The 288,358-nt window shown below is 46.2% G+C and overlaps 1 protein-coding gene across 1 annotated transcript; it reads left to right on the plus strand.

Annotated features, from left to right (window-relative positions):
* The first annotated feature begins 27,222 nt into the window (after positions 1-27,222).
* RRP15 (ribosomal RNA processing 15 homolog) lies at positions 27,223-225,971 on the plus strand. The gene is made up of 5 exons (XM_069608581.1): positions 27,223-27,444; positions 56,800-57,065; positions 122,976-123,073; positions 172,942-173,143; positions 225,133-225,971. The coding sequence occupies exons 1-5, from the start codon at positions 27,381-27,383 to the stop codon at positions 225,295-225,297; spliced, it is 795 nt and encodes a 264-aa protein (XP_069464682.1). The 5' UTR covers positions 27,223-27,380; the 3' UTR covers positions 225,298-225,971.
* Positions 225,972-288,358: the final 62,387 nt, after the last annotated feature.

Raw genomic sequence — 288,358 nt, forward strand, 5'->3', positions numbered from 1 at the left:
GATGCTGCAGGAGACTTAGTGCTGTCACCCTTCTATTACTGCAGTTTGCCTCTGATGTTGCTGAATGGTATGGGAATGGGCCTTTGCTGGGGTCCGGGTATGCTGCGGGTCTCCTGCCATAGGGGGGGTCTCCTTCCAAGTGTAGGTTATGGTGCGCTGGGGCAGATGCTTTCATAAACCTCCATGTCCGTTGTTTGGGAGAGGAGCGTCTTGCGTGCGCCTGCTTAATGGCTGCCAACTCCCTTAATTATGCCTACTTACCCTGCGCCAGCTGGGGCGCATCACAGCTCATGGGGGCCCTGTGCCGCGTGGTTCGTGGAGGCCCTGTGCTGCGTGGAGCCGGGCTTGCTGTATGGGGCAGAGGCAGGCGCAGGATTTCAGGGGAATACTACCCGCTCCCTCTCATTTGTAGCTGGGTGTCCGGGCTGCGCCGGCTCTGCTGTATTGCCAGTGGATCCGCGGTGGTCCGCTCACACTCCCCAGTCTCGCCTATGTTGCCTTGGCTGAATGGGCACCCTGCGTCTTCTGCACCACCCGCGTGGGTTCTCTGATCTCCTCCGGCTTGACTGACAGTCCCCACACAGGCATTGCTGCTGGCGGTCTCAGGTCCACTAACTCTGCCCCCAAACGCTGCAGTTGAAGTTTTCTTGGGGACCGCTCGCTTCACGGGTCGTCCCCTTTGCTTTTGCTGACCTGGGGTCTTGTAACACCGCTCTTTGCTCCTTTTTCGGATGGCCGGGGAGGAGCGCGCTCCTCACGGTGGGGTGGTCGCTGGGGCCCTTTTGGAATCTTCTTAGGAAGCTTTTTGAACCTTTGTCTGCCCTTTCTTGAGTAATCTTTCTTCCACACTTCTCAATCCATTTTTCGTCCAGGATGTGGCACAGAGGGGGTTCTGGTCTCCAACGCTGATGATGCAGCTTGGATGCACAACTCTGGCAGCGTCGGTGCTTATTACTAGACTTATCTGCCGCCTTTGATACCGTTGACCATGCCGCCTTGCTCGTCTGGGCCGGCCTTTCTGGTGCCGTACTTTCCTGGTTTTCTTTGCTTTCCTCTAACCGAACAGTCAATTTCCCCCCCCCCTTTTCACTCTGTACCATCTGCCTTGAGATGTGGATTCCCTCAGGTTTCCTCCATCTTCCAGGTTTTGTTTAACATGTACATGTAACCTCTTACCAAGCTTATCTGCTCTCACGGCTTCCACTGTTATTCTTAACAGATCACACAGATCCTGGTCCATTTAGATCTCTCTCTTGTCGAGACAGCGATCAGATTTAGGTCCTGTCTCGAAGCTGTGGGTGCATGGATGTGTAATAGCTGCTTCAAGGGGAAAAAATGAGGTGTTGGTGGTGGGCCCTCCTTCCTCTACTGCCTTTTGGACCCCCTCTTTTTGGCCATCTTTAGGGGTAAATATGTCATCTGAGATTCCGCAGACAGAAAAGCTAAGTCTAGTATGTCAAAGGGGCCATCTTCAACTGAAAACCCCATAGTAAGGTTCTTTGTTTATTCCTTTCTCAGTTACGTGCCCTTGTGGTGTCCTTACTTGTTATGTCCTCCATGGAACACTGCAACGCCCCATTTCTGGCACAAACTGGCTACTTCTTATGGCACCTTCAGGTCCTGCAGAACTCAGCAGCCAGAGTAGCCACGTGCACACCTAGTTGTGCTCACATTACTCCATGTGTGCACCATCTTCATTGGCTACCCATGGCCAAGCCCATTCAGGTCAAGGGCTAATGTCTAGTACATCATGCCTTTTATAGAACTGGGGCAGAATGTCTACAGGCTAAATTCTGTTTGTACATTCGTGCTCGGCCACTCCGCTTGGAATGCCTGATATTAAATACTGACAAACTGCCTTGTACATATAAATCCATTATACATCCATATAAAAGTGCTGTGTGCAAATGCGTCATAAAGTCAAAGCAGAACCATATTACTTCAAGGCAAATCGTAACTATTGCAAATGCCTGACTAAAGTGCCAAGAGTATAACGGATTCAAAAAGTGCCAGGTGCGCTTGAGAAACGTGTCAAGTGTTTCTGAGTTCCTTCCACTCTAATTGCATTTTTAATTTTAGGCAGTGTGAGTTGCTTTTCATGTTATTTTAACTCACTGGGCCGCATTACGAGTTTAGAGGTAGCCATGGTGCTATTAGCGCCATGGCTGCCTCCAAACTCTGGTACGGGTTCCTTGAATGAGGAATTAGCAGGCCATTCCAACCTTGGAGGATCCGGTAATTCCTCATTCAAAAAACCCATCCCCATTTCCATTTGAGCCCCCACAGGGCTCAATGGGAATGGTCCCCTTGCGGGACCCGCAAAGGACGTCTGGTCTGACCAGACGTTCCGAGGGGGGTCCCGCAAGGGAACCTCGTAATAGGGTGGATTGGGTTTGCCGGCGCTGTTAAACCCATTCCGCCCACCTTTTAATGAGGCCCACTGTCCTATAAATCCATATTTCGCGTGACATTTTTTACTTGCAAATATTCTGAGACCTTTAGTTGTCTATAGTTTACCTGTACTTATTCACACTACAGCACCATTATGAAAAGCAAATAATTTATAGATCGATAATTGCGTCACAAACCTCCGGCACGGTGTATCATCGTTCCCCTGCTGAAGGTGTGAAGTCGTAATATCTGTTGAGCCCTTACAGGAAATATTGTGACAAAAGATTGTGAACATTTGCAATAATAAAGTTTACTTTTTCTTTTATCCAATTCTTGCAGCGACTCGTGCAGTTATGAGAACTGTTTTTCCATAAATGTTTCACTATTCGGCTTCTTTTTCCTTCCAATCCCCCAGGTAAAGCAGGTTCACTCCATATGGCTCCACCAATTTGATATTTGGTTTACACATGTATATGTATTATTTGTTGCTTTACAGTGTAAGCACTTGTCATAATAAAAACACTTCAGTTACCCAATTGTCTATTTCTTTAAGCTAATGTGTTATTTGTTTTTAACCCCTTAACTGCCAATGCCTCCCACCCCCCCGCGCTCAGCCCTTTTTTGGTGGTTTCGGTATGTCGCCATTCAATCCCTTGTAATGCTTTATTTACATGTGATATCTCCCTCAAATTTGGCCCCCTTTCTTCCCACATGTAGGTGATCATAACGCCACCTAGGAATCCTAGTTTGCTGTATGGGGGTGAGAGAAAATAACCGAAAACGGAGCACATTACGTGTTTTTTCAGACAATGCCAATAAAATTATGTACAAAGAAGCCTGTGGGTGTTTCCTTGTAAGAGCTAGGAACAAATGATTTGCTGTGCTGAATTTGCCATTTTCCAGGCTTTCAAGAACAGGTTGAGTGAAAACCAAAAAAATAAGGTTACCATCAATTTTGTGAGAGCTATGCAGGTTTAACCCCCCCCCAAATAGTCCATGCGGGGACGGAATGGAAGAGGAGGGTAGGAAAGCTGAAAGGGAAGACCAAGGCATACATTTCTGAAAAGTAGACAAAATTCCAAGTTTAGGAAAGGGTGATTTGTGCAGGTGAGGCAGCATCTATGTAGGGAAAATGCCCATAGTTTGGGGAAAGATTTGAAAAATTAAGTTAAAAAAGGTATGTGCTGGACATGGTTGGACCTGTAAGGTAATGGCTTCTATGAATATTTAGAAAAGCAGTGCCCCGCTACATTCCCCTGACTTTTCCAGTTAGGAAATTGCATGTACCATAAGCCAAAAACTGAGCCATAGTACACAGGAATTTTATGCTGACGGCCTAAACAGACATACTTAGCATGTGTAAATAAGGAAAATAAATGTGAGGAATGGCAAGCATACCATTTTTGAAAGAGCACAGGCAGCCCTTTTGAAGGGTAGGTGACTTGAGCAGGTTACAAAAGCATACAGTGCTTAAATCGGCAACTACATGTAGTTCACATTTGGGAAATTAAAGGGTTGTGTAGCAAAGTGCAATAGCAAATGTATGAAAATGTTAAACCAAGAGAAAACAACAAATGTCCTACTATCCTACATACCCACACATGTCCTGACGAAAACTGTACCTCATGTGTTGGTGCAACTACCTGGGTGCAAATGGAAAGGGCTAAACCACTGGTAACCCAAGCGTTTCAGGAGAGCAGACTCCCGTAGGAACCCACAGAGGTCTGACTTGTGCCAATTGCCCTAGAATTTATTACCCAAAAGCCCGGCAAAGTCTGAAATTTAGGGAAAATAAACACAACTTTCAGACATTTCCAACCTGGAAACTACTGAAACATACCGCCAACACATGGCCTACCTTCCCAAAGGTGTCTGGATGAAAACAGTACCTCGTGTGGGTGTACCTACCTGGGTGAAAAAGTGTTAACCATCCCCAAGTCCAACGGCACTCCCAAGGAGCACCAGCAGGGTCTCCATCCGTTCCCTGAGGGGAAATTCTGTAATGCTGCCTACCCAGAGCTCCAGGATGGTCTGCGATGATGTCACCGGCCTTGGATGACTCTACCATGTGGGTCCAACATCCCCAAGTGCAGCAGGACTCCCAGGGAGCCCCGGCAGGTTCCCCGACCTTTCCCAGAGGGAGAAGCTGTAACACAGGCCAGCCAGAACTCCAGGATAGTTTGTTCCTGGCCTTGGGCAGCTGTCTCCCATATGGAGTGACCATCTCCAAGTGCAGCGGCTGTCCCAGGGAGCACTGACAGGGTCACCTACCCTGAGGGAGTGGCACCCTTCTGGTGCTTCCTGGAACCGCTGCTGGGCTGCGGGATGGTCAACCCACATGGGAGACAGCCGCCCAAGGCCGGGCACTTTACCTGCAACCATCTTGGAGCTCTGGCTGGCCTATGTTACAGCTTTCCCCCACCAGGGACTGGTGATGAGTTGCGGCAATGACAAAGAGCCTGCACTTGCCATTGAGTGTGGTTGCCCTGGCTGAACAGGTACAGGGTTAGTTGCACAGTCAAAATGGTAGCTCAGTGGGACTCTCCAGGCATGTATTGGGGATTATCTGGGCTGTGCGTGAGACCTATGAGGACACAGGAAGCACCCTAGCAGCATAGCTGTGCATGCAGACAACAGAACACGTGATCCAAGGACGCATTGTCCGGTGTTGCAAGTTGTTACCTGGCAATTTTAGACATGATAAGGAGTTGATATGTCTGTTGCTTCGCTATGTAACAAGCTGAAGGCCTTCACTGCGGACACTGCGCTCCGTGCTGTGCCTGTCCCACGTGCACTGTAGCGACCGAAAGAAACACTTGCACACATAAAGAAGGGAGCATGCCGTAGCACAATTGGCTGTTCCTCTGAGAGGTGTTTTTTCATTGCACTTTAAAAGGGAGATTACAGACATTTGTCCCTGTGAACAAGGTGACAAATACCAAGAGCACAAAAATAGGGAAGCAACAGAAATGAATTCAAAGATTATGGGAAATATACCAGGCACTGGGTTACTCCTAGGTTATTAAATCGAAAGAAAGATTCCAGAAGCATATGTTAGCAGTATATGGTCCTAATTATTTGAGTAAAAAGAAAGAGGCACTGTTTCTTTGTCGAGGTCGGGCTGGACAACAATTTCTTAAAACTAGCTGAATGCATCAAGATGGGCAACCAGCTTGATGTATGCATAGCCAAGATGGACAAGCATTACGAGGTGAAGGGGAATAACATTTTGGCTTGTTATCAATTTTCCATCAGACAACAGAAATGTTGTGAGACCATTGAGGAGTTTGTTACAGCACTGTGAGGGGTTGGCTATAAAGTGTTGTTTTTAACATTATCAGAAAGAGGACATTCGGGACAAGTTGATGATCAACAGGAGATCAATTGGTCCCCTCGTCTAATGGGAACTAGCCCACTCACACTGAAGTAGCCATTTCCGATTAGAGAAACGGCCCTCTGACCTGGAGAGGCAGGAAAGTCGGAGGGCCGTTTCTCTAATGGGAAATAGCTGCTTCAGTGTGAGTGGCCTAGTTCCCATTAGACGAGAGGACCTTTCTGCCTCTGCAGGTCGGAGGGCCGCTTCTCTAATGGGAAAAAGCTGCTTCAGTGTGAATGGGCTAGTTCCCATTAGACGAGAGGACCTTTCTGCCTTTCCAGGTCGGAGGGCCGTTTCTCTAATGGGAAATAGCTGCTTCAGTGTGAGTGGGCTAGTTCCCATTAGCCGAGAGGACCTTTCTGCCTCTGCAGGTCAGAGGGCCGCTTCTCTAATGGGAAATAGCTGCTTCGGTCTGAGTGGGCTAGTTCCCATTAGACGAGAGGACCTTTTTGCCTCTGCAGGTCGGAGGGCCGTTTCTCTAATGGGAAATAGCTGCTTCAGTGTGAGTGGGCTAGTTCCCATTAGCCGAGAGGACCTTTCTGCCTCTGCAGGTCGGAGGGCCGCTTCTCTAATGGGAAATAGCTGCTTCGGTCTGAGTGGGCTAGTTCCCATTAGACGAGAGGACCTTTTTGCCTCTGCAGGTCAGAGGGCCGTTTCTCTAATGGGAAATAGCTGCTTCAGTGTGAATGGGCTAGTTCCCATTAGACGAGAGGACCTTTCTGCCTTTCCAGGTCAGAGGGCCGTTTCTCTAATGGGAAATAGCTGCTTCAGTGTGAGTGGGCTAGTTCCCATTAGCCGAGAGGACCTTTCTGCCTCTGCAGGTCGGAGGGCCGCTTCTCTAATGGGAAATAGCTGCTTCGGTCTGAGTGGGCTAGTTCCCATTAGACGAGAGGACCTTTTTGCCTCTGCAGGTCAGAGGGCCGTTTCTCTAATGGGAAATAGCTGCTTCAGTGTGAATGGGCTAGTTCCCATTAGACGAGAGGACCTTTCTGCCTTTCCAGGTCAGAGGGCCGTTTCTCTAATGGGAAATAGCTGCTTCAGTGTGAGTGGGCTAGTTCCCATTAGCCGAGAGGACCTTTCTGCCTCTGCAGGTCAGAGGGCCGCTTCTCTAATGGGAAATAGCTGCTTCAGTGTGAATGGGCTAGTTCCCATTAGACGAGAGGACCTTTCTGCCTTTCCAGGTCGGAGGGCCGCTTCTCTAATGGGAAATAGCTGCTTCAGTGTGAATGGGCTAGTTCCCATTAGATGAGAGGACCTTTCTGCCTTTCCAGGTCAGATGGCCGCTTCTCTAATGGGAAATAGCTGCTTCAGTGTGAATGGGCTAGTTCCCATTAGACGAGAGGACCTTTCTGCCTTTCGAGGTCAGAGGGCCATTTCTCTAATGGAAAATAGCTGCTTCAGTCTGAGTGGGCTAGTTCCCATTAGACGAGAGGACCTTTCTGCCTCTGCAGGTCGGAGGGCCGCTTCTCTAATGGGAAATAGCTGCTTCAGTGTGAATGGGCTAGTTCCCATTAGACAAGAGGACCTTTCTGCCTTTCCAGGTCAGAGGGCCGTTTCTCTAATGGGAAATAGCTGCTTCAGTGTGAATGGGCTAGTTCCCATTAGACAAGAGGACCTTTCTGCCTTTCCAGGTCAGAGGGCCGTTTCTCTAATGGGAAATAGCTGCTTCAGTGTGAGTGTGGGCTAGTTCCCATTAGACGAGAGGACCTTTCTGCCTCTGCAGGTCGGAGGGCCGCTTCTCTAATGGGAAATAGTTGCTTCAGTCAGAGTGGGCTAGTTCCCATTAGACGAGAGGACCTTTTTGCCTCTGCAGGTCAGAGGGCCATTTCTCTAATGGGAAATAGCTGCTTCAGTGTGAATGGGCTAGTTCCCATTAGACGAGAGGACCTTTCTGCCTTTCCAGGTCAGAGGGCCGCTTCTCTAATGGGAAATAGCTGCTTCGGTCTGAGTGGGCTAGTTCCCATTAGACGAGAGGACCTTTTTGCCTCTGCAGGTCGGAGGGCCGTTTCTCTAATGGGAAATAGCTGCTTCAGTGTGAATGGGCTAGTTCCCATTAGACGAGAGGACCTTTCTGCCTTTCCAGGTCGGAGGGCCGTTTCTCTAATGGGAAATAGCTGCTTCAGTGTGAGTGGGCTAGTTCCCATTAGCCGAGAGGACCTTTCTGCCTCTGCAGGTCGGAGGGCCGCTTCTCTAATGGGAATTAGCTGCTTCAGTTTGAGTGGGCTAGTTCCCATTAGACGAGAGGACCTTTTTGCCTCTGCAGGTCGGAGGGCCGTTTCTCTAATGGGAAATAGCTGCTTCAGTGTTAATGGGCTAGTTTCCATTAGACGAGAGGACCTTTCTGCCTTTCCAGGTCAGAGGGCCGTTTCTCTAATGGGAAATAGCTGCTTCAGTTTGAGTGGGCTAGTTCCCATTAGCCGAGAGGACCTTTCTGCCTCTGCAGGTCGGAGGGCCGCTTCTCTAATGGGAAATAGCTGCTTCAGTGTGAATGGGCTAGTTCCCATTAGACGAGAGGACCTTTCTGCCTTTCCAGGTCGGAGGGCCGCTTCTCTAATGGGAAATAGCTGCTTCAGTGTGAATGGGCTAGTTCCCATTAGATGAGAGGACCTTTCTGCCTTTCCAGGTCAGATGGCCGCTTCTCGAATGGGAAATAGCTGCTTCAGTGTGAATGGGCTAGTTCCCATTAGACGAGAGGACTTTTCTGCCTTTCGATGTCAGAGGGACGTTTCTCTAATGGAAAATAGCTGCTTCAGTCTGAGTGGGCTAGTTCCCATTAGACTAGAGGACCTTTCTGCCTCTGCAGGTCGGAGGGCCGCTTCTCTAATGGGAAATAGCTGCTTCAGTGTGAATGGGCTAGTTCCCATTAGACAAGAGGACCTTTCTGCCTTTCCAGGTCAGAAGGCCGTTTCTCTAATGGGAAATAGCTGCTTCAGTGTGAGTGGGCTAGTTCCCATTAGACGAGAGGACCTTTCTGCCTCTGCAGGTCGGAGGGCCGCTTCTCTAATGGGAAATAGCTGCTTCAGTCTGAGTGGGCTAGTTCCCATTAGACGAGAGGACCTTTTTGCCTCTGCAGGTTAGAGGGCCGTTTCTCTAATGAGAAATAGCTGCTTCAGTGTGAATGGGCTAGTTCCCATTAGACGAGAGGACCTTTCTGCCTTTCCAGATCAGAGGGCCGCTTCTCTAATGGGAAATAGCTGCTTCAGTGTGAGTGGGCTAGTTCCCTTTAGACGAGAGGACCTTTCTGCCTCTGCAGGTCGGAGGGCCGCTTCTCTAATGGGAAATAGCTGCTTCAGTCTGAGTGGGCTAGTTCCCATTAGCCGAGAGGACCTTTCTGCCTTTCCAGGTCGGAGGGCCGTTTCTCTAATGGGAAATAGCTGCTTCAGTGTGAGTGGGCTAGTTCCCATTAGCCGAGAGGACCTTTCTGCCTCTGCAGGTCGGAGGGCCCTTTCTCTAATGGGAAATAGCTGCTTCAGTCTGAGTGGGCTAGTTCCCATTAGACGAGAGGACCTTTCTGCCTCTGCAGGTCGGAGGGCCGCTTCTCCAATGGGAAATAGCTGCTTCAGTCTGAGTGGGCTAGTTCCCATTAGACGAGAGGACCTTTTTGCCTCTGCAGGTCGGAGGGCCGTTTCTCTAATGGGAAATAGCTGCTTCAGTGTGAATGGGCTAGTTCCCATTAGAAGAGAGGACCTTTCTGCCTTTCCAGGTCGGAGGGCCGCTTCTCTAATGGGAAATAGCTGCTTCAGTGTGAGTGGGCTAGTTCCCATTAGACGAGAGGACCTTTCTGCCTCTGCAGGTCGGAGGGCCGCTTCTCTAATGGGAAATAGCTGCTTCAGTGTGAATGGGCTAGTTCCCATTAGACGAGAGGACCTTTTTGCCTTTCCAGGTCGGAGGGCCGTTTCTCTAATGGGAAATAGCTGCTTCAGTGTGAGTGGGCTAGTTCCCATTAGCCGAGAGGACCTTTCTGCCTTTCCAGGTCGGAGGGCCGTTTTTCTAATGGGAAATAGCTGCTTCAGTGTGAGTGGCCTAGTTCCCATTAGACGAGAGGACCTTTCTGCCTCTGCAGGTCGGAGGGCCCTTTCTCTAATGGGAAATAGCTGCTTCAGTCTGAGTGGGCTAGTTCCCATTAGACGAGAGGACCTTTCTGCCTCTGCAGGTCGGAGGGCTGCTTCTCTAATGGGAAATAGCTGCTTCAGTCTGAGTGGGCTAGTTCCCATTAGACGAGAGGACCTTTCTGCCTCTGCAGGTCGGAGGGCCCTTTCTCTAATGGGAAATAGCTGCTTCAGTGTGAATGGGCTAGTTCCCATTAGACAAGAGGACCTTTTTGCCTTTCCAGGTCAGAGGGCCGTTTCTCTAATGGGAAATAGCTGCTTCAGTGTGAGTGGCCTAGTTCCCATTAGACGAGAGGACCTTTCTGCCTTTCCAGGTCGGAGGGCCGTTTCTCTAATGGGAAATAGCTGCTTCAGTCTGAGTGGCCTAGTTCCCATTAGACGAGAGGACCTTTCTGCCTCTGCAGGTCGGAGGGCCCTTTCTCTAATGGGAAATAGCTGCTTCAGTCTGAGTGGGCTAGTTCCCATTAGACGAGAGGACCTTTCTGCCTCTGCAGGTCGGAGGGCCGCTTCTCTAATGGGAAATAGCTGCTTCAGTCTGATTGGGCTAGTTCCCATTAGACGAGAGGACCTTTCTGCCTCTGCAGGTCGGAGGGCCGCTTCTCTAATGGGAAATAGCTGCTTCAGTCTGAGTGGGCTAGTTCCCATTAGACGAGAGGACCTTTTTGCCTCTGCAGGTCGGAGGGCCGTTTCTCTAATGGGAAATAGCTGCTTCAGTGTGAATGGGCTAGTTCCCATTAGACGAGAGGACCTTTCTGCCTTTCCAGGTCGGAGGGCCGCTTCTCTAATGGGAAATAGCTGCTTCAGTGTGAGTGGGCTAGTTCCCATTAGACGAGAGGACCTTTCTGCCTCTGCAGGTCGGAGGGCCGCTTCTCTAATGGGAAATAGCTGCTTCAGTCTGAGTGGGCTAGTTCCCATTAGCCGAGAGGACCTTTCTGCCTTTCCAGGTCGGGGGGCCGTTTCTCTAATGGGAAATAGCTGCTTCAGTGTGAGTGGGCTAGTTCCCATTAGCCGAGAGGACCTTTCTGCCTCTGCAGGTCGGAGGGCCGTTTCTCTAATGGGAAATAGCTGCTTCAGTGTGAATGGGCTAGTTCCCATTAGAAGAGAGGACCTTTCTGCCTTTCCAGGTCAGATGGCCGCTTCTCTAATGGGAAATAGCTGCTTCAGTGTGAATGGGCTAGTTCCCATTAGACGAGAGGACCTTTCTGCCTTTCGAGGTCAGAGGGCCGTTTCTCTAATGGAAAATAGCTGCTTCAGTCTGAGTGGGCTAGATCCCATTAGACGAGAGGACCTTTCTGCCTCTGCAGGTCGGAGGGCCGCTTCTCTAATGGGAAATAGCTGCTTCAGTGTGAGTGGGCTAGTTCCCATTAGAGGAGAGGACCTTTCTGCCTTTCCAGGTCGGAGGGCCGCTTCTCTAATGGGAAATAGCTGCTTCAGTGTGAATGGGCTAGTTCCCATTAGACGAGAGGACCTTTCTGCCTTTCCAGGTCAGATGGCCCTTCTCTAATGGGAAATAGCTGCTTCAGTGTGAATGGGCTAGTTCCCATTAGCCGAGAGGACCTCTCTGCCTTTCCAGGTCGGAGGGCCTTTTCTATAATGGGAAATAGCTGCTTCAGTGTGAGGGGGCTAGTTCCCATTAGCCGAGAGGACCTTTCTGCCTCTGCAGGTCGGAGGGCCGCTTCTCTAATGGGAAATAGCTGCTTCAGTGTGAATGGGCTAGTTCCCATTAGACGAGAGGACCTTTCTGCCTTTCCAGGTCAGATGGCCGCTTCTCTAATGGGAAATAGCTTCTTCAGTGTGAATGGGCTAGTTCCCATTAGACGAGAGGACCTTTCTGCCTTTCGAGGTCAGAGGGCCGTTTCTCTAATGGAAAATAGCTGCTTCAGTCTGAGTGGGCTAGTTCCCATTAGACGAGAGGACCTTTCTGCCTCTACAGGTCGGAGGGCCGTTTCTCTAATGGGAAATAGCTGGTTCAGTGTGAGTGGGCTAGTTCCCATTAGACGAGAGGACCTTTTTGCCTCTGCAGGTCGGAGGGCCGTTTCTCTAATGGGAAATAGCTGCTTCAGTGTGAATGGGCTAGTTCCCATTAGACAAGAGGACCTTTCTGCCTTTCCAGGTCGGACGGCCGTTTCTATAATGGGAAATAGCTGCTTCAGTCTGAGTGGGCTAGTTCCCATTAGACGAGAGGACCTTTCTGCCTCTGCAGGTCGGAGGGCCGCTTCTCTAATGGGAAATAGCTGCTTCAGTCTGAGTGGGCTAGTTCCCATTAGCCGAGAGGACCTTTCTGCCTTTCCAGGTCGGGGGGCCGTTTCTCTAATGGGAAATAGCTGCTTCAGTGTGAGTGGGCTAGTTCCCATTAGACAAGAGGACCTTTCTGCCTTTCCAGGTCGGGGGGCCGTTTCTCTAATGGGAAATAGCTGCTTCAGTCTGAGTGGGCTAGTTCCCATTAGACGAGAGGACCTTTCTGCCTCTGCAGGTCGGAGGGCCGCTTCTCTAATGGGAAATAGCCGCTTCAGTGTGAATGGGCTAGTTCCCATTAGACAAGAGGACTTTTCTGCCTCTGCAGGTTGCAGGGCCGCTTCCCTAATGGGAAATAGTTGCTTCAGTGTGAGTGGGCTAGTTCCCATTAGACAAGAGGACCTTTTTGCCTTTCCAGGTCGGAGGGCCGTTTCTCTAATGGGAAATAGCTGCTTCAGTGTGAGTGGCCTAGTTCCCATTAGACGAGAGGACCTTTCTGCCTCTGCAGGTCGGAGGGCGGCTTCTCTAATGGGAAATAGCTGCTTCAGTGTGAGTGGGCTAGTTCCCATTAGACGAGAGGACCTTTCTGCCTCTGCAGGTCGGAGGGCCGCTTCTCTAATGGGAAATAGCTGCTTCAGTCTGAGTGGGCTAGTTCCCATTAGCCGAGAGGACTTTTCTGCCTTTCCAGGTCGGGGGGCCGTTTCTCTAATGGGAAATAGCTGCTTCAGTGTGAGTGGGCTAGTTCCCATTAGCCGAGAGGACCTTTCTGCCTCTGCAGGTCGGAGGGCCCTTTCTCTAATGGGAAATAGCTGCTTCAGTCTGAGTGGGCTAGTTCCCATTAGACGAGAGGACCTTTCTGCCTCTGCAGGTCGGAGGGCCGTTTCTCTAATGGGAAATAGCTGCTTCAGTGTGAATGGGCTAGTTCCCATTAGACGAGAGGACCTTTCTGCCTTTCCAGGTCAGATGGCCGCTTCTCTAATGGGAAATAGCTGCTTCAGTGTGAATGGGCTAGTTCCCATTAGACGAGAGGACCTTTCTGCCTTTCGAGGTCAGAGGGCCGTTTCTCTAATGGAAAATAGCTGCTTCAGTGTGAGTGGGCTAGTTCCCATTAGCCGAGAGGACCTTTCTGCCTCTGCAGGTCGGAGGGCCGCTTCTCTAATGGGAAATAGCTGCTTCAGTGTGAGTGGGCTAGTTCCCATTAGACGAGAGGACCTTTTTGCCTCTGCAGGTCGGAGGGCCGTTTCTCTAATGGGAAATAGCTGCTTCAGTGTGAATGGGCTAGTTCCCATTAGAAGAGAGGACCTTTCTGCCTTTCCAGGTCGGAGGGCCGCTTCTCTAATGGGAAATAGCTGCTTCAGTGTGAGTGGGCTAGTTCCCATTAGACGAGAGGACCTTTCTGCCTCTGCAGGTCGGAGGGCCGCTTCTCTAATGGGAAATAGCTGCTTCAGTGTGAATGGGCTAGTTCACATTAGACGAGAGGACCTTTTTGCCTTTCCAGGTCGGAGGGCCGTTTCTCTAATGGGAAATAGCTGCTTCAGTGTGAGTGGGCTAGTTCCCATTAGCCGAGAGGACCTTTCTGCCTTTCCAGGTCGGAGGGCCGTTTCTCTAATGGGAAATAGCTGCTTCAGTGTGAGTGGCCTAGTTCCCATTAGACGAGAGGACCTTTCTGCCTCTGCAGGTCGGAGGGCCCTTTCTCTAATGGGAAATAGCTGCTTCAGTCTGAGTGGGCTAGTTCCCATTAGACGAGAGGACCTTTCTGCCTCTGCAGGTCGGAGGGCTGCTTCTCTAATGGGAAATAGCTGCTTCAGTCTGAGTGGGCTAGTTCCCATTAGACGAGAGGACCTTTCTGCCTCTGCAGGTCGGAGGGCCGCTTCTCTAATGGGAAATAGCCGCTTCAGTGTGAATGGGCTAGTTCCCATTAGACGAGAGGACTTTTCTGCCTCTGCAGGTCGGAGGGCCGCTTCTCTAATGGGAAATAGCCGCTTCAGTGTGAGTGGGCTAGTTCCCATTAGACGAGAGGACCTTTTTGCCTTTCCAGGTCGGAGGGCTGTTTCTCTAATGGGAAATAGCTGCTTCAGTGTGAGTGGCCTAGTTCCCATTAGACGAGAGGACCTTTCTGCCTTTCCAGGTCGGAGGGCCGTTTCTCTAATGGGAAATAGCTGCTTCAGTCTGAGTGGCCTAGTTCCCATTAGACGAGAGGACCTTTCTGCCTCTGCAGGTCGGAGGGCCGCTTCTCTAATGGGAAATAGCTGCTTCAGTCTGAGTGGGCTAGTTCCCATTAGACGAGAGGACCTTTCTGCCTCTGCAGGTCGGAGGGCCGCTTCTCTAATGGGAAATAGCTGCTTCAGTCTGAGTGGGCTAGTTCCGATTAGACGAGAGGACCTTTTTGCCTCTGCAGGTCGGAGGGCCGTTTCTCTAATGGGAAATAGCTGCTTCAGTGTGAATGGGCTAGTTCCCATTAGACGAGAGGACCTTTCTGCCTTTCCAGGTCGGAGGGCCGCTTCTCTAATGGGAAATAGCTGCTTCAGTGTGAGTGGGCTAGTTCCCATTAGACGAGAGGACCTTTCTGCCTCTGCAGGTCGGAGGGCCGCTTCTCTAATGGGAAATAGCTGCTTCAGTCTGAGTGGGCTAGTTCCCATTAGCCGAGAGGACCTTTCTGCCTTTCCAGGTCGGGGGGCCGTTTCTCTAATGGGAAATAGCTGCTTCAGTGTGAGTGGGCTAGTTCCCATTAGCCGAGAGGACCTTTCTGCCTCTGCAGGTCGGAGGGCTCTTTCTCTAATGGGAAATAGCTGCTTCAGTCTGAGTGGGCTAGTTCCCATTAGACGAGAGGACCTTTCTGCCTCTGCAGGTCGGAGGGCCGTTTCTCTAATGGGAAATAGCTGCTTCAGTGTGAATGGGCTAGTTCCCATTAGACGAGAGGACCTTTCTGCCTTTCCAGGTCAGATGGCCGCTTCTCTAATGGGAAATAGCTGCTTCAGTGTGAATGGGCTAGTTCCCATTAGACGAGAGGACCTTTCTGCCTTTCGAGGTCAGAGGGCCGTTTCTCTAATGGGAAATAGCTGCTTCAGTCTGAGTGGGCTAGATCCCATTAGACGAGAGGACCTTTCTGCCTCTGCAGGTCGGAGGGCCGCTTCTCTAATGGGAAATAGCTGCTTCAGTGTGAGTGGGCTAGTTCCCATTAGAGGAGAGGACCTTTCTGCCTTTCCAGGTCGGAGGGCCGCTTCTCTAATGGGAAATAGCTGCTTCAGTGTGAATGGGCTAGTTCCCATTAGACGAGAGGACCTTTCTGCCTTTCCAGGTCAGATGGCCCTTCTCTAATGGGAAATAGCTGCTTCAGTGTGAATGGGCTAGTTCCCATTAGCCGAGAGGACCTTTCTGCCTTTCCAGGTCGGAGGGCCTTTTCTCTAATGGGAAATAGCTGCTTCAGTGTGAGTGGGCTAGTTCCCATTAGAGGAGAGGACCTTTCTGCCTTTCCAGGTCGGAGGGCCGCTTCTCTAATGGGAAATAGCTGCTTCAGTGTGAATGGGCTAGTTCCCATTAGACGAGAGGACCTTTCTGCCTTTCCAGGTCAGATGGCCCTTCTCTAATGGGAAATAGCTGCTTCAATGTGAATGGGCTAGTTCCCATTAGCCAAGAGGACCTTTCTGCCTTTCCAGGTCGGAGGGCCTTTTCTCTAATGGGAAATAGCTGCTTCAGTGTGAGTGGGCTAGTTCCCATTAGCCGAGAGGACCTTTCTGCCTCTGCAGGTCGGAGGGCCACTTCTCTAATGGGAAATAGCTGCTTCAGTGTGAATGGGCTAGTTCCCATTAGACGAGAGGACCTTTCTGCCTTTCCAGGTCAGATGGCCGCTTCTCTAATGGGAAATAGCTGCTTCAGTGTGAATGGGCTAGTTCCCATTAGACGAGAGGACCTTTCTGCCTTTCGAGGTCAGAGGGCCGTTTCTCTAATGGAAAATAGCTGCTTCAGTCTGAGTGGGCTAGTTCCCATTAGACGAGAGGACCTTTCTGCCTCTGCAGGTCGGAGGGCCGCTTCTCTAATGGGAAATAGCTGCTTCAGTGTGAATGAGCTAGTTCCCATTAGACGAGAGGACCTTTTTGCCTTTCCAGGTCGGAGGGCCGTTTTCTAATGGGAAATAGCTGCTTCAGTGTGAGTGGGCTAGTTACCATTAGCCGAGAGGACCTTTCTGCCTTTCCAGGTCGGAGGGCCATTTCTCTAATGGGAAATAGCTGCTTCAGTCTGAGTGGGCTAGTTCCCATTAGACGAGAGGACCTTTCTGCCTCTGCAGGTCGGAGGGCCGCTTCTCTAATGGGAAATAGCCGCTTCAGTGTGAATGGGCTAGTTCCCATTAGACGAGAGGACTTTTCTGCCTCTGCAGGTTGCAGGGCCGCTTCCCTAATGGGAAATAGTTGCTTCAGTGTGAGTGGGCTAGTTCCCATTAGACAAGAGGACCTTTTTGCCTTTCCAGGTCGGAGGGCCGTTTCTCTAATGGGAAATAGCTGCTTCAGTGTGAGTGGCCTAGTTCCCATTAGACGAGAGGACCTTTCTGCCTCTGCAGGTCGGAGGGCCGCTTCTCTAATGGGAAATAGCTGCTTCAGTGTGAGTGGGCTAGTTCCCATTAGACGAGAGGACCTTTCTGCCTCTGCAGGTCGGAGGGCCGCTTCTCTAATGGGAAATAGCTGCTTCAGTGTGAGTGGGCTAGTTCCCATTAGCCGAGAGGACCTTTCTGCCTCTGCAGGTCGGAGGGCCCTTTCTCTAATGGGAAATAGCTGCTTCAGTCTGAGTGGGCTAGTTCCCATTAGACGAGAGGACCTTTCTGCCTCTGCAGGTCGGAGGGCCGTTTCTCTAATGGGAAATAGCTGCTTCAGTGTGAATGGGCTAGTTCCCATTAGACGAGAGGACCTTTCTGCCTTTCCAGGTCAGATGGCCGCTTCTCTAATGGGAAATAGCTGCTTCAGTGTGAATGGGCTAGTTCCCATTAGACGAGAGGACCTTTCTGCCTTTCGAGGTCAGAGGGCCGTTTCTCTAATGGAAAATAGCTGCTTCAGTGTGAGTGGGCTAGTTCCCATTAGCCGAGAGGACCTTTCTGCCTCTGAAGGTCGGAGGGCCGCTTCTCTAATGGGAAATAGCTGCTTCAGTGTGAGTGGGCTAGTTCCCATTAGACGAGAGGACCTTTTTGCCTCTGCAGGTCGGAGGGCCGTTTCTCTAATGGGAAATAGCTGCTTCAGTGTGAATGGGCTAGTTCCCATTAGAAGAGAGGACCTTTCTGCCTTTCCAGGTCGGAGGGCCGCTTCTCTAATGGGAAATAGCTGCTTCAGTGTGAGTGGGCTAGTTCCCATTAGACAAGAGGACCTTTCTGCCTCTGCAGGTCGGAGGGCCGCTTCTCTAATGGGAAATAGCTGCTTCAGTGTGAATGGGCTAGTTCCCATTAGACGAGACGACCTTTTTGCCTTTCCAGGTCGGAGGGCCGTTTCTCTAATGGGAAATAGCTGCTTCAGTGTGAGTGGGCTAGTTCCCATTAGCCGAGAGGACCTTTCTGCCTTTCCAGGTCGGAGGGCCATTTCTCTAATGGGAAATAGCTGCTTCAGTCTGAGTGGGCTAGTTCCCATTAGACGAGAGGACCTTTCTGCCTCTGCAGGTCGGAGGGCCGCTTCTCTAATGGGAAATAGCCGCTTCAGTGTGAATGGGCTAGTTCCCATTAGACGAGAGGACTTTTCTGCCTCTGCAGGTTGCAGGGCCGCTTCCCTAATGGGAAATAGTTGCTTCAGTGTGAGTGGGCTAGTTCCCATTAGACAAGAGGACCTTTTTGCCTTTCCAGGTCGGAGGGCCGTTTCTCTAATGGGAAATAGCTGCTTCAGTGTGAGTGGCCTAGTTCCCATTAGACGAGAGGACCTTTCTGCCTCTGCAGGTCGGAGGGCCGCTTCTCTAATGGGAAATAGCTGCTTCAGTGTGAGTGGGCTAGTTCCCATTAGACGAGAGGACCTTTCTGCCTCTGCAGGTCGGAGGGCCGCTTCTCTAATGGGAAATAGCTGCTTCAGTGTGAGTGGGCTAGTTCCCATTAGCCGAGAGGACCTTTCTGCCTCTGCAGGTCGGAGGGCCCTTTCTCTAATGGGAAATAGCTGCTTCAGTCTGAGTGGGCTAGTTCCCATTAGACGAGAGGACCTTTCTGCCTCTGCAGGTCGGAGGGCCGTTTCTCTAATGGGAAATAGCTGCTTCAGTGTGAATGGGCTAGTTCCCATTAGACGAGAGGACCTTTCTGCCTTTCCAGGTCAGATGGCCGCTTCTCTAATGGGAAATAGCTGCTTCAGTGTGAATGGGCTAGTTCCCATTAGACGAGAGGACCTTTCTGCCTTTCGAGGTCAGAGGGCCGTTTCTCTAATGGAAAATAGCTGCTTCAGTGTGAGTGGGCTAGTTCCCATTAGCCGAGAGGACCTTTCTGCCTCTGCAGGTCGGAGGGCCGCTTCTCTAATGGGAAATAGCTGCTTCAGTGTGAGTGGGCTAGTTCCCATTAGACGAGAGGACCTTTTTGCCTCTGCAGGTCGGAGGGCCGTTTCTCTAATGGGAAATAGCTGCTTCAGTGTGAATGGGCTAGTTCCCATTAGAAGAGAGGACCTTTCTGCCTTTCCAGGTCGGAGGGCCGCTTCTCTAATGGGAAATAGCTGCTTCAGTGTGAGTGGGCTAGTTCCCATTAGACAAGAGGACCTTTCTGCCTCTGCAGGTCGGAGGGCCGCTTCTCTAATGGGAAATAGCTGCTTCAGTGTGAATGGGCTAGTTCCCATTAGACGAGACGACCTTTTTGCCTTTCCAGGTCGGAGGGCCGTTTCTCTAATGGGAAATAGCTGCTTCAGTGTGAGTGGGCTAGTTCCCATTAGCCGAGAGGACCTTTCTGCCTTTCCAGGTCGGAGGGCCGTTTCTCTAATGGGAAATAGCTGCTTCAGTGTGAGTGGCCTAGTTCCCATTAGACGAGAGGACCTTTCTGCCTCTGCAGGTCGGAGGGCCCTTTCTCTAATGGGAAATAGCTGCTTCAGTCTGAGTGGGCTAGTTCCCATTAGACGAGAGGACCTTTCTGCCTCTGCAGGTCGGAGGGCTGCTTCTCTAATGGGAAATAGCTGCTTCAGTCTGAGTGGGCTAGTTCCCATTAGACGAGAGGACCTTTCTGCCTCTGCAGGTCGGAGGGCCGCTTCTCTAATGGGAAATAGCCGCTTCAGTGTGAATGGGCTAGTTCCCATTAGACGAGAGGACTTTTCTGCCTCTGCAGGTCGGAGGGCCGCTTCTCTAATGGGAAATAGCCGCTTCAGTATGAGTGGGCTAGTTCCCATTAGACGAGAGGACCTTTTTGCCTTTCCAGGTCGGAGGGCCGTTTCTCTAATGGGAAATAGCTGCTTCAATGTGAGTGGCCTAGTTCCCATTAGACGAGAGGACCTTTCTGCCTTTCCAGGTCGGAGGGCGTTTCTCTAATGGGAAATAGCTGCTTCAGTCTGAGTGGCCTAGTTGCCATTAGACGAGAGGACCTTTCTGCCTCTGCAGGTCGGAGGGCCCTTTCTCTAATGGGAAATAGCTGCTTCAGTCTGAGTGGGCTAGTTCCCATTAGACGAGAGGACCTTTCTGCCTCTGCAGGTCGGAGGGCCGCTTCTCTAATGGGAAATAGCTGCTTCAGTCTGAGTGGGCTAGTTCCCATTAGACGAGAGGACCTTTCTGCCTCTGCAGGTCGGAGGGCCGCTTCTCTAATGGGAAATAGCTGCTTCAGTCTGAGTGGGCTAGTTCCGATTAGACGAGAGGACCTTTTTGCCTCTGCAGGTCGGAGGGCCGTTTCTCTAATGGGAAATAGCTGCTTCAGTGTGAATGGGCTAGTTCCCATTAGACGAGAGGACCTTTCTGCCTTTCCAGGTCGGAGGGCCGCTTCTCTAATGGGAAATAGCTGCTTCAGTGTGAGTGGGCTAGTTCCCATTAGACGAGAGGACCTTTCTGCCTCTGCAGGTCGGAGGGCCGCTTCTCTAATGGGAAATAGCTGCTTCAGTCTGAGTGGGCTAGTTCCCATTAGCCGAGAGGACCTTTCTGCCTTTCCAGGTCGGGGGGCCGTTTCTCTAATGGGAAATAGCTGCTTCAGTGTGAGTGGGCTAGTTCCCATTAGCCGAGAGGACCTTTCTGCCTCTGCAGGTCGGAGGGCTCTTTCTCTAATGGGAAATAGCTGCTTCAGTCTGAGTGGGCTAGTTCCCATTAGACGAGAGGACCTTTCTGCCTCTGCAGGTCGGAGGGCCGTTTCTCTAATGGGAAATAGCTGCTTCAGTGTGAATGGGCTAGTTCCCATTAGACGAGAGGACCTTTCTGCCTTTCCAGGTCAGATGGCCGCTTCTCTAATGGGAAATAGCTGCTTCAGTGTGAATGGGCTAGTTCCCATTAGACGAGAGGACCTTTCTGCCTTTCGAGGTCAGAGGGCCGTTTCTCTAATGGAAAATAGCTGCTTCAGTCTGAGTGGGCTAGATCCCATTAGACGAGAGGACCTTTCTGCCTCTGCAGGTCGGAGGGCCGCTTCTCTAATGGGAAATAGCTGCTTCAGTGTGAGTGGGCTAGTTCCCATTAGAGGAGAGGACCTTTCTGCCTTTCCAGGTCGGAGGGCCGCTTCTCTAATGGGAAATAGCTGCTTCAGTGTGAATGGGCTAGTTCCCATTAGACGAGAGGACCTTTCTGCCTTTCCAGGTCAGATGGCCCTTCTCTAATGGGAAATAGCTGCTTCAGTGTGAATGGGCTAGTTCCCATTAGCCGAGAGGACCTTTCTGCCTTTCCAGGTCGGAGGGCCTTTTCTCTAATGGGAAATAGCTGCTTCAGTGTGAGTGGGCTAGTTCCCATTAGCCGAGAGGACCTTTCTGCCTCTGCAGGTCGGAGGGCCGCTTCTCTAATGGGAAATAGCTGCTTCAGTGTGAATGGGCTAGTTCCCATTAGACGAGAGGACCTTTCTGCCTTTCCAGGTCAGATGGCCGCTTCTCTAATGAGAAATAGCTGCTTCAGTGTGAATGGGCTAGTTCCCATTAGACGAGAGGACCTTTCTGCCTTTCGAGGTCAGAGGGCCGTTTCTCTAATGGAAAATAGCTGCTTCAGTCTGAGTGGGCTAGTTCCCATTAGACGAGAGGACCTTTCTGCCTCTGCAGGTCGGAGGGCCGTTTCTCTAATGGGAAATAGCTGGTTCAGTGTGAGTGGGCTAGTTCCCATTAGACGAGAGGACCTTTTTGCCTCTGCAGGTCGGAGGGCCGTTTCTCTAATGGGAAATAGCTGCTTCAGTGTGAATGGGCTAGTTCCCATTAGACAAGAGGACCTTTCTGCCTTTCCAGGTCGGAGGGCCGTTTCTCTAATGGGAAATAGCTGCTTCGGTGTGAGTGGGCTAGTTCCCATTAGACGAGAGGACCTTTCTGCCTCTGCAGGTCGGAGGGCCGCTTCTCTAATGGGAAATAGCTGCTTCGGTGTGAATGAGCAAGTTCCCATTAGACGAGAGGACCTTTTTGCCTTTCCAGGTCGGAGGGCCGTTTTCTAATGGGAAATAGCTGCTTCAGTGTGAGTGGGCTAGTTACCATTAGCCGAGAGGACCTTTCTGCCTTTCCAGGTCGGAGGGCCGTTTCTCTAATGGGAAATAGCTGCTTCAGTGTGAGTGGCCTAGTTCCCATTAGACAAGAGGACCTCTCTGCCTCTGCAGGTCGGAGGGCCCTTTCTCTAATGGGAAATAGCTGCTTCAGTCTGAGTGGGCTAGTTCCCATTAGACGAGAGGACCTTTCTGCCTCTGCAGGTCGGAGGGCTGCTTCTCTAATGGGAAATAGCTGCTTCAGTCTGAGTGGGCTAGTTCCCATTAGACGAGAGGACCTTTCTGCCTCTACAGGTCGGAGGGCTGTTTCTCTAATGGGAAATAGCCGCTTCAGTGTGAATGGGCTAGTTCCCATTAGACGAGAGGACTTTTCTGCCTCTGCAGGTTGCAGGGCCGCTTCCCTAATGGGAAATAGTTGCTTCAGTGTGAGTGGGCTAGTTCCCATTAGACGAGAGGACCTTTTTGCCTTTCCAGGTCGGAGGGCCGTTTCTCTAATGGGAAATAGCTGCTTCAGTGTGAGTGGCCTAGTTCCCATTAGACGAGAGGACCTTTCTGCCTCTGCAGGTCGGAGGGCCGCTTCTCTAATGGGAAATAGCTGCTTCAGTGTGAGTGGGCTAGTTCCCATTAGACGAGAGGACCTTTCTGCTTCTGCAGGTCGGAGGGCCGCTTCTCTAATGGGAAATAGCTGCTTCAGTCTGAGTGGGCTAGTTCCCATTAGCCGAGAGGACCTTTCTGCCTTTCCAGGTCGGGGGGCCGTTTCTCTAATGGGAAATAGCTGCTTCAGTGTGAGTGGGCTAGTTCCCATTAGCCGAGAGGACCTTTCTGCCTCTGCAGGTCGGAGGGCCCTTTCTCTAATGGGAAATAGCTGCTTCAGTCTGAGTGGGCTAGTTCCCATTAGACGAGAGGACCTTTCTGCCTCTGCAGGTCGGAGGGCCGTTTCTCTAATGGGAAATAGCTGCTTCAGTGTGAATGGGCTAGTTCCCATTAGACGAGAGGACCTTTCTGCCTTTCCAGGTCAGATGGCCGCTTCTCTAATGGGAAATAGCTGCTTCAGTGTGAATGGGCTAGTTCCCATTAGACGAGAGGACCTTTCTGCCTTTCGAGGTCAGAGGGCCGTTTCTCTAATGGAAAATAGCTGCTTCAGTGTGAGTGGGCTAGTTCCCATTAGCCGAGAGGACCTTTCTGCCTCTGCAGGTCGGAGGGCCGCTTCTCTAATGGGAAATAGCTGCTTCAGTGTGAGTGGGCTAGTTTCCATTAGACGAGAGGACCTTTCTGCCTCTGCAGGTCGGAGGGCCGCTTCTCTAATGGGAAATAGCTGCTTCAGTCTGAGTGGGCTAGTTCCCATTAGCCGAGAGGACCTTTCTGCCTTTCCAGGTCGGGGGGCCGTTTCTCTAATGGGAAATAGCTGCTTCAGTGTGAGTGGGCTAGTTCCCATTAGCCGAGAGGACCTTTCTGCCTCTGCAGGTCGGAGGGCCCTTTCTCTAATGGGAAATAGCTGCTTCAGTCTGAGTGGGCTAGTTCCCATTAGACGAGAGGACCTTTCTGCCTCTGCAGGTCGGAGGGCCGTTTCTCTAATGGGAAATAGCTGCTTCAGTGTGAATGGGCTAGTTCCCATTAGACGAGAGGACCTTTCTGCCTTTCCAGGTCAGATGGCCGCTTCTCTAATGGGAAATAGCTGCTTCAGTGTGAATGGGCTAATTCCCATTAGACGAGAGGACCTTTCTGCCTTTCGAGGTCAGAGGGCCGTTTCTCTAATGGAAAATAGCTGCTTCAGTCTGAGTGGGCTAGATCCCATTAGACAAGAGGACCTTTCTGCCTCTGCAGGTCGGAGGGCCGCTTCTCTAATGGGAAATAGCTGCTTCAGTGTGAGTGGGCTAGTTCCCATTAGACGAGAGGACCTTTCTGCCTTTCCAGGTCGGAGGGCCGCTTCTCTAATGGGAAATAGCTGCTTCAGTGTGAATGGGCTAGTTCCCATTAGACGAGAGGACCTTTCTGCCTTTTCAGGTCAGATGGCCCTTCTCTAATGGGAAATAGCTGCTTCAGTGTGAATGGGCTAGTTCCCATTAGCCGAGAGGACCTTTCTGCCTTTCCAGGTCGGAGGGCCTTTTCTCTAATGGGAAATAGCTGCTTCAGTGTGAGTGGGCTAGTTCCCATTAGCCGAGAGGACCTTTCTGCCTCTGCAGGTCGGAGGGCCGCTTCTCTAATGGGAAATAGCTGCTTCAGTGTGAATGGGCTAGTTCCCATTAGACGAGAGGACCTTTCTGCCTTTCCAGGTCAGATGGCCGCTTCTCTAATGGGAAATAGCTGCTTCAGTGTGAATGGGCTAGTTCCCATTAGACGAGAGGACCTTTCTGCCTTTCGAGGTCAGAGGGCCGTTTCTCTAATGGAAAATAGCTGCTTCAGTCTGAGTGGGCTAGTTCCCATTAGACGAGAGGACCGTTCTGCCTCTGCAGGTCGGAGGGCCGTTTCTCTAATGGGAAATAGCTGGTTCAGTGTGAGTGGGCTAGTTCCCATTAGACGAGAGGACCTTTTTGCCTCTGCAGGTCGGAGGGCCGTTTCTCTAATGGGAAATAGCTGCTTCAGTGTGAATGGGCTAGTTCCCATTAGACAAGAGGACCTTTCTGCCTTTCCAGGTCGGAGGGCCGTTTCTCTAATGGGAAATAGCTGCTTCAGTGTGAGTGGGCTAGTTCCCATTAGACGAGAGGACCTTTCTGCCTCTGCAGGTCGGAGGGCCGCTTCTCTAATGGGAAATAGCTGCTTCAGTGTGAATGAGCTAGTTCCCATTAGACGAGAGGACCTTTTTGCCTTTCCAGGTCGGAGGGCCGTTTCTCTAATGGGAAATAGCTGCTTCAGTGTGAGTGGGCTAGTTCCCATTAGCCGAGAGGACCTTTCTGCCTTTCCAGGTCGGAGGGCCGTTTCTCTAATGGGAAATAGCTGCTTCAGTGTGATTGGCCTAGTTCCCATTAGACAAGAGGACCTCTCTGCCTCTGCAGGTCGGAGGGCCCTTTCTCTAATGGGAAATAGCTGCTTCAGTCTGAGTGGGCTAGTTCCCATTAGACGAGAGGACCTTTCTGCCTCTGCAGGTCGGAGGGCTGCTTCTCTAATGGGAAATAGCTGCTTCAGTCTGAGTGGGCTAGTTCCCATTAGACGAGAGGACCTTTCTGCCTCTGCAGGTCGGAGGGCCGCTTCTCTAATGGGAAATAGCCGCTTCAGTGTGAATGGGCTAGTTCCCATTAGACGAGAGGACTTTTCTGCCTCTGCAGGTTGCAGGGCCGCTTCCCTAATGGGAAATAGTTGCTTCAGTGTGAGTGGGCTAGTTCCCATTAGACAAGAGGACCTTTTTGCCTTTCCAGGTCGGAGGGCCGTTTCTCTAATGGAAAATAGCTGCTTCAGTGTGAGTGGCCTAGTTCCCATTAGACGAGAGGACCTTTCTGCCTCTGCAGGTCGGAGGGCCGCTTCTCTAATGGGAAATAGCTGCTTCAGTGTGAATGGGCTAGTTCCCATTAGACGAGAGGACCTTTTTGTCTTTCCAGGTCAGAGGGCCGTTTCTCTAATGGGAAATAGCTGCTTCAGTGTGAATGGGCTAGTTTCCATTAGACGAGAGGACCTTTTTGCCTTTCCAGGTCGGAGGGCCATTTCTCTAATGGGAAATAGCTGCTTCAGTGTGAGTGGGCTAGTTCCCATTAGCCGAGAGGACCTTTCTGCCTTTCCAGGTCGGAGTGCCGTTTCTCTAATGGGAAATAGCTGCTTCAGTGTGAGTGGGCTAGTTCCCATTAGCCGAGAGGACCTTTCTGCCTTTCCAGGTCGGAGGGCCGTTTCTCTAATGGGAAATAGCTGCTTCAGTGTGAGTGGCCTAGTTCCCATTAGACGAGAGGACCTTTCTGCCTCTGCAGGTCGGAGGGCCCTTTCTCTAATGGGAAATAGCTGCTTCAGTCTGAGTGGACTAGTTCCCATTAGACGAGAGGACCTTTCTGCCTTTCCAGGTCGGACTGCACTTTCTCTAATGGGAAATAGCTGCTTCAGTGTGAGTGGGCTAGTTCCCACTATTATGCAGGACTTGGCCACTAGGGGCAAAAAGGGCCATTTTTGTAATGGGAACTAGCCTTCTCAGTGTGAGTAGGCTAGTTCCCATTATTATGCAGGACTTGGCCACTAGGGGAGCAAAAAGGTCAATTTCTCTAATGGGAACTAGCCTTCTTTGTGTGAGTGGGCTAGTTCCCATTATTATGCAGGACTTGGCCACTAGGGCCAAAAAGGGCCACTTCTCTAATGGGAAATAGCAGGACTTGGCCACCAGGGGCAAAAAGGGCCATATTTCTAATGGGAACTAGCCTTCTCTGTGTGAGTGGGCTAGTTCCCATTATTATGCAGGACTTGGCCACTAGGGGAGCAAAAAGGGCCATTTGTCTAATGGGAACTAGCTTTCTCTGTGTGAGTGGGCTAGTTCCCATTATTATGCAGGACTTGGCCACTAGGGGCAAAAAGGGCAATTTCTCTAATGGGAACTAGCCTTCTCAGTGTGAGTAGGCTAGTTCGCATTATTATGCAGGACTTGGCCACTAGGGGAGCAAAAAGGGCCATTTCTCTAATGCATAGCTCTCAACCATTTGTCTCGCAAAGGCGGGTGAAATCACCCGATTTTGTTTCTGGCGGGTGAGACGCCCATTGGAATGAATGGGCGTGCAGGAGGCTTGGCGGGTGAGTCAGCCCTTTGCAAGGCGGGTGACACCAGCCAAAAGCGGGTGAGTTGAGAGTTATGTCTAATGGGAACTAGCCTTCTCAGTTTGAGTAGGCTAGTTCCCATTATTATGCAGGACTTGGCCACTAGGGGCAAAAGGGCCATTTCTCTAATGGGAACTAGCCTTCTCTGTGTGAGTGGGCTAGTTCCCATTATTATGCAGGACTTGGCCACTAGGGGAGCAAAAAGGGCCTTTTCTCTAATGGGAACTAGCCTTCTCTGTGTGAGTGGGCTAGTTCCCATTATTATGCAGGACTTAGCCACTAGGGGGCAAAAAAGGGCCATTTCTCTAATGGGAACTAGCTCACTCACACTGAAGCAGCCATTTCCCATCTGAGAAATGGCCCTAACAACCGATGGTCTGTTTCTCGGATGGGAACTAGTATCAACCATATTTGTACGCCTCCCTATTGCTTCAGCGTTGCTTGAAAATACAGATACAGAGAACTATAGTGCGCAATCGCCACAGCTCCGTTGCTGTTTCAATTCTTCGGAAATCCAACTCTGCGGCCATCTTCAAATAGATTCGTTTTCGTAATACGGCGGCGATTTGTCAGAATAGCGTTCCGAAAATATGTTTTTGGGTCGGAATACACGAGGTACAAAATGCGTGTTATGAACCAAGTGGTACGTAAGTCATATATTGTAAAACAATATATTGTTAAACAATATGTTTCCGTAAATATTTTTTTTATACAATCCTATTTACAGGGATTGCATTTATTTCTAAAATATTAATAACATGCTCAATACAACGAATTGCTCAATGTTACGTTCAAATAACGAACCTGTCCATGACGCTATATGTTTGTAAGTCCCAAACTATCATGGCTACCAAACATTGTATAGTTGCTATGCAATTGCAATGGAAGAAGTACTAAGCATACGCCCACCTCTTTTGCAGCAGTGAAAGTCGGCCGATACTCCGCTTACAACAGCTAAAACGCTGTATGTTTTGTGTTCATGACAGCTGCAATGGCTACGTTTGTGTTGGACACTCAATGTGTCCCCTTCCCGCAATCAGAGGGTAAGTCGTGGGGGCCAGTGCTGGTATAGCCGGCGGTGTTTATTAGACTGGTAGTACAGGACATGTGGCTGTCTAAGACAGTCATTGAAAACGTGCACTGACACATATAGAGTTCAGAAAGTGTACGAGATGCAGTTACGTCACACAAAGCTAAAGGGAAAACGAAACTGCTTAATATACACAACGTTTATTTATATTTTATGAAAAACGAAGCGGGCATTGCATATTTTTTAGGAATTTCATTGATTGAACGATGTTGCTTGCCAACTTTTTTTTCAGTTTCTGTCTCGGTGACAAGATCAGAAGTCTCAGTTTGGAAGCATGCTTGTCGAGACGCGCAGTGACAGTTTGTAAAATAGTTGTAACCATTAAGTGTGCTCTCGCTCTGCTTTCTTGCCTACCCTCCACATCTCACCCCTCACTCCCACCTCTCTATCCTTTGCCTCTCATATTGTGACAATTTTTTTTAATGTTTGAAAACTGTCGATTTTGGCCAAGATCCTCGAAAATATGGGGCATCTAAAAGTAGAGCAGAGTATGTGCTATTTTTATATAACCCATTTTTGGAAATGAGCGGGTCATCTTAAAAGGTGACCTGTGCATTTTCACAGGGTTGAGCTGTAGTGCAAATGATGCGTTGGCCAGACGCCTTGAATACGTTTGTGTTGGAAGCGCTCTCCCGACAATGGTGGACAGGATCCCTGTGCATTTCACTTTGACAGGCCCTTAAAGGGCCTGCCACTGTAAAATGCAACCCATAAAAACACATTTCTGTCCCATTTGGGGAACAGAAATGCAAGTGACATCAGCTGGCACCCTTGTTTTAAAAACTATTGCATGAGTCAGTAGGGTCAGTAAAAACCCTGTTATGCACTGGCATCCTTAACAACAACAACAGGGTAAATTCAAAGACTTATTGGATGCCTTCCCTAACCGTTAAACAAACAGTCCTGTATTACAGCATAAACGGTCCTTTAGGAGGAGAAGAATTTATGTGAAATCGACTGTCACGTGTTGAGAAAGCAACAATTGGGAAAACAATGTTTAGACTGTCCCTAGAGAAAAAACACCCCGACCCTAGCAGGAGTGCCTGACCATGGGTAGTGAGTGGTGCAACGCCTATCTAACGGGGATAGATGAAGAAGAAACTGTCCCTCACCGACACCAATTGTATGGGTATGACATATCGTTAAAATAAGTAGTACCAAAAAAGTACAACCAACTGGCTTCTTTGACAGCAGGACCGATTATTGGATCCTTTTGAAACCGCTGATTGGCTGGCAAAATCACTTGATATCATGGGATTTCTATTAATAGTTTATTCACCCTTGGGCATCGAGTATGCCGGGTGCAGTTGGTTGTGCTCAATAGATCAATGTATATAATTCAGCCCATATGTATGGGACACATTTAAAGGCACACAGACAGTTTTCGGTCTTACTGCGCTGAACAGTGCAATAGTGACAGGTGTTCCAAGTAATTCAAAGAAGGAGGGATTTCTCATGAGTCCAATGAGTTAATAACGAAGTAGCCTGACACGTGTTTCGAGTCATCACCGACTCTTCATCTGAGGCTGAAGTTTCAAGAGCTAGCCTAACCAATTAATCATATCGTGGCCAGTGCCAGATGCACTCTCTCACTGCTTCGCAATTGCGGAACTCTGTGCAATGCTGCTGAACTGAATGAAAAGAAAGTAAGCCCAAACACATTTAAAGGCTCACAATGTGTGAGTTTTATATGTTCTTACTATTACTTGCATCCCCATTGTTGTCAGGGATATCAAAATGGTCATAGGACACCCTTGGCCAAAAAGGTGGACCGGTTTCAATGGCATGTGCAGTTTACACCATCTTCTTCAGGACCATCATTGTTAGCAATGGTGATTCCACTTCCAGCTTTCCTCTGCATGAGACAGTGTGGGGGACAATGTGTGTCTCGGGAGGCTAACCCAGCAGCAACATGCTCGCCTTGGAAGCAAGACGACACGGAGCAACACAGGTTCGATCCCCGGGTACGGGCTTAGAAACCTCTGGGTACTAAGCGTGTTATAAATAACTAATCGTATTATAATAGCTTCGTCCCCTGTACGGAGACAAAACGTATACAAAACCTGGGTATGAGTAAACCCATAGTTGGTGTCATCTGGATTTAGCAGATATTAGGTCACATTGTTAACAAACTTGTAGATTAAATCTGTGCATCACATGGCATAGTGATGTGTTGTCACATTACTATGTGACTGTGCGCTTACTCTAGTTCCCAGGGGAACAGTGGGGTGAGCAGTGAGGGAGTGATGTGGATGGTGCCCATTGGGTACATGCAGGTTCATGTTCTGCATTGCAAAAGGGGGAACTGCATGCTATTGACATTATATTAGGAAGATGTCCACTAGGTGTTATCCGTGTGGATTCCATAATGTCAGCTAAGGTCTATTGGATTAAGTAGAATGTTGAAACGTTCCCACATGTTTTACTGTGGAAATTAATGTGGGGCCGGAGGCAGCGAGGTGCCGGTCAGCTTCTGGCTGATACGCTGCAACAGTCCGTGTCTCTGAAAGTAGAAACCGACCGGCGGTTTAGCGACAGAACCATACACTAAATGTCGAGCGACATGTGGGTGTCGAGTGTTCGTTGAGGAGCATAGTGGTGGCTTACCTTGTCAGCATAAGCCGTTGGACTTGGTGATCGTCCTCCGTGTGCTCGATCCACGGGGTGAAAGCATAGTCTCCCTGGCGACTGCGGACTAACCAAAGGTAGTTCTGTGCACGTCACGGGGGCGTGGTCGAATGATATAGCGAGGTTCTTGGTGGAAAACGCAGCTGCCATTTTGTAGTATGTCACAAAAATGGGAGCGCAATACCCCCATTGAGTAAAAATATCTCAATGGAGTGTGGCTGGCAATGACTTTGCAGGTGCTCAGGTCTAAATAGGCAGAGCGGATTTTTCTGACGAACATTGTCTGGACCGCACTGATGTTCGTAAGAACTTGATGCAAGGAGATGCACCCTATGGTTCGTGCTGGCCATAGCTCCGATCAAATACATCTCCATACTGCAAGTAGTGTGGTGCATTGGAGGGGCAATCGAATGTCGTTGTTGGAGAGCATCACATGTGTCTAGCACACCAGGCTATATTGGACAGCCTGGATTGTCAGCCTAAGCAGTTTCATAATTGGTTAGTGAGCCATTGTGCGGGCTAGTCTCTAGTTGGAATAAGTTTATCTATGCTCCTCTAATGTAATTATTCCGGGCCGAACTCTGAATGGTGTCAATGAGTAACAGACATAGAAGGCATCATGTGTATATGGCACTCAAGGCCATATTGGCAGAATACTCGACCAAGATAAAGCTGTTGGTGTTGCTGTTAGTGCACCCACAGATGTGGCTGAACTCTAAAATGAACCAATGTCCCTCTATGTGCTTGTATAAGGAGAAAGTGACTATTCAAGTGCTTTAGGAGTAAGGACAATATGTTATCGGGAACATGCTGCGTGGTGCGTCTAAGCGCACCATCACAGCTAGATCGTGCCACTGAATGGCTTCATTGAGTCCATGGTGGCAGGTGTTCAGACTGAAAATCCACATCTGTTCTCACCTCAACAGGATGTCATGAAAGTTGCCCCCTCGGATGGGAGGCGTGATTTTCTCTGATAGTCCATTTTAAGTCTTCTGTGTTGTGTGGCACTCGGCCATAAAATGAAGGACAAGGGGTGCTGACAATTTGCCTGTTCTGATGTACGAACAATGTTCAATCATATGTTTCCCGACTTCTTGTACAGTCATCCCTATACATTTGAAATGGCAAGGGCAGGTAATCATATAGATTACACCTCAGATGTTGCAAGTAGTGAAATTCTTTTGCACCCATGGTGTGTGCCATCCAATGTCATTGCTGTGCTTCTCGTAGTATGGGCGCACATTGAGCATTGGCCACAGGTTGAGTGGCCAGTTGAAGGATTCATGTTCCATAATGTAGGCTGGGACAGATGCAAGGTTGAATCTGATAGAGGTAAGGTCTTAACCAGTTTGTCTATAACATTCTGTCTCCTTTTGAGGGTAAACCGGGGTGTTGGTAAGGAGTTTTTACCCGTATTTAGAATAGGCCATAACTTCTTGATTTCATTTTTGATTTTATTAAGTAAGGGGCGAATAGCTGAAAATGTCCTTAAGCCCTGTTCTGTTAGATTTTTTTCTGCTGTTCGAGAGTCACTGCTCAAGGGATATTCCTAGCTCTTTTGTATGTCTGATTTATGATCCTGGATAGATATCCTCGCTGCGCTAGCTGTTCCTTGAATATTTTGGCATGAGCTGTGTAGTCTGTAGTCTTAGTTCATAGCCCCTGATACCAAAAGGGAGGTTGTCTTTTAGGGCCTGTGGATGGCAGCTGGAGTAACACAAGAGTGAGTTTGTGTCCGTCAGTCTTTTTATAAACACTGGACATCAACCCACCATTGGCTGCTGAAATTGCCAAATGTAGAAAATGTCGTTTTATTTTTTTTTTTTTTTTTTGGTCCCTTTCCAAAGTAAATTTCAAGTTGGGATTTTGGTGATTGAGCCACTGGTGAAAGGCAATAAGCATGAAAAGGTTTAGTATTTAGATAAATGTGACTACGTTCAAAGTGTTCAACGTACAGGTTGGCCAGGCTTGGGGCAATGGTAATAGTAAAAATAATAATAACAATATAGGTAGCTCTCATGGCCGTGCCTGAGACTTGCTGTTAGTAGGTCTAATCAAATAAGAAGACATTTCTGCCAAGGGCGATCTCTGCCAAATCGGCTATAAAGCCAGAAAGTGCTCCATGGAGGTCGATCCCAGTTTCTAAAATCGACGTACCATAGATTACGTCTCTTGTTGAGGAATTTTGGTGTATGACTGTCCATGGTCACCAGCCAATCCTCATCCGGGTTGAATTCCAAAGAGTTGAGTAGGACAAGCATGGTTGTAGAATCCTTAATGTATGATTGCATCCTTGGGATTTCGTCTTTAATGAAATAGTCCACATACCGGGACAGCGGTTCCAGGATGGAGTTGATTCCTGAAACTATTGGACGTCCAGGGGGAGGGAACGGGCCCTTATGGATTTTTTGCAAAGCATACATAACTGGTACGCGGGGATATGCTGGTAAGGAAGGCAGCCTCTCTAGGGCTGATGTAGCCTTCTGCCGCCGCAATGGGCAGGATCCAGTAACTAGTTGCGGAGAAAGGGTTCTACGATCTTGATGTAGTCATTGTTGTCTTCGATTACTATAGCCCACCATCTGCTAGTTTTATAGTAATTGCTATGTTGTTGGGCAAATCCCTGAGAGCTGCCAATTGGTATTTGGTGCAATTATTATGAAAGGAATGTTTTTTTTTTCAAGCTCCGTAATCTTTTTCAGCAATGCCTGCTCGAATGTAATCGATTCAGCTGAATTTGAGATGGTTGGAGAAAAGTGAAGGGGGCGAAGGCCTGTGACATCTTGTTGTTCATGTTCATTGTTTTAGTCTGATCTTGCGCATGAGTTGAGTACATTCAACTCTGGTCTGAAACGCATAATAGTGGGCTGTGCGGATAAATGATGAGCCCTTTTGCAACATTTCCTTCCCCCATCCTTCACTGTTCCCCTGGGCACTAGAGTAAGCGCACAGTCGCATCGTAATATGACAATGCATCACTATCCCATGCGAGGCACAGATTTAATCTACAAGTTTAACAACGTGACCTAATATCTGCTAAATCCAGATGAACTATGGGTTTACTCATACCCAAGTTTGGTATATGTTTGTCTCCCTACAGGGGACGGAGCTGCTCACCCACATTGTCTCATGCAGAGGCAACCTGGAAGTTGTATCACCATTGATAACTATAATGTTCCTGAAGAAGATGGCGTAAACTGCACATGCCATAGAAACCGGTTGACTTTTTTGGCCATGAGTGTCCTCATGACCATTTTGATATCCCTGACAAAAAGGGGATGCAAGTAATAGTAAGAACATCTAAAACTCACACATCGTGAGCCTTTTAAGGTGTCCCATACATATGGGCTGAATTTTATACATTGATCTATTTAGCACAACCAACTGTATGTATCCTGCATACTTGATGCCCACGGGTGAATAAACGGTATTGTATGATTTTACTGACTTTAAAAATCTGACCCCACCAAAAGACCTAAAACAAACACCATGAAAAGTCCGGACTACCAAAAGTCTGAACATTTCGTGGTGTGTGATTTGGTGTTTCGGTGGGATCGGACTTGGGCCTGGGGGGGGTTGTCCCCCAACATCCTGCTCACAGTGAATGGGGGTTGCGGGGGACAACCCCCCCACCCCAGCCCCGCCAAATAAAAAAAAAACGGGGGCTGCGGGGATGTCCCCCCTCAATACCCCACTCACTATGCTATACAGTATAATGAGCAGGGTGTTGTGGGGGACACCCCGCAGCACACCCGAGAAGAAGAAAAAAAAACAGGGGCTGCAGGGGTGTCCCCTGCAACACCCCGCTCACTATACTTTACAGTATAGTAAGCGGGAGTTGCGGGGGGAAAGCCCTACTGTGAAAAACAGAAATAAAATATCGAGGCTAAGTACCCCAAAAGGAAATACACCGACCACGGGTTACAAAGGAACATACAAAGTACTTTATTTTATACTGAATCCAGTTACAAAAACAAAGCGAAATAAGATAGCTATCAGCCCTCGGTACAACACCACGAACTCCAGCGTGGTTCAGTGTGTTCAGTGAGAGACCCTGTACATTAGAATGCATTCGCTTTTTATACAATGTAGTTAAACAGATGTTCTTCGTTCAGTATTTGAATACATTGTCTCAACATGTGCTCGTGGATTAGTTTCATTGCACGAGTAATCCTTCTACAGATAGGTCAACGAAGGACAAGGTCTCAGTTCACGACCTCAACAAGTGGCCTGCAGGCAAATTACACATTAGCTATGTACAGAGGTCGAGACGGCCATGTTGTATTCTGCAATGACATCGTCCACCATTTTAGCTCACAGGGTGACTTTTACACAACAAATCCTAAAATGGCGGTTTGACCTAAAATGGCGGCTTACATGGATTTAAGGTCAGGACCTTGCAACACAAGATTTCTTTCCCAAGCGACTTTCGAGCAGCTTGGCGTAGGCCAATATTAATATATTTATTACAATAGGAGGCACGATATACTTTCTATTTCGACAAACCCTCGTTTTGGCCTATGCCAAGTGCTAAAAACTACTTTGGATCTCCTTGCAAATAACTCCATGCATCATTGTCCATGCACCCTGAATCACTATCGGAAATATCTATTGCCATTAGGTCTTTTGCTAAAATATCCTTCAATACATATTCTTTGGAAGTCTTATCTGGGGCATACACTTTATGTCCTATCGAACCTATCGCTTGTGCACAACATCCCGCTAGCATCGAACACATACCAGGCAGACACTGAATACAGCAAGAAAGAAACAACAGGATTCCCAAAATAATTAATAAGACCGAAAGTACCTTCCAACCCCAAGATCGCAATAAGTCCCAGAACCAAGCGCTCAGACCCCAGTTTCCCTCAGGAACATGTACTTCGGAACTAAGGACGTTCAGATTCTGTATTGCCTTGAAGATAGTTGGGGAGGAATCTGGTACGAAAACACAGCAAGCGGACCCCACTAATTTGCATACTCCGCCACGCTCAGCTAGAATGACATCTAATGCCATTCGATTTTGAAGTGCTACTAATCTCATCGCCTTTTGTTCTAACGTCATATTATAGAGTATGTCCGTGGTCCAGTTGATGGTTCTCTCCAGTACTCTCGCTAGTTTTCTGATACCTTCTGAATTCGCTATCTGCCCCCAAAATGGCACAACTGATTTAGCTATATCTCCCAAGACTTGTGCTGGGGTGTCGCCATTCCCATTCCGCCGTGGACGAGCCTTCGAAACTTCTTTTGTACTAGCTATAAACACCCCAGGTAACGGGATCCCCAAATAACAGGTTCCCTGCCAATCCCTGGGCAACCATGGGAATGCTACATTACCAAAGACAAAGTAGACAGGTTCGCCTACATACAAAGGCCTGTTCTCCCGAGTCAAATTTGCAACGTTGGCACAGCCTAGAAAATTTCCCATTTACTGAGTTCCATTCCTCTGTATGTAAAAGGAAACTGAATCGGGGCTATGGTTAAGTGTAAGGAGGAGGCATGGTATCCTTATTGCCAATCAGAGCCATTTTAAAGAAAATCAAAGATTGGAAAGGACGAGACAGTTTATCAGAAGGCCTAATAGAAGCAACATTGGGTTTACTCCTATTTGCAAAAAGCGAGCGTCCCAGGGGAGTCAAAACACGTTTCTCAAAACTATTCAAATTGGTGCCATCAAAGTTCCCTGAGATGCTATCATTCCATCGGCCAAAGAACAGTGCTCTAAGAGAAGCATAGCAAGCAGTTGTCAACGGTAAAGGATGAATATACCAACCTAGCCCCTTGTCCCCGTGTTGCGGTAAATGTGAGCAGACCCAGCAGTTGGATTTATTAAAAATGGCATGTGTAGCATTCATGATAAGTAGTAGAGTGTTATTGTGGTACCTTTGTCTGTGCTGAGAATCCCGAGGGGATAAAGTATGCAAATGTACAAAGGGAGTAGGAACAATGGGTGCACTTTCAGAAAGAAGGCAACAAAAGTTCTAAAGAGTCAGTTTCCTCGAGGTACCATAATCCTAAGGCAGCAAATATTAAAAAACCAAACATCATTATAAAAATACAGCAAAACGTTTTCGGGGCCCAGGCATTTTGTCCATTGTCCCGGTTGGTCACCCCCTTATTTACAAGTCCCATACGAGCGGTAGCGGTGGCGGGCATCGTAGTCTTCAAACGAAGACTCCAAAGTTTGTTGCTGGTGACCTCCCGGTCGAGCGACTTCTTAGTCCTTCCACCACCCCAACCAACAAAATCCCCTTTATCAAATTTGGGCAAAAATCAAGCCCTCGATTACTCTTTTCCTTCTCCGAATGCACAGACAAACTGTGCCGTTAAGTCTATCAGATGCACAGTAAAACCGTGCCGTAAGTCTATCTTCGTGGTCGTAGGTTATATCGTACTTTTTTTGGTACTGATTGATCCCGTAACAATATCTCGTCACTTCCTGCTGGACGCAACGTGTCTGAGGCAAGTGAAGGGGCTGAATTTGAAACAGCCGTTTCCGGGTGCAAAATTTGTAGAGTGTGTGGAGACAAAATGGCAGCTTCCCCAAGCCTCCCGGGCTCAGAGATATTCTCCGACACACTCTCAGTGCTGCTTACTGCTTTGGGATCATTGGTTGCAGTATCAGCGAGGGGTTCTGTTTCTTCTGTAGCGTGTGGCACAGGGCGAGGAGGTTTCTATATGTGCGACGCGTGGATCCAGTTCTTTCGTCCAGCGACCCGCACCGCTGTCTGGGTGACCAACAGGACTTGGAATGGCCCACGCCAGCGAGGCGCGAGGCAGGAGGTGCGCTCAAATGATTTGACAAGCACCCAACTCCCAGGCCATATGTCATGGCCCGGGCCCTCATATCGCACAGGTAAAGCTTCTCGTACCTGGTGATAAATCAGATACAGGTCTTTAGTCAATTGGCTACAATAATCTGAAAGTAGTACATTTTCAACATTCTTTAAAGTTCGACATTTTGGAAGGTTCCAGATACTGGCAGGTCTCCCCATTATCACCTCTTAGACTCTTCCATTGTGGCATCAGCTTGGATATCCTGTACAGACCCAACACCCTCATCCATTACATAGGCATCTACAGTCTCCCTTGAAACCTACATCTCCGTGAAGAGATCTGTGGCAGTTTGTCTAGCTATCTGATGCGAAAGCATTCCCTTTTCCATTATCATCTACAATCTTTCGATGTGCTGCACATTTCATAATGTCAGGCTGAGAGGTCCTGTGTCCGCGGAAGCTGCTGAACCCCCGACAATCCCCCTGAAATGTAATTCTCAGAACTAGGTTTCAATTCAGCTCTGCAAACTACACCCCAAAGGGAAAGGGGGAAGTGGATAACAAAACAACACCAGGCTGACTGCGTCAAGGCTAACCAAAGCTGAACCTGCAGAGGATATAAGAAAAGCAGATACAAATCCTTCTATTACTTACTCAACCTTAAGAGTGGAAAGACTTTAAATCCTTAACTAATAATTAAGAATCATACCTGGTTCTTCTCTTGAAATTTCTTAGAGAAGCTTGTAAAGAAGCTGAAAATCTCTCTTACTTGAGACTCTTGAAATTCACAGCAACTTCTTAATTAGAGCAAACCTGGAAGGTTTTGCTCTTTGCCTTTTTTCCAAAAATTCACTAGTTTTCCAGTTAAATAGTCTTTATCTTTTCTTTCTTTTTCTTTCAAACTTTTCTTTTGTTTTGAAACTTTTTTACAATTCAATAAAGTTTGTGAATTCTTGAAGAAACACGTGCAAAACACACACGCGGATAATCTCAATTCAGAACATTTGCACGTTTAAAACTTCCTGCGTTGAAGAACACGTGCACTGTAAGGAAAGTCCACGCGCAGAAAAACACACGCGCTTGTAAAAACATGCGAAACAGAATTCACGCGCAAAAGAGTTCACATGCGGTCGAGTACCCGCGTTAAAACACACGCGCAGGAAACCACACGCGCAATTGAGTTCTCGCGCTGAAGCACACGCGCTTGAAAACACACGCGCTATAGAGTTCTCACGCGGCAAACCGATCCTCGCGCTTGGAAGCACACGCGCTAAGAAAACACACGCGCTAGCGCAAAAGTTAAAAAATATAAATTCAAAGGTTAAATTTTACGAGTTCTCATTTAAATGTCATTAAGATAAACAGAGCTGCAGTTTAAAACAAAGTCACTTATCTCCAGCACAATTTCTTAAAGATCTTCAGAGTTTCCTGTCTTCAAAACGAATTCCTGACGGCTGATAGCTTCTCCTGAAACCCCCAAGAAAGTAGCCGCTCAACTGCTAACGCCTGAAGGAATAAAATCCACCAGGCCCAAGTCTAAAGCAGGAGCAGCCACTAAACACGTCCTCTCAGCTGGGGTTTAGATGATGAAAGGCAAAGAGTGACAGTTTAGAATGTTCATTGTTGTTCAGCAGTGTTTTCCAACCAATCAGAGCTGTCACTGTGAAACTCCATTTTGCCTTGGGTCAGAACCAGGATTCTGAATCAGGAAGTTAAGGCCAAACCAACTACAATAGAAAACCTCCCACCCACACAAGGCTAATCTAAAAAGGATAATAAAAGAGAAATAATGGGAAAGAAACTTGAATAAGGGTAAATAGTCTGAATAGGGGAAGGAAACCTGACACATAACTGCTAACTGAGTAGGGAGCGCAAGCGCTGAGAGTAGTTGTACTTTTAGGGAGCCATGTTGAATTTTGGTGCCATGCGAAGTTAGGAACCCTCTCCCTGACCAAAGTCTCCCGACGTTGTGAACCACCCCAAAGGCATACTGACTATCAGTATATATATATATTTACTGCAAGCCACAAGCTCGGGTAAATGCTATAATCTCTGTGGCCTGCGCAGAATTATGCGTGATTCTTTTTAAACATTTTTTTTTTTATATGGTTTATTACAAACCTTTTTTAAAAAAAAATGGAGAGAAAAAAAAAATACAAATCATCCATAAAATGATATCCACATTAATTCACTAAAATCAACACACACACTTCCAAAAAGACCGAACTGGCATCATATAAAAGAGGTAAAGTATGATCTTGATCTTTCTTTGAACGGCTCACATCATTAATAGCGTATCTCAAATAAAGACCCGAAGGATGAAAACAGCTTCTTACAATTCCTCATTTACAGCACAAAATCGTAGCAATATTTCTTCAGTGAAAAAGGTTAATGTAATCGTCAATGCCCTGTCAGTCTCGTCGAACATTATTTGCCACCAGTTTAGAGCAGTTAGTGTCGAACAATTTTCAATGAATCTTCCCAGGTGTTTCGTTCTTTCCTGCTTGAGTGAAGGGCAGAATAATGTTAGATGTTTCAGGGTTTCCTCAGTAGCTTTACAAAGTCTACATTGGTCACTTGGATTGTTGGGGCCTGCCCATATGTTGTTTTTTTTTCTCTCGTTTTAAACAGATTTAAACAAAATTGCATATACAACTTTCTTCGATGGAGATCCGGAAATAGTTTCCACAAATTTTGAATTTCGTTATATGCTCTTTTCTCAGGTGGAACATTTTTCATTATTCAATGTTTTCTTTTATGCGTGATTCTGTTAGTTTCCACAACCGTGCTCAATGTAGTGATTGCATAAGCGGATGTGGATGTACCATCCGGAAGTTTAAAGCAGGAGCCGTCACAAAACAGCTCTCCTTGCGGATTATCCAAAGGAGTATCTTTAAAATCAATTCTACCCTTTGTTTCTTGTTCGGTCGTATACAAACAATCATGTGGTACTTCATCGCTGCAAGTAGTATCTTGCGGAAAAGGTAGGAATTCAGCCGGATTAAGGACACAACACCTCTTAATTTGAATGTGAGGAGCAAACAAGATCAATTCTTATCTTGTCAACCGTGCAGAAGTGAGGTGTTGCGTTTCAGTTCGTTCAATAGAACATCTACAATAGAACATCTACAGAGTGAGGCACTATCAGGGTTAGATCATGGCCTAGGACCATTCCCTCACTCCGTTTTACAGACGCGGCAGCAGCAGCGACAGTGCGCAAACATCTTGGCAAAGCGCATGCTACAGGATCAAGGGTGGAAGAATAGTAACCGCACGGCCTATTCTTCCCTCCATGTTCCTGCGTTAATACAGCCAAAGCACATCCATCACATTCATGCACAAACACAAAGGCTTTTTCATAGTTTGGTGTGCCCAAAACTGGTGCAGAGCATAATGCGGTCTTAAGCAAGTCAAACGACTGCTGGTGTACCGCGTTCCATGGTAATGGCAAAGAAATGCCCTTCTTCGTCAAAGCCAACATGGGTTTGATCACTAGTGAAAAATTCGGGATCCACAACCTACAGTAAGAAGCCATACCTATCAAGGCCCTAACTTCCTTTTGTGTATTTGGGACAGACATGCCAGAAATGTGTTTTATTCTTTCAGGTGTCCATCTTCTTCCCTCTTTTGACAGGAGATAGCCTAAATAGGCGACCTCCTGACAACAATATTGACATTTTTTAAGCGAAGCTTTGTGACCGTGCTTAGCTAGATGAATAAGTAATAACACAGTGCCCTCCTTACAGGCACTCTGAGTCAGCAGCTAGAAGCAAATCCTCAAGGTACTGAAGCAAAGTACAGGTAGAGGGCAATTCAAGGGTATCAAGTTGTTCTTTCAAAGCCCTATTATAAATACTAGGACTCTCTCTGTACCCTTGAGGTGCCCGTGTAAATGTAAATGAGCGTCCCCCTAAGTTGAACGCGAACAAATATCTACTATCCTTTTGTATAGGAATACTAAAGAACGCATTCTTTAAGTCCACAACACTAAAGTAAGTAGCTGTAGCTGTAATCATGGTTAGGATTGTCGTTACATCAGGCACAATTGGAAATTGTGGTGCCACAACTTTATTAATGGCACGTAAATCAATTATAAAACGGAATGGAATTACATTATCACCTTTCTTGTACTCGGGTAAAATCGGACTATTGCACAAACTTCCTGAAATTTCTTCAATCACCCCGCTATGCACAAAATCTGAAACAATACATTTCAAAGCTTGCTCGCCTTCCACCGAAATGTTATACTGAGGAATGCGTGGCAGCTCAATTCCATGTTTCAAAACTATTTTGACAGGCTCAATCTGTAAAACACTGACATCATTGCCGTCGACAGCCCACAAGCTCTCTGATACATTAATGAATTCTGGAGGCAAAGGTCTAGTCAAGAATTGCGAGGCAGAAAATTGCTGTGGTGAAATCGTCCAGCGCACTCCATCAGAAGAACAATAAATCACTGCATTTAATTATTTTAACAAATTCAACCCCAGCAAGTTCTCTCCGCAATCCAAAGTCAACGGAAATGGACACTGGTCCATAAAGGGACCCAAAGAAATGGGTACTGGCATAGAAACTGGACAAACAACTGGTGTACCAGAAAACCCTACAGAAACATTGGTTTGCCCTGACAGTGGAATGTTTGGAACCCGCGAATGATCAATGGAACACTTCTGTGCTCCAGTGTCTATCAAAAACTGATGTTTCCTATTTCCCACCACCATTTCAACGTAGGGACCTTTCTGATTGACGGGAATAGGTGTAGGTTCCAAACCCTGCTTCGGGCAATCCTAACGAAACAGAACATCATCAAAAGGAAGCTCTTCAGCTAAATATGCAGTGGAAGGATGATCAAATATGTTCCTGGTGTCCACACTCGGAGTCTGATTGTCCTGCGAAAAAGGTTGCTGAGGGTCCTGTGTAAACTGACCTCTACCAGGGCCCCCTACGCCCCGACCTTTGTTGAAGGACGGGGCATTGTGCTTGCCAATGACCCTCTCGACAATAATCGCACTGGTTAATGTTCACAGGACCCAAGGGCACATTCCCCTGCGGGACCTACTGACCTCTAACCTGAGAACTAACCCCTCTGGGGCCCCTAACAATTTGCTGCAATAGCACTTGAGTTTTTAAATCGCCTTTCCGTTTTTCAATCCTATCCTTTTCATTATTGACACGGTTCTCTTAGTACTGAGCCATGTGCAGTACTTCTGATTGTGATTTCGCCTGCCAAGCGCTCTTGAAAGACATAATTTGTGACTGGATGTCAAGCAGCAATCCACGTACAAATTTGTCCACAAATAATCTTTTCCCAGACTCTGTGCCTAAGTCTTGTCCACTGAAATCCGAGAATACCTGTTCGAACCTATTAAAGAACTCGGTAGCACCTTCAGACTTTCCTTGGACACAGGCCGTAAACTTGTCCTAAATAATTCTCTTTTCGGGAATTATGGTTTTTAATTTAGCAACGATTCTATCAGGCAGAGTTAATATCATCTGTTGCGGTCTTTCGCCAGCTGGCCTTTCCCCATTGAATCTAGTTATATTCGCCCATGTATCTCCCAACCACATGTACATCGTCAATAGTTCTAACTTGTTTCCATAAATCTACGGGCAGGAGTACAGGAAACAACAAATCAATGTCACCTAAGGCGAACACTGAGGACTGCAAAACGGATTCTATCTCTTTATAGAACCCTGTCGGAATGTTTCCTAATATTAGGAATAGATTGTCTGTCTAATAGTATTCACTTCCTGTCTTGAGAATGGGACGTGAACGAACTGCGATACATAATGTGCAGGAATGTTCACATCGACTATTTATTTGCACGAACGGCCACAACCTCAACCTTCGGGACAAACGTCGGAGGAACCTCAATCATAGGCAACTGAGAACTAGGTGACTCCGAACGCTTACTGAGCAACAGAGCCAAGTCGAGCGCTAAAGCAGTCGAAGAAGTGTCAAGTGAAAAAGCTCTGTTATAAATGCTCAATAACTCTGTGGGACAACTAATCTTCCTTTTTAAACATTCATCCTGCAGGTATTCTACCATTACCTGTATCACAATCCTCTGCATTTCTAACGTATATTGACTATGCGTGTCATATACCTCAACTGGAGTTCGATATGTCTGAAATCCATCTAATCGCGTCTTTCTTACAAATTTGCATTTCCTCCGATATCGGTTTACGACACTGAAGGAACCGTTTCTGTACATACATATTTTCCTCTTCATCATCCTCATTCTGTAACTTTTCTAACTCATTTCTATACCCAAATAACCTCTCGACATGCTCATTTACCTTCTCCAGTGTCTCTAGAAAGCGCTAGGTGTTTAGATCCCTTAACCCTTGCGGAACATCCGCATTATTTAATCTTCCCCACATTATACATAACTGAATCCCTAAACCTTCAATAAAAACATTTTTCTCAGGAAAATTATCTGTATTACAAAGTGTGGCAAAAACGCTAGCTTGATCATCCTTCTCCATACAATGCTTAGCCCATGTAATTAACTCGCGTTTCATTTCCGATGGTACAGTATTGCGAGTGACAACTTTTGTTCCTGTACCTCATCGATTACAAGCGGCTCAGGACCACTTGGAAGAGAGGGAGCAGGCAAATTCGATGGAGGTACTATTATAACTGGTGCGATTAAAAAGAGGCAGAGGAGCAGGTGGAGGGACAAAAAGCGGAGGAATAGGAACAGCAGGTTGAGCAGGAAGAGCAGGAATAACAGCAGGAAGAGGTACAGTAGTGGGAAGAGGAACATACGGAGGTGGCGCAGAGGCACCAGGCCTTTGTTCATTTAATATTTTGTCAAACTCATCAGAAATATGAAGATCTTTGGAAGGATAGATTTTCTGAATTCCAAGTGAGAAAGCCCTATCCATATTTTTAGTCGCCTCAAACTGTTTGTCTTGGTCATATAACAACGCTTTTTCAGTGTTCGTTTTATGACGAAGTGCATGTTTCTCTCTACCTTTAAGTTGTTGCAACGCTTCTTTTTTCCAATTCTGCAAAACATCAAATTCTGCAGGTCTAGCCTTTTTCTTTAACAAGACTGACTCTAAATGTTCAATACGAGGGATCTCGAAACTACCATTGATTGGCAACTGAAGTTCGGAGGCATGTCTGGTTTGTCTGTGCCAAATATCATTAAATACTATACTTCCAATGCCATGCTTACAGTACATAGTACATGCCGGCGACCCCTCCTGTGGTGCGGGACGGCTAAATTCCAAAGATTGTCTATCACTGCGGAATAATGCCCATTTCCCAGGCATATCTCAAATTCTTGGTGTTACCTGTTCAATAATTGTGTCTGCAGATACAAATACGCCAAAATTAAAATTGTCAGGGTTAAATTAAGAATTGGGTCACGACTCACCTGACCAAACCTAAGGAGGACTGATCGGTACTTCTAAGAATCTTACCTAACTAATCTTACCTCGTGTATGGTGATTTCGGCAAATCTGCCCGCCTCGATAAGTGGACCCTCGTCAAGATGCCGTCTCGGACCACACGCTTATCGTCCAAGGATCGGGTTGTGCAGCGCTGTTGAGGTGTCCTGTCTCGTTCAGGGGGCCCCTTATGTCACACTGTCCGATCCCGGTCCGATAGCGTGCGTCAACCTTCAACAATCCGGCATCAATCTTGAGGGTCCCTATTCGGGCGCCAACTGTGAAAACAAAATATCGAGGCTAAGTACCTCAAAAGGAAATACACCGAACACGGGTTACAAAGGAACATATAAAGTACTTTATTTTATACTGAATCCAGTTACAAAAACAAAGCAAAATCAGATAGCTATCGGCCCTCAGTACAACACAACAAACTCCAGCGTGGTTCAGTGTGTTCAGTGAGAGACCCTGTACATTAGAATGCATTCGCTTTTTATACATTTGGCGGGCGCGATGTCCAGCCCCACTTCGGGTTAATATTCCTTTTAATACATCACCGATCTAGGGTTCGTGCCAAGTCTCAAATAACCGCATATAACTGGTTTGCCTTTAATACATTTATCAACAAGCGTATGCATTAACTGTGTATTCTAAAGGTTTCCATGCAACCCTTCTTAAATATTAATACAATGTAGTTAAAAAGATGTTCTTCGTTCAGTATTTGAATACATTGTCTCAACATATGCTTGTGGATTAGTTTCATTGCACAAGTAATCCTTCTACACATAGGTCACCGAAGGACAAGGTCTCAGTTCACAACCTCAACAAGTGGCCTGCAGGCAAAGTACACATTAGCTGTGTGCAGAGGTCGAGACGGTCATGTTGTATTCTGCAATGACATTGTCCACCATTTTAGCTCACGGTGACTTTTACACAACAAATCCTAAAATGGCGGCTTACATGGATTTAAGGTCAGGACCTTGCAACTCAGATTTCTTTCGCAAGCGACTTTCGAGCAGCTTGGCGTAGGCTAATATTAATATATTTATTACAATAGGAGGCGCGATATACTTTCTATTTCGACACTGCAGCTTCTGAAAAAAAGAAAATGACCCTGCAGTGCCGGTTCTTGATCACAGAAGTTAAAGGGAATTGGCGCCGCAGGGACACTGCGTGAAGGAAAGGTAAGTAGGGTTTGGTTATGTTGGGGGTGTGGGTGGCGGTGTGTCGTGGGTTTGGGTTTGTAGGGGTTTTAAATGCGTGTTTGCATGGGAAATGTGCAAACCTTTTGTGGTTCGCACATTTCTCATGCAAACTTTTCCGTCGCTGACTTTTCCGCGACAGAAAAATCAGGCAGGTCCGAATAAACTATGAATAGAAATCCCATGGTGACAAGTGATTTTGCCAGCGTCCGCTGTTTCAACAGGATACAATAATCAGACCTGCTGTCAAAAATAGCCAGTTGGTTGTACTTTTTCGGAACTTATTTGGTACCTTATGGACTACTTATTTTAACGATATCTGTCATACCCATACAATTGGTAGCGCTGAGGGACAGTTTCTTCATCTATCCCTGTTAGATAGGTGGTATACCACTCCCTACCCAGGGTCAAGCACTCCTGCTAGGGTCAGGGTGTTCTTCCTCTAGGGACAGTCAGAACATTGTTTTTCCAAATGTTGCTTTCTTAACATGATGCACTGGCACCACCCGTGCACCTATTCAAAGTGGGCTCGTAGGGTTACCTACTATTTCTGCACGTTTAAAAGCGCATCTTGTTTGTCAATTTGGGAGGCACTTTTAAATGCAGAGAAACGCTCCCTGATTTGTGCCAAGTGGTGAAAAGGTCATCTGAATGGACGCATTTAAGAAGCGCCCATTCAGATGTCCTTTGTGGATTGGGCTGCTCTTTAAGTGATGAGAGGTGCCAGCGCATTTCATTTCTTGAGTCCAGAAAAGTGTTGGAAACTGCCCTGTGAGTCTTTTTTAAAATAAAGATGTTTTGCAAAAACAGCTATTTTTAAAAAAAAATTTTTTTTTTTGCTGGTGTTTTTGCAGAAACTGTGGGATCGCAAAATAGCTATAAGCTGGAGGGTCTGTTTAACTTGTGGAATTAAAAGGCTGCAAGTTTTATTATAATAAATCAAACATTTTATATCAACATCCAATCATTACATTCTTTACAGAATAGGAATAGCTGTCGTGAATTGTACTTCCAAGCACAAACCTGTGTGGGGGTGGATCCACCCACTGCCATATTTTATCTGAGTCAGCTTTCACTTCCATTACTTTGCATTTGTCCAGCCTCCTTAGCTATTTCCCCTCAGCTGCTCGCATGTTTGTGCGGATAACCACTGGTGTGGCTGTAAAATATGCTGTTGCTTTAAGCTTCTAGTGAAGGGGCAGAAGCAGCCGAGATTTGTATTACCAAAGTACCTCCTGCCATTCGACAGCCTCAAGTTGCTTGTCCCATCTTTTCCGTTTACTTGTTGCATATAACATTGATCAGTCTCGTCGGTTGTGTAACCGTTGCACCATTTAATGGGTGTGCCCACCTTTTCTGTTTATACCATACCTGCATGCCTAACGACAACGGAGCTGTCCCAAAGCTCCAAATCATAAAATCCTGTAACCCTCCACAGATTCTATATTCACCTTCTGTACATTACCACTGTGTCTTTGTGTGAGGTTGGTGCAGCTACCCCTTCTATTTCATTGTAGACCAAGGGTCTCCAGGGGCAATCCAAGAAAAATAATCCAAAAGAAGGGCACAACGTGCAGGAAAAAAGAACTTAATTTAAACAGTCGACTGGGAGAACAAACAGCTCAGTAGGCCTGAACTGTAATTCATTCTCAACGCTGCCCAGATGGGCTGCAATATTTATACAAGGAAATCTCATATTAGCATAATTTGTCAATAGTTACAATTTAGGGGATGTAGGTTGTCACTGGACCCTTATAGGTTCATATGCATTACATGTCCTGATTGGATCAAAACATTTCCTGGAACATCACCCTCAACAGCCCTTCATGACCCTTTACCATCCGTCCCCTCAATTACATCATCTGCTGACCTGCAAAAACTCTGGCATGCCATTGGTTGGTGCCCGCTAAGGTGCAGGTTGATAAGTCCCTCAATGCGTATTGGACCCCATCGTTGGGGACGGTACGAGCCACTGCATCTCGCCAAATCTATACAATGGAATTATGAGGGAACCACAACAAGGTTGGGGGCATTGTTACAGCCTCTGCCCCCTTCACCTGTTCGCTCTCAGTCTCTCCTGTTGCATCGTGCCTGCTCTAGGCAGAAAACGCTGCTTGGTGAGATTATCTAGCATTTTCTGCGAGTGTCAGCAAAACTTCAATTCTGCTGTGAGCTGTGGCCTTTAAAAAACAAAAAAAATGGATTCTGTCTAGTCTACCATGGGACTATTAAAATATGGCCAAACTGTTATTCGTTAATATACCTAACCCTTAAATTCATAACATACGTTTAAACTAAATATTACAATTGCTGTACATGTACTTTTCATTGCGGCAGCCGTATTTACCTATACCTAGTTACTTTCTAGTTAAAACTGCAAATGCATTTGGGGTTTGTCAGGCTTGTTCTTCCCTTCGCAGCACCCTATTCCCTAATGTGTGGCGCACTAGATGTACTATGCGTGCATCGTAACATCACCTTTCACATTACTTTTTGGCGTTACTTGTTTATCTTGTACATGTACCCCCCCCCCAGCTTGTGAGTGTTGGATTTGCATATTCACATCATTAAGGTACCTTCTGCACATCTCGTTATCTGTTGTCTCTCGTCGAGGACCACCGCCCTGTGGCAATTTCTGCTCTGCAGTTAAGCCATTGAGGTAATTCACTCCCTTTATGCCGGACAGAATTCTGCATGCACTGTGCACCTCAGGATAATGTCTACCATGCCATGAGAGGTCAATCGTGGAAAACTAAAAACCATCCTTAATATTGATACATAGTGCTGTACTTGCCACATGCCTTGGGCAAAGTTGGGTCCCACTTATCCAATTTACATCCCCACTCAAAATGTAATGTAAGTCTTCCTTAGGAAAACCTACCCTGGTAAAAATACCAACGAGGGCCTTAGCCACTGCCTGAGCAGTAACAGTTCTCATAGGTATGGCCTCAGGATACCTGGTAGCATGGTATACCACAACCAATATAAATCGGTTGCCTGAGGAAGTTGGAGGGTCTAGGGGACCAACAATTTCAATCCACGCCCTCTCAAAAAGGACTCCCACCACAAGGTGGGGCACTAAAGGTTCCTCATTCTTGGATCCACTCTTTCCAGAAGTGTGGCAGCTCCTACAGAATTTATCTACATCAGCCCCCTTCTTGGGCTAGTAGAAGTACAGAGATAGCCTCTCTCTTTGGTCCTCTTGAAACTTGAGTGATCAGCCAAATGGATCTCATGTGCTAACTGTAGGAAGTTCTGTCTCACCTCCTGGTGCACTACCGGTCTCCTGTAGTACCTTGGGGTCGACTCAATTGGTTCACTGTAGAGGAGGCCAACCTCCCAGTAAAGTCTATTCTTCCTTGGCTCTTGCCTTTCCAGCTGGGAAGTTGTCTGCTGGCGCAGACCTTCTATAATGGACACTCTCTTTGTCCTCTGCTGAAGTCTGCCGTAGAGGGTCTACCTTGTGCAAGTAAGGTTTACAGCTCAGGATGGTCTCTAGGATCCAGATCGCCAATGCAGGGAATGTTTTCTTCCAGCTCTGTGTGGCCAGTAGCTGATTCCACAGAATTTGGTTGGTCCTCCCACTCAGCATCAGCTGGGGGGGGGAGGGTCACTGGGGTGACCTCGGACAGTCCTCTAGGGAAATGTTCTTTTCCTATGTACAGGTTTAGGGTTACAGACCTTTCTTTTTCTCAGAGATCTTGGATTTCTCCTTTGTCTCTTTTTGTTAGGCAAGATTGTATGCAGTACCCTTTGGGTGCACTACAACAACCCTGACCTCCTGGCAATAGGAACCCAAAAGTATGTACTACACAGGTTGGTAGCGTGCTGAGCAGCCAGTCCTATCTCAAGAGGGGTCAATGTGAGCTGTAGGGGAGTTACACAGAGATTTCACAGTGACAAGTATTCAAATAAACTTACACACAAGGTTTCTTGATTAAACAATTATTACTTTATTTAACAGTCAGTATCGCAGTAACAAACAAATGCACTCCGAAATACATACTCGGAGTTTCCCGAAATCAGCAAATACCCATTTGGGATGGCACACGGACCCTTCCTACACCCTCAGGTGACTTCCATAGTTAGGAGACTGTGGATGTTAATATATAACTGTTGCATTTAGGGCAATACTTATGAGTATGTCAAAGAAAAAGATTAGAATGAAAACAGAGATCTCACAAATATTCTGAAGAAGGCAGGTACATTTGGTAACCCCCAATGCAAAGACAGTTAACCCCTTCCTGGAAGGAGGGCTAAACGCAGAGTCGGAGGGAAGAAGAGTTATTCAGGGAGCCAGGCCAGGCCAAAGTCAATTGGACAAAAGTCAAGGTGAGCTGAAGAAATTCTTGCAGGTAAGTGAAAGTCTTGCACAATGTTTTAGAAGTCTTTGTAGCATAAGAGGAAATCAAAGTAGGGCCACAAGCTGATTAGGCATGTGAGGTAAAGAAGCTGATAGCAAACCTACAGGAGCAAACCAAGACACTGAGAACAAGTGAGGCTATACAACAAGAGGTAAGTTCTCTTAGGTTAGAGGAAAAGGGCTTTGGCTGGCATTTTGTTCTGTGCAGCTCTGCACATTCTGTTTCCTGGGCCTCAGTCGTGGGGACAAGAGGGAGGACATCTGGAAGACTCCTGCACTGCAACGGGACGGTCAGCGACAGAAAAGGACCAACTTCTATTCAGTGGCACTCTGCGGTTTCAGCTCCTCGCATCGAAGCAAATAGCACTACTGTGGACTATTGGCTGTTGAGATGGGCTTTCCTTGCACCTGGGGTCCAGCACTCTGTTGGGTGGCTCGGTCAGTCCTGCTTCCTGGGAGTCCGGAGGATCTACCTGGAGCCCTTGGCCAACTTAAAAGCAACGCACACAATCTGGAGTTCCTCTTGCTGGCTCTTTGGTTTCCAGCAGCAACTGCAGTGGAATCGCAACCAGCTTCGAGAGGATGTCCAGGTGGCTTACTTTGGAGTTGATTGGTCCCACCAACTCAAGGGGAGAAGTCGTCCTTGCAGGGCTTCTCTAGTCTAAACGAACAGTTCAGGAGTTGCAGCAGGCGTCTCTTCCAAGTTCTTCTTCGGATTCCTTCGTCCAGTGGTCGTCTCTGCTTTCCAAGCCAAAAACCCTCACCTTTTATGCAGCTTGCTCCCCTTCATTCCAGCCTGCCTGTCAGTCACCCAGCAGGGTGCATTCCTGTCTCCTAGGAGACTAAGCACCGGGAGTTTCGGGCACTCCCTCACTTTCTGCCCCCACCAGACACCCTTGAGCCAGAGGCGGGCTTCACTCGTGAATCCGGCCAAAGACAAAACAAACAAATGGACCAAACCTGGGTTGTCGCGCAGAGTAAATCTCAAGAAGGACCTTTCCACAAAGAAAGAGCGAAAAAAGACCGGGGCCATTTTGACAAAAATGGCACCCTTGGGTGCTTTATTGCAGCTGTGAACAAAGCATGCGTTAAAAGCACACCACGGTAGTTAAAAGTAAACCTCTGCCACCAGCCATTCATCGATGAAAGGGTAACATAAAAATGTTACATGAGAAACTAGACAAAGAGGGTACTAAGTAACCCCTCCAGCACCCTATTGCAAGATAGTGTGTGCTGGGTCTAGAAAGTTACAAAATCTAAGTAAAGTCAATTTCACTTTACTTCTCTTGGAAACAGTAGTTTATCCAAGAGACGATATTTAAACCTTTGGGAAATCTGAAAGACTTCCCTGTGCCACTGCACTGAAGGTGCTGTGTGACACAATGTAAAAGATGATGCCTATGGAGTTTGTCAGACTCCACAACCAAAAGAAACACAGAAAACACATAGAATTAAAAGTACAAAGTCCCGAAGTTCAGCAAAAGAGCTGTGGGTCTCTAAGGTGGGAGAAATGTAGCACTAAACTGAAAATTCTCCTTAACACTTTTCTTTTCTTGGAAGTTGAAGGGTGGCCTTCCTGTGGCCTGGAGGTATTGGAAATCTCCTTAACCTCAAACTGAGAGTCTCTTAAGGTTGCCTTTCTGGTCAAACTTGTTTGCTCCTGCTTCTTATTGCTGGGGGCCCTGGGGGTACTAGACAATACTCCAAGAGTTCTCAAGTCATTTCCCAACAGGACTCTCCGTGACACTTCATTTTGTACACTAACAGGGAACCTAACAGTCATGTTATTGCACTGGGTGAGAGCTGGCAGAATAGGAACTATTTGCATAGGGCCTCCTACAAGTTTAGTGGGACCTTTGGGTGCCTACGCCACATCCTCAGGTTTGAAAATGCTTTCATCAACCACTGTAATGCTTGCACCAGTGTTTCTGATGGCAGGGTTATCCTGACCATTTGAAAGCACACTGTCCTTATAATATTCTTTGGTGTTATCTGTAATGGATATTCTGTTGTTCCCACAGACACAGGGACACTAAAGATACATTGGCTTGAACTCCAATGGGGTCTTCAGCCAAATATTGAAAGTGTGCACTTGCCATTTGTGCTTTTCACTCAAGGATGAAGGCTAAGGAGGCAGTGTGGACCCCTGGAGGTTTACCCTTACATCCGTGATCCCCTTTCACATGATCTACAGCCCCACATAAAAAAACATTTCCCAAATGTTTTCTGGAATGGGGTTTCTGTTGACCTCCTTCTGGTTTGGCACCAGAGGGTTCACTATACCTATCAGGTTTCCCATAGAATGTACCCTTGTTATGTGTTCCATGTAATAATGTCCCCTCAAAAATATCGGCATGCAAAAATATCGCCGAAAAATGGCCGTTTTTTGTGGGGACATTATTGCATGGAACATGCAGGGGACACCCCCGCAACCCTCAAACCCTTTATTTTGTCTTTTATGTATTATTTTTTTTATTTTTTTTTGGCTGCCCCTGTCCCTATATATATGGTCACCCATATAATATCGCCACAACCTTTTCCCAGCGATATTATATACGGCGACCATATATATATGGGGATAATAATACCTGATACCTTGTTATGTGTGTGGCCCTCATTTGGATGGTGGGAATTAGAATTCTCTTTACCCTCTTTCTTCTGCTGCTTCCCCTCTTCCTTCTTGTGAGTGGAACCAGAGTCTGTGAGTTGCCCTGTTGGCTATCCATAAATCGGCAGCTTGCGCTAGCTTTTTAGGTTCAATTTCCTTTGAGTCAGCCAAGTGCTGTCTCAACTCAGGATAGAAGGCATCAAAAATAGGTTCAAGCAAAAAAAGATTTATCATTCCTTCAAAGGTGTGTACTCTGTTCCCCTTAACCCAACCATATACGTTTTTCAAATACTCACATACCCAGCTAGCCCAAGGGGTACCATCAGTCTTTTTGAGAGTCCTAAACCTCTTAATGTACTGGGAAGGAGATTTCCCAAATCCGGATATTAATGCCAGCTTAACTAACTCATCCTTTCTGTCACTGGCACCCAACTCGTAACACCATCAAAGCCATTCAGGGGGAGCCATGGAATCAACTCATTCTCACTTATTCCTTGTGGATTATAGGTGTATTCAAGCGTACCCAGCCAATCCAACACATCAAGTTTAGGTTTATACATACTCACTGCTTCGTTAGGCAGGTGAGGCCTCTGGGCACTAGTAGACACTGAAAGGGAAGCAGAATCAAGGGACATCCTTTCTCATCTCCAATTCATGCTGCATTTCTCTTTCTCTTAGTTTCATCTCTTGATGTTTTTCAGCTTGGACATCCAGTTTCTTGAACTCCACTATAATCCTAGTCTGTCAAGTGAAATATAGTCTTGGTTTAGATTTGGATCTTGTGGGGCCACAATGGGAAATGACTGAGGTACAGGGGCAGGCTGTGGAAGAGGGTGGCTCCCTTCTGGAGATTCCCCTCTCACCCCTGACTCCTCTTGCAGATTGGAGTTTGACTCTAAGCTAGCATCCTCATCATTAGCTACCACATTATATTGGTTAGGTGTTACAGGCACACTACCCAAGCTTTGGTGATTTAAGAACCTTAACATCAATTCAATTTTTTTTTCCTTTCAGAGTCAGACCCCTCTTTCAGTTGTTCTACTGTCAGGCAAGTCAGGGCTGGCTCATTAAAGTTATCCATATTTGGCATGTTACAATTGCTTAACTTTGTAGTGGAACTTAGCCTTGTGGCTGGTTTAGCTGGGCACAAGTACAACAAATAGTCAATGTAAACACTCTACGCCAATCCCACCGCCTGCCACCAGTGTTGGGTAAGAATTGATGCATGAGACTACACAACATTTATCTGCTTGGTATTAGGTAACCCACCTGTTGGTAGTGTGACTGAAGGGGTACATATGAGCTGTAGAGCTGTACAAATTAAATTTGTAAATACAAGCAGCCAAGTAACACTTACACTGAAGGTTTCAGTTATAAATAAATATGTATCTATTTATTTAACATCTGTTTTTAAATATGCGTTCTTTAAAAAGGCAATTCATGTAACAAGGTAAATATACATTCAAAATACTATTCAGAATCAAAACAAGTTGATGGATGATCTTTGGATATGATTCTTACACAAGTCCTGCACCCTGAGGTGACTTCATCATAAGGACAGTAATGGCATTTGTATATCCTGAAAGGACAGCCAGCCAATCAGGACTGGTTGCATTCAGGCATTCCTAGAGACAAAGGACAGGGAAGTTTCGGGATCCTCCCTCACATCCTGTCCTTCCAGAGGCGCGCTTCTGGGCTGATGCCCGCCAAAGGCAAGACAAGGGGCTCAAATCTAACTAGACGCACAGAGTAAAACCCAAGAAAGACCTTGCATACAGAAAATGGCGAAAAAAGAAATCTGGGGGTCTTTTTTGACAAAATGGTCACCCATTGGTGCTGTACTGCAGCTGGGGGTTCAGCGTGTGGTCGTAAAGCACAATTGTAGGACAAATTAAATCACTACCACCAGCCATTTAAAGTAGTGAGGATAACATAAAAATGTTACTTGAGAATGTAGGATATGGGGCTTGTAGGTAACTCCCAGCACTCCATGTAGGATGGTGTGTGCTGGACCCACAAATAGAAAAGGTAAGTGAAGTAAATTTCACTTTATTCTTGTGAACGGTAGTTCACCCAAGAAACGGTATTTAAACCTTAGGCGAAATCTAAAGGATTTCTCTGGGACACTGCACTGAAGGTGCTGTGTTTCACCATACAAAAAGTAGATGTCAGACTCCAAAATCAGGTAAAAACACATGAGCGAGTGAGAAAAAGGTATCATTCACTCAAGGGTTAAAATTTAAAGTCCTAGAGTCCAGCAAAATAGCTGGGGGCCTTTGAGGTTGAAGTGAATTAGCACAGAATGAGAATTCTCCCTAACAATGGGGATAGGCCAGTGGAACAGGTGCCCTCACAACCCTGTTCATGCCATGTTGTACTGCTGCCTAGCATCCTCTTGCAGGGACACCGGCTAAATATTATTTTGTTGTGCTTTTGTTCTGAACAAGTTCAAACTCCCTTTTTTGAGAATACAGTTGCCCCCACATATCTGTGAACCAATTTATAGATGCCGTTTGTCCACTTGTGTACACGCTGAATAAATACCATTAAAGCAGGCATGAAAACCCACTTCTGCCAAATGCGAACAAGGCCATGGGGAAATAACTTGCAGCGTCTCTTTAAATATACAAGCCTTTCAGTGTCACCTAAAAGCAACATCTACCGGTTTGTAGCCAGGCGCTAAGGGACAGGAATTCCAGCTCGTCCAGCGTTATAAAATGCACCAGCCAAATTTTATTCAGACTTAACAGACTGCTAAATAATAACTGGAAATTGGGCCAATTCAGCCATGATGGGGTGGGGAGGTTCGTGCGTACTCTAATCTCATTAGTGAAATAATTCAATAAAATACCTGTGCTTCTAGCTAGAAAGAGGGGTGAATAATTCAATCGATTGCGTGCAATTTGGACCCACGTTGAGGGAAAAACTGGCCTGCTTGGTTTAATTCCATTTGTACTGTAGTCTTACTTTACTTCATTAAGTGCCTGAATTGGGGGTGGTGAGTAAAGGCCCTTAACCGCTTTCCTCGAGTTTCAATTTTTGCTTTGCAAAAGCTAATATTTCACTTTGGCTGGGTGAGTTACGCATTTGTAGCCGGTTCGGCCCAGGGGTCGCAATACTGAAATGGGGCTTCAGCGGTCTAAGGTTTTTGGAGGGCTTGCACTTGCTCGAAATAGTGACATTGTATTGGGAGACAGCGGAAGCTATACATCACCAGGACTACAGTTTTTCATTCCTGAGGTTTAATTTCACAAATCACTGGCAATCTGATTCTTAAATCCAATTATAACGTTCTAAGATTACAACTTCCAGAATCCATTTACTTTGTTAAATTATAGCATAAAACTTACTGTAGTCACTGTTCTAGACGCTAGGTACACAGTGAAGCAACGTTGTGCAATAAGAAACTGAAAATCTATCTTGACAAAACAAATAATCGTGGTTCATCTTGCTTTAGGTCCGTTTAACTCCTGGCATGAAATCCAACCTCTTTGTACTATACACCCCAAGGAGTATGAGCTGGAATATGGTACCAATTTGGCCCCTGCGGCCGTGTTGTTGCGCATCGGGGTGTGGTGCAGACTGAGGGCTGGATGGGGATCATGATGGCGCTAGATGGAGATCATAATGGGAAAACTTCCCAACACAGGGTGGAATTGTTGGGGTAGAGGCAGTTGCTTGTCAAGGACCACACTATTGTTGAGTTTAGGTTCACTTGCATCATGCACAGACCATTAATTCACACATGAGTGTGAGTGCATTTTTGTGTGGGGCTAATTGTTTACAATTGGAAATTTTGCAACCTGTAATGTATTTATGCTCAAATGATCAACCTCGGGAGAATGAATGGCCGAGGCAGCCCTTCCTTGTGACGTGCAGGCTGGCTCCATGATTGATGCACGCATTTATCTTGCTGAGTTATCTTCCCGGCTTACCGCTAATTTGATAAATATAAAGGCATATGAAACAGTTACAGTGGCAAGCGCCAGCAGCCAATACTGGTGGCTTTACCAACTTTCATGGTTCTGGGTGTAGAGGTGCACCTATATATCAGTGTTCAAGTTTTGGTGTGCAGTCACTTTCATCATTTTATTGTGCGCAGCCCTTCGTTCCCAAATGGGGGCGCGTGACTTTTGTGTGTGGCTAGTAGCTTCAGACTTCCAATTTGCACCCTGCATTATGAATATTTAGTCTTTGGCAAACTAGCACAGAAATAGGAGATATTTTGCAAAAAGGGCCTAGAAGGAAGACTAAGTATCCTTAGTAAAATGTACATTTTGTCAATTAAGTATTTTTATGATTTAACATTGCCCCTACTCGTTAATTTCAGATTCTGAAGGTAGCACAGGCCTTGCAGACGAAAGCATTTCTTCAGATGTGGACGATGCAGATCTTGGAAATACTGTGAGTGATGGAACCGATCAGGAGGCCGATCATGAAGCTGAAGAGTGCCCTGGCGCAGGTTGGGCGGACGCTATGGCAAAAATTCTAAACAAAAAGACTCCGGACAGCAAACCCATCATATTGCTTAAAAACAAAAAACTGCAGCAGGAGAAAGAAAAGGAGCAACAAGAAAAACTGGAGAAAAGGAGACAGGTGTGTGAAATATAAAAAATGCTGAATGTTCTCTTTGATTTTTTCTAAAAATCACAATATCATTTTAACATTGTGGCTTATATATCCAAACAAGCATCCACGCTGGCGTGCAGGGTTTCTCATAAGCATTGTATGGCGGTGATAGCATGCTTGATTGTTAATGTGAACGAATGCTGGTATTTTTTCTTACTGTCTTCCCATCAGATGTGCACTGGGGGGGTCGAAGTGCTGTTCTTGTGAAACTCGTAGGCCCACAATGCCTCGTCTCATTATCTTTTTTTTTTGTTGTTTTTTTCTCCAGTTTTCTTGTTTTTCTTTCTCGGGAAGGTTTTACATTTGTTGATTTGTACATCGTTGTTGTTGGGCACTGCATTGTGTATGAAGCTGCTTTTCCATACTCCCCTCCAGTGGCCTTCACTGCTTGTTTTGGTGGCAGTTGCAGCGAAACCACTCCTACCTCCTCATTTGAACCATGTTCAAGACCCGGGTGAAAGTAGTTACTTAAACCCATGCTGTAACCTGTTTTGGGCCTCACAAACTCTCCACTACGCCTTTGTTCGGGAGATCTTTGCACAACCCTCTGGTGGAAAAGTGTTCCCGAAAAGAAAATACCAGACTCTCCAATGATAACTCTAGCAGTCTAGTCAGGCTAAACTTCAGGCGAGAGGAAGGCTAGAATGGAGGTACAATTAATCCCAACAGACCACACAAAAGAATAAAGATTTTCAAGAATAACTTACAAAAAACTCTTATTAAAGACATGGAGGCTAGCATTATGCTTCTCTTGCTTTTATGAAACCTAAAAAAAGGAAGCTCGGCAGCAAAGTATTTTATGCACCTGACTACGGGCATAATGTAGGCATCAACAAGGTGCAATAAAATATCAATGAACAAAACATTAAACGTGAGCAAAATTATTCCATATATATATATATATATATATATATATATATATATATATATATATATATATATATATATATATATATATCCATAAGAATGTCTCTAGAAGAAAAAGAAACTCCACTTCCCAGGAGGCTTAGGCAGAGTTATAGTAGGTCACCCAACATGTGACGTCAATCCTCCAATAGGCATGCAGCTGTCCCTCCAAATAGGCACTAACACAGAGGTCTTCAAACAGGGGGGCGCGGCCGCATCCCAGGGGGGGCGCCAGAGCCCAGCATGAAATGTGTGTGTGTGTAAAAAAAAAAAAAAGATTTATTTTTTTTTTTTTTTTTTAGATTGGAGGAAATGGGAAGAGGGAGCTCACATGGTCAGACTGGACCATAAAACGGTCTTAGGCACCAATGATAAAATGGCCAGCAGTTGCAAATGGATATTCAGTCCTTTAGTCACAGACTGTTTGAATAGTACCCATGGGTTGTTTTTTGTTCAAATGTAAACAAATGGTGATATTTAAAGAATAGTTATTCAGCAACAATGGTCAAAACTACTAGCTGCATAGTGAAGTAACTCCTCAAACTGGCCCACATTGGCCAAAAAAGTGGCCCATTTTGACTGGCCGACACTAGCATTTTGCATTTTTGGTACGGTCATCGCCCTATTGCCCTATAGGCCAGTCCAAGCCTGCCAGCTCATCCATAATGGGTGAGGGGGCGTCCACCCACTGGCCACCTCACCCATTATGGAGGAGCTGAGGAGCCAGCCCAGTGAAACACTGAGCACTCCCTCAGCTGCTTTTTCCAGCCGAGGGAGTGTTCCTGGGCTGGCTGAACTGTCAAAGGGAAACTGTTTGCCTTTGACAGTTCATTTCCCCAGCCGCACATGATCACTGAGCCATGCAACGCTGGGGGTGTTTTGCTTCGCCAGCCTTGCATAGCTCATTGGAAATGCTGGCTGGGGTACTGCATGCATGTATGTGCGAGGGGGTGCTCCTGCGCCTCCTCGCGCATACGGGCAGAGCAACCTGGAGCGGGGGCATTTTAGCAACCACGCGCAGGCCCCTTCAGAAGGTAAATTTATGGTGATTTATTTTTTATTTAAATGTGTATGGATGTGTATATGCTTGTGTTATGGGATTGTGGTGGGAGCAGGATGGGCGGCAGCTCTGGGATAGTGGTGGGAGTAGGATGGGGAGAGCCCAGGGTCTGTACTGGGAGTAGGGTGCAGTGACGGCACGCAAAAGTTCATAGCGATTTCTACATACTGCCCATCAGGCACTTTTGGGGGGGCCCGGCCTGCCCAAACTTTGCTCAGGGGGGGCCCAGGCCAAAAAAGTCTGAAGACCACTGCACTAACATGATGTAACTTCCTCTTTCGAGGCCATCCAGAAAACCATAGGAATGAAGCTGTAAGTTGGGGACGTACTCCAGGAAAAACCAGAACAGATCCGGAGATCAGGTGGACTTGTCTGTAGTCCCTGTCGAAGGAATAGAGAACGAACTAGGATTACTTGATGCATATGATAACCCTATTCCTCTTGCGAGGGTGGGAGAGAAATCGGTGTGTTACGCAAAATTACATAGCTTGTACAATGGCAATTTCACCCAATGCAATGACATTGAACAACTGTACTCCAGAGTAATGTACTCTAGTCGGGCGGGATAATTCTCGCCTCCGTGTCTTTCATAGAATTAAGACTTTCTTGTAAGTTATTTTGGAAAATCTTTATTGTATGTCAAGACCGGAGGCTCACATTATTCTTGTTTAAAGCTTGCTTACCACAATGGATGCAGGTTGCTCTACCAGTTTCAGGTAGAATTGCTTTGAAAGTCTTTGGAATCCATGGCACCTCTCACTGAGTGAGCGCCAGAGTGATTAGTATCTACTCCTGCTTGAGATAGAGTCCAGCGTGCCAGTGGCGGAGCGGAAACCGCTCTGTGGGGTTTGCGCAGTGCTATCAATAGTTGTCCGTTAGGAGAGGTCTTAAGAGTCACCTGTTCATAGACCTTTATATGCACTTTACCAGACAAAGCTTGGGCTGTTCTCTAAAGGCAGGATAAGAGATTACTCTGGAATTGCATTTTGTCCTTCTGGATATGTGAAAAACTATGCCATCAGGAGAAAAGGTCCTGGCTGCTAAATAGAGAGCTCTGACATCAGAGACCCTTCTGCAGGAGACCAAGCATAGTAAGCTTGCCGGAAAGAGCATTGAGTGATAGCTCCTCATTATGAGGCCAAGAAAGAAAAAGATTGAGCACCTTATTAACATCCCAGAACTTGACATAGCGGCACCGTAAGCTGGATACCCTTGAGCAATCTGCAAACCAGGTGATTTTCTCCTGCTGGGACCCGTTGCAAGAGGTTGTGGCCAGCTGAAATAGCAGAGCGGTAAGCATTGACCATCCTGTAAGCAAGACCTCGCTCAACTAATGAGGCTAGGAAATTCGGAATGTCCTCTATAGGTGCCAAAACTGGATGGAGCCCTCGTTCCAGACACCAACATGTACAGGAGTTCCAAGAGTTGGAGTATCTCTTGAAGGTAGCGGGGTCCAGCTCTCCTCGATGAGACTGATGGCTTTATGGGCTGTCCCTGGAACTCTCCATCTTGCCCTGAAATCATCCAGGCTGCTACGGTCGGCAACTCATTGAGGAGAAGGGGGTGGCGTTGCCCTGTCTGACCCGTTAGCAGATCTAGAAATTGGGGTAGAAGGATTGGAAAATCAGAGGAAAGTTCCAGAATAACTGGATACCAGGTCTGAGATGTCCAGACCGGGGTTATGAGGACCAGCTCCGTTTGTTCCTGATGGGCCTTGCTATCATGGGGAAGGGAAGGGGGGAGGCGTAAAGTATCCCTTCCGTCCTATGCTGTAGAAATGCATCTGTTGCAGCAGCTGGATCCGGTCTCCAGCTGTAAAACTCTGGGAGCTGGTGTTGAGGCAGGAGGCAAACAGGTTCTTGGACATGGGGCCCCATATCTGTTGGAGGCGGAGGAAAATCTCTTTGTTGAGCCTCCAATCACTAGTCAGTGGAATGACGAGAGTGCCAGTCCGCAGCTACGTTCCTGAGCCCAGGGAGATACTCCACAGTGATGGAGATCGGTGTTCCAGGCACAAATGCCAAAGTCTTTGGCTAGCTCCGCTAGAGGTCTTGATTTGGTGCCACCCAGGTTTATGTACCTTACTGCAGAAATGTTGTCCATTTTCAGTAAAATGCAACAACTCACTCTGTCTCTGGCAAATGACCGTACAGCGAAAGAGCCCGCGAGGAGCTCCAGACAGTCTGTCCATTTCCAGCTCCTGTGGAGATCAAGTCTCCCCCCCCCCCCCGTGGCTACTGTGCCGCATCTTGCTCCCCAACCAGAGCGGCTGGCGTCTGACTGGATCACTATGTCCGGGGTGGACCTGAACATGGCTCTGCCATTCCAGGCTTCCATGTGCGTGAGCCACCAGATGAGTTCCGTTCTTGCCTGAGGCGAGAGTGTCGGACGTTGAGAGTACGAAAGGCTGCGCCCAAGTGCTGACTTTTCAGTCTCTGCAACTCCTGGTAGTGAAGTGGGCTTGAAAATATTGCTTGTATGGAAGAGGATAGTAGACCTATTACTCTCGCTAGCTCCCGGAGGGCAATGATATTCCTCTGAAGAAGCCTGTGAATCTCCCGATGTGTTTAATGTATCTTGGTTGCAGGAAGACACCGCTGCGAGATCTGCATATCCACTACGAACCCTAGAAATTCTAGATTCCTGGATTGTCAGAGAATCGATTTCGCCCAGTTTATGAGGAAACCAAGGCTGTGTAATAGATCTATGGTGAGTCTGGCCTGCTGTTCTACCAGGGTTTGAGATTTGGCCATGAATATGATGTCGTCTAGGTAGATTGAGTCTCATACCCTGCTCTCTTAGATGAGCTACTACCGGCCTAAGAAGCTTGGTACATGCCCAAAGGGCCAAGGAGAGCCCGAAGTGCAAGCTTGTACACTTCCCAATCCTGTTTTTTCCTGGAGAACTTCAGGTAACCTATGTGTGCATGCTTTATGGGCACTGCCAGATAAGCATCCTTGACATCTAGGCGGACGAGCCAGTCGCCTGGTCTCGATGTCTCGGAGCATGTGTGTATCCCCTCCATCTTGAAATGGCGGTAGACTATGAAGTCGTTCAAAGCCCTGAGGTTCATCACTGGACGTACCTTTTGCTTCCTGCGAACCAAAAATATAGGCCTGAAAAATCTGCCCTGACTCTAACAAAGGCGAATTGTCAGTTTCTGGTGTAGACTGCGTACCTTGCTGTCTAGCGCTGCTGCGTCTGCTTTGGACATTGCTATCTGGGCGGGTCGACTCGCTTGGAAGGGTTGAGCGAAGAACTCTAGATGCAAGCCTTGAGCTGTGTCCCTGACCCAGGCATCTCCTGATAAGGAATCCCAGGCTCGCGCAAAGGGAGCTATTCTCCCTCCTATGGGTGTCTGCGACGCCTGCGCTGCTATGATTACACTGACCTGCTGGTTGTTGTTGGGCTGGATATCTTGCAGCTCTTCCTCGTCCTCTTGATGGTAAGCTGGTGTCTGAGCGGTCTTGCCAGAAATTGTGCTGATCCCTTGAATGTTGAGGTCTTCTATCAAATGAATATCGGCTGGAGGAGCGACCCCTACCTCGTCTGGCCTGGGAACATTTTTTGGTGGCAAAGACCCTTTTAATGGATGCCTGCACCTTGTCTTGTCTAAGGCGGTGAAGGTACCTATGAATTTTCATGAAAGAATCCCCAAATAGCAGCGCCCGAGCTGCCGCTCCAGATTCAGTGTCTGCCAGCTCTCCCAACTTGGAATCTGTTTTTAGAAGGATGCCTTTCCTGCGTTCAGTAGATAGAGCACAGTTGGCGTTCCCAAGCAAGTAGAATGCTCGCTGGGCCCATCCTGATAGAATCATTGGGTCAGTTGAATTGCCTGCATCAATAGCCGTTTCGGCCAGGTCCATTATTTTCGCTAGGGGCCTAGTAATGTACAGGACCCTGTCTTTCCAGGCTCTCCAGGCATGATCGATGCCTTTCCTGGGGTCCTTGATGTTCTTCCCTAGGAAGGTAATCATTTTGGAGTCGAGTTCCGGAGTTTAGAGCCACCTTCCCCGGAATCTCTGGACGAGGACATTCTGATTTGAGACTGGCTCATAACTTCTTTATCCAGGGGCAGATGTAGCATGGCCTTGATGTACTCTGTGGCTCTCGATGGCGGTTCCCAGTCTGTAGATTGGGGTGTATCAAATCCTCTGGTGCAAACAAATGTTCACCGGCTGTCCTCTTGGGAATGGGGGCTGCCACATTCCCCGAGGTAGAGGTTCTTGACCCTATAAGTTTGATTGTCCTCTGCCGAGGAGATGGGAGGGAGAGCTGATCACCATTATTGTACTCCCCTATCCGCCCTCCCCCTTATCCTGTTTGTCTGTGCCCTGCTGGTACACCTCGAGGGTCTGGCACCCCTATTGTCTTCCTCGGAGTGAGAGGGTCTATCGTTGGAGGGGGCCTCCTTCCTAGTCAGAAAGGCTTTTTAAGCCTGGAGAAGGCATCTGAAATAGCAGCAGTGGCTTGCTCTGGCTGGCTCAGGGGGAGGTGAGGGGCAAAGAGTTTTTACTCTTACCAGCCGGAGTACATCCCCCATCAGAAAGGTGCTTTCTTTTCTGTGTCTTCTTCCTCCCTAGTGGGGGTGTTTTCTGCAAGTGCTCTTCCATACTGTCCAAACGCTGCTGGATGGGCAAGAGTAGAAATGGCCTTTTTGATGCTGGGTTCCACAGAGGATCCTAGTACTTTTTTTTTTTATTTTATTTTTTAAATGTATTTATTTATTTAAAAAAAATTTAAGCTGTCTGCCATAGCCACTTCATCGATCTGGTAAACCTCCTTCTCATCCTCTGACCAACCTTGGTCTGCCTGAGGGGAGTATTGGGCTGCCATAATGATTAATGTAATCCTTTAGCACCCTTCTTCTTTTTCTTTTTTTTTTTAATGATGCTTCTTATATGTTCAGTGGACAATTAAACCTGCCTTCTGTCCACCCCCCCTGCAGTTAAATGGAAAAGGATCTATATCCCTTTCTTCAAAAAAAAAAAAAAAAGAATCAGGGAAAAAAGCTAACTGAAATGCTCCTGAAATAGCTGCGGGCGCTTGCTAAATCCGTTAAACAACGGAAATATACTGTGCGAGCACCGTACAGCAAAGGAAAGGACCAGGAGCAGGGGGCTCCCCCTTGTGGCCACGGCGCCACTGCAGTCCCAGGAAAAGCTATGCGCAACCTCCCTGAGCCTGATTTGAGTTGGGGAGGTGTGCCCGGGCTACTCGCGAGGGCTCTGAACTTTGAACAACGTTCTCTGACGCCAGCAAAGAACAGCTGGTGTCGAAGATAGCCGATAACCAAGGCAGAAAGAGGACGCAAATTACCTGGTCCTCACATAAAAGGCAAACAAATACTTAACAATTTATAAAACTTAGTATAACGTCACAAATCTAACCAGACTGATATTAAAGATATCAGCATGTAAAATATAGAGTTTATTGATTAACCACAGTAAATGTACTTATCTCCTTGCTGTGAGCAGCAAAGAAAGAGGAAGTTACATCATGTTAGTGCCTATTTGGAGGGACAGCTGCATTTTTATTGGAGGATTGACGTCACATTTTCGGTGACCTACTATAACTCTGCCTAAGCCTCCTGGGAAATTGAGTTTCTTTTTCTTCTAGAGACGTTCTTATGGAAAAGTTTATTTTGCTCATGTCTAATGTTTTAATTGCACCTCTTTAATGCATTATTCAGGGGTACCATATAGAAGTTAGTACAGACTTCCTATTACATTAAAGTATGATAGATAATTCGTATTCACACAGTACAATTATGAGGTTGCACACAGGGGGGCACAATGTCCAACACTGCCAGGATGTTTATCAAAGTACAGGATATATTTTTTGTCGCCATCCCTGGGCCCAGAAGAGCATATTACACACCAAGGGGGAAAAGGGTAGCCTGACCGTGAAATTGTGTATATCCTTGGACCATGGTGGAGTGCACAAATTTAAAAATGGCTAGTAAATCAAAGTCTCTAAAAATCCAGATATTGGTGAAAAACTCAAGGGTTCAGAGAGGGGGCTTTGGAAAACTGCCACTATCCAGGTAGATGCAGCTATGCAGTGATATTATCGAATAGAAAAACAACAAATGGATGTTTAAACAAACCCAACACCTAAAAATAAAAAATGTACATATGTAGTTGAGAATGGGAATAGTCGTTTTTGGGGTAGGGGTGAAGTATTTAAAAAAAGTGGGGGGTGGGAGGGAGTACCACCCCAAAAACACATTTATTTTCTTTTTAAATGTTTTGTGTTTGTTCAAAATTCATTCTTTGTTTGTGAAAGAGACCTTCAGAACCCAATCCCGGGGATTCCTGAGGGTGAGTTTCTTGAATAACCCACCAGTCCAGGGCACTTAAGTACTAATGGTGTTGCTCTCTGAAAACCCCGTTCCAGGAAAGCAGGACAGCATGATGAGTAAACACTTCTTTTTAGAGAGCGAAATAAACGGTCATGTCACCCAGCGACTTCGACTGTGAGCCAATGACTGCCCAAAAGTACAATACTCCTTCATAGTAGTGGCACACACCATCCAGAAGCGGTATCAGCGGTTGAAATGGCTCTCGAAAGAAAGAGGCTCAGCAGGCAAACGTGGATAGCACATCAACAAAAACGTTCCCTGCAGGAGGTCAATGGTGGTTGCGAATCAAGATGGCCCAGCAAAGCTGATTTGTCAGGGTATTGACGTCCCTTCTAGGTGATGGCTGCTTCTAAAAAAAAGTCTGAATATCCTGGCGATGAACTGCAGTAAAACGGCACCTAGATGGAAGGCCTTGCCCAAGCAAATGAGCAGCAGAATGATGAGGAAGAACCAGGGAGGGCACCCAGCACTCAAAAATGCAAACCGGAGCATAGGCAATAGACGCCAGTCCCACCAGTATGGACAGTCTCGGTCTCAAAGTCTTTTGCAAAGGCATTCCGGTGGTAAAATTGCTCAGCAAGTAAGCCAACCTGTTTACCTTCCAAAAATATAGCAAAACTGAGTTTAGAAACGAGCCCCCCCTGACTCGGTCTACATGTACTTTCACTCATAGGGGCTGGCCCATAAAACCAATAGAGGGTGATATGATCACTGCAGGACACACAGGGCCTGCTAAAGAAGCACCCCTGGGCCTGGGAGCCTTATGGGATATGGGGACTTCACTAGATCCCTAATGAATACCGAAATAAATTAGAACCGCCCCCCGTCCCCCAAATAAAGGGAGGGAAAATTGTAAAGAGTAGGGTTCCCATAAAATGAGAATTGACAGCATTTTTTGGGGTTCTGCAATTAGCTTTTGTACAGAAATAAACTTTGGCAACATCCACTGTATGAAGAAACTTGTGTAGTCTGAAAAATAAGCGGTCATTCTTAAATGTTTGTGCCCACATGCATATGAGGTTGCGAACATCCATCGCCATCTGCCTGGTGAGGTTGTTCTACAGTAGGATACTGTTTAGAAGTATTGCAGAGCTGTCTTATCTCTGAATGCATCCTTGTCAGGAAAATGGGGCTCAGACGTACATTCAATTACATTAGCAATATGTCCAAGGATATAACATTAATCTTGTGAAAAATGGGGCCTGGTTGGGAAAAAAGAAAGCTCCTTTCTCAAATACACAAGTTGACGCAGAGAAGCGTTTACACGAATTCCACACTTTTTACCCTACCTTCCATGTATCTCTCCCAACTGTACTAAGACTCTAGTTATCTGCACCCAAGTGTAAGTGATTTCAATCCGGCACTCGCCCAAGTCAACGCCTAGCATGTAATGCACAACTGAAATCCTTATTTGTTTTCGTTTAAAAGTTCTTTATTCTGAACGATATACCACTCATATCACGCCCCTCTCCTGGAACCCCCTGGTCATACTGAACCAGGAATCAGGCTGGTTTGCAAAGTAAAAATATTTATGTATTTACAATTTTTAATCACACTGTTTTAATGGGTACACAATAATCACCTTGTGTATTAACTCTTTAATACACAAGGAGTAATAGTGAGCACAGAAATAATACATTTGTGTGTGTGTGTGTGTGTGTCCCCCAAATAAAGGGAGGGAAAATTGTAAAGAGTAGGGTTCCCATAAAATGAGAATTGACAGCATTTTTTGGGGTTCTGCAATTAGCTTTTGTACAGAAATAAACTTTGGCAACATCCACTGTATGAAGAAACTTGTGTAGTCTGAAAAATAAGCGGTCATTCTTAAATGTTTGTGCCCACATGCATATGAGGTTGCGAACATCCATCGCCATCTGCCTGGTGAGGTTGTTCTACAGTAGGATACTGTTTAGAAGTATTGCAGAGCTGTCTTATCTCTGAATGCATCCTTGTCAGGAAAATGGGGCTCAGACGTACATTCAATTACATTAGCAATATGTCCAAGGATATAACATTAATCTTGTGAAAAATGGGGCCTGGTTGGGAAAAAAGAAAGCTCCTTTCTCAAATACACAAGTTGACGCAGAGAAGCGTTTACACGAATTCCACACTTTTTACCCTACCTTCCATGTATCTCTCCCAACTGTACTAAGACTCTAGTTATCTGCACCCAAGTGTAAGTGATTTCAATCCGGCACTCGCCCAAGTCAACGCCTAGCATGTAATGCACAACTGAAATCCTTATTTGTTTTCGTTTAAAAGTTCTTTATTCTGAACGATATACCACTCATATCACGCCCCTCTCCTGGAACCCCCTGGTCATACTGAACCAGGAATCAGGCTGGTTTGCAAAGTAAAAATATTTATGTATTTACAATTTTTAATCACACTGTTTTAATGGGTACACAATAATCACCTTGTGTATTAACTCTTTAATACACAAGGAGTAATAGTGAGCACAGAAATAATACATTTGTGTGTGTGTGTGTGTGTGTTCAGATCAAATAGCACTGTGGTTAAAGGTTCCCCCTGCACACCCCTCAACCCCCAATAGGCAATGTAAAGAGATAGGAGGAGAGAGCAGGTATTCAGCAATGGCAGAATTTGCACAAAATATCAATACCACTTTCCCCCAGCAAACACAAGAGAAAACGGAATTGAGTGGCAAGCTGTCGGAATGGTTTTAAAGTTATTTTGGGATGGATTGGCAAAAACACTTAATATGGTCTAAATTGCTGATTGTTATAATTCTTATGGGTGCCGCTTTGGATAGTTGCACACAAACACTAGCAATGATTTAATACCAAGAAACAATTTGAAATCTGAAAATTGAAGTTGGAAGCACTCAAACTGTTTTACACGTGTCAGAATTTCCCTAAAATGAAATTCGTGGCAAACATTTCACTGCACGATAACCGCGATAAGGGGAGAACCATATGGATTTGGGATGCAGTTTTAGATGCGATTTAAAGCTGTGGATGTTAGCTACGAGCAGATGTTTCTAGCACAGAAACAGTTATGGACTTTTTAGTGGAGGTAGTTTTTTTCGAGATAGGTGCATAATGGAAAACAGGAATACACTTTTAAAATGACTAATGGGATTTCTTACACTAGAGGTTGACTATGAATAAACGAATACCACACAGAAATACAGCCACTTGATCAGGGTGACTGCCTGCATAGGAGCTCGCCTTCTTCAGATGAAACATTATCAGTGTCAAGATAGTTTTAACAATACTAGCACAGGGAAAGATGGGATGGTTTGGATGGAGTGTTCAGACAATTTAAAAATATTTCTAACACAGGTTCTGAATACCAGAGAGGATGGGTTTTAGACAGGGATTGACTATGGACAGTACATATGCTAGTGACACAGTTCTTTCTATAGATACTCACTAGATCTGTTTTTAAACGGAGTCGTCAGGATTCTGGTCGGGGAACTGGATCTGGTTTTAGGACAGACTGCTGGGCACATCGGATTGGGTAGCGTCAAGGCGCTCTGGTCACCGCACGGCACAGGATTGGATTGGATCTGCCCTTCTTGGTTATGATGGAAATTATTTTCAGCAGGCAAGCAGTACAGCGCAGCCCGGCTGTCTTTTGGTTCCCCTTAGAATTTTGGGATTTTGGTTCTGGAGCTTGAGGCCTAGCTTAAAGTGGTTCCGCTATGCAATGGGACTTTCTGCTTTGCCAAGTTTATGGAGTCTGGAGCAAGGAAGATGTAAAGTCAAGCAGCAGGGTGCTCCGCCAGCATCGGGATAGTAGGTGAACCTGTCTGTCCTTATCTGCCCTCTGCTTTCTCTATTTATGCTATGATAAAGGGTGTGTGTGTGCTGGTTTAGCCTAAGCTTGCCCCTTTGACAGGCGATCGATCAGGGTCTCCTCTCTGCCTTGATAGGAGGAGAAAAACAGGGTGTCACCTTAATGGTGTAGGTTTGAGGCTTGGAGTCCACCCCTAGCCTCTTGAACACAAAATCTACTTTTGACACACGACATATTTACACATGAGTAACCTCTATAACAATCACATATACAGATTACATATTTTGTGTAGCAGCTACTCCTCAAAACTCTGTCGCTGTGGGATCTTGTGTCTGCTTTTCACTGAATTTCGCCCTTTTCATCAGGAACACAATGTCCAGTTTATCAGCAAATTTCTAGAATCGTGCGCGTATAACATGGGCATAAATGTATAAAGTTTCATACTTCTAGCAGAAATACATTTGGTGTACAATCACATTTTCTGCCGTTTCTTTCCAGAACATGTCACACAATCTTTCCGCCTCTTGAAATGTGCAACCAAAATTTTATTTAGATTTACAATTCTGTTCCTTTTGTATTTCTGACGATTAAGTGGTAAGTTGGAAGTCTTTAAACAAAATGTTCTTTGTGAATGTTCAGCCACAGATGGCTGTTTGGGCCGCCTCTTTTTGTCTCCCTTCAGTTCAGAAGTAGTCTCCTCCCTGTTCTCTTGGCAGAAGCCATTTTATGACTGTCCTCACACCTAGCATTTCCTGCTTTGCAGTTTACCATCGTTTCCTTCCCCACTGCAGACCAGGTTCTTCCCAAACCCTTTAATTATCGCTTTGGTGTGATTTCCTGGTGGAAGGAGAGGCCTTGCCTCTGTGAGGAAAGCTGTTATTCCAGTTTGGTAGCTTTAGCCAGCTTACTTTAATTGTTACTTCTGTTGAATTTTCCCTTAGCACAAAACAAACTTTTGGGATCAAATCACAGCTAAATACTTATTCAAGATTTTAAACTATGGAATCAAAACAATTACAAGATGGGTTACTCTCAAAAACAGGCCTCTTGGATTGCAAACATTTTATTTCAGTTTATACATGTTTAAAGTTTAATCAGGCAGGCTACCGACTGCTATCATTCAGGTGGCCCAGGGTACTGCACCTAGATTTTGACAGATTCACAAACATGGCACTTTTGCTGTGGAAATCCCTTGATGCTTTCAGCTTTTCAGGACATTGTAAGTTCACAATGATTTCTTACACTAAGTGAATTGTAGCACCCAGCAAGAAATTTGGATGTTTCAGGGTGTTTCGTATCGGCATTCTGCAGTTTCAGCAATAAAGAAAAATAATTTAAAGCAAGATTTTGGGGTTTCCTTTAGCAAAGCACTGCTGCACTGCTTTTTCCTTCTCTACTCCATTTTCACATGTTGTGGAGCTCAGTGACATGTTTCAGGAGTGAGATCTCTGTTCCACCACTGACCACATGCATGGCAGATTGGGCAGCCATCTTTTTGTGCTTTGCAAAGCGCGATTTTCAGAGGTTTTGGCGCGCACAAGGGTTTTGCAGCCCTTTTACAATTTTTGGCACCATCAGAACAGTGATGCCGCGTGGCAGTGCAAAAGTGGGTCAAAACATCGCACAAAGATAGTGCTGGCCAAGCAGCATAACAATCCCTTGATCACTTGCTTCCCTTGTAGAGCCAGCAGGAAATCTCCAAATGGTTTTAGAGTGGTAGTGATGCATTACAAAAACTACTTTGGCCCTTGCATTACTCACTGTCCCAGTGATGACCAGTAAGAAGGTTAATATGTGTCTTCGCTTTGGCGAAGCAACCAGATCATGGAGGTCATGCCATCTACATTTGCTATTTTATTATTATTTCTTTTTACAAGTGAGGTTTGGCGCTTGTTGGGGACAGTAAGTCCAACTAAGGGCTTCATGAAACAATATCTGAGGTAGTGCACAACTTCACTCTTTGTATTAGGCTGTACCACCTGAGAACATTTGGTAGCATAGACAGAGCAGCCAGGCTTATCTTAGGAGGGGGAGAGGGCTGTGTCTTAATACAAAGAAATTGTAGCATATATATGGTTCAAAGAAACACTGACACACTAAGTATTATTAAAAAAAAATAGTGGTTTATTTTAAATACAGTAGGCAAAGATAAACCCTGGGGAAGTAAGTACTATTAATATAAACTCAATTATAAAAAACAACTCAATACTTATGGTTTACAAACCAAAGTATAACCTTATTACAATAATCAGTGAATGTGAATCAAACCTATAACTCATTCAGAATGGCGTTCAGCTATTTTTGGAGAGTAAAACCAGACCAGGTATACTTACAAAAAGTAATTCAAGGGCAGTACACCCTATTGGTCATAATACAGTGTTAATCAATTATAGAAACACTTGATTAGACCAACACTGTTGCAAGGATATCTCTATTTATTTATATGTGTAAAGCTATATATCTTGAAACATAGGTAACTTTGTTCAATCAAGAACGGCTACAGTTACCACACCAATGTTACTTTTACAAACCTAGTTCAGAGGGAGTAACTTATCTTGTATGCTACCTAAAGGCCTTGAGCTTCTCAAGGATATGTATGGATACAGTAAACTATTTTAGAAGTTCCCAGAAACAATGCAGGGAAAGCACAACCCAACAGGTGAATCATTTACCATATACTCCTCTAACAAGCCAGGACTTCAGTCAGGCAAGTAAGAGGACTTATTTGAATTCACTCAGCAACATTTCAGTTTAAGAAGAGCAACAACAATTCAAGGTAAGTAAGTAACTATTATACTTTTCAGAGGGGCTATACACAACTCAAGGACAAGTAAGGACCTTGTGAAGCTATTTTAGAAGAGCACTAAAGCAATTCAGGGAAAGCACAACCCAGTGTTAAAAGTTTAGAAGAGCAGCAGCTATTAAAGGTAATTAAAGCCCCCCTTATCCATAGCATTGGGTGTGTGAAGTGAGGCCTCTTGGTTCCCACTGCACCAGGCCCTCCTGCATCTCTGCTTCTGGTAGGGTTTCCCGCGTCAGGTCAGGCTTCACTGTTTCCCAACCTTCCTTGTCGGCCACCTTCCACATGCACATTTCCTTCACACACAGGCTGCGCCATCCGCTCTTTCATGCACTTTGCCCTCCAGCTTTCCACACGCTATAGTCCAACTTGTGGAGCAACACAACATAACCCTCAAGCTCCCCGTTTTCTCATTTTACCCCCTTGCCCCATGGGCAACTTGGTAACAGAACAATGGCCAAGCTTTAAGTCCTCTGCTAAGGCCCAGCCGCTTCTCTCGCACCAGCACCCCCCCCTCAACCCCCACGTCACATGCAGCAGCTTGATGCCTTAGAACTGTCATCTTGAACTTCAACTGGGGTTTGTGGTACCTGCTCAGTGCCACTGCCGCTTAAGGTTCCCCCTAGGCTCTGTATGTCACTCTCGTGACCTCCCGTTTATGTTCGCCAAAAGTCTTCTGTGCTTATGCGGGTAGGCCTCTCGTGAAGGCGAGAGGCCAAGTAGCTGTGCCTTTGGGCCGTATCAGAGCCCTCCTGCTAGGAGTCATTCTTGTTCCAATGTGGTGTCACCTCTGTAGTTTAGACCAGCGGTGGTTTCTTTGCCAGCGATCTATGCGCCCTTTCGACAGTGAATCTCTAGGTTAATGTGCCTGGGCCCACCTCCTGCAGCAGCATGTCCTTGACGTATGTTGTGGGGGTCTTGGCCCTCTGCCCCTTCAGGACGACCCAGTATCTGATATTATTCCTTCGGGCCCTTCCTTATCTTCTGCTTGTGTTCTAGGGGCATCACCCTGTCCAATAGTTCTGCCACCTGGGCCTGAGCACTGGCAATGTTTCCTGTATTGTCTTTCACTTGTTCTTCCGCCGTGCCCAGGCGGTCGGCCATTGCATGGACGTCTTGGCGGAGCAACCCGACAGCCAATCAGTCAATCCTCTATTCCAGAGCCGTTTTCAGTTCGGCTATGGCAGGCAGTATTGGGCCTCCATACTGCACTTCCACTTGTGGCATTGTAGCATCCATTTCCCTCTCCCTTATGAGCGTAGGCCTCCATGCCGGTTTGCCTGGCTTTCCCTTTCTTCTGTCTGGCATCTTGAAAACGGTATCTAGACTAAGCCTGTTCAGCTTTAAGGCGGAACGGCATTGTGGTTCTCTCTACCCAACGCACCTAGATACGGCGCTGGGCTAAGTAGCAACCCCCCACGCAGTTCGGCAGTGTTAGTTTCAGCTGGATCTACGGCTGCTCTCACCTCCTTTGTCCTTGTGTGAGGCCTCAGTTGCGGGTCTCCCAGCACATTCCTGCCCGCAGCTCTTCCTGGGCTTCGCGTCTTCAGGCGCTGCTGTTGTTACCTCCCTTCCTCTCCTTTTATCTGATATCCACCGGTGGCCAAGTATGCTGCTCTGGGCTCCACAGCTAAATAAAGATGAGGGCTGCGCCTGATATCGCCCCCGGAGCTTCCAAAGATGTGTGTAGCCCCAGTTGCAAGGGGGGGGGGCACGAACTCACCACGCCTGGGCTGCAGGCTGTGTCCGCTCAGGCTGCTGTCCTTGTTCCTCCAATGCTTCAAGGCTGATCAATGTCTGGGGATCTCTCGTGGGCAGCTTCTCGACTTGTTTTCCCCCATCCCACCCCACCGGGCTGTGCTTTCGCTCCACAGGCCCTCTGCGGCTTGATGTTTCGGGTGAGGGTTGTCCCTGACTTCTGGCCCGGGGATCAACTCCAGTTTGATTCTCCCCTATGGGGCGCCGTCGCAAGCCAGAGCACCGGCCAGACAGCCGGATCCCCGCAGCCGCCTAGACGCCAAATCCCCTGCAGCTGTAGGGTCTGGTACACCGGGTCCAGGCAGCGCATCCTCTGTCAGGCTGCAAGTTAGCCGCCCTGCTTCCTTGCAGCCTCCATCTTGGGATGCTGCTCCAGTTGTTCGTCTTCGCGCCTCCGTACTCAGGCCCGTGGGGTCCAATTTCTCCAAGAGAATCGCCGCAGCAATGCTCTCTGTTAGCTCTTCAGACTTAAATGTAGATCCCTTTTGATCATGAATTTCCCCGTTGCAGGATCTCTTAATGGTATTGAAGCTGGAGCTCAGGCAAGACATGTCCTCACCTTATGAGCTATGGCCAGGCCCCCCAGGATAACAGTTATACTCAAGGTAAGTAAAACGTATACACTTTTTACAGGAGCTATAAGCATCTTTAAGGCAGAGGTACACCTAAGACTCTTTTTGTGTCTGTTTGAAACAGACCAGGGAAAGCAAAACCCAGTGTTACTTTATGAATGACTTAAGGTTATTCTAGGTAGCGAAAACCTTATGCAGACTTATTCTGGACAGGCTATAGGCAAGTCGTGAGAAGCAAGACCCAGTTGGGGAACACTAATACATTTATCCTAACAGGAATAGTAACGTGAAACCAACAGCATTACTTTTGTTGAAGAGGCACAACCAATACACCGGTTAGTAAAATAACCTTATCTACTTTTCAGAATGGCAGAACATTTCTAAGGTAAGCAATAACTTTTGTTACCGTTCACTCTCAGAGTTGGTCACCAATCAACTCTTGCCAAGTAAGTAATGTGTAAACACTTCTCTTTTCTAGGCAAAAGGCCCAATCCTTTAAAAGTCTTTCACTTATTCTTGGAGCATGAGTGTTCTCGGTGGCAGAAGGAGGGTCACTAGGGTCTAGTGTCCAACAGGCAGTGTCAGGATAGGTTCTTAAGTAGCAAAAGTCAGAGTTCCTAAGGAAGACTGTTCAAACGGGTGAGTATTTTACTTTAGGGTCCAGGGGCTTCACAGAAGACACCTTATGAGGATTCCAGCCGGGGCCTGGTTGCACTGTACGAGAGGCCTCCCAATCACAGTAAACCCAGGAATCACAAGAGACTTTCCCAAGCCTGCACAGTACTTCAGCACAGAAGATTTTGCAGCAGGAGGACTTCAAGATCTGCAGCCAAAAACCCAGTCAGTGGATTCCTGGTCGTGCTGACTGGAAATAGCATCTTGGAAGGGACTTTGCAGCCGGGTTAAACAGGCTCTAGGCAAGGTTTTCCTCGTGGCTGGATGCGGCTCTGTGGATTTGGCGCTGTTAGGGAGAATTCTCAGAAATGTGCTAATTCCCTCTACCATAGAGACCCTCAGCAACTTTGCTGGATTTTGAGGACTTGATTTTTTTTAACCTAGAGAGAGTGAGACCTTTTTTTCCCACTCATGTATTTTTAATGTGATTTTGCACACTGTTTCTTTTGGTTGTTGAGTCTGACAAACTCCATAGGCATCGTCTTTTACATTGTCACCCAGCACTGTCAGTGCAGGGACACAGGGAAGTCTTTCAGATTTCCCCAAGGTTTTAATACCTTCTCTGGGATAAACTGTTTCCCAGAGCAGTAAAGTGAAATTGACTTTATTTACATTTGTAACTTTCTAGACCCAGCACACACCATTTTACAATAGGGTGCTGGAGAGGTTACTTAGTATCCCCTTTGTCTGGCTTCTCATGTAACATTTTTATGTTGCCCTTTCCTCACGGAATTGTTGGTGGCAGTGGTTTACTTTTTACTACCATTATGGGATTTTACCGCGGGCTGCGTTCGCAGCCACGGTAAAGCACCCCTGGGTGCCATTTTTGTCAAAATGGCCCCGGTCGTCTTTTTTCGCCATTTCTTTGTGGAAAGGTCCTTCTTGAGATTTACTCTATGCGCCAAACTAGGTTTGGTCCCTTTGTTCGTTTTGCCTTTGGTGGGATTCACGAGTGAAGCCCGCCTCTGGCTCCAGGGTGTCTGGCGGGGGCAGGAAGCAAGGGAGGTGCCCGCAACTCTGTGCTTAGTCTCCTTGAAGACAGGAATGCACTCTTACGTGATTGGCCGGCTGGCTGTCCGGCAAGGGTGACTGCTGGTGACTGCTGGGTGACTGACAGCTAGGCTGGAACGAATGGGAGCAAGCTGCATAAAAGGCGAGGGTTTTTGGCTAGGAAGGCAGAGTCAACCACTGGACAAAGGAATTCGAAGAAGAAGAATTTAAAGAGGATGCCTGCTGCAACTCCTGGACCGTTGATGTGCCCGGTGAATCCCTGCTGCTGTGCTGAAACTCCAAATTAGTTTCGACAGAGAAGCCCCTGCAAGGATGACTTCTCCCTTTGAGTGGGTGGGACAAATCAACTCCAAAGTAAGCCACCTGGACATCCTCTCTAAGCTGGTCGAGTTTCCACTGCAGTCGTTGCTGGAACCTGATAGCCAGGGAGAGGAAGACCAGTGTGTGCGCATTGCTTTTAAGCTGGCCAAGAGCTCCAGGAAGATCCTCCGGGCTCCTAGGAAGCAGAACAGGCCGAGCCTGAGCCCCTCAACAGAGTGCGGACCCCAGATGCAAGGAAAGCCCATCTCGACAGCCAGGAACCGCAGTTTTGCTATTTGCGATAGACGCGAGAAGCTGAAACTCAGTGCCACTTGTTTGAAGATTTCCAGTTGCAAGCGGTGACCGTCTCATTGCAGTGCAGTTGTCCCCAGAAGTTTTCTCTCTTGTCCCCACGACCGAGGCCCAGGAACAGCGAAATCTGCAGAGCTGCACAGGGACAGAAGTTCTGCTGCACTTTTTCTTCAACCTAAAGGTACTGTAAAGTCCAAGAGAACTTGACTCTTGTTGTGTAGCCACTTGTCCTCGTTGGAGACTTGCTTGGTTGCATCAGCTTTTTTCTTCACAAGCCTAATCAGCTTGTGGCCCTACTTTGATTTCTTCTATTCTACCAAGACTTTTAAAACATTGTGAAAGACTTTCAACTTACCTGCAAGAAGTGTTTCAGTTCACCTTGACTTTTGCTAACTTAAACATTGGCTGGCCTGGCTCCCTGAATGACTCTTCTCTCCTCTGTTTAGGTGTTTCTGCCTTCCTTAAATGGAAGGGTTAACTGACTTTGCATTGGGGGGGTTATTGAAAGTACTTAACATGCTTGAGAATCCTTGTGTGAATACTTTCTGTTGCGTCTTTTCTTTGACACTCTCCTAAGAAATTCTGAATGCAGCCAGTGATATATTGATGTCCACGGCACCCTAGCAGTTGATGTCACCTGAGGGTGTAGGTAGTGTCTGTGAGCCATCCCAAATGGATATCTGCTGATTCAGAAAACTAAGAGTGTGTATTATTTTTGAAGTGTATTTGTGTGTTGCTTAACATTGCTCCCTCCTGAAGAAGACTGACTGGTAAATACATTAATAATTGTTTACTCAAACCTTGTGTGTAAGAGTTTATTTGAATACTTGTCACTGTGAATCTCTAACTCCCCTACAGTTTACATTGACCCCTCTTGAGCTAAGCCTGGCTACTCGACCACACTACCAACCTGTGTAGTACAGACTTATACCAAAGGTTGGGTTCCTATTGCCAGGAGGTTAGGGTTGTTGTAGTGCACCCAAAGGGTACTGCATACAATCTTGCCTAAAGGTCGCCTTTTCAGGAGCACAGGTGAAGACGGGATATCGCTGCTCGGATTCTCATAGTTTGCAAGGTGCAGCCCTCTAGTCAGGGGACTTTTCGGACTGGAATCGTGCCTCTGGAGATCCTGCAGGATGCCCACGAAGTTTCAGCAAGATTCGGAAATCTGAAGACTGCACTGCACAATGGCGCGAGTTCCCAGAGTATTGCAGCCCCGCAAGGTCGCAGTACGACGTGGGATGGCTCAAAGTGCAGGTCGTCTTGAGTATAATGGGTCTCACCAGCCTCAGGGTCACCCTTTTCGGAGTCACCAGGTTGATTGGAAGGAAGGGCTACAGCAGGCTCTCTGGTCGCTGGAAATAGTGTCAGCCACTTTTCCTTCATCCTCCTCTTTGGTTTTGCTTCCAGTGGTCGATTACTTCTTCAGCCAGCCTTCCAGTTTAAACTGCATTCTCACACTCAGGCTGAAAGACAAAAGGGCTGCAGAGATTTGGACTCCTACCTCGCTTCCGTCCTTCAGACACTCTGGAGTGTGGGCGTGGAGTCCATAGGACTCACACCGAAGATGAAAATCGCACAAAGGAATTTCCCACCCTGGATGTCAGGTGAAGGAATAAGAAAGACCAAGCAACACTAAAATGGTGAAAAAAGAATGGGCTAATTTTGGTAAAATTAGTACCCATGGGTGCTTTACCGGGGCCGTGCACATAGCCTGTGGTAAAGGTGCACTGAATTAATAAAAGGTATCTCTGCCACCAGCCATTCAAGATAAGCTTGTCTCTATAACGGAATTGTTGCAGTTTTAGTGTAAAAGGGGATACATTGTATCTCCCCAACACTCCACATAAAGTGCTGGTGTGGGCTGGTTTCAGCAAATAACATGTAAAAAGTACCCAACGATCCTTTCTACCCTTGGGAACTGTAGTTCTCTCAGGGTTAGCCAGGGAAAGTTAAAAAGGAAGCCCCTAGCACAACCCAGCAACAATAGGAACTTATTGGCAAAAAGTTGTCAAATAGGCGGCTAACCTTTAAAAGACACTATGGAGAGTCTTAAAAATGACACCCATAAAAAGAGTAAAAGAAACTGTGAGTGTGGAAAAAGGTTCCCACTCGCAGAGGAGGTATAGAGAAAAATAATCCACCAGTAAAAGTAAAATGTTCTGGGGTTGACACAGGTCAGGAAGATTTAACATTACTATGAAAATCTTACCTAACACCTGTGCAGACCCTATCCCACTCGACGGGCCTGACCACTCCGCCATCCCACTGTCGATCACCCACTCTACCACGGCCCACAATGGTCACGCTAAACGCTCCCTTACTCGGCACCACTCATTCAAAAACTTGAAGCAAACTTTGCAGACTTTCCCACCTCCTAGAATTATTCAAAAACTTGGCTAAGAATTTGGTTGATACTCATTCCCCTATAAAAAGCTGCCCAGACAAGAGAAAGACCAAACAGTCAGCCCCTTGGTAGACGCCCTCTCGCCCCCCGCCCCCAAGCTCATCCATATCAAATGCCCTGATGAGAAACGGTGGCTCAAAAAACATAACCTTGGAGATATCTGCAACCTCCAATCTCTCTGCGCAAACTGTTAGATTCTGATTACCGAGGCCAAAGCTGCTTACTACACCACCACCATCGCGGCAGCCTCTAACACAATCACAGCCCACTTTGTAGTAGTAGCGCATTGTACCAAACCCTCACCTGATGCCTTTTTCCTTATTTAACAAAATATTAAAAAGTTAATTTCCTGGCACGGCAACATCCATATGGTGTCAGTCCTTTGAGGCTTGAGAGCAGGGCCATTTATGACCCCTGGGAGGCCTGGTTGTCCTGGCACTATTATCAGAAGGTTCTTTTAAATTGGGCTTCTCAGTGACAAATGTTGACACAGTTCTGTAGGTGCTGGTTTCAGAATGGATTTCTTTATTGTTGGGTCTTTCTTGGATAGACCTATTGACAAATGGAAACTGTTAACGGACATAATTTGTTTTATTAACTAGGTCTGCTTGTTGTATTACCAAGGCCTGCTTTTCAGAAAGGGAGAGTGGATGCAATAGTTTGGTGCAATGACTGTCATAAAGTGCAAGGCCAAGCCTCCAGGCCTTGGTTTAATTTTGTTTTGAGAGAACTTCCTCTCAGCACTGTAGCTGGGGGTCACAGAAAATGCAATGTTGCTTTTAGCCAATGCTACGGGTTTCATGTACAAATGTAATTTTTGATTGTTCTTTTCCCCCTTTTTCGACATCAGTTTGTTCCTAGAATCTCTGCAGGTTTCACTGTATAAGGATTCAGTCCTGTAAAAAAGAAAGCAGAACTTAATGTAGGACACAATTTGATGTTCACTTATGCTGTGCCATCCCAGATTGTATTACATTTTCTTCATTTAATACAATTGCTGTATGCTTTCACATTTGTGGATAAATGCACTTTTGTTGTAAATGGTCTGCTGACATCACATGTCATAGCATGTGTTACTTTCAAATGCTTTGCACTGAATGCAGTTCATATACCTATTCAATTTTCATTTTCTCCCTTTCGTATAGATTTCCCTACAGAACTAAGGGCTTTGACCAAAAACATTTACTAGTTATTTTGTACAATTGGTACGGTTCCCGGGAAATAAATTGTTCTGTCCATTCAAAATGCTCCACTCAAAATACTGTAGCCGGTCTCTTGTGTACACCTCTCTAGTAGAAATACCTGTGCTTGACTTTTCTGTTGGCTGGAAAGGCATATGCTGTTTCATGGAAAGACATACTTGTACCTACCTCGAATATGCAAGTCACTTACACCTCTTTTCTATTCTGCATTTTTCTGTTTCCCAAAGATGTTTAGGTCTGTCCCCTTTATTAAAGTATATTAATGCCACATACAAAGGATATTTTTGTCCTCTATTAATTCCTCCCCGAACATCTTTGTTTCTGCCCCATACTCAAAGATATATATTTTACCATGGAATATACTCTTTCTATACAATATAAATGGGAAATGGGGGTACCATTATGAAAAGCAAAGTTAAGTGAACCGTTGTTTCCTATTTCCCTGTTTCTGTGGGATCTCAATGAGTTAAGCACTTGCTTTAGAGGTCTTTGGTTTTCAGCCTGCAGTCTTAGGCTTGAATTCTGGCAGCGCAAACTCAGCCTTTTGTCGTGTTGAGGTTGAAACTTACTAAAACCTATTATTTCTGTTTTTTTATTTCTTTTAATTAAACATGTTATGGTCTGTACAAACCTTTTGATGAAACAATCCCTCCCTCCGTTTCCAACACAAAATCAAAAACGTTGTTGCACAAAATCCCTTCAACATCCCGCTAAAACCTATTATTTCTGCTCTTAGAAGATTCTGGATGCTTATTTACTCTGGAATGGCAGGGATTTCGATTTAACAGTTAACATTTCTTGTTAATGGCAAAATAACTAATCATACAAACTCCAAAAAAGAAGAGAAATCAAACGTCCATCATACTTCCAAAATATCTCTCTGGAGACACCAAAAGCATAGGTTACAACCAAGCATTGAATGGGGAAACATCTTCTCTACTTTCCATGAATTGTTGTGAAGTTTGTATTATTTCAACCTTCTTATTTTCTAATTGGCAATGTGTGATAAAATAACTACTGCTCTCCAGAAGTACTGGGATGTGTAGTGGCTAAACAGTCTACTCAGCCCCACACTACTACTAAGCCAGGAGTGTGATCCCAATCAAAGTGAAAAACACAGGCCGACACACTTCCTTTTGCCTTTTGGAGTAACGTAGGCTGAAGGCAGGCAGTAGGTGTGTGTGATAATGACTGTAGCAACCCAAACAACTTTAGGACAATTGTCCAAGATTCTATAAAAAAATAGCCTTTTTACGAAAACAATAAAATGCAAGCAGCTAATTGGAAAACGCTAGAAAAAAAAGCCACTCCTGTAAAGAAATGCAGAGAATGCAGTCTTTTTTATGTTGGGACATGCTGGGTAGATGTTTAGGCAGTAGACTGACACCGATGTCACTGTTTAATGATATGTTCTTGTAAAAAAGGTTGTGAAGGTGGGGTCATAATTCACTGTACTCCCAAACAGTTGAACAAGCAGCAGGCGCTTTTCACAATACCTTTAAGGCTAGTCTTTGGTGCTGAATGGCATCGAGACAGATTTTTCACAACCGAACCAGGAGTCTGGGTGTTTTGGAGGCAAGCTGGTGTCGCAGCAAAGAGGAGTGGGGGTGCCGGGTCCAATGATGCAGTGCTGTTCAGTGACAAAGCATTGCGAGTTAAAGACTGTGGGGATGGCGGGCCAGAACAGCAGCACCGGAAGGCTCAGCAGCCTTGGGTACGGCCTAACCGGAGGGAAAAGATGAAGAAGACCTTCAAAATGTTACTTGAGGACTGGGTTTGCCAGTGAAAAAGACCACTGTCTTTAGACAGATGAGCTGCAATGGCGGATAGGTATGTCCTGCATGTTAAGACATGGATCCCAAAGGCTGCAAGGTCTGTTCTGAAAGACAAGAGCCAGTCAATAGAAGCTTGTCGAGGATCGAGCTGTTTAGCTAGACACCAATGACAAAAACAAAGCCATTTGCTCTTTTACTGAGCTCTCGTAGAAGGCTTACATGCCGCCTGAATTATACACGTTATTCTCTGCAAGGTTAAACTGCATTAAGGACCGGAACTCTGGTACCAGGCCACCAAGCTGAAGGATTGTGGGGAGGGATGCCACAACTGATTGCTCTGGTGAAGGTTTGGAATCTGCGTCAACCTGATAGGGTTGAACACAGACTTGTGCTGCAGCTCCGAAAACCAGAAACTGGCTGGCCACCAAGGAGCTATGAAGAGGAGAGTGCAGTTGGAAGCCCTCCTGAGTTGCCAGAGTGACCAATGAATGAGCGGCAAATGCGGGAAGGCCTATGTTTTCATGTTGTCCCAAGGGATCCCGAGACCATCCCCAAGGAAGACACTCGAGAGACTGTCCCTGGAAGCATAAAGAGAAAGTTTCCTGTTCATTGAGGTTGCAAAGAGGTCCACTGCTGTAGCACCCCATTGCTGGAAGATCTTGGTGAGAACATCGGTGTTCATCTCCCACTTGTAACTCGCAGCAGCTTGGCGACTCGGGGCGTCTGCCGCAACATTGATGTAACCCGGAACGTGCATTGCCTGACGCCAGGCATTGTGCTGGATCGTCCCCCCTGTTTGTTGATGTAGAACATCGCTATGGAATTGGCCGTGCAAATTCGAACCACACTGTTGATGATAGATGGCTGAAAACCTTTGACCTCCAGAAAAACTGCCAGAAGCTCCAGGTAATTGATATGGGGACATCTGTCTTGGGGCGTAAAAAAAATCGTACAGCCTGAGGAGACGTAGCGTCACCCACCCCCACACCCCCTCCACCCCAACCCAGAAGGGAGGTGCCTGTTATAACCATGCCGTGTGGGCAGGGTTTCTGGAAGGAGGTTCACATAAAAAGGTTGCTGGCGGAAAACAACCATTGAAGATCTGCCATCATGGAGGTTGGAACTGGAATCCTCTTGGAGTCAAGGTCCATAGCCTGAGACCAGCAGCTCTGAAGAGCAAGCTGAGTGCACCTCATTTTCAGTATTGCAAGAGGTAGAGCTAACACGCAAGAGACCATAAGGCCCAGGAGTCTCTGGAACCACCAGGCTGACATATGGGAGGGGTATCCAAGCATTGTTTCGAAAACGTAGTTTCGAATGACAGATGTTCGTAAAAAATGCATCGGAAAAATTCATTTTTTTTTTGTAGGTAAATGTGTGTGTTTTTTTTTTTTTCTTTTTTTTACTAAAATGGGTGTTAAGGGGTAAAAAAAACGGCGGTTGGGGGGGGTCCCCATTACATTTCTTTTTTAAATGCATTTCTTCGACGCATTTTTATTCAAAACCTTGTATCACTAGGAACCATGGGAGGATTGGAGGAAAAGCTGGCATGTGGTTGATGGGTCCGCAATTCTGTCCTCTGTCAGGAACACTCTGGCACTGGCAGGATCTCAAAAGAAACCTAGAAAAATCAGGTCTTGAGCAACCGTCATAGACTATTTCTGCCACTTCACTGACCGCCCCAGATGGAACAGGAGCTGGAGGAGTGACTAAAGATTGGATGTTGCAGCTTGTGGGCAAGGACTGCGCAAAAGCCAATCATCCAAATATGGATATACATGAATTCCCTGCAGTCTGAGGAATGCTGTGATGACCGCCATCACCTTCGTAAAGACACGCAGTGCCGAGCTGAGGCCAAACGGTGGAACTCGATACTGGAGGTGTTCCGTTCTCAGAGAACTGCATGTATTTCCGATGTGGGCATCAGATCAGGGTATGCATGTAGGCACCTTGAAGGTCTAACACACTGAGCCAATAACCCTTCTGGAGAGAGGACCTTATCTGGCTGGGTGTAATCGTCTTTCTCTTGGGGCAGGGAGAGACTCGATTTGGAGAGTTTGAGGATAGTGCGCAGGCCAGCCTGGTTGGGTCTGGGCACTGTAAACAGACTGGAGTAAAAACCTTCCCCTCTTACCACAAGGGAACAGGTTGCACTGCTCTGAGGTCTAGAAGTTTCTGCACCTCAGATCTGAGGGAGGGTGACCCAGTCTGCTGGAGTGGAGGGTGAGAGGGTGGGATATGAGGGAAGGGCAAGCGGAAGCCTGCCCGCACGATGGACAAAACTCATTGGTCTTCTGTGAATGTCTGCCACGCCAACAGATGAGATGATATTCATCCTCACACCAGAGTCTCAAGAGACTGATGGAAAACCTCATTTAGACCACCAGTTGACGAAGAGGAGGCTGTTGACCGAGAGAAAAAATAGCCACTCTGCCTTTGCTGCTTGCGGCAAGGCCCACCAGCGGGAGCTTGTGCACAGGGGTCCTGCAACCCTCTGAAGCCCGAGAAGGACCTCATTTGATACCCCGACCTCTGAGTATAAGCTGCTTTAGCAGGGGTTTTGGCAAGGACTGACAAAAAATTAGCCGTTTGCGTGCTTGCCTTCGTTTTGGTGAGTTCCTCATCAGTGAAGGATTGAAAGAGTTCCTTACCTTCGAAGGGAAGATCAAGTACTTTGTCCTGAACCTTCTCCCAGAACTCGTAGTATGCAGCCACACTTGGCGGGAGATGTCTACTCCAACCATGAAGTCCCCGAGTGGAAGTGTCGACATGATGGGCCGCAGCCTCCAGCTCCAGCAGTTCCTGATCCAGAACTCTGCATCGGCTAAGCTGCCTTTAAAATCTTTGAGCCTGTCAGGAGGACTACATTGCTGAAACTCAGCAAGCTCCTTCCACAGCTTGAGATTAGCAGCCACCAAGATGACCTTGTGTAAAAGACTCCTGTGGAGCCGAATCTAGCAACGCTATCATATCCACAACCCGATCATGAAAGACTTCACAGTGGGGCGGGTCTTCGATATCCTGGTTCGCTTGACCTTCATCCATTGAGCTGGAACAGAACCCTGTTCCGCAGCACGTGGCACCTCGGAACCCGTGGGCAGACCTGACTGCGCAACGGGAGTCATAAGTACAGTGGAGGCAGCGTTGTTATTGGAGGAGGGGGTGGCACTACCGGAACCTGCTGAGGAGTAGCTGGAGCAGGTTGTGGCTCGATAGGTTTCGGATACATTTCTTTGAATAGATCCGTAAAGTATGCCTTCATCGGGTCAGAGTGCATAAGGGTCTGGAACTTGCCAAAAAACGCATCCTCGGAGGAAGGACTAGGCACAGGAGTGGGTAGAGGCCGCTCTGAAGGGGCATAACCCCAGGATTGCAACGAGGCTGGTTGGCAGGAAGGCCCTCGACCAGCTGGATCCACGTAAACCAAGGGAGAGGACCTAGGAGGGAGCATGGCGGTGTGTGAAAGCGGAAAACGAGCACGCCTATCCATTGGAGGGCGGAATGGATTCCTATTGTCTACATTACGTGGAAAAGACTGCTCAGCCCCAAAAACAGGCCCCTCGGTACCAACCGTTGAGAATGTTGGTGTGAGAGAGGTAGTCAAAATGGCAGCCACAGACCACGGGAGTTGGTCCGCCATTTTGTGACTTCATGAGGTGAACTGTGCCACAGGTGTCATTGAGGCCATTATCACAGGCGTATCGGGACTTTTTTCCACTTTAGCCTTATAACAGGGAACCTCTGCAGAGCCGGTGCTAGCTGGTCTAGAGCGCTTTTGCAACCCCATAGATTCGGCTGAAGAATTAGCCCTCAGGGAGGGAACCTCGGCAGAACCAGTACTTGAAGACTTAAGATGTTTGCCTTCCTTCTTTGTCCCCTCAGCAGGATCGGTTTGACCACAGGATTGTGTGTGGGAAGGCTTAGGGTCACCCTCCGTATCCAGAGCCCTTGGAGGGGGCCCTCGATCTTGCCGGTTTTAATTATAGCCCCTAGTTGGGGATTTTCAGGGGTAATGCAAGTGCTTTTAGTCGCTTTAGTGGAAACCTCGAGACCAATCTCGGTACATTTAGTTCCAGACTTGGGAACTTCGGGAACTACCCCAGTAAAAACAGCCCCAGAAAAGCTGGGCTTACTTTAGCCCCCAAATGGGGAACCATGGATGAAGATCCGGTCCTGACAGCTCCCTTACAGGGAACCTCGTAGGAAACTCCAAAGTCCAGGTTAGATCCCTTTTGGGACACCTCAGTAAGAGCTCTGGTACCAGAGCCACCAAGGACTAATCCTGGCCGGGGTACCCTAAAAAGGAAGGAACTTAACCAGATGCTTCCTTTTTGTTTTTCGATGCAATGCTGTAAATGAGGAGGAGGAAACAGTTGGAACGCCTCCTTCAGCCTGACAAGCCAACGCTGGAGTGCACGGACGGAGAGGGAGTCACACTAGAACCAAGATTCCCACTGGTGTTCTGGGCCCAAGCACTCCAGGCAGAGAGACTGGGGATTGACTTGCCACAAGACTAAGGCATACAATGATCAGATTTGGAAATATAGGTGTAGTAGATTCAAAAAGCCTCCTCTGCCTGCAGTAACTTTGTGTTCCAGCAGTTGTCAGGAATGCACATGTGACCTTTGAACCTTCTTGTGCCACTGCATGGCTGGGGCTGAGGGCACCTATAGGCTATATATTATTTATGCATTAATAGCGGCGCCCAAGACCCTCCGGTACCGCAGCGCTAGTTACAGTAAGTGCATAGTTGTAATGAAAGAAAAAGCGTTAATAGTTAAAGCATACTTTGGCAGAATCACACCTCAAGGTGCAGAGAACTACTGCTGGTGGTGTACAGGTAAACAAAAACATCTACAAAGGTAGGACTTATGCTTTACACCAAAGGTTGCGTGGCATTGTTTTCTGACCCTACATCGTACAGCTGACGCTTCCTTTAACTTTATCTGCGCTACTAATGTAGCCCCACTCGCTATGGGTCTAGCATTTCAGGCCATCATCTACTGGCCAACATGCCTCTCTGTTACCCATTAGTTTTAATAATCAATTGCATACACAGTTTTGTATTCCTTTACCAGTCATACTTTCCCGTTATCCACCCACTAGATTCCCTCATCGTCCTTGCACATATCGTCTGTCTGCAGCATAACATGGTCACGCAGTTCCTTGGCCTATCCGTAGGAGCACAGACCTTCTGTGTGCTATACTCCAAGCCAGGCGATGCGGTCTAATGACTCCTGTCCTGGGGCCATAGATACCTCCTGCGCGTTTCTAGAGCGCCCAACACGTTGGCGTTTGATGGACGGCTGATTACCCACTATCTTGCGCTTTGGTCCACACTGCTCTGCACGTTGTTCAAATTCGGTATCCATCCAACACCAACGATGGCTTCTGGCCTGCGTGCCAACTGTAACCCGCTGGCTACCCCCTTCTCCCCCCTTTACTTATCTAGTTCAGCCCTGTGCGTTACTTGGCAATATAGCCTCCACTGGATCTACTGGCTATCACTTGATTCAGCCCTGTGCTGTATTCACCGTTTACATACCTGTAACACCCAGATGTGGCATTTTCAGCCCTGCGCTGGGCTCTCCTTGTATTTAATGTACCACCGGATTGGACGAGGCGTACTGCATCCTTGTGCAATACCTGGCATTTTTTTATGTTGGAATTTGAAGCATCAATCATTAAGGCATTACAGAAATCAAAGCCTCGAAATGATGGTGGCTTGAGCGATGGTTGAACTGTTTTCTGAAATGGTGAATATTTGAGGAGATGAAGATGTTAATTACAATTTTTAATCAACTGGTTGACGTAGGAATCAGTGTTGAAGGAAGCCTCCAGCTGAATACCTACATTTTTCATCCTGTTCCGTACGGGCATATCTCCAATTACAGTTAGTACGGGCTCCAAAAATTCGAGGTTCTGTTTTGTTAAGGCAGAGTAGTTTGAAGACTTCATGATTCGATCTGATGGTACATTTTAGAGAGTCGAGGAATCTGTTGTATAATCCAGAGTAGTTTCTATGACTTACTGGGTGTCATCAGCATAGTTGGTAAAGAAAACACCCAGGTTGCTTTATACATTGAAAGGAACAGGAGATAAATTTGCCCTTTGGGGCACTAAGCACCAGATTGGGGCTATTGGAGAGCACGCCGATCACTAATCGATTTTTGATTCCCGATCCAATAGGGCGAGTGGGACCACTTCACTGTCCCTTCAGAACAATGCCCAAGATGACTTAAGGAGTGAAGGAGGCGATCACTAAATCGAAGGCCGCTGACGAGTACAGTAAAACCAGCAGCCCCTTTTTTTTCCTTCCTCCATGATTTTCAGCATATGTGACTGGTGGTCAATTTTCGGGACTATTGCGTGGCCGGAAAGCCCGATTGTCTCTGATGGAGGATGTTGTTAGATTCCACAAATATTTGAAATTGCAGGCAAGCAAGTTTGTCCAAGATTTTGAGAAGGAAGTGACTTTGTGATATGTCTAAGGTTGCCAAGATCCTCTGGATCAAGGTGTGGTTTCTTCAGCAGCATGGTGATGGATACTGTTTTGATTGAACCAGGGATCTTGCTGTCTCTGAAAGATGCGCTCACCAATCTAGTAAGGAATGGAGCAAATATCACTATGTTCAAGAATCACCTTGCGGGGGCATATGTTCAGGGAAATGCATAGGTTGCATTTTTGTAAGTAATTTTAACAATTTCACTGATGAAGCAGACTAAGAGCAGGTCCACGACCAACCAATGCCTATGATGTAGGGCTTCTGTATAGGGGTGGAACCAGTCCGTATAACAGTCAAGCCAGGTGCAGTGTTGCCCCGAGCCAGACAGTACCCGTTGTCTAAAGAGGCAGAGGAAGGCATATGGGACACCATTGTGGCCCTCCTGGAAAAAAAAGGCAAAAGCAGTGAGTTGAAAAATGGCCCAGGACCTTTGCACTCTAAGTAACATTGTCCAGGCAGAATTTCCTGTAGTTCTGAACCCCTCAACGATACTGTGCCGCATCGTGAAAGAGACGACCCACTTCACTGTAGTGGACTTTAAAAACGCCTTCTTTTCCATACCCCTGCAGCCCGATTTGCAGTACCTCACTGCGTTTATGTATGGAAGGAATGCGTTTTGCAATCTCAATGTTGCCTCAGGAGTACCGTGAGTCCACCAGCATCTCCAACATGATTTTACATCCTGATTTAGGGAACATCCTAGAGCCCAGTACCATCATTCGGTTTGTTGATTTGCTGGTGTGTAGCAAAGGTGAGCAGCAGTGGCGGAAAGACCATCATCATCATCCTCCTACAGCTACAGCGTTCAAGGGCTACAAGGTCAATAAGGCGAAGCTGCAATATTGCCTTCAAGAAGTGCTCTACTTCGGCCAGTTGATAGCTGTTCATGGGAAGAAAATTATCCCTGATCGTGCCGCTTCAGTGTGCAGCACTCCCCAGCCCAAAACTGTCAAAGAGATGCATAACCTTCTAGGTTTGTGCAATTACTGTAGTGCATAGATCCTAGACGGCGCAGCGTACACCAGGTCCCCGTTACAGGGCATCAAAGAGGCTCAAAACAATGACCGCAAGATTGCATGACGTAGGACGTGTTCACCAACTTCAACACCCTAAAACAACTGATCTCCACTGACCCAGTGATGGCCACTCTTCATTACACACAAGAGCTATCTATTTTCCCATTCAAATGGCCAATTGATGACTGCAGTACTGACACAAAAGAGCACAATGGACCACAAGCCATTGGCTTACTACAGCGGACTGCTAAATTCTGTGATGCAGGGCCAGTTCCCCTTGCGAACAAGTGCTTTCTGCTGCTGCTCCACAATTGTCATGTCCCTCACCAACATAATAGGGGCCCTGAACGTCCTCTGCACTCACATGCAAACAGAAGCCGGCATACAGGAGAGTGATTGGTTTGACCATCTTTTTTCTTGGGTGCCATTCAGGATGGGGGCTATTGTGAAGATCTTAGGTCCTGTGATCGTGGTCTTCACCTGCCCGCTGGGGCTTCGATGCTGTGCCAAAGCAGTGCCTAGTAGCGCAATGATGGTGGTCTCAATTGGGGTACAGGAGGCACCTTGTGGTACAAAACAATAGTGCAGTTCAAACTGATGACCTAGACAAGCCAAGCATGGTCTCAATAGAGCAACATGCTGTATTTGCTTGTTACCTACTTGTACCACTCCATTTGCCAGTGTTCAGCCCTGCACCAAGTTTTTCAGCCTAGTATTTGTTACTACTGGCTCTGACTCACAAAGCCCAACACTGTACTTGTAATCCCACCGTCTGTAACATGCTTACTTTTTCACCGTAATGAACCCCACAGTACCATGTGGAGCGGCATTGCCAGACTTTGCTCCTATCACCCTAAAGGCGCACATGCATAGGGTGGCACAAATCACCCCAAGATCTGTGAAAGAGATGTTGTCATCTATTTACTCAACAAATCCTAGACCAGCAGATTTTTCAGGGTAGAGTACAATAGGGGTGCACGCACCACTTTTCCTTCCATTTCTTTTGCTACCTCTTCTGTATAGGGAACTGTTGCGACAGCCCCATCCTTGTGTGTCGAGAGTTCCACCTGGCCAAAATGCTGCTATCCTCACATCTGCGCACGGCATCCTGCTCTACCAAGTCAGTCTCCATACTGGTCGTTACCGCCCCTTCAAGTGCTATTTTAGCACATTTATTGCGCACTAGTTTCGCTTCCTCAACCTGCAACCTCTCAGCCACTTCCTTTACTTGTTCTTTAATCCTTTCGCAATGATACAGATTGATGGTCTGAATTTCGCCCCACCTCCTCGCCTCTACCCCCACTATCTTGTCAAGCACTTTCTGAACTTCATTAGGTAATCCCTTTTTAATAACAAAATATAAGAGAGGAACTGATCGATTACACTGGTCACCCATTGCCGCTCTCCACATCTCCCGAACTTTTAAAATGTACTGTGCGGGGTACTCGTTGTCCCCCATTGTGTGCTGCATTATGGACTGCAAGTCTGGTGTGTCCTGGATATTCGGCCTTAACCCACATGTCGCCCACCTAATCTCCCACAATTGCAACAAGGAAACTTTTCATGTCTCCCACCGCCAAGGGAATTCCTGCTCTGCTTTTCAAAGGCATATATCCACTTCCCGGCCCAAGCAGCAAGGGGTGGGAGCATTTTGATCAAATTATTCTTGTCCATGTGAGCCCACGGCACATAATGCACCCTCCCAGATCCCTTGTGCAATAACCGCAGTTGTGTGCCCATGGCTCGCTTTGCTTTCTGTCCATCACCTGCCACTGCTACCTGCCCATGTCTGCTCCTCAATCGAGGTCCCGACAAGCTCTCTACTCTGGGTGAGCTCTTTGGTGCTTCCTGGGCATCCCCGTAGTCCTTTTCAAATTCATCCACAGTATCCTATTCTCCCTCTTGCTGTTCAGTTTTCATCCCTATCTGACCTCACCATCCCATAGCCTACGCTTTCCGCACCGCGGTAGTCACCCATCCCTCTCTCTCAACATGCACATCCTTTATTACGGTGCTATCCAGTATATACAAAGTATCTCCGGCCCTCCACTCGTCAAGACCACACCCCTGGTTGATCTCCCCTTTACTGCCCTCAGACGGGCCAGCTCAGCTTGTATTGCATCCTCTAACTCCTTCTGTGATTTACTCTCCCGTGGTGGAATGCTGTTCGGTGTTGGTCAATACAGAGGCAGGCGGCGGCAGTCGTGGGCACATATGTTGAGTTAGTGTATCCTGTGACTGAGTGGATAAAGCCCCTCTCCACGCACAGGCTGCAGCGCTTCCTTTGGCGCTGTCACGGTCGCCATTTTCGAGATGGTGTGATCTTCGCACTGAGGTGTATACCCAACAGTATCCTCTGACCTCTTCCATTTTCCAAAAGTCTAAAAAAAAAAAAAAAAAAAAAATTCTTGAAGTTGTTTACCTTTTTTATTTATTTTGTCCATTTATAATGCTCCGAGCCCGCGGGCATCAGGGTGCAGAAAAAAAACAAAAAGTGAAAGAGGGCCGAGATGACCGGACAGCATAGGGGCACCGAGGAAGAGCGTCTACCCAAAAACAATGGTTTTCACCCCTTTCCTGAACTTCAGTAGATTGTTTTCGACACGCAGAAGTTTGTTCCATAGGATGGCAGCTTGGGTGGCAAAAGATCTACCCATGCTTCTAGCACACTTACTCCTTGGAACAGATGAGCAAACCCCATCACTCAATCTGGTTAGTCTGGCTGTGCTATGGATCTTGACTGTTTTTGGTAGCCTGGGGCTTGGCCATATATAGACATTTATATACTAATGTCAATGCCTTAAAGTGGATTCGAGCTTCTACTGGAAGCCAATAGAGATTCTTTCTGTGGGAGGAAATAGGTTTGTGTCTGGGTATGTTCTTAACGATGGGGACTGCATCGTTTTTTAAGACTTGGAGGCGCTAACGCTGTTTTTACTGGCACCCAGCATCAAGGAATTGCAATAGTCCATACTTGGCATTATTGGTACAATCCAGAGTGGCGCAGTTGGCCTCTGAAACATAGGGCTATACCAACCCTAGGAGCAAAGTATATATTGGGCCTTGTTAGCAACACTTTTGGTGTTAGCATCTACGTTGAGAGAGGGTTCAGAAGTGACGCCCAGTGTCTTAACCTTAACCCCTGTCTTGATGAGATGGTTCGCAATAGTGAAACCGACGTACTGAGAATCCAGTTCGGATCTCGCCTGTGGTGAGCCAAATAACATGATCTCGGTTTTCGTAGCATTCAGGCACAGCCCGTTGTTAGCCATCCACAGCTGAATTGTGGCATACATTTTGTTAATAAGCTCAGCATCCTCTGTGTACTTGCCACTCCACTCAGACGAGCTCGGTGTCATCAGCATAGCTGTTAAAATGCACACCAGCCCATCCAAGAGGTCAGAGTGAACGTCAATATACATTGAAGAGAGAGGCTGACAAACCTGCACCCTGCGGTACACTACATTTCAGAAGTTAGCAGTTAGGAACATGTTCATATACTGTAATATCTCTGTTATTGGTACCCTGATCTGGCCTTGGGCGGGGCATCCCCCTTGAGTCTCTACCACCCACTAGTCTCTATCTTGTCCTTGTACAATGACGGTGCACTATACATATACTCCAGTGGAGTAAGTACCCCCATATTGACAATGGTATATTCAAAAGAAGATTCTAGTTGTACGTCTATTATTATAGCCGTCACTACCAGTCCTCTGTTCCCGCCTCCCGGTCGCCCCTCTTCACGCCCCTCCTTTCACGCTCACTCTCACACTTCTCACTCACTATTTTCAAAGGCCCTCCCTCGGCCTCCACCAAATTCACAATAATAATACACTAAAACAATAAACTAAAATAACAAGCCAAAACAACCACTACTCTGCCTCCTTCCCCCACCCGGAATATATTGGGCAGAGGAATCCGAGATCTCTAATTATACAGAGCTCCTACTTCTGCATCCCTTCATCACAAACATGCAGCCATCATCTCCCCTTACTCAGAAAGGATCCCACACTGTTTTCCTCTGTGTTAACTCAATAATAATATAAAAAATACAAAAACCGCCACGTGGCCTTACACGCTCACGTCACACACCCACACACTTCTACCCACTCACTCTACCCCCGTTGTTGCCGTTGCAAGAGGTGTACTTACATTTGCGTGTTTAATAGAGTTCCTCCATCACGGGTAACGACCTGCACCTTCCTAGGAGCCGCGCCCCGTTTCCAAAGAGCAGATGGGAATTCAGTTAAAACTGCTCCTGTACACCACTGCGAGTTGCTCGCTTGGGACTGGTCACTGTAGGCGGGCACGGCCCCTCAGGAGGTGCTGCCTGGAAGCCCCTGTCTTCGCAGGGGTCACTGGGATCATGTTGGGGTCACAAAAAATACCCCTCAACGTTTACACCAGCAAAAATGCAACCCACTAGGGAAAAAGGCCCAGCACTTCTTTCGCAAGGAGAACAAAGTTTTATTTCCACAAAAATAGAAATTCGCCAGCAAAGCACTGTGATGCTCTGGAATGTTCTGGCAAAATCAGTGCGAGAAACACTGTATTAAGGCACACTGTGTCATCAGTGACGTAAATGACATTCTGTACAAATCCAAATGTTTAGCTGGTTAGACCCTATACATAGACTACCTGCTCCATAAGGGATGTCACGCTATTGGTCCTAGCCCATCTGTCCGTCTTCTTCCACGTGGCTTCCTCCTTGCATGTCATCAGACATGAAGCTACAATTAATTGGTGATTATGTGAGGGAAGAAAATGCAGGCTCCATCTCTAACCTAATGTGTACCTGGTTGGTTGTGCAGACAAGAGCTAAGTGGATAATTCTGTCATTGCATTAAACACACTAACTCGATGCCAGACAGGTTCATGCCCATCCAAAGCTCCCCACCTTTATTTCAGCTATGTTGTTTTACCCCTCACAGCACATATCATGTGACCTATAGTGAAGGCAACTGGGCCCTGCCTTGTGATCTTTTCTGATCGATTGGGGCGTCTAACAGTTTTATGGGTGGCAGTCTGGGACTGACTGGTACGTTGGAATGCTGGGGGTCTTGGGGCACGGGCATCTGGGCGCTATTACTTGGAGCTAGGATGGGGGAAGGTTTGAGGCTCGAGCCCTCTTTCTCGTGGGATCGCTTTTCGCAGAGAGCTCTCAACCCCCTCATGGGGGGGCCTTGCAGGGCACATTCCTTCTGGGATAGGAATGCTGGCAACATGAGACAATGACGGGTCTATGAATCGCTGCCCCTCTGTCTCACCGGTGCCTAAACTACAACCTATTCTTGCATGTATACCCTTATTTTAATGTTTGTGTGGCCCTGGCGGCAGCCTTGGCTGCAGCGCAGAACTTGGCCTCAATTTCAATATGGTTGCTACTATCTAAGATATTGTCTAATTCCCAATGTACTCTAGAGCTGAAGCATGCACCACCCTCCCCATACCATAGCGTATGTCGGCACACCTTTCCCCCCTATAACCTCCCAATGCCCCTACTGCACACTTCCAGGCCTCTGCCTCACCCGAAAGCGCTTGGGGGGGGGGGGGTCTGGGACGATCGGCCATGTTGGAAAGGAGCAGATTGCTCCAAGAATGCTGGTGAAGCCAATCATGGCTTGCTGGCAGTCCGTGCTCGGTGCTGCGATCTGAGTGTGATCTGCAGGTCGCAGGTTCGAATCCCGGCAAGGCCAACTCAGCCTTTCATCCTTCCGAAGTCGATAAGAGTACCAATTTCGGTTGGGTGATATTGTATGTAAATATGTGCTGTGTAAAGCGCTTTGGATTAAGGCGCTATATAAATAACTTATCATTAGTGTTGGTCATCGGGGCTGGTCATGTAGCTGTACAGGACCAGAGAGGGGAGCAAAAGTGCATGTTTGCACTATACATTTGACATGGGGCATTTCTGAGGGAAATCCGATTAGAAGACCTCGCCTTAAGAACACAATTACCCACATCATTTTCTGTAATCAAAATCAAAAAAGCTCTGGCTATTCTTCCCTCTCCAGATGGCATTCTGCCACACCGTCACTGGTTGTATGGAGTCTCAGACAAATTTGGGCTAACACCGGTGCCATCGTAGTGTTATGTGGTTTATGGGCAAACCATGATGTAATTTCTTCTAGGAGTGTTCACATAAACTGCCAAGCAAGCACAAGGGAGCATCTGCAACATTGCCACACAGTGTTGCATGGGAGAATCTGCACAGTGCAATGAATAGGGCTGCAGAAGTAAATATGCACTCCCTGCAATGTACAAGTCACAGTATTCCTGCAAATACTACATTATACAAGGCTGGGCTGCAGGGGAGAATGTGACACAGCCAACTACATGGCTGCATGTATTATTTATGTAGAGCGCTCCGGGCCGTTAGACATCTGGGCGCTTATGAAGACTTAGGTTACAGTTACATCTTAGGTTACATATACAGCAGAGGTTATAGTTACATCTTGGTAATGTTTGCATTTACAGCTTAAAGCAGCATATAGGAGTGGCAGTAGTATGAAGAGTAGAAAGTTTCCATTAGTATGTACATGTGCAACACAGGTAAGGTTACGGTTACCTTTATAGGGTTTACATTTGCAGTTTAAAGCATCATACAGAGAAGAGAATTAACATTAGTATGTTAAGTGCAACACGGGTGCATTGCCGGATAGTAGGTGCACAGAGACCAGCATAAGCTTATGCAGCAACAGTCATTGGTGTGTAGCTAGAGTTTAACATTGGTTTTAAAGGAGTGGAAGGAAAGTGTGGCTCTTAAGGAATCCAGGATTGAATTCCATAGTTGAGCTGCCAGTACTGGGAAGCTTGAGCCCCCTGTTCTTTTCAGATTGAAGTTGGGAATTCTGATACTGTTGGCTTGAGCCTTTCTGATGGGACGTTCAGATGTATGCTTAGTGAATTTCTCTGAGGTATGCAGGTGCTTTGTTATTGACAGTTGTATGTAATATTCAGTGTTTTAAGTTTGATTCTGTCTTTGATGGCCAACCATTTGGTGGATCTCCTTTGGTCCGATATGTGCTGTCCTTTGGGAATGCCTAATGCTGTTCTAAGGGCATTGTTTTGAAGGGTTTGGAGTTTATTAGTGGTGTATTTACTAGTTCCAAAGTAGAGTGCATTGCAGTAGTCTAGTTTCGATAGTATTAAAGCCTGTCCAATAGTGGTACAGCTATCAGTGGTCAGAAATGGTTTACATGCATTACTAGTTGGCAAGTGTATCTTGTTGCAGATGCTGTGGCATTTACTTGCTTGTTAAGGTTAAGGGCTGAGTCTAAATAGAAGTCTAAGGTTTTAACTTCCTTGGCTACATTGATATTAATACCATCAATGGTAATGGATTTGTACATGTGGTAGTTTGTTTAGTTTTCTGGTAGACCCAATGATTAAAAGCTCGGTTTTTCCGTCATTCAGACATAGACCGTGGGTGGCCATCCAGGTTTGTATGATTTGATATTTTGTTTGAGGTTAGTGTCTTTGTCGTAGTCTCCCTGGATTGGGATGAGGCTCTGGACGTCGTCTGCATAATTAGTGTATGAGACACACAGTTTGTCCAGAATATTGAAAAGTGGCTTTGTAAAAATATTGTACAAAGTAGGAGAGACACAGGACCCCTGAGGAACGCCACAAGTGATGGGTACTGGGTCAGCAGCTGATGAGTGCGAAAAGACTCTTATAGTTCTATTGTCCAGAAAGGAGTTTATCCATGCAGTGGCCTTTGTGGAGAAGTTGGCAGCCGATTTGAGATGGTTGCATAGTACTTTATGGTCGACCAAATCAAAAGCGGCTGACAGATCTAGGAGTAAGAGAATGGAGGTTTCTCCTCTATCTCTATGCTCATCTAGTTGGTTCTTGAGATCGAGGAGGGCCGTCTCAGTTCCGTGTCTTGGTCTGAATGCAGATTGTCTGGTGCCTAGTAAGTTATTAATCTCCAAGTAGGATTGAATCTGTAGATGGGCAGCTTTATCTACGATTTTAAGGAGAAATGGAACTGTCGTTATGGGTCTACAATTCGTTGGGACACTAGGGTCTAGATTCATTTTTTTTTAAAAGGGGTAGTATCTAGGCATCTTTAAGGTTGGTAGGCACAGAGCAGAATTTAAAGGATGAGTTGATAAAGGAGGTGACGAAAAGGAGTTAGGTCTTGTGCAGCTTCTTTGATAATGGAGGCTGGGCAAGTGTCACCAAGGCATCGAGAAGGTTTAAGACATGTGGTGATATTCTTAGCTTCCACAATGGAAATAGAACTGAAGTTGGATTGGTTATATGGTTTAGTTTGGTTGATGGCAAGTTCTTGTAAAATGGCTTCTTGAGTGGAGAGCGCAATCTTATGGCGTGAGGTTCTTTTGGCAGATATTTTGCCTTGTAGCATGGTAATTCTATTGCATAAGGCATTTTGAATGTTTGTGCACCAAGCTTTATCTTTGGTGAATGAGCCTACAGGTGCGATAGGGTATTCTAATTCTGTGAGAATAGAGAAAATGTCCCTAGTGTTTGAGTTTTGCTTTTTTAGTTCTGTCATTGAAGGTTTCTTTTTTGGAATGTATAATTTGCTTCTTATATCACTCGGTGAGGGAAGTGAGAACATTTTTATTTTGGGAAGATGGATTTTTTTTCCAACAGGCTTCTGCTTGTCCTTTTTCTTTGCGCAAGGCTTTTAGGCTTGGGGTAAACCACGTGTTAAGATGGACAAGAGGTTTAGTTTTGCTCAGTTTCAGAGGCGCAAAGGCATCTATGGCTGAGTTGATAGTGTTATTCTACAAGTCAAACAACTGAGTCATTGGGGTTGGTGAGCAGGTCGGAATGATTAGTGATAGGCTGAATTAAAGGAAGGAGATTCGTAACTGTTATGTTTTTTTTTTAATGAGTGAGGGCTGGTGGTGCTAATAATTTGTTTGTCTTGGTTTGAGGTAAGTCCGAAATGTTGAGCAAGATCAAATGATGACCTGTCCATATGCACAGTTCAGTGGCAATTATGTAGGAGGTGCAGTTGATATCTGCTACCCAGTCCAAAGTGCGGCCTTTGGAGTGAGTAGGGCCGTTGTTCCTGATGGTAAGGCCGGCTTCCATAATGGTATTTGCTAGGATAGGGCATTAGTATCTTTAGGGTCATTGTGGCCCAAGTTGAAATCGCCAAGTAGGATAATTTGTGTTCAAGGTTTGACATTGGTATTCAGAAGGGCAGTTATGTCTTCTTCAAAAGTTCCTAGTGGGCCAGGAGGTCTATAGATTAGGTGCACAGTAATAGTGCATGAAGTGGAGATTCCTATTTTTAACAAGTAGTTCTGCTCATGGCATCTATTTCTTTGATGGTGAGATCGGCTCTGCAGATGAATGCTATGCCACCTCTTTTGAACGTTTCCCTGTCTTTTCGAAAGATAGCGAAGTTAGTAGGTGCAGCTAGCATTAGGGCCGGCCGGCTGCTTTATGAAGCAATGTTTCGGTAACTGCTAGGAAGTCAAGTTGGTTGCAGGTAATGTCGGCAATTTCAGATGCGTGGGCTATCAGAGATCGAACGTTAATGAGGCCTCCCTTAAGGTCATGCGTTTTTTTATTTTTTTATGGTATCAATGGTGTGGTCATTGTTGATAAAGGTTAAGGTTTCAGAGGACTTAGTGCAGGGCTTCTGTCTAAGGATAGGTTCAGTTTTAGAGGTGTTGCTGAAGGCTCGTGTTGGCTTCAGTTTGGAATGGCCGTGTCAATGGTAGGCTGGTGGTAACTTAGGCAGTCTAGATCCTAGTCTATAATTTCTCAATTTGGTAGAGCAAGTCTGGCTAGGGAAGTTATGGGTGGCGGAGTCTAGTGTCTGTTGGGTTAAAGGCAAGACTTCCGTCTGATTACTCAATTCCCTTGCTGTAAGGAGTCTATAGTAGATGGCTGCCATCGTAGATGGGGCCGTGAGTGCGGTAAGGACGACTAAAGAGCAAGTGGTTGGATTGGATATGTCATACCGGTAGGTAGTGGTGGAGGTATTCGTCTAGTATCCGCATTTGTAACGCATAGGTCTAGGCTAGTTCAAAATGGCAACAGTATGCATAGGTCTAGGCTAGTTCAAAATGGCAACAGTAGGCATAGATCTAGGCTAGTTCACTGGGTGGCAATGTACCCAAGTCTGGTTATTTCAGCATGGTAGAAAAAAAACAGTATGCAATGTTTAGACAGGTTCCAGAGGCAATAGTGTGCATATATAGTAGTATGCTGAGGCACGTATTAAGACAATAGGCACATGAGAGAGAGCAGTGGTATGTGCCCATGCGCAGGCAATGTCTATAGGGGACAAGGCCCATGGGCTAGTCCTAGTGATTGCCAAAAGGAAGTGCAGGTAGGTAAGGTGAGTACTGCCATGTCTGGTGGCAAGGATGAGTTCTCTGGCGTGCACAGGCTGGACGAGATCCAGTGCACCGCAGATAGTGAGCGGAGTGAGTGAGCCAGAGAGAGCACTCGAGGGAGCCTATTAGGTCAGGCCTTAGCAATGGTACAGTCCGGAAGGCTAGATGTGGTCAGGCTGGGCTAAGGTACATAACAATAACAAGAAGAGTTACCTTAGTTCAGTTTCTGACTCGGAGGGAGACTGTCACATTATGAAGCTTGGCAGGACGTAGCAGCAGTGAAAGGATAAGAGCGTAGCGAGGGTGGCTGACTATATGAAGAAGCGGCGGTAAAGAGGAAGGCAGCTCCACAGCGGTGAACAGGCACAACAGGTGTGAGGCCTTAGTCCTGGCCTTGTTCTGCTGCCGGCTTCCGCCTGCCGGTGGGGCAGTTCTGATTATGTTGATGTGTGTTGCCTAGCAACAGAGAGCCTCGCTCTCATCCCGCGTTGCGCCGGCCATTTTGGCAGGTCAGGCAGCAGCGTGGATGATGGCAATCAAAGGCTCGGGGGCTTAAAATCAGGTTCTCCGTTGCAGGAGAACGAGTCGAGGGCCGTGGGCACTTGCAGTTAGACCCGAAAGATGTGCAGACCTTGCATCGGGTCTGGTAGTAGCTGCAGAAGCGTTGTGGCTGCGGCTACAGGATTCGTCTGAAGGCACACGAGGGAGATGGGCTCCAGCCCTCTTCTCCTCCGTGGGTGCCTGGGGATAACTGCTCACTGGAGCAAAAAGGTGTGATGCCTTAGTCCTGGCCTTGTTATGCCGCCGGCTTCCGCCTGCCACATGATAATATGAAAAGACTGCAAAATACAGGGCTGCAGGCAATAATCTGGAAACAATGGAGTCTATTGGGCTGGAATTACCTGGCATGCTCACTCTTACTCTGGCACACTTTGCATGCATCCCTCGTGCATCCTTTACATGCACCCTTATTTTCTCTCACCATTACTCTTTAACCATCCGCGCTCACTCGTCATGCTCACCATTGACGGCGTCCAAGCTTGCTCACGTGTCTCTAATGCTCTAGCCCATGGATACCTTGCATCTTCCCGCACACCTTTGCTCTCTCCATGGCTACAAATTCCTTTAAATGCTAAGTGCAATTAGCAGTACTAACACGCCCCAGGTTTTGACTTGGACAATGCTTGTTTGGACTGTTATTTTTAGATATAGCAAGTAGTCTTTTATGGTAGGGAAGGAAGGGTGATTTCAGTGTTTGGATACGTTTAGTGCTGGATTTGATTGTGTACTGTCAAACGGTAAATATTTAATGTGTTTTTCTTACTATTTTGTAATTGCAGTTAGATAATATTTAAACGGCTTAGAGCTACATTGACCAGTTTTTGTTCTTTTTAATGAGCTTGTGTTCACCCTCAAACGGTACCAATTACTTCCCAAGGGATGGTTTCCACCGCATACAAGTGCCACTACTAAGCGCAGATTTAAACACCTTTGCGATATAGGCAGGAATGTATTCATTGCAGTGCTGGCACCGCTTGAGCAGGGACCAAGAACGATCAGATTCTGAGCATAATGAATGTTTAAACTAACCTTGAATTCTGTAAATTCTGAAAATGCGAAATGGTAGTGACAAATTCTAAATGTTTTGGATTTCTGTGATAAACACAATGAGATGCTTCCCGTTCGGTTGATATTCTCTAAATCACTGAATTAAAGTTGTGCATTAAAGGCACCTGTGCCTGAAGTGCACTCCTAATGCTTTAATGGGTTCCAGGATGTCTGCATGGGTCCTGTAGAGGTTTAGTTGTTCTGAATCTGTAGGACCGTTGCTCAAGTAATAATATGTAGAAGGATTGTTCTCCAAAGAAACTTGCCAGAAAACGGCTCCTGTTATGCACAGGACATAGGCTAACTTTCTCCAAGTCCTGAATAGCTGGCAAAACCCAATCCCACCATGGCCATGTCCCACGCTGTCCAAGTAGTCCATGTTCAGACATATACAGCAGTTGATCAGAAGTGCCATATCGCTACGACGTCCTTTTGCCAACAGTTTTTTTTCGATGGAATTTGTACCGAAAGAATTCCATCGAAAAAACGAATCGAAATATGTATGGGGTGTGGGCAAGGGGTTAATTTTGGGGAGGGGATTGGGTTGACTCTAATAACCTAGGTAAACGGGGTTTTTATTGGGGGACCCACCCCCCAACATTTTGGTTGCATTTGGTTTCTATAGGGCTGACGCATTACAGTGATACCAATGTTCTTCAATTATCAGATGCCGAGAGTTACAAAAATGTTTACACATTAGCTAAGCATCTTCTCTGTATGAAGATAATTCGAGTGTGTCAAACTTGGCTGTTCGCCTGATTAATATATTTGGCACATTAGTTTTGTTGCTGTTATTTTGTATTGACATGTACTATGAAAATGCTACAATGCTGAAAAAAATCGCTGCTTGGGTAACCCTTGATGTGTGATATTTCTTAGCCTCTTTGTAAAGAAGCTGATGAATACTTTATTTAATGCACATGGCCCATTTGAATCTATGTTTGAGGCCAATTCAAAATCTGCTTAGTTTATATTCATAGCCTGAAATTCATGTGGGGATATTTGTTCTCACCTTAAAATCAAATTTTCCAGCTATTAGTTGTATGGGAAAGGTGTTTTACAGGCTTGTTTTAAGCCAGTGTTCCTTAAGGTAGATGTCTTGGAAGTTGTGTATACAAAGGGTAGTGGTCATAATCTCCTAAATTCATCATGAGCCAAAGGGGCGGGGGATAGGTTTAAAGGGAGTTATTCTGCAGCACACTCTGACACAGGATTACCATGGATATTGGCCTACAAATGAAAACACTTCAAAACAAACTGCTCAATTTTTCCAAGTGATTAAAAGTAATTTGCAACACAGTTTTAGAAGTACCAAGACGACGAAAGTTGATTTTTTTTTTAAGCCTCAGTGAGCAATCTGTTAAAGTTAAATACGAAATTAATGCTATGTTTCAGACACTTTTAGGTGATGTGTGATAGTCGACTTCTGGTGAAGATAATGAATGGTACATGTGACATTTTAAGTTGCTGAGCGTCAATTTTTGTATTTCCACTAAGTTTGCAAAATGGTAATTGCCAACCCATCAGACTTGTATCGAAACATACATAACGGTGCGTTTTTGTTAATGCCACACGCTCTCTCCTGGGTAAACACGCTCATAAGTGACGTGCGCAGTTTGTGTCTGCACGGTATTGACAGACCATTCCAGATCACACTTATGACATTTTTAAGTTGTATTGTCTTTTCCTGTGCTCCTATCCATACTTGAGAAGAATAGATGTTAAGCGTTCTATCGACACACTGTGGAATGTAGTCTCGGGAGGATAGCTCGGGGGCAACATGCTCGCCTTGGAAGCAAGACGACGTGTAGCAACACTGGTTTGATCCCCGGTCCGCGCTTAGAAACCTATGGGTATTAAGCGCATTATATCATATCGGAAGCACCTCACAACATATGAGCCAAGAATTGACCAAATCGTGAGGAAGGATGCATCAGTGTAGAGATCCATAGGCTCCTGGAGATGGGTAAAATGTAGTTTCTGTAATTAAGTCATATAAACTGTACAGTGTTTTTTGCAGGCCTGGTTGACGACTATGAAACAATCGGGAAGCTCCAAAGCATGACCAAGACGTTTGGCATGTGGAAGAAGCCACAAATATGTCAATAAGATCTTTGTAATGAGAAGGAAGATGTGCTACGTCCCAGCCTATAGAAAAAAGATGATCATATGAATCACATTAATACCTGTTTAAATTCTGAATCCATTCTTGTGTTGGGTTGGTGAGCTAATCAGTTCCCTCTCTGATTGTTCGTTCTCCTAGTTATTCTCATCCAATTAATACATTTTAGCCAATAGCGTAGAAAATCACAATTTCACGTCCGTATATGTGAATAAAATGAGGCGAATATGTGCATGTACATGTAACTTTTCTCTGGTACCAATACTTGTGATACTGAGAAAATGAAATGAACTGGATTTGCTACTTACTGAATATGATTTAGGTAAAGTTTAATGCACAGGCCAATGAGCAGCATTATGGTCCTAGAATTGTACCCAGTTTAGAGGTGGCCCTGTGTCTTTTAGGATTGAAATTGTTAAATATTAATTGTGCTGTCATTTGAAAGAATGCATGTGCTATATATAGTGCGATCTCCGCAGGCAGACTGAGTTTAATTCAATGTCTTGTGGTGGCCTCTGCTACATAAAGTCTGGGGGCTACCTTTTTTGTTTTGATTTCATCTTGAATTTAATTGAAGTACATTTGTGTTTTGAGAACACTGCCTGGTTCATGCCCAGAATTGTAGGGTGGGACTGTGTAAGTAGAGGGGCGTTCTATCGAAGGGGTTCATCTGATGTAAGAATCCTAGACTGACTAAAATATATCTTGCAAATCTAATACCTAGGAGGTTTGCAATTGATTCTTTTACCTTGTTTTTGGTCTCAGCCAAAGTCTAAGAGTCCTGTGTAGGCTTGCAGCAATATTCCTTTTTTAGATCTGATCTCGGCCAGATGTACAGAAATGAGACTGTCTGAGATATGATCAATCGACGCTCATGCGCATCAAACAAGCCCCCAGCTAACCGAAAGGGCAAGTGAAGGATGTATGTGCTAGGCGCACCGGGAATAACAGCTTATGAGGTGGGCGCCGTGGAAGGGTGTCATTCAGGCTAAAAGAGCGCAATAAGTACGCACGATATACAAGACGGCATTCAAAAATGAAAGGGAAGGATGAGGGGCTGCCGGCGACTCGGCTGCACGCAGCCAAACAGCTACTTCAGTGCTACTTCCGGAGCGTGCGTGCCGGAGTGCGCAGGACTCTACTTTTGTAGCGACACAAGGGGGCTTGGCCTCACCTAATAAAAAAATAGAATAAACAGTATATTTAGCCACTATAATATACTGTGGTAGTATAAAAATTTCTGATGTTTGTTAATCTGCTTAGAATCACATACTGTGCATAGGTCCGACATCCAGTGGTCACTGTGGAGTATTGCATTTTGTTTTTCGTAGTCGAAAAAGGGACGTCGACAAGGCGTGTCTGAAACACTATCCCTATAGTGACGTGCGTTGTACCCACAATCCCTCACGCGTCGAGGTCCCTCAGATTGTTTTTTTCCGCCCAGCTTCTGGTCGCCTTCACGCGGAGCTCCTCGAGAGACATTGCAACTCCTAGACCTTTGGTCGTTTTCTCATTAATATTAAATAATCCCTCCCTCGACGCAGTTGTGAAGCTGTTGTCCGCCGAGCAAGATCTTCGACGGAGGGTCGAGCGGAGGAAATCCTTCGGCGTTGCCGAACACGTGGCCTGGCCTCGCAGGCCATATACAGTAGGGAGAGTGGGGTCGTGGGACATCTCTGGGTCTTTTCTGAGAATGCCTTTCCCTTTCCTTTCCCTTGGGGTGGTTATCGCGATTTATTGCCTCGGCTATGGAGAGGACACCCTTTAGGTTTTGCCCGCTTTGCAAGGGCAAATTTACTTGGAAGGACAAGCATTCACGGTGTAACCGCTGCTTGCCCCTCGATCACAAGGAGGAAGGTTGCGCGGCTTGTCGGCTTCTTAAACCTAAAACTCTAAAAGACCATAGGGTTAAAAGGCGGGCGGCCTACGCGATGTCGAAGGCCGAAGGTTCACCCGCCGCTGCTACCACCGACAGTGACGAGGAACGCGATAACACGACCTCCGCTACGGAAGTCGAAAACCCCTCTAAGGAGCGCTCGTGCGCTTCGTCGTCTGTGCCCGGCCCCGACGGGCTCGGCTCACGCCCTGCTTATGGGGATGAACACCCCGGCGACATTGACGCACACAAAAACTCACTTAAGCACACAACCCACGGCTCTTCTTCGTCTAAGACGAAAAGAGCTTCGGCGCCCAAGGAGACGCAGGTTCCACCGGCGGCCTCCTCGGACCGTTCGGGTTCGAAGCCCCTCTCGCAGCCGCGACCAGCGACTGGGCTTTCGGCAAATAAGGGCACCGCCCCCAAACCATCGGCCGGCGCGCATCAACAAAAGGCGCATACCGCCGTAGAACGATCGACACCCGTACCGTCAAAAACGCAAGCTTCCGCCGACAAACGAGTCGCCGACAAACGAGTCGCCGATAGCTTGGCGAGGATCGCTGTAGCCGACGCCCAGAAGCGTACGCCGAAGGACACGTCGAGCGCTACGCACAAGTCGAAAGACACGCCGAAAAGGCCCGAAGGAAGGCAGGGGCTACCCCCTTCAGTCGGGGGGTCACCCAGCACACCTGAAGGTTTTTCGGAGGGCGACGGGACACTTTCCTCGACGCTTTGGGAGAGGTCGAGCCGTTTCCAGCTAGATGATTCTATTTTTCCCCCGCCAGACCGCTCTGGGGTACCCATGAAACCATGGAAAGACTCCACCTCTGTATGGAGAGGATGGAAAGGTTTATTAATACCCAGACCTCTCAAACTCCCAAGAGGACTAGAGAAGGGCCTCAGGAGGACCGCAGGGCCAAAAATCCGAGGCTAGTCGATCCCCAGCAGGACACAGCCTCAGACTTCCATAATGTATACGACCTCACTGGGGAGGAACAATACTTGGAGGAAGAGAATGATTTCATGGACGATGAAGGACAGAACCAGGAGGAATGTCTGGAAGACAGGCCAGACATTATAGAGGAAGGCTTCGGAGAAAATCCAGAAGAAGGACCTTCGCACCCCTGGCAATCCCCATCAGTATATTCCGACACTGATGTCCTAAACCTAAATCCTCCTGACAATTCACCAGTTAGGAACACGTCTCCAATTGACGATCAGCCAGGTTTCAATGCCCTGTTGCGCAGAGCAGCAGCACATTTCGAACTGGACACTGGGGAGCTCTCTCCAGAATTAGGAAAAAGTAATTATTGAGAAACCCCCGGTCAGCCAGACCATTCCCCTCCTAGCTTCAGTGAAGAGAAGAATCATCCCTTCGCTGTCCACTCCCGCATTGATCAGAGGGGTCAATCCGAGAATTGAAAAACTTTTCACTCCGTCACCCTCAGACCCGCTCTACATTAGGGGACATTCCATTCCGGATTCCCTAGTAGTATCTAATACTAGAAGAGGGCAGGGGTACCACTTTCCACCAGTGAGGCACCCCCTGACAAGGAGGGCAAAAGGCTATATGCCCTTGCAAAAAGAGTAACTTCCTCGGCTGCCTTCTCAGCAAGAATTGCGAACAACAATTCTTTGCTTGCTAGCTATGCAGACGCGCAGTGGGCCAAACTGCGCAAGGACGCCGAGGAAGCACCGGAGCCTTTACGTACACGCCTAGTTTCAACTTCCTATTGGCGAAGGAACCCAGGTGAACCAGAGCATTGTAAAAAACTCTCTGGACGCGGCAGAAACAGCGGGACGATCCCTGGTGCAGGGAATACTCCTAAAACGCCATGTATGGCTGTGCAACTCAGGGTTTAAACCGGAGACACAGGCGTCTTTAATAAATAAACCTGTGGAAGACTCTAACCTCTTCGGAAAAGCGGTGGATGAAGCTCTAGAGATGGCTAAAAAAGAGTTCGATACTATCAAGACTCTTGACCAAATCTCTAAGCCCACTACCAGACGCGGCTATGGCAACAAACGCTTTTTTCGTGGCCAACAACAACAACAAAGTCAGCATCAACAATACCCTGCCACCAATTACCAGACCAATAGTGGGCAGTACAGCCAAAGGGGCCAACGCCGGGGTAAAGGGAGAGGTCGGGGATCCGCCCCCAGAGGCTCCCAAGCCCCCAACAACTCCAAGTGACGCGAAGATTCGCGTCCCCTCCCATGCAACACCGGTCGGGGGCCGGATAACATCCTTTCTTCCTGCATGGGAGGAGATAACGTCAGACCGTTGGGTACTTTCCACCGTAGCCCACGGATACTGTATCGAATTCAACAGTTCCCCATCCTACAGACCCCCGAGGGGACGTCGCATGACACCGGAACATCTTGCCATCCTTCTCCAAGAAGTACAACAACTGCTGGAAAAAGGAGCCATAGAGGTTGTGCCTCTATCTCAGGTAATGGAAGGTATTTATTCAGTGTACTTCCTTGTACCCAAAAAGGATCTAACCATGCGCCCTGTATTAGATCTGCGCCCAGCGAACAAGTTTATCAAACCCCAAAAGTTTCGTATGGTAACCTTACAGGAAGTGATCCCACTGCTTTCTCAGGGAGATTACATGACAACATTGGACATGAAAGATGCATACTTTCATATTTTAATGTTGCCAGCGCACAGAAGATACCTCAGGTTCATGATAGAGGGCAAACACTACCAGTTCAAAGTGCTACCCTTCGGCATAGCATCGGCACCAAGGGTATTCACGAAAGTGCTGGCAGTGGCAGCGGCCCACCTGCGCAGGTTGTCCATGCCAGTTTACCCTTACCTCGACGACTGGCTCATAACAGGGGATTCTTACGAAACATGCTTCTCCAATACCCAAAAGACGGTAGACCTTTTGTTCCAGTTGGGCTTCTCCATCAACGAAAAGAAGTCCAGTTTAGACCCCAGTCAAATCAAGCAATTCCTAGGGGCTCTAATTCAAACAAAGGACGGGCTCGTCTTCCCCTCCAAAGAGAGGGTCCAAAACATGCTGTTTCAGATCCCTCAATATGTGACCGGTCGAGAGGTGACGGTACGCAAAGCAATGCGCTTGCTCGGAATGATGGCGTTGTGTATTTATTTGGTACCTCACGCGCGCCTACGCATGCGCCCAATGCAAGAGCGGCTCAACAGCCAGTGGTGTCAGGCCAGCGGACTATGGGAGGATCTAGTGGTGGTCTCGCAGGCCTTGGTTCTCTCGCTACAGTGGTGGACAGAGGAAAACATGGAAAAAGGGAAACCCTTTGCCACACCCGCGGCGGAAGCCATTCTAACCACAGACTCATCCCTCCACAGGATGGGGGGCGCACCTATCCCATCAGACTGCTCACGGAGTGTGGACTCCGAACGTAGCATCCAAACAAATAAATCTACTGGAGCTACTAGCCGTGTTCAAGGCGCTAAAAGCCTTCCAGGAACACCTACAAGGCAAGACAGTAATGGTCCTTACAGACAGCACTACAGCCATGTACTACATCAACAAGCAGGGGGGTACCCACTCTCCAGGCCTGTCCAAACTGGCCCAGAATATATGGAAGTGGGCTCTCAAACAGGACTTGTTCCTACTGTCACTACATGTACCCGGGGAACTCAATCTGCTGGCAGACAGACTCAGCAGAGATTTCCCCCTGCCCGAAGAGTACGAATGGCGCCTGCACGAAGACATCGTCTTCGACGTCTTCACACAATGGGGATTCCCAGAGATAGACCTGTTCGCAACCCTGGAGAACTCACAATGCCTAAGTTACGCCTCCAGGTACCCCCAGAACCAATCCAAGGGGAACGGTCTGTCGATGCAATGGTCAGGGAAATTTGTTTGCGCTTTTCCCCCGACTCCCCTTCTCAACAGAGTGGTGCACAAGATGCACCAGGAACAAGTGACCAAGTGACCATGATACTAGTGCCCGTACAACATGCTGTCTCAGGACAAGGGCAAGACTCTGCATCCATGCCCCCAGAACATGAATTTAGCAGCTTGGCTCCTGAAATCATAGAGTTCGGACATCTACAACTCTCGCAAAGATGCATGGACATCCTCAGGGAAGCCAGAAAACCTAACACTCGCCACTGCTATTCTAGCAAGTGGAAAAGATTTGTCATCTGGTGCAAGAGTAAAAGCATCAACCCTATTGACTGCTCTCCCACACATGTTGTCCTATACCTGACCCACCTACTGGATTCAGGTCTAGTGTTTAACTCCATTAAAGTCCACCTAGCGGCACTTTCGGCATACACCACTTCCCAACTCAGTGTCGTGGTGGAGGATACCTCTTATAAAGGCCTTCATGGAGGGAGTAAAGAGAATACACCCCCCGATAGCTGACCCAGCTCCCGGATGGGACCTTAATGTGGTACTTACCAGACTCATGGGCTCTCCATTCGAACCCATGCACAAAGCATCTCTTAAACACCTCACTCTTAAGACTGCTTTTGTAATAGCTATCACCTCCATCTGGAGAGTAAGTGAACTTCAGGCTCTTTCTATTCTAGACCCCTTCGTTACAGTTCACAGAGATAAGGTGGTTCTACGCACTCACCCTAGGTTTGCTCCGAAATTTATTTCTAAATTCCACGTAAACCAATCTATAGAACTACCAACGTTCTTTCAAAATCCTTCCAACTTGGGAGAAAGGACTCTGCACACACTAGATGTACGCAGAGCAGTCATGTTCTACATGGAAAGAACCAGACCACTGAGGAAGACTAATCAGTTCTTCGTCTCGGTGGCAGCAGGAAGAGAAGGAGATGCGGTTTCAAAATCCACTATTTCTAGATGGATTGTTCAATGCATCACTCTCTGCTATACTCTTGCTAAGAGAGAACTGCCCTTTAGGCCAAGAGCACACTCTACTCGAGGCACGGGGGCATCCATAGCATTCATTGCAAATGTTCCCCTTGAGTCCATCTGCAAAGCGGCTACCTGGAGCTCTGTGCACACCTTTACAAAACACTACTGTCTAGATGCAAACTCTAGATCTGACTCCCAGGTGGGACAGGCAGTATTACGACACCTTTTCTCTACTGTTCCTTCTCATAACCCACCGCCAACTCCGGGTACTGCTCGCTAGTCTATGCACAGCATGTGATTCTAAGCAGATTAACAAACATCAGAAGAGAATGCATTACTTACCGTAAAAGCATTTCTGATGGTTGTATCTGCTTAGATTCACATGCGCCCACCCTTCCTCCCCGCTCGGATGGAAGGAACATAGACTTCCTTTATATCTCTCTCTTTTCTGTACTCACTCACGTCTAGAAGGCTCCCTCAGGGCAGAAAAATACAAAGAGAGGGACCTCTACGCGTGAGGGATTGTGGGTACAACGCACGTCACTATAGGGATAGTGTTTCAGACACGCCTTGTCGACGTCCCTTTTTCGACTACGAAAAACAAAATGCAATACTCCGCAGTGACCACTGGATGTCGGACCTATGCACAGCATTTGAATCTAAGCAGATACAACCATCAGAAATGCTTTTACGGTAAGTAATGCATTCTCATATTAGCATTGTCAATAATGCCTAAAAGTGAAAGTCTAATCGTCCATAGTGATCTTGAAGTAATGTTGTAGACGGTAGACTCGAACCACGTTGGGGGATCCTCAGAGAGCTCCACAGCCAAACAGCTACTTCGGTGCTACTTCCGGAGCGCAGTCTGAGATCTAGTTTTCAGTAGGCTGGTGGCTCACTCCTTCTCTCTAAAGCATCACCTCTCTGAAAATGCCATACTCCCCTCTCGCTGAGGGTTTAAATAAGGTTCATGGTTACCTACTATTCCCTAACTGGTTTCCTGCTTGACACACTCCCAACTGGTCCTGTGATTGGCCCCGTGATTTTCCCCCATAGTTGGGTACATTATTTTCATTTACAGTCTTAGGTTCAGGTGATTGTCTCCCTCTTTTCGAGTGTTCGGGGCAATTTCCCTTATTAGCAGTGACTGGCGCATCTGTCCTGTACACCATTGTATCTTCCCTACCCTGATGACGGGAAGAATCTCCAAACACTGTTTAAACGTCCTATGTCAAGGCAAATGCGCGGCTATTTTCTAGTGCAGTGCATAATGAAACATGCACATGAAGATAATAATTAGATCGAAAATAAAAATGGTCCTTGTTTTTCTTTCTTTGTGTTTTAATCAAAACAATTTTTTCACAAAAAGATTTACACTAGTATCAATTTTAAATACAAAAGCAAAACAATACATTATTAAAAATAGGTAAAATGCTAATAAAACTAGTCGTAACACAACTACATTAAGACATTCAGCCGTTGCAATTTAGACATACCTTATTTGACTTACCAATTCATTGATCATTCCATTTAATTACCAAGAAAGGAAGAAAAAAAGCATTTCTTATTAACAGGTCACCCGATTTCGCTTTATGGAACAGTTAAAATGCAGATTTCTTGCAGCATTTTTATAATTGCAGCTGTTCATGTCATTCCATGAGTTTAGCCTGTTCCAAATGTCTTCAATCCATGGGTTACTATTTAACATAAAAAAAGGGCCCAAGAAATGTAGTGCGCACATCTACAGGCTCTTTGCATTTGACCATAACGTGTTTCAGACTTTGGCCCGAGCCTTCCACCTTACAATGATCACATAAATGATTATCTAATATGCTGTGCGTCTGCTTAATGGGTAGAAGGTTTAGTCGAAATCATAAGAATTGCATTCTAATATTTGAGCAGGGAGAATGAAGGAGGTAGTTTGGCAACAAGCCCATCGGTTTATCTATAGGGGTAAATGGGAGTTTGAGGCTCCGGACTTGATATGGTATTTATCCAATTCAGGTTTTTCCGAGTACTTTTACCCTTAATGTGTTGACCTCCAGGTTTATGAGCTCCCTCCCACAATTGCCCATCATAGCCACAGTGCAGGTTCCCATTATGGAAAATAGATTAGAGGATTTATTACAAATTGCGCCTCAAATTTTACCATAACAAAACCACTCTCCACTAGAACAGGAGCAAGGAGGAGGTGAGTCCAAGGACCTTTTTCGAGATTCTACTCTCCAATCTTACCCATGGCAAATCATACGATATAATACCTTGATTTCCAAACCATTGCCCAATCTCTATCACTCCTTTCCGGGGCAACCTCCTGGAAAGGTGTTAGGGAGAATTCTCTGTTTAGGCTGAATTTGTTTAGGCTGAATTTCCTAACCTAGTGAGTCCCCCAGCAGCTTTATTGTATACTCCACATACTGCTTAACTCTTCTTGAGAGAAGTCTGACTGCTCAGCCACAGCTACCAAGTGAATCTGTGTGGTACAGACTGCTACCAAGTGGGTTTACTGCCAAACACCTGTAGTCCTAAATCGTTTGCAGTGGTCCCAGAGGGAACCATCTCCCAGCTTAATCTTCTCACCGATTCTGTTGGTTGTCTATATGACAATCAGTCTGGCTTCAGAGCTGCCAGAAGCACGGAAACTGCTCTCCTAAACATCCGTAGAGACCTGCTCTCCAACCTGGATTCTAATATCCCATCTGTCCTCATCCTACTCGATCTTTCTTCTGCCTTTGACAGGGTCAACCATGTCATCCTGCTCAAACGCCTCTGTGATAGCCTGGTATCACTGATCAGGCCCTGGCCTGTCTGACCTCCTTCCTCTCCAATCGACCCTCCCAGGTCCTACTCGGGTCCTTGCTCTCCTCTATCTTACTTTCTACCTATGGTGTTCCCCAGGGGTCTAACCTCTCTCCCTGGCTTTTCAACCAATACCTTGCACCGCTCGCCCACTGCATTGCTGCTCTTTGCTCAAGCTTTCAGTGCTATGTGAATGACACCCAACTTGTTTTCAGGCTCCCCTCTACCACCTCTTCACCCTCTCTCATCTCGGGCTCTGTCCGCAATCCAAGAGTGGTGCACCGCCAACGACCTCTGCCTCAATGCCAGTAAGACTGAGACCCTCCTCATCGGCACACCTGCACCTTCCTTTCCTGTCACTCTCTGGCTGGCCTCCCTTGCCCTCTCCCTGCTCCCACCTGTGAGGATAAGAACCTCCGGGTCATCTTCGACGCCACACTTTTCCTTTTCGCCACACATCACAAAGTCTCAGTCAACCTATCAACTGCGCCTCCTCAAATGTATTCTTCATTTCCTCTTCTTCCCCCAAAAGCTTACTGTCTCTAGAGCTCTGGTTCTCTCTAGGCTTGACTACTGCAACAGCCTCTTTCTAAATCTGCCTGCAAGCACTCTCCGCTGCTCATCCAGAACAGGACTGTTGAACATGTCCTTGGCCTCAAGCCCTGGGATTGTATCTCTCCAGCCCTGAAATCTCTCCATTGGCTCCCAGTGGCTGCCATGATTGAATTCAATACCCTTTGCATTGTCCTCAAGGCTTTCTGGGGCCTGGGCCCACATTACCTGCAACTCTCCCTCTGTAAATACCTTCATACTCGAGCTCTTTGCTCCTCCAACTCCCTCCGGGTCAGTCTTTTCTCCAAGAAAAGAGTTGGTGGTAGATCTTTCTTCGGCTGGGGCCTCCCTCTGGAACAGCCTCTCTGAAACCTGAAGAGAACCATCTTCGGTTCCGGAAGCACCCCAAGACTTTCCTCTTTGCTTCTGCCTTCGCTCTTCCTCTCCCCTGCTTATCTGTCTGCTTCGGCACCGGGCACCTGGTTACCCTAATTTCGGCCCAGATTCCGGCCCACCCACACTGCCCCCTTGGTAACCCTTGTTAAGCGGCTTCACTTCAACACTACAGCTAAGTCAATGCCTAGTCTGGGATGCCGAGGGAAACCCTTATTGATATATTTTTAGGTCCAGTTCATGTACTCTGGATGACAACCCTTATATAACACCCCTCTCTTAGAATCCCCCTGACCCCACTGAGCCAAGAAGTAGGTCTGTTTTGCAAATTTAAAAGGTTTATTTTAGAAATATAACAATATATATCTATCACACTTTTTTATAATAAATTAATATTGGATATCACACTTAAAATATGACAGTGATCAACAACGGATAATTTTCTACTGGTAAACTGATTTGGTTACTTAGAAGTAGTATAGAGGATGAGGTAGCTGAAATGCTTTATGGTTTCAAGGAAATGCAAGGTGGAATAAATGCAGTGCAAAAAATAAACTGATATGGTTTCACAAGAGATAATATGTTCACTTTTCCCCTGGTGGCAATTCACTCCCCACCCCCTATATGCAATGCAAGGAGATGGAAGTAACACACACAGTCTTCAGGAATACAATCAAATACAATACGGAATTCAGTTCCTCCCCCCCCCCCCAGCAAGCTTAGACAACAGGTATGCTTTTTAAAACACGGGCAAGAGTGCTTTGTAATGTGGTGGCAAGGAAGTGAAAAATGCTAAAATTGCTTTTACTTCCCTATAGGAGGTTCAGGGTGAGTGGTAGACACTTTAAATCTGTTCAGGTCAGCCCTAACAATGGTTCAGGGATAGTTATTAGGTTGCAAGCGAATTTTAGCAGTTCAGGCAAAAGCGGCTATCTTTTTACAGATAAATCGGGCCAAATTGCGGTAAATTTTGCGAGTGCGTAAATCGCGATTGCGGTAAAAGTATAAGGATTAGCAAGTCGGTTTCGTTCCTAACCAAAACGTTTCAAGAGATACGGACGATTTAATAAAGGTACATTTTCGGATTTAAAGTAAAACTCAAAATGACAGGTGACTGCTTGCAGCTGCAGAATTGACAGGTGACAGTTGTGCAGCTTTAAAAATGACAGATGACACGATTTCTAGGAGGCTGTTCTAATTAGGTTAAAATAGTTTGGATTAGATTATTTTAACTATGAGATTGGGTTCTGCACAGTTCTGGCGGATACTTACTCCTAATTTTGAAATGAATGGGCCTTGTCACGGATCTGGTCAACACGTCCAGCGGCGGTTTTCCCTGCTCGGCGGGTCAATCAGGCACCGGTTCTGCTCACAGCGATCCGGATCTCTGGTTCTGCTCACAGCGGTCTGGGTCTGGTCTGCGGTTCCGGCAAAAGTTCTTGGCAAAGAATTCAAACAGCTCGCCCGGCTGTTGAATTGTTTGGTTAGGTTTGCTGGATTCTGAAGGCCTGCTGAGAATACTTTTGCTTGCAGTGGGCCTTCTAGGTTCAAAGTTCTGTAGTCTATGGGTCCCTGGTTCTGGTCTCTGTCTGGATGGGATGTCGGCCGTCAAAATGCTCCGCAGAAATGGAAAATGAATGTCTCTGCCTGTCCCAGCAGTCTCTTTTTATGTGTTTTAAAAAGTGGGTGGAGAGGCTAGCATCACTAAGTCTGCCCCTCTCTTGATTTGATAGGTCAATACATTCTTTGGTCCCTGATTTGGGAAGGGATAGTGTGTCAGAGCAATGTCATTTTTTTGACCTGCAGAAATGACACTCCCCTGGTCAATGTGCACACAAATCTATTCCTTATCCAAATACATATTTCCCAGGTACACAGTTGTTTGACATCACATGCACACATCATATATTACTAAAGATAGTCCCTGTCCCGACTCCCAGTAACTCCCAGTAACTTTCCATGTCTCTAGCTTAAATACAGTGTCTACAATATTCATAATTAGCGGGGTTTTGCCCCAGAACATGGTACAAATCGGAGTTTGGACTCAAATCGTGAGGGCATTTTCCATACTGAGACTCTCAAAGTTGTACATTCCTGTCATTTGGTTACAATAAGTTATCACTGTTTCTATAAAATATATATTTGTTGCAATTCAACTCCCCAAAGTGTTTGGGTCCGCCTCCAGAGGTCTGGGTGGGTCAGTGATCACATGTCTCTCCTTGCTGGCAGAGGGCTGTTGACAGGAAACACTCAAAATTAACATACCGCATTCAACTGAAAGGGGCTATTGTCTCTCTCCTCCAGGCTGAAGGGGAAACCCCCGCCCTCTCACTCAGAAGGGCCATGTGATATCCTGTCTCCTGTTGTGAGTCTCTGGGGTGTTAAGAGTTCTCAGCCTCTTGGCCTCTGGGAACAGCAGGTGGCTAAGATTTTTTTAATTAACCCACAGGCTTTGAAGTCCAGTTGACTCAGGTCCCTTTGTCAGCCAGTTCTCCTGTCAGAGTTTAGACCGCTAGCGCCGCCTTGTGGAATTTGTCGGTACTGCATCCATTTTTGAGTTGTCTTGAATTTGACAGGAGATTTTTGCTATTGTTTTGATGGGCATCCTTACATTTGAGTGGTTATGTGGAACCCCCACACAAGAAGGTTGTATCTTTGGAGTGGTCTTGTGCCAACTGCGCAGTTCTCCTGGATTCTGCCGTGAATGATGGGTGGCGGCAGCTCATCCCCACATGTACCCAGTCTATTGATTCAGCATGGGTCCAAACCCTTCACACCCTTGCACTTGGGTCTGTATCTGTTACCTTACAATCCCTGTCCTGCACTTATTTGACACCTTTTGTCTACACCTATTTTTGCATTTGCCACTGGCTGGCCGCACTACCTTTTTGTTCTATCACGTGTTCAGCACTTTCCACTCATCCCCTACCCCTCGCACTTCCCCCTTCCCTCTCCCCTGCAACTTGCACATTCTCAATGTCACTGGGCCTAGTAAGATTGGTTGTTTTTGTCCTCCCTTGTTCCCATCCCGTGCCTCGTCGCGCTCTGAAACACTTCTTTATGAGCGCGATACAAATAAAATATCTTAAAGGACCTTCGGTATAACCTTCCCTATGTAATAGCGAATCAATGGTTTGATGAAAAATTTACTAAATTTGAAATCAACCATCTAATCCTTCAGATGTGCTCTATTGTTTCTAGTCTCTTAACCAAAGCTTCCTAACTGGGACGCTCTGAGATTTTAAAAAAAAATGGGCGAGCTCAGTCACAAGATCAATTCGGTGGCAATCTGAGCCATTTTATGTTTCACATTGCTTGTCCTATTTTTTTTTTTATTAATGAAATTTGATGTTGCATTTTTTGTGGTTAATGACAAATTTTTTTTGCGTAGACGCTTAGAGCCTGTAATGATGCTGGAGGCCAACACATGTACTGTCGGAGGGCAACATCGGCATATGCCAACAAATTGATTTTAAGGCCTCCAATTTTAGGACTAATCATTGCAGCCTCCAGAAGTGCTTCCTCGATATCGGCCAGGTACAAATTAAACAGGCAGGGTGCAAGTATACATCCCTGCCTAAGGCCTTTAGTAGTACACCTTTGTTTTGTTAGACTGCCAGAAGCGTCTTATCTAATCCCTACTGTTATATTTTCATACTTTTGTTCCAAGATGGGTAGCAAGGTCGGTGGGATATTCCAGCGCTACAGAGTTTGGCGATTGACCATTTGGAAGGCTTTCGTAATGTCAATCATTGCCACAGTGGAGAGTATTCCCACTTTGCCACACTCTATCCTTTAATACAGACGGGATTAAACCATTCAGGGCTGTGGCCATGCCCTTTTTAAATCCACTTCGTAATTTGGAAAGGATACCACTCTGTGGCCGAATTTACTAGTTTTTGCAAGGTGAAGGCTGAAAAGATTTTACTATTGCATCGAGCAATGCTATTGGTCTGTATCTATTTGCATACACCCGATTCCCCTTCTTGTACATTGGGATTATAAGTGATTCTTTCCACAAGCTCGGCATACATTCATTTCTGAGAATGACCATAAAGATAAACCGTAGGAGAATAGACCACAAAACCTTATTTGATTTTAAGATGTGATTGGTTAGGCCATTAGGCCCAGCGGCTCCAGAGACGGACGCTTTTGTGATGATCAACATAATCGCTATCAAAATCATTTGCCAATTAACTGTAGTAGGTGTGTGTTCTGACCATTCCACGTCCCAATTTAGCCCAGTCCAGTGGGTACACCAATCTGCTCTACTGACTCCTTGGCATTGTGATTCAAATTGCACATTGTCAATGCTGTTAACTAAGTACCAGACATTTCCAGAGTTATTTGTGTGCTGAGCATCTTCCATCTTTTTGTACTTGCAAATTTCTATGTGAGCGAATCCAGTATTTGTAAGATTGGGGCAATACATGTTTCTTTTCCAGACCAGAGTAATTGGCCAATTTATTTATTTATTTATTTATTTGCCCACGTATTTTCCTTATTTCTGGGCTTTTTGGCATCTCGTTACCCCAAAAGAATGCCTTAAAACCTTTGCTAGTGCATACCATCCCAATGTCGTACTCGACCGCCGCGAAACTAATGTCTTTTTCAAGCTTTGCCATGAGACTATAACCACCATTTCTAAATTTATGATTTGCATTGCCACCACAGCTTATGACCAAATCTTTACTACCAGAGGAGATGTTGTTTTCTGAAGCCATTTTAAACGAGGCTATGCGCATGTTCTTAGCACTTAAATTGGTGTTTTTGACTACAAATAGATTACACACATTAAACTAGTGTTTGGTAAGAATTACATAATCAGTTACAGAAGACTGTACTCCTCTTATTCATGTATTCATTGCTTTCAAATCACCCATCTTGTTGTTAGTTATCATCAAATCTCAGTCACTTAGGAGAGCTTACAATTTTTTCTTGTTAAGATTAGTTTGACTTTTGCCTTTTCCAACAGCATTAAGATCATGAATATTAAGATCCCCAGCAATAATTACATGAGATTCTCCCATGGCCATCCAGGCATCCAACATTTCGGAAATTTCGAAAAGAAAGGAATCAAGATCAACTGCCGCAGATTTCCAATATACATTTAGTAGGAGAACCTTCGTATTATTTCCATTGATGGTAATTTCAATGGCTACTACCAAAAGTCCCAGAAAAGTCTTTTTAGTGTTGCTGTAGAAAGGACTTGCAAGTTGCTAACAATAGACCACCAGAGGGAGGACCAACTTCTGATCGGACGTCATATTGCTGGGTGATAGCAAGCCACGCCTCTTGAAAAAAAACACTATATCATCGTTACTAAACATAGAATTTTCATTTTTCAGGATGCTACTGAACCCTCGAGTTCCAGGAGACTAAACCCTGTCAGACTCTATCAAAGCACCTGCATGTCCTCCCCTTCCTTTGTTAGCTCACGCTTTGTTTCCAGCAACCATTATCAATTACCTTGAGCATCGCCCATGCTAAGATTACTCAAGCTTTCCACGACGGACACCTCCCTTGGTATATCAGCTATTCTTATATGTTCACTCGTGACCATAGTATGGTCACCGTTTGCACTATTTGCCATGTCATTACTCTATAGCATGTTCCTTATTTCATACCTATCCTGGCTTAGACCAGGCACCCTTGTTTTAACAGCTCATCCTTTTCATGAATGTACCTGTACCAGATCCGTCCTTGACTCCTATGGGAAACTAAAATGATCAATAATTCTCTCGAGTGCTGCTCTATGGGAAACTAAAATGATCGATGTTGAGAGAGGAAATTCTCTCGAGTGCTGCAACGGCCCTCATTAATTTCAAGATATTTGATCGATAATATCTAGTTTCAAATGTGAGCAAAGTTCAAAGTAAAGGATCATATGCTACGTTTTGGAACCATCTTACTTTCATTTAGGGAGCACCCACTGTCTTGTGATCTTTGAGGGATATTCCCATTACCTATACCATCCATGGATGATATATTCACCTTACTAGGGAATAATATAATCAAACGTTTTCTAATGCTTGAAATCTGCTACCCCACTCTGGGCTGGCTCCAGGCTTGAGCCAAGACTAGACTTGGCTATTTGATTATGGTTCAGACCAAAGATTGATGTTCGATCCCTACAATCTGCTGTTTGCGTTATTTGAGAGATTGGGGATGTAGTCACAGGCTTGGGCCTGTTGAAAAGTTCTGCCCACTGTTCTTTATGGGGGGGCAGTATTGAAGCAGCTCGTTACCTGAGGATCAAAAATGTCTGGAAGGTAAGAGTGATCCCATACGAGATGCCCTCTAACAGTAGGCTTGTGGTCTGGGTAGCTATGGTAAATGTTTTCGATTTGGTGATGCTTACACCATCCATACTATCCTGTTGATTAGGTATTTTAATGGCTAGGGGTACAATCACAAGATTAGTGAGGGTCTGTGCTTTCAGTACCAACAGTCTGATTGAGAGACCTTATCAAGGTGGTGATTAGGCGTGCGCACTACCATTACTTCCACATCACCATCACCTATGGTGACACCCCCAACCACAGAACCAGCTTCTCCCACATTGCACTTTTCAAAGATATTTCCTGGAGTTGCATCTAATTTGATTTGTCCTCCCTTGTTTGGATTTTTTCTGAGCATTTCTCCCTTTTAATCAAATTCTTTGGTACATGGGGAAAGTTCCTTATTGTTGATTCTAGGGAGCTGGACTATTGGATCGATCACACTAACTAGAGTCTGTCTGTCTTCGCTATCCACTTTCCCGACAGGCGGCAATCGTTACAAACGTGGGGGCCATGTACATTTCATCAATGTCACCTGGAATATCAATATTCAAAACCTGCTTATCACAACTCGGTACAGCCGTTTCTTTTGGTTCATGGCCCAATTACTTAAGATGTCTAATTTAGCATTCAGCTCACACAGTATAAGTGTGTGTGCTGTTACTTCGTCTCTTATGTTGTCCTATAACTCCACTGCGGCACTTGGGATGGAGGTTAGTGCCGAGATTAAGGGAGAGGATAGCCCTATTGATTGGCTCCTCTGAGTGTGTGATGCAGTTTATTCGAGTAAGTGATATCAGGCCCCTGAGTTAGGTTCCTTGTAGACATCAATTCCACCAATTGGGACCCCGGGTGATCTCATAATTTATCAATGAGAATTCGCCCTCCAGAAGTGCTAGAGAGTTGTTTGGTAAATGATTTTGTAGAACATAGTCATTATTCATGCTGACCTGATTAATATCAAGCCTAGTACAACCCATATTATTGACTCCCTCTAATATGCTAGTATCATTCATGTTCCCCATACCATCTAAAACACAGGCTCTCGTAGGTGTTAACCTCCTAGTCTCAGCGTTTGGACCTACGAGCGGATAGAAGTATGTCATTTTCTCCCCTCCTATAGGAATAACTGTTTGCTGGAGAATTTCTGGCCGCAGGCATGAGCTTAACTAGGGCCCTAGTGATTTTGCTCTGCAACCCAGTGTTATGTACATTCGTAGATTTAAGAATGCCTGAGTTTAGTTGCTCATACATTGCAGTGGTCTATACAAATAGTTTGGACAAGTTTGTCTTCTGTCGGTGTTTCGGTTTGAGGGTCATAAAAGGTGGAGACTATGTTGATTGCAGGCCTTGGCAATAACTCAGTAGCTTTCTGCTTGGACTGTCTTTCTGGTGTGCCTTGTACCCCTGAACCATCTGTAACAGAGATTTTTGATCTTAGTTTGATGCTGCTTACAGTTAAGTGCTCGTGACATGATTGCAGTTTATCTGAAGCTCAAAGGTCCAAGAACTGCAGTCATTCCCGATTGACAAAATCGTTCATGCATTTTGGTGTCAATATAAACACAAGGCTCCTTAGATGGTAATACAGTCACATGATACATTATCCTGTTTGTCACCCGCTAATTTGCACAACCCAACACACTCCCCTGAGGGCGCTGTTATTTAGCCCAATTGTAACCAACTTAGTGCTGTATATGAATGTGCAGATGTTCAAAGGCTTTTGCCCCCAGTCACAAAAGCTAACACAAACAATATAAACCCTCAAAGTTCAGTCTATAATGGTCTATTGGCTTTACAGCCGGAGATCAAATGACACATTCACTTCAAATGGAGTCACTTCAGGCAGCGTGAATACATCAGTGAGGCAGGAAATGAAAGGATGACGCCCATAGGCGCTTCTTACCTCGGAGAGGACAGGGGGGCAGTGGAGGTACGGTTACCGTTTGCTGAGGTCAGGCTGAACAAAGTGTCAACGGCACCATTGTCCGTTTCCAAAGTCCGATGTCAGCGAATAAGCACTGACCAGCTTATCAAACAGCACAAATATCGACTGACATGGGATAAACAGCCAAGGGATAGCAATTCTGAGGAGCTAAGTGGAGCGAGCGAAGAAGTAGGCAATCAACCAAACTTGGGCCCGCGGCACAGGCGACCATCGAACACACTGCCTGCACACCGTACCGGCAGCGAGTTTTGGTAGGCTTGTACTGGCTCTGGATTGATGGCTCCCCCTCCAACACAGCAGCCAGCAATGAAAGACTCTAGGTAGATTTAGGCATCAATATCCTTCTCCACAAGTAACACAAACGCACTGCTTACAAAACACGGGATGCTTATGGTCTTCTTATCCGTTTCTCAATCAGCAAGAAGGAGTAAGAGAAAGGGCATTATAGCTGCAAGATAGATCTGATGTGATCTGGTTACTGTTCTGATTTCCTCTACTCGATTAGAAATGTAATTTTTATGTTCAGTATGTGCTTTGAAAACATTTCTGATTGAGCAGAAAATGAAGAAAGGTCAAGCAAAATGCTTTCCTCTGGTCTCGACAGGATCTGTGAGCAACCTGCACTGATTTTGAGCATGGTAGTGAGCAGCATAAATGTATCTTGTTATACTTTTCTAATTCCTAATCTACCTTTTTCTCCCTTTTTATAATGTAGCTTGATAAAAAACGAGAATGGGAAATGATGTGCAGAGTTAAACCAGATGTTGTCAAAGACCGGGAAACTGAACGAAATCTTCAGAGAATTGCTACAAGGTAAACTTATTGAAGTGTGTAGTTCTCCCTGCTGTCAGCCTCTGTAAACGTGTATGGACTGTTTGTCTGTTTCCACCACTTTTGAGATTGTTTTAGAGGAAATGCAAAGTTCTTGAAAGCCTTATAAACTACTGTACATGTGGAATGCTTTGGATGGTTTCATTGCTTTATGAAAATATTGGACATTCACATGGTCTCATAGGTCCATCCAATTTATTCTCAACCACTAATAACATTTGCACCTCATACAGTGTGAGGCATTACAGTTCTGGTGGAAAGGGCTCTGCCTCAGGCCCTTAAAAAGGGTAAAGGCCAATAAAACATGTAACTGACATCTCCACAGGAGTTGTAATGCCATATGGTCAAATCACAAACCTGTATTAAAAATAAGTTAAACCTAATGGAAACAGTGGAGAATGTGCTTGGAACCTGGCATTGAGCATTGGTTTGGTGGAATGGTGTCTTAAGCCAGGCATTAAGCATTCATGTGAAAGGTTGGCAGAGATAAATCAAGCTAGTAACAGTGGTTAAAGCACTCTGCTGATCCAGTGTTAGTCTAGTGGCACGCCAACTTTCCAGTGTTCTAATTAAGCTTTATAGATCCCACCAAAGGGTTGTACCGGCTGTTGTGGGCCCTGAAGGCCAAGTTCAAGGTCCAAGCATAGAAAGGGTGTGGCACAGTGTTGTGTGTGTGTGTGTGTGTGTGTGATTACGTATATAGAAGTTGTTACATCAAAATATATATTTTTCCTAGGCTTGTGGGTCTGCTTAGATCACATGCTATGCATAGGCCAACATCTAGTGGTAGACACGGAGAATAGGATTTTTTGTTTTGGAAACTCGAAGGGACATTGACAGGGCGTGCCAGTAATACTATACCTAGTGTTACGTCTACTGTACCCATGGGCCTGTATGCGTTGGGGTCCCTCGGATTGTGTTTTTCTGCCATCACAGTCTGACGCAAGTTGCGTAGTTCCTTCTTCTGGCTAACGCCATTACTTATACAAAGTCTTCTGTCCTTTCGACGACTGTACACCGTAAGTTCTCCGGCGACGGCTTTCGAGGACAAGACCATTAGTCGAATACCGCGACTCCCCTCTCAACTAACTTTCTTTGGCCTACCTAGGCCCCAACTAGCCTCGGCCCTGCACAGTAGGGAGAGTGGGGGGGAGGTAATGATTCATCTCATTTAGAGAATGCCTATTCCCCTTTTCCCGCCTGGCTGCCATCTTGCCACATTATGGAAATGCCCCATTTAAATTTTGTCCTGCCTGTAACAGAAGTTTCCCTGGAAAGATTCACACAGGGTGTGTAAATTCTGCTTTCCTAGGGATCATTCCGCAAAACAGTGCAAGTCCTGCCAACTGTTTCGGCCAGAAACTTTAAAGGACCAGAAAAGTAAACACTGGGCCGACCACACCGTGCAGGCTGAGGCAGCCATGGACGTTGAGGGAGCCCCCAGCAATGGCCGCATCGTGGTCCTAAGTGATGCTGAGGGTGATCAGGACCCGATGGATTCCCGCTTGTGAGTCCCCGACTCCAACAGGCAGGACGGCGGTTCTGCTACAGAGATGACACCCGGCAGCTCAGGCACTCTCACTGCACGTCACACTAAATACACCCCCCATGGCAGACAGTCGATGGTGTCCTCAACCAATAACACACATGAGGTGTTGATGGGAAGGTCCAAAAAATCCCTGTCCTCTGGGCATTTGCATTCGCTACATGACCGGCCCCTGAAACCGACGCAGAAGTCCTGTTTCCAACACCGCAAGCAAATCAGAAAGGTCCTCCGGTTTCACGAACATGCGCCAGAAGATGAATTGACGGCAAGACAGCGAACAACTCCAAATCTTCAACGCCCCTTTCCTCAAAATAACAGGTTTCAAAGGATAAGGACCACTCTTCCCCTAGGGACCCCCTCTCAGGGGCAATGCACCACTCCAGAGCCTTTGCCTGGACCTGCTACCAGAGTGTGTTACCAAGCTCCTCCCAATGGACTCCAGAAAATGTGTACATTTTTTTGATCAACACCCAGATCAATTTGCCAGCCTCCAGGAGCCTCCTCATTGCGAAGCAGCAAACAAGCAGCCCGACAACAAAATAGCCCGCCTGGACGTAACACAGCCTAGTACCGCTACCTTTCGCGGCGTGGCGGACCTATAATATTATGACAATATATGTTCGCAAAACCCTGGCTCATTAGAAGACCAAGAAGACAAAAGGGACATGCAGGATACAGACAAAAACTATGACGATTCAATATCCAGACCTAAATGAACAACCAGTGGCTCATTCCCCTGTGGATAACCAGCTGCAGTATAATGATCTTCTGCCGCTTATACCCAGGAGGCACAAGTTGATAGACTTCGTAGAGGACATCCTTGGGGATAAAAGATCTGCAGCACAGTTCATTCCACTGCTCTAGTCTGTCCAAAGGCGCATTCAGCCTTCTCTACTTACTCCCAATCTGACAAGGGCAGTCAACCCTCGCATTGAGAAGATGTTTAGACCAGCCCCATCAGACCCAATGTACATCAAGGGGCAGCTAAAGCCAGACTCTCTTGTAGTGACCACGGCAAGGAAAAGAGTGGCCACACGTTTAGCTTCTGCCGAAGCCCCTCCTGACGAGGAGAATAAGATTTACACCCTAGGCAGGAAAGTAGCTTCCTCCGATGCTTACCAAGTGAGGATAGCCAACAACACTACGCTACTGGCGAGCTGTAATTGACATCTCACAACAGATAGACTCGGCCCCAGAGCCCCTAAAGACACAGCTTTTACAAATAGTAACTTAAGGTAAACAGGTGGCAAACTGCATCCTAAAAAACAATCTGGACGCAGCAGACAATGCCGGCTGGATAGTAGATGAGGGTACCCTCCTCAAACTCCATGCATGGCTACGTCAATCAGGCTTCAAGCTGGAAACCCAAGCCAACCTTTTAAATATGCCAATTGAGCCCAGCGCCGTCGTTGGTAAAGCGGTCGAGGACATTCTGAAAAGTGCTAAGTAGGAGTATGACACACTCAAATCCCTGGGACAATTCACAAACCAACCCTTTGTGCAGAGAAGTGGGTTTAATACACACTGCTTTAGAGGACAAAACGCTGAGCGTTCCACCAATTTCAAACAAGGCGGGCAAAATTCATCTTGGGATTCCTCGCGGGGGTAGTCCTCCCAACAACATTTTTAAAGTGGGCACAGAAGGTCCAGAAGTAGAGGCAGATGCTCCTCTTCTAGAGGAAGAGGACGCTCCACCCCACCAAAGCAATGACCATCCGCTACAAGTCCCTTCCCATACCTCTCCAGTAGGAGGTCGCATTTCTCAGTCTGCCCACGCATCGGAGAGGATCACGTCAGACAAGTGGGTACTTTCCACCGTGGCGGAAGGCTATTGCATAGAACTCATACAAACGCCACCCAACCACCCGCCAAGACAAAGCTGATCAATGCAGGAGGAACAGCGGATTCTGTGGGAAGAGGTCAAAGCACTGCTGCTAAAGGATGCCTTAGAAATCATCCTGGCAAACCAGATGAAAAAGGGTATCTATTCAATGTACTTCCATGAGCCAAAAAAGACCTACCAATGCGCCTGGTACTAGCCCTACGAGCACTTGTCAAGTCTCAGAAATTCAACATGACAATGCTACAAGAAGTAATCATACTGATAAAACAGGGAGACTACATGGCAACCTTGGACATGGAAGATGCTTACTTTCATATTTCAATGTCCCCAGCACACAGAAATATACTGTGCTTCAAAATAGCGAATTAACACTACCAATTCAAGGTGCTACCCTTCAGAATAGCCTACGCTTGAAGGTTATTCACCAAGGCACTAGCGTTAGTGGTGGCTCACCTACGCAGATAATCAATCCCAGTGTACCCTTATCTGGGCGACTGGCTGATAACAGGGGAATCCCCTCAAATTTGCAAGTAAAATACCCAAAGAACAGTATATCTTCTGTTCCAACTGGGATTCTCAATCAACGAGAAAGTCTTGTTCTAAGTGAAACCAAACTTAGAAGCTATCATAAAGACGGGAGAGGGGATAGTCTTCCCATCAAATGAAAAAGTACAAAACCTACTGCTGCAAATACCTCTGTATCCTGCCGGTCGCCAAATAACCGTAAGCAAAGCAATGCGTTTGCTCGGGATGATGGCTTCATGCATTTACCTGGTTCAGCACGCATGGTTTCGCGTACGCCCAATTCAAGAGTGATTAGCAAAACTGTGGTCTCAGGTAAGCGGTCAGTGAGACAATCTAGTGGTTGTTTTGCTAACCCTAGTTCAAGCGCTACGCTGATGGACAAAGGGAAATCTGTTAAAGGGAAAACCTTTTCACAACCCTACACTGCAAGCAATTGTTACAACAGACACATCACTCTCTGGAGGGGAACCCATTACCTTCACCACGCAGCACATGGCCTGTGGGCACAGATCACAGCCCAGAATCGCATAAACCTTTTGGTGCTGCTAGCAGTGCCCAAAGCCCTACAAGTCTTTCGTGCATCTGACAGATCAAACAGTGCAAGTCCTCACAGACGGCACCACTGCCATGTTCTACATAAACAAGCGGGGAGGCACACACTCTCCAGGTATATCCAGGATAGCCCAAAAAATGTGGAACTAAAGCAGAACATGTTCCTAGTGTCACCACGTTCCAAGGGAAATCAATTCTCTAGCAGACTCACTAAGCAGAGTTCCCCTACCCGAAGAGCACAAGTGGGAGAGACATTTTAAACAATATCTTTTCCCTCTGGGGCTATCCTCCTTTGGACTTGTTAGCCACACGCCTAAACACACAATGTCCAGACTTCGCATCCAGGTTTCCCCAACCCAGATCCAAGGGGAATGCCCTGTGGATGAGCCAGTCAGGGACATTTGCTTACACATTTTATTCCAACTTTGCTCGTGAGCAGGATGGTGCACAAGATGCACTAGGAACGAGTAACTCTAATCCTGGTTGCTACTTTGAGGCGGCACAATCTTGGTTTCCACATCTGTAGGTGGCACAATCTTGGGTTTCCACATCTGCGCAACCTGGGGAGGTGTGATCCGATCAAGCTCCCGTGCTCCTTCAACATGCTCACCCAACAAGGGGGGGACAGCGTTACACCCACATCTCAATCTGTGAACTTGGCAGCTTGGCTCCTGAAATCCTACAGTTTGGTGAAATGACCTCAAAGGTATATGGAAATCCTCAAGGAGGCATGTAAACCTAACTCCAGACACTGTTACATATGCAAATGGAACTACAAGCTTTGTCAGTGCAAGGCCCTTTCTTTGTTATCCACAAAGACAAATTGGTACTAAAACCAAACTCTAGGTTTTCACCTAAGTATATATCCAAGTTCCGTTAACCAATCCATTGAACTACCCGCTTTCTTTCATAAACCTTCAAATTCAGCTGAGAAAAACCTCATTAGATGTAAGGAGGGTGGTTCTTTACTATGTAAACAGACAAAACCTCTAAGAAAAACAGACCCACAGTTTGTCTCCATAGCACCTGGCAGGGAAGGTGATCACGTTTCAAAGAACACCATCTCCAGATGGATAGTGAAATTCATACAGCTCTGCCACTCCCTATCAAACAAAACTCTGCCATTCACACCAATAGCTCACTTTACCAGGTTTACAGGAGCTATTGGGCCTTTATTGCAAATGTCTTGCTGGACGCCATTTAGAAGCAGCTACATAGTTCCATACATACTTTCACTCCGCATTACTGCCTTTTGACGCACATTCTAAAGCAGATTCACAGGTGGGACAAGCAGTGCTTAAACATCTATTTGCTGCTGTACCTTTCACAACCCACCACCTTCGCCAGACACTGCTTGCTAATCTATGCATTAGTGGTGTCACAGTATTAATTTTATGGTGGTACGATAACCTTCTTGCCAAATGACGGTATATCCTGGTTATCGCGGTATAGCAGGTGGAGTTAACTTATCTTAACAAATATTTTCTTAAAAGGTCATCAATTGTCAGATTTATCATCACAAACAAAACCAAGAACCCAGGGCCAGAATTGGGCGTTTCAACGTACTTTCCACTGAAATGCCACCCCTTGCTTCCACCAAACACATGTGGAGAGGAGGGGGGTGGGGGTGAGATGCTGGAAATGCATCGGAGGGACAGGGCCTCTGTGTCCTTGTCCTTTGCTGCCTCTTATCGTGTGTTCTGTCGTGTTTTTTCCCGCGCAAGAGTTCATGTGGGACTCCTGGCGGTGCAGCTCTCTCCTTTGGTTTTGGTGAACAGACCCATGGGATACCCTTATGGCACCCATGGGTGGGGGTACAACCCTGTGCCCCTAGTGTATGTTTTTGGGCACCTGTGTGTGGCCCACAGAGCAGAGTACGGACTGGTAGCAGCTCCGTACCGACTTTACTGGTGCCCCGAGTGTCCTCCATTTTGGGATGCCCAGGCCCTGTCATGGGAATCAGTAGATTCCTGATGGAGACAAGATAGCCCCTGTGGCCTCTTGTCTTCTATCGCCTGTTACCTTGATCTTCCCGAAGTCCCGGGAAGCCCTGACTCCCTTCCCCCTGACTGACTGGCTGTTGGGTGGAAGTTCCATATATGGTAGTGTGGGGAGTGCCGACCAGACTGGCTGGAGCCTTCCCAACGACTGTATGTTGTGGGTACGCCCTGTGGGTGGGACCTGGGTGAATGGTGTGTGTGACGAATACACATTCTGTGTTGTGGATGTCTAGTATCTGCTGTTTGACACAATGACTGCGACAGCCCTGCCCGAAACTGGTATGAATGCAGTGTGGAGTCTTGAATGTCCCAATACACATAATTTGTTGTGAGTGTCTGGAGAGAAGTGAATGGCCTGAATGCACTATGCACCTGATTGGCTGCCTGCCTGCATGAATGCCCTTTGCAGTGATTGGATGTTTCAGTGTGACACAGCAGAATGAATGGGAGATCAACAGTATATCTGGGGACCTCTCAGAAGTCCATTACGAAGAGTAACTGGAGTAAAACTGAAGCTTAACCTTGAAGCCCTGTTGGAAGAGTCTTGCTGTTGCTCGAATACGTCAATCTGAAAGCTGCTGTGTCTCCAAGGGCTGACCCAGAGAGGACCTGGTAAGACACTTTCTTCCCGAGCTACGAGGGACCATCGTGCACCAGCTGATCTTTGCCAAAGCTCCCTGGTAGACAGACCTACGACGGGCTGCCAACCGGAGACTGGGACTGCTGCGGAATCCCAAAGAGAAGCGCCTGGATTGTTGTCCGCCACCGCCGAAAGGACCCGCCGTGCTCCTGTTGCTAAGAACTTCATTTTATCCAAGGACGCTCTCGCCTACACCGCCGTCCGCCTTATCCCGCCGGAGAAGGCCAGGCTGTCGACACGCCGAGGAGCATCTGCTGGTGCGTTTCCCGTCACCCAAAGACCACAGATGCAGACGACTCGCCGCCCTAACTGGGCCACAGTTCTTCACTCTTTGCGGTCCAAAAATATCAACATCGAGGTGCCCCGCACGCCTCTTCCTTGCAGGACGTTTACGCTTCCCCGTCAACGAGCACCGCTAGGAACTAAGCTGCCACTTCACCGTCGTAGTTCAACCTGTTCTCCGTCGGACATTCGACCCGTGACTCCAGCCTTAAAGGGAGGGAACTCGAGAAGGGCCGTTGATTGCCTGACGAGAAACGCTACAACACCGGGTACTTTGGGGTTGCAGAACTATTGGAAAGTCTCTTGTGAACAATATAAGGACTGGGCTTGTGATATATCTTTATTCTACAGGTTGGCCAGGTGGGGGGGCGGGGTTCTCCACACAGAATTGTGTCTCGGTAGCAGGGCCAGTATTCTGCCAATTGTTCTAACCAACTGCTTTCCTCTTATTTCTATTGTTGGTTTCCTTTGAGTGATCTGTGTGACATTTGACTAGAGTATAGTTGATGCACTTTAATGAGATCTGATAGTAATTCTGGTACCACTTTAGAACTGTATATATTTGCCATTGTAAATTTTCTGAGCACAAAGTGAGTTATTGTGATAGTGTACATAACCTTGAATATTAATTTTATAAATACTGTTTTAACTAATACAGTGTGCAGACATTCCTTTGTGGGTGCTTGGGGACTACACTGTACTTAAGAACCAGCCCGCATCACCTCCTGAGAAGCTAGACCTTGATTGCTCGACCACGTACCAATAATTGAGAATCTTGGCTGGGGTCCTCTGTGCCTCTCCTCTGCCATATAGAGAGCAGAAGTACAGACCCCCTCTCCCCCTCCGGTCTTTACAGGGGGAGCCCTGCTGCGACTGGCACAGCAAACTTAATAGCTTTTCTTAACTGGTCATTTAGGCTTTTAGCTCCCCCACTGGCTACTGGTGAAGGTGAACATGCTGCCATCTTGATAATCTGCATGCCACAGATCAATGGAGGCTAATGGTAGTATGCGCTTGTGCGCATACACACGCAGACGCACTCTCTACGTTACAGCGTTTAGTTTACTTGCGGGCCAGGAGGTGTTCAGTAATCACAAGCATGTTACCCTTTGGTATGACAGCAGGGAATACCCACAGAGATGAGTGAATTTTGAGGTGTGACTTGTTAGATGTAAATTCAATGATAGAACCAGGGAAATCCCCCATTGTCATATGTGTAGAAAACATTCTCCATTTTAAATATATGAACCCCAAAGCCGCAAACCCTAATTAAATCCTTTTCCTTCTTGGCAGAATATTCCAGGCGATCTGAATGAATTGAGACCGAATGTGTCGTTGACTGTTCAAATTTTTTTTTCATACTTTATAAGACGGTTAGCACATGAGGTACAATACAGTTTGGTCAATAAATTATATGACAACGTTGCATTTGGAGACGAGGGAGTTTCGAATTCATTGGTATAATTACTCAGTTTTTAGGAGTTGATTGGGGATCACGTTTCCAGTTTGCCAAGAATGGTGCCCATATGTCTTTCGGTCGGCTTGTAGGAGACACATTCTGGATGTAGCCTTCTTCACATTCCTGTATATAAGTCATGTCCTTTAACCAGCATTTCAAAGTAGGTGCATTTTTAGATTTCCAATATTTCCCAGACACCTGTAAGAAAGACAAACAATGGTGCACCAGAGGGGCGTGGCTAACTGCCATGTGAAGAGGACGTGCTCTGGGTGCGCTCCGTTCGATGCGACCAACATAAGCTGTTTTTCTACTTAAATTGTGAACCCCTGAAGCCCGTGGTCCCCCCTCATCGAACGCTGCTACCTTCCAGCACCCGCAGGCTGTTTTTCCGAGCTCGAAGGTGTACTGCTGAGACTGAGCGGCCGCACGGAAAGTCGCCGTGGACCCGAGCCAAAATGGCGGCTCCCTCGCACTAAGATACGAGGCAGCCCTTACACCAGAGCTGCACCCGGACCGCGGCGCCGTGCCGGCTGAGCCGATCGGACACCCTTGGACCCAACAGTCCCTGCGGTCCTGCCCGACCTGGACGGGGAGCAGGCGGAGGACACACGCGACTGGGTGCTCGGCCGAGAGGAGTTGCCCTTCGGCCATGAACATTGCCCTCGGAGCTGCTGCCGGGAGGAGCCGCGCGGGTGGTGAGCGGGGGAGACAGGCCCAACAACATCTCAAGTGACTCAAGCGCCGTGCCTGCGGCCCCCCCACCCTGCTCCTCCTCACCAACCTGCGCGACGGCCAGAGCTCTGGGACCGCTCCTGGGCCCCACCGCCGAGCAGGTGACCCAACTATACCTGTCCGACCGGAGAGGGGAGCCGACGGAGGACACACGCGGCTCGGCGCGCAGGCAGAGGGCGGAGCGGCCTAGGCACTGTGCGCAGCCCGCCGAGAGCGGAGCCCCTGGAGTGGCGGCCAGAAAGAAGAGCGGAGAGCCCGGGCGTCGCTAAGCCCACGAGGTGAGAGGGGGGGAAAGCCCATTAATAGCAGGTCCACCGGAGAGTGCTGGGCCTGCAATTCCCCCCCCCCCTAGCCCACCGTACTCACTGGGACCTCCTGGAGGGCGCAACACCCCGAACTGCATACCCGGAACCCTGAGGGGCGGGCCTGGACGTCTCGGCCTGGCCCCTGCGCATAGGCGCCCCTGCCTGCGGGCCCGGTGTCGGTCGAGTGGGGCGACCAACCTCGAGGCGCGGAGGGCCTGCTGGGCGCGTCTCAGTCCTATACCGGGGGCCCGCCCTGCGGGTCCACCACCGAACCAGATACTGGTGGGGCGACCTACCTCGAGGCACTGAGGGCCCACGTGCCAGTACCACGGATCTCCCCCGAGCTCCCAACACGACCATTGGATGAGCTGCCCTAGGGAACCCTACCATTAACACCTGCATTGGAGATCACACGGCCACTCAGCCCCGCTGCGCTCTGGCCACCCCGGGCCCCCGCTAGAGAAGACAGAGATCCAAAAGGCCAACTGATATGTCCACCAAAGGGGCCAGGTCCAAACAGCGCCAAACCACCATTGATACCTTCACGGCTGGGGGACCCATAGTTTCCGAAACCTCTAACGGCACAATCAGACACGCACAGCCTGACCCCCCGGGAACGTCTACTGAACCTAGCAACACCCATATCCTCGAAGCCATTAAATTGTTCCAGACCACTATGGAGCACAAAATTGACGCGGTGGCCATAGACCTGGGCCTCCTACGCCAGGACGTCCGCTCCTTGGCCAACAGGACTGATACACTTGAGGCCCAGTTCGCGAAAACACTGAAGCCAAAGTGGTGCTCCTCAAAGATGTTGATGAGCTACAGCAAAGAGTGAAGAACTTGGAGGACAGGGCCGAGGAGGCAGAAGGGCGGGCACGCCAGAACAACATCCGCCTCCTGGGCCTGCCGGAGGGCATTGAGGGATCCGACCCCACGAACTATGTGGAGAACCTCATACTACAGGAGATTGGCGCTGAGAAACTGTCCTCAGGCTTCACGATTGAAAGGGCCCATCGATCCCTCACTAAAAGACCTCCCCCTGGCACCCCGCCCAGACCAATGATAGCGAAAGTTCTTAATTACAGAGACCGGGAGACCATCCTTGCCTACTCACGGTCGGGCGGCCAGATCCTTAAAGACTCGGCCAAAATATCCATCTACCCCGACTACACCTTCCAGGTCCAATTGAAGAGGGCTCAATTCATACATACCAAAGCCAGGTTGAAGGCTGCCGGACTGCGCTACATGCTCCTATATCCCTCCAGATTGAAAGTAATACGCAACAACAAAGCCCACCTATTCGACACTCCAACCGAGGCCCGGGACTGGATGGACAGGGAACAGATCCCTGACATTGAGGTAAAGGGAAGACAACCGCGCTGAGCCACATCATGATGGCAACATTCGGGTCTGAGAACCCTCAAGGGCCCTTCCACGCAAATGCTAGCTTGACACAGCTGAACTGATTCTTCATAGTGAGGCACCAGAGATGAACACTCTTCCACCCCTGGAAGTTTCCTTTTTTGGGTATACACATACCCGCCCGTAGGGCACCAGGCGACCAATGTACGGTCTAACGGAGCGGAAACGTGACCGTCACAACGAGGGAGACCTCGCTCGACCTGTTTTAAGTTTGGGGGCGTTTAATGTTATGGGGGGGAGGGGAAACGGGAGTTGGCACGAATGTTAGGTGCCGGAAAAGGGAAACACCAAGACCACTAACGTCCACTACACACAGCACGAAGACAACACGGCCCCTATGCTTGGAGACTCCCAAACTATCGAGAAGTGGGATAGGGGATGGTGGCTTTAAAGTCAGGTACCTCTATCTAAAAGCACCAAGACCACTGAAATACTCTACACGCCTCTTGCCACTAACAAGGCCCCTAGCTAGACCCACAACGGACGCTATATCTCCTATTACCCATGGCTGACACGATAAAAATCATGACGTGGAACGTCAGAGGCATGAATAGCTATGTGAAACAACATTGCAGCCACGCATATTTGAAAAGATGCAAAGCCGGGATTGCCATGCTCCAAGAAACACACCTATCTGCAGATAAACTGAAGGCATTGGCCAAGACTTGGCGAGGGACCATGATAGGATCCTCCTACTCCTCTTATGCAAGGGGAGTCTTGATATGGGTTGACCCAACCATCCCCTTCAGACTAATAAGCACAAAAACGGATGACGAGGGTAGGATGGCACTGGCGTGCGGCACCATTGAAGGCAGAGAGGTATGCCTAATTAGCACCTACGCACCCAACCATGACGCTACTGCGTTCTTCCATTCCCTGTACTCACGGCTCAGCCCTTACAGGGACAGCGTCATGATCTGGGGAGGCGATCACAATTGCACACTAGACACCCTAAAGGATAGATCGGAGATAATAAACATACCCGCCCATCCCCCCCGGCCAAAATTCTGTCCAAACTGACTCGCCAGCTGTTATTCCGAGACTTGTGGGGAGAACTGCACCCAGAACAACGCGTATTTTCCTTTTACTCCCCACCCCATGCTGTCCATACTAGGCTGGATTATTTGTTTGTAAGTTCTCCAGCATGGGGTCTGGCATGGATTCACATGCTCATGAATATTCCCCGTCGTCAGGCTGGGAATCCTCGGTAAAGAAAAAAAAACAGTATCAGTTTCGTTTCTGATCTGTCTTTCGTAGTAATAACCAATCACTGGTCTCTGCGTCATACTGACCACAGCCAATGACTGCCCTCTACCTAAGCACCGCCTCTGGCAGCCATCTTCAGATTTTTACCGCACGTTCATGTGTTGGGATCCTCGTGCTATTGCTCTCGAGCGTTAGTGCTATTTTTTTCACGTTTTTTCTCAAAAACTTCTGTTTTTTTCGGTCAAAAGAGCCTCAAGCTCCACCGACTCTCCATCCGATCAACGGGGACCCGTGTCGGATTCGTCTGCGCCCCTCAAGGGTGAAGATTTCGTCAAGCTACGCTTTTGGAGGACTCCAGAAGTTTCTCAGGCCCGGACATGGCCCAGGAGAAGGGAAGCTAGACGCCCGGAAAGCTGTTCAGGATCTGCCCTGGATGCCAGCTGCAGAACGTCTTTAAGGAGGACGAACACTCCTTTTGTCTCTACTGCTTACATGAGGACAAGACGCACGTGGAGAAGGACTGTGCGTTTTGCGGCAACATGTCGGAGCGGACCATGAAGGACCGCCATCAACGTCTCGCCAACTGGCTGGAAGGGAAGAGCCCGTCAGGCGAGAAAAAGAGAAATCCGAGCGGTCTTCTAAGACCTTTGAGGACGCCCCGGCGACGGGGGTCCAACACAAGGCCAAGCACCGCGAGTCCGCTGGCACCGGGAGCGCCGAACGGTCGGGCTCTACGGGCGCCAGGCAGGGCGCACCCTCCCCGGCACCTTCAGCCACGAGCCAACGCTCTGGGTCGGGTAAGAGGAAGGGCGAGCACCCGGCGAAGCTCCTGGAGAGGCCCCGGTCGAGTTCGAAGGCCCCATCGGAGGGGGAGCGAGGCAGTGTTCCCCCCCCCTCAAGGATAAGGCGGTGAGCGCACCTAAGGTATGAAAGGCCTTAATCCATCCGGCCAAGCCCTCTATCGATACTGTCGCGGCGGCCCTGGCTCAGCCTGTGGAGGCTACACCAGTGGTGGCGAGCTCGGGGCTCAGAGTCTCCCTGCCACCTCGGAGGGAGTCCTCTTTTGTGCCCATCGATAGGACCCCCGTGAAACCCCCGGCGGGGAAGAAAAAGGGGGGGCAGGGCGTCGTCGTAGATTCGGCCTCAACCTCCGAGGAAGAGCTGATTGAGGTTTTAAGCCACGGCCTTGGCGTGGAAGAAGACCGGCCCGTCGAGGGGCCCCTGATCGCCCGTCGGATTCCCCTCTGCCAGTGCCGCAAGACAACTCGGCGGCCATTTTGTTGGCTATACAGTCCTTATGTTCAGAGATAAGGACGAGACTGCCGTTGCCGACGGAGGAACCTCTCCCATCGGGGGATCCTGAACCGGGACCTTCTGGTGCTCCCCCGCCCAAGAAAAGAAGGATTCACCCTCCACCTCCTTTTCAGCCGTCGCGACCCGTCCAGCCCTCCTCCCCGTCCACCCGAGGGGATGATACGGGGACTGACACGGCAGCGACGGGTACGGACAACGAGGTATACGACGAGGATCTACCGTCGTCACCTCCCACCAGGGCTTCTCCGCCCGACGAGATTGGATCGTTCCACTCCATGATCGCCAGGGCATCCGAGCTTTTCCAGCTCTGCCCTGAGGAGAAGAAAAAGGAAGGATTCCTTTATCAACAGCGCGAGGCCAAGAGGAAGACGGTCCTCGCGGTGCCTCTACTGGACGACATTTGGGATGAGGGCCTCGCCCTCCTCAAGAACCCTTCCACGACGCCAGCTAGAAGAGACCGGTACGAGAAGAAGTACCGGGTCCCGGACGCGGCCCCCCTGTGCCTCCGGGCGCAGCCTACCCCAGACTCCGTCGTCTCCGCGGCGGCCAGGAAGAAAGCGGGGGGGGTGCGGCCTCCACATCGACTTCCCCACCGGACGGCGAGGGAAAGAAATTGGACGCTATGGGACGCAGGGTCATCTCGTCGGCAGCGACGACGATTAAAGCGGCCAACGCCTTGGCTATCGTGGCCCGCTACGACAGGGAGTTATGGTACAAACTGGCTCCCCTGCTGGACTTCGTACCGGACGACAAGAGGGCGGATGCCCTGGAGATCCTACAGGAAGGCGAGGTAGCGTCGGACCACGCCATCACTATTGCGACGGACATCGCCGACACTGGGTTTCGCCAGTTGGGCAACGGCGTGTGCCTTAGGCGGCGTGGATGGCTCAAGGCTACGGACTTCCGTCAAGACGTACAGACCAGAGTCCTGGACATGCCGTTCGATGGGAACAACCTGTTTGGGAAAACAGTGGACGATTCCCTCCAGGCCATTAAAGCGGACACTGAGACGGCCCGGGCCCTTGGGGTTCTGCAGCAACGACGGACGCCCTTTCGGAGCAGCGGAGGCAAGGGCGCCTCCAAAGGTTCCGGCGGCGGTTTCTCCACCTACCGTCAAGCGGCCCGCTCGTCGTCTCAGGAGGCCTACAGAGGACGAGGCAAGTCTGGCGGACCCCGCCGTCGTCGCCAAGGAGGTCAAGGCGGCAAAGCCTCGTCGAAACAGGATTGAACCGGCCGTGGGGTCGGGCCCCCACCGAAGCACCCCGGTGGGAGGCCGGCTGGCGAGCTTCGTCAGCGTGTGGGAGTCCATCTCCACCGACCGTTGGGTGCTGGACGCCTTAGCCCGGGGCCACGTGCTCGAGTTTCAAAGAAGGTGCCCGCGCGTCCCCCCCGTGGCCAGGAAAGAGCTTCACGTCCCTCAGCTTCTCCTGGAGGTAAAGGCGATGCTCAGGAAGGGCGTCATCGAACTCGTCCCAAAGAGGCTTCGGGGCTCCGGAGTTTACTCGAGATACTTCCTCGTGAAGAAGAAGACGGGAGGATGGCGCTCCATCCTACGCCTGCGACGGCTGAACAAGTTCATCAAGGCGCAGAAGTTCCGGATGGTCACCCTCCAGCACGTCCTGGGGCAGCTGGAGGAAGGAGACTTCCTGTCGTCGTTGGATTTGGAGGATGCCTACTTCCATATTCCCATCCTAAAGGGGCACCGAAAATTCCTCAGGTTTGTGGTCCAAGGGCGTCACTACCAGTTCAAAGCCCTCCCCTTCGGACTACGGTCGGCACCCAGGGTATTCACCAAGTGCCTTGCACCGGTGGCGGCGCAGCTGCGCCTCGAGGGGATCCACGTCTACCCCTACCTGGACGACTGGCTCATCCGAGCCAAGACGAGGGAGCTCGCCGTGGAGCACACGGCAAGGACCGTCCAACTTCTCTCGGACCTGGGATTCTCCGTGAACTACGCCAAGTCCCACCTGGTACCCGCGCAAAATGCACTGTTTCTGGGAGCGAAGCTCGACAGTGTCCCTTCTGGCCTCCCCGTCGGAGGAAAGGACCAGGTCCATCCTGGGCAAGGTACAGCGGATGTTGGCTTCCGACGCGGCCAAGGTGAGGTCCATCAAGTCCCTCCTCGGAATGATGTCTTCTTGCATCTACCTCATTCCCATGTGCAGGCTCCGGATGCGCCCATTGCAGGAGTTCCTGGACGCGCGCTGGATCCAAACGACGGGCGGCTTCGAGGAGAGGATCACACTCGACGAGAATTTCCGCCGAGCGGTCCGGTGGTGGGGCACCCGCGCGCATCTGACGGCGGGCATGGACTTCCGGACCCCAGACCACCAGGAGACAGTGACCACGGATGCCTCCCTGGAAGGGTGGGGAGCGCACACCGAAAATCTGCACGCGTGAGGCCTCTGGCTCCCGACGGAGAAGTCCCTCCATATCAACGTCCTGGAGCTCTGTGCAGTGTTCTGGGCCCTCAGGTCCTTCCTTCCGTCCCTCAAGGGCAAGGTGGTGAGGATCTTCACCGACAACACCACCACCATGCTTTACATCAGGAAACAGGGCGGCACCAGGTCCCCAGCACTGTCCAAGGAAGCGCAGGACCTGTGGCTTTGGGCCGTCGCCCAAAGGATGTTTCTGGTGCCGTTTCATCTGGCAGGGATAAAAAACACCATCGCCGACTCACTCAGCAGGGAGCTGCGCTCGTGCCACGAGTGTGAACTACGGCAGGATCTAGTGGATCGCCTCTTCCGACGGTGGGGCACACCCCAGATCGACCTGTTCGCGACGGCGACGAACTGCAAGTGCCGGAGATTCGCCAGCAGGTTTCCCCAGGCGAGGAGCATGGGCGATGCTTTCTCGTTCCCCTGGGAGGGCCTGTTCCTCTACGCGTTCCCTCCTTTGCCACTGCTAATCCGGCTCGTCAACCAGCTCAAGAGGTCACGGTGCAGGATGATCCTCGTCGCACCTGCGTGGCCGAGGCAGATATGGTTCCCGGACCTTCTGGACTTGTCAACGTCCCCGCCAATCAAGCTGCCGGTGGACGCGGATCTACTCTCCAGGGAAGGAGGTGCCATCCTCCACCACGATCCGAAATCGCTGAACTTGCAGGCCTGGCTCCTGCAGCGCTAGAGTTTGGAGGATACAACATACCGGCCGACTGCAGAGAGGTTCTTGCAAAGGCCAGGGCGTCCTCGACTCTTAAATGCTACGGACACAAATGGAAGAGGTTCTCTGTCTGGTGCCACGCACAGAAGATTAACCCTCTACGGATTACGGCTCCCCAGGTACTGCCGTACCTACTGACGCTGGCCAAAGCTGGACTGGCACACGCGTCCATCAAGATTCATCTTGCTGCGATCTCCCGATACACCAGAACCACGGGGCGGACGTCCCTGTGGTCTCATCGTCTGGTGAAAGAGTTCATGAAGGGACTGTTCAGATCGTTCCCGCCGGTGAAGGCTCCGGCCCCGGCGTGGGAGCTCAACGTGGTGCTGACCAAGCTCATGGGACCTCCGTTCGAGCCTCTGCACTCGGCCCCGTTGAAGTTTCTGTCGTGGAAAACAGCGTTTCTTGTGGCCATCGCCTCCGCACAACGGGTGGGAGAGATCCAGGCCCTTTCCTGCAAGGTCCCGTACTTGACTTTTCACGACACGAGGGTAGTGCTCAGGACGCACCCCTCCTTCATGCCCAAGGTACCGTCGGACTTCCATCTCAACGAACCCTTGGTGCTGCCTGTGTTCTTCCCGTCGCCTTCGTCGCCGGCTGAGAGGACTTTGCACTCGCTGGATGTGGCTAGAGCGCTGAAGTTCTACGTGGACCGCACAAAGTGTTTTCGGAAGACGTCACAACTCTTTGTGAACTTTGGACCTGTCAATCAGGGGAAGGCTCTCTCGAAGGCTTCCATTTCCAGATGGCTCTGCGGCTGTATCATGTACTGTCATCGGTTGGCAAACCGACCGCTGCCTGGCCGTCCGAGAGCCCATTCCACCAGAGCGATCGCAGCTACCACGGCGTTCCTTTCTGGTGTGCCCCTGCTGGACATATGCAGGGTTGCTACGTGGAGGTCGACGCACACCTTCACGAAATTCTACTGCGTCGATCGGGATTCCAGGGAGGAGTCCAGGGTCGGCCAAGCAGTGCTGCGCAACCTGTTCGCCTGAGGTGAGCCTGGTGAGGAGGTAAGATGCTTAATGTTGTTTGTTGTAATGCTTAATGTTGAGCCTTTGCCACCTCCCGTGGTTGTGCATGTGTGTACTGCTATGTATTCTTTATTCATGAGCATGTGAATCCATGCCAGACCCCATGCTGGAGAAGGAACAAGTTACTTACCTGTAACTGTTGTTCTCCAGCATGGGTCTGGCATGGATTCACATGCGAACCCTCCCACCTACCCCTCTGCGGCTCTTCACTTGGTCATACTGCCACTTCACGTGCTTCCACATCTGAAGATGGCTGCCAGAGGCGGTGCTTAGGTAGAGGGCAGTCATTGGCTGTGGTCAGTATGACGCAGAGACCAGTGATTGGTTATTACTACGAAAGACAGATCAGAAACGAAACTGATACTGTTTTTTTTTCTTTACCGAGGATTCCCAGCCTGACGACGGGGAATATTCATGAGCATGTGAATCCATGCCAGACCCATGCTGGAGAACAACAGTTACAGGTAAGTAACTTGTTCCTCAAGAACAACAAGCTATGTTTTGGGACGCCCTTTACCTGACCAGGGTGCTGTCTGACCATTCCCCGCTGCTGGTCACCTGGGAAGTATTCCCGCCTAGACCCCCGGGTCCTCCTTGGAGGCTTAGAGCCGAGGCCCTTCATGATGCGACTTTCCGAGAACACATAAGTGACTGCACCGAGGATTACTGGGAAAGAAATTTGAATAGCGTCAGGTATATAGGCACTGCATGGGAGGCATACAAGGTAGTCATGAGGGGAGAAATGATTGCGTCCATAGGTGGAGCCCGAAGATCCATCATATCCTCTCTGGAACGCTCGGAGGGGGGGAGCTGGGCGAATTGGAAAGCAGGGCTGACTCAACCCCAGAACTCCTACATAAAATAACCAACCTAAAGCAAACCTGTTTAACACACTGGGAATCCCTGGGGAAATTGAGTTACGCTAAACACACTGAAAGAACCCACGCCCTGGGAGACAAACCCGGGAAACTCCTAGCCTGGCTGTATAAAAGAGAGATCCCCCGCGCACCCATTTGCCAGATTCTTAAGCAGGATGGCACCACGGCACATACCCAAAAAGAAATCAACTCAGTCTTTTCAGATTTTTATCACAACCTGTACTCCGAGACCCCGCCTGTAGTTGATGCCAGTATTGAGGATGTCTTGGACATCATTGAGCTCCCTAAACTGGACTCACAGATGGCCGAAACACTAGACGAGCCCATCACTCCCAACGAAGTAAAGGTAATCATTAGATCCCTTCCATCTGGAAAAGCCCCAGGTACCGATGGCCTCCCCGGGGAGTTTTACAAGACTTATGAGGAGACTCTAGCCCCTCTGCTGGCCCAGGTGTTTAATGAAGCTTATGAGCGTGGCGCCCTCCCTGACACCATGAGGGAAGCCATTATCATCCCCCTCCTCAAGCCTGGCAAGGATGGTACGGACTGCGGCTCCTACAGGCCCCTATCCATGTTAAACGTTGATAGCAAGATCCCAACCTCCCTCCTAGCGAATAGATTGCGTAGGGTAATACCACACTTAATCCATCAGGATCAAACGGGCTATGTGCCCGGGCGCTCCATAACCGAGAACCTGCGGAGGTTGCACCACGTTATATACAGCACGGAACTGAGGCCTCAGAAATACGCGGTTGCGTCATTAGACGCCACCAAAGCCTTCGATTCAGTGCGATGGAAGTGGCTATATGCCACCATGGTGAAAATGGGGATAGGACCAGTTTTTTTGAAATGGACCAAATTGGTTTACACCAACCCAACCGCCAGGGTGCGAACCAACAAGACATACTCTGACACGTGGTCCCTCCACAGGGGCACCCGCCAGGGATGCCCACTATCCCTGATGCTATATATCATCGCCATGGGGGCATTGAGATTGACGGGATAACCCACCTTGTCTCCATGTACGCTGACGATACCTTGTTATACTTACACAATCCCGAACACCTCTTGCCCTACATTCTTGAAACCCTAGAATGTTTCCACAATCACACGGGAATCCGGATTAAGAAAGACAAGTCCTGCCTCTACCCGCTAGCTGCACTATACAGGGAAGACTTCAGATCCCTGCCCCCCTTAGATCTTCAATGGCAGGTGACCTCCTTTAGATACCTGGGAATCACTATACACCAAACCCCTCACACGGAACACATCCTCAACACGATTAGAGCTAAAGATACCCTAGCAAAATCCATGGACTTCTGGGGGAAGCTTCCGCTCTCTATGGCCGGGAGAGCGGGTCTCCTCAAGATGGTAGCACTTCCCCGCCTATTACACAGTTTCACCAACGTTCCCTTCAATATCCCCCCCTCCTTCTTTAGAGACATTAATAAGTTATGCAGGCAGTTCCTCTGGCAGGGAGGCAGGCACAGGGTAGCGCTGGAGATACTTCAAAGACCCTACGAGAGGGGATGATTGAAAGTCCCCAACTTCGAACTGTACTACCTTGCAAGCCAGCTAAGACACGTAATGCGATGGATGGCCGATGAGATCACTACAGATACCAGACTTCTCCAACCAGCTCTGACCGGCCTCTTACTCAGAGACCTACTCTGGGTCAAGGAGGGAGCCCTAAGGCATTACCCATACCTTGCGGAGCTTGGAACCTGGCTCTGGAGAAGGGCTTGCAGATCAGTGGGGTCCATAGATCCATATTCCCCGCAGATCCCCATAGCAGCACTCATGGCCCATCGCCCGTGGGGCCAACTGGAAACGCGTGCACAATGGGAACCCTGCGGGGTGGCCACCCTTGGAGACCTGGTTCAGGACCAAGAAATCCTAACATTCTCTGACCTCAGCGAGACCACGGAGCTACCAGCAGGCCAATTCCTACTCCACAGAGCAGTGATCCAGGCTATGAAGGACAGATGGCCTGTGGCGGCCATCCTAGCAACGGACAACGAGGTCATAGAAACAATGTTAAACACTGCCGAGGGTGGCCACGAAACCTCGCGGCTCTATGAAGCCTTAATGTTAGGCACGACCAGGAATGAGCTCAGAAGCAGAGGAAAGTGGGAAAACGAACTAGGCCTAGAATTCGACGACAATGAATGGGAAAGAGTAACTCTCTACCACAAGAAAATCTCCAGAAACGCCCGCTTACAACTTATCCAACTATACATCACCAACAGGGCTTACATAATTCCGGAAACAATATTGAGTTTTAAGGGCGTCGCAATCCAGCTGTGCCCCAAATGCAATGAGCCGAGGGCGGGAATGACTCACATGTTCTGGGGTTGCCCAGTGATACGCACCTTTTGGACACAGGTACGGGCAAGGGTAGCAAAAGCAGACATTGAACTGGAGGTGCACGACCCTGCGGCCTGCATCTTGGGTAGATACAGCCGTAACCACAAAAACAAGCCCCTAAAAAGACTCAGAGACTTAATTTATATCACGGCGAAAAGACGCATAGCCATGGGTTGGAAGAGCCCCAGAGGCCCGATCGAAGCGCAATGGTGGGACGACCTTACAAAGTGGATAGCTGCCGAGACCGGAGCATGGGAAACCGCAATCCACGAACAGAGGCTGGACTCCAGTGAGGAATTACACTGCTGGGTGTCGCTGACCGTGCCATTACTCCACCCCAGAGCGGTGGACGACTCCTCAGAGGGATCGGCCAGCCCTGGCCACTAAACTGACTTGATATTGGACGGTGGAGTTGACCGTGGTCTTGGGGGAAGGGGGGGGGGGAGGTATAGGGGAAATTGTGGACGTGTATTACATATGCAGTACATGATGAAGTTTGTGGTCTGTTAATCTGTTGAAAATCAATAAAGAAAGTTTAAAAAAAAAAAAATGGTGCACCAGCATCCAAAATTCCCTTTCCAATAAAGTCGCAGGCCTCCAAATCAAAATTAACAACAAGAGAGAGACTTTATCCAACGCTAAACCTAACAACACCCCCACACGCACCATCCCTCATCAACCTCCCCCTAAACCCCCCACTCACTTCAGCTTTTCCAAAGTCTCCACGCTAGAAGTGGAAAAAAATCATACTCGGCCTCAAGCCTTTTAATTGCCAAGGTGACCTATGCCCACCTCAAATCATCAAAGACGCTGCCAGAGACCTATCTCCATTCATTACCAAACTCATCAACGCCTCCTTCTCTTCTGGTACCATCCCCAACAACCTCAAAGAATCCTGGGTCCTCCCCCCCACCCCCCTACTAAAAAAACCCACACTCGACCCAGCCATACCCACTACTACAGACCCATCACCACTGTCCCCTTCCTACTAAAAATCCTCGACAAGACAGCCTACCTACAAATTCAAAACTTCCTTGAACAAAACCACCTCCTAGGAGTCCGGCAATCAGGATTTAGACCCCAACACGGCACAGAAACTGCACTCATCGATCTCAAGGCCCAAATGACACTCTGAGAGATAATGGGAAAACTGCCTTATTGCTCCTCTTAGACCTCTCGGCAGCCTTTGATTTTGTTGATCATAAAATCCTATGTAGCCACTTAGACTCGGCGGCCCACTTTTCCCAAGAAGCTATAGGCTGGATCACATCATTCCTAAGCAATAGATCCATGCGCGTTCTCTCCACCACGGCCTCCGCTGACCCCATTCCCATCACATGTGGGGTCCCTTAGGGGTCATGTGTCTCCCCCACACTGTACAACGTGTTCACTAAGCCCCCGTTTGATGATCTCGACGGTTTGGGTATCACCTACACGAACTATGCTGATGATACCCAAATCCTCATCCCGTTGACGGGAGATTACAACACGGATTTGGCCTTGGTGAACAAGGTGTACCTCATCAGGCATGGATAGCCTCCTATAGTCTATGCCTGAATGATGACAAGACCTAACTCATCATCCTGCGATCAGCTACGAACCTAAACAAACTGGACCTCAACTACTCCAGCTTCACCATAGACGGCAACCCTATAAAGGTAGCTAAGGAAGTGAAAACCCTCTCCTTCCATAAACAGGTCAGCTCCATGGCATACTCTACAGCCTACACATGCAAGCTTATATGCTCGGCCAAACCCTTCCCCTCCACCCAAAGCTGCATTACTCTAGCCAGGGCTCTCGTTCTATCTAAACTGGACTATTGTAACTCCCTCTATGTAGGCGCCAACAAACAGATTACCAATAAAATCCAGATCCTACAGAACAATGCTCTCAGAGCAGCGCTTAGCTTCCCTAAAAGAGAACACATCTCGAATACTAGGATAACTCACAACTGGCTCACTACCTCGGACAAAATCCTGCTTAAGGGAGCCTCCCTCACCCACAAATGCCTTAACAACGCAGCTCCCCGTTATCTCTCAGACAGAATAACCAGATACACGCCCAACTGACACACTAGAAATAGTAATGCTAACCTGCTCGCTGTTCCCAGATCAAGCGTACGAAAATGGGCAGCAACAGCTTCCAGGTGAAAGCAGCCCAACACTGGAACACACTACCACCCTCTGTCAGAGCACCTCAAACCTACCACCAATTTAGGCGTAACTACATCCAGTGGCTTAAGAACAAAGACCACTAATGACACCCTGCAACCACTACAAAATTGTTCAACCTGTAACTCTGTCGTAATTTTACTCTGTATCCTTGTAACTGCTTCTACTCACTGCACCCTTGTATAATAATGTAAATAATGTACAGTATTGTAACTAAGTTGAGAATATACCTGTAATGCTTGCGCCCTCATACCTTCTGGTCCGGTGCGCCATATAAATAAACAAACATTTAAGTATATTCCTTTTCGCCACTGTGCAGGCCGCATTGAAAAACAAGTAGGTATTTTATTGGAGCCAGGGCAATGTGGATAGCTAGGAAATATTCTATTGCCTTCGACACCGCTCTCCAAAAGTTATTTGAGCGCATGCTCAATAAATATAGGAGGAGTCTGCTTGCTCAGGCAGGCATTTTGGGCAGCTGGGTGTTACCTCGGTGGAGAATTTCTTTATTCTTTGTGGAGTATGGTGCAAGTGGTTTAGAATCTTGAATTGGATCAATCTTAAGCTAGTGTTGATTGATACTGATTTAGTGAGTTGACACTATTTGGCCCACTGCATTACGTCCATGGAGACGCCCAGGTCCCGCTCCCTTCATTTAATTGCGAGAAGTAGTATCGGTCTGTATTAGTTTGTACAATTTGGAGGTTCCACAACTGATCCGTTGGGCATCATGATGTCATCTATGAATGGGTGTGTCTTTGGTTCAAGTGGAAAGGAGGGCCATCGACTGAAAAATGCTGCTCTCATTCTGTGGTATTGAAGGGACTGCAGTGGTCAATGATACAAACTTCCTGTCTGGCAACATGTTTCCCAATTTCAGGTGGGCATGGGGATCGTAAGTGTTCCTGATGGTCGGATCATATGTAGTGGCTATCCCAGGGTAACGCCACAATGGAGACATGCTGTTAGAGTGTAAATTAATGTCAAGCCTCTTAAATATTCTGGCCCACAGAGTTAGTGGTTTTGACCGGATCGAAAGAACTAGTATCTGAGTAGTGTTCAGTGAATAAGGCTGAGAGAAGATCTGTAGGGGATGCAGCATATTTGTCCACTTTGAGGTGAGCAAAGTCATTAGAGTCGGAGAACCAATACCCCGAATATTGGGCCTGAGCAGCCAGATAGTATAGCTCAGTCTGGTGCAGAGAGGCCGCTATTGTCCTATTTGTCATTTTAGTGCAACTCCTTCTGGCCATCCCTTTATTCCAGAAGAGCAAGGATACCATGGATTGTAAGTTAGAAAAACCTCCCGGGCCATATTGGTATGTTGCTAAACCGGTATAGTTTAGGTACAACAATCATTTTCAATAAAGATATCCACCTATAAATTGATATTTAAAGGTTGTCCCATATCTTAAGTTTGTATTTTATCTGGTATATGTATGATTTGTGATTGTTTGCATACAGTGATCAATGGATACCACTGTTCCTAGATAGCGATAGATTAAACACAGTAGCTTTCTATGCTAGGACAGATTGCACGCCATCACCCCCAATAGATAACTACTGCTCTTGTTTTTATGCTTGGCGTAATTTGACTGCATCCCACCCTACATGTAAGTCACTATTTTCACCTATAGGATATTCTGCCAGTTACTTATGGGTTTGAGTCCTGTTCATCGATACACCCATTTCTCGAATGTCTAAGTGATAAATAACTGTGCTAATTCTACGATCTACCACCTTCGTATAGTGCCAATATATGCCCGAAAACACTGTTTACTTTACTATGGTGTGCGTACCTCATAGTTGGGCCATGCCCGTATGTATGCTTCCACTATAGCCTCGTGCTCACTCAAAAATGCATCTTACCACTGCTAAGTGCTAGTCATGATGGCTGCCAAAAAGTAATTCTAAACTGGAACTAATTTACAACAACTATCCATCATTGAAAAACTTTGCTTACAATCGTCACCTACCCTCTGAACAGCCTGCACACTGGTGCATTACACTGGCTCTCCAAGTCCTGTACGCCATCACTATATTCTTTGTAGGCTTACTGGTACTAATCAGCGGCAGCAGCACTCCTGCTCTAGTCTCGCATACCTTCAACTCCAAGGCTGTACCCCAAACACATACGTCCTGGGACTTTTGGAGAGCGGTGTCGAAGGCAATAGACTGAATAAAATTCACATATCAACCATCCAATCTTAATCACAAACTGAATACGTAATAAAATAATTGAAGACGAGATGCTCCAATTTCAACGTTTGAGGAAGACATCACCTCGCTACTAACACAAAACCCATCTCTCAAGTCATTGTACTTGAAGACTTCAATCTTGGTCTCAATGACTTGAACGATGTGAATGCCTCGGCACTCGCCAATACCATCTTGGAACTAGGCTTTATACCAAGGGTCAACATGCCAACACACACTGCTGACTTCAACTGTGAGATGACTGTAACGTCCAATGAACCATGCGCCTGGACTGATCACCACCTAATATCCTCACTATTAAAGATGGCCTACAACCTAACCGGTCAAACCGCATGGCGCCACCACTACTCCAGAAACAAACCTAATATAACAGTGGAAAATGTACTTCGGCTACTCGATCCCATCACCAATCCCATGCCTGTTAGTTAGACCCTGCAGCTCTAGTAGACTTGTATAACTCCATGCTTAATCAAGCCATCGATAAAATTACGCCTCTAAAAATGTGCAAAGATAAACCTAGAGCTCACCTTAACTCTTGGTTCACCCCGAATCTCAAAGCCTTACGTCTAGAAAAAAGGAATGCTGAATCCCTTTTGGAAAAACAACGCTACAGATTCAAACAAGGATTATCTCACTAAAATGACATCTAAATATAAATCAGAGATACTACAAACTAAACGTGACACACATAATGACAGGATTAACAAAGCCAGCTCTAGCAAAAGAGAACTTTGTCATCTTAAAAGAACTTGAATCCCCAACTACTCCAACTGATACATGCATCAAGGACAATACTTGGTGTACAAATATTCAAACAGCGTTGTTCAACAAAATATCTCTTCTACAAGAAGAAATGGAAGCAAAAAATGAAACCCCTCAAATATCTCACCATTGCAGGGATCTCAGCCAGACCCTACAAAACCACTTGATCATTTCAAATTTGCCCCAGTTTCTATCCAGGAAAGGGAGGATATAATAGCCTCTCTAACCATCCAGATGTTGGAGAGACACTTTCCCGGCAACAATAATCAAAGAAGCAGCTAGGGACTGTGCCCCCTTCATCACTACACTAATCAACTCCTCATTTGACTCTTGCACTGTCCCTACTAACCTAAAGGACGCCTGGGTCCTCCCGCTTTTAAAGAAACCCACCCTGATCCAAAGATTCCGACTAATTACAGACCTATAACCACTGTACCATTTCTCTTAAAAATACTTGACAAGACGGCCTACCCACAGATACAGACTCACCCTGAAGCGAACAATCTTCTGGGACTCTAAGTCAGGCTTGAGACCTAGACACGGAGTGGAAACTGCTCTTATTGATCTGAAAAATCAAATGGATGAGTTAAAGGACAAAGGGAAACTGGCTCTCCTCCTTCTACTAGACCTCTCCGCCTAGTGGACCATAAAGTCTCTCTCTCTTGCTCTCTCTCCCCCCTCTCCCCTCCCCTCTTTCTCCCCTCTCTCCCCTCTCCCCTGAAGCTACGGCCTGGATTCAATCCTTTATGGACAGTCGCTCCATGACTCTTCTCATCCACTGCATCAGCGGAGCCTGCACCCATTGTGGAGTACCACAAGGCGTGTGCATCTCGCCCACGATGTACAACATTTTCCCAAAGCCTCTTTTTGATGACTTGGATAATCTGGGTTTCACCTACACTAACTATGCAGATGATACCCAGATTCTCATACCCATGTCCAGCAACTATGACACTGATTCCACTCTGGTGAACAAAATTGACCTTACTATTCAAGCGTGGATGGCCACTCACAGTCCTTACCTTAATGACTGTTAGGGTTAATTCCCAAAAATGTGTTAATTCCCTTCTACCTTAGAGACCCCCAGCTCTTTTTGCTGGACTTTAGGACTTTTTATTTCTTATGTAATTTTTGTGATTTATCCTCTGTGTTTCTTTTGACTTTGGAGTATGACAAACTCATAGGCATCATTTTTACATTGCATCACACTTCAGTGCAGTGGTACAGCGAAGTCTCTTAGATTTGCCTAAGGTTTAAATACATTCTCTTGGTGAAACTACTGTTTCCAAGAACAGTGTAATGAAATTGACTTTACTTGCTTTTTGTCACTTTCTAGACCTTATCTTGCCATGGAGTGCTGGAGGGGTTTCTTGGTATCCCCTTTGTCTAGTTTCTCATTTAACATTTTTGTTAACCTTTCTACAATTAATGGCTGGTGGCAGTGGTTTACTTTTTACTGCCATTGTGTGTTTTTACCGCGGGCTGCGTTTTCAGCCATCAAAATGGCCGTAGTCTACTTTGTTTCTCGCCATTTCTTGTTGGAAAGGTCCTTCTTGAGATTTACTCTGCGCGCCAAACTAGGTTTGGGCCCTTCGTTCATTTTTGTCTTTGGCGGAATTCACTAATGAAGCCCGCCTCTGGCTTCAGTATGTCTGGCAGGGGCAGAAAGTGAGGGAGGTGCCCGAAATTCCCTGTGCTTAATCCCCTTGGTTACAGAAATGCACCCAACAGTGATTGGCCAGCTGGCTGTCCGGCAGGGACAGCTAGGAGGGAATGAATGGGAGAAACCTGTATAAAAGGCGAGGCTTTTTGGCCTGGAAGGCAGAGTCGACCACTGGATGAAGGAATTCGAGGAAGAACTTGGAAGAGAAGTCTGTTGCAACTCCTGGACCGTTGGTTTGCCCGGTGAAGCCCTGCTGCTGTACTGATGCTCTGAATTCGCCTCGACTAGAGAAGCCCTGCAAGGACGACTTCTCCCTTTGAGTTGGTGGGACCAATCAACCCCAAAGTAAGCCTGTCTGGACATCCTCTGGAAGCTGGTTGTATTTCCACTGCTGCTACAGAAGTGCCACGGAGAGGAACACCAGATTGTATGCGTTGCTTTTAAGTCAGACCCAAGCACTAGGAAGATCTTCTGGACTTCCCTGATGCAGGACTGACCACAGCTGAGCCACCTCAACAGAATGCTGGACCCCAGATGCGAGGAAAGTCTGAAGTGGTATCCGAGAACCGCAGTGTTGCCATTTGCTGTCAGACGCGAGGAGCTGAAACACTGAAGGACCGCTGAATTAAAGTTTGCCCATTGCTGCTGCTGACCTTCCCATTGAAGAGCAGGAGTCCAGGATCTGCAGAGCTGTACAGGAACAGAAGCCAGCTGGAACCATTTCTTCTACCCAGAGGTACTGTAAAGTCTAAGAGAACTTACCTCTAAGAGAAGTTACCAGTTTGTGGCCCTTGAAGTGTCCTACTTTTCTACAAACATGTCTATAAACATTGTGCAGGACTTTTTACATACCTGCAAAGAAGATTGTCAGCTCCCCTTGACATTGTGCAATTAACATTGGCTTTCCTGATTCCCTGAGTGACTCTAACCCTCTGACTGTGCTTTGGCCTTTCCCCCAGGAAAGGGTTAATTTACTCTGCTTTGGAAGGTTTATAAAAGTACTTACCTGTATTTGTTAACCTTTGTTTTATTACTCTAGTCTATCTTTTTCACCAAACTCGGTATTGCTCTAAATGTACCAGTGATAAACCAATGTCCAGTGTCCTACCTATTTAAGTCACCGGAGGGTGTAGGAAGTGTCTGTGTGCCATCCCCAATGGGTATCCTCTGATTTATAGAAATTAAGAGTGTTTTGAAGTATGTTACATGTTTTGCTCCCTTTCCCGAAGAAGGCTTTTTTTTTTATAACTGTCTGTGTTCTTATATTGCGCCACTAACCCTAAGGCCTCAGGGCGCACACAAGAGAGGAAAAAAGACAGACAACAAAAAACATGAAATTAGAGGACGACATGACGATGGGGGACAGAACTCGCTCTACAAGGAAGGAGAAGAGTCAGAAGATGTTATACAAAGATGACACAGTAGGGGAGGGTATCGCTAGCAAGTGGAGAGGAAACGTTACCCATGGCCTATGTCAAACGAGTGTTTTTAGTTGTTTCTTAAACAGTTATTGAGCTGATCTCGGGCAGATGTTTTGGCATGGAATTCCATAGGGCAGGAGCCCAGAAATTGAAACTGGCTCCTCCAAACACCTTCAGAATAGACAGGGGGTTATATCGGAGAGATGAACAAGTTATTTACCAACTGTAACGTTCTTTCGATTGGTTGTTCCTCCCACGTATTCCTCATCTTGGATATATCCTTACCTTCAGCTTGCTGCTTTGGAATTTATTTTCTCCTTTCCACCAGAGGGCGCTTCCCTCGAGGCCGCGGCGTTGATGTCCCTCGCCAGCACCCGTCGAACACTGACATCATCGCCTGTATAAGAGCCTCGAGCGCGCCCGCTGGCTTCAGTTCTGTTTCTTCGTATATTGTAATCAATTGATTAATGGCGTGCCTCTTTTGACCCAAGCCTTAAAAGAACTTGGAGTGTAATACACGTAAACTGTACTGTGGGGTTGGTTGGGAGGGTCGATGAGGAATACGTGGGAGGAACATCCAATCGAAAGAACGTTACAGTTGGTAAGTAACTTGTTCTTCGAATGGATTGTCCTCCCACGTATTCCTCATCTTAGACTCCCAAAGCAGTTTTGTCTCAGAGGTGGGAGTACAGAAGTTTTCTAATCGTGTACAGAATGGAGTACAGATTTAGCAAACCGACTTCCTTGAGAAGAAGTCGAGTCCAGAGCATAATGTTTTATAAAGGTATGCATGGATGACCATGTGGCTGCTACACACGTCTTGTACAGGGACACCCCTTTTTAGTGCTGTCGAAGTTGCCATGCCCCTGTTTGAATGAGCTTTCAATCCATCAGGTGGTTCTTTCCCAGCCAATCTATAACATTCTGTTTATAGCCAACATTATCCATCTAGATAATGTTTGTTTTGTTACCGCCAGTCCCAATTTGGGTCCAGTGTACCCCACAAAAAGTTGTCATATTTTTGCCAATCTTGAAATGTAGAAACTAAGAGCTCTTCTGGGATCTAGTCTATGTAGCCGCTCCTCTTCTTTGCTTGCATGAGGAGGAGGGTAAAAAGTAGGTAAAGTTATTTTTTGTGACAGATGAAAGTCCGAAACAATTTTCGGCATAAAAGATGGTTTAACTGTCCTTATAAAAGATAGTGTGAGGAGGACCGCTAGAGAGCGCCTGCAACTCACTTAGGGCTGATGTCAATGCTACAAGGAGTATTGCTTTCAAAGTAAGGAGCCGTAGCGGACAAGAGTGGAAAGGCTCAAATGGAATACATGTGAGAAATTTTAGCACAATGTTCAAATCCCACACTGGAACCTGGAAAGGTATTGGTGGAAATACATTGTTTAACCCTTTCAAGAATTGAATTATTAAAGGTATCTTGAAGTAAGATTCTTCTTCTAAAGAGCGCATGAAAATGGATTGCGCTGCTAAGTATCCTTTTATTGTACCAACCTGGAGCCCCAGATTAGCTAAATGTAACAGAAAAGATAAAATTGTGGGGATATTACATTGAAATGGGTCCACATTCTTTTCTCTGCACCAGTTACTGAACTTACTCCAACAACACCGATACAGAGATTTGGTTGCTGGCCTTCGGGCCGAAAGCAAAATCTCCATCACGTCATCCGGAAGATCCCAATCCTTGTATCTCAACCTTTCAGAAGCCATGCATGAAGGTTGAGTGTGTTGACCTCTGGATGGAGAACATGACCTTCCTCTCGCGAGAGAAGATCCTCTCTTCTTGGAAGACGTATTGGAGGGCAGATTGACATGTCCAGAAGGTCCGGGTACCACGTTCTCCTGGCCCAGTCCGGTGCAATTAGGATCATGGTTTTCCTGAACTTTCTCAACCTCCTTATTACCTGAGGGATCACAGGGACTGGAGGAAACTCATACAGAAGAGGAAACTCCCATTACACTACAAATGCGTCTCCTAGAGCTCCTCTCGGAGGAAATTCCATTGAGCAGTACAGTTCGCACTTCCTGTTGACGCTGGTCGCGAACAGATCCACCTGCGTGGTTCCCCAAAGGGCGAAGATCTCTTGAAGGACTTCCTGAGCTAGTTCCCACTTGTGGGAGACTGTACTCTGCCTGCTTAGAGCGTCCGCTGCTGTGTTTTGCTCTCCGGCTAGATGAATTGCCGAAAGCGAGATCCCTTCTTGTATTGCCCAGAACCAGATTTGCATCGCCTCTCTGCACAGCGGCAGTGACCCCACTCCTCCTCTCTTATTGAGGTAGTACATGGCCACTGTGTTGTCTGTCATTATCAGGACATTCTTTCCCCGTACAGAGGGCAGGAAGGCCTTCAGTGCTAGTCTGATTGCCCTCAACTCCAAAAGGTTGATGTGTAGTTTGGACTCCGATGGAGACCAACGACTGCTGATTGTCAGATCGCTGGTATGGGCTCCCCACCCCGTGAGTGAGGCGTCCGTCACTACTGTTTTCTCCGGCGATGGTTGCCAAAAAGATTCTCCTCTGAGAATATGATGTCTGCAAGCCCACCATTATAGATCCTGTGCTACTTTGGCTGGAATCTGCAACAGATCTCACATTTCCCCTAAGAATTGAGATCATTTAGTTTTGAGAGCCCATTGAAGGGATCTCATTCTCAATCTGGCTTCTGGCACCAGAATAATGCAGGATGCCATCAGACCGAGCAACCTGAGAAAATGGAAGGCCGGGAGATACTGGGCATTCTGGAATCTTGTTACCATCTGCAGAATGTGGTGAGCGTTCTCTTCGGGAGGCGAGGCTTTGCCCGAGTAAGTATCCAGGACTGCTCCAATAAACTGGAGTTTCTGTGATGGCATGTTTGACTTTTTTAAATTCAGAGAAAACCCTAGTTTGTGAAGGAAGTGATAAGTCTTGGACAGATGATCCTGGGCCTGCTCTGGCGAACGTGCTCTGATCATCCAATCGTCCAGCTAGGGGTAGACCTGAATCCCCCTCTCCTGAGACTCACTGCCACCACCGCCATCAACTTGGTGAAAACTCTTGGGGCGGAGGTTAACCCGAATGGCAGAACTCGAAACTGATAGCGAGACTTGCCAATCGCAAACCTTAGGTACTTTCTGTGCTTGAGATGTGGATTGGCACATGAAAGTAAGCATCCTGAAGGTCCAATGATACCAACCAATCCTGGAGTTGAGAGTCTGAAGGATCTGAGAGTGTGACCATCTTGAACTTGTCCTTCCTTAGGAACTTGAACAAGTTTCTCAAGTCCAAGATGGGTCTCGTCCTCCGCCCTTCTTTGGGATGAGGAAATATGGGGAATACCATCCCTTGTTCCTCTCCGCTACAGGTACATGTTCTATTGCACCTTTCTGTAGCAGGGTTAAAACTTCCTGCAACAGGAGCGGATCCAGATGTTTGACAGAGTTGTATCCCGGGGGGTGATTCTGAGGTTTCTTTACAAAAGGAAGGCAGTAACCTTGGGATACTTTTTCCAGTGCCAAAGCATCTGAAGTAATGCCCCGCCATTCTTCTAGATGCTGTGAGATTCTGCCTCCGACTGGGGTCTTGTGGGTCAACACCTCAGTGGTTTTACGGCAGCTGCAGAAGCAGCTGAAGGGACAGATACTGATGCTGGGGCAGATCTAGCACCTTTTCCTCACCCCCGAGGACATTTTCTTTGACTGGCCTGTCCTCTTCCTTTTCCAATTGAGGAATAATAACAAAAAGGACGACCCCTCCAGGAAGATGAGCCTGTGTAGGGGTATTGCTGAGGTTGTCTTATGGCGGCATTGAGAGATTTCGCCGCCGCTTTGGAGGTCTGCAGCTTCTCCAAACTTTCATCCGCCTTGATGCCACAACCTCGAGCCGTCAAAAGGCATGTTAAGTCTGGATTGCACATCCGGTGCAAAACCAGACTTTCTTAGCCACGCAAATCTACATAGCACCGTGCTTGTTGCCATGGACCTACTGATTATTGTCAGCTGTGTCCAAACCTGACTGAAGACCTTCTCCCAAAGCCACCTTTCCATCCCTTATTATGGCTAGAAAGCCATCACGCTCTTCACCTTCTGGGATGTGTTCAGCTGCCGCTGACATGCAGTCCCACAGGGTATATGTGAACCTTGCTAAGGTACAGGTTACATTAGAAGATTTCAAAGCCATACTCCCTGATATAAAAATCTTCCTAGACTATACATCCACCTTTTTATCGTCCCTATCTGGAGGGATATTAGGGTATGCAGAATTTCTTGTGGAAGTGGCTGCTTGTACTACCAGACTTTCTGGAGTTGGATGTTTACTCAGGTATTCTGGATCAGAATTGCAGGGTCTATATTTAGACACAGATTTTTTATTAACTGCCGGGATGGCTTCAGGGTGTTCCCATGCAGAACTAACCCTTCTCTGCAATGCAATGTGAAAAGGGAGAATGAGAATGGGGTCTTGTTGAGGAGTTCCTGATAGTATGTCATGTCATCACCTTGACAGACTGGTGAACTCCTACCCCACTCCATAAATTCTGTAACTCTATTCATGAGTTTTCTGTAACCCGCATCAGCCTGCTCTGATGGGTCTGGCTTGTCAAATTCGTAAGTGTCCAGACCACTTGCAGACTGTAAACATTCTTGTAGATCTTCAAGTTTTGATTGAGGATTAATTAATTCCTCTGGAACAGATCTTGTGCCAAATTTAACACCAGCAGAGTTTACTTCTTCCTCTTCTGATGATTCTCCCTCATAGATAGATGACATGGTCCTGAAAAAGTCATGTCTATTCTCAGGTTGAAAAACCTTTTCTGGTAATGTGGGGGTTTTTCCCTTATAAAACGCTTGGGCGTCGACGAAAACGTCGATTGCGCCGATGTCATAACCACATCCTTCGATGTCGTCGAGGGAACCTATGATGACCTCTACGTAATCCTCGAGGGGGTTGCGGAAACTGTCGAAGGAGCTTTCGGAGTTATCGAACGTGAACTCGGCGTAGCTTCCTTCGAAGGAATTATCGACTCCAGGGCTTTCAAAGTCTTTGATGTCGACTTTGATGGGGTATGATATTTCGACGCCATTTTGTTTCCCTCTACCTTCGATTTATGCACTGAAAGATCTTTTTCATGGGGTGATCGAGAAGATTCCCTCTGACACCCTGGACGACTTTTTATCAGCTTTTCTTGTTTTGGACCTCCCTCTGTCACATTTTTTGTGAGTAGGGGCATGGTCTTGTTCAGCCTTTTTTGAGGGGGTCAGGGCCGCGTTCTCAAAAACTTTAAGCATGGAAACTCAAAGCTTCTGAAGGGCATGCTATCACCTCCTCCGAAGACGTCGAGGAGGATGAGGGAGATTGATGCCGTCTTTTATTTGCCATTTTGGATGACGAAGAAGACGACTCTCGGTCTACTTTTCGACCTATGCTTTTTACGATACTTTTTCGAAGACTAGGCCGACTCTTTCCCTTTCGAAGTAGACTTCGATGAACCCTCCCCCATCACCAGTTTACCTCTGCGTTCTTTCAAGACTTTATGGGTCATCGACTGGCACGAACCACAGTCTTCAATTCGGTGGTCGGAACCGAGGCACCAAAGACAATTTTTGTGTGGATCTGTCAGAGATATTTTCTTTCCACACTTCAGACATTTTTTAAATCCCGTCTTCAGCGTGGAAGGGTTCGAAGAAGTCAACATAGCTTTTTCTTCACAAAAGATTGAAGCACCGTTTCAAACGATCCAAAGCGAAGCTAACGGAAAAACGGAACTGAAGCCAGCGGGCGCGCTCAAGGCTCTTATACAGGCGATGACGTCAGTGATCGACGAGTGCCACCGAGGGACATCGACACCGCGGCCTCGAGGGGAGCGCCCTTTGGTGGAAAGGAGAAAAAAATGTACGAAGCAGCAAGCTGAAGTTAAGGATATATCTAAGATGAGGAATACGTGGGAGGACACAATCCATTCGAAATTGCCATTTGATCATAATAAACGACCAACGGATTTCTTTTTTAACCTGGTCATAAGGTATGACGGAGCCTTTCCATGCAGGCATTTATGCACAATGGATAGCCCCTTATGCTGCAGCCGTTGTTGAAGAGGCAGCTAGTTCGGGCTGCGCCTAGCTTCAAGACAAGCATATTGCGCCCAAGTCCGAGCACAGCTCGCACTGCGTTGTTATGGATCACCTGTGGTGTTCTAAGATTGGCCTGGGCTGTGCCAATTAGGAGGCTATTACAGTAATCCAGCTTACAGCTCACAATTGCAGCCGCTATCAATGCAAGATTTTCTCTGGACATATAGGGCCAAATCTGCCATAAGAGCTGAATGTAAAAATAGCATGAAGACTTGAGGTAATTAGTCTGCCGAGTGAAAGACATCTCAGGGTCAAAAAAGACCCTAAGAGTTTTTACATTTTTTGATACATAAATAATATACTGACCAATCAGGAAGTTGTCGTATTTCACATCCAGCTTCTTTAGCCGCTACTGAGTGCCCAAAATGAGCAACTCAGTTTTGGCATTATTAAGGGCCAAAGAGTTCAAGGCCATCCAATTCTGGATTCCCGCAGAGATGTAATTGATACGCTCTAGATCTTTTTGATACTCACCTGTGAGTTTGATGACAATCTGCTTATCGTCGGCATAATTGGCAAAATATATGCCCATGGCTGACAGGAGAGCACAGAGAAGACGTGAATAGATATTAAAGAGCATGGGTGAAAGACACGACCCATGAGGGACACCACATAATAGGGTAGAGGCAATGGAAAAGGCGTTATCCTTGGTTACTCTCATATTTCGTGGGCCCAGAAAGGATTTAAACCATGCTGTTGCTTCTTTGGTACATTTGCCAACTGACATTAACCTGCCCGCCAAGAGTTGGTGATCAACAAGATCAAATGCGGCGGGCAGATGCAAAAGCAGCAGCAGCAAGGCCTTATTACCCTCATCAACTATGCTGGTAATATGAGATTTCAAATCCGGCAATGCCGTTTCGGTCCCATGATTGGGTCGAAATCCAGAGTGTTGTGTAGCTAGTATGTCTTGTTCTTCAACAAACATCTGATATTGACTGTAGGCAAAATCTTCAGGATAAAAGGAACATTTTTAATCTGCCGATAGTTACCAGCCTCTGCTGGATCTAGGTTTTCCTTCTTAAGCTGGGTTGTAACCCATGCTTCCTTTTGTTTTCAGGTACGAATGGCTCTTGGAAGGACCGATTAATAAAGGTAGTCACCCATGGGGCGAGAGCTGTGATGTATTCTTTAAATTGTGTAGCAGGAAATGCATCCCCTTTGCACGAAGTAGATTTAAGCTTAGAAATTGTCTCAATAACCTCTTCTGCAGAAACTGAGCTCAAGGAAAAGACAGAAGAACCCTTGACAGGTTCTATGTTATCTAATCTAGGGATTGTATGGTTGTAGATGAGTTTGACCTAAGCGTTAATATTATTTTGATGAGTGGAAGGTTTATTAATAAAACTGTTATGGATATCTTGACACCACAGGCTCTGCATGAGGTACAGTAGCTATAGAACAGGATGGAGAAAAGCTCCTTTGAGCTTGATTTTAGCTTTAGAGATCTGAGAATTCAGGTGTAGTTCTTTGGTGAGAAGAATAAGAGTTTTGTAATGTCTGACGGCAAGCCTATATAGAGTAAGGCTTGTCTCAGTCTGGTGCTTTCACCATGATCGTTCTAGCTGACATTTTTTGCACGAGCTTCAATTATCTCCGCTGAAAAAAAAGGGACATAAAATGGATTATTTCAACAAATTTTAAGAGGGGCGAGTGCATCAGATGCTACATCAACTGCAGATCTTATATTGGCTACGAAGGCTTCAAGAGGCATTGGATCTTCAAGTGATGGCAGCAAAGGGAGAACTGCAGCACGAAAAACATCTTGCGTGATTAGTCGTACATTCCTAGTCATACAAGGTATAGATGACTGTTTGTCAATACAGACAGTATTGTGATGTTCTATCTCAAAGCGTATTAAATGATGATCTGACCAGATACACTTATCCATTATAATATTAGTAATGGGAACATTTTTTTTGGATAATACCCAGTCTAATGTATTACAGCCTATATGAGTGGGAACCTTAATATGCTGAGCAAAAAATAAGGGCTCAGCAAAGGAAATGGAGGTTCCATCCGATGAGTCATTAGCCCATAAATTGATATCTCCTATAATAATGGTTGGAGAATGTGGTTTACAGGAGTTACTAATAAAGGCCAGTATTTGTTCTTCAAAGAGAGGTGTGTTAATAGGTCTATAAAGCAACATTATATTAAGAGAAGATGTTGGGTCAAGACCAAGTTTAAGGAAAAGCACCTTGCACTGATCCAGTACAGGTTTACCTGATTCATGTAATTTAAGGGTAGATCTATATATTAGAGCCACTCCTCCACCCCGTTTTTCCTGCCTGTTTGAATAAAAAAAACAAATAACCAGGAGGGGTAGCCATTTGACAGGAATGAATAGCCGCATCATATACCCAAGTTTCTGTTAAAGCACAGATTTCCACTTGGGTTTGTACTATGAGGTCAGCCACCTCATGACAGTGCTTGAACAGTGAACATGTGTTCAGTAGCAAGTACTTTACTATTGTGTCCAATAGCAAACCCTGCTTAGGTTGACCAGAAATGAGATTTTCAGATGTGAGGGATACAGTCATAGGTTTAGGAACAAGTAAAGGGGTTGCAATAGCATTCTCGTGTGATACCAAATGTAACCTGTTTCTCCGATTCTGTGAGATGGTTGTTACAAGATCACACCGAGATGTCATATTTAATTAAGAATAATGTTTAAGAAGAGTACAAATAATGATGAGGGCAATGGCAGGTACAGGTACTCACCGCCACAAACCGTCCCAGACGTGTCAAGAAGTACAGTAAGAAAACTGTGAAATAAATTGTTTTATCAAGAAACTGTGAGTATAAGTGTTTATTTCCATAACTGTATTGTGAAACTCTGTGTCACAGCCTTACTGCTCACATTGACCCCTTTTGAGATGAGCTTGGCTGCTCAGCCACACCACCAACCTGTGTAGTTCAGACTTATACCTAAGGTTGGGTCCCTATTGACAGGCGGTCAAGGGTATTGTAGTGCACCCAAAGTGTACTGCATACAATCTTGCCTAACAACGACGAAAAGACAAGAGCTCCTTTTCATTGGAGCACCTGCAAGACTAAACAAACTAAACCCCCAGTTTCAGTCATTCAACATTGACAGTATTATTAAAGTTGCTAATGTGGTCAAAACTCTGTGTTTCTACTTGGACTCGGCTCTGAACTTGAACAGACAAATCAATGCTACAGCCTCGGCTACAGCATACACTTGTAAATTGATCCATGCTGGCATACCGTTCCTCTCGTCATCTAGCTGCATTACCTTAGCAAGAGCACTGATTGTCTCGACATTATACTATAAAGCACTCTATCTTGGGTAAAGTAAACCTAATGTCAATAAATTACAGATACTACAAATAATGCCCTAAGAACAGCCCTAAGTATTCCTAGAACGCCACACATCTCAGAGGCTAGATGCAATGCTAAATGGCTCTCAGTCAAGGATAGAATCCAGTTCAAAACTTTAACCCACACCCACAAATGTATATCCAATTCGGCCCCTAAGTACATTTGCTAAAAACACATCTGAATGTCCTACCAGAGCCACGCATTCGCACTGCCTAAAGGTCCCTAGATAGAAGTTTAAGAAAGCAAGGGGTAGCAGCGTTCCTGTTATTGCAGCGCAGCTGTGGAATTCTTTGCCTACAGTCTTGATCAGACCCCTCTTTCTACAGTTTCATGAAAAAAAAGTTCTCTTCTCTCGTGATTTATAACCTGCATCAGACTATTACGCATGTTCACATCTATATTACTTTTTGTACATCTCTGTAAATAAGTGTGTAAATCTCCGAATGTAAAAATACTGTGTATATAATGTCAAGTAATTGCTTCTTCATGTATCGGAGTACAAAAGACTGTGTAACATGTAACTACAAGTAACCTGTAACACGCTCAGATACCTTTTGGGTTGGAGCACCATATAAATAAAAAAAAAACAGATGTGGGGGACCAGCGGAAGCCCATCAAGTCAGTTGGCTGTGTCATAGTGGGTGTAAGCGGCAGTAGTACTGATTTAGCATTGTTTATTCTGTAGCCAGAGTATACAGAGAACTGATGGACATCTCTGATGGACATCTCTCATAACGGGGGTAAAACAGAGATGACCACTTCTCGGAGCGATGGGGGGTGGGGGGGAGGGTCCCTGCTATTATATCTTCGTTCCACAATATTAGGCGTTTGGGGCAAGTTCCTGTAAGTAGCATTTGTATAAATCGATCCCTAGGCCATCCGGGCTGGGAGCCTTCCAAGTAGCTAGGCCTTCGATTGCAAATGTAATTTCGTCACTGGTGAAGGGGGCCTCTAGGGTTTCGTATGGCTCTGCTGATAGAGAGGAGCGGGATCGTAGATAAGTAGTTGGCAAGATTGCAAGCAAACAGTGTCAATGTTGGTATATAATGCAGAATAGTAGTCAGCAAACCCTTTAATCTGTTTCTCCCACTCATGTTCCTCCATGTCGGTCGCATATACTAATGATTGGTTGTCTAAGGTAGTCCGCTTTGATCAGTCTCGCTAGAGATTTTCTGGCCTAATATCCCTCTCCATATTTTCTTGCTCTGTTGGGTTTGGTGATGTATAGAATTTCTCTGTCAGCTAGTTTGTGAAATTTGTGCAGTTGTGTATGGATTTGAGCCAAGGTTAATTCATCGGGTGCCAGTGCATAGTCATTTTCTAGTACGCGTAATGTATTCGGTCACCATGGCTTTTGAATATAATCGGACCCTGCATACCCTCTCCCAAACAGTGGACAGAGAATCCACTGTACCCTCATTGCGCTAAAAGAAATCTGTTATCTCCACCCCAGTGGAATCAGCACCTTGGTAACGTGCAGGAAGGCCGTGGGCATTCTCTTATCTGAGTGTATCTGCTTAATATCAAGGAGTACAGGGGAGTGATCTGAGATTGTACGGGGGGAGGTGCATTCAGTAGTGTGTGGGGCCCATTCAGGTGTGATTTAACTAGAGGTCAGTACGTGATCCTGAGCTATGAACAGATGAGTGGAAGGTGAACGCTTGCCCTCGGGGTGTATTACCCACCATATGTCCACTAAAGGTAGGTAGTTTCGGTTATAGTCATTGCTGATCTGGTTAATGTGCGGGATTCCTGGAGGTTCTATTGCATGTGGGGTCTAGGATGGTGTTGAAGTCCCCGCCCCACAGTACCCATGCATCATCTATTGGGGATATTAAGTTTGATATATAGGTAAACCTCTGGGTCGCCTACATTAGGGCCATACATCTTAATAAATATGATGGGTCGTCCATGCATGTCGCTCCAAACAATCACATATCTGCCGAGTGTGTCCACTATGGTTTTAGATACCTGGTAACCCAATGTGTGAGGTATGAGAATGACAACCCCCTAGATTGTGAAGAGTACTCAGGTGTACATTTGTGTGGGCCCCACCTACATGCAAAGGAGTCGACCACTCTTCAACGCATGGGTCTCTTTCAAGATTTGTATTCTTTCTCTTTTGGCGTACAGTTGTATATTTGTAGATTTGATGGGATTACTCAGACCACGAATATTCCATGTGAGCATCACAACAGACAGACTACCGCTACCCATTGTATAACGATAAGGAATCAATTTCCCCGATGTCCATGCAACATTCGATAAACAAATGATCCCTGTATATAACTGTCAATATTTGTGTTTTCAACCCATTAACATCCCAATCCCCACCCCCACCCTCACTGTGCTTCAAACTTGACAGTGTTATCCCATAACCAAAAAACCCATCTTTAAACAGCGGGAGGCGTCCTGTGAACATCAGCAAGAATCTTTGAGCTTTGTCTGGTGCTCCCGAGTACCATCAAAAGGGTGAGTCCAAGGTGTTTTAAGGCATAGTGACGAGACAAGAACCACATCCAAGTATTTCGGCATCAATTTCAGAATTGGCAGTGATGTTCGATTGGTCAACAGTTGGAACGTGACTAGGTGGCAAATGCCATGCAGATAAGTCAATCGGTCTCAGGGGTATTGGAATTGTGTGTTCAATGTAGGATGAGGCCTCTTGCGGGGTTTCAAAGAAGTGGGATCTGCCCACATGTTAGTTTAGCGGGGAAGATCATGGCTTACAGTATTTTCCTGTTGCATAGAGAACGCTTGACTGATCCAAATTACGTCTGGCTAATTGGACACCAAATGAAAAATCAAGGTAGATGTGGATCCTAGTCGAGTCAAACTTTGACAAGCCCTTCTCTTGTGCCAATCTGAGTATCAGGTTGCGATAGTTAAGGAGGCGAGCAATGATAGTGCGTGGCAGGGCTCCAGGTTTGGGGGGGGTGCAGCCAGCGAGCGGTGTGCCCTTTCCAGCAAGAAATGTGCAGAAAATGGTGTCTCTGGAAGCAAGGAGCGCAGCATATTTTCTGTTTTTCTACCACGCCTACTATCCTGATGTTGTTGCAGCGCGATTCTAAATCCTTGCATTTTACTCGGACAGTTTTGAGCTCTTTCTTAATCTAATCAATGTCCTTTCTGTGTGTGGTGACCGTGTCTTCTAGTTTCCCCAACTCGACCTTCCGTTTGTGTGATGTAGCCACTCTCCTTTTCAAGTTTTGCCTTGAGTGAGTTTATTGTTGAGCCAATGTAATCTAACTTGGCTTTCACTGCTGCAAAGCCAGCCTGCATTGCAGCCATATACAGGTCCATGGCCGCATTCGTGGCTGAGTTGGTATCAGAGGGCTCATCTTGTGGGCTGACAGCATCAGCACTGGGCCGAGATGTGCTTGCAAATACATCCATGGGGCCTTTCTTGTTACCCTGGGCACCTCCTCGGGTCATTCCCTGTAGTATATCTCCAGACATCGGGTACTTGTGCTATTGGACATGCAGTTTTAATGAGGCTTTGCTCACCCCTGAGGCCAATGTGTACTCGCTGCACGGTAGGTTGCACGGTCACAGGGCCAGGTGGTGCTAGTGTTGTATCCGTGCACAGGGGTGGTAGTAGGTTTTGTTTCCTGTCAAGGTCACTCTGGGTGACCAGTGTGCACCTTTCATTAAGAGGAGACCCACCATCACTGTGCCTGGATGTTTCTGGGCCTCCTAACAATGGTCTGTCTGTGGGTTCAGCGGGCCTCCAGGCGGGCCGTTATATATGAAGAAGCCGGTGTGGCCTGACACGTTGATGGGCCAGGGTAGCGCTGGCGGGATGCGTCCGGTGTGCTCTGTATGGGCGAGTGGGCATGTGGAGGACCACCTTACCTCCGTTTATAGATCTGTTGTGTGTGCCCCTGAGGCCGGCTCCGACACCTGTATTCCAGGCAGGGACGGTGCAGTTGCGGGTAGAGTGTCAGCTGTGTTGCGGTGAGCCAGGCGGGTGCACAAAGGACCGACTTCTGTAGTTGTAGCGTCGTTGTCCCAGCGTCGGCACCCGCGTTTGTCCCATGCAGCTTATGTGGCGCGCGGATTCTTGGACTGAGTCCGAGAGGGATTTCCAAATGAGTCTCTGTTCTCGTCAAACATTACATATGTAACGCAGCAGGTGTTCCGACGCAGTGTGATGCGCTTCAGAACAGCTATTTAGCACCTTGGAGGGTAGGATTGTTGAAGCAGGATATCTGTGGTCGCGGAGCTGACGGGTCAGGCAGCTATTCTAGTCGCTGCTCAGCATCACCTACGGAAAGTTTCTTTATAGTGAACATCGGGGGATTTTCAGAACAGGCCTCCTCCAATGTTTTATCCTGATGGTGTAGGTGCTCCTGCACCTACAGCAGGCAATGGCGATAAAACTGGGTTCAGAGTGACTGTCCAAGCAGCACAGTGATTTGGTTCAGGTATTGACAAGGCACTAGTTATGGGCTGGTCACAAATGTACTCTGGCCCGTCATCATTTAAGAGCCAACTGGTAAGCCTGCCTTTACACTTGTTAGCTTTCCTGCGTTTTTTATTTTTGGCCAATTGCGTGTCTGGTCCTTTGGTTGTTCCAATCCTGACTCATTGTGAGCATCACTCGGAGGAGGCCTGTCTGGTCTTAGGCGATCGAGCCATTTTTTTGTTCTGCACTGCTTGCGTGTCATGTAAATTGTTAATGAACTGATTAATTCCATGCTCTCATGATTCTTATCCTGTCCTTAATTCCGTGTCTGTGTTGGTCTCTTGATGAATATTCATCTCGTGTGGGTTACCTACAGCATCTTGTTCCGCCATCACGGCAATCCGCTTATCCAATTGATTGTCACTTGCTGATCTGAATAAGTAATTTTTGCTCAAAGCAGATACCTCATTTATTAGTTTCCCACACAGTTTCATGAGTACCTTCATGGCACATTGGAGGACAGAGAGTTGTGCCTGGGTCTGGGTCTTGCGATGATGGGATTGGTCCTCAGATCTGTTCATAGCCGTGTCTCTATCATCCCTATCATCATCCAGGGGGCAAATGTTAGACGAGGCCGACGGTGTTTGGGCCATCAGTGCAATTAGCAATGACGATGTGGGGTTCAGGACTGGTAAAGCCACCTCTTCCATTGGCTCTGCTACTCGTAGGCCCATAGTAGGAAGCATTTGAGGGGACAGTGAATCTCTCAAGGAATAGCACTTGGCTAATAAGGAATTGTCAATCGCGAAGAAAGGGGGTTCTGAGTGATTCATATTAGTTTCACCTGTGTCTGGGGGGGTAATTACATCCGCCCTATCCAGTGGAATTGATTCAGTAGGAGGGATCGATTTTGAAAGAAAAAACGTGGTATTGTTACCAAGGCCTGCTTCTTTTGTTTGAATTTTACGCGGGGAACTCGTAGCGAGAATGCTAACATTACCAGGTCGATTCCCTTTGGTACGTGCTCATACTACACGCGTTTGATTGTTACTCGGTTGAGCACTTCCTTAAATTGTAAATATTTACCTTTAGCCGCAATTTACTCGGCATATTCGGTACCGGTGAGGTCCTTGGTACTATTTGTACAGTTACCTAGTTCTTTGAGATGCGGACTGACATCACTGCGTATAGAGTCTTACCCCTGCTCTGCAGCTGTTGCAGGTGCCGGCAGTTAAACCCGGCTCTCGTGTCCAGCAGCGCCCAGCCCAGACTTTCCGCTCGTTGTCCGGGGTAAATCAAAAAGAAGCCATCGCAGCTGAACACAGTGAACACTCGGCTGAGTTTTTACAAGGAATTCTTGGTATGTATAGTCATAAATAGACCTTTCTATAGTCCAGGGTTCTTGGGCGGTAAGTAATCTACTGCTTCTGTTTTTTGTAGCATTTTCTGGGCGTGAGTAGCAGTTACTGGTTTGAGCTTTGCGGCCAACAATGATAGGTTTTCTTTTGTTTCCGAGGTAGCCTTCTGTTGTAGTGTAGTCTTGTCATGCCACTGGCCTGGGTGATTGCTGTAAGAATGTTGGTGCATGAATGCAGCTCAGGAGAATGTTGGGTGGATCTGTGTGTGAATGTTCTGTGAGTGTCAGTTGGGGCCTGAGCTGAGGATGGCCGGTGGGACTACTCCTTTGTCAGTAATGTCTACACCTATCCGTGGTCCTGTCAGTGTCTACATGTGACTGTAAATACCTACAAGAGTAACCAGAGTAATGTACAGATTGTACATATGTGAAATAAAGCCTACCTGGAACTAATCTAGACTACAGCTGGTCTGTGATACATACTGAATGTCTAGTATAAGGCTTTACAACATTTGCGATGAGATAAACTGGAAATAATAAGGACATGGAGAAAAGGACTGTACGGCGTGCATATAAAGGAGGTACAGCAACTAAAAGTACAGTAAGGAGTGCTGTGGAGGAGCAGCGTTTGAGTGACCCACCGTTCCCCCAAAGCCTTGAATATAACCATCCTGTCCAGCATAACATAATAAGAAATAATAACACTGGACTCTGAGAGGGAGGTCCCCAACAAGGAAATATGCCCCAGAGATCTCTATAGCAAAGCGTGTGCCATTAAGCAAGCCATTACAGAGGAAGATGAACATATAAAATGAGTTATGGAACTGCTACAAATTAAATGTAATGGGGAATTAAAGTGACGCACCATTTCCCCAAATCCTTGACCATAACCATCCTGCCCAGCATAACGTGAGAACAAGTTTTACATTGGACTCTGTCAAAAAAACAAAAACAAAAATATAGAACTATGGAAATGTGTGAATTTGAAGGGTGTTCCATTTTGCAGCGGCATGGCATTGATGCTCACATTTTTAATTCTAATAAGACATTTAAGTTTATATGGGCACTGCCTGCAGTAATCCAGGAGATGGCGCGGATGCCCCATGTTCGCTATCAAGTAAAAGCAGAATTGTATTGGTTATAAGAAAAAAAAAATGAATACAACTGCATGAATGCCCAGTGCGGTTTTGGATAATAAGTGCAGGGAAGGTATAAATATGACTAATTGTGGTGAGGATTGCCAATTTGTGACAAATTTGAGCCGTTTGGGGCCTATATGCACATTACTTGGAGGATACGAGTTGCAAGAGTTGGATTGAATGGACTGCTACAGGGCGTGGAACTTGCCTGTTTAAACAATGCTGCGTGAGGAGGCCATTCCTTTCGGTGGCCCAACTTGATCCGATCTTGACAGCTGATATGGAGAGAATGATGACGCAGTGTAGACCGTTCCTGGTGTTGGCGAAGCACTGAACGTGACTGTGTTGGCCTTATGGAACACAAGTGAAGAGCAGTCAAATAAAGGTCTGGTGCAGCGTGATCAGGTGATCAGTAAATAAACTCATGTCACTTCGAATTTTAGCATCGGGTAACAGTGTTTTCTCGTGTGTGGGGATCAAGTATTTTTTTTTCTTTATTGCGTGGCATGGAAAGAGCGCCGCATGGGAAGCTGCATTTTGCCTCGAGGATGGTAAGATGTTCATGACAAGACGTCCTGGGGCCAAGTGAGTAAGGTATATTATGGACGCTAGCTGATGTGGACGCTTTATTGTATTGGGGAAGGCATCTGCAGTTTAAATGGAAGCACATTAGGGACGCTTTGCTGCCATCGTCACACTGGCGTTTTGCAATGGTTTTGATGTGTTCGCTGTGTAGGCAGCGCTGAAATTTCTTGAAGTAGAGGATAATTTAATAAATGTTGCTAATGTTTTTTATTTAGGTGGACATTTTCAATTATAGTAATGGAATTTCTAGGTACTTAGGTTACACAAGCAAATGAAATTGCTATGGTGATGTGCACTGAACTATTGAGTACTTATGTAACATTAAAGGCAATAGGTTTTATATATGGTGATTAAAGTTATAGAATTCAATATGTTTGGATGATGTGCAGTATAGTATAATCATTGGTGAAATGAATGTTCATTCAATTCATAATACAAACTGGGTTATTGTAGTATTGTGAAACGAATAATTTTCGTAATACCCTTAGGTATGTATGGGCCGTTGTCTTGTGCATGTGTATATGTTGTGACCCAAATAGTTTATAGTAGTGCAGTCTGGTTTATAGTGACAATATGTTTGTCAAAATAGTGAATACTGGAAAGGTAATAGTGAAATTTTATAGATGGAAGAGAAAAATATAGAAAAAGTAAAGTGGAATTGATATATATTTAATACATGACACTGTTTTCATTTTTTTGTTTTGGTGGCCACATGGCATGTTTTGGCGAGTGGTTGGTGTCGTGTTTAGAGGGGACATCCTCCAATTTGTTTGGGTTGGATGGTGCAGCAATCGTTACGAGTTGCGCACATATAAGTTAAATGGGGACATCCAACATTTTTAGGTTGGGTGGTGCAGCATTAGTTGCACACTAAGATAGTGGACATGTATGGTGTGAGGATTTTAAGCCATTTGCCATGGTTTTGAGAAATGCAAATGTAAAGAATATTCTGAGTGTTTATATATTGTATAGGTTGATAAGTTACCCGATGTTTCTGAGTTGTTATAGGTTATAGTTATGATAGTTATGTTTTTCAAAAGTAAATTGATGCTACCAGGAGCATTTCATTTGTTATATGGTGTCTTGGTATGGGTCTGGTGGTGGTTGGAATGGATGATGCGTGTGGTGAGTGAGGTGTGTTTGTTCACTGTAGTCTGGTTGCAGTTTGCTTGAAGTTGGGTGCTAGCTTAAATATGTGGGTTTGAATCTGTGGGATGTCTGTAGGGAGTCAAGTGGGAGCGATTTGTGGTTGGATGTGACGCATGGGTGTAACGAGGAAGAAGTGCGGTCAAAGTTACCCCTTCTGCAAATGTTTTGGATTGGCAACACCTCTTTTTGTTTGTGAGATGGTTGGACTTGTATGGACTATAGTTCAGTTTGGTGCCTTGGTTGTGGTGATACCAGGTCTGTGGCGGGGCAAATGCGTCATCCCCCCGGTCCCCCCTGTTTGTCCCCCCCCCCCTGTTTGTTCCCCACCTGGATGTATGATCGATTTCCCTTGGTTGTGTATGGTTGGTGCCAGAGTGTGGCAGGTCCAGATGTTATGGTCAGATGGTTTTGGTGAAAGGGAGATGTTGTGGTGTAGTCTTGTCTTGCCACTGGCCTGGGTGATTGCTGTAAGAATGTTGGTGCTTGAATGCAGCTCGGGACAATGTTGGGTGGATCTGTGTGTGAATGTTCTGTGAGTGTCAGTTGGGACCTGAGCTGAGGATGGCTGGATGGCCGGTGGGTCTACTCCTTTGTCAGTACACCTATCCATGTTCCTGTCAGTGTCTACATGTGACTGTACATATATACAAGAGAAACTGGAGTAATGTACACAATGTACATATGTGAAATAAAGCCTACCTGGAACTAATCTAGACTACAGCTGGTCTGTGCTTCAGTGATGCATCCTGAATGTCTAGTATAAGGCTTTACAACACCTTCCTCCTTTTTTTTCTGTAGAAGGTTCTGTGGGTCAACAGGGGGATGGTTTTAAGGTCAAATGGGCCATGATTGAGACTATGGTGTGTACTGTGGATATGAATACTGTGATTTCCCTATTAATAATCTGGCCACAATATTTTTTATTTCTTGAAAGGACAGGCCACGGTAGACACTGTAGACCTAGTAGAGATGGCGTTGTAGTCCCCTACAGGTCTCGCACATTCTTAAATCCCACTAGACCTGCAGGGCCAGTTCATTAGTTCACATACTCGACCTAAGAGAAATTCTCTGGCCTCGTGGTAACCAAATATTTACCAGTGCTTTCTGTAAAACGGGGTATGTGTGCATTAGCACACTTCCTGTTTGGTGCACTGCTGCCACTTCAGCCATGTGCAGTGAAACGTTTAAATATCCAATACAAGTTTCAAACATTCCCATTTTCACCAACAAGGTTGAGTACCATACAAATGGTACTTACCCTTTCATAAATAAAATCTCCTCTGCAATGCGAGTGAGTTAGTAGATTTTGTGAACCCTTGCCCTAACGCTGTGTGGGCATCAAAAGTGAAGACCTTTTAGAGGTTTTTTTTTTAACCTTGCATCGGAGGGCACTGTCTGACCTTGAATGGGCAAACAAGTTATTTCTTTGATTAGGTTATTGGATATTTTTGTGAAGTTGCGTTGTGACCAGTGAGTGATGGCTCAAGAATCCCTTTCCCCATCTACGTCTCCACATCTCCCTCTGTCCCATGGCCCTCTTCTTACTTGTACACATTTGCCAGGCAAACACACACTCCCACGATCTCGCCAATACCTCACGAGCTGCACACATTTACCCTGCAGTCCAACACTTCTTCCACCCTCCTGCTAGTCTTGGTCGTCACCGTCCTCCGACCGCACCCAAATCACTTTTTTTTTCTTTTTTTTTTTCTTGTTCCCTGCTTTTATACCCTTCCCCTATTCAGGATTGGGTGCCTTTCCCTGACTCATCTAACCCCGTTGCTTCCACAAGTGCCTGTACATAAAGTCTAAAATAGTGGGCTTAACCCTGACCACTCTTTCCGCGCAGGTTTGCCTTGATGCACAGATAGTGACTTGGGAAAGCAAATTACTGTTGTGTTCCTTGGCTCGGTTATGCCGATTCCTATTGTAGGTTCTTTGGGTGAGGATAGGCATGGCTCCCCTTTAGGTCCCCAGTGGTCGAGGTGGTCTCTGGCTTGATGCTTGGACTCGCCATGGTTGCTCAGCAACTTTGCAAGGTCCTTGGGTGTGTAGTGCATAGGAGCGGCTTTGGTCTGCAGCTTTCTCGCTCTGTTCCATGATGTAACGCAGTCTCTGGTGGCGTCTTTTTCGCGCTCTACAACCCTGTCTCGCACACATGTGCAGCAACAGAACATATTCTCTCTAACTCTAATCTATGCTTTTTACATGATTACATGTTAATGGTGGTTTCTGTTCCTCCAGAGGTGTTGTGCAGCTGTTTAATGCAGTTCGAAAGCATCAAAGTAATATAGATGAGAAAGTAAAGCAAGCCGGAAGATCAGAAAGCAAACGAGCAAAGCTGATATCTTCCGTCTCCAAAAGAGATTTCATCAATGTTCTCCGAGGGAAAGAACAGAGTAAAGCTCTGCAAAGTGAGACTAAAAGGACTCCTAAAAGCAAAACGGTATGATGCGAAATGCTTATAATGCTTTATTGAATCATAGGAAAGTAGCAATTTTATGGAAACTTTCATATCACCTCACAATCCTTCAAGGATGATTCTGCGTTCAGTGGAAGAAGCAAAAATAATTAAATAATGCATTTAGTTGTGAACTGTTAACTGCGTTTTTGGGTTTGTTGGCTTGCGATGTATGTTCTTTGCAGGTTCAGTGTATTGAGATGATGTGAATGAGTGTCCTTTCCCTGTTTTTGAGCATCAACAGGATAATGGCTGGGAATGTGGAATTGCTTGCACGCCTCACCCCGCAAATGGTGGTTTTTGCTAGGCTTCTTGCAGTGGCTGCTGGTTAAGTTGAAAGTGGTGGGTGTAAATACGGTTCCATGTGATAATCTCACCGCAAAAATATCGCCATATTTTTGCAGCGAAATTCACAATGGACCCTCCGGGGACACCCCCGCAACTCCTGCTCACACATAATATCCCCAATAAAAATATTGTCTATGGCGAACCAAACGGCCATATTTACGGCGATATTTTTGTTGGATATTACCTGATACCGTAAATACTTGGTGGCATAGTTTGCTGGTAAGCAATTCCAACATATCCAAATAAAGGTGTTGATGCCCCAGCCCTCCAAGAAAATGTAAGGACATTTTTAAAAAATGGCCCTAAATGCTGTATTTTACAAAAGCGCATTCCAAATGAATTGGTTTAAGGCGATGGGTTTTACAGGGAGTTTGAAGGGAGAACTAGTTGTCCCACACTGCATTGTCGGAGTACCTTATTGCACCATCCTTTGTAGCCGCAAATCCTAAACTGTCTTTGATGTTTAGCCAGACCCATCAAAAAATATTTACCATAATATAAAATGGCATCAAAATTGATTCATGTGCCATGGTGCTGGTGTTGTGTGGTCGGATACAACCAATATATATATATATATATATATAACAGTTGTTCACATATTTCATGGCACTTGCAATAATACAAAACTGAAGTGATAACTGGAAGGGTTTAAATGTATAAATAAAAATGCAAAGTGAACTCCGGGCAGCTCTCATTTTTCAGTCTGCCGTGCCATTACAGAAGAAGATAGACCATATGGCTTAGTCCTAGCCCAAACTGAAAGGTCACGTATTCTGCATGAAACCACAGGAAACTTTTGATCTGCAATGGCTCTCTAGACCATGCAAGCTCTGGGCCCACGTCTGAGTAAATCTGTCCCATTTAGGTTGACTGATGCATCAGTGAAGAGTGATGGCTGGAAGGTTAGGTACAATTAATCAGAAACCAGACACATCTCTTGCAAACCACATGCAAATCCAATATGGTCCCTCCACACCTGACAATGACAATTGATGATGGCACATCTCTGGGGTTGCTTTGTGATCTGATGTAGAATGAGGAATCTAGCAGTTTGGGCAGGACTCACACTTTAGGGTGGGACCAAACCTGATTTATACATGATCTTTCCCCTTCTGTAATGAAATGGCAGCCTGAAAAGCAATGGTCTAGTCGGTTGCCTGAGATACTTTTATGTTCCGGTCCCCTTTCCGCCATACTCTGGGATGTGCCTATTGTCAAGCACAAGAACAACTTTCCAGCACTGCATGAATCATTCAAAACCTTACAGCCGAACTTTTCTATTTTGCTACTAAAAATACCAATGGAAATGCTACCGGCTGATGGGGAGCTTTTCAGCATCCCACGCTAGGGGGCAGATTTTGCCACTTTAAAAGCCCTTGAACATTAGTGGGACTGAACATAAGTTACCATCTGTAGCAGTTGGAGCTCACCAACCATTAATTACTAGAACATTTAATACCAAACATTGCTAGAGTTCATAAAAGTCTCTGCATCTGAAAATGAAATTGTATCTATAGTAGTTTGTGCGCCCCAGCATTTCTTTGGAAAGAATTAAATAGCGCAAATGCCTTCATTGCTGCCTCCATATATACTGTCCTGAAAGGATAGCTCAGCGGCAACGTGCTCGCCTTGGAAACTAGATGAGACAAAGCAACAAAGGTTCGGTCCGCGCTTAAAAACCTCTGGGTATTAAGCGCGTTATAAATACGCAACTAAGACATATTCCGGTAACAGCGCCTCGATGCCCCTGGATTGTGTGAGTGCATTAAAAATGCAAAATAAAGAAATAAAATAAAATATATGCCAAAATGCCATGTCGTTTGGGAGATGCTCATCCATTACTGATTTTTCATTTTTTTTTCTTACTTTTTATTCTGGAATTTGTAGTTTTGCTTTCCCCAAATATCAGGGTCTGCAAATCCTAGAATACAAAGAAAATAATATCCTTCAACATTCAATGTCTTTAATTTCTCCTTAGGGTTGGAGTGTGACCTCTCCTTCAGGTCTACTTTTTATCCCACGTTACTTTGCTACAAATGTGTGCAGAGTTTCGCCCATTTTCACAGGCTCCCCCACCCCCACCTACACCTCTACCTGTAGCCTGCCTTTCATTCTTCGGTCCCTGCCACCTCTTCCCATCACTCTCAAATTTCTCTATCAGGAAATCTCACAATTCCCTATGGGCAGTCCAAACTGACTAACCTGGATGAGCTTTGTGGTCCAGTTTGTGTGCTGTGCAACTGGTACTGACATATATTGTGCATTAAAATGCCCTTTTGCCGCACATTTCACCAGATCTGTTCACCCAGATACTACTCCATTTGTGGCAAAAAGTAACAAATCGTTATTTGCAATTGTAGATCAACATTTTAAATGGTGACCTGGCCTGTATTTTGTCCCGGTTCAGTGCTGCCTCCTATCAGTGTCCTTCATCTTTGCCTTTAAGATCTCCCACCCTACCGACCACTATTACAGTTATGGGGTGCATACATTGTTCTTCATCTGCCTTGTTCATTATCTGAAATACCACCCGGTTTTGTAGGCGTGGACCTGCTGCATAGAGCTGGAAGTTCACCTCATCCCTGAGCTGCCATACTCTTTGAGTAGTGTACCTCCCCATACATCTACCATTTCACCTCAATCCTTAATGGCAGAATTCCTTGCTGTTCCATAAATAGGGTGAACACTCTGTTCTGTCCTTGCACCTTATTACTGAGCTGCGGCATGCTCTTCGAGTCCACTTCTGGCCTGAGCTCGCACATGGCAGGCACTGGGGAAATATGCTCCTTAACCTCTTTAGCCCTACACTTATTGTGTTCTGTTTGCATTCAAATCTGTGCCATGCAGATGTTGCAGCCTTCTATCCAGTAATCTGAACAGATCAGGAAACCGACATAGTACCTACTTCCCAAAAATGACGCCCTACCCACCTGAACATAGAAACCTTGGTTTATAATGGATTGTGTCCTACAGGTTCCTAATCTTAGATATATTCTTCCAGCTTCAGCTGATCACAGAAACATTTTCGTCAGCAGGGACGCAGTGTGATGCCGGCATCAGGGTCTCTCGACACGCTCTTTCCTCGGGACTGGACATGTCGGCATATGGTACATATTTATTTGCATTTGTAAAGCACACAGCGGCCCTTGGGCATCGTGGCACTGTTAAGGATATTTGCTTAGAAGCAACAAGACTTGTAAACTTACTTACATAGGCATATAGCAGAGTAGACCTACATTTCAGTTATGGTTTAGCAGTGTATACATACATTATGGTTGTGGTCTAGGCATACCTAACCCACTGGATGGGTGCAGAGGTGGCACTTTATGTAGGGTGTGTCTGGGTATGTTAGTGGAATAGTTGCGTTTTCAACATCTAGTTATGGTTTAGCAGTGTATACATACATTACGGTTGTGGTCTAGGCATACCTAACCCACTGGATGGGTGCAGAGGTGGCACTTTATGTAGGGTGTGTCTGGGTATGTTAGTGGAATAGTTGCGTTTTCAACATCTTGCAGAAGACTGAGCGTGAGGAAATTGTTGTATCTGAAGGTATGCTGCCTTGTCCAGTATCTTGAGCAGGAATGGGACGGTTGTTATAGGTCTGTAGTTGTTGGGCATGTCTGGGTCGAGTGAGGGATTTTTGAGTAGCGGGCGCACCCAGGCTTCTTTGAGAGCAGGGGGGACTATACCCAAAGAGCGAGAGGCATTAATGATGGCTGTAATCAATGGTGCTAGAGGCTCTCTGCACTCTTTGATGAGAGCTGCGGGGCAGATGTCGCCCTTGCATGAGGAGGGTTTAATGCGCTCCATGATGGCTAGAACTTCAGATTCCGTGACTGGTTTGAAGGAGAAGGCTTTAGAATCTTTGTCATAGGCGGGTGTTAGGCTAGAGAGGGGCTTGGTTTTAGGCAAGGCATTGAGGTGTTTTTTTATTTTCTCTTTGAGTGTGTCTATTTTGTGCAACATGGCTGTTTGTATATTATTACACCATGTTTCGTCTTTGACTGTTTCTTGGGTATTGGTGGGATGGTGGGTGAGCTCTTTGTAGATGGCGAATAATTCCTTTGCCTCCAGAGTGGGCATTAGCAATTCTGGAGCTGTATGATGCAGATTTGGCTAATGTGCTTTATTTTTTGTAGCAGGAGGCAGGGGTTTTGTATGCCTCTAGCGTGGGTTGGGATGGGCATGCCTTCCATGTGGAGAGTGCTGTACATATTAGGGATCTTGGGTCTGATAACTCTTGGGTGAACCGGAGTTGAGTGTTTCCTCATTTTGGCTTATATTTTTTGTTAGAGGTGCAATGCTTTCTGTGGCTGTTTTGATGACTAGATCTGGCTTATCTGGTGGCAGCTGGGGGTATAGGTGCCATGGGTTTAGGTAAAGGTTTGGTTGGGATAAAGAAGTGCATGAGGCAGTGGTCAGTTCAAGGGCATGGCGTGATGGAACTGATGTCTGTCACAGTTGTGGTCTGTTATCCAGTCTAGTACTCGCCCTTTGGTATGTGTAGGGTCAGTGACTCTTTGGATGAAGTTTAGGTCATGAAGAGCTGTGTCAAAGGCTTTGCTTTGTTTGTCTTTGGGGTCTCCGAGGCCAAGATTTAGGTCACCTAGTATGATGGTTTTGCTGCTGTTTTTCAGGTTGTGTCCTATCTGGTGGAGCAGGTTGGCTTGGAATTCTAGTAATGGGCCTGGCGGGTGGTATATGGCATGTATGGTGATCGTCTCGATGGCAAAGATGGCAAGCTTGATTGATGGAGCATCTGTGTGTTCTTCGAATGTAATGCTGATCTGTCTTATGGACAGTGACTCTGGCGATGATCGCCACCCCCCCCTCCTTTGTTGGTAGCTCTGTCTTTGTGGAACATGGTGTAGCCTGTTGGGAGTGTGAGGCAAATGAAGGGGCCAGAAGCTTCGTGAAGCCATGTTTCTGTGAGGGTGATGTCGAAGGTCAGTGATTAGGTCATGAATCTCTGTGGCGTGAGCCGGAAGGGACCTGATGTTCATCAGGGCGCACTTGAGGTGTGTGTGTGCAGAGGCTATGGGCGCGTCTGTTTTTTCTGAGTTTGGCTGCATTAGTCGAAGTGTCAGGGGCAGGTGTGGAAGTAGAATTGGTTCAGGTTTCAGGTGGGCGCCTTGAGCTTGTGTGTGGCAGGTATGATGGCGTGCAGAATGTGATTAGGATCTATTAATGTGTTGCATGAGCGGGTGCCTAGGAGCTGGTTTCTCATGGATGTGGGTCTGGGGTGGGAGCTGGAAGTCTGGGTGGAGTTGGAATAGCAGTTGGTCTTGGTTTGTGGTCTGTTATGTGGGTTGGTAGGCGGTACATGTGGAGGGGGTGTTTGAGCGAGTCCAGTGGAGTTCTACTAAGGGGGGGGCAGAAAGGGTGTAGGTGGTATGTCCTCGGGAGTGTGGTGGTGCCTTTGGTGCCATATGGGTTCGACCTGGTCTGTGTGGCAGGTGAGCAGGCGTAGAGCAGGTGAGTCACAGATTGTTACAGCCTTACCAGTAAGTGTGGAGTATAATCATAGATCATATCACAGCAGCAAGGTCTAGATGCACAGGGCGCAGATGGGTATGAACACAGTAGCACTTTTTATCATATCACAGGGTGCAGACGAGCATGAACACGGTAGCACCTTCTATCATATCACAGGGTGCAGATGGACATAAATACAGTAGCCCTTTCTATTGTATCACAGGGTGCAGATGGGCATGAACACATTATCGTTTACTAGCTTGGAGGCACTAAGGTGCATAGTTGTAGCAGCTCTTTCTGGATGCACAGGGAGCACATGTGGTATAATTAGTCACGTAACAGTTCGTGCTGGCTAGAGACACGATGGGGCGAAGGGCATGTTGCCTAGGGTGACTGGGTTTTTGGGACGGAACTGATCTGCCGTGGGTATTGGGATGGTGAGCGGCGGGAGTGCAGTAGGGGAGGGTGGATGCTTAATTCAGCGATAGGGAGTAGACTGTAACGCGGTCCGTGTGAGCCATGGCTTTATTAGCAGGCGAAGTTAACGGGATGTGTGCTGTGTATAGTGGTTGGTGCTGGACAATTAAGGGGCAGAGGGACCGGTTTAAGTAGTGGCGCTGGGCTGCCACGAATGGAGAATGTTTGTTATGGGGCAGGGGAGGCAGGGGCAGCTGTAAGAGGTGAGCATAGCTGGGTGGGCTGGCTAGTAGAGAACTGGGCACGATCACGTGTTGACATGTGTCTATGGTTCATAGGAAGGGTTTGGGTGGATCTCACCGTATGAGCACATGGCATAGGTGCACACAGGTGCAGTTCCGATCGGTGCCTTTGTGTTGGGAGTCCCATTAACGTTGGCGAGTTCCAATGATCAAGAGAATCGTGGACCGCGCTCTCGCCGCTCGGTCAGGGGAGAGCCTTTTTCGGTTGCCTTCGTCAGGGGCCGGCTTCCGCCTGCCGGTTCCCCCGCGATTGGCTTTCAGGTGGAGGCTAGCCAATCAGCTGGCCCGGGCTTCCTTCAGTGTAGCTGTAGATGTTGATTCAGAATTCAGGGTCGGCCATCTTGAGAGGGCAAACCTTGTGGTTTTTGGATGCCAGGGATGAGAATTAGATACTGCAGAGTTGCCTACACGGATGTAGCCTTGGAGTAAATCTGCACAGGCTATTTTGGCACCGTGTAAATAAATATGTAGCAGTTGCGCTCCGGACGGCCTGATTTTCTTGCAAGCAGGTCTAAAAAAAAAAAAAGCCCAGGGCTTACCTATGGCTTGCTTGGAGACTGTGAGGGGGTAGGCTGCTCCTGCAGCCTACGATGGATAGGAGCTCCATTGCATCACTGTACCCTGTCAAAATGTTGACGCCAAAACCTTCTGGTTTAAAAAGAATGCAAAGACTGGTAGGCGAAAATTGCATGTTGCTCACCACAGGTCTGTGGTGCATGGGCATCGAGCAGAAAGATGTGCATTGTAGGTGACTTTGAAAGAAAGATCTTCCAAATGCACCCTGTGACACCTATCCTCTAAATCACGAATTACCACCTGTTAGGACAGTTTTTCTGAAGTGCTACCAACTTCGTCAAAACCATTCAAAGCAGTACAAGAGTCCACTCTTAGTATAAGACTGTACCACCCGAGTACATGGTAGCGTAGACCAAGCAGCCAGGCTTATTTTAGGAGGGAGAGAGGGTAGAATCTGTACAAATGAAATTGTAATACAAATGATCCAGAGAAACACTGCAACACTTTGTATTGTAAAAAATAAAGGATTTATTTAAATACAGGTAGGCCCAGATAAATCTAGGGGTAAGTAAGCACTAACACATTATACAAAATAACAATATAAACACACTATACTTGTAGGTGCACAGACCCAAGTATAAACCTTATTTGAAATACCGAACAGTTCTAGAGAAGTCAAAACCTTTTCATACACATTCAGTATAGGTCACACCTATTGTTGGGGAGTAAAAAGCAATGGTTGCTTTCACAATTACATTCAGTAATGCAAGATCAGTCGACCCTACCAGTTGTGCAGTGACTCTCAGTACAAATCACATAATCAGTCCAACTGGACAATATACTTTGGTGAATAGTGGAACACTTAGTCTAGGTACAGTAAAAACCTTTAACTACTTTGTGATAACAGACAGTTTTACTAGGTGAGTAAAACCTAAGGATGTAATATTCAATTACAGGTGCTTTTGAGATCAGCGAAACGCCGATTAAGATAAGCAGTAACTCTAGTAACTTTATTTTTGGATGGCACAAAGCTAACTGAAGGTAAGTAAAACCCATATACTTGTTTTAATCTCACAAGGAGTCCAGGTTAGATCTTTCCCAGCTATACAAGTAACTGATGTAGGACTTATAAGGGACAGTTAGAACCACAGACTCTGGGTTAGATAGCACAGGGAAAGTAAAGCCCAATGTTACACTTTACTGAATGACTCGGTTATTCTACGTAGGCAACAACCTAATACAGACTCATTCTGGACAGGCTAACAGCAAGTGAGGGGAAGCAAGACCCAGTTGGGGGACACTCGTACAGTTACCCTGCAGGACTAATCTGGTGAAACCAACATTTTTCTTTTGAGAAGAGGCACCAACTAATCATAGGAGAGTAATATACCTTAACATCTACTTTCTATTAGAACGACAAAACAGTTTCTAAGGAAAGAAAATGTTAACCATACTTTTAAGAATAGTGCATTACACATCCAAGGTAATTAAGAACTATTGTAACTGTTCACTCTTAGAGTTAGTTACCAACCAACTCTTTACAAGTAAGTACATTTTAAACACGTATTTTCTTTTCTAGGCAAAAGTCCCTTAAAAGTGTTTCCCTTATTCTTGGAGCATGAGTGTTCTCAGTGGCAGAAGGGGGGGGGGTCACTAGGACTAGTGACCAACAGGCAGTGTCAGAATATGTTCTTCAGTAGCAAAAGTCAGAGTTCCTTAGGAAGACTGGGAAAACGGGTGAGTACTTTACTTCTGAGTTGGAAGAGGATCCAGGGGCTTCGCAGAAGACACCCTAGCAGGATTCTGGAACTGGGTGCACTGGATGAAAGGCATCCCCTTCACAGAAAACAAAACACAGCTGTACATAAATTCAGCTGCACAAAACAGACTTAAGGTAAGTACATACCTAAACCAACACAGTACCTCAGCATTGAAGAAGATTTTTCAGCAGGACTACTTCAGGATCTGCAGCCAAAAACCCGGTCGGTGGATCCCTTGTCGTTGTGATGGAAAACAGGATCTTGGAAGGGTCTTTGCAGCGGGTATTGATGAAGTCTCCAGGCAAGATTTTCGTTGCGGCTAAATGCGGTTCTGCGGATTTGGTGCCTTTTCAAGGAGCACAGAAGAAGACAGGAAATTGTGGTTGAATTCTCATTGTTACAAAGATCCAGAAGTTTTCGGACTCTATCCGTGTTTCTGGAGATCCACCTGGATGACCACGAAGTTTCAGCGAGATTCAGAAGACCGTGCACTACACAATGGCTCGAGGTCCCAGGATATTGGGGTATTGCTGCAATGCAAGGTTGCAGCAACGCGTGGGATGGCTCCAAATGCAAGTCGTCTTTCGTCTAGGCTCTGGGTCAGGGCCGTTGTTTTGGGAGTCCCCAGGTCGATTAAAAGGAAGGGCTAGAGCAGCCTCCGGTTCCACAGCAGGCTCTTCGGTCTCTGGAAATCGTTTCATCCGCTTCTCCATCATCCTCTTCGGTTTCGGTTCCAGTGGTCGACTTCTCTTCAGCTCCCAGGTTTGCAATATTTATCAGGAACTACAGCACAATCTCTGCGTTCTCTCCCCACATTTTACAAAAAGGGGCGGTCTGGTTGTTAAAGATATTGTCAGTGTGGAAAAAGGTTCCCACTCAGTGAGGTATTAAGGAAAAATATCCCACTAATAAAGCAAAAGGGTCTCGGTTTGACCCAGGTCAGGAAGATTTACTAGTTCTGTGAATATCCTACCTAACACCACCCCTTCGGAGAGAAAATCTTGCAAATGTAGGAGCTCTGAGACGGTCGAGAGAAGGCCCCAAAAACAGTAAAGAAACATTTAAAAAGTTCACACTCTAGAATGAAATCTCACCATTCTTCATCTTCAAAGAAGAGGCATCATAGACACTTGTCAACGGATTCCTCACACAATAAACACCAAATACGTTTCCCATTTAAGTCTACTTTGGCAGAACAATGGGAAGAGTTCAGACCGGAAGTGTTCGATGTTTTTTTACAAGGCCAAACTGTTTCGGCTATTGAGTCAAAGAAAGTATCGGAACCCACTATTGGGGAGAATTTTCATTTCTGTGCTAATTCCCTTCAGCAGAGACCCCCAGCTTTTTTGCTGGACTTAGGACTGGTTAATGTTAACTCCTGAGTGAGTGGGACCCATTTCTCACTTTCTCATTGATTTGGATTTTATGACAAACTCCGTAGGCATCTGCTTTTTGTATAGTGACACAAAGCACCTTCAGTGCAGTGTCACTGAGAAATCATTTGGAATTCTCTTTAGGTTTAAATACCTTTTCTTGGGTGAATTGCAGTTCCCAACAATAGTAAGGTGAATTTGATCTTACTTACCTTTCTACTTTGTAGGTCCAGCTGTTAAGTGACCTCAATTCAGTACTCCAACTAAGTCAGTGCCTATTCTGGGATGCCCAATGAAAGCCCTTATTTATATATTTTTATGACTAGTTCATGAATCTGGATGATAAACCCTTGTATAACACCCCTCTCTTTGAATCCCCCTGACCTCACTGAGCCAAGAATTAGGTTTGTTTTTGCAAATTAAAAGATTTATTGAAAAATTAAACAAGATATATATCACACTTTTATAAATAAATTAATATTTGATAGCACACTTATGAATATGACAGTGATCAACAATGGATAATATTACACTAGCACACTTTTTTTAATTACTTAGGAGTTGGTATAGAGAGGATAAAGTAGCTGAGAATGCTTGTATGGTTTCAAGGAAATGCAATGATGGAAAAGAGTGCAGCACAGAAATAACTGAGATGGTTTCCACAAGAGATAATATGATCACTTTTTCTTTCACTCTCCCCACCTATGCAATATAAGGAGATGGAAGGAGAGCACAATTTCAGGAATACAATCGAATGCAATACCAATTCAGTTCCTCCCTAGCAAGCTTAGAACAACCGGTATGCTTTTAAAACATGCAGAAATACTTTTAATGTGATTTACAATGAAGTGAAAATATGCTTTAAATGATTTTAATTACCTTTAGCAGATTCAGGGTGGGTGACAGCTACTTTGAATTAGTCCAGGTCAACACTAGCAATGATTCAGGAGGGATTATCAGGTTGAAAACAAATTTCAGCAATGCAAGCAAGAGACAGCTATTTTTTAACATGTGGTGAGATTGAGCTAGTTTTCAATTCGCTGCACTTTTTCCGAGTGCGTAAAGCGCGATTTCAGAAAAACTATAGAAAGATACGGACGATTTTGTGGAGGTAGATTTTCAGAAATAAAGTAAGATTCCAATGGCAAATGACACTTTTACAGGTTTGAAATCACAGAATGGACAAACGATTTCTATGCAGTTCTAAATAGGTGGAAATTGTTTGAATTAGATTATTTTAAACTAAGAGATTGGTTTTCACAGCTCTGGCTGGATACTCACTCCTAATTTTGGAAGGAATGGGCCTCGTCACAGATCTGGTCAACCGGTTTAGCTGCAGTTCTCTCTGCAATGCTGGTCTGGATCTCTGGTTCTGGCAAAAGTTCTGGCGCTGCACAGCGGTCTGGTCTGGGTCTGGTCTCCTATCGGCACTGCACGACGGTTTGGATACAGCTCTGCTTTTGGCAAAAGTTCTTGGCACAGGGTTCTAGCCAGAATCGCACAGCTCACCCGGCTGTTGAATGGTTTGGTTAGGTTGCTGGATTCTGAGGCCTCTAGAAAGTATTCAGCTTGTGGACTATGCCTCTCTGCTACAAGTTTTGAAGTGAGGATTCTAAGTTCTGGTTCTGGAGTCTGGTTTTCTAAGTTCTGGTCTCTGAATATTGTCTGGATTTGAAGTCGTCCGGCAAAGTGCTTCGCAAGAAAGTGGAAAGAGCAGTCCCTACCAGGGTTTCAGTGGGTCTTATTATGTCTTTTGAAAGTGGGTGGGAAGGCTGACTTTCTATGCCCAACCCTTTGAGGATCCTGATAGGCTATAGGATTCTCTGTCGCCTGACTGGGGAACTCAATTGTGAGTCATCCGGCATCCTTTTTATGGCATACAGAAAGAACACTCCCCTTGTCACTTTGCACACAAATCTATTTCTGACTTAAATGCATATTTATCTATGTACAATATTTCTAATATTATATGTCCAGTTAACATATTGTCTGTAGCGCCAAACCATCCGATCCCTGTCTTTGTAAGATGTTGTGTTCACGTCTGACAGAATTCTGCCCTTTTCATCCAGAACACAGCCTCTAAACTTTTCCAGAATTTACACAAATGTGCGCAAGGAATATGGACATCAGATGATAGTGTCAGATTTGTAACATACATACATTTGAAGTAATACCCCATTTTCCGCTACTACCCCCAGAACATACCACAGAGTCCTAACACCTCTTAAAATGTGCACAGAAAAATCGCAGGAATCATATTATTGATATAATTTTGACAATTATGTACTATGAATTATCCATCTTTCTAAAATTATGCTCTGGCCCTGAGGGGTGTGGTTTCCCAAAGCACATGGGGATTTCTGGTTTGTCCACTTCCTCCAAGCTCAGCTGGCTCAGAGGCAGTGCCCCTCCCATTTCCTTCCAAGAGGAAGCCATTTACGACCCCCTGATTTCGAAATTGCTTGGAGCAAAGGGAAGTTCATTGTTCTGTTTCCCTGCTCCCAGGTGCTCCTCCCCTGATTCAATCAGAGAGGTGTAATCTTTTGGTGGTGCAGCAGAAGGCAGGCCAGGCCTGTGAATGCAGTTGCTGGGCAAGTTTCAACTCCTGTCGGGGGTAGTTGCCGGGCAGATTTCAGTCCCTTTAAGCCAGGCTTCTGCCAAATGTCACTTTTGTTCCCATTTTTCTTCATTCAAATCAAACGTACAATTTTGACACATGCAGCTAGAACGCTGATTCTAAGTTCAAAACCATGACATTTAAGCAGTTGCAACCTATGTGACACTCCAAAGTAAATCACTCATTTATTTTAAACATTTTGATTTTAGTGGCTTTAAATCCCATTTCACTTAAGCTGCTGACATCCACAGCTCAGCCAGTTGTGTTATGAACATTATTTTAGGCTCTTCATCTTTCCAGATTTGGTATGCACACAAGACTTCATTCTACCAGACGTCTGCTGGTGTTCAGTAAGATTTTTGAATATCTTGCAATGTTTGAAATAGGCATTTTGAGCTTGCATTTCAGATAAACAAATGTGATTTCAAAGCGCTTTTTGAGGTAAGAGGCACTGCTGTTTTTCCTTTGGCACCACGTTTCACTCATGGTGCTTTTGGCCCATCACGCTCGCACTGGTGGGTGGCAGGTCAGGCGACCATTTTGGTGTGCGCAAAAACTGCACGGTTTTCCTGGATTCTGGCGCAAATGTGGGCTTTTCGGCCATCTTGGATTTTCTAAGCCCACAGCACCAAATGTTGTAGCATAATAATTCAAACGTGGGTCAAGACACCTGACACAGCACACTCCATCTTATATGGAGTGCTGGGGGGTTACTTAGTAGCCCTTATCCTATCCCATGTAGCATTTTTTGTTACCCTCACTACTTTAAATGGCTGGTGGCAGTGGTTTAATTTTTACTACCAGTGTGCTTTTTTTACCACAGGCTGAACCCTTAGCTGCATTACAGCACATATGGGTGTCCATTTTGTCAAAATGGTCACTGTCTTCTTTTTTCACCATTTTCTGTTTGCATGGTCTTTCTTAGCTTTTACTCTGTGCGTTGAGACAGGGTTGAGCCCTTTGTGTGTTTTGCCTTTGGCAGACTTCAGCCCTGAAACCAGCCCGTGGCTCTGGTGTGTCTGGAAGGACAGGATGTGACGGAGGGTCCAGAAACTTCCCTGTCCTGTGTCTCTAGGAGTGCCTGAATGAAACCAGTCCTGATTGGCCGGCTGGCTGTGTATTGACAGCCTAGGCTGTGCATGAATGGGAAAACCTGTTTAAAATGTGAGGGTTTTGGGACTAGAGGCAGAGTCGACCACTAGAAGAAACATCCGACGAAGAAACCGTAAAGGGAAGCCCACTGCAAACCCCTGGACCTCGAAGTACTGGTGAAGCTGTGCTGCTGTGCTGACCTAATTTTTCGAATTGACAGAGAAGCTCTGTAAGGGACAACTTCTTCCCTTGGATTTTAATGCCTGAGATGAACTCCACTTTGGCGCAATCCCTGACTTGCTGTGCCTCTCTGTTGCTGCAGAAGCCCAATGCCAGGGGTTGAGTGTCCATAACAGTGCAACGTCTGCCGTTGGACAAATCTGGCTAAAAGCTCCAGGAGACTCCTAAGGACACTCCAAGAGCAGGAAATCCCTCACCAGAGTCCCGAACCCGAGGGATCATTAAAAGTCCAACCGGAGCTATTCAATCTGCATCAGTGCTGTTTGCGAAGTGCTGAAAACCGCGAAATGCTGCTGAATCAACAAGAGCCCGTAGCTGCAGACGACCTTCTGGAGTACTGCCGCCGGAGCCTTCCAGGCGTCCTTCCTCTTGTCCCCACGACTGAGGCTCGGGTGCCAGGGTCTGCTTGGCTGTAGCAAGACTGAATCCAGCTGAACCACTTTTCTTCTAACCAGAGGTACTGTTTGGGCTTGAGGGTACTAACCTTCTTGCCTTAAATCGTGCTTTCTCACTTGAGATTTGCACTTGCTTAACTTTCAACTTCCCTTTGCAGAGGCCTAACAGCTTGGGTGTCTTCAGTGATTTCCTTTGAACTACCTGACTTTGTGAAAGACTTAACCAAGACATGCATCAGATCTTTAGATTGTGTCCAAATGACTTTGGCTGTCGTGGCTCCCTAAAGGCACCTTTCTGAATCCATTGACTTTGGCATTGGTTGTCCCGCCATAGGTTGTAGCTTGCTGGGAAGGCCTACCTAGATTTCATTGGAGGATTCAGTTGTCCTCACATTATAAGAAACTGTTCTAACCTTTTATATTTTACTTAATCCTTTCTTCCTGAAACTCAGAACCTAAACAGTATATTGGGGTGATATATTAATGCAATACTGTCCTTATTGTTGAAGTCACTTCAGGGTGTAGGAGAAATGTATTAGCATCTCCAAAGAGTATTCACCAGCTTTATTGATTTCGAAAAGTAATTTCAAAGTTTGATTGAACCGTTACAATTAGCTTTTTAAAGAATGCTTATATAAAACAGATGTTAAATAATTATTTATAACTGAAACCTTGATTATAAGTGTTACTTGGTTACTTCTATTGACTCATTTCATCTGTACAACTCTACTTCTTACATTTACCCCTTTTGAGCCTGGCTGCTCAGTCATGCTACCAACTTGTGTAGTAAAGACCTATACCGAAAGGTGGGCTACCTAATAACAAGCAGATGGTCTCACACAGTGTGACTGCACCAATTATTACCCAACACCCACTTCAGCCACTAAATCTGGCAGGGGCCCCAAGAAGTATTGTTACCACACCTTCAAGAGCCAAGGTTCGAAATCTTCAAGGGTCCTCCGAGCAGCGTTGACACGGTTAACAGTCAGCAGTCCTTCCTCATCCCTTTAGCTTATATTGGCATCCACCTCGAAGGGCCCTTTGCGTCGAGCATGAATTTAACCTTGGCGTCAAAAATTATTCCAGAGTAGAGGTCTGAATTTGAGGTCATTTCAGTCAATCTTCGAATTGTCCTTTTCAATGCCTATTCTGATTCACATGTCCCCCAGCTACCTTCATTGTCCCAGCCTAGGATTTGAATCTTGTTATGAATTATCTAATGGGCTGTCCCTTTGAGCCAATGCTTTCTGGTCCACTCGGGTGCCTTACATGGAAAACAATATTTTTGGTGGCAATAACTTCCGCAGGTAGGGTTTGTACTTGCAAGCCCAATCCTGCAAGCCTCCTTGGATTGAGGGATTCAGCCAGCTATCTGAGTAAGCTGATATGCTGTGGAACCTGCCCCGTGTGCTTATGAGCTTTATTTGTAGTATTGTCATTCTCTGTTACATTTATAATTTATTTCTTTATAAAACTAATTTAATTTACTAAATGATTCAACTCTGTATATTTTCTGAAGGGAAAGGCTTCTTTAAGAGTGTACCGGACCTTCGATTGGCTCTTCTTGCCATGAATTCTGGATAACTCCATAAGACGCACAATTTACAAGGGAGGCTTTCAGAATTGTAAGGGGTTAGAAATGAGAGGGGGACACAAAGTTGTAATATTCCCAACATCAGCCATTTTGATTAACAAAGGGGCTTGGATAAAGGTTTTTCTGATGTTTGTTAATCTGCTTGGAATCACATGCTGTGCATAGGTCCGACATCCAGTGGTCACTGCGGAGTATTGCATTTTGTTTTTCGTAGTCGAAAAGGGACGTCGACAAGGCGTGTCTGAAATACTATCCCTATAGTGACGTGCGTTGTACCCACAATCCCTCACGCGTCGAGGTCCCTCAGATTGTTTTTTTCCGCCCAGCTACTGGTCGCCTTTACGCGGAGCTCCTCGAGAGACATTGCAGATTTCATCTCCTCGACCTTTGGTCGTTTTCCTATTTAATATATAACACATCGATCCCTCCCTCGACGCAGTTGTGAAGCTGTCTCCGCCGAGCAAGATCTTCGACGGAGGGGACGAGCGGAGGAGATCCTTCGGCGTTGCCGAACACGTGGCCTGGCCTCGCAGGCCAAATACAGATCTTTACCTATCCTAAAGAGTGCCCTTTCCTATGAAACTCAAACTAAAGCAAGCTGACCTTGTGTCCAAACATTATCTGACCCTCACACTAACGTACACAATCAAAAGGTGCAAGCTAAAGGTTTCTAATTTTAATGCAATAAAACTGTGCAAACAACCTAAACATATAACTCCAACAAAAGCCTTGTATCCAGGGGTTGGTTCCCTTTCTCTGAATTGTTTCAGGAAAATTGTTCAAAATGTTCTGTTTCAACAATAGTCTATTAAATGCAATAACAATGTCTTTCACCTAATAATTTCCTCAGGATGGCAAAACAAATGTCTCTTCCACAACACTGGTTGGAATATAGCAAAAGAATGTCTTTTCTAATTTTCAGGATGGTTAAACCAATGTCTTTTCTCCAATATTGGTTGAAGTAGGTCAAAAGGCGAGTCTTTTCTAATTTCCCGGTTGACAGAATGTTCAATTTAACAACAACTTAATATGACAAAGTTTCTCTTTACACACCAGTTCAAAATGGGTTTCCCGGAATACTCTCCTGCCAAGAAACTTCTCAGCTAAATCGCTAGATATCCTGGTTTAGTCCCCTGCCAGGAATGTCTCCCTTTTGGCTCATGCAGATCCCCTGGTGTACTCTCCTGCCAGGTATCTCTTGCTAAAAAGTTTCACTGCCTGATGTCTTTCTGTTACATTAACATTCCTCTTGGATATAAAACAGGTGCACCTTTTCAATAATACAACTTTGTTGACTTCAGGCATTGCTTGTTACAAATTCCCCCATACTGACATCCCATACATGAGGATTTGTTCAAGCTCTGTCTTGTCAACCTTTCTCTCAATATCTCTTGGCTCTTGTCAATGTTGTTCCATGTTTCCCCAAATTGACATCTCATATTAGGTGAATTGTACCACTTTTGCCCTTGCTTTTCAATTCTACTTGGATCGGTATTCAGAAATACTTCCCAAGTGTCCATTAACGTGCTGGAATGTCCTGGGGCACCCTACTCTAAGGTTGATTCACCAGTGTAACGTGCAGCTGCAGAGTAGAATTTTCATTGGGCAGGCTTCCCCTTTTTTGGCAGTCTTTCGGTTCCTTCGTCTGCTTTTCATTCTTTCGCCGATGGGAGCCATTGTCGTCATAGCGGGCCCAGCACCGAAGAGCCAAGGGCACGTTTTGTACATAAAGCAAGTTTATTGTACAAATGTCCAGGCGTGGCTCGAATACCCTATGGGGTCAAACTAACCCCATTCTCCCTGAACCACACAAGTTGATACATTTTTGCAACTGTAAAAATACTAGATTTTATTACAAACCACCCCCACACGTGATTGGTTAAAACCTATATAAAGGTTGCCTGGCCAGGCGGCAACTAAGATGGCAGCATAGGTGAGAAGCTCCCCTGACCGAGAGATCTTCGTTATTATGGACATTCTTCAATAGTCCTCCTTCACACAGAAATCATTGTGGAATATTAGAAAACTAACAATATTTCATTTGAAGGCATTTCTTCGCTGAAACATTAAAGAATTTGCCTACTACACAGCCGAAGCTCCGCCTGACCGAGCGTCTGGTGCCCACAGCCTGCGGAACCAGACCACAACAACTCTTCATTCAGACTCAGCAATTAGTATCTACTTGCATACATAAGGAGAGGATATCTTCTTTAATTCAACAATGCCGGTAAGAATTTCTGCCTGACGCCGTATTCTTTTCAGTCTGACAAGGTTGTACCTGAAAAACATTTCACTCCCTCTTAACCTATCATTTGAGAATAAGGAAGATCTGCTTGCCACCCTGTAACCCACTTTTACCTTAAAGTACTACCTTACACCTGTCATTGCGCCTTCCTTTCTCCTCACATTGATGCCACATACCCAGTTCACTGGCGTGACTGATTACGTTACACCACAGCTTCCTGATTCTACTTGGAGGCCTACTCGGTGCCGACGCCCGGTTCCCTAAAAGGTTATTGCAGGCCTTCCATTTATCATAACCTTTTGCTCACTGTTCTCATACCTCAGAGGATTATGGCTAATAATAATCAAATTTCGTCGGACAGTTCTACCTTTAACTCTTGTATGGAAAAAAATATTTGAAGCTGTATTCGCTCCTCGATCACAAAACTTGACACACAAACTTCTAATATTCAAGAAGAAATTCAAGTTTTCAAATAGGAAATAAAATTGTTCACTGGCAGATTGGAGATTGGATGACGCGGAAGAAAGAATATCTTTGTAGAGGACAGGATCGAAGGTCTAGAAAACATGGAGCAAAAAATACTTCAGTTGTAGCTAGATGTTTCTGTATTGGAGGACAGGAATTGTAGAGACAATCTGTGCTTCTATGGAATACCCGAAAAATTAGAACTGGATGACCCCATCAACTTTCTTATTAAATGGATTACATCTACTCCTTGGAATCGACCTCACACCACCATTGGAGCTAGAATGTGCTCATTGAATCAGGCCTCAACGCGCCTCAAAGAATTCTGTGCCAAGGCCGTGTATTGCTTTTGTTTTCATCAGGCATCAACAAGCACGTCAAACTTTACTGGCTGCCAAGAAAAACTCTCCTGTCTTATTTCAGGGTCAGAAAATAATTTTCTCCTGATTTCTCCAAGCCCACACAATCCAAAAGGAAAAGATTTCTGGACATAAAACCCCTCATGAAGAACCTTGGCATCAGCTATGGTTTGCTTGAACCCGCTGAAATAATCATTACAATACCAGATGGCCGACCAAAGAATTCACTGATCCCAATGATCTTTCGACCTACTTCAATCACTCCAATCGACTGCGATGGAAACCTCTTGTCACTCAACAACCCACCCTGCTAATCCTGACCATCATTCACAACCTTTGCAACATCCCATCTATAAGAGAGTAAATTGGCACGCTTAGACCCCCTGCTCAGTCCAAACTGTTCCAGGGACAAATCCAGATCACCTATCAAAACTGGAGAACCTTCTCTAGTTGCCCTAAACACCTAAATCTTAACTTTCCATTGCTATATTCCACTCTGATGATTTAACATTAACATATTATTCATGCAAATAACTTCATTTTAATTTGCTCTTGTTTATGTATTACTTGTTTCCAATTCTCATCATTGTCCTATCTCTCTCACGTTATTGATATTGTTCACTATCTCTTGCGGGCCAGCTCATACCTCTTGTGCGATTCCCATCTTTTTGCTCTTGTAACTTCCATGATTCTATCATTGAATAGTAATTTTATGTAATATCCTTACCTTCCTCTTATTTATGTATTCCTCTCCACATTAATCCTCTCACAATTATTGCCCTGTCATGTTTTTTCCTATCCCTGTGTCTTTCTTCCCATCCTTGTATATTCTCCCCTAAGTTGCAACATAATCGTGATACATGGTTATTAACTGATCTACCACGTACAACCATAAATAATGAAATGTTTATCACTCTACATACTTTTTCTTTCTATGCTGTACAATATTTTTTCTATGCAGTACACTTGATGGTTAACTTTAATCTATATAACTGCTAATGACTATTAAGATTATCACTTGGAATGTCAAAGGGTTAAACCATCCTATTAAGCGTCAGTTATTTCACAACGTGTTAAATTGAAAGTAGACATTGCATGCCTTCAAGAGACACATTTGAACTCTGACTGTGAAAATAATAAGATTAAAGCATCCTTGATTTCTCATACCTTCTTTTCAAACGCTCTAGAAATAAAGTCTCAATTTTGATAAATACGCGTTCGACTTTCTCTTTAGTTGGCGAAGAAAAAGATTCTGATGGTTGTTGGATCATTATCGATACAATCATTAACAATGTACCAGTAACTGTGGTTAATGTCTATGGCCTCAATGCACATGACCCCCTTTTCTGGTCTCATTTTAAACTGAAACTTGCACAGAAAATCCTGCATCAACTCATTGCATGTGGCGACTTTAATCAAATCATTGACTTCACTCTAGATCGAAAATCGACATCCAACTTTGTCAATTCCAAGTCCCACAAAAAATGTCTGAATATGGTAGATAATCATAATTTGGTCGACTCTTGGTGTTGTTGTCACCCTGACATTAAAGATTTAAATGTTTACTCTTTTCCCCCTCATCAATCCTTCTCCAGACGCTCCAGGTTAGATTTCGCACCTTGAAACACTTGTGTATAAGCGAGTTATAAATACCATATCATATATTTACTAACCCTTCACTAACCTCATCCCTAGTTAATTCTGAAATTGGCTCTATGACTATCTCAGACCACACTCCTGTCATTACAACCCTAGAATGGATACTGGTACCCAAATTCACCCCAAGATGGAAATTCAATTCTTTCATTTTAAAGGTTAGCTCCAAACTTTCAAGTTTTTCCCTCCACAATCATCCAGAACATACCTCTGTCCGTAACAGCTGGGATGCTTTCAAAGCCACTCTTCGTGGGTTTATTATTAATTTCTCTGCATCCAAAAAAACGTCAATCTGAATCCATATGTAACGAATTAGCATCCATCCGCGATCCAGAAAAATCATGTTATAGAAACTCAGACCCTACATTAGCTAAAACTCTCATGAACAAATGCATTGAATTCAACAAACTATGCACTGATAAAGTGGCTAACTCTATACTCTGTTCGAAATCTAATTGTATAGTGGTTCTAATAAAGCAGGGAAAATTCTAGCCTCCTACCTTTTTTTTTAAAAAAAAGAAAAATCTCTCATTACATCGATATCCTCTCCTGATGGCACAAGATTAACACATCAAAATGATATTAATCGGGCCTTTCTAGATTTCTATTAAAATCTATTTTCAGATGACCCCACCATCAAAATCCCCGAAATCCAATCCTTCTTTACTCAGAATAAGAACAATTGTATGGACCCTGTTGATTTATCTTCCCTTAATACACCTATTTTATCAGAAATCAAACAAGCTATATGGAACTTAAACGCAAAAAAAGCCACTGGCCCTGATGGATTCTCCATCGATGTAAAAAAAAGTGTTGATTTTATTTCTACCAAACTACTAGAATTATATACACACTTTGCAGAAATAGGCTGCAGTAATGGCTCCTTCAGAGAGGCACGTCTCAGATTTCCCAAACCCGATAAAGACTAGTCAAAAACTATAGACCTATTTCCCTAATCATCTCAGACTCCTAAATCTTGGCTAATCGTTTAGAAGCCTTTCTTCCTAAACTCGTACAAATTGATCAATCCGTTTTTTAAAAAAAAAATCAGATTGATCTGCTTCTTCAAACACTAAACTACTTTTTAATGCCCTGTTCCACTCTCAGAATAGAATGATTCCCTAGCCCTTCTTGCACTAGATGCAGAAAAAGCCTTTGATCGTGTTTCATGGAGCTTTATGCTACAATCCTTAAATTGCCATGATTTCTCTCCCATTTTCATTAACCAAATATTATACTCTATCCCTTCCACTCGAATCCTCATTAACAACTTAACTCCTCCCTTCCAAATAAAGGGAGCACTCGCCAAGGCTGTCCTCTTTCCCCACTGTTATTCAATCTAGCTCTGGAACTCCTCTTACAGAGTATGAGTTAATATTAATAGCAAAGGCATTCTGCTTAAAAATTTAGAAATTAAAATCTCTGCGTATGCAGAGGATATTTTACTTTACTTACCCGACCCTGCCCCTTCCATTTCACACCTAATCTCCACCATAAATTACTTCTTGCGTGTTTCGGATACAAACTGATAACTCCGAAATTATGGCTTTCACCAACGCTTGCACATTAACCAACACTCCAATGTTTGGTATGTCATGGCAAACCACTCTCAGTAAATATCTGGACTTTATATTGATAAAGATGTCTATACTACGGTTAATCTTAACACAAATCTCATGATAGGGAAAGCATCAAATATGGTCTTCTGGTGGTGACCTCTTTTCTTATCATGGTGGGGATGTCTTCACTACATAAAAATGATTAGCCCAACTATATTTTATTTTTGACAATGATACCCATAACTATCTCTTCTAATTTTTCCACTTGGAATTTTTCTGCAACTCCCAGCATCCCCAGTGCTTTGGCCAGTACGTAGGGGCAGGAGTGTTTCCAACACTTACCTCTCCATGCAAAAGCAGCGGTACAATTTCACCACTGACTGATTGGTGCCAGAAGAAGGGGAACAGATGCAGATAACCAATGCAACACCACATCCTCGTCAATCACTCAGAGAAGGGACGATGATTGTGACACGATCCCCTCCAGGAGTTTCCCCAGGACGAGGAATAAGAAAAACAGTCTCCCCCTGACAACATCACAGGGTTCCATTCTACAGTCATGAAAGCGTGCAAGGAGTTCGACCTTCTCGCCTCTTAGGATGAGAAGGAATGCTTTTTATTTGACCATATGGGTAAGAGGAGAAAGGTGGTGGTCTCAATTCCCATCCTCGACCACGTCTGGCAAGAGGGGCTGAAAACAATGAAGCCTCCGTTCATGAATCCACCGCTGAAAAGCCGTCTAGACTAAAAGTGCAACCCACCGGAAAATGCACCAAAATTTCCCAGCTGTCTCCTGAGTCTGTGGTCTCGACAGCGACAAGCCAGAAAGCTAAATCCTAGAAACAAAAATGTGCTATACCACCAGACCATGAAGCGCAATAGCAGGCCACATTTGGGAAAAGGTCTTAGCGATTGAAGCCACAACAGTTAAAGCTGCTTACTCCCTAAACGACATAGCCAGGTATGATGGGGATATGTGGCATATACTCGCACTAATCCTGCAGCATCTTCCAGAGTAGAAGCTTAAGGAGGCAAAGCCAATCCTGAAGGAAGGAGAAGTGTCCTCCAACCTAGGCATCAACATGGTGGTGAACCTGGTGGAAACAGGTTTTAAGCAAGTGGCCAACGGGGTGAAGCATTGCTAGGAATATATGGATTTGTGGCCAGATGTCCACCATAAAGTGGTAAAGATGCCCTTCGAGGATGATGAGCTGTTTGGGCCCAAGATCGACAAAGTTCTGAAGACAATTAAAATGAACACAGTCAGTAAGTTGGGTAACGTCCCTGGAGAACCGTCGACCTTTTCATTAGTTCAGGGGAGCAGCTGGCAGAACATTGACTCCCTCATCCAACCAGGGACGTCTATGCTAAAGAGGCTCAACAAACTCCTAGTGGTACAAAAGAGCTTACCAGGGATACCACAAATCAAAAATTTTAGACAAAATCAGCGCCTCAAGCAGCCCTCTGGATCCCAAAGGGGACGGCAGGATAAGACCCAACAGTGCCAATCCATCCCACGGCGCCCTGGGAGGGAGGATCTCAAAGTTTGTCCGTGACTGGAGTGAAATAACAAAGGACAAATGCGTACTGGATGTGGTAGTATTATACAGGTACCTACTACAAATATCCCCCCATACCTCCAAACCACCACCACAGGCGCACAAGACCACGCTCCTCCGAGAGGTTCAGCTCATGCTGCCAAAAAAAGGGCCATTGAAACAATGGGCCTCCCAGGAACCAAAGGGGAAAGGGGGGTGCACTCCCGGTAGTTCGTTGTACACAAACCAGACGGAAAATGGAGGCCCATTCTAGACCTGAGAAGGCTAAACAAAAGTGCCAAAAGTTCACTATGATCACATTACAGCAAGTCATAGAGGCGCAATGCAACACCATGACTACCTCGCCTCCGTGGACCTCCCGCCTCCGCTTTGTGGTCAGAAAGTCACACTACCAGTTCAAAGCCCAACCATTCGATCTGAAGTCTGCTCTGCACACCTTCACAAAGTGCCTTGCACCAGTGGCAGCCAGTCTGCGCAAACAGGGACACCACGTCTATCCTTATTTAGACGACTGGCTGGTGCGATTTCCACATCCAGACAGAGAGCAGAGTCTTCCATAGCAGCAACAGTGGGCCTATTACAAATATTGGGTTTCGACATCAACTACAAGAAATCCTTCTTGCGGCTGTCCAGGAGGCTTATATTTCTGTGTGTGGAATTCTCAACCCAGGAAACCAGGGTGCGTCACTCCAGGGACAGAGTGAATACCCTTGCAGTCCTCCTAAAGACATTCACAACGAGCAAAGTAAAAAAAGTGCGAAAATGCATGCAACTACTTGGGACGATGGCATCCTGCATCCCACTGGTCCCGCACTGCAGACTTCATATGAGATCACTACAAGAGTTCCTGGCAGCAAACTGGGCTCAAACCACCAGATCTTGGGGGGCGGGGGGGGGGCAAGGTACGAATCCATCTCAAGCTGCACTCGAAGCTTCAGTAGTGGGCAACCAAAGCCAATGTTTGCAAGGGGAAAGCATTTCAGGATCGAACACCCGATAAAACACTGATTACCGATGCCTCCCTCCAGGGGTGGGGTGCTCACGTGGACCAACTGCATGTCAAGGGGCTATGGACCCCCCAGGAGTCATCCCTACATATAAATGTACCCTAACTCAGAGCGGTTCGGGCGGGCACTCAGATCTTTCATCCCGATACTACCGAACTAAACTGTCAAAGTCCTTGCAGACAACACCACCAGAAGGTATTATCTGCGAAAGCAAGGAGGAACAAGATCCTGTGGGATGTTTTAACCCACTCTGCGGCATCACTGTGTGCTGGTGGCACCAGAATGAGCAAAATGGCAGCGAAAACCCCATGCGCGCCAAAACCTAAGGAAATTGCGCTCTACCAAGCACAAAAAGATGGCTGCCAAATCTACCTTGCCTGGGTCAGTGATGGGACGGAGACCTCACTGCTGAAACCTGCCACTGGGCTGCTCACCAAGTAAAAATGGAAACTGCATGAAAGGCAGTGCTTTACTGAAGAAAACCCAGAAATGGTTCTTAAATCCCTTTTTCTTGGTTGCTGAAAATACAAAATACCGGTCCAAAACACCACAAAACATCCAATATCCTTGCTGGGTGTTACCCGTCACCTCCTTTAAGAAATCCTTATGAACCTACAATGTCATGGAAAGCGGAATCTGTCATCAAAATATCCACATTAAAAAGTGTGTCTGCCTGTGAAAATCTGTCAAAATATGGGCGCAGTACCAGCGGCCGCCTGTATGACAGCTGTCATTAGTTTGCATCAGAAGTTTAAACTTGTGCAATTGAAATCAAATTTCTGGAAATTAAGTGACCTGTTATTAAGAGGAACCGAGGTTGTAACTATTTAATTTCCATGGTTTAAAAGCTGGAATAAGAGTGAGTTCTAGCTGTTTGTGTGAAAATTGCAAGTTTTGTTTTAAACCAAGAAAAATGTAAGAAAATGACATTGAATTTAAGCTAACTCAAAGCCACCCAACAAGTTCCACAGCCTCCCCCAACAAAAGGCATCTCTCTCCTGCTTCCCACCAAGGTCAGGAAGTCCTAACTTTGTGAGAATTAAATCAGGGGAGGAGATCTTGGACTGCACCAGAAAGAGACAATGGACCTTCCTTGGCTGAAAGGATATGCAGATTGTGAAGTGTCAAGAGTGGCATCTCCCAGAAGGAAGGGGCTGGATTGCTTCAGACCTGCCAGGAGGAAATGAGGTGGGGACAGACAACCACTTGTGGCTTCACAAAGCACAGAAATCATATTTTTGAAAAAGACTAAAGGACTGTGCGAATTTGTAAAAATTATAGAATTAATAGCATTGTTAATGTGATTTGTGGGTGCACATTTTAAAAGATGCCAGAACTCTGTGCGATGTTCAAGGAAGGCACAGTGAAAATTCTGGTTTTGCAGCAAATGTATTTATGTCGGAAGCATGAAACTTCACACACTTATGCCCATAGACAATGCGCACATATGTACCAATTTTTGGACAAATTAGATATTGTTTCCCGGACAAAAAGTGTGAACGTCTGCAAATCCAGATCCAAGATTCCACAGCAACAGGGCTTGGAAGAATATTTGCTCCACAAAATGTGATCTATGTATGTTATTGGTATAAAGATTGTACACATGTAAAGAGGTATTATACCAAACGTAGATTTCATGTTCAAAAGGCAAAGGGGAGGAGGTTTTGCCTCATAAAACCACATCATCATGGTGACACTGTTTTCTCCTCCAATCAAGGGAGAGCGCGGATTCCTGCCAATAGCCTACCTAGGGGGTGCGCCTAGGATAGTTCAGCATACACACCCCTTTATTAAATGCATAAATAGAGACAGCTGAGGGCTCAGACGCACAGATTCACCCACCAACCGATTGCTGGCGGAGCACCCTGCCAGAGGACCTGACATCTCCCTTGCTCCAGACTCCAGAAACTTGGCAAGCAGAAAGGCCCATTTCCAGAGCTGAACCATTCTCAGCTTGGACTTGAAAATTCCAGAAACCAGAATTTACCCCAGACCTCTAAGGGGAACTAAAGAACAGCCTGGCTGTGCTGTAACTGCTTTCCTGCTAAGAATTATTGCCAGAATCCAAAGACTAAACCCAGTAGTGCCATGCTGTGCTGTGACCAGATAGCTGTGAACCAGAACCATTGTAGATCCAGTCTAGGCCTACCATGCGGTGACCAGAGCGCCTTGCTGATTGCAGACCCGAGCGCCTTGCTGTCCAGTCCTGTGTGCCCAGCAGAATTCCTGTCCAGAAATCTTGACTGACCTGAATCCCTGACGGTTCTGTCCAAACCTATGTAGTGAGTATCCTTAGTATAGGACTGTCACTAGTTTATGTACTGTCCATAGTCATCCCTATCCAAATCTATCCTTTCTTATATCCAGACCTGCATTGGTAGAATATTTTTGAACTGCCTGAACTCTCCATCTCATCCCTATTATCTTCTTTACTAGTAGTGTTAAACCAATCTTTGCGCTGATATATATTTCATCTGAAGAAGGCAAGCATCTCGGCAGGCAAAAACCATCCAGAGACGTCCTGGGCTGGTGGCTGTGCTATCGTGTAGTTTGTTTCTTCATAGTCCATCCCTAGTGTCAAGAAATCCTGTTTGTCTTTTTAAAAGCGCTTCCTTGTTTTACAATTTGCCTCTATCTGAAAAAACTACCTCCACGAAAACGTCCATAATTTCTTCATTTGTCGTGCTAGAAATGAAATTTAAGTGTCTGCTGGTAACTAACATCCTAAGCTTTCCGGAGAACCTACAACCACACCCCAAATCCTTCTAGTTATCCCGTGATCGTGATTACAGCATGTGAAAAAGTTTGCTGTGAATTTTTCGTTTTGCCAAAATCTATAACGTGTAAAATAGCTTTTCATTGCACCCAACCTCAAAATTAAGTTTCTCATTGCTTTTTATTCTCAAATCATTGCTGCCTACAACCAGATATGGCTCCCATTAAAATTCAAACAATTTCTGTGATTTAGCCCATATTTAGTGTTTTCCCTATTCCATTCAAAGCCAACTTTAAAACCACTTTGACAGTTTGCCAATTTGTTCTGTTTCTCTCTTGTGTTTGCTGGAGGGGAAATTGGGGTTGATGTATTTGCTTGAATTCTGCATTCCTGAAACCTGTTCTCTCTCCTCCTATCTCTCTATATTGCATATTGAGGGGGATTGAGTGGTGTATAGGGGGAAATAGTAACCACATTGCCATTTGATTTGAGCAAACCCACAAAAGTATTATTTCTGTCTTGCATGGTTTTTGCTCATTGTTACTCCGTATGATTAAAGAGATTGTTTAGTGTGACATCACCCCATTGGTGATAATTGTATCCCCATTAAAAATAGTTTGATTATATTGTGAAAATACCTCAAATATTTTAACTTTGCAAACCAGCCTGATTCTTGGTTCAGTATGACCGGGGGGGGGACCAGGGGGGGAGGGGGGTTAAAAGAGGGGGTGTGATATAAGTGGTACATCGTTCAGAATAAAAGAACTTATAGACACAAATAATTAAGGGTTTCAGTTGTGCATTCCACGTTAGGCATTGACTTGGGTGAAGTGCCGGATTGAAATCACTTACAATCCAGGACATTATCCAAGGTTGCTCAACTAAAACAGTACTGGGCCATTGCCCATGGGATTGGCATTCCTCCTGCCGTGGATACAGAATCGGACAGCGGACAGCCTCAGCAGGCAAATGTCCCAAAACCACGAATGGGAGCCCCACTCCTCGATGCACCAATCACTGTTCCAACAATGTGGTCGGTCAACAGTAGAGCTATTTGCCATGATCCACACCAAAAAGTGTGCCGGGTACGCCAGCAGGACGCCCCAAAAGTGCTCAATGGGAATGCGCATTCTCTTTTCTGTGGGACGACCTCTTTGCATACCCGTTCCGCTTGATCCTGCACAGAACAATATAGGCGATCAAGCGGCACTCGTTCAAGGTGAATCTCATTGCGCCAGGCTGGCCTCGCCAGACCTGGTACTCCAATGTAGTCCAGCGCCTCAGGGACAAACCCATCCAACTCAGTAACCAACCAGAACTCAATAACACAAGGCAAAGGGAAAATCTGCACCACAACCCTCAATCATTGCACCTGAGGGCGTGGCTCCTGACTTTGCACACGTTTGGAAGCCTAAACATATCTCAAGAGTGTATACCGGTCCTGGGGGTGCCAAGAGCTCCCGCCACTAACCAATATATTGCCTAAAGTGCAAGTGATTTTAAAAGTGGTGCGAAACCCAGCCACCAACACCACCAGGAAAGACTGAACCCATTACGTGTGATGCCAGAGGAGGTACTGCCATACCTGCTAGGCCTAGCCAAACAAGGCCTTGGCCACAACTCCATTAAAGTGCACTTGGTGGCAATCTCTAGGTACACCAGGCAGGAGAAAGGCATCTCCCTCTAGGGACACAGACACATAAAGCATTTCCTTAAAGGCCCTTTCACATGTTTTCCACCAGTAAAACAAATATCTCCTGAATGGAGCCTCAACCCCGTGCTCTCAGGGCTCATGAAGAAACCATTTGAACCTATGGCCTCTGCACATCTGGGATACTTGTCCTAGAAGGTCACATTCCTTATGGCTATTAAGTCAACCAGCAGGGTGTCTGAGCTGAAAGCCCTCGCAATCAACCAGCCATACGTAACGTTCCAATAGGACAGGGTACTTCTCATGACAAATCCACAGTTTGTTCCCTAAGTGCCCACAGATTTTCGCAGAAATTCCACCATATCCTTGCCAGCTTTCATTAGCAAGCTCTCATCACCGGCAGAGGTGGCTTTACACTCGCTCCACCTCAAGCGAGTGTTAAAATACTACATTGACAGGACGCAGTCCTTCAGGAAATCAATGCAACTTTTCATAGCGTATGGTCTGAGAATAAAGACAACGCTCTATCCAAACAAAACATAGCAAGGTGGATCTCGTCTGCTATTGTCTTTTGACACAAGGCAGCGGGGAAGCCCTTCCAGGCTCCCCCACATGCACATTCAACAAGAGCTATTGCAGCTTCAGCGGCATGGTGGTCGGGGGTCCCGTGCAGACATCTGCCAAGCAGCCACCTGGTCAGTGCTGCATACTTTCATGAGGCATTCCTACCTGTAGAAGCAGCATGCCGAAGAAGTGCGGACAAGGAGAGCATTCCTACAGCACTTGTTCCAGTAAAGTATCATCCTATAGATTGGCCGTAAGGTATGCGGGTGCAGGTTTTTCCCTGCATGGACCGACAGTGTCTGTATACTGCTACATAGTCTAGTCACAAGATGTGAATCTATGAAAGATCCAATGCTGAGAAGGAGAAAGTTTCTTACCTGCAACTCTGTTCTCCACGATTGGTATCTTTCGTAGATTCAAATGCGCCCTCCTTCCACCTCGTCGGTTAAAACCTCTCGCACCCCAGGGCCATCTGTTACCACAGGGGCAGAATCTGAGGAGAATTTATTCTCTCCAGCATGGGGTCTGGCACAGATTCACATGTTCATGAATATTCCACGTGGTCAGGCTGGGAATCCTCTGTAAAATAAAAGTTTCACTTTAGTTTATAAATGGTCTTTCTCCTATAAACCAATCATTGAGCGGTGGATCATACTTCCCCCCCCCCCAGCCAATGACTGCCCTCTCCCTAATCCCCTCTCTGGCAGACATCTTCAGATTTTTACTGCACGTTCAAGTGTTGGGAGGCCTCGCGTTTCGCTCTTAAAGTTTTCTGCATTTTTTGCACTTTTTTGGCTAGGAAAACCCTATTTTGTTCAATCGAGCCCGCAAGCTCTATCATTTACTCATCCAATTAACGGGGACCTGTTGTCCGGAAACTTTCATCGCCCTTTAAAGGCGAAATCGTCGAGTGTTCTCTTCGAAATTTCCAGAAGGCCATCTGGCCTACACCACGCCGGGTCATGTCGGAGGAAGACAGGGCTTCCCTCTTCAAGCTCTGCACCAGCTGTGGTTTGCAGAATGTTTTCATGGACAACGAGCATTCCCAGTGCCTTTATTGTCTTCACCCGATGCACAAGGAAGAAGATTGGAGATCTGCCGTGGTTTTTCGAAACGCACGATGAAGGATCGGCACGTTCGACTGGCAGCGTGGCTCAAAGCCAGGGCCTCTACCCTGTGTGGCTCATAGGGGCATGCCTCATCCAGCCAGCCAGAGCAGGCTTCTATGTCCTTTGAGGGGGCTCCATCTGTGGGGGACCAAGACAAGGCCAAGCACCACAAGTCCTCTTCTGTTGGGGGGGGTTACCGCGCAAGCGGGTCCCATGACGGTCAGGGCGCGTTCGTATCCAACCTCAATCTCCAGCCATTGCTCCAGTTCTTCGTCAAAAAGGAAATCGTCTACCGGCTGCGAAAGAAGCCGGAGAAGGCCAAGCAGGACAAGGTGTCAAGCCTGCCATTGAATGCCCAGGTAGTCCAGACCAAGTCGTCCTTCCATCGGGATGGTTGCCCCTGTGGTGGCCAGGGTGGCTCTTCCTCCCAGGTGGGAGGCTTCCGCCAAACCGGTGGAGAAGACTCTGGAGAAGAGGATTCCGGACCTTGGCCTGAATCCGACCCCTCAGGACCTAAAGAAGGGGGTGCGGGCGTGGAAGAGCTCCATGGCATGCATAACTCTTCGTCCGATGAGGAGGACATAGCTTCCGTCCACACCATCCAGGGGGAGGGGGAGAACGACATAGACGCTGGGCCCAGCGAACCTGTTCCCCAGGAACCTCGCAATTTACTGCGCTTCATCGTACAAGGGAAGCACTACCAGTTTAAGGCTCTGCACTTCAGACGGAAGTCGGCACCCAGAGTCTTCACAAAGTGCCTGGCTCCGGTTGCGGCCCATCTACGACTACAGGGAATCCATGTTTACCCGTACCCCGACGTCTGGCTCATCTAGGCCAGGTCGAGGGACATGCCGTCGATTACACAGAGGACCGTCCGGCTGCTGACGGATCTGGAGTTGTCGGTGAACTTTGCACAATCCTGCTTGACTCCATTGCAGAATACATTGTTCCTGGGGTCCAGGCTCAACACGGTAGCCTGCCTGGCAGCTCAGTCGAAGAGAGGATAGTGGCCATGTTGGACAAGGTGCAACGGCTCTTAGCACTGAAGATCGCCACGGTGAGGACAACAAATTGCTGCTCGGCATGATGTGTATCTACCTGATCCAGCTCTGCAGGTTGCGGATGCAACTGCTCCAGGAATTCCTGGACTGCCGTTGGATCCAGGTGTCTGGAAGCTTTAAAGACAGGATCATGCTCGACGAGGAGTTCCATCGAGCGATAAGGTGGTGGGGTGTGCGCTCCAACATCGCCGAGGGCAAAGACTTCCAGATTCCCCTATACCAGTAGAGGGTCCGACGGACGCATTCCTGGAGGTGTGAGGAGCACATACCAGACGTCTCAACGCCAGAGGGCTGTGTTTGCCGGAGGAGAAGGCCCTACACATCAACATCCTGGAACTACGGGCTGTGTTTTGGGCCCTCAAGTCATTCCTTCTCTCTCAAGGGCAAAGTGGTGAAGGTCTTCACAGACAATGCTACCACAATGTTTTAAATCCGGAAGTAGTGGGGGCACCAAATCCCTGGCACTCTCTAGAGAGGTGCAGGGGTTTTGGCACTGGGCCGTTGCCCAGGGGATGTTCCTCATTCCTTTTCTCCTGGCAGGAGTCAAAAACAGTCACGACTCCCTCAGCAGGGCGCTGCGCTCTTGCCACGAGTGGGCGCTTCGGCAGGATCAAGTGCACAAACTCTTCCGCAAGTGGGGCAGTCTCCAGATCGATCTGTTTGCGACTGTGACAAACACCAAGTGCCGGAGGTTCGCCAGCAGGTTCCCCCAGCCGGGGAGCATGGGCATCCCATTCTCCTTCCCTTGGGAAGGCCTGTCTCTATACACTTTCCCTCCATTGCTGCTCCTACTATGAGTCATCAGTCAACTCAGTCGGTGCTGGTGCAAGATGATCCTTGTTGCGCTAGCGTGGCTGATGCAAATCTGGTACCCGGACCTTCTCAGCATGTCGGCGTCCCCTCTACTCAAGTTACCAGTGGTCGCAGAACTTTTCTCCAGGGAGGGAGGTGCAATCTTGCACCACGACCCAGGATCTCTGAACCTGAAGTTCTGACTCCTGCAGCATTAGAGTTTGGTGGTTACGATCTGCCTGCAGGGAGATCCTCGCCAAGGCCAGGGTGGTGTTGTGTCGTTACGGACACAAATGGAAGGGTTTCCTGACTTGGTGCTGGTCGCATAAGAATAACCCTCTGAGGGTCACGGCCCCCCCAAGTCCTTCCGCACTTCTCGTTGGCTAAGTCGGGGCTGGTGCACGCCTCCATCAAGGTGCATCTGGTGGCTATCTCCCACTACACCAGGTCTCTGGGACAGTCTTCTCTTTGGTCGCACCGTCTAGTGAAGGAGTTTGTCAAAGGACTGTTCTGTTAGTTTCGGCCTGTGAAGGGGCCTGCCCCGGCGTGGGAACTCAACATGGTGCTAACTAGGCTCATTGGGGGGGGGAGGGGTGCATTCGAGCCGATGCATCAAACTCTGCTTAAGTTCATGTCCTGGAAGACAGCTTTCCTCGTGGCCATCGCCTCTGCTAGGAGCATAGGTGAGATCCTAGTCCCTGTCCAGCAAGCAGACTTATTTGACTTTCCACAAGACAAGGGTGCTGCTGCAGACGCACCCCCTTCTTCATGCCAAAGGTTCAGTTGGAATTTCATCTCAACTAGCCCTGGGTGTTGCCTGTGTTTTTTCCGGCACCTTTGTCGCTGGCTGAAAGGACTTTGCACTTGCTGGATGTGGCTCGAGCCCTGAAGTTTTGTGGGCCGCACAAAGAGTTTCCAGAAGACTTCTCAGCTTTTTGTGAACTTTGGTCCTGTGAACCATGGGAAGGCCTTGCTTAAGGCTTCCATCTCCAGGTGGCTCTCTGGCTGCATCACTCATTGTCACCGGTTGGCAAACCGACCGCTGTCTGAGAGCCCATTCTACCAGAGTAATTGCCGCAACGACTGCATTCCTGTCTGGTGTGCCCTTGCTGGACATCTGTGGGGCTGCTACGTGGAGGTTGATGCACAACTTCACGAAATTCTACTGCGTCGGCAGGGATTCCAGAGAGTAGTCCAGAGTTGGCCAAGCAGTGCTATGCAACCTGTTCGCTTGAAGGTGAACCTGGTGAGGAAGTAAGAGCAATTGCTTCTGTTGAACCTTGCCACCTGCTGTGGTTGTGTATGTATGTACTGCTATGTATTCTTTATTCATGAGCACATGAATCCATGCCAGACTCCATGCTGGAGAAGGAACAAGTTACTTACCTGTTTTTTTTTTTTATTCTCCAGCATGAGTCTGGCATGGATTCACATGCGAATCGTCCCTCCTGCCCCTCTGCGGCTCTTCTTGGTCATACTGCCACTTTACGTGCTACCAAATGAAGATGGCTGCCATAGGAGGGGGTTGGGGAGTGGGCAGTCATTGACTGGGGGCAGTATGACCCAGAGCTCAGTGATTGGTTTATAGGAGAAAGACAGTTTATAACTGAAAGTGAAACTGTTATTTCTTTTACCGAGGATTCCCAGACTCACCACAGGGAATATTCATGGGCATGTGAATCCATGCCAGGCCCACGTTGGAGAACAGTTACAGGTAAGTAACGTGCTCCTTATTTAATTGTGCATTTGTAAAGCGCTTGTACACCAAGAAATTGTTCAAAACACCCACAGGGAAAACTGGGAGGGAACAAGGGAACGGAAGGCAATTAAAGTAAAATTGAACAGGAAAGAGATGGTCCTACCAGGACCCAGACCACCAATCTCAGCGACTGTGGGGTTTTAGCAAGGGAGGGGAGGAGGATTTGAAGAGGAAAGTTCTTGAGGAGCTTCCACAATTTGAGGATATCCGATTCAAGACGAAGGGGGAGGCTGTTTCATACGAGGGAGCCAGCTAAGGAGAGAGCTCGACCAGCAGCTTGCTGCTTAGATGAACGCTTCACACGCAGAGAGTTGGAGCTGGAGGGAGAGTATTTGGTGAGAGCAAGGTCTGGAGGAGCTTTCGTATGAGGAGGGTCTAGTCTAGGGCTACTCTAGGTCCCATTGGTGGGGGGGGCAAAAACACCCATAACAAAATTGTTGGGCTACAAAGGTTAGGTTCTTCTTGCCTAGGGGAATCAAAATGTAACCGAGGATTCCCAGCCTGCCTGGGAATATTCACAGCATGTGAATCTATGAAAGATACCAATGCTGGAGAACAGGAGTTGCAGGTAAGAAACTTTCTCCATCTCCCATACTTAATGCCCTACATCCTCCTCTTTAAACAAGCCTTCAAGAAATGGTGTTGTGGTGAAGTACTGGTGATTGGGACCTGAAGCATACATGGAGTTATACGTACTGGGTGTCAATGTGCCTACCATGATCAGATTGTGTAACACATTTTCTTTTCCTATCCTACTTTCGCACCTGACCTCTCCTCTTGCATCTCTTTCTGCCATCTGACACTAGATGGAACTTTGCAGTCTTATGCTCCACTCGTCTACCACTTTGCTCATCTTGCACCACCACTGTTCCCCCATAGATGCAACCTTGGGTTCCTCTTGGACAGCAATCTAAAGCTCCATTAAATCATAACCGCTACTGCTGATGGGCTCAACATCCTTAACATAAGAAACATCTTCTACCTAACATACCATTCAACTAAAATTATTCTCTTATCTCAACCTTCATCCAAAACGTCTTGACATTGAGCAAGCTTACTCATTGGACTGTCTGTGCCCTCACTCTCCTTTCCAAATGCCTTCACCTTGTCTTTAAATATATATATGGCGTAGCTCCTCTTACCTTAGTTACTTTATCACCCGCTAATCCCCTACTCGCACACTTGCCCACGTTTCTAATCTCCTTTTGTTGCCTCTCTCTCTCCTTCCCAGATATAAAAATACCACCATCTTCCCTGTTTCAAATCTGCCCTTAAAATTAATTTCCTCTCCCTTGAAGGTAGAATTACCACTCAATTATCCCACCTTGCTGTTGTCCTACTGTACCCGTCCTTTCCCCGACTGAAAGTGTTAATAGATGTGTATACTATCCCAATGTCCCTATACCAACCCCCCCATTGCTCCAGCCACAGTTGTATTCTCAGGTACAGCGTCTTAGAAGTTCTCAACTTCCTTCAATAAATATTATTTTTAAAGTCTATGTATTTTTGTAAGTAAAGGGTAAATGTGGGCACTAGAAAAAGGCGGCACACTGCGCTCAATCAGGTGATTATGGGATTGTCCTGCTGCATGTGACAAGGTTTGTTTCGGATGGTGCCCTGCTGTCCCTTTCTACGTTTTTGGCAATTTCGGGGTGTGAAACCCTTAGCACATGTGCTGGGTGTCGTGATTAATCTGAGAGCATGAGCTCTCCAATAATAATGAAACAATGGTTGAGTTTGTGCAACCTATGTTTGTATAGCCGACAATCCTGGGTAATTTGAAAGGCTAATCCATGTACATTTAGAAATTTACAATGTGGTGATACACCCGGAGAACACATGTTCAAACGCCGGTCCCATGTGATGAGGCCGGTGGGGTGTGCACATGTTTAATAGTGAGGGGTAAGGTGCATGTGTCCCATTGGAGAATTATAGATGGAGCACACATAATATATTAATCACGTTTGACGAGAAACCACATTGGTGTTTGCGAGCGAGTATGGTAAAGACATATATGATAACATTCAATTTACATCAAAGTAGCAGAATCCTAAAGGGGAGAAGGGTTAGATCAGATAGTGTTGCGACCGGGGCCCACAATTGTGGGCCTGTGCATGGTCTAGCATGAACATTAAGGTAAAAGCATGGAGGGCTGAGCTTAGCAATTGTATTTAGAAGGTGTTTAAGTGAGTAGATGTTGTCTGTAATTGTATGTCATGATCCTTATGGGTCAACATCCAGAGCCTTCGGTGCTGTGAGGGGGAAATCCTGGGAGGACAGTCCAAACGGATGTGTGAAGCAGGAAATAGCCTGAGGAGGGTTTATGATTTGGAGATGGCAATTGAGGCATGTTAGTGTGCCCAATTGGAGCGGTAGACGTGCGTTGGGGGTGGCTGGATGGGCCAGTCATATGAAATGTGACCTGTATTGCGTGGGTGCGCAGATGCAATACCTGTTGATTGTAATTGCAGGACCAAATGGTCTCAACCTCATGGCGTGATGTGTTCAGTATGCTAAGAGCGCAGATTAGCGGTGTGCTCAAGATTAGCTCAATATGCCACGTCTGTGTGGGGATTAGTCCGGTTGAAACCAACCTCTTCATTAGAGGGGGGCTGGTGAATGCGTAACAGTGTGGGGTTGAGAGGATTGCTCAAGGGCTGCCCAAGACGCGGATGGCCAAGTATATGACCACAGGGGCACAAGGTTAATAGCCCTGCCTCGCACCCTGTGGTCCTGGCGGTGCCGACGCTAATTGGTGCGCATGCAAGGTCTCTGTAGAGGGGGATGCATTGTGATTATACTAATGTGGGTGTAAGCTCCACAGTGTGCAAACTGTTCACTGGTTAGTGCTTGGAAGCACAGTGAACTAGGGAATGCAGTGGACAGCTGTTGAGGGGCCATGTTGGGCCCAGTTGGTTATGGCAACTACAAGTTGGTGACAAGAGCAAAAGGAAAGGGGGGCTTAATTCGTAAGGTCATGTGAAACTTTATCAGTCGGCTATGCGGCTTGCACTGTCATTGCAATGCCGGCCATAACGTCTAGCTGTCTATTTACAGAGCTACCACGTCGAGCGTGGTAACGTTTCACTAAGCGCGTTGAGATAGCTTCAAACTAAGACGCGCAAAGGCAATGTGGTGTTTGGGGGACCCAAAGCCTAGTATTAAACCTTTCTAAATATATACTTACTCCGATAGAGGAAGCTTTGCTTAACAGGGGGCCAGTCTTCGCACCCACCATCACCACCAACTATACTGACGCCCATATAGATCTTTTCAAATACACATGAAAATTGAGACTAAAGGAATTCTTCGCAAAACAGATCTCTTGGGACCACAAATCAGCAATACTATTATTGAAGAATTGAACCATACCCATCTTCTCCTATCTCTAGAAGAAAGCAACGCTACCACCACTACGTTGAAACAGGAATTCATCCAGCATTTACACATTGAAGAACAATGCTTCACTATTAAGGAATTTAAACCGAAATCCAAATGTACCCCAACCTACAGGGGGACAGTGCTATTGATATTTTCCAGAGATCTGTCACCCTAGACCTATACAAAATGGAAGACAAGACAAAGGGGAACAAGAGGAACCCTCCGCCTAACCTAAGCCTCAACGAAAGAAAGACCTTAGACAAGCTCAAGGATGATGAATCTATCATAAAAGAAGCAGACATTGGTGCGAATACAGTCCTCATGGACCAAACAGACTACATAACAATGGCACGCACTCACTTTGAAACGCTAGAATGCTATGAACTCCTGGCCACGAATCCAAGCAAAAGTATCACCATTGAAGCAAAGGGGATTATTGACAAATGACACAGAATTCGCTTATTTCCTGATGACGAGGCCCACTACTTTTATTTATTGGATATTTATAATGCGGCTATACAGCAAAGTGTTTCATGGTGCAACAAGACAAGAGGAGGAGGGGCAGGCATGAAGAAAAAAATACGGTCCTACTAGGCCTTGTCATTTGGATTGTGCAAGTGCAGTAATGAGTGCGGCATAGGGTGCTTGGGTGCTGGTTAGGGCGGAAGGGCCCAAGGGTTAAGCAAGTGCCAGGGGAGGCCAGGTGGACAAGTGCCAGGGTAAAGCGTTGAGTGCAGCAGATGTTTCACGCGAGAGGCTCATGCGGTGCAGGCTCAGCCAAGCTAATGCAGGGGGAGGGAGCCCAGAGGGCAAGTGCAGGTTGGGTTGGTGTTGGAGGAGACCAAGTGCAGGGGTAGACTGGTCGAGGAGGGATCGGCGCCCTGTAGGAATTTGAAGGAACCAGGCAGCCAGTCAAGAGGCAGTGGGGGACATTAGTAGGGGAGAGGGAAGCGAAAGAGGGTATTGAGAAGCTTCTGGAATTTAGCAGATCCAGCTCAAGTCTGAGAGGGCTAGGGAGGCAATTCCAAAGGGAGGCGCCTGCGGAGGAGAGAGAGACCCATTCCCTGCTTGGAAAAGCGTTGAATCTGCAGAGAGTTGGAGCTAATTGGGCAGATTGAGGAAGAGGCTGTTGCAGTAGTCCAGCCTGGAGAGGACCAGAGCTCTGGAGACATTGAGTTTCTGGGGGGAAGGTGAGAAAAGGGAGAATGCCTCTGAGGTGCAGCTGAAAGTGGGCCTTCTTGGCAAGGTCTGTGATGTGAGGCGGGGAGAGAGGAGTCTAAGATAACACCAAGGTTTTTTGCCTCACTGGAGGGTGAAGAGAGGGGGCCCCATGGAGGTCGACCAGAGTAGTTGGGGAAAGAGGGAGCTGGGGTCCCAATGAGAAGGATCTAAGCCTTACTGGCATTAAGGCAGAGATCATTGGCAGTGCACCATGCTGGAATAGCAGACAGTCAGGAATGAGAGGAAGAGCAGGAGGTAGAGGGAAGCTTGAAGGAGAGTTGTGTCGTCCACATAACGCAATGATAGGAGAGAAGGCAGAGATGAAATGGGCTAGAGGTGCAAGGTAGATGTTGTAAAGCCTAGACGAGAGGATCGAGGCCTGAGGGACACCACAGGTGGAGAGTGAGATGGAGGAGAGAAGAGGGAACAATTGAACCTTGGAAGGTCGGTTAGAGAGGAAGGAGGTCAACCAATCCAGAGCCAGGTCCATGATGCCAAGGGTATCACGAAGACGATTTATAAGGGTGGCATGATTGACTGTATAAAAGGCAGAGGAAAGGTCAAGAAGGATGAGAAAGGAAGGAGTGTTGGAATTGAGATTGGAGATCAAGTCTTCACAGGTGTTCAGGAGTGCAGTTTCCGTGCCTCTGGCAGCTCTGAAGCTGTGGAGACAACCAACAGATTGTGTGGTGGATAAGCTATGAGATAGCAACTTCATCAAGAGTTTGCCCAGGAATGGGGTAATGGAGATAGGGCTGTAGTTAGCTGGACTGGAGGGGTTGTTGTTTTTTTTTTGTTTTTTTTGTTATTTATTTTTAGGAGAGGGTGCACACAGACGTGCTTGGGAAATGGGAAGGATCCAGAGGCAAAGGAGTGATAGCGGAAATCAGCCAAGGCTGGAGAAAGGGGGGCAATGTTGTCCTTGATCTGGAGGAGCACCTGTTTGGATGAGACTTTCACAGAGTGTAGTTGTGCAGAGACCTCATCAGGTGTACGGGAGAGAAAGAGGAGAGTAGGAGGAAGGGGGAGGGGGCTGGAGAGGTGGAGAGGGAGACGGGAATGGTGTAAAAGAGTGAGGACAGGATGTCCTAAGTTTTAGTAATGAAATGAGAGGCCAGGGCAGTGTAGAGGGCCAGGGAAGGCAGAGGAGAAATGGAGACTGCAGTAGGATTGGCAAGTTCCTTGCAGATTTTGAAAAGTGCAGCCGTGTTAGTGGCCCCTGAGATGCGGGCTTGGATATAGGCTGCCTTCTTCAAGCAGGTGGCAAGTTTGTATTGCCTTTGGAGCAGGCGGCAGGCCAGTCTGTTGGAGGATGTGCTTGGAGCCTGACCCTTCTGCTCAACAGCTCTGCAATTGCATTTCAGAGAGGCCAGGTCGGAGTCCTAACAGGAGTTGCACTTGGAGGCTGGCTTCATGCGTACACGAACGACAGGGCCAAGGATGTCCAAAGTGTTGCAGATAGAGAGTTGAAGTTTAGTAAGGGCTGTGTCAGAGTGAGATTCCGTGGTGGGAGGGGGAATGAAGGTGGTGGAAAAAGCAGCAACGAACACTCGCTTCATAGGTCGATTGACAGAGAAGGAGACGGGCAGTGCGGGCGGGGGCTTAGCCGAGGGACCAAGGGGGTCCAGGTGAGGGGACAGAAGAGCATGATCAAACCAGGATAGATGAGTAGTGAGAGGGCGGGAGATGGGGATGTCTGCAGCGACGAAAGCATCCAAGGTTTGACGGGCTGAGTGTTTCGACCGGAGGTAAGAATGGAGAGGGAAAGGGATACCAAGTCTGGTTCAGGGGTGTCAAGGTGAATATTGAAGTCTCAGAGGAGGAAAAGCTTGGATGTGGAGACTAGGAGAGAAGAGAGGTTGTCAGACCACCCGGAGAGGAAGAGGGAGACCAGGCCAAGGGTCCTGTAGATAGTGGCCAGAGTCAGCGAGAGAATAGGAGAAGGCACTAAGTCTGCAGAAGAGGCGTTCGAAGGAGGAGTAGGACTGAGTGGGTATGATATAAGCAGCACCCATTCTGGGAAGATCAGGGCCACTCCGCCCCTGGCCCGTTTAGGCATGGGCTTAGAGAGGATCTTGTAGCCCTCCGGGAAGAGTGTGTCAAAACCCATGACCGAGCTGGTCGTGGCCCATGTCTTCAAGGAGGTGGCAGATGTCTGAGTAATGTTTGACCGTAGAGTGAGCGTTGAAGATGCCCACCATATATTTCCTACTAAAGGTACACAAAGTATTCGATTGTATCCCAGAAGGAAGACCAATATTGTGTGGCATGGGCTGGACCACCGAAACAATAGCACAATATATCGGCAACCTTATACACAAAGATGTAACCACATTTCCAACGTATGTACATGACACAATGCACATCCTTCAACTCATACCAGATCTGGATTGGCAGCCTAACTACATGCTTGTGACACTAGACGTCCAAGCCATATATACATCCATCCAACACTCCTATCACTGGGGGCCTTGTATTTTACTTGTGCAAAATAATCTGCATCCTTTGCTTTCCCTACTTTTAGATGATGAAAGAATTGCTACTTTTCTTAATGTGTTCCTCTTCAATGGTCTGCACTATAGACATTGGAAAGGGGTCGTAATGGGGGCACTTGTGCCCCCGGTGTGGCAAACCTCTTTATGAACAAATTTAAGCAGGTTCGTGCTCTAGCCAACTCTTTATTTAATGAGAACATTAAGTTCTCCAGCATGGGGTCTCAGCTCCTAGAAGCGCAAGCCATGTTACGGGAAGGGCCTATAGAGCTTGTTCCTGAATGGCTTCGGAAGCTGTTCTAGATACTTTCTGGTCATGAAGACTGGGAGGTTGGAGACCCATCCTAAACCTAAGCCGTCCGAACAAGTATTTGAAGTCCCAAAAATCTAGGATGGTCACGTTGCAACACGTCCTCTGCCAACTGGAGAAAGGGTATTTCGAGGGGATTGGGTCCTCTGACGTATTCCATATCTTTGACAGTAATCACCACAGCTGTGCTGCTTCAGAAAATGTTCTGCGTCCTACGTCGATGCGCCATCCCCGAGGACGACCTCAGACGTCCGACGTCCGCGGATGTGATAAGTAGGACGCACGACATCCGTAGCCTCAGTTCTGTTTTTTCCACGAACGTATTCGCTTCGTGAATCTCGGTACGCCTCGACTCTTGGAGTTTCTGTTATCTTCTCGGTTCTTTGAACCTGTTCGGTTTTGTGAAAAAACCTGTTTGTGACGATGTTTACCTCGTCTTCAACCCCACGTCCGGGCTTCGAAAAATGTGGGGACTGTGGGTCCAAGATGTCGGTAACGGACTCACACGATGCCTGCCTCTGGTGCCTCGGGGAGGCCCACGACAGACTGTGTCGACTGCCAGTCGCTCACGGCCAAGGCCTTGCGGGAGCGCAAGACGTTGTCGGTAGGTAGGGTGTCTAAGCCCCGGAAGTCGAGGTCTGCAGGGCTTTCGACGGATGATTCGAGAGGCGACTCTCCTCGTCATCGTCGGAGGTCCAGTGGGTCTCTTTCCAGGAGTCGGTCTCTCCACTCCTCTGCCTCTTCGAGGCATTCCTGGAAGCACCGGTGGGTCGCTTATCCCACCATGCAAGCGACACCGGAGGAATGGGCTTCCATCGGGAAGAAGATGTTAGCGATTCTCGAATCGCAGGGCACCGGTCTGTTCGTTCCTCCGAGTGGGGTCGGTCGTGATCGGTCGAGAGACACCGCTCGCACGCCTTTGGGCTCGGATGGTCGGCACGGTGCAGGAGAGGTCCCGCTCGGACAAGGGTAACTGTTCTCGCCATGCCCGTTCCAGGTCCCGGTTCTCGACGCGCTCGAGACCGCGTGATCCTGTGCAGTCTTCAAGGATGACGCCGATGCCTGTGGCGCTGAGGTCGTCGACGGCCGCTCTCGAGGCTCCGCCTCCGAGGGGGTCGTCGACGCCTAGGTCGTCGAAGGAGACGCTCGGAGCTCTTGCTTCAAGGCCTGTGTCGATGCTGGCGGCGCTGAGGCTGACGTCGACGCTGATTCGTTTGACGCCTTTCGAAGCGGTGGTGTTGGAGGGGCCACGTGGCACAGGGGAAGCCCCTAGAAAGTCTCTGCCTAAGGTCAGGCATAGCTTGGGTCCCCAGATGCCTTCCTCTCACCGCCTGGAGTATATTTCAGAGGTTGATGAGGGCTTTGATGAGGGCTTGGTTCCGGTTACGGTGCCAGATGAGCTTATCTCGGGCCATAGCCAGTTTGAAGACCTGAGGCAGTCACTGCATGATGCCAGTGGACTGGACACCTCTCCGGAGGTGGAGTTTTGTAGGCCTCAACCTGGCACTCATGCCGATTCTTCGTACCGGCGCCTTATGTCTCGGGTCACTGAGTACTTGGGATGGTCGGCTCCCCGAGAGGAGTTAGTTCAGGATAATCTTACGGACATCCTAGATCTTGGTGCCCCCACTGACCCGGTACTGCCGTTTCATACGGCTCTGCAGAGAAGGGTGGCGGCGGCTTGGACTGCTCCGGAGAGTCTCCCGGCAGTGGGCAAGTTTTTGTCGCGAGAATACAGTCCAGCCAGTAGCGACCCCTGCTACTTGTCCAGGCACCCAACTCCGGAGAGTTTGGTGGTGCAGGTGGCTGCGGCCCCGGCAAAGCGGGCATCGTATCCTACCATCCCTCCGGATAGGGACGAAACGTTTTGATGGCTGGGCGAAGAAAGTGTTTTCTTCAGGGGGTATGGCGCTTCAGGCGGCCAACTCTGTATTTGCCTTGTCTCGTTTTACACACACTCTGTGGAACTGTGTTGCATTAGCGGCTGAACATATTCCCAAAGGGGACGAACGGGATGGTTTCCTTGCTATTGTCCAGGATGGCAAGGATGCCATGTGTGAGGCCCTTCAGTCGGGTTTGGACATGGCAGATTGTGTCAGCCGGTCCATGGCGGCGAGCACAGTAATACGCAGGTTTGCGTGGTTGCGGAAGTCAGGGTTCGCTCCTGATGTGCAGTCCCGGCTCCTCAACATGCCCTTTGACGGTGAATATCTTTTTGGCAGCAAGGCTGACGAGAGCCTTGAGAGGTTGCAGACCTCCAAAGCTGCAGCGAAGTCATTGGGCGTTGCAGTTCGACAACCTCCGCCTTTTCGTCCTAGGGGACAACAATGGAGGGGAGGTTCATTTTGTTATTACTCATCCTTCAGTAAAGCGAGAGGAGCTGTCAGTCAAAGAGGCCACCGTAGGAGTACCAGAGGTGGAAAACGGGGTACTCGAGGTGCCAAAGCCGCTCGGGCAGTTGCCTCGTTGCCCTCAGGCAACGCTGCAGCCGCTACCACTCAGTCATGAGGCCATGTCCCATGGTTCGCCGGTTGGGGGAAGGTTGGCGCAGCATCTTCAAGAGTGGCGTGCCATTACTTCAGATGTGTGGGTTCTGGAGATCAAAACCCGCGGCTACTGTCTTCCCTTTTGGCAGAGGCCTCAGGTCAATCCACCTGGGAACCTCTTTGAAGAGTCCGGATCCGCTCCTTGCGCAGGAAATTCAAGCCATGCTGGAGAAAGGCGCCATAGAACTGGTGCCTGTAGCGGAGAGGAACAAGGGATGGTATTCCCCTTATTTTGTGATTTCGAAGAAAGATGGGGGATTGAGACCCATCATGGACTTGCGCGGTTTGAACAAACTCCTACGGAAGGACAAGTTCAAGATGGTTACTCTCTCAAGTCCTCCAGGCCCTTCAACTTCAGGAGTGGTTGGTGTGTCTCGACCTCAAGGACGCTTACTGCCATGTGCCGATCCATCCGAAGCACAAGAAGTACCTGAGGTTCGCGCTTGGCGACTCGCACTTTCAGTTTAGGGTCCTGCCGTTCGGATTGACCTCCGCCTCGAGGGTTTTCACCAAGCTCATGGTGGTGGTGGCAGCGCATCTCAGGAAAGGGGGGATTCACGTCTACCCCTACCTGGACGATTGGTTGATCAGGGGGAGCTCTCCCCAGCAAGTCCTGGAAGCAAGTCCTGGATCATCTGTCCGTCACCTGCCACTCTCTTCACAAGCTGGGCTTCTCCCTCAATTTAAAGAAGTCCCATTTGACGCCAACACAGCAGCTCCAGTACATCAGAGCAGTGCTCGACACATCCCTGGGGCTGTGTTTTCCTCCCCAGGTGAGGGCTCTTCACATTCAGCAGATGGTGCGCAAGTTTCAACTTGCCCAGACGCTCCCGGCGTTCGAGTTCTTGAGGTTGCTCGGCCTCATGGCATCCTGCATTCTTCTGGTGCTAGAGGCTCGTCTGCGGATGAGATCTTTGCAGTGGGCACTCAAGATGCAGTGGTCGCAATCTTCCGGCAGGATGTCGGACCCTGTTCAGGTGCCGCCCTCGGTCGCCCAGGACCTTCTGTGGTGGGCCATCGAAGGCAATCTAATGAAGGGGGCTCCCTTTTGGCTTCCCTGGCCGGAGGTGACGATCGTGACGGACACATCCCTCATGGGATGGGGAGCTCATGCCAACAAGTTGATAGTCGGCGGTTGTCGGTCTCCGTCGGAGTCCAGACTCCATATCAATCTGTTAGAGCTGAGGGCCGTCAGGCTAGCCCTGAAGGCTTTTCTGCCGACTGTGCGAGGAAAGAGTGTCCTGATCCTGACGGACAACACGGTGGCCATGCACTACCTCAACGAAAGGGGGCGGGGCAGGGTCACTTCCTCTGTGCAGGGAGGCGATGCAGCTCGAGTTCTGGGCCATCCAGCAGGAAGTTTCAATCTCGGCTGTTCATCTGGCCGGAGATGACAATGAGATGGCGGATGCTCTGAGCAGGCAGAGCACGATCTCTCACGAGTGGGAGCTGGCTCAGGAGATTCTCCTGGAGATCTTCATCCTTTGGGGGACCCCTCAAGTGGATCTCTTCGCCTCCAGTGTCAACCGGAAGTGTGAAAGGTTCTGCTCGTGGGAAATTCCTCCAAAAGGAGCCTTAGGAGACACGTTCGTGGTGGAGTGGTCATTCCCACTGCTGTACACGTTTCCTCCAGTCCCTGTCATCCCGCAAGTACTGCGGAGGTTCCGGAGGTTCGGTTCCCAGATGATCCTCATTGCTCCGGCGTGGGCCTGGAGGACGTGGTACCCGGACCTTCTCAACTTGTCCATCTGCCCTCCACGTCGTCTTCCCTACCGAGACGATCTGCTCTCACGGGAGGGGGGTCCGGTTCTCCATCCAGAGGTCAGATCCCTCAACTTTCACGCTTGGCTTCTGAAAGGTTGAGGTATAAGGATTGGGACCTCCCTGAAGATGTGTTGGAGGTGTTGCTCTCGGCCAGACAGCCGGCAACAAAGTCTCTGTACCGTTGGTGTAAATTCTGCAACTGGTGCAGAGTTAAGAATGTGGATCCTTTTGAATGTGACATTCCTATGGTTCTGTCTTTTTTGCTTTCTTTGGCCCACAGGGGCTTGCAAGTGGGTCCATTAAAGGTTACCTGGCGGCGCTGTCCATATTTAAGCGCTCGTCTGAAGAATGTTCCTATTTTAAGATTCCTTTAATTTCTCAGTTTTTGAAAGGGCTCACTAATGTGTTCCCTCCGTCACCTTTTCTGGTGCCCGGTTGGGATTTGAACCTTGTTCTTAAGATTCTTATGGTTGCTCCGTTTGAGCCTTTGCATTCTTGCCCTTTGAGACTGTTAACTCTTAAAACTGTGTATTTGGTTGCGGTTACTTCCGCTCGCAGAGTGAGTGAGTTACAGGCACTTTCAGTTAAGCACCCTTCACTGTGTTTCATAAGGACAGGGTTGTCCTTCGAGTTCGTCCTTCCTTTCTTCCGAAAGTGGTTTCAGAATTTCATTTGGGCCAGAAGGTTATTCTTCCGGCCTTCTATCCTCCTCCCCATCCTGGTAAGGAAGAGGAGAGGCTCCATAGGCTTGATCCTAGGAGAGCGTTGAGCTTTTATATTTCATGCATGTCCCGGTTCAGAGTGGATGATCAACTCTTCATTGGTTACGCTGGAAAGCGTTTGGGACAAGCTGTGACGAAACACTGTCTTGTTGGATTATTTTGGCCATCTCCAAGTGTTACCGCTTGGCGGGTAAGGACCCACCGGCTGGCTTGCGGGCCCATTCTACCAGGGGTGTGGCTGCATCTACTACCCTACACAGGGGTGTTCCTATTCGTAACATCTGTGATGCAGCCACCTGGGCTTCTGTACATACTTTTGTACGTCACTACTCCCTCGATTCCCTCCGAGGACAGGATCTGGCCTTTGGCAAGGCAGTCCTTTATTCCGCAATTCGATTGGGCATGCTAAATTTGTGTTCTAAATTCTTTTCCCTCCTCCTTGCTTTGGTACTGCTTTGGGAGTCTGTCAAAGATATGGAATACGTTGGAGGACCCAATCCCCTCGAAGAACAAGTTACTCTCTTACCTGGTAACGTTCTTTTGATGGGATGGTCCGACGACGTATTCCATATATCACTCCCTCCCTACCTTCCCCGCTGCAGAATTTCTTATGCGATTGCAGCTTAGGTTTCCACAAGGCCTTGTGTCTGACTGGCAGAAGAATGGTGTCACATGTTCTGGGGGAAAAAACTACAACTGAGGCTACGGGCGTCGTGCGACCTACTTTTCATATCGGGTGACGACGGCCGCCGGAGGAGGTCCTTGGGGACGGCGCATCGACGTAGGACGCAGACGCCGAAAATTTTCCGAAGCAGCACAGCTGTGGTGATTACTGTCAGATATGGAATACGTCGTCAAACCATCCTATCGAAAGAACGTTACCAGAATGTTACCAGATAAGAAAGTAGCTTGTTCTTCTTGACGTCCTTGGACCTAGAGGATGCATACTTCAATGTCCCCATCCACAGGAAACCTTGGAAGTTCCTATGGTTCGTGGTACAAGGCCAGCACTACGAGTTAAAGGCTCTACCGTTCGGCTTAAAGTAACACTGGCATCTCCTACAAATTTACCAAAAGATTAAAACCTAGGTCTCTGAAGCATCATCATTTTCTTTCAAGAAAGCACCCACACTTCATGAGACCGACCATCGCCCACCCCACCCCACCCACCCAGCATTAACTGGTTACTAACATCACAAGCCAAATGTGGCACTTGTACGAATTGCCCTTATGCCAGCAACACCAACCCAATCATGTTCCACAGCAAGAACACACATAACATAAAGCAGTTCATCAACTGCTGCTCCAAGTTTGTTGTATATGTTATTGTTTGTGTATGTGGCCTAATGTATATAGGCAGCACGATAAGAAAACTACGCGTCGGGTGGGAGGGAACATCTGGACCTACTAAGCTCGCAGGACATGAGGTATGCTCTTGCCCCTCATTGACAGGAAAAACATCAGTTGGACAACAAGGACATTTGTATTGCCGGACTGGAACTGCCCCCCTGTTATATCAGAGGAGGGGATTGGAAACTTCACCTCCGATAACAGGAAGCAAGACACGTCTGCAGATATAGATTTGTGACAGCCAGATTGAACAAGGAACGTGAATATAATGGTTTTTGTGAATATTTATATAAATGATTGTTAATCAACAGCAACGCAAATGGCACCAGTTACCATTGAAATACGTTTGCCACAAACCGGGACTTACTTTGCCTTGCATACATTTGTGATACATGAAGATGTATTTACTACTTGGAGCTCAGGCCAACCTTGATTGGCCTGGGCCCTAACTAGGGTCTCACAACTGAATTCACTCTTTTTCCAACCCCGCCATGCGCAAACATGCATTGAAACAATTCCCCTTGCTCAATCCAATTGCTGCCCACTTATTGTGCTTGGGTCTGGAGATTACACTACAGAATTAATTTCTTGCCTCCAACTTACACTAATCAAATATTTAACAAGCCGATTCGCCCGCATGGATGATACCATGCAACTTTAGGAGACCCTTCCCCCAAACGCCACGTTGTTTGAAGCGTTCTCAACGTGCTTAGTGAAACATCACCATGCTATACGTGGTAGCTCTGTAAATACAGAACTAGACGTTACATCTGCCACTGCAATGACCGTGCAAGCCGCACGACCGACTGATGAGTTTCACATGGCTCTTCAGGTAAGAATTACGAATTAAGTCCCATTTACTTTTGCACTCGCCACTAACATAGTTGTCCCTGACCAGCTGGGCCCAACGCAGCCCCTCAACGGCTGTCCCCTGCATGTCCTAGTTCTCACTGCACTTCCCAAGCACTAACCAATTTACAGTTTGTGTACCGTGGAGCTTACACCCACATTACAATGTGTCCCCCTCTAGAGAGAACAATTAGAGCTAGGACGGGATGTGAGGCTGGGCCATTAACCTTCTGCCCTTCTGGTCATGTACTTGGCCATCTGCATTTTAGGAAGGTCTTGAGCAATCCTCTCACAAGCCCACACCGCTTTGCATACACCAGCTCCCCTCTAATACGAGGGTTAGTTTCAACCGGACTAATCGAGCTAATCTTCAGCACGATACTATTACGCGCTCTTATCATACTGAACACATCACTCTGAGGTTGAGACCATTTAGCCTTGCAATTACCATCAACTGCTATTGCATCTTCGCATCCGCGCAACATGGCTCACATTTCACATGATGGTCTCATCCAACCACCACTGACACACATCCACCACTCCAATTGGGCACACGACCATGCCTTGGTTGCTTTCTCCAATCTTAAACCCTCTTTGGGCTATTCCCTGCTTCACACACATCCGTTGGACTGTCCTCCCAGGACTTCCCGCTGCCACCACCTGGGGTTCTGAATATCGATCCATAAGGATTGTGACATAGAATTATGGACGCCCTCTACTCACTGAGCAACCGTCTAAGTACAATTGGTAAGCTTAACCCTCCAGAGTTTTACCTTCATGTTCATGCTAGACCATGTACAGGCCCATAATTGTGGGCTCCGATCTCCACACTGTCTGACCTCACCCTGCCCCCTTTCATCCCTTCTCCCCTGTATGATTCTGATACTTTGATGTAAATTGAATGTTATCATACATGTCTTTACCATAACTGCTCGCAAAAACCAATGTGGGTTCTCGTCAAACATGACTGTAATATGTAATGTATATTCCATTTATAATTCTCTAATGTGACGTGCACCTTACCCCTCAGTATTAAATACGTGTACACCCCACCAGCCTCATCACATAGGACCGGCCACCACTGTTTGAACACGCACTATCCAGGTGAATCACCACATTGTAAATTTCTGAATGTACATTGATTAGCCCTCAAAATGACCCAGGAGGGTCGAAACATTCTATATAGCAAGTAACTTGTTCTGTGTGCAAGGCTCCGGAGCTGCTCATGTTTTGATCTGCCTGCAGCCTATGAATCATAAACTCACCCTTGAAATTTCACCATTACCTCCTGTTGCCTTTGCACTCTAAAATGGCCTTTTGGCATTGTGAGCGCACTACATGAACTTATTTTTTTTTAATGCAAATGTTTCGATTTTTGATACAAAACGCCTTTCAATGCTCAAGTGTATTAAATGTGGTGATAGTAAATGTAAACATCTGCAGAGTGCAATCTGCGTTTTTTCCATAATTGGTTATGTATAAGGTGCTTAATACCCCGAGGTTTCTAAGCGTGGACCCTAAGTATCGAACTTGTGTTGCTCTTTGTCTCGCGTTGAGCTATCCTCCGGGCTGATGAATTTCTTAATTCAAAGAACCCTTAATCATATTTTGTCCTGTCCTTTGCTGCTTTTTTATTGGCATTTTATATATTTATGTACAAGACAAGAACAATTAATCGGAAACCATGACAAGTAACACTTGTGTAGTAGAAAGAGAAGACGAGCGCTGCTTCTTGATTCCATCGCCCGTGCGATAGTTGTGTGTGAGCAGCTAAAATAAATTGATTGCCCAGCGAGAGCCATATTGCCCTTCCCAGTATGCTTTGGGGTTTGGCGTGTTAGCAGGGGGGGATCAATTGTTAAATCTTTCACTTGACTTTCAAGCTGATGGCTACCTTGATAATAGAGGGTGGGTGAAGCTTAGTTTGGTCTGGGAGTTTGGTGCTTTGGTTGGTTATTTTTATTATATTTTTTTTTCACGTTCTGGCCGTAGAGAGCAGATTTTAATATGAACTGCAAATGTTAACAATATGCATATGAAGATCAAACGCGTGCATTCAATTGAACGAGAGGACACTTGCTTCTGAATAATGCCCACCTAGATTTGCTCTAAAATGCTGTCAAATGATGATCTCGGTAAGCAAGATAATGGCAATTATTCACTTTATTTGGCTAATATTCTAGTCTTTTTTTCTAATCTATTTGACATATTGGGAAATCAATATTTTCTGATATCCCTTCTGTCAACTTTCCACTGGATGGCGTTGTTGCTCTGTTACATTCGTCACCATCTGCCACCATATCTTTGTCGCTTACAAACCGCGTTCGCCGTGAAGATTTTACTTATTTCACAAAATTAACTTCTTTCCTTGGGCTTAGTTTATTCCGTACTAAAAAACACATCGGCACTTGGGGTTTAAAAAAATGATTCGGGCCATTTTGATTGCCAAAAAGATTTTAATGAAGCAGGCCGAACCCAGGGTTGAATTTGTTTTGGGCTGTGAAAACACGGTTTTGCTTCATGTGTTGGATTGTTGGAGGTTTTCTTTACCATGCCTCTGTTCGGACTGTGTGTGTTGAATGAGTGTGTTGTCTAAGGGTACGCAAGGCAGACCGACCGTTCACATGCACCACATTGCTTCGTGTTGGAGTGACATTATTTTTATTTCAGTCCTGGTTGTAATGCGGACCTTTTTGTCTCTTCAGATAACGGTGAAATCTGAAGCTGGGCCCGAGTGGAACATACTGCGTGATGACTTCATGATGGGAGCGTCTATGAAGGACTGGGATAAAAAGAGCGACGACGACGACGACGCGGAGCAGGAGCCGAGCAACCCAAAAGATGACGGCGAAAGCGATTCCGACAGTTGAAAGAAACACCCGCAGCAAGAAGCTCCAAGTCTTCTGTGCTTACAAAGTTTTCATTCTGTGAATGGAGTGGACGTTTTTGAGTTTGCTCGAGACTGATTTTTTCTTCTTCTGTAGTTCAATTACTTTTGCGAAGCCCGACAATACTTTAATCCTGAAATATTTTCCGAAACGTAATTTTCTGCATTTTTCCAAAACACATTGTTCAGTCAAAACAGTGGCAGCTACCCAATGAAGGATGGATTTTTCCCCCCAAGGTCATTAGAGGTTCACGCGTTAGTCATACATATTACCTTGCTGCGCCTGCATTTTTAAATCGCAGCGGCACCTTTTGAAAAGTGAAATTAGTTAACCGTCAGCATAGCTCAGTTTATGAAACACTGCCATCCTAAGAGGTTTCTTTTTTAATGGGTTGCAGCTGTTTGCCATAAACGGGTTTTCATGCAGGTGCATATCAGAACCTCAAAGCTATATGCAATTTGACCACAACTACGCTAATTCAATGTGCGTCAGCTAATTTGCTCATTAAAAGATGAAATTCACCTAGTGATATAATAAATGGCGACCTATGTTCTCCGTAGGTATATGATCAAATGTCCTCATTACTCGAAGAATATTTTTTGTTGACATAGACCGACGCTCATACATATAAAGCTTTGGCAAAATATTAAAGTAAAGGTGAATGCGTGTTCTATTTGATGTTGGTGCCAAGCCTTCACCAAGGCGGGAGGGAGTGGGTGTCCAAGACATTTCAGCTGGTTAGTTCGCACAATATTTTCTTTCATCGAGCCAGAATTGTTTTAATACTATTCCCTGCAGTAGCTATGAAATTGATGTGGAGCACCATATGTTGGTAGGCTGTTCACTTTTAGCAGTAGCCCTTATGAACTAATGATTTGAGCTGGCACACCTTCCTGGTATGAAATACAGCAAGCTCGTTTCTGATGTGCCCTGAGGTTGAGAGGGGCAGCGAGGAGGCTGTTCCAGAGAGAGGCACCAGCCGAAGAGAGAGATCAGCCCCCCACGCTTTGCTTGGAGAAGCATCTCACAAGCAGATAGTTTCAGTTGGAGGAGTGGAGGGCTCTAAAAGGGAGGTATTTAGGGAGGGAAAGTTGGAGATTGTATGTTCCCAGGCCCCAGAAAGCCTTGTGGATGATGCATACGGTCTTGAATTGGATCCTTGCGGCCACAGTAGCATCAGTTCTGAGTTTGTTTTGGAGGTCATCCCATACAGAGAGTAGTGCTGTCTCTGTTACTCTCATGGATATGAAGCCTACTTGTGCCACATCCAATAGCTCGATGTGTTCCAGTATTTGTTTGTAAACATATAGGTCTCTATTAGTTTTCCTGGGTATGGAATGTTTGAAATAGGTCTGTAGTCTGATAGGCCTTCCAAATCACCTGTCATGTCTTTGAGGAGCTGTTTGATGTAGGATGAATTGAAAGCTTGGAGTACTCTTCCCGTTGAAAGAGACAGATTGAAGAGGTTTAGGTAGTATTCTGAAGGTGTTCCCTGTACAAGGATCGATTTGATGTCTGGTGGACCGTGGTCAGCTAGGGAGCCTGCCTTGTTGCTTTTGTGTAACAGACTGACAATTTCTTCTCTTGATGCTGGGGGGGGGTGGGTTTCAGCCTGGTCTGTGGTCGGTTGAGGTGAATGGTTGGGTGGGTTGATCTACTTTGTATGATCAGTTGTATGTTGGTGATTTTACTCTTAAAGTGACCTGCAATATTGTATAGTTTTTGGGAGGGGACTGGTGTGGGTATGTTACTCCACCCGGGTGGATTTCTCATCTCGTTTATGTTGAAAAATTCTTTCTGATTGTTGTTGGCTTTCGTGATCCATTTGTTGTAGTATTTCTTTTTTGCTTTGAGAATTTTTGCTTTATATGATAAGATTTTTTGTGGAAATTATTTTGTCTTGGTCGTACTTCCTGCATTTTTGTTCTAGTTTGCGGTTTATTTTCGTTGCTTTTGGTGGGGCTTTCATTGCTTTTTGTGGGGCATCAACCATCTAGCCACCGATTTCCTTTTGTGATGGAATGACTGGTTTTTCCAGTGAAATGTCTATTGTTTTTGTGATCAGTTCAGTATTATATCTGTTCTTTCGTCGGTCAGTTGCGTTCAGGGTGGTGATCGATTGCCTTGAGGAGTCTAGTTTTACCTCTAGGTTACTGCTTTTAACAGTACTCCAGTTTCTGTTCCAGATCAGCGTGTTATTTTGGGGCTGGTTGGATGTTTTTAATGGTGTTTGTACCACAAAGGGTATAATGAGGTGGTCGCTCCACTCCATTTGGATTGGGGGCGCTGTAGTGATCAGATTTCTATTGGCTAAAATTGCATCTAGAGTGTGGCCCACTGTGTGCATGGCTCCTTTCACCATTTGTTGTAGTTGCATTGTCCCAAGAGGTTTAGTTAGTGTTTTCTGCAAGTTTGTGTTCTCTTCTTAGAACCATATCTTGAAATCGCCAAGAATGATCAGGTGGTAATGTTTAATGGCCATGTTAGTGACCGCTTCTATGAAAGTGTCTACAAAGGTTGTGTCGTAGGTCAGGGTCTATAGATGAGTATAAATGTGAGGTTTGTTTGCGGGTCTGAGGTTGGGTATAGGACGACAGATTCACAGTTCGGGATGTTTAGCGGATCGGCTTATTTTTAGATGTTTGTTTGCCGCGGCAAGTCTTGCTTTTCCTTTTCTGTTTCCCTGTATGCACTTAAAGTTGAGAGGCAGACAGCTGTGCAGTATGCGTTTGCAGTTTTGAGATGTCCTATTCATCACAGAAACATGGCTGTCTATTACCCTGTCACAAAGTAGATCATAGTTATCTGTTGTGTTTGGTCATAGATCTGGCAGTTATTGGGTTGCAGTGTATTGTTTTTCTTTATTGTGGCCTGTTTTATCATTGCTTGTGTCAACAGGTGGTCTTGTTGGCTACGCTCTGTTATTGGGGTGCTGGTTGTGTTCTGTTGTCCATTTCATCATTAAGAAGTTTGGTTACTGGTTCCTCCTGTTTCAGGTTGATAGTGCCAATGGTTTTATGTAATGTTTGGAGTGGAGGTGGTGTTTCCCATTGTTTTCCTTCTGTGCATTTCTTGCATTTCTCTTTGGACTCCTAATATCCTGCTGATGTGTCTAATGTTTTTGATTGTTGGTTGCTGTTCTGGCGGGTTGTCTGTTGACAGGTAAGGCATTAGGTAGAGTGATCTTTGTCTGGTTTTTGCAGTGGCTCTTGTTTCTGTCTGACGGTTGTATATTCTATTGCTGTGGTAATGTTTATTGATGCGGTAGCCTGGTGTGATTCCATTCTTCTTGTCGTTTTCTGTGGTTTCTCGCACATCGTCCTCTCCTGGGGCGTCGCATACTCTGTGCTTATTTGTCTTCTAGTGGTTTTTCCTTTGAATAGTTGGATGCGTGGGGGTATTTTACAGTTGTGAATGCCTTCCTGTGAATCCGAGGTTTGATATTTTATAGTAGTCTATTCTTTGGTTTTGTGCCAAAGGTGGCACTTGCTGATATTTCTCACTGTATTGCTTCCTGTTCAGTACCTGGATGTGGTGTGTGTGTGGTTCTGGTAGTTATCGATGTGAGGTTCTTTCAATGGTTTATTTTCCTTTTTTTCTTTCAGGTTCCTTTGGTGTATGTTATTGGATCACAGGGGCATTAGCCTTCTTGTGACGTTGGGTGGATTTTGTAGACATTGATATTTCCACTGTCGTATTATTTTTTTTGCTTTGCAGGTCTGTTTCTATTGTAGAAGTTTCTTTGTAATGTCTGTAGTTGGTTTTGGCAAATTGTGATTGGGACTGGGTAAGGGTTGGTGGCTTTCAACAGAATACACAGTGGCTATGTTGTGCATCAAGGAGAGAGTTACTGCCTGTACTGTGTAGGGGAAGGGTGGAGGTCGTAGTGGGGCAGGTTAGAGGACAGCAAAACGCAGAGCGGCTACACCTGAGCGCAACTGTTAGCGAGATACCACACAGTCGCTATCCCAGATTGTAAAATGTAAGGTTGGCTGTCCACAATTTGTTTATACTATACTACCTATCTCTAAGCGCAGTTAGGAGTCTGGCAGACTGCAACTATGGCACAATGCTTAGCTCTGAAAGCTGCATTAAGCAGAGCCCCACACAATGTAGATGCCACACAGGCTTAGCCCAGCGCGTCGTAGGAGCACATTGACAGCTTATACAGTTTAGGCCAGATGCAAAGCAGGCAAACTTGGAATGTGGGCACCTGACCTAATTATGCAAACTATGGCCAGCTTATACCGTTGGGTTAAATTAAATGTCATCTGTTGTAACTTGACACAGTTAGGCTAAATGCAACTGTGGCTATCTCGCATTACTAGGTTAAAGGAAAATGGTGGCAAATGAATACAATTAGGCTGAATGCAAGATATTGTTGGCTAGTCCAGTAGGGCTAAAAGCAAGGTATGGCTACCTTATACAATTTCGGCTATATGCATGTAGGTTTAGGTTTACGATATTGGGTAGTAAGTGTGGTGGGGTTTACTAGAGTATAGTACTGGCTGTACTCTGTGCCCAGATCACACTTATCAGTCGCTGTAAGTGGTCTGCATCAGGTGGCCCAGGCAAGCATGGGCAAACGCGGAGTGGAGCTGCTTAGCTGGGTGCTGCCTTTTACCGTGTCGGCCTTAGCCAACTAGCTACCCTGGCAAGGCTGCTCTAGCTCTGCTGTTGAAGTGCTCCTGGATAATAGTGGGCCAATCCACATGGGAGGACGACGGGAGCTGGGAATGGGAAGGCGAGCGGCCGCAGAGGGGATTGGAAAAACAAAACTAAAGGTGGTATGGGGCAAAAGGGGTTGCTAGGCCTTACCTGACGAGGCTTAAAATAAGCAGTGTTGCATACCAATTTGCTATGCAATTGTGTAGATTTGCTAATTAAATTGATACATGTGTAACACAGCTAGCTATTTAATTTACCCTGTTAAATGGAAACACAGCCCACCCTGCATTCCTCTCGATTGCCTGGAGGGCTCTCTGCTTTTTTTTTCCTTCTCTGTTCACTGCAAGTTTAAAGGGGCCTTAAGAGAGCGTACAGCATTCTCTTAAAGGCATACTCTAGTAAAAAATTTTATTTCAAAAATAGATAGCCCACATTAAAAAAAAAATACTAGCATCCTCCGTTTTTAAAACTTCCTATGTAAAATTTTGAGATATTTAAGCTCAAAAGCAAGCACAAGGGCGCCGCCATTTTGTGAAATGGAGGCCCTCCTGTGCTCGCTTTTGCGGCACTAATGAAGGAAAAGCCAGCCAGCTGTAGTAAACAAAGTCTACCGCTGGGTGGCTTTCCCTTCATTAGTGCCGGGACTCGGAGGACGCGGACCGGAGACCAGAGCAGGAAAGCTGCAGCTGAATCTCGGTAAGTGCTATACAAAAAATAAGCACTAGCTGCGTTTTTTTTTCTAAGTTTTCCGGGCTGGAGGAGCCCGGAAAACTTGGAAATAAAACCGCAGCTTTAAAAACGTTGTATTTATGTTTGCGGTCGCTTTTGAAGCGACCGCAAACATAAATAAAACGTTATTGTGTTGGAAAACGCTGCGGTTATAAAACCGCAGCGTTTTCCAACACAACCGTGTTGTCTGCCTGAATCTGCTTTACCATTTGGGGGAGCCCGAGAGCCCCAAATGGAAAAGCAGATTCAGGCAGACAACGTAGCATTTCCCATTTGGGGCTCTCGGGCTCCCCACGGGGAGCCCGAGAGCCCCAAATGGAAAAGCATATTCAGGCAGACACAACGCGGCGTTGCAGAAAACAACCGCGTTGTCTGCCTGAATCTGCTTTTCCATTTGGGGCGCTCGGGCTCCCCACGGGGAGCCCGAGAGCCCCAAATGGAAAAGAGGATTCAGGCAGACAACGTAGCATTTCCCATTTGGGGCTCTCGGGCTCCCCACGGGGAGCCCGAGAGCCCCAAATGGGAAATCAGCTGCAGGTAGAAACACTACGCGGCATGTAAACACAACCGCGTGTGTTTCTGCCTGCTGTGGCTTTCACTTTGGGTCTTCGGCGCTCCCCTGTGTGGGAGCGCTAGTCAAGGTGCTCCCCTGTGTGGGAGCGCTAGTCAAGAAATGTTTTCTTTTTCAAATCATTTCAAAACTGAAGTAAACATGATGATACTTTTAATTAAGCTAACTATATCCTGTTTGGGAAAGACCAATATGTGTTAACTATACCATTCATAACAATTGAAGGTGTTATATAATTACAGTTTTGCTACTTTAAAACATTGCATTGCCTCCATATTATTCAGTAAAGTTTAGATTAGTGTATCTAAATCTCAGTGTCAACTAGAATTCACTCTTTTTGGTGAAGGTGCATCATATTGACGAATTATCACTATTGAAAATGTAAATTGTCACACAACCAAATGCTATTAATTGCAATCATAGTTCTGTGACCTGCTGTGTGCATTCATCTGTGCAACTGGTGCTCAGTCAATGAGCCTGAGCCGATCCCAAACACTTTGACATTCTATCTTCTAACCGTGTTGCGTTATACCAGGTACCCTGAAAGGGAGATGGCGCAAACTACAATATTCCACCTAGTTTGCCCAGCTCTCTGCCTGCTTAGTCTCTTTCTTGCCTCTTACAGAATGAATACACAAAGCTAATTAGATCCATGCAGTCTGTACATCTACAGATCGACTGCAATACCATTCATTATAGTTGGTCTCCAGAGCCTGCTTTGGTCTAAGATTATGATTGCATTATATATGAGCATCTGCGGGAGAGAGCTAGCCAATCTGGAGGCTGCGAATAAAAGTGGAATGGAATCTTCAAGTACTTGCCTGCGGTGTCCAGTCAAAGTCACGAATACAAAGTTTCGAAATGCAATATGTTCGAAACAAAAGGATGGGGAAAAAAAAATTCAAATGCCTTTTTCTTTTTTCATGTATTTTTTTTTTTGGTTTTGTATAGGAAAAATTAGTGGTATTTCCCCCCAAAAAAGGGGGTTTGGGTTGGAAAAAAAACAGGCATTCGGATGATTTCTTTTTTTACTGGGTTGCGGTGCCTCTGCCTAGTCTTCACCCTGTCCTTGCAGGTGGTGCCACAGGCTGAGTCACCACTGGAGTGCCACACCTCGACCCCACCCCCTCCGCCGCTCACCTGTACACCTCGAGGTCCTGGAAGTATTTATTTCCAATCACAGCCATATAATATGTGTTAATTCTTTTGAATGGAAGCTTGAATTTCTCCAAGCAAGGTTCCATTAAAAAAAAAAAAAACGCATCAGTACGCCAGATGGTGGCCGAGTGCGAATAGTGATACATACCGCTTTCATGGGTGCACAGGACTGGAAATGCTGTGCTTGGGCCTACTTGGCTCAGGACTGAGGACCTTTAGCGGCCCAGCCTGCCCCTGAAAGGGCAATTAATGCTGTATTTAAAACAATTGTCATCAATGATAGGCAAGGGGCATCTTATCCACCTTAAACTGACAATTAGCCTGAGACTAAGTATGTCGTATGGTGTTGGTGGCAGTCAGGGTATGACTTTGCTTTAACATTGCTTTAACATTGTGAACGTTTTGATTTATAGAACTGCTGAAATTCAGTATACGGGACACTGCCCTGTGCAACACAGACTGCACCCAGCTGCACAGAGCCTTGCACTGAAAACAAACGGTTTTCAAAGGCCTTTTTATCATATCTATTTGTGTCCATTCATATAGCTAACCAATTATCACACTCTTCTCACTAATTACCTACTTCAGCAGTGCACAAACATTCTGTTTTGTTGCTCTTTTTATATTTTCAGTACAAATAACTTCTGGTGACATAAAAAATATTAATTCAAAAATTGATAATCAAATACCTTTATTTGCTGATCAAGCAACCTTTATTTGGCAAACTCTGCTAATCCATTTTTGAAAACTAATTTATGCCTTGCCTGATGCAGGCTATGTCCAACCCGACCCTGGAAGCTAAAGTGGTCGAGATGGGGGTTGTGCTGGATCTACACGGCTTCCTGCATATGGGGAAGGCCCCGACAGCCAATCGGCACAGGAGGGGAGCGGGAGCTGGTGAGGGAAGGGGGAGGTGGGGCCTGGAAAACATAACTAAAGGTTCTGTGGGCACTAAAGGTGTTGCTAGGCCTTACCAGATGCAGGCTATGCCCAACTCGACCCTGTGTGTGTATGCATGTGTGTATGAAAAGGTTATTTTAGTTTGCCTCGCACATGCAAGCTGGATTTGCAATTCGCCATGTATTCACATCTCCTTGGCCATTTTCATGTGGGTCTCATGGCAGCTTGACCTTTACAGTGCAATACTTTTCAAGGACTGACAGTACCACAGTTAAAAAAAATAATAACATGAACGCTGTGTGCTTTCTTAGTGTGTTAGGAGATATTTAAAACTAAGAAAACACACAGAATCCAGGACACTGGACTCTCCCATCTGTGCAGCAACTGGGAGCAACCCTGCTTAACTTCAAAGCGAGGAAAGGGCTGCCCCTCAGGCCATGTAGCTTTAAGTGGTCTTGTAACTTGTGTGCTCGTTTTGTTGGGGAGAACTTACAGGTATGCCAGAGGGATATTGGAAGTTAACGCACTTGGAGGGCCCAACACCCTCCCCCAGAATACACGGAGGACCCGGTCAACGGCAAGTTCAAACTGCAATTTATTACAGCCAAACCAACCAGGATCGATGCAAGAAAATATTCCAGCATGTCACAAAGCAAATGGCGCGCAGGCCACTTTTATCTAGAACCACGTCACTGCTCTGTCATTATTTGGGCCTCTCTCCAAAAAACGTTTTGCGGTGTGGCATTGGCCGTCGGGAGCATAAAAACCTATATGGCTACCTATGTTATTCGACTGGTTCTTCCATGTCAGGAGGTTGGCCTGTCCATCCCCAATTCATTAACTATAACCTTGTTACAGGGTTGTGGACTTACCGTTGCTACTTACTGAGCCTGTTTCTACCCACCCCAAAGATACTAAACTGTGACTGGCTAGAGCTGACCTCCCCAGGCCTGGGACCCAAAATGGTTTTCAGCTCCCTGTGTACCTTTTCAAGGTGATGAGACAGACTGTGTCGGTTTTGTAACTTGTGTACACCACCTTTGCCATATGAGAATAGTCTCCTGTTCGGTGCAACGCTTGTTGCATTCTTGTTGCAGTCTGTGTCTGGCTGCCTTGGATAGGCTCTTGATTCTCACCACCGATCACTGTCCATTGTCTGCTTCAGCTGTATCACGTTTTTAAAGACCACAAAATTGAGCTCTGGAGCCCCAAATTATGAGGATTTATTTCCTTTTCCTGTAGCTGGTCCCTTTGTCGTCTGGGTTTGAATGTCATCCGTACCTCTTGACCCTGGCTGCGGGTACTGTCTCGCACGTCTTGCTCTCTGTCCAGTCTGAATCAGCTCGCTCTTGCACAGAGGCCTGAGGCCTGCTGTAATTTTCCTAAACCTTATAGTGCGGTTTCTACATTGTCCACGCTATATATAACATATTCTCCATAGGTTAGTCACACTTGGCTCTGTCAGGTCCCATCGGTGCTCCTGCAGTTCCATAGGGTTATTCGCGTTTAAGCATCTGCAAGCTTTGCTCCGGATCGCTTGTGCCTTGCGGTTTCTGCGTTGCTGCACTTGGCTAATGGCAAAAATAATAAATGCAATGACAGTATGTACATGTATCTGTCCTATAGAACTTTGCGCTTGTGTTCTTCATGTATTCGCGTGTGTTTTTGTCTCCCGAAGTGCGGATGGCACGCGTGCTTCATGTCTAACGCTGCTATGTCGAGGTGTCTCTGTCGTCAGCAACATGGCTTCTTGGTACTTTAGGCCAGGCTGTCCATATAGTTGTCTCTGACCATCGCCTGCGGCTCTTCATCCACACATGGATAGATCTGTACCGCACCTGGTATGTATGCCTGGCTGAGGGGGTACCTCTCAATGTATTTATCAATCATAGCTGCACTTGGGATTTGTCTGAAATAAAATAGGTGATTGCAGTGTTTTCTGGCCTTCCATCTTGTTGTGAACTTGACAGAAGGGGTGGGTGCTGCCAGGATCCAGACTCCCTCTTCAATTTATTAGGCAACGTGGCCTGAGGGGACCTGCCCCCTCCTCGCTTTGAAGCTAAGCAGGGTTGTTCCCTGCCCTCTCCCATTCCCCCCACAACACAGTGTTTCTTTGACAGTTTGCTTTGAGATATCGGCTATTTGCAGCTATAGCTGAGGTTACAGAAAAGCTTTGTCTTGCAAAAAAAGCCTCTAGTGTCCCCCCCCCCCCCGACTCCTAACTTCACTTGGGGTCCTCTTGCCACCATCCCCTAACCCAACCCCCCTAGCCTGATGGCATTTGCATGTTTTTTTAATCAGAAAAAGCATTTTTATCTGCATTTCAGTTTTCCCCGATATCCTTTTCTATAACCGCAGCAATCTCTCACATAAAGGAAAAAACATGGCAGCTTTTTCATTTCATTTCTGGAAACCATGATCCTGCAATGCACCATGGGAGAGGCAACTATTTTGGGGGGAGGGGGGCAATAGGAGCTACCCCCTTCGCCATCAAATATTTAAACTACTGCATGGAATAACCACAAACCGGCCACTAGTCAACGCTTTATGTCCAAGTTGTTTCAGACCTGGTCCAAATCGGTCCAGCAGTTTGGGCTGTGCGTTCCGGCAGAAATTTACCTTTTTTGTGATGTCTTCTTTGATTTCCTGGGTGTTAATCAGTGCACGGAGGTGGTGCGAGATATGGCTGCTTAGCGTACCATAACTGGCGAATTTAAAGGGTTTTTCGGTTTTACTTGTAACCCTAACGTCCCTTTTAACGTTTCTTTCATTGAATTTCATAGGTTTTTACTAGTGCAGCTTTAATCTGTTACAAGTTCCTTATATTATACTCCCCACCACCCCCAATTTGGCAACTATGGAGTCTGTAGACAGCACAGTAGTCTACAAACGTTGGGTGGCATTTACAAGGCTCAGAATCCTAGGGGAGAGACAAAAAGGATGTGCCATCAACCAACAAATAGATGTACATAAAATCGCAGCTAATTTTTACAACATGCAAAAACCCTTTTGTACAAACACATTAAAAAATATGAAATATTTTTCATTTAGCACACATTACAATGGAATGCACCAATCACAAACCATAACTGTACATTTCATATAATCTCCTCAGCACAACTCTGCATACAGATTGAGAAGCACCAGGTGCTTATTGAACAACAAATTCTTACTAAACAGTAAGTGCATTGTATTTGTTTCTCTATTTTTAGCTTTCATTATATAAACATGTTATAAGACACTTTTTTTTTCCTCACAGAAATGGCAAGCACACTTGAGTGGTTAGAGGAGAACTTCCCAAAAGAACAAATGAGTGCTGATAACATCTCCAATGGTATACAATACATATTTTAATGTAAACAAATAATGTATTTGGTACACACCTTACTAAAATAATTTCTATTTTTCTTACAGTACTTATTTTTCATGAATAATCACTTCCCAGTTTAATTGCACACAACCCCAAGAATCGTATAAATAAGTGCTATCCCCAACTGTAAATAAAATCATGTACTTGTCTAAAAAAATTGGATGAACTGAGTAATGATTTTAAGGAGCTTTTACAGTATGTCAATCATGTCATTCAAAATGGTCCCTAGCACTGTCCTTCTTGTACCTGTCCCCCTTGTCCCCAGCAATCATCCCCATCAAATTCTGAACATTTTAAGCAGAGGCTTTGATGAAACCTCACTCCCTTCCTCCCCTCATAATTATTGTAAACAAGTTCCTAATTCTCCCATTTATGGTCCCCATTCCGATACCCCATCCCTTTCTTGAATAAATATATTTTTGTACTATAAATGTTGTGTTTGTGTGATATTTCCTATTTGTTTTTAAAACTCCCATTATGAGTCTGTGGACACTACGACTGTCTGGGATTTCCCCCTTCAAACTGGAGGTACCCCCGGACAGGTGCGATGTCCAGACATGTCTGTTTTCATGTGACACGTGATTTTAATTGGTCTGCAGACACCGTACCTGTTCCTACGGACACCCATCGCATGCGCACTGCAATTCCCATCTGATGGGTGTCTGCGGACGTCATCATGTGACCGCACCCATGTGGCGCATGACTGTGTCTGTGTATGCTGTCCGTGGCTGTGGACAGTTTAAAAGTGCTTTTGTAGCCAATCTAGAGTGTTTTAAGCAGAAACATTACCCTTGCACAGCTCCCAGACCCATTCTACGTTCAAATGGCAACTTTTCAAGGCCTATTTCCGACTCAGCAGTCTGCAGACAGTACGACTGTTGCGGACGGTTCCTCTAAAGGGACCCACCCATTACTTTCCCTCATGCTCAATCTGGCTATCCAGGAGAGAGCACCTGCTTCACTGCTGTGCACATTTCTTTTGGCTTTGCTCCTGTCTTTTGGAGAAGCTGTTCTTGGCCATTGCTTCTGCCCAGCCACCCCCACAACCACCACCAACATCCTCCTCTGCAGAGTCTGGAGAGAAGAACAGGTGCAGTGATACAGAATAGGAGGATCAAGAGGATTAAGTGGAGGAAGTCCGGTCACCAGTACTTGCAGTGAGTCCTGGTGTGGCAGTTTTCCACGACAGTTGGAAATGTCCCAAAGGCTTGTGCAAGTAAGGTTCGATGTTCTACTCTGTAGCGCGGGAAAGCTGGCTTGTATTCATACGGGACTACTTCCATGAGCCACTTCACCAAATCGACCCCCACGACTGCTCTGAGAAAGGCAATACTTTCTCAGGTAAGAGCAGGTTGACTTCCACCCAATCATCTTCATCTGCTCTTGTGACAACAAAGGATACTCGTTTGGGACAGAGGATCACAGCAGCGGCTTCACAGGCCATATAGAACACTGTTGATCCTTACCTTTCAAGGGTCACAGTGCTACGTTTGTACTGTGAAGCACCGATCTGTAGGGGGGAGACAGTTTTGCAGCATTTTTGAGGCTGCCGTCAAGGAGCTTGAGAAACACTGCCACTTACCTGATTAAGACCCACCCAACACCTTCTCTCCACCTGCCCCTTCGTCCCTGTGGTTGGTGCCCCTTCCTTCATCTACCTTGCTTCTGAAAAAAAAACAAAGAAAAATACAAAACCTAAAACAATAAAAATATAGGTTCTTTTAGGAGCCACCTTTCACAGTTAAAAAAAATAGAAGTGAGAAAAGAATTCACAGGCCCCTTTGCAGCCGGCATAGTCTGTGGATGTCTAATAAATCCCAGGCGTGGTGTGGGACAGTTGAAATCCTTTTAATTGTTTTGCGTTTGAAAAGGGTGGCACTTAAAAGAATCCTTTTTTTATGTTTTTGGCTTTTATATATTTTTTTTCCAATTTTTGGTTTTACAAACTGAACTAAGAAAATATTTTACTGAATTGAATTATTTCTTCTCACTTTGACAAAAACTGCTTCAAAGTATTTTGAATGTTTTCCACACAAATCTGATTACCCACATCAGTTAGATGGACTCCATCTGTCAAAATGTTTGTCCTATCAAATTTAATGTTGTCATTATGAAACCATGTTAAAGAATATTTGTACTGCACACTATCGCCATTGGAGTGGTCCCCTGGCTCTCTGGCGGCTCTGAAATGGGAAGAGGGTGGGGGATGAGTTAGTGGAGTAAGCTGGAAAAGTGCAAGAGAGCAGTGATGTGCTGTTGGCAGCAACAGCCCGATTGACTGTTGGCTGAGCTTGAGGTGTTTTCCGGTCGGTAGCCGTCGTGTGCTGTTGTGCAAGTCTATGTGAAGTTTGTTTTGTTACAGTGTAGTGAAGTTTGTGCGGTTTGTTGTGCTTTAGGGTTGTGGTTGTTTGGTTAGGGTTTGAGAGGTGTATGAAGAGGGGTGATATTGTTAGTGAGTTGGTTATTGGCATTCTTGTCTAGAAGTGATGTGCTAAATGTGCACTTTCTTTCTAGACGTGGTGCGTCAATATCTCTGCATTTCAATCTAGATCAGGCACTGGCTAATATTACCATTACTTTCTATATAAGACGCACACCAAATATTCACAACTATATCAAATGTGGCACTGGCCCACCTTCAAGAATCTTGTCTGTATGCCGAGCAAGCTTGCATTCATAATTCTATCTAAATCTGCCATCAGTAATGTCATGCCAACATCTTTAGCAAAAGCGCACATGGCTTTATTGATGTTGTGTCTCGTTTTTTCTATTTGCAGAAACTTAAAGGCATCCACATCTGTCTCTGGGCAATGTGTGAAAAAATAATTTTCAAATTAGGGAACATTTCCTTCAAATTTCCCAATGTCTCCTTCATTGCAAACTGCAATACAATTCCAGTCACGCTCCCCAAACTCTTACCTCCACAATGAACAATGATAATGTCGGGATGTTTTCAATTCAACTATATTTTCACTAAACGGGAGCAAGTCCACCAACTTCATGTCTCATGCCATATCGGAACACAAGATTTCTGGCTATTCCACAGTACTCGGCATACACAATTACATTTTTCTGTACTACTCTCGCAACTAAGCCTACCGCAACAGCACCATGATGTCTAAAGGCCACTTGTGTGCTTTATAAATGTGAATAAATTAAAAAAATACACCTTCAACCAATGATCACAAGAGTCCCCAAAAATCCAAACACACTACCTGCAGGAAGACATTCTATGGGCTTTTTTGTAATCCATTCACAACTCCTACTAACAAAACTCCTGCTACCCCCTATTCCTGTACACCACGCCCAGGAAACCTGATTGGCTGATCTCCCGGATGTCTGTGGACACCATGACTGTCCGTGGTCTCCGCAGTCCCCCTTCCATGCCAGGCAACCTTAAAGGACCTTGATGTGGCACGTGTCGTCTGCGGACTACCGAGGTTTCTGTACACATTGCGACCACTGAAAGGGGTGGGGTCACTAAACGCAATTTAAGTTATTTAATCTTTAGTTATGGCTCTGAAAAGAAACCTTTTTCTTTTTCAGTTTAACAAACAACTTTTTGTCTTGCTTTTATATACAGTAGTACTGTACACTAAATCTTCCTTTACAATTTCCTTACAGGAACTTTTTCAATGAATTGATAACATTGTAAAGGAAAATTGCATTTCTGACATCTGAGAAGTGAACTTCACCGTGATAAAAAAAATTCACACCATCAGAATTTACATTGTAATTCTCAAAATGACATTCCTGCAGCATGTAAAAAAGCAGATGTTTGACAAGCTGCGTTGATTCTTCAATTTGTGGAATTAAAAGGTTTGTTGGACATCTCCATGTTTGCCTCTGATTTATTCCAGAAAAACAATAGGCTTTTAGAGAAATCCTTCAGAGCAGCCTGCAAAGACACTGGAGTCACAACCCCAAACTGTCCCCTCAGCGATGCACAATCGCAATGTCTGGACATTTAAACTGAGCCCTACTCTCACAGAATGAAAACAAGTTTGCCCAGTTTAAGGCACAAACTGCATGCCACAAAACATCCACTTCTGCCAATACAATATCTTTAATGATGCCATGATTTTCAGCATCCATCTTCAATGACAGAATTGTGGAGTCCCTTAGAATCCACACAGTCTGCCTTCTCAAACACATAGCCATAGCCTGTGCTCTCCACTCCTGCAAACAAAACTCCTGCTACCCTCTCTTCATGTGCACCACACCCAGAAAAACTGATTGGCTAATCCCCACAGTCCAGTTTCCATGTTAGGCATTCACAAAAGACCCAGATGTGGTTTGTGCTGTCCGTGGACTACCACAATGTCCTCGGATCTCGTAACACAGACAATCTACCGTTTCATGGTCCCAACACTCCCTCATTGGCTGCTTTTAAAGATTTGCACATCCATCCACCAATCGCATCCAAAACTTCTGCACCTAACCCTGACATCTCACTTCAACACTTAAGATGTACATTTGAACTCTGAGTACATATATCCTGTTAATGAAAGGCATCTGCATCAAAAACTACTGTGCATCTGTCCCCGATTTCTATTTCCAGGTTCAACAAAGTCTGCGTCTATCAAAACATAGTACATGGTTTTTTTTTTTTGACAAAACCTTGTTTCGTTAGGGTGCTGGCAGTTCTTAGTGATCCAAGATTTGGTGCTCTGGTTATTCTTTGAGAATAGGTGATGATCCAGTCAAGAGTTGTTGTTGTACATGGTGTTTTTATTGTTCTGATACAACATTACAGCTATGGCAGCTTAAGCCATTGGGGGTAGCAAGGAACCTAACCGACTGTATGCAGCAACCAGCGACAGAGGAGGACTACAAGCCTCGGCCGAGCACCCTAATTAGGGGTCTTTGCCGACCTGCTCCACCACAAGCTGGCTGGACTTATTGTCTTCTGCCTTGATAAAGACTACAGTCGAAATGCGCGTCGGCTTTTTTGTTTCACCCCCAATGGCTTAAGCTGCCATAACTGTAATATTGTATCAGAACAATGAAAACACCATGTACAACAACTCCTCTTGACTGGATCATCACCTATTCTCAAAGAATAACCAGAGTACCAAATCTTGGATCACTAAGACCTGCCAGTGCCCGAACCAAAAAAGGTTTTGTCAAACCCCCCCCCTTCCCCACCACAACTACCTAACCACTCGGGAACCTTGGAGTTTTGTTCCCTGACAAACCATGTGCTAGGCTGCAGGCAAAAACAAGATCACTAACTAATCGTGCGCAGGAGACCGGCTGTCCCGACACCAGACTCCCAATTTCTTGAAAACAAAACATCTGCTTATATAAAAAAAAGTTTTCCTCAACTTTCTCAAATCTCTCTCTGTATTTACCCTGTAATAAGATTCTCAATAAACATGTTCTCTTTTTTAACCACTATAGAGCATTCATCACCTGCTCACATGAAGCAGCAAACAATTACAATGTTCTGCACTTCAAAATGTTTTTATTTACAATCATTGTGATCAAAGTAAAAAAATGCATATGTGAATAGATAGAGCACTGTGTCAAGCTTTCATATACTAAAGGAAAAGCAGATAAAATTGACCTTTAGACCATGTGTAAGTGGCACTTGGTGTCTGCCAGTTTAATATTTTGGCAGCACATGCATACATCCCAACATCACCCATTCCAATATATAGGTGCTTATTAAGGCTTTATTTTTTCCTTTGCTTTCTGTCACTTCAAATTAACTTCACCCATTATAAAGCTCAAACTACTAAGTCCCAGAATGCAAAGAAAAAAACAAGACAACTTCAAGATTCAAAACTGACATTTATGTCAAATCAACATATAAAATGTTGTGCTTTTCAAAATATTTTTTTAAGCATTTTGAAGAAAATTCAGAAATGAATATCTGCGTTTACAGCAGCACTGTCACTTTTTCCCAAAAGAAAATAAAAGCAGATACAGTAGATTTGTGCACCATTTGTAATTGGCAGCCAATGTGTGCAAGTTCAATATATTTACAGTACATGTATACTTCCTAACATAACCCATTCCAATATTCAGCTGCTTATGCAGTTGTACTTTTTTCCTCTATATTCTGTGACTTGTACTCCAACTTTCAGAATGGGAAAAGTGGAACTACAAGTCCCAGAAACAAACAAAAAATCTAGGACTACATAAACACCTACAGATTAGAATGCATCATGTTGGCAAGTATTCATATACTCCTAACATATTAAACCTCCACACACCAACTACAATTTAAGTGTACTACAAATATTTTCCATCAAATGTTCTACTCTTTTATAAAACGTTACAGAGCTTCTACAAATGCACATTCGCATTTCCTAACTTTCATGAAAATGCTGCTAAAAGCAACCATTTTTAACCATCCACCAATTTTAACTGTTTTTTCCCACCACTCCTTCCTTCATAAATATCAACTTTGCTTACTAAAAGTACTTTGCCATTACCACATATCCCCACTAACTTTCTTTTACAATTAAAAGAAAGAAGCACATTACTGAAGACAAAAACCTAAAAATGAATACCCTTCGCATCCAACAAAGTACGTACATTAATGTACCATGTATATGAATGGCATTACAGCAGCACAGTTCCACTATATATTACCCCAGACTACACTTTTAAAACCATATTCCACCATTCACACTCATATTATTCCCATCTATACACCACCATTGCAACACAGACTCCTACAGATTCCATCACACCACCATTCCCTTACAAACTAACCCAACACCATCACACCTCTGCAGACTTTTACTCCCACAACCTTCACAACCATACCTAATTTACCACATCACAATCAAACAGCACTCTATTCATCTCTGCAATCACACTCCCCATCCTGCACCATACATGAATATACATTGCACAACTTTCCAATGCAAACGTTCTCTTTTCCCAACAGACACACCAAAATGCCTGCTAAAAACCACTCTGTAGAAAAAGAAAAAAATAGAGCAGATAAGAATAAAACTACACCATATGGCCACCCACCTCTAAAACTATTTGTAGAAAAAATTAAAACAAAAGATCTAGTAACCTCACTCAGCAAATTTAAACCAGGCTTGATCAAAAAAGGTAAGGCCACTCTTGCAAAAACTAGAAGTAAAATATGGACAAAGAAAATCAAACCTACTAACAAACCTAACCCTCTATCTGCCAGTGTTAACATAGTCACAGTAAAGCAATCCAAAATATTTGTTACAGAAAATGTTCCACCATAGAGTTCTTCACAAGCTTATAAAAATTGCTGAAAAGTCTTGATCTACCATTAGAAACTACCATAGGAGCCTAATCCTGCAAGCTCTAATTAACAGCACTTTTCTACTAAAGAGAAAATTGTATTGATTTTAAAATGAATTAAACCACTAACTAAATTAATCAATACATTACAAAAACGACTTCTAAACATGCACAGTGTCAATATACAAACCTTTTCAAACTCCTCTAATGGTGAATGGATTCACACAAGCAGCACATAACCATATTTCAAAGATGAAGCTTATAAACAAAAGCGACAAAAAACAATTGCCGTAGACGACAATGGTCGAGGGTATGAAATGGTGGAACACACCACTATGGCAAAAGGAACCCTTCTAGAAAAAAAGTCCCCAACAAATTTTGAACAAAATGCTCCTTTTACCCAATCAAACTGTCCAGTGTACAAATGGACATGCAGCTCAATGTGTAATGTACACCAACAATCCTTTTTAAATCTTTACAACAATTCCTCAATCACTATGTGAAACTAAAAGACAAAAGTAAAATGAAAACCTTACCTCTGACATCCTTTCAGAAACCACAGATAGTGACCAACATACACAAGTCTTACGCTTCTAAAAAGAAGTGTGGCAAATACTGCCAACCTTGATATAAAAACAAAGGTAAACACTATACCAAATGTCACTTTGGCTTCCCTAGACCAGTTTGCAAAAAAGGTCAAGTAAATAGCTTGATGTCTTCTGTTAGACACAGCGTAAATGGCAAACCCCCTAAAAATGCATCCAACATTAAAAGGGCCAAAGCCTCCAAGTACATCAATAATTGTAATACAATCATTGCCCTCTTGTAGAATGCAAACCTAGACATACAATACATTGCGAGACAATTCCACTGCAGTTGCAAGATATGTTGCAGCCTATTTCACCAAAGCTGAGAAAACAGAGCTAAAAGACCTCTAGGATGACATATCTGACAAAACACTATCACAAAAATTGTACCGCTACAAATGCTCTCCCATAGAGCATGCGGTTGCTACGAAGCTGCAGGCCATTTAACAGGTACAGCCTTATACAGCAAATCTGAACACATTGTCTGGTTGAACCTTGGACCAGCTTCATCCCAAAAAAAAGAGTACTAAAATCCTACCAAGAGATAGAAAACATAGCCACAAATGATCCCAACAGCCAGGAAATGTTTAGAAAAAAAATGTAATTCACACACACTACCCATAAAGAAGTACTGCTTTGGAAAACATGTGTCTGTATGACATTGCCCAAGACTACACCTACAAAAACAATGTCACACCAAATGACAATACTAGCAAATATTCAACTTCTGAAGGAAGCCTAGTTAAAACTCCCCAAACCCAGTCTAATCATATAAAGTTAACATGTAAACCTCCACAACATACAGAACTGTTTAACATGGTCCTACTCCAACTTTTTAAACCTCGGAGAAAAATAATTATTAGGTGACTAGGACTCATTTGAAGCTGCATTGAAAGCAAATTAAAGCAGTATAACACAATCCCGGGAGGATAGCTCCATGGCAACGTGCACGCCTTTGAAGCAAGATGACACGAAGCAACACAAGTTTCGATCCCCGGGTCTGCGCTTAGAAACCTCTGGGTGTTTAAGCGTGTTATAAATGCCAACTAAGACAAAAAAACAATCAATTACGTAACTAATAAACAAAAACATTTCCTGTAACAGCGCCTCGATGCCTACGGGCTGTGTGAGCGCTTTAAAAATGTAAATAAATAAATAAAATTAAAATTTCAAACAATGCAAACAAATGTTGGACAAGGAAGAAATTGAAGCTGAACAAGACAAAGACACTCTCCTGAGGGAAGTCACCCGGCCCCTACAGGAAGTCAAGAACCCTTTGTAGAACCACTCATTCTAAACGAAGCAGAAATAGCCATGATAGAGGTAGAAAATACCATGTATAAATATAAACAATCTGAGGAAGAGTTGTCAGTGCTCGAACCACAGCTAAATGATGACTCGCCATCTATCTAGAAGTCACTCAAGAAATTTAACATGGTTTTAAATGGGAGACTAAGACCTGTAACTATAAATAATTATAAACCTCTGCTCCTGTATGCAAGTGGTGAAGTTGGTTCAGGTAAAACATTCTTAATTAAAATAATAAGCATGTTTCTACAAAACTTAACCAACCTTTTGGCTGTTTAGCAGCCTACAGCATAGGAGGTGTAACTTTGCCCCGACTACTGATCCTCCCTGTAGAACACCAAAACGAATTAGAATACCGGCAGAAGCTGCTACTGAAGTACACAGAATTAAAAAATAAATAAAGTACTCCTGATAGATGAAGTAAGCATGGTTTCCAACCTCATGTTGGCTTTAATTCAACTCAGAATGCAAGAAGTCCTAAGAACTAACTACGAAGAACTGTTTGGAGATCAACATGTTATTGTTTTCGGTGACCTCCTGCAGTTAACACCAGTGAAATGCCACCCTATTTTCAAAACATTAGGACACAATCAATGCCACAATACCCTCGCCAGCATTTGAAATGTAAATCTCTGGCAACATTTTCACTACAGAGAACTAACTCAAAACATGTGCCAGTCTGCAGACCCCACCCATGCAAACATTTTAAAAAGTGTTTTAACTGGCCTGCTTACTAAAGATGCAAAATCCATCTTAAATAGAAGACTAATCATGAGTTATATGGACGATACACATATGCTCCTGATGTCCTGAAATAATTAACTCATCAAAATCTAAAATGTATGTCCTTAATGCCAACCCTTGCAAGCTGTAGTCAATTCAACGAGACCATGTTGGAAAAAAGAAATGCAACCCATACTGGATATCTTCTCCACAGACAAACTAGAAGTACACAGCATGACGCTTCCTATGTGTCAACAAGCAACAGCATGACTAAGTAGCTTAGACAAACGCTGCTGGATTGGAGAGAACATTGACTGTCTAAACTGCACATAGCCTTGACATAGAACAAGGTTTAGTCAATGGGGCTATTGGTACAGTTGTTGGCTTCCAAACATATCCATATGACAACAATATTGTTTGTCAACAGCCACTTTGACAAACTTGCAGAGGTTAAAAGAAATTGGCCGAAACGTAGCACATTTCCCTCTTTTCAAAGACAAGTACGTACGTTGAGCAATTTTATTTCTTTTGCATATGCTGTCACTTTTTACAAATCACAAGGTTTAACCCTAGATCAAGCATTGATTGACGTTGGTAGCACAATCTTTAAAGATGTTATGAGTTACGTAGCACTTTCACGTCTGCGTACACTCAATGGTCTATTCCTAGTTAAGTTTGATGCAAACATAGTCAATGCTGACATTTCTTGCATCCTGGAATACACTGGCACTAACACCCCCATCTAGATCTGTACCCTGTACCTCCAAAAAAGAAACCTTTAAAAAGAAAAGTAATACAAACGGAAGCTATAGCAGATCTCCCAACAATACCACTAAAAACATGACCAACTCCTTCTGCATCAAACAATGCAACCACAAAACTGTCTAGTACAAAGTCAACTGCACGTCCATCAGAAAAGAAATACACTAATGTCTCTTCCCCAGAAAGATCTGCAGGCCCATCAAACGATCCACAAACTGAACTCTCTGGTCCATTTAAATTCAGTGACACAACTGGAGTAAATTGTTATGCTAATGTGACAATGAATCTTCTCTTTCAATTGCCACCAATTGTTCACGACATTTACTTAAACAGCTTGGACAAGTTGTATTTGCAAATGCTTGTCATGCCACAAGTAATCCTTTCAACACTAAGGGGGTAATTCATAGAATATCGCGCACAAGGGGCAAGCCATCAAAATCCCAAATCCAGCGCAAAGGGCTGTGCTAACCCTGGACCAGTTTACAGGGCTGCCAAACTGCAAACGCCAAGCGGGGAACGTGTATTACTGGGGTTTGTGTAAAGTTTCACACACTATTGGCCCAGTGCAAGTGGGGTACGTGTATAACTGGGGTGCGCGATAAAGTTTCACACGCGATTGGCACAGTGTGAGTGGGGTACGTGTATAACTGGGGTTCGCGTGAAGTCTCACATGCGACTTGAGCAGGGTATGTGTATTTCGCGGGTGCGTGGGAACTTCCACACGCGATTGGCCCTGTGCGAGTGGGGTACGTGTATTACTGGGGTGCGTGGGAAGTTTTACACGCGAAAGTGCTCTGTGCGAGTGGGGTACGTGTATTACTGGGGTTCGTGGGAAGTTTCACACGCGAAGGGCCCTGTGCGAGTGGGGTACGTGTATTACTGGGGTTCGCGGGAAGTTTCACACGCGATTGGCCCTGTGCGAGTGGGGTACGTGTATTACTGGGGTTCGCGTGAAGTTTCACATGCGATTGGCCCTGTGCGAGTGGGGTACGTGTATTACTGGGGTTCACGGGTACATGTTTTACTGGGGTTCGTGGGAAGCTTTACACGCGATTCCGCTGTCAGAGCGGGTATGTGTATCTAGTGGGGTGCACAGGGAGTCCCACACGTGAATTGGCAGTGTGGGTCCTCCCAGGTGTGCCCTCCACCCCATCCACGGCCCATGCAGGCAACCCACAACACAGGGGACTACCCTGCACCCCTGGCCATGCCCCCCAGCCAGCACACGTCACCTTCCACTAGTGATCACATGTCATGTCCCGCTGCAACCCCACCCCCCAGCAGTGAGGGGCACCTGCCAGCAGGCCCCCACTCATGTCCCCAGCACCCCCACCCCCCAACAGTGAGGGGCACCTGCCAGCAGGCCCCCACTCATGTCCCACTCATGTCCCCCTGCAACCCCACCCCCCAGCAGTGAAGGGCACCTGCCAGCAGGCCCCCACTCATGTCCCCCTGAACCCCCAGCAGTAACATGCCCATCTCATGACACAAACCAAAAGCCAACTATGTACATCAACACATGTCCATCGCGCGCGCACACACACGCACAGGTTGCCATTGAGTAAATCCACATGTCAACATGCATGAACCCAATAAATCCATTGATCCATAATGAAATGAAAATGTCCAAATAAATCCAACGTCCAACTATGTACAGTACAATTTTCAAGGGTCCATGAGCCAAACGAAAAAAAATGAAACCTATCTAATCTACCTAACACAAAAACTATTTACAGAAGTGTGGGGCATAGTCCAAAAGCCCCAAAATAAAAAAAAATAAAAGGAAACCTAACACTATAAACTATTTACAATGGCGACGGGCAAGTCCTGCGGCTCACTCATTGATGTTTTCGGCCAGGGCATCATTGAACTCCATGTCGATTTGCTGGATGCGGGCCTCTGTCCTGGCCCCGAGGTCTCGCAGGGAGGCACTCCTGGCCTGTTCCAACTCCCTGCGAGACTGCTTGAGGCACTCTGCCCGCCTCAATGCCCGACGCATGGAGAACTCCGCCCTGACCATGGTGAGCCGTGCCTCTTCCGCCCGCCGCTGCTCCGCACCTATACGCTGGCCCAACCGCAGCCACACGGAAGACACATCCATTCCAGGGTCCTCCTGCCCTCTGGCTGATGCCTGCCCCCCTGATGTCGATGGCCCCGAGCCATCATTGCTCCCACCTAGAGTCTGCTCCTGCTGCTGTCCATGTGCCCTGTCCGATGATGCCTGTGCATCCTCCATCAGCTGGTCTCCAGTTGTGGTGTCCACCCCTGCTGGACCGCCGACTCCCGACTGTGGCAGGGATGGGATCTCCACCAAGCTGGCTGTGTTGGTCAGGCCAGGTCCACAGGGGGCCTTGGTGGAATCTGGGCCGGAAGACAGCAGGGAGAACGACTGGCGCATAGTCTCCACAGAGAGGAGAGGTCTGCCAGAGTGGGCGTCACATGTAGGAACCCACCAACCAGGGCCCCTCCAAACAGTGCCACATCGCAACACTGCTCTTCGTGATGGAGTGCGTTCTCTGCCCAGGAAGAATGCACGTCATCATGAATGTCACGCGTGCGCAACGCGACACCAATCAGGACGGAGCCCATACGTTCATGGAACCCCTCGTCCGCAGGTAGTGGAGAGGCAGATGACATGGCACTCTCCCGTACCTGCGGACGGGCCTGGGACGTGGCCTTCCTGTTGGTGCATGGTGGTGCATTCACAGGGTCAAGGACAGGGACATGCACAGGCCCCTCTGCGGTGACCTGTGCTGCCTCCTGACCCTGGACTGCACCAGTGGTACTACCCCCACCAGGCCCCATGTGCGGCTCAGTAGCGGGCTCCTCCTCCTCTGTAGAGACCACCAACCTGGATGTCTCCGTACCGTCTTCCGCCATTGCAAGCCCCTGTGGGGGCACACCCGGCCCTTCCGCCACAGCCGTAGTGGCAGACGCGGCACCAGCCCCCTCGCTCCCGGATGATGGCAAGTCCTGGCAGGGTGGCTGGGCCTTGAGTCGCCGCCCAGTGGAGGCGTCCCCGCCGCTTGGCTCCACAGCGCCGTCTCCGCCCTCTTCTTCACTTGATGCTGTGTAGAGGGAGACATAGAACACAAGCATCAGGGTACAGTACAATATTCCCCTAGACAGGAAGCAATAACACATGAGAGGCAGTGTCTAACGTCACTTCCATCCTGTCCCTCCACAACACATGGGTGAATGCACGCAACACACATACATAAACAGGCACGGCACCTGCAATCAACATCAGCATCCATGTACAAGGGCCTCTATTAATCAAAATGTTGCCTTCAAACTCGCATGCATCCTGGCTCACACTGATCCCATGCACACACATCACCGGAGTCTCATGCATCATGCCTTGTACACCAGACACAGTGCATACAACGGTGACTGCACTGCATGAGTGAATCTACACATCATCACAGACGTGTCATGAATCCATGGCGTATCGAAGTCACAGACACCCTTCTCAGACACACACACATGTGCACCATACATGTACATGACAGCAGCACCCATCCCTCACACCCCCACCATGTGCAAGAACAGACACTGGCATGCTTTCATGTGTGCATTTGCCATACAGCTCCCCATGTAGCATTCAAACTCATGCACCAACCATGTGGTTCGCACATTACTGGTATCACATGCATGACCATGATGTCCCTGCACACACACATCCATACATGGCCCATGTCGCACATACAGGCAAGTATCAGACTACCAGCACACTGCAACATGCCCTGTCTCGCACACCAATGCTTGGCCACTTACCGCTCAACTCCAGATGGGTCTTCCTCTGAAGGATCTGGGCGTGGAGCGCTGGGCCTACGCGTTCCAGGACCCTCATCTGGATGTTACTCATGCGTGCCCAGCCCCCCTCCACGAGGTGCCGGGCCTTGTGGAGGGTCCTGCACGTCAGCCTTCCAGTTGCTGTGTCCACCCCTGCTGGAACAGAAGACTCCCGACTAGGATACCATCGCTCCACAGCCCAGCCCCAGGACCCAGTTGCCCACCCACGCCTGCCTCGGGGGTCGCCATGTCGGGGCAAACACCATCTGAGACCACTGGCGACCCCCAGCCAGAGAAGCAGAGGGCCACCAGCTTCAGTGTGAAGGAAGTTGGTGTCCTGGTGGAGCATGTCCTAGGGCATTATGATGCCCTCTTCGGAACATCACGCGCCAACAAGGAAGGACGGGAGAGGATCTGGGACGACGTAGTGGTTGCCATCAACGCGGAGGGGGTGGCAACCCGCAACATCAAGCACGTCAAGAAGCGCTGGGACGACTTCTGGTCCGGCACCAAATAGCAGAGCACGTGGGCAGCAGGCAGTCAGGCAGCAGCAGATTGCAGGTGGGAGCGTGCTCGGGGCTCTGAGGGGCAGTAATTCGGCCTTCTGGGCAGGAGCGTGGTCAGCTTGATACGGAGTGATTTGACACGTGAAAAAATTGCACATCAGTGTGTAATTCGAGGAAAGGGCCTTACCGTGTAAGCGCGTCTGCACGCGTACGCGATTTCATTGGACCAAAGGCCCTTTGCGCGTAAATTACATTACACGCGCGGGCGTTTCCCTCATAGCACGTGATGACAGAGCACACGTGGAAAAACTGCACGTCCGAGTGTCATCGCGTGTAATTAGAGGAAAGGGCCGCGTATGTGACGTATACGTGTGGGCCGGTTTAAAAGCTACACGTCGGACACCATTCCCTTGTACGTGCTTTTCGTGGAGAGCGAGTGGGTGAATTCTGTACTTCTTGTTGGTTCACACGCGATTGCTTCACAGCGTTTCAAGTTCGTACTCCCTGTTACCACTGACAGCTTTTTTCTGATATTTTTGTTGGGCCTGTCTCCTCAGACAGTGTACAATTCTTCTTTTGGCGGGGGTGTTGCCAACGCGCACACGCATGTATTTTTCACGTTCTTTTTCCAGGCAGACGGTGAGTCGCGCACATATTTACCAACTGTGCTTGCCCCGTGTGTCGCGTACCCCTTCAGAGGTCATTGTAGGCTGCATGTATTAAGCGTACGCTTATTTTTGTGTTTCTGGGTGCCACAGCGTAGTGTGGGTACATTTTTTCACGCACGTGGTCTACGAGGGGTTGCGTGCACGTAATATTTTGATTTTGGGCTGCCTGTGCATTGCGTGACCCGTCATCTTCCCCCAGGGGTCACAGAGAGCCTTGTTGGAGCACTAGGGTACGAATTCCATCTAGTACCCTACCCCTTTGACCCCTAATTGCCCAGGACAATTGTTTATAGCAACTCCCATACGCACAACATCAGTGCCATGGTTGGGAGGCGACCAAGCGGTAAGGGAGGCAAAGGTGGCCGACCTTCAAAAGGTGGCTGTGGTGGGCGCGGTAGGGGATGTGGCCAGGATTTTCAGGGTGCCCCTATACCCCCATGTGTGGAGGACCAATCGGGGACACCCATGCTGCCCCCCCCCTGGGTTGAGGGAAACGTGGCTGACACCATCCCAGCTCAGCCCTTGTTGGACCAGCCCATTGTGGCACCTGACCTGGCACAGGATGACTCCCAGACTGACTTCAGGTCAGCAAGTCTAGGCCACGTGTGGCGGTACAAGTTGTCACCTAGCCACGTGGATCTGGGGCAGCTATGTCATCTGCTGCCCTGAGTAGGCAGGGTGGGGAGGCTGCAGGAGCAGCTGCAGCTCCATCCGCCCCAGCTCTGACTCTCCCAGCCAGGACAGTGTCGGTCCAGGTCCATCAGACTGACGTTCCCCCTGCCAACATTACCCTGCAACCAATGCCTGCAACAAGACCTATGGTCATTGTGCATTCCCACACTCCTACTACCCAGTCCACCGGTGCTTCTGCACCTACTGACCAGAGTGGCTTAAGCCACTCTGGCTCCGCTCCACCTTTCATGAAGAGGAAGAAGGGTGCTCTGGCACGACAGGCTGAGACCCCAGACACTGCTACACACTTCGGCACGTCAAGGAAGCCTTGCTTTAATGACGCGGAACGTGATGCACTTGTGTCCTATGTGTCGGCACATAGCCATGAAATGCTGGTGACTGCAGGGTCCAAGACCACCAAGTGCCCTTGGATTTGTGAGGCTCACAGCTGATGATTGCTACAAGCGGTGGAATGACCTGAAACGCAGAGCAAAGAACAAGCTGGCCTCAAATCATGCCGCTACTCTGGTGACTGGCGGTGGGTCTCCGCCAGAGGACAACAAACTCACTGAACATGAGTCTGTTGCTGGGGCCTTCGTCACAGAGTAACAGATCCAAGGTGTGGGAGAACTACCTGATTACGATGCATTGTTCGGTGAGTGCCCATGCATGTGTGTGTAATCCATGTGTATGTTGTTTGGGTGACAGGTTCAGATTGAGTGCCAGGTTGAGGGTGTGTGCACCTGAGTGGTATGGGCCACCCATGTGCCTCCTCCCATACATTCACGTGCCTTGGATTTGGGTATGACTGTATCCCTTCTGGCCACAGTTGCCTATTAAGCCCACATTTGTGCACTTTAACTTTGTCTTGCAACTACAGTGGTCTGATTTAGTAAGTCTTCATTCATGCTGATTGTTTGCACTCTCCCCTTTTTGCTAGACAATTTTATGCCCATATGTGATATGCTTCGGTCATTGTTTACAGGCCACACTGGGGCACTATTATTACCTGGTTATGTTAATGATTACACCCTTCAGGCTGATGGAGTATTGGCCTAGATAAAAATTCTTATAAGGGGCTGTTTGCATGTGGAACATGACAGATGTTTCCTGTGATGTCAAAGTGACCAACCATTGATCAGCCCACAATGACAGTATTTTTGGACACGGGATGTGTTTCAGTGTGTGGCACACGCATATTTTGAAACACTATTCAGCATTAATCTTCTCATCATGTCGATGTCACATGGATGTGTGACAGTACTCAATCACTGACATATTGCTGTAGTTTTGTACTATACTGTGGATATGCTACATGACATCTGTGTGGTGCCATGTGTCATGTATGTGTATTGGACATGCCACTCACAGCCTGATGTGTGATGCCTGTGCTACCCAACATGCTACAAATGTGTTACTTTTCCATCTTGCTCTCCCCAGTGTCTGCCTTTTTGACTCCACTTCCAACTCTTTGACAGTGCATGCATGGCATGGTTATGGTTAGTCATGTGGGACATGTGTTGATCATGTACTGGATCTGTGGCTTTTCACGGCCTGTGTGTGTGCTATGGTGCTCATGCCTGTTTCCATTTGTTGTCTTTCATGTTTTTGCAGGTGATGACGCACTTGATGCTGTTGAGGAGATGGTGCAGACCCAGGAGGAATCTCTGGCACGACCGGGCACCAGTGGGGGACGTGGTGTGGTGATGGGTGAGAACCCAATGTTACTGCAGGCCATACTCTCCAGGGGTGTCTCTGGGTGCACCTCCCCAGACCTCCTTTTGGGTGCTGAATCAGATGATGAGACTTATGTGCCATCGCAGGTAAGTGGTTCTGGCAGGGATTCTGTTCTGTCCAACCCACCTGCACTAGGGGGAGAACCCTCTATGCGGATGTCAGTGTTGGTAGGTCCGCCTTTGGCGGTTACGGATGCAGGGTCACACTCCACAGCATCTGATCCTGTTCCTGGGCCAGCTGATCAGAGGGGGAGTGCAGTCCTGCAGCCTCAGGCAGTGCCAGCACAGCAAGGTGCAGATCGCCTTGCCCCAAACAGGTGTGGTGCCCGTCGACGCGGTGGCCGTGCGCCACCAGGCAATACTGTATGGGAAAACGTCATGTACGGTATTGCAACCCAACAGGCAGCATCAGTAGAAATGATGGCTCAGGCAATGGAGAGGGTGGCCACTTCCATTAACCACCCCCTGAAAGGCAGATGGAGCAACAACAGCAGGCAACAGGCTCCATTTGCCAATCACACAGGGAAGACATGTTGGCGTCCAACAGGGACCGACGGGCGGCACTGGAGACTCTGCGCCAATCGATATCAATAGAGTCCCAGGCCCACAGGGAAGCCCTGAGGGAAGAACTACATACCCTCAGGCAGACTCTGGTTGACCTTGGGGCTTCCACGGCATAACAGCAGCTGGAGCAGCTCACACGTTCGCTCTCAGCTGAGATGCAGGCATCACGCGAGGAGATCCGGGCATCATGCGAGGCCATGCGTGCAGAATTGCAGGCAACCCGTGAGGTGCTGCACGGGGATCTCCGCACATTAATCCTCCAGAATCAGACCTGCTTGCTGCCATGGAGGACCATACCCGGGCTTTGCGTGGGCTGCCTCCCATAGTGCCACCACCTCCTGATGCAGCAGCAGAGGGTGAGGAGAGCGACAGCAGTTCTCCCACAATGACATAGCCGTGCAGGCCATGAGATGTTTTTTTGCAACCTCCACGCAGGTGGTGTTGGTGTGCACCCTGTCCTCGAACCTCCTGGGTGGCCTCCCCCACACCCCCTGCCCCCACATGGCCAGTTTTGATTTTTTTTTTTTTTCTGTTTACAGTGTGTTGCTTTGTGTGGCTCCCGTGGGCATCCACTGTATTCCGGCTGGGCACATGCAGGCTTGTCCTGAGTTTGGGTTAGATGCTTGGGTTCGTGAGACACACACCCCTCCTGCTTCCCGTTACCATGGGCTTGCAAAGGGTGTGACCAAGTGACAGTGAATTACACAGTGACGTTGAGCTCCCATATGCTGTGTGGGCAGTCTGTAGTGAATACTGTGTAGACATTCCTACTGGATATTGTTGTTGTTTTCTACACTGCATGGTGTATTATGTGCTTGTGCATCCATGTCTTCCTCCTAATTTGCAGGTTCCTTCCTCATGTCTTCACAAGGCCCTCTACTTTGCAGATGGAGTTCATATTGTATGCAGTACACTGAGACATTTGCGTGGCAGTAACACTGTACAGTTGGAAGGGCTCGGTGTGCTGGCATATTCAGGTTGTAAGGCTTGCACTACTTTGAATTTGTACTGTCATATTTTGCCACTGTTTCATCCTGTGTTTCTGTATTGTGTTGCTGGTAAGTATTTGTTTGTGTGTGCTGTTTATTATCGATTACTGGGAGCATATTGTTTGTGGCCTGTTTCCATTTCAGACAGTGCACTTTGTGACACTTGTGTCATGTGTTGTGCATTCATTTGGTTGCTTTCACATTGCATGACATGCCATGGTGTTGGGTAGCTGAGATGGGGAGGGGGTTGGGTGACATGGCACTATTTTCATTTTGTATTTTGCAAGGTGGTAGTCATTCATGCAGCATGAATGTGTCTTTTTATCACACATCATTGGTTGTCTTTAAGTAGGTAGGGATGCACACAATGTAGCACTTCCAGGTGACCAATCTCAGGCTGGTATGGTAGTGACAGTTGACTGTCCCTTATGTCCTCCACCATTGGTTGTCAGCTGGTATGTGCCAGGGCTATGCACTCCACAGGGGTGTGATTTTAGGTGAAGTAATTAGCCACCAGCTGCGTACGGGCTGCCTCGCCACGTGCCCTTTCCCCTCCCATGCGCAGCGAGCGTGCATGTGGTTGGGGATGTGTGGGCACCACAATGTCCACCGGCAGGCCCCGGCGTGTTGCAACATTGTGCAGGACACATGCTGCCACTATGATCCTGCACACTACTGGGGGAGCGTATAGTAGCTGCCCACCAGAACGGTCAAGGGAGCGAAAGCGTGACTTGACCACTACGAATGTGCGCTCCACTGTGCCCCGGGTTGCAATATGGGCTGTGTTGTATCTTACCTCGGGTGGCGTGGTGGGGTTCTGAATTGGCGTCATCATGTGGGTGCTCAGAGGGTAGGTACTGTCCCCTGGGTAGGTGATGATGGGTATCGTTAGTGGGGTTGTGACATTACTCCGTATCTGACATGCATGCATGTGCAGAGGCATTTATACTCACCGAGCAGCCATGTATCGCCATGCCGCCCAGCTTCTAGGTCCCAGTTTAGGGTTGACATTCTGTAAATGAAACTGTCGTGGGTGGACCCTGGATAGTTGGCATATACTGAGTTGATGATTCCCTTGGCATCACATACTACCTGGACTTTGATGGAATGCCAGTGCTTGTGGTTTCTGTAGATGTGCTCTGATGCCCTGAGAGGGACGTAGAGCCACATGGGTGCAATCAATGGCACCTAGCACTTTGGGGAATTTTGCCACCCCATAAAAATCCTGGACGGCAGTCTGCCTTTCTGCAGGTGTTCTAGGCAGGTATATGTGCCTGCGGACTGATGGGCATGCAGTCATGATGTCCAACACCTGGTGTAGGCAGCGTGACTGCATGGCCTGTGACACCCCCCCACTATAGCAGTTGTCCGCTGAAATAATCCAGTGGCCAAGAAGTGCAGTACATTGAGGACCTTCTCCAGGGGGCTGAGTCTTGGGAGCACAGGGTGGGTGATGTGAGGTCTTCCTCCCACTCACTGACCAGGTTGAGTATTATGGGAGGTGGAAACCTGTACCTCCCATACACCTGGTCATCGGGCATCCCAAAAAGGCTGGTTCTGGGTGTAAAAATTCTGGGCCTGACTGATCATCCTCCTGCGGTATCCCACAACCACTGTTGCTAGGAACGGTATATTCATCCTGGCGTCTGAGCTTGTTTGTTGTTTGCGCGCACTTTTATGCTGCGCGGGTGCACGTACGCCTGCTTCCTGCTGGCGTACGTGTTTCTGGATTAGCGCGTCTTTTTTTGGCGCACGCGTTAGCCCCGTTCAATTCCATGAATACGTGTTTTGAACGTGCGTGTGGGCGTTCCGCGCATTTGCCTCCTGTACTCCCCCGCGACGCCCACATTTTCACGTGTTGTTCCCCATTCCGCGTGTCACGCCTCCTGTTCCGCCTACTTTGTTGTGTGTGCCACGCTATGTGCGATTTCGCTGTGTGCGTAGCGCACGCTGTTTGGAGACGCGTGCGCCATGCAGAATTTTGGCGCACATCCTGGGATTTACACGTGCACAGACTTCCATGAATCGCTGTGCGCGGGATTCGCTGCGATTTTCGCACTTGCACTGCAATTTGCACGCTTTTGCACGCTTTCGCCGAAAATTTCAGCGCACATTAATTCCATGAATCGGCCTGATAGTGTCTCAGGTAAAAGGCAAGAATTGGACTACTATGCAGCAATGGAAACCTTAACCATAAACGCACATGAACATCCACAAGAATTCTTATTGTACTTGCTACAAGTACAGGAAACCAAAAACATCCCTATAAATTAAATCTTCCAGGTTTCATACACGTGGAAACATACATGCACTCTCTGAAAGCATGTTTCACAAGACCACATCCCTAATGAATGATTTGTATATGTATCCATACCAAATTCTGAATCCATTCCATTTCACCAGCTTCTGCAGAATGCAAATCATGGCATATTATGCCCTTTTTGCAATTCAGTCAATCGTTCCACCACACAAATAAACTCAGATAGCCAATATGTCATAATAATGCTTCTAATGTATAATGCAAATGGTAACAAAAATAACTGTAAGCTTACAGGCTTCACACACGGCCAAGTATCTCTTGGAAAGAAAACCTTCAGAACAGTAGGTAGGTCTTTCTTGGCGCACGCGTTAGCCCCGTTCGATTCCATGAATACGTGTTTTGAATGTGCGTGTGGGCGTTCCGCGCATTTGCCCCCTGTACTTTCTTATGGCACACTGGTGCCATAACCACTTCAGGGCACTACACTGCATATGTCAAAAAAAGAAGTGGTTGGTTTGAATGTAACAATACCTCAGTTACTCCAAAACATAGGTTACTGGCAAATTTAACAAATGTCTACTTAATATTCCTTCAACCCAAATTTAGTCACTAAACTATAGCACAATTGACAGTTGGAATACGCCAACAGGTATCTAACTACATCCATAATACTACAATAGTAATTTTCAAAGTCAATTGCATTATAATACGCCAATACCCTTCATTCCAAAACACTTCAAATATGCCATCTCAATTCTTATATGACAAAACATCTTCTAACCTCTAATATAGTTAGAATATGCCAACAGGTATATAACTACTTCAAGCATTCCCTTAATCACAACATACTTCAAACAATCATACTATTACCCTTACACTCACGTAACTATAATCTTTTAGTATGGATTTTGTTTCCTAATGACCGAATGATTATTTAATGTCAAGACTACAACATTGTGTCATACACTAATGTTGTACCAAACATAGTACTTAGAATGTACTGTTTATGAGGGTCTAAAACAAAGGTATATGTAAAACTGTTTGACTACAGCTCCTAAACTATCCTGCTTAACAAATTGTAATGTTTTGTTACACAGAAAATAAACCAGAGATTCCAGCTTTATAACGCTATAAAACTAAGTAACCATAGCAATTCTAATCGAATACAGTTTCTATGAGCACGATCCTCAATTTTACTACAAGTATACGTACAATAAGTTCAATTACATCATTCCTCCATATAACAAACATGTTGTACTCCCACTACATTACCTTTAATTACTATACACAATGTGGATCTGTTTTTATAGGTGAAAAAGGGGTTTGGAAATGCTGCCAAGTCCACAGTCAATTTCGGTGTGCACGGATATCATTTTGATTGCAGATGGTCAGAGTGAGTTTTATCAGTTGATCGTATATACACATGTTACTATGTTGGTGTATGTGGCCAGTGGACATATTCTTGAGGCCATGGCCTGTGGCCATGCCCCCAGAATCTGGCCACTGGCCTCAACCACCAAAATACGATTAACTATATAACAAGTAGGTTCCATATACGATCAACTGATAAAACTCACTCTGACCACCTGCAATCAAAATGATATCCGTGCACACCGAAATTGACTGTGGACTTGGCAGCATGTCCAAACCCCTTTTTCACCTATAAAAACAGATCCACATTACCGTCATTCCACTTCCCTACCATTTCTATGCCCTCTTTCAGCCATCAAATAAACCCAAATGTCTTTTTATAGCCATCCGTTGACAGCGCTGTCCATGAACTACTGGTGTCCGTGGGCAGCTACGACACCTGCCTGACCTTTTTCAAACTACAAAAATAACCCCATATCATTTTTTTTCCACTCCCTCACCCTTCCCAGCCACTCTTTCCATCACCAAATAACCCAAAATGTGTTTTCCAGACTTTTCCTCAGTACACTCTCTGTGGACACTGGTGGCTGTCTGCGGATCCAATATGACGGGTGTTTCCAAACATATGACGCACCTTACGCTTTTCACCACCCAATCAGTGGGTGTGTCCGATGTCCACGGATAGCAAGCCGCCCTCTGGACCAATCGGAGGCATGTCTGCGGACCAAACCCAGATATCGCAAATTAGTTTTACCTACTTTTTGGTAGAACGACTGGATGAATTTACACCAAATTTACAAAAGCATGTTTTCTGGACCCAGTTGCTGCTCATGCTGCAAATTTGGTGAAAATCTTTCCAGCGGTTTGGGCTGTAGGCGTGTGCAGAATTGTTTTCCCATCACATCTATGGGAAAACCACAAATTCTGGGACTCTCCCTATAACTTTGCCCTGTTCCCCCCACTTTCCTGCTTAATGAAACCTCACTAAACTTTGCAGAAAAAGTGTATGCTCCTGTCAGATTGATTCTCAAAGATTCATGAGGATTCGTCCAGGGGGGGGGGGGCGAAGTTATAGGCTGCCCAAAAAGTGCTCTTCCTATGGGTTGAGCAACTTAACCATTACTACAGGGCCACTACTGCATGCCCTGTAATATATGATATATATATGCTATAGCTGTGATTACCTTCCTGATGTCCTACAACCTCATGTCCTTCTGCCACCTGTTTTCCCACCATGACCCGTGATATACCTCAATTGTGCTCCCGCTGTAATTTGTGCATAATTCTGGTTTTGTTCCTATCCTAACTCTTCACTCTCTTCAGTGATTGCCACCAGTCCCTACTGGTGCCTGCTGCTTAATGCTTCAATTGTTAGAATTGGCATCAAGCTTGATATTGTGGTGTTTTTTTTTAACTATTTGATTTTGTAGCCTGAGAAGTCTCCAAACAATCTGGCCAGGTGGAGCAGCTCTCGAAGAATCTCAGCTGGATCAGGGAGTGTTGGCAGCATTTAATCTGCCTAGAGCAGCAACTTGTGTTCCTTGTTAACTTTCTGAACACATTTAACATTGACTTCTTCCCTGATGATGATTTATAATGCCTTCAGCGCTCTGTTGAAGAGGATTGGTGACAGAGGTCAAGCCTATTTCGTCTCTTGGGCCAGCAGAATCTGCTGCAACAGCACTCCATTTGTATTGTCCTTAGTTGCAGACCCCTCAGAGCATTTGCATATTCTTGCAGAACCTTGCTCCCAGATTCATCCTTTCCATGACTGCAACCATGGTAGTCCCAGCGTATATTATCAAGGCATGCCAGCTCACAATTAGGAAGTGCTCCAGCTTCCCCATATTTTGGTGCATATGTATATTCTTCCTAGTGGTCACATAGCAATTTCTCTGCCTAATAAGATTCACTTTATTTGGATGTATCCCATTGTCCACAAACAGGCCAAGCCTATCTGCAGAGATTTTGATGATCAATGTTGTGTTATAGTTGGAGAAATAGGCCTGTAGTTGGAATTCCGCCAAGGTTTCTGGAGCACAAGGGTTTGAATTGCCTTCATGGCCGCTAGGAAGTGCTTTGTTTCAAGAACTTCATTGAACATCTCTGTTAGCAGGGTTGTGATCTTTGCTGTTCTTGTACAAGGAAGCTCTGAAGCCACCAGCCCCCAGAGACCTACCAATTTGTAATCTACTTACTTTATTCTTCACAGTTATTTTTCCAGTCAATAAATGTATGCCTGAGCCCTTAATCTGGGCCAGGTTTCAAATGTCCAGGTAATCGTGGGTCTGGGGGTGGGGCCTGGATCGTGTTCCTCTGCTTTATGTAATTGTTTGTAGAACTCCTCAAAGATGTAGTTAATTTGCTTGCTGTTTGTCACCAATTTGTCAGTGGCTTTTCTGATGGCAGTACACACGTTTGAGACCAACACCATTTTCAAAATGTGGGCCAAATTTCACTTCACTCTCTGTATTTTGCTTGCTTCTGAACCGTGCTGCCACTTGCTACTGCCATGCAAGCATAGTATTAATTTAGTTCATATTAAGTCAGTTCTAACTTCTTCTGCAATTCATTCATCTGTCCTTTTGAATCACATTAGTTCTCTGGTCTATTTCCCTGTCCTGCGTCGGTGTGGGGTTGAGGCGCTATTGAAATTCTCATTCCTTTTACATGTTTTAGTTGAAATGTCAATTTCAATCCCATGTTCCCTCGCTATTAAATTCTTCCCATGCCCAATGTACTTGCTTCAGGCTGAGTTAGGTGGGTTTCTTCTGGGATTCCGATGTCCACTTTATTAGTACATAAGGACCTTTTTCCCGATTTACCAGTCTGTGCTTTTCTTCACACACAAAATGCAGGCGAAGCGCTTGTTTTTTCTTTCTTTTCTATGCACTGCACTGTCACGGCTATGCCCGCTGCTTGGGTGTTTAGACAGACTTCTGTGAGGGGGTCTTTGTAGAATTGGACTGCTAATCCCTGTGTTTACAGTGGCTGGCTATTCCTATCTATTCCTAAAAATGTAAGTTGTAACATAATGCATAATTACAGTATGGACCCTGTAAAACACTGCATCATCTCCATGTTTTACAGTCAAGTTTAGGTCAGTGTATCTAAATCTCACTGTATTTCATTTTGTTGGTGAAGATGCATCAGATTGATGAGTGAACACGTCTGAAAATGTACATGTTCACATAATGAAATGCTTTTGATGGCAAACCTAATTCTGTAACTTGTTTGTTGAATTCATCTGTGCAATTGGTGCTCAACCCATGAGCTGATCCTGTACTCCTTGACATTCTATTTTATCACACTGTTGCTTTATAACCTTGTTACCTCATCCACTCTGCATAGTCGCTTACCTTCTTTCCTTTTACATAATGAATACACAAAGCTAACTAGATGTTTACTGAAAGGTAGTGATCAATATGTCCATCCAGTTGGTACAGCTACAGATCTACTGCACATTCATACATTGTAGTTGGCGTCCAGAGCTCGCTTTGCTTTATAATCATATTTATTGTGTCCGTTCATGCAGCCAACCTTTTGCATTTTGCAGACTCATCCACGCTCACAAAGCCTTTTCATCCATTTGCATAGTCAAGTAGATTTTATGAAGGGCCATTACCATTTGCTAGGGAATTTTGAAACATTTGTTGAACATTTACTTTGTTTGCAGTAAATATCAAATACATGTTTGACTGTGCATGGCTGGCCTCGGGGTGGCAGCAGTGGGGCAAGCATAAATCAGGTATGTAGTAACATGCACCATGTTACAGAAATCGCATTTAAATTTGGGGTTATCCGTTGCTATGGGTTAAGTGCATTTCTCTTAGATCGAATAGGTAAACTAAGTTACCTGACCTGTAGGTCTAGCCGAATTTGCCAGTCCTAACTGTTCTCGCTAATGTCTTATTTCAGGGTTGCGCGCAAATGCTGTATTGTTGCCCATTTCATGTCTTCAGTACAAATAACTTCTGGTGACATAATATTAGTACGACATTGCTAATCAAATGGGTCTGTTTGCTAATCAATACAATTTTAATTAGCAAACTCTGCTAATCAATTTTTGAAAACTTAAGTATGCCTTGCCTTACAATCAGGCCAAAAACAAGTAGCATTAAAATCGCCTGCTAGACTAATATGCAGTAACTTTAGATTGCCAACATAGAATACATTCTGAGATGACAGTCTTCCAGTGCACCCACTTCCTTGTGGCAATAAATGTTAATCAGCAAGAGGTTAAGTTGTTCCCCCGGTTTTGACAACAGAGCTACCAAGGCACCATACAGAAGATTAGGGATCTCATCAGCAAATGATCCTTGTCCTAAATTGATAATAGTAATCAATCCCCCCCCCCCCGCGGCCTGACCCCACGACTGGCCTTGGCTGACTGATCAAGCACTGGACTTCTAAATAGAATTGTGAATTTTCCCAGTCCTTGTGAGAAAGTGCAAGTTATTTCATTTTTAGGAATAGCTGAGTACTATTACGTCAGAAGTTAAACGAAGTTCCTCTCAGACCAACTGCTCTCAATTCACAGGATGAATCACTCCTTCTCATGGAGCAGCCATACAATAGTAGCAAAATGAAGGTTCACAACGCCAGTACTCGTTGTGCCTCCAGCGTTGTCCAGCTCATCGCCATTGAAAAGATGCAGCAAACAAGGTAAGTAGATTTTCTTTCCTCTTTATTCAAGAGCTTATGCACGCCCCACTGGCTTCTCTAGAGTCGGGTTTCTTGCTGTTACTCTGCCTTTCCAAAGATGCGCATTCCAAAGGAAGATGCACATCTACATAATTCTACATTCAGTGTTCTACGTTCTTGTTCTACAATATGCATAATATTACACGAGGATAAGCCTAGTTTCTTGTAGGAGCACACAGTTGAACTCTTTTAAAAGAGACATTGCTGCCATATTAGAGAATATGTGAGTACTACCCCTTGAATTCCATGATAATAGCTTTAATTGTTCAATATTATTAACTTGGCTTCTCCCCATAGCTAAATCACAGGCCGGCTCTTCTCCACAAGGTAGATGTACATCAGCTGCACACATAACTGGTGCACCCATGCACCTTACACTCTCAACTGACCTGGACCATGGCCCCCGAGGGCGTTCAACCTACCAGCGCTTTGACGTTCTACCAGTGATCTATAGAGCGCTATATAAATGCCAAATTACATAACACCTGACCAGTCTATTTTGCTTGCAGGTTGGTTATCATAGTATTCTTTCACTTCTCTGGTTCGGATTCCATCTGTATTCATAACAATTGTAGAATTGCTCTCTCTATTATTCCTGGCAACTTTTGCGTGTTCCTTCTAATAATCAATAATGAAGCCCGAGTTGCTTAATTTCAATTGCTCAGCATAAACCTACTCCTTCACCAGCCTAGACCCAAATTGGAAGATATATCTATCAGTTGTCCTTCTGTCTGGAAATTCGACTATGTCTAGGTCCAAAGAGGTCAATGTACTCAAAACTTAAAATCTCAGGAAAAAATCAACAATACATTGCTTCTATTTAAACATACTAAGAAATTATCTCCAAACAAACTAGTCAACAGTAGTGACTAGTTTGTTCTATAGATAACCCATGTATATTGCCCACATAAATTGCACAATTCCAGTGAACTCCAAAAACAGGTTTACTTTACTATAGAAGTTGGGTAATTGGTAATGTACTCACTACTTAGTGTAACATTGTTTAAAAAAATATTATATATCGAGGATTTTGAATTGCAAGTGCTACATAAAGCTGAAGGTCTGGATGTACAGTCAACACACTTACCTTCTAACACAAATTGATCACCAGGAACTTAATGAGTCATTTGAGGGGATTAAGTTCAAACATCAAACACAAAGCTGAATATGAAATTAAGGAGTCTAGTAAGCACTTTGACAAAGCTAGAGCCTATATAAATGTGTGAATCGACTTCAAATACAAAAGAAGAATTTTCTTGCACTGGAATAAACGTTAATAACAATTGATGTATAATTTGGAGGACGTATTGCCTTTATTCAACAAAGGCAGTACTCTAATTTATAGAGGCCTCTGCCGCACACTGGTGTCCGTTCAGATCCTTTTAAACAAGACACAATTGTAATCATCCTATTTAGTCCATTACCCTATTGTTCACACACTAGCTAAACACGTTCTCTTAAATACGTGACCTACTAGGAAACTTAGGCGTGGATTAGCTACTAGGTACATTGTTACCATAATACATTTCTTTAACAATTAAAATATTTTTGACCATCACATGATGTGCACCCCTCAGTCAGATCGTGATCAAAGTGTGAATAGCGAAGTCAACTCTACTTTCATAATACAAGGGGTCTCCCCCTCATACCAGACACAGACAAACAGCTCCCTAATCTCATAGAAACATTTATTGGTATCACCTCTACTCCGCCCATCCCAGTTCACAGTACCGCTCTAACACGTATCCAACCTTATCTCTATGTAAACCCAGATGCCCATAAATTTGATCGTGGCCCTCTTATGTCTGAATTTCACTTGGTACAACATTCATTCATCGATGCATCGAAAAATATATGGAGGGTGGGAAAGACTATATAAGGGGTGGGGGAGGGAATAGAATAAAACCAATATGGGATGGGGATTTTGGGGGGGGGGGAGTCCCCCAAAATAACATTTTTTATGGGTTTGAGAGAAAAAATAAATTCAGCAAAAATAAAATTAAAAAAACAGTTGAATGAACATAACAACGTTCACTTAGGTATTCCTCCCTAGAGTGCCGTGTATACAGTTCAAATAGGATGCCCACTCCTCCTTGGGGGAGGGTAGTAGTGCTCTAAATCTTCACCAAGCCTCTTGGCATCACAGAACCCCATGCCCTTCTCTCATGAATTTAACCTTCGAACGGTGCATCCTGACCCTTCCTCCCTGGACCCAACATTTCCTTTCCATCTCCTCTGAGCTCTGCAGCTTGACTCATTTAAGTGTTATCGACACAGCATGGATGCCTGTGACCTTGACATCACAACTTCTCTCTGGGGGGACCTGTTTAAGGACTAACTGTACAGAGCCGTAGTTCCACATTGAGCATGTTTCTCATACTTTCAAAAACTCATCCAGTAACATGCCCTAAGAACCAACCTGGCGGAACTCCTGCTACCTTAGCCCCCAGAACTCGCCTTTACCGCAACACTTCTGACTCCATCTCATAGGCATACCTTTGTCAGCTACCCGCTTGCACATCCCTTAAAACAAAATACCATACACTACCGGAAATGCAAGATACATCTCTAACCTCTGCAACCGCAATGTGAATACATTGTTGCTCTTTCTTTGTGGCTATATGGTGTTTCGAATATGTGTCAAAGCGAACTACAAATGGGTGCATTCTGCCGCCCCCAAATACAAATGGGTACATTCTAGCTCCAGGACGCCTCCTAATCGATTTTTTGCAGACTAAATCTCGTCGCCTGACTAGCATGTTGCATTTGCATCCCAACACCACCTTGTGAATAAATGCCATTGCATTTGTGGCTTTGCCCTTAGTGTTCTTTTAAAGATGTCAACAGCCTCTTGGATTTGATAGTCACATGTCGCTTCAGGACATCTGTGGTTTCTAGGTTTAATAATGTTCTCTTCAAAGGCTACACCGGATTCTTGATTTTGGCAGTCTAGCATGTTTACAGAGGCTACAGTAGCCTCTTGGCTTTTGACAGGGAAAGGCAGCATTTATGTAGATGCTTCAACTCACCTCTTAGATTTGACAGATAATCATTTCATCAGAGGTTTTAAATGTCCCTTGGCTTTGACAGGCAAGCATTTCTTCAGAAACCACATCAGCTTCTTGGCTTTGACAAGCTAGTGTTTCAACAAAGGCTGCACCAGCTTCTTGTCATTGACAAGCAAGAATTTGATCAGAGGCTACACAAGTCTATTGACTTTGAAAGGCAAGCAATTCCTAAGAGGCGACAACAGCCACTTTGCTTTGAGAGGCAAGCATTTGTTCAGAGGCTACAACAGGTGCCGAGTTCTGTAAAGTTATGTCAGAGTATTTGTACGCCCGCTGTCACCAACAATGTGGCACCATGGAATTAAAGGAAAGTACATATAGAAATAGGATCAAAAAGATCAGGCTCCTGAGACAAGTTATGTTTTAAATGACGTATGGAATCCTTTGAGAGAGAATTACACCGATGTGGAGGATGCTATTAGAAAAGGCATCCACCCATTCTGGTGACTTCAAAATGTGGGCCTATAATCAGATTTTGATTACAGGATCTAACCGCTCTTGTCAGGTGATCAGGAGTAAGCTTTTGACTCAAGAAAGAAAACGGAGAGCATGTATTATGCAAGGCCTTAAGGACTATACAAATGTTTACATTTTACATGGTTAGCCAGTGGCGGTCCTATTGCACAGGCGCAATGTGTTCATATTGGTCACATTTTGCCTTGCCAGCAGCCTTCTGCACTCAAAATGTTGAGATAAATATTTAGGGACGTCTAGATAGATGTCATTGGCATAATCCAGGCAGGAGATGATCCGATGTGTATTTTACAAATACCGAAATATTTTTTCTTAAAATTGAAGAAAGAATGGGGTTTAACCACATGATTTACCTGATGGACTGAAGAGAGGTCTGCACCTATGTAGAACTGGGGGTAGAGCCTTATTCACAATGGCGCTGGGTTTGATACAAATGTAAAGAGCGTAGGGTTAGTCAATGTTGTCAGGTGATTAGCTTTGGCTACTAGTTGTGTTCATAAAAGGTATTTTATTGCAAGTTCCAGTCAAAATGTGTTTCCACCCTTGTGTGTTTTTCTCAAGGCGTATGTTTACGATGGCATTCAGTTATGGGGTGAACGTCTTGAGTTAAGAAACTGATAGGAATCTCAGTGGTGCAATTCTGGTTGAAGGTTGGGATAATCAACGTTGCAACGGGTGGGCAGGGGGTTATGTCCTCAAAGGATGTTGTAGGTAGGTACAGGGGTCCCGATGGATGATTTCAAGTAACGGTTCTGAGAAGCCGCTTTAGGGTTTGCCTCTGAGTCCTCTCGTGACGGTGATCTATCGATTATCACTGTCACAAGAGGACTCGAAGAGGCAGACCCTAAAACAACTCCTCCAAACAGAATCGCACCACTGAGATTACTATTGGCATCTTAACTAAAGCTGCTTACCTCGTAACATGCTCGGTGAACTAGCCTGCGGTTTGTTACTACTGAGGAAGGCCTGTGGGGTACATTTACCAGCCCAGCAGAACTCCCCTGCACCACCAAACTGCATTTTCAGCAGTAGCGCTGGCTCTGTTGAGCACATATGGGGCGAGATGAAACATAGAACACCCCGAGAATGGATGCAGTTATTTTCTTCATGTGCACCAAAAAGAAGAATTCAAAAGCAGCCTGGTGCAGCGCTTCTATGCTGAAAGCTCAAGGCTTCTAATTGTAAGAGAAAATGTTTGTGTTAAAATGACTGCGCACTGATCCTATTTCCATCTTTACAACATTACACAGATTGGTTCCAGTGAGGCACATCCATACCCATCTATCTTCAGGTTGTACACCAGCAAAGGAGGCCATTCTTCCCTGAAAGGCATTGTGTGTTGAGCAAAATCTATGAACAGCAGAGAAATTTGTTTCAGGCCGTATGACCTGCGTTTACTTTTGCAACAAATTAACCCAAATTAACACATGCAGAGGTCTTCAACAATAAAGCTTTTCTCCCTGGCTATGCGTCAATTACAAAAAGAAAACTATTTCTAGCACCTTTCCCTGCAATGAAACTAATCTGATCTGTCCAGGATGTTCTGAAAATGTGTGTTAAAGGAACTGCATCTGGTGAAATCCCCCTGTAAAATAACACTTTGAAAGTTAAAATGGCTGGCTTTTGTGAAAGAAAGAGAGAAAAATAATGTTTGAAAGCTGTTTGAGACCAGTAGAACCAGTTCAAAGGAAGCTCCTTTCCCAATGCAAGGACCAAGGTTTGAGAATTTGCGACCTCATCAGATGGAATGGCATTTCCCCTAGCATGGGACAATGGACAGCCCTGCCACTGAAGTGTGAATTCCTCAGCTTCAGATGCCTAGGATCAAAGGTGAAAACAATAGCAACCCTGGGCAAAGCTGACCAGAGCATGACATGTGGCTGGGGGTTGGAAAGACTGCCCATATTTGGAAACAAAGCCAGCGCATTTGATTTCAAAGTCTGTTCATATCAAGACTTTTATTTCAGTAATCTAAAGAAAAACTAATGTGAAATTATGACTGTTTTAAATGTCATTTTTGCGCCATTAATATAAGACGTACATTTTTCTGCTCTGTGGTGGACGCAAATGCCAGTAAAATGTCATTTCTGGGGAAAGCGTAAATGGTACAGTTTTGAAAGATTGCCAGAATGACTAAACAGCATTGCACCAACTTGGGATTTGGAACACCATATTCCTTGTAAAATATGGAGTCTACCTATCTAATTTTCAGGAGGATAACAATTGTAAATATAGGGGTTTTGTGTCTTAACTGATTTTGGTAAAAGTAACTGTGGCATAACAATGCACCTCATAAAAACACACACACTAAAACCTAGTCACTTCCTTCAGTCCAGTCTACTTACAGGGAGGTGGCGACCATTACAGGCTGACCTATCTGATTTAGAGGTATGTCTAGCTTAGTTCTGGCCACATAGTAAAATTCCTCTGTCATTCGGTCTATATAAGGTGGAGACATACAGACAGACAGGATTCAAGAAAATCCAGCATTCATAAATCAACATCCAGAGATCCAGACATTCAACGTTCACCCTGCAATATTCCAGATTCCAGTGCCAGGTCTGGGCTGGTTACCAGTCAAATGGTCGAAAACATTTGGTCGACAGACAATTTGGTCGACACCATTTGGTCGAATGCCAAATGGTCGAATTTTTTTTTTTTTTTTTTTTTTTTAAACCCATTTTTTGGTTTTTTTGGGGGGGGTCCACCCCCAATCCCCTTTTTTTTCTTTTTTATTTTTTTTCCCCACACGAAAACCCACAAAACACATATATATAAAAAAAAAAAAAAAATCGACCATTTGGCATTCGACCAAATTGCAGTCGACCAGTTTGTTGTCGACCAGTTGACTGGACACCGTCTGGGCTAGCTGATAGCAAATCTGGGCAGAACCTCTTACCCAGGCTGAACCTCTAATCCAGAATTAAACCCTATAAAAATCCCAATAATTCAGGGAAAAGGGGGGGGGAGGCTGTGGAGCCCTTTTTGGGATTATCCAGTGACCAGGCTGGCTTAGCCCAGCCACCTGCTTTGCCCAGCTGATGCACCCGGCTGCCCAAGAGACCAGAACCCGGTTGCCTCGCTGTGTGCCTAGAGCAGAGCCTAGCTGTTGCGACAGTGACCAATCCCCTATTCCGCTGTTCAAAGACCTGGCTGGCTCTCCAAACTATTCCATTCAAGTGCTTGTAAGTATTTCCCTTCCCCAGTCACCAAAAACTGCATCCCTTGCTCTGTTATCTGGTATCCTGTCCAATCCCATAGAAATCCTAGAATCTTCTGTCTATCCTGTCCTTAGAAAAATCTGTGTAAATCTCCATGTGTTAGGGCAATTCTTTCCAAACCATTTCAGTCCTTGTGTAAGTACTATTCTGAATAATTTAATTAATTCCCAAATAGAATTGAACGTGGCATGGATAGATTGACCTTGCAGGTAAACTCCTCGCGTACCGTGTATTTCTTTAGCAATCTAGCCATTAAAAATATAGTTGCAGTAGAATAAATCCTTTTTCTAACAAAACTGAGTTGCCTATAAAAGTGTTCCCTTTTAAAACACAATTTCCTTTCCTTTATAGAACCCCATTATGTAATCCATCAAAAGTCACCCTTTCACATAATAACTGGTATGTGCCTTTGTACCTTAGCATTAAAACCGCATTCCGATTTTGCCTGTTTGGCTCATGTTCAATGCCGTTTTGCTATTTTAAACCCGTGAAACATAGCAATTACAATTTTGCCATGTGTGATCCTTGCTGCACTGCTTTTCCTTCCAAAGTCGATTTTCTACACTGTATGCCTGTTGTTTAGTACCTTGCCTTGTAGCTAGCGGGTTTTCTTGCCTCGTTAGTACAGCCACATACATTCTTGCCATATTCATTCAACCACACATGTAAAATCACCATTTAGTAATTTCTAGTGCCATTTTGCTAAATTTTCAAGGGAGCTAAATCCGATTTTGCCTCCTATTCAGGGATGGTAGGTCGGATTTTCAAACCAAATTTTGCATAGTAGATCTGCCTCCTTGCTACTCCACTCCACCCACACAAACTCTGGTTAACAGGTGTTTGAGGGGGTGTTGCAGGAGGAAGGCTTAACTGTGGTGCCATTTAAAAGCACTACTCAAAAAGTAATCTTGCTTTCATTCATTTGTGCATTGTATATCTTATACTAGAAGGTTAAACTAAGTGTATTCTATCATTTTACTGTGTAATTTTCACCACCCTGTTGATTGCTGCCTACGTTAAGGGGGTGTGAGATGGGTTGGCTGCCTTCTCAAAGTTGAATCCAAATTCGTACATTTAAAAGCGTTTTATTGTGTGCCACATCGCTTACCAGTGAAAGGAGTCCTGGTCTGGAGTGTGACGCCTCTTTAAAATCCTTAACAGGCCAAGAGCTAGGACACAGAGTGCAGTGCCAGAGTTCAGAGAGATCTGGATGTGGAACCAGAATCTAAGCTTTGTGGGAGTTAACTTCAAGACTTTGTTGGGAAATGCATTCATACTGTTTGCAAAGTTAGTGTGATTATTAACTTTGGCTTTAGACTCAATCTGCACAAAGATGTGTGACTCATGTGCATAATTAAGCCAAACAACCTAATTACGAATACTAGACAGAGCAAGGCCCTCTTGGACTCTGCATCAAATAGCATGCCTCTCGGGGGGAAAAAACAGACATTGCAATGAGCTGAGAACTCCATCTAAAAAATAAAAAGAGGAAAAACATTCTGAGTCAGTGGATGTAACGTCCATCTGCTCAGAAGGATGTTATGATATATGGTGACAAAAGCAAAATAAAGATTCAACAGAATCAAGGCTTCAACACCATACTGACCAACCGAGAGCGTCGGGTTATCTAAGGCAGCAACCAAGACTGATTTAGTGCATGGTTCTGGCCTATATCCAGCCCTGGGAGAATCTAACTGATTGCACTCCACCATGAAACGTTGCAACTGTTTCAGCCAAGTATGGCTGTCTCTGCAGTTCTCGGGCTACTGGCAGCTAAGGAGCTCTGCCTAGGATCATTCTGGCGATTTGGGATACCGGAGAAGTCTGAGCCTGAAGTACAATTTGCTCATTTTGAGTACCAAGTTTATTCAAAGTGAATGCAATCTGCAGTGCAAGCCCCTTTGAGCCTGTTTGAGTACATTTGCACTGCTAACAATTGAACTGTTGTTTGCTCCTTTAGATACTTCTTTTAACTTTATACCTACGTCGTCACATATAAGATTCTCCCACTCTGATCTTACGTTGATTTGACCATTGCACCTCCATTTGGCGCCATTATAGAGATTGCAGGGTTCTAACACTTTGATCTGTATGCCGCCATAACAGCTAGGTGATTGTCATATATCATATTCAAGGAAAGAGTTGACACGTTTCTCCATATCTTAATTTCGGCATTGGTTCAGTGACTGTGAGATTCTTCTATCCTTTGAGCTCAATATCTGCCATGAACTCTAAATTGATTTGGAGTGCTGATTTCTACGGATTAGTATGCCTGCCTCTTTCACTGGGTTAACTATGGCGTCGCGTTCTGGGCTACGAAGTCAGTCCAGAATTTTACCACAGGGTAAGCAAGCAGTACCAACTACAGGAGATAATTTCGGCTTAATTGCGAGTCGTGTTGAAATGGCGGCTGTGTGTGCAAAGAGGCTGAAATTGTCAGTCTTAATGTACAATCTTGGGGATGACTGGTCCCACACACAGCCAGCTCTACAGAAGGTTTGGGCTCATTGAATCAACATGGCCCAGACGAGCTGGATTGACCATGTGCAATACGGTCAAAAAGGGGAAGGACAGTCTCCTCCAACCTCCCTATTCCTTCGTGCAAACCTAGTGTGCACCCAATTTTATCGCATATTGTGGGCCAGACGTTTACAGACAACATTTTTAAAACAGCACTGAAATTAGCACTATTGTGCTCATTAGATGAATGGCTACGTTTGATCACTCCCAAATGAACGACTTGAACGATTTAAGTATTATAGAATATGCTGACTCTGCTCTACTGGTCAATGAGGGTCATACTTTGGAGAGTGTGGTACAGCAAATTTGTGATGCATTGTGTATCGGTTCTCTGACTGAATTGATCCAATTGAACATTACTCTGCTGTTGACTCTGTCAAGGTTCAAGGAAGAAGAGGCCTCACAGGAGGAGGGCGTAATTCATCATACTTTAAGGGCGGCTGATGAGCGTATTTGGCTTATCTCACTTACAGTCTCAGCACTTAATATGGTTCTCATTTATTTTGTTAGTTTATATAATATTTGGAATGAGGTTAAGGCACATACTATGATTTTAAGAGCAATAAATGTTAAACTAGAAGAAATGGAAATTAATCTTCAACAAAGTCCTCTATTGTGTCCTTGCCCCGCTTTGGATTTGCCGGGTGAGCCTTTTCAAAGCATTCTTAAAACTACCCCTATTGTTATCAATGAACAATCGGGTGAGGAAGTACTAATGATCTCCCCTGCCAGTGTTTTTCGCAATGAGTTTGAGGAAGAGGTCAATCTGCGAGTATTCATTGGGCATTGGTTGCCAACAGAAAAAGCCTAAAAATCTAAAACTAGTCAAAAGAAAATATGCATCTTTTCAAAAAAGTCTGAAAAACTTAACAATTGCGGATTCCTTGAGCTGGGCACGAAATGTGAAAAAGCAAGTTCCACCATTAATGACTCCGGTATTGGAAGAGAGTGCGTACTAAATGTTAATGTGGGGGTACAATGTGATGATAGACTTGGATCTGAGCTGATCCCGGGTTCAGAATTGGTTAACGTTCAGACTGTTTCAGAAGTGTGGACTTATTAACCAAAGTTCCTGTTTAACATTTGACACAGGGGCGCAGACAGATTTTGCTATTGGCCGATCCACGACAGTGGGACATGGGGACAAACAACCCCCAAAAAGTATTGACATAACAAGACAGAAGTGTGGAGTTACTAACCAAAGATCCTGTTTAACGTTTGATACAGGGGCGCAGACAGAGTGTGTTTTTGGGCAATCCACGACAGCAAGGTATATGTAGAGACTAACCCCAAAGATTACCGACACAACATGCAGTTTCCCTATCCGGTTATTCAGACTGACCCGGGGTTCCCCTTGTTCGGTGGGTTCATAACCACATCGTCTAATCTTTCTAACGCTGTCCTTCTTCATCTGTGCATCCTCCTCTGTGTGTCGCTCTGGATGGCCTTTTGAATAAATTGTATCTGCCAAACAGTACGAGGGCTCACCAGCCCACTGTTCTACACTCCAGTGATACAAACTGGAAAGACACTCGAATTTACGTCCCCAATGAGTGGATAAGTTGGAAGGGAAATGACTATGTGGCAAATAGTAATCTTATGGGTAAAGGTGATAATAATCCCTATGGTATTTTAAACTATGCTAGGACTACTGATGTAATGAGGTGGTAGATTACTGTTTCGCTATTGAAATTGGCCCGTTGTTTTAATTTTAATCAGTTTCTCAATCTCATGTCATCTTCCTCTCATTTGCGTACAATTGCCATTTGGTGTTATAAAGCCCCATTTCTTCGTGATAGTATCTGATTTTGTTCTGACTCAGGTTATAACACTATCAAATTGGAACTTGAAATTCTGTGTCTCCAGTCTTCAATATTGTCCACCCTTTCTCAATTATGTTTTGAACGGTATTCAAATGAATGGTGATTGCACTTGAATTCGCAAACCTTTTGTTTGCTTTGTGTCCACAAGACTATCCATACTTCCCTTTTATTGTTCCATGCATGTTATGCTGTTTTACTCAATTTCAGAGCAAAGCTTCTTTTCTGCCATTCATTTATTAAATAATGTGCCTCTCCTTCACAGTCTTCCTTATGGCTGCTACTGCTTTTAGTTTAAGAAGTTTGGCACGCATTACATTTCCTGCTATGTGTCATGGGCATGTGACTAGCATACAGTAGTATGTTTATTTTTGTGGTATCTTTTGACCTATATAAGTGTCCCTTTTCGCTTGTAGGTGGCTAAATCCAAAAAGTCTACTGATTGGCTTAGTACATTGTAAATGTCTATTCTATTCATTAAAGCACTCCTCAAATTGTAGTACCAATTCCTAAAATGTTAGTGCCAATTCTTCAGTGCCTTGCCGTAAGCCTAAAATGACATTGATAAAACGTTTCCACTTCTATTTATATTATATTGGAAGGTCTCTCAACAGATTGTGTTGACTTCAAAGTGTTGAGATAAATGATCGTCGCTTTTTACATGCAGTGGAATAGAGGCAAGATGGATGAAAGGTAGTTATGTGTACTTTATAGGCTTGGATGGATGTTAATTGACAGTGAATGGTTGGTGTAAGTGAGGTTTATGGGACAAATGTGGCTTAACCTTGCTAGACATAGTGATTTTTCTTGAGTTCTTGAAAGCTCAATCAAAGAATGAGGTCTTATCGATTATATCTTTTTATCATATTGTTTTTATTATGAAATGATAATAAAGGAAAGTTTAGGAATGAATCGTGTGTATTAATTCTAAAAGATTTTGGAAACTTGGTCTTCACTGGTTGCGAGTGGATAAGAACAGAACCATAGGCAGACAAAAGAAAGATCTGCAAAGGAACACTTGATCCTCAAAGCTAAGAGGCTGGTGTAGTGCCTCCACGGCAGCATTGGAATGATAGCAATTCCATTGCAGACAATTAAGTTGCAGAGCACAGTAACTGCTCGCACAGGTCTCCTGTCACAACAGTTCACCAAATAAAGAGGCCCCAATTTGCAAATAACAGTTTGTCACTTTACTCAGCACAGTATTTGGAGCAATGTGAAAGGTACGTTTCTGGAATATACATGGACAATATTACTCATTAAAGCTCACTGTGCCAGTAACCACTGGCATTGACTACCTGCAGCAATACTGTGAAAAATCATCAAAATAACCGACATTGGCCCACAAGCCCGCCCTCACTGGCCTGTCGGGACTGGCCCTACTGCCATGTATGCCAGTCCAAGACTGTATAGAACAGGCATAGCATCTAGGAGCAGTAGGCCTATTTACACACAACATTGATTGTAGCTGGGTTAACTCAAGGTTGAGTTGCTGCTCATCGAAATGTATGAAGTGCAGGCTTCCGTTGAGGTCAGATTAGTCACTAGGGAGGTTAAGTGGTGAAAACAGGTTATTCAGAATGTATTATATAGAGCACTGGGTTTTTTTTGTACTTGTTTTCTTTTTTTTTTTTTTTTTAAGTGTTTTTCAATCAGAAGCAAGGTGTAGGTTATAGATAGTGGAAGCAGTTCCCAGGTAATGCCATTTCAACTTTCAATGATAGTATGGATTAGGCAAACATAGGACCTGGTTGTAAATAAATAATATAATGGAATATAGACCGGGGACAGTGACTCGCAGACCATCACAGATATGACATTGAGTCCATATGGCCTGTATTTACATCAATACAATTTCCGGTTTCATGATACTGTGAGACGTTGTCGGGTGAGGAGAGCAGAACAGTCAATTCAGAGAGGATGTAAGGGGGGTTCAGGACAGTTCTCTCGCTTTCCAGCAATGTGAGGTTGAGACAAGTTTTGAACAGTTCCACTGGTGTGCAGGTTTTTGTATGTCCAGGGGTGGCGCATTCCATTGGAGTCTCTGTGGGTAGAAGAGCAGTGTAATTTGGAGGAGGCACAGGTGGGGTTGGGGGCAAACATATCAGTGAGCGAAGAGGAGCACTAAGGTTGAGAGGGGGAGAGTACAGTGTGACACAGTTAGTGAGAGAATGGGTGGGGGGGGCGGGTGCATGATCCCTAATGTATTTAAAGAGAAACAAGAACTTTCGATTTTCGATGGGTGCCGGCTTGCATGGTGACAGTGCTTGGAGGTGTTTTAGGAAGGTTGAATAGGGTTCATGTATTAAACCTCAAACTTATTTAGGGGAGCAAAGGAGTACAGAGGAACATGAAGGAGTAGGCTTGCATGGCAGTCTAGTCTGATGAGCAACATTCATTCATTTATTCATTCATTCATTTTGTCATGGGGCCTTTCACCATAGTTATGGTCCCAGCGCACTTTTGGTTGAAGGCCCTCGTATGGACCGGAGTCCAAAAATGTGGGAAAGTTTGGGAAGTGCTTGTGTGCATTTCTGCCATTAAAGTTAAGTGAGGGTGGCCAAGACATTGGTAGTTACCCGTGTCTAAATGGAAGTGTGTATGGGTGCAGCGGAGGACTACTATTGACTGATGGGGTCGGGGGCTGTGTTTATGGTGATAGTTATGTGGGAAGCTACAGTGCAAATTTGTGTCGCTTAAAGTAGCTTCATTCTTACGGCAGAGGTGATGTACAATAGTGTTTGTGTTGTATGTGTGTGCAGGGTGTGTGGAGTGAAGCCGTGCCTTCCACTAAGTTGCAAAGGTGCTGGGTGCAAGGGGAGAAAATGGGTTAGCTGTACAGAAAACAATGACTAATTCCTGGGTTACATCTATGTACAACGAGCATTGCTGCGTTTCACTGGCGATTTGAGTGTTTGATGAATGCATAAAACGTGCCCTTTGAGAGGTTCTTTGAGAGATTGCCCCTCCCTAGTTCCATTGTTGTAAAATGAAGACCATGCTTCCAGATTTCATGCGGTAGCCTAGCCCACCATCCTGTGCTTTAGAGTTATCTGCCATGCCCACCATGAGCGTGGGCTCTGAGGTGCCTGGTTTTCCCCCTTTTGGACAACCCCACAGTTCAAGGGTGTTTATTGAACTTTCACAAAGGGGTGATAATCTAAACCTAAATCTACTGATGGGACTGAGCTATGACCATCAAATAATAATAATGCAGTCCTAGTTCAGTCTTGTCAAAATAAAAGGGCCTATACAAAAAAAAAACTTGCCAATCCTTACCACTTAATATACAAATAGTGTGGGGTAGAGTACATGAAAATGAACAAAGTGATCACAAAATATGTCAGGATGTTCAGGCCGTTGGCCTCCCTTCCCCACGTTTTCAGCACGGGGCAAGGCGGTTCACCCGATCAAAGCACACAACATGTCTTCTGCGGCACAATGTACAGTTCCATTACCAGCATCAGGACCTTCTGTGTGCAAGTCTCTTTACTTCTTAAAAATATCTTGATTCAGAGGGCCTGACGTACAAAAACAAGATGCAAAAGTTATTTTCTTCTCACAAGTATTCACTTTGGGTGTTCACCCTGGATCCCCTTCAGATGGGCTCAGATCCCTTTCAAACACAAACGTTCAACACTGGCCCCCCTCTTCCAGGCTCAGATCCCTTTATTACAATGTTCAGAGAATGTTCTTTCTCGGGTGACTCACGGTTCACCCCGGAATCTCCTCAGCTCTCAGCTGGGCTCAGATCCCTTTCTTTTACCCAATTAGTCTGTCCTCAGCTGGGCTTGGACCAATTGCATTGTATACCAAACTATCGAAGACTTTCGAATGTGCACAGGGTTTAGCTTGACCTGTTGTAGGACCACTTCGATCTCAAGATTGTCTTTTCTCACACTTAGCATCAGTTGGCTACCTAACATAGACTTTTGAATGAGCATCCACGTGGCGCCAGACTACTGTCTACCATATCTTCTCTTGGCCTCCCAAAGGTCAGTCACTCCTTTGGTTTCCAATTATAGTTGCATCGCTCGTCACCTACGTCTCACACACTGTTCTCTTTAGATTTCTTCATGCAATGTTGCCACTTGCAACCTTGGTTCAAAACACAGGCTGGTTTGGTATCAGTCTTTCCGACTTACCGGCTGTGATGTCTTTACTGACTCTGCTTTGTTGTAGGAGCCAAGGACAGTACCACTGCGGCAATCGCTCCTCCCCACCTTGGTTATTAACGCGGGAGAGCCCCAGGTACCTCTGACACACTGTGCAAGTTTGATCAGCTTTAGTTCCTGGTCTTAGGTTTCTTACTTTCCAAGGTTCCGAAAGTAACAGTCTTTAAAGGTCAAGGGCACTTCCCTCTTTGAAACCCTCGCCGTCTTTCTCCATGTATTAAACTGCCATCTTGGAACTGCTGTTTCCTCACGTGTTTTGCCTCGCTCAGAGTGTGCTGTCATGCTCCGCCTTTTATCCGTGTGGGGAAGTGTGATGGAAGACAGATGTGTGTAACAATCAGTAATTGCCTGACCATTAATTGGGACATGTCAGGTATACGGCTCTGGTGTTGGTTTTCGCTCACAGTGAGCTATCCATGAGAAAATGTTAGTGTCGGGAAAGGGAGGGCTGGGGGCTGAGTTCCTAAGTATCCTTCCTGGTAGGATGGGGAAGGGGTGTTACAAGGAAGAGGACACTGTCCGTTGTCCCACTTCCACTCCCCAAAGACCCCCTCATCCAGGTGATCCTGCCACGCTGGTCCACCCCCCAGTAACTGGATCCAAAAGCGTTGGCCGTGTCCTGGCCACCTGGATGACCGGTCCCGGGGGACTAGCGGATGAGACATCTTCAGGTGTTTCACTATACACACCTCAAAAAGGTAGGGTTACTGTTCTATATAAGATTCAACACTCAATCTGGAATGGACCCTGCCAGACTCACTCACTTGCTGACTGATGGAGAGAAGGAAGAGTTGATAACAGGAAGCCCAAGGAATAGATTGCTCTCCTTTTGTACACATTGGTGGCGTATTAGCAGAATCTGTATGTGAGGCCTAGCAGGAGTTAAAGCCCCAGTCTGCCTTCTGTGGAAGAGACAGCAGACAGGCTGTGGAGGAAAGCTGATCCCATCTGCTGACTGATGCCCACCAATTCCTAGAGGGGTAACATGTAACCAGTCTTTAAGAGGGTGCCCACCTGTCTGTGATAAAGCCAAAAGAAATGAATATGAGAGTAGGATCTAAAGGGGAGATAATCCTGAGGAGAGTGATACTATAAAGGTAATTAGAGTAAATCCAGACCCTGTTATTTGTAAGTACTGTGGGGTCGGGGTATAGGACCTGAGTGTACATCCTGGGAAATGTAATTTCATAATTTTATGCGCTCCTGAAATTATAGATCAATGAAATGGTTCCTATGGTCTGTATATAGTGAGATCCCCTGACTCCTCTTCTGTGCATTTTGTAAGCAGAGAAGAACAAAGGAAACCTCACAGTGTGCAAATCTCGAAAATTCAAGTAAAGTCACTTCCTGGATATGCCATCGAGCAGAATACTGTTGTTAAAGCGAAGTGTTCAGACCAAAGGTAGAGGGTGAATGTTCGCTACTCATTCTTTCGATGTTTAAAGTTTCCAATTGAAAGTGAAAAAGGTACGATGTTACACGATAATTAAATAGAAACATCACGGAAGGAAATCTAGCCTACGTACATGTTGAACATACTTGACTTTCTTCAAGTCACGTACATACATGAAGGTCTAGTACTCTGTTGCAATTGAGTCTGAAATGCTGTTGAAATTCTGACATGTCTGTTGAGTAAGGGGGGTAGTATTATGAATAAAGAGAAATTAGCGAGAATTGGATAGGCAGGTATACTTTAAAATAATTTGTTTTTCAAAAATGAAGGATTCCTCCTGGTCTCTTATGCGTTCAATCCATGGTGCCTGCGTGCTTGGTGGATTAAATGCATAGATACCTATGGTGATGGGTGTGTTACAAAAGTTGATGACGGTAGTATTGGAAACTGATGTGTATTGATTATTTCTGATCATTGTCCTTTTATGAAGAAACTACAAATCTTTAATCTGATTCAATTATTTCTATTTTGTTAATAAATAGACCTTCTGTGCAACCAGGTATGTTTCTTCTCCCGAAAGGGGAGGGAAGCTGTAACAAATCAATGTTATTTAATTACGGGTCCCAGATTAATAAAAAGAACTTGATTAAAAAAATTGTGCATGCCTGGTTTAGGGTGGGTGGAAAGGTCCCCTTAGTTATATATCGCGCGATGAAATCCTACAGGGCAGCAAGGTTTTCCTACCACCTAGCCACCTGGGAAAACAGCAGTTGAGAGAGCGAGGTGTTACAAAGGTAGAAAATGCTGTCAAGTATCTTGATAGTTTTGGGTGGCAACCGATCGGTGGCATGGGTTGGGCTAGCAAAGAATGGGTATGAGTTCAGTAGGGGATATGGGAGAGAAGTGAAATGTATTTTGATTGTTTTGCCTTTGGGTTCATGTAGTGTAAGCCTGACTAGGAACGTTTCTGGGTATAGTACCTTGAATACAGCACTACAGGGGCAGAATGGAGCAAACAGTAGCAGGTCCTGAATGACCCATATGTCTTTCCTCAACTGCAGGATCATTGGAGCGTTCCTGATGGTGACCGGGTACTGTCTCAGTAGATGGGGCATAGCAAGAGATAGCCAGTTTCCTGCTTTTTGCTTTTGTACCAGGTAAGTCTTGAACCTCGCAATGGTCTGACACCTAGAGGAGCATAACCCACCTCGGCCTGTGAGTTCTTTTGGCTCTGTGGACTACTGTTTTGTCTGTAATTACCTTAGGTGTAGTACAGGAAGCTTTGAAGCATATCCCGACTGGGATGAGTAGCCAGTGTAATTTTCTGAGGAGGGGGCTATGATCATATTTCTTAGCTCTCATCATGAGGTATGTGTTGAATCGCCCTTAGAGATGAGGAAAGGCTGGAATATATTGACAGTGGGGAGTAAGTGCTAGCAGTGAAAAAGATGGATGGGTGGACAGGTGCAGTGTATTTTGTTGATATTAGAAGAGAAGTGGGAGACGGTCTGCCAAATTAGAAGAGGACGTGGATTTTTTAATTTTTTTTGGCTGAGATGAACGACCTGGAGTGTCATAATGTTTACATGGGTGCAAGCTGGGAGAGCGTATAAGATGTATGGTAGGAGGGTTTAGCAGTTAAGAGTGGCAGTGAGAATGAGAAGGGAGTCTGTGTAAGTTGCATGCAGATGGATGGAGCAATCTTTGCTCCAGCAGCGTACACAGACTCATGCAAATCTTTAGCTGTTGGATGGCTGGGGAGATGGCATACTTGGGTGCATGGGCAAAGGGGATTATAGTAGCAGACAGAACAGTTTTCATCAAAGCATGTGCCCAGTGCTGCACTGAATTCATCAAAGGCGAGTTTGATGGCGTGGGCAAGTGGAGGAAGGAGAACTTGGAGGGAAACCTTGGTTTGTTTGAGGGATGGGTCTGTGAGGTCCGGTTGGAATGTCCTTCTGGTGATAAATGTGGGATTGGTAAGTAATGGAAATGATCATGTAGATGCGGGATTAATCAGAGTGGGAGAGGTAGGTAGAGAAAACAGAGGAGCTAAGTGTGGAGGACAGTAATGAGATCCGAAGCGAGAAGGTAGTCTAGTTGTAATTGGAGAGCCTGGATCCTTTTAGGAAGACTGAGGTCTCCCATAATGTGCTATGTCTTTTTGGGGAGACTGAGGTCTCCCATAATGGAATATGAAGTGTCAGGGTTGGGAGCCAGAAGTTGGATGATCATACTTTTGACGTGGGGGAAGAGTCCTTGCAATTTATGAGACCAAGACCCAAGCCACTTCTATTTTTTTGAGAGGCAAGTGGACAAAGGAGTTAGCAGGTATGATGGCAGTGTTGTTAGGAGGACACCGTTTTCAGAGACTGCCTTTATAGGGAGTTTGGAATGATGGGATTGTGAGTGGTCCGTGCAGAAATACACCCCCCACACCCAGTGAATGTGGCACTGCTGAAGACACAGGTGTGTGGGGCGCTTAAGTAGGTGGAGTGGAGGGGGAAGAATAGGTGGTGGAATTACAGGGGTACAGGAGTTACAGGGGGTAGCTGGTTGGGGGAGCTGTTTGGGGGAATTACAGGGGGTAGCTGTTTGAGGTGTATCAGGTTAGATTGGATAAGCGGGAAAGTAGTGACCATGGTGTTTGGAGGAAGGGTGTGAATGGTGAAGGTGGCAGTGTGTGTGGTGGGATCTGTTGGGCGAGAGGGAGTTAGTAATAGGCTGAGAGGGAGCAAGATAAAACTAATTTGGGGTACACAGAGCTAAATCGCCTCATTACAACTATGACTACAATAAAACGTGGCACTAACAGAACTGACATCACTTTTATTGCAGCTCTTTCCAGCGTGTTTGGAGGTTAAGTGGAGAAGATGCCTCCAGCACTTGGCTGGGGGGCAGTGGGGAAATCCACACTTCACCTCCAAGAAATTGCGGATTTGCCTCAGGCAGTTTTACTGCTTGTGGTCAATCGGCCAAATCCCATAGGGCTCAAGATATGGGGCCTAACTGCACCACTCCACCACTCATAACCTAGTGAATGTACTTCAGACTGAGTGTGGAAATAGATAATGAGTTTGCAGTATTTCCCTGGGAGCACCCAAGTGGTTTGCCCAAAAGCACGACATTTCTGAATAAGTGCTAAAACCATAATTCAAACCCAGTACTTAAGATTTTAAGAGACCACACATAGGGCCTTATGACGAGTTGGGCTATTAGCCCTACCGCCAAACCCCCCCGGCGCTATTAGCACTGGATCACGGGTTTGGCGGAACGGTTAGTGCCCATTCAACATTGGGGCCCATTCGGGAATTTCCCATTCCCCTTTGGGCCCAATGGGGAATGTTGGCGCTATTACCGCTGGCGGATTTCCCGCCGGCGTTATTAGCGCCAAAAATCAGAGCTCAGAGCTGGGGGAAATCCTCTAAGGCCGTGATTTGGCGGACCCTTGAATGCAGCGGTAATGGCGTTACCACTGCATTTAAGGGTTACCACCAAACTCCTGATGAGGCCCATAGTGCCAAGTAAATTTATTAATTGTCACCTGCTGCAGTTGGAAAAAAATCATTTAGATTCCTTGACCAAAACCATAATGGGCCTCTTATGAGTCCCACAGATTTTCAGCCCTGAATCAGTCATTAGGTTTTACCACGTGTGGACATCTCAGAGACCGTGCACACTTGGGGCTAAATGCAGAAAACCAAGTGGGTTTAGTGAAATATGGAGTACAGTATTTCGGAAAATCTGCATGTAATGTTTTGGTGAGATAGAAATGGGGTTGGTACAGCAGCAGATTAAACTGCTACTGTATCATGTCAGTGCACAGAAGGTTGAGTACTGCCTCTTCTGTACATGACTTTGTGCATAATATTTAACGGTGGTCCTATGAGATTACTACATTTTCCCGACTTGAGGGGGGGGGGGCATGCGTACTATTGGCACTTGCATGAAAGGCTGTTCCAGAATATCGCTTCACAAAAGGAAAAAAGTGATCTGTTTTTACAAAGAAAGAATTGAGGTGTTTCACCCTGCAATCATGCAGTATTTATCAAATGCGTTCTCACCTAGGAACTCTGGCTGACGCAAATGCCTCATGAGCTGTAACCGGGTGAATGGTGCAAGCCACCAGTTTGTACCATTACTATCTGACTAACCACTGCCTTAGTGTTTGGACTCGTTGGCCTTCAGCATTGTGTCCAGTCCACCAAAAGGGCGCCTGCCTTGACACATTGAAAAAGAAGGCATTTGCGCAGCCAGGCTTTCTTGCGATAGACGTTTCTAAGAAGACCGAGTGTTTTTCAGGTGACCTGTGCCACTGAACTTCAAATCAAATTCCGTTGCCATGTTAAAGGAATCCACCGACATTTGAAAGTATTCGAAGGGTCAGATTTAATTCTAGGTTTGTGGAATGTTTACCGCGGTTTGAAATGACAAACCTGCCATGAACTGCGACTATTTTGAAGGTTATGCCAACAGCGCATTTTTCATATGGTCAAATGGCATCGCCAGCGAGGCATTCCTGAAGGTGGCGTCATTGCCTTTAAAGAGAAAACTCCATTAAGCTTTTGGCAGTAATTCAAAAGTTCACGCTGTGATCACTGGTACATATTGTGTACAAACTGAACTTGCATTTTTAAGTTATCGCCTTTTGTCGCATTCTTTGCGTTCTCCTTGCCATACCTCTAGCTCCCCGGGGAGCCGACCTTTCAGTAGGAATGCTGTGAATGACCTAATCCAATGAATTGGGATTGCTGCAACTGGTCAGTGCTGAGGAGCTGGCTGCTGCCTAATCTGGCTGTAGACGTCTAGTTTGCCCTTTCACGCGCAATGCCCTGCCAGTGTTTTGAGGAAGACATCTCAATCCTGGGGCCGATTTACCCATTTGTTGCACCATTTTTCATGAGGCTATTAAACGGCACACGTGTACTTTATTTAATTATGTTGTAGTGTTTGTTAACCCCACCCTCTTCCCCCCCCCTTTTTTCAAATCGTGTCTCGGAGAAGCATTATTTGTTGTTTTTGAGTTTTTCTCTTGGGGGTGCCTTCTTGGTCTGCAAGGGGTTAATCTTTTCCCGCCACAGTACAGTAACATCACTACCAAAGGTCAGTCTTGTTGGTTAGTTGAAATACTGTGGTGCGACATTCTCCCTAGTCGAGTGGCCGACTGACATGTACCGGGACCCAGAGTGAGGTGTTTTTGACAGTTAGTTCTGGCGGTGCTCGATTCGATGTGGAAAATTGAGAGGAAGGCTGATGTACAAGGCGATCCTGTAAAAGGGTCAAACGCCATGTCCCTGAACAAGGAGTTTTAGTCCAAACCTCCAGCGGTTCCTTCTCCGTTAGCTGTAGGGAGGGGAGCCCCATACATACATCTGATGCTGCCACTTTGCCATTTTTGTATGGTTCACAAACACATTAGGGAGGTCCGTCAAGAGGAAGAGTCTCTTTGCTTTAGGTAGCGCACTGCAGCACGTGAATTTAGAGTACACGGAAAGTGAGTTCAGGGACGTCATTTCACCAAAATGCCAGGGGTAGCAGAAGTGACATCACACGACCCTTGACCCCTGATGTGCATTGTGTGACAGTCCCTTCCCAGTCTTGGATCACCACAAAGTCTGTTTGGGGGCCGCACAACGGTGGGATTCTTAAGTGGCCTGTGACGTGATAACACCACAATCTTTAAAAAAAAAAACAGATTGCGGTGGAGGGATATATTCTCCGAGTTGCCTCTATCATCTTCAGAAGTTTAAGCAGAGGAAGGCAAGAATAGAAAAGTGTCATGCTTGGACTTACAGTTTATCCACATCGTTAAGTGGAAGTTGGGCTAGGGAGGGGGTGGTACCCAAGGGAGGGGAGGTGACGTGGGAGAGGGGAAGAAGTTGGTTAAAATAAAGTAAGAGTTGAGACAGACGTCTTCCGTGTGGGCCTCCATTATTTGCAGCAGCGCTTTGTAATTACTCGAGCGGCTTGGCCGCTCACCCCAGAGTGGTACACACACTCTTACACTGGCGACGAGGAGGCGGACCCGGCGCGGTCCCTCTGAGCCATCTGATTTCACTCGGCACGATTGAAGGAGGTGCGGCCCGCCACCACTACTCACACAGACCCGGGCACTGCGGTAGTGATCCCTGCTCACGGTGAGACGGAGTGTGGTCTGCACAGCAGGCCCGCACCCAGGCTGCAGCAGTGATCTTCACAGGCTGCAACAGCCGCTGCAGCACCCCCTTGTGGCCACACATGCAAGTAGCATTCAGAGAAGTCCCACACCCTCTGAGAAGGGAGTTTGTTACAAACAGAAGGCTTAGGAACATCGTAAACAGAGAAGTTGGGTGTGGCCCACCCTGAGCACTGGCAGCAAAGAAAACCACAGTGGACAGAAAATACACACATGCTGCCAGCACAAGCTAGTGTCCTGCCTGCAAAAGAACCACACAATAAAGGAGAATGTCAGAGGAAGACATCCCCGGCACAGTGCCTGCACAGCTGTCCAAGGCATTTCCACATAGCCAGGGTGAGACTACCTTGTGATAACTGCCACAGGCGTTCAAACTCAGAGACACAGGTAACCTAGGGCCAAAGTGGGTCCAAAGGATGAAGGACTTCAAGGTATATGTGGGAGCAATGGGTCCCATGGATGAAGAGAGAAAAAAGAACATCCTTATGTTGGCAGTGGGGGATGCTGTGATAGACATCCTCTATGAACTGGTTGACTAGGAAAAAGCCACATACCAGGAGATTCAAGAAGCCCTTCACACCTATTTCGCCTCACACAACAATGTAGAATACGAGAGACACATATTTCACAACACCATGCAAGAGAAAGGGTAAACCATGGACAACTATGTTATGAAACTGCGCATCCGCATGAAGCACTGCGCTTTCCATTGATATGCAAATGACGATGCTTTGCACTCCCAGGTCATCTTGGGGTGCGAATTCGCAGAGTTCTAACGGAAGCTGCTCCAGAAACTGAGAACCCTCGATGAAATACTAGTGATGACTCACACTGACTCGGCAGTCACCCAACAGGTGGTTGGTCTAGGACGAGTAAAAATATCATCGGAAACCAGAGATCGGGAGAGCAATAGT

The sequence above is a fragment of the Ambystoma mexicanum genome, chromosome 4q (genome assembly GCF_040938575.1).
Source record: "Ambystoma mexicanum isolate Mex_15411 chromosome 4q, UKY_AmexF1_1, whole genome shotgun sequence".
In the NCBI taxonomy this organism is placed as follows: domain Eukaryota; kingdom Metazoa; phylum Chordata; class Amphibia; order Caudata; family Ambystomatidae; genus Ambystoma; species Ambystoma mexicanum.

Coding starts and splice junctions, on each gene's coding strand:
- RRP15 (XM_069608581.1), top strand. CDS start 27,381: ATGACAGCTGCAATGGCTACGTTTGTGTTGGACACTCAATGTGTCCCC. Junction 27,445..56,799: donor CCCCTTCCCGCAATCAGAGG/GTAAGTCGTGGG, acceptor CGTTAATTTCAG/ATTCTGAAGGTAGCACAGGC. Junction 123,074..172,941: donor CTTCAGAGAATTGCTACAAG/GTAAACTTATTG, acceptor CTGTTCCTCCAG/AGGTGTTGTGCAGCTGTTTA.